We start from the raw sequence: 222786 nt of genomic DNA on the forward strand, positions 1-222786 counted from the left end.
GGTCCAGTTATGTGGTCAACACTTGCCTTTTATGTGTATATTTTTAACACAGTTTTTCCCCAATATATACCTACCGTGGAAAGTCTTCAAGCATTGGTAAACACTATACTGTGTTATAACTCATCTATATAAGAATACGTTAGTGTAATGTGTATTACTACAGATCTACCAGACCGATTTTTGCTCATTTTTCTTAAGCTGAAGCTTGAGCAGTGAAGATGTGCAGAAAAATTTGAAACTTCAAAAAAGTTCAAAGCTCAAGCTTTAATAGCCAAACAGTATGTTTTTGAGCCCTGAGGCAGTCAGGGAACTACAGCTCCCATGTAGCTCCATGCTGGCATGCAGGAGGAAAAGCACAAAGGCAAGTTCACAAGGCAGGCCCTGGCCTTTGTGAGCAGCCATATTTGTGGCAGGGATGGTGGTGGAGGCATGAAGGAAAAGCAGCAGCTCTGGGAAAAGCCAGGTTTTAAAACGTAAAAGGAAGAGAGAAGGTGGGCTTTTGAGGCCTGGGGGGAAGAAGCAAATGTAGTTCAGCAGTGACAGGTGTTGAGGAAGGGAGGGCCAAAAGTTTTTGGTTGCTGCATTGAAGGAAAGTAACCTCCATACAGCTTCTGGAGCACTGACACAGCAGGAGTCAAGGAACAGCATGTTTCACCCTCAGTCTACTAGTGCCCATGGTGACATGGGCTTTACACTAGTGTAGTTAATGCTATAAGGAACAACATAACTAAATTATTAGTGCAAGTTCCGTATGCAGACCTTAAGAGTTTAGTTCTTTGCCAGACAATTTGTGAGGGGGGGGGGGGCGGATCCTGTGAGAGTAGATTAATTCTCTTAACACATTGTCAGGGTAGATGAGTCACTGCTTAGGCCATCGGTTGTTTCTAAATGTACATTTCCCCCATTAAAAATTAAGCACTAGTATGGTAACTCATTGTAGATTCTCATACCATTAAAATGAATTTCAAATTTCAGTTGGGGAAAGTGTATAAATGTATGTTTTTAGCAAGCACACATCGTAAGTGATTATGCACATACTCTAATTAATTGTTGCATGCTGTCTAAGCAGTCAATTCAATAGGGAAGGGAAATCAGTAAAACATTATTTTTTAGAACCAAGTCTAATAAAGTTTCTTGTCTAGAGAAGAACTGTTGAAGTTGTTCACACTTATGGACTTTGCATCATTTGGTTCACAAGAAAACTGATACAGAAACAAATTGAGCATGGTTACACTGATAAAGTGTTGCATGTGAATGGCCTCAGTGCCCTTACTGAGCTTGGAAAACTGGCAATCTCTCATTACATACTGTAGTTTATTCCTCCTGTGTCTCAAAATCATCTTCAGTCCTTTGTTGACTTCAGTCGACAAAGCGCCCTTTGGTCACTTCAGTCCAATCAGACATCACAATGGGCTGCAGACATGGTTTCTGACTGTATTCTACTAAACCTTTAAGGCAGGTATGGGCAATGACTCACCCTCTAGATGCTGGTGGATTGCAATTCCCATCATCTCTAGACAGTATGATGATGAAGAATGATCAGAATTCCATCCCAACAACATCAGGAAGGCCACACATTCTCCATCCCTTCTTTAATGGCTGTTATGTTCATTAAAAGCTATTAGAAATAACATCCTGAAGATTCTGGGTTAACAAAATGCTACTCCAAAGATGTGTGTAGATGCAGATGGCTGTTTCAAGCTCTTCACACATGATAAGAAAATGACACATTTCTACAGATATTTATTTCTGGAAAGTGATGGTAATTTCACTGGGAATGTTTCTGCATCCAGTTATGACAGCAGAGGCTGCAACACTCTAAACATGAAGAATTAAAACAGTCCAAGCTGTTCACTTTAGGTCAGTGGTCTACATTGACAAAAAGCAGGGTGGGGTGTGTGTTCTACAGCGCAGAATGCAAAATGATGTGCCAAGGAAACAAAACTCTGCATTCAAATTAATCATGCAAAAATGTGCATGAAATTCATGGCATGATTTTTTCTGTAACCAAATTTGAATTTTGACTGAATTGCAAATTTATTTATTTATTGGTACTAGCAGGCGTGATGATGAGGAAAAACAAATTGGGGGCAGTTGTAAGAAAGAGGTACATACTACCAAGCAGTGGAAGGGGCAGACTTCAAAAGGGAAAGCCAGAGATCACTGCAGGGGGGGGGGGAAGCCACTCCCAACGCCACCAAAAATTATATCCTGTCCAGTCCAACTCTTTGGAAGTTATAACAGACACATATACACCTGCAATTATCAGAGTTTTAATAAGAGGAAATTCTCAGATTCAAAAGTTGATGTCAAATGGCACTCTCATACCTCAGAAAAGGTTCATAGCAAATACTCTGTTCCAAAGTCATCCCTCTAGGGGACAATTCTGTCAAAATAAGAGATGCATCAACTGTGGCAGGAATGCCTGACATCGATATAGTAGTACAAGCAGCTGCCATCATAGGGTCCAAAAAGAGTCATACTACCATTGTCAAACATCAGTAGGCAAGTATCCCTAATCATAACTATTTTTCTGCAGCTTGCAGCATGCAGGCATATCTGGTAGTCACGTTCCCCAGAGGTACATTGTGTTTACTGGGCACAAAAGCTATAAAAACAAACATTTAAGGAAATTATTCTAAAACCATCCTTTAATTCCTTCTCTTTTGTGAAGAAGGGATGGGTGTAATACTTGTTCAAAAAGTATGGTCGAAATAAATATTGCAAAGAGCTTACACTGTCTTCATCGCAACCACGAATTGCTTACTTAGGCTTTTCCAAAAAATGATTTTCAGCACTTCTTCCATAAGATTTCACACACAAAGTATCTTCATTTTAGGGATCAGACTATCACCTATGTTGCTTCCGTGGGGGTGAAAGGCCTGCTAAGCTAACTGTTTGTCAACATATCTACTATTTATTTCATCTCAGGACTGTGTGCAACACAGTAGTCCTTCACCTCATTCCAAATGCAACCTTCTGTCTTTTTGGTGAATGCTGCTACAATATTTACAAGGAGGATTATGCTACGTCTGTATGGTGGCAGTGTGCGATCTATCATGTATGCTGGCTCAAGACAAATTGCAGGAGATATTAAACATTCTCAGCTCTGGGGCTCAGAAGTGGCCTTCACAGAGCTGATCCAGTCAATCATGGAAGAATCAGGCTCTTAAATGGGAACACACTTCCCCAGCCCCTGAACAAGTTAACAAATATTCTTTCCTTATAAAGCCCTCCTATTGATTGTGGAATGCATTAACATATGGAGACCAGCTGCAATATAAAAAGCAAGGATCATATGGTGGTCCAGCCAACATATGTGCTGGGTTTCAACTATCCTGAAATACTTAGTGGTTAGGGCACAGAATATCCAAGGCAAAAGTGATAATCAGTACATGTATCAGTCAGCTTTTAAGGACTTAGCTAGACCTAAGGTTTATCCCAGGATCATCCCGGGGTCGTCCCTGCCTGCTCCTGGGATCCCCTGTGTGTCATTTACATGAACAGGGATGACACCGGGACAATCCTGGGATAAACCTTAGGTCTAGCTAAGGCCTAAGAGGCCATAAAGTCAAGAGGGTCTGTTATACCGAGAACACAGGGGCAGCATAATTCTGAGACTGGGTCTTTTGAAGACTGGTCTTATATGCACTAGCGAGGCAGCAATCTCTAGCATTTCCAGTGTGGGCCCAGAAGGATACAGATGCTGAGCCAGAACAAAGAGGCCAGTTTCTTCATTACACTGCTTTTCCAAATCAGAACTCATCTTCCCACGTGCGTATAAACCCCCCTTTTTACTTTGCTCCAAATATACTGATAGAAAGAAAAATTGGCTCTCTATAATATTGCTACAGTGCCAGACTGTAGCATTCCTGAGGTTTCACAAACGCAGTATCAGTAGGGCAGTCTTTCCCAAACTGGTGCCCTCCAGACCTGTTGGAATAACTCCCATCATCCCCAAACAGTATGCTGGCAAAGGATGATGGGAGTTGCAGTTCAACACATCTGGAAGGCACCAGTTTCAGGAAGGTTGCAGTAGAGATTAGGCTGTTATCTTAATAGGACATATATGAGATTGGAAAAGGGATGAAAAGAGGGTTGCAAATACGTTTCAAGGCTAGAGATCTTCACAAAGATAATTTCCAATAGTGACTGATGTGGTTAGGAACTTGCTTTGACTTTGCTCTTCTCCTCCAAAAGCTGGCCTTAGGTGTTCATTCAAAAAACAATAACAGGAGATACATGTGAAAATTAGGGTAGAAGTCATTTCACCATTATAGTGGGGCACCATACAGTGTCAGGGTAGAGGAGGCAGTGGACAGATTTGAATCTGCAAAAAGAGAGATAGATAAAAAAAATTGTCACAAGATTCAAAGCACTTTGGACTTCAAATATACAAACTTCGTAATGCAGATACACTGCTAGTTTATGCCATAAGAAATGCTATTTCCTGCTCTTGAATTTGGATTTCTTGGACAAGCAAGAAAGGCAAAGGATTTTGTTTGGAAAGCAGTGATGTACGCACCGGGTTGGATCTTGTTGCACACTGAACACTCCACCTATGTTCACAACATTACGTTTATTCTCGGGACCACCATAACTCAAGGTAACCTGGAATGGAGACACACGCACAGATTCAGAAACTGTACTTGCCACAGCATGGTAAGCAATAGAGGAACTGAGACATGAAGAATTTTAAAAGGGGTGGGGAGGGGAAGAGGAGAAATAGAGGCCTCAGGGTATTATCAAAATATGTATTAAGAGTCATGTGAAAATAAATAGCTGACATAAATAGGTTGCTGATGAGGCATTCTTGCTCATCATTCAGGGGGGTGAATACACAGTTTAAACCCAAATAAAAAGTGCCCAAGCGAGCACATTTTCCCACACCTGTAACAAAGTTAAGAACACCAGGACAAAGTATGTCATTAATGTTTCTGCCCCAAGTCTCAACTGACCAGAGAACTTGCCTCAAGTCAAATACTGTATAATGTAAATTCATCAAACCACCCACACCTCTATATTTTTGAAATTATATTTCAAGAGCTGAATTTAAGGTTTTCAAGCCCCGTTAGAAGCCCAGCCTTGAAGAGCTACCACTTATATTTTTTCCTTAAACACAACAAGTGAAATTGGCCTTGAAATTCAAAACTGAACTCATCCAAGTCTAGTCTAACCTTACTGAAGGCCAATTTACATGTTATATCTTCCACATGGTGATTGAGAAATTTTATTTATTTATTTATTTATTACATTTTTATACCGCCCAATAGCCGAAGCTCTCTGGGCGGTTCACAAAAATTATGGCACTTTTCCATGTGGTATTAATAATGGGGTGTGTGTTTTGTTCTTGTTTTTAAAATCTTCTTACCTGCATGCACCAACCCAATCATAGAATCATAAAACCATAGAATAGAAGAGTTGGAAGGGTCCTATAAGGCCATCGAGTCCAACCCCTTGCTGAATTCAGGAATCCACCTTAAAGCATCCCGGGCAGATGGTTGTCCAGCTGCCTCTTGAATGCCTCTAGTGTGGGAGAGCCCACAACCTGCCTAGGTCATTGGTTCTATTGTTGTACTGCTCTTAACAGTGGAAATGCACATAGCATCTCCATATCAATGCAACACATTCTTGGAGACTGCTGGTGCGGGCATAGGGATAGAGATATTGTTCATGTTTGGGCAAACACCGTAGGGCAAGAAGTTTTTAAACATTCAAATCACATGGAACATTTCCACAGGGAAACTCTTAGGCAACCCTTCATGTGAGGGCAAAATGCAAATTAGCCTCAGTTTTAGAGAGATTACAACATTGATTAATCAAAGTTATCCATGAAGGATTAAACCTAAGGCTTGAATGTGCAACACAATACAGGAATGTCAGTTGCATTGCTGCTACTCTTAGGATATTTTATTCAGAGGAATATATGTAGGACAGCCTTAGGGTGCAACCTGCTGGCCATGAATGAAAATGCATTAAATCCATCCTCTTTTACTATAAAAAGTACAGGATGAGCAATAAAGAATGTCCCTACTGTTCAGCCTAGTCAGAGAGTTTGTGCTTTCTTTTCAAAAAGATGACACAAGATGAACTCATTCCCTTTATATGACAGACATCCACATCCATTCCTAAGCTCTAGTAAGCTAACGTTTGCTACTTTCTTGGAACTCAAGGATGGCAGATGTCCAGAAAGAAGAGCAAAGAAACACCAAGTGGTCATGTGCTTATTTGCCATATAAGGATGCTATTCTAATAGTTATCACACTCATATTGGAGGAAAATAGCTAATTGCCTTTTTATTTTCTCCTGTGGTCCTTCCATCACCATCTCCAACTACTTATTGATAGAATTTTGCATCTTCCACAACTCTCCTCAGTTTTGACTTTGCTGTCTGGCATCACGATTCTTATTTCACCTACATCTCTTTTACTGACCTTTTTGGCATCCTCTTTTCCTTTTCTCCATTTTGTCACGGCTATTTGACCATTTCCATTTCCACATCCTTCCTTATGCATCCGCCATAAATACACCCACCACAAAATTTCAGTAATTCTTTCTCAAACATAGGCATGCGCAAGGGGTGTGCTGAGTGTGCCCAGGCACACCCTAATGTCTCAAGCAATAAGTGCTGAATTGAGGGGGCCATTAAGTAGGGAACCACAGGACAATCCAGATGCAACAGAAATGATCCTCCAGCTGCCCTACGGCTGCTTCGCTGTCGCTGTCCCCCAACAGTGCGCCATTGCTCCCAGCAGCAGGAGTGAAAATGAATTACTCTGCCAGGAGCCACACTTCAAAGAGGCCAGGAGGAGGGCCCCCCAAAGCTAGTATCACCTCATAAGCCCCTCTTCTAGCCAGTATCACCACAAAGCTCCACCTACAACAGCCCTCCCACGGTCAGGCAAGCCAAACGCAGAGTAGGCCTCAGTGTCTGTAGTGCTTGTTAAATAAATAAAAATGTCTTTTATGATTATTCAATAAATGTTCATCTTTTAAAAAAAACCCACCCGGGTGCACACCCTAATGAAATGTGCTGCACATGCTTATGTTCTCACAGTAAATATCCCTACATCCTGCTTATTCGTTCACTCAATTTCCCTGTTCTTCACACATAGTAGGTGTGTTTTAACCATTACCACTTTTAAAGACCTCTTCAAAACTCACTCTGAAGCTCAGCTTCTTTCCTGACTCTTATCTGATGCACTATCTTCAAGACCTGCCCCTGCCCCAAAACAGTAACTTAAGCACACATTGGTATCTATGCATTTTACTTAAATACTTGTATAGATTTCACTTTTTCATTGTTTCTTCCGCTTGGTCTTCCCTCACAAGATAAATCTAGTCTTTTCATACCTCCAGTACTGTTACACACACTGAGCCTTTAGAATAGGTTTAGCTACAAAGTCACATAAATGCATCTATTTGTAGGGAAAGACAAGGAAATGAGGCATCTGCTTGGATTAGGCAAGATTTGCCCTTACCTGTTTGAGCACGGCTTCGCCACGCAGCCGCTGCAGGTTTTCCAGATGAGAGTGGAACAAGGGGCTGTGCAGCAGTTTCACTTCCAAAAGCCCCTCAATGATGTAGCCAATGGTGCAGTCATCAGGGAGGCGAATCCTCTCTGCAGTGCTGATGAAGCTCCCAAGGCTGTACAAAGACAGGAATCAGAGAACAATACCCTCTTACAGTAAAGGTTTTGGGTCCAGGTCTTCATCTTCACCTGGAACTAAAATATAACACTATCTGCAAAACTGCAACTACTATTATTATTATTATTATTATTATTATTATTATTATTATATTTATTTGTATCCCGCCTTTTGCCCAATGCTGGGCCTCAAGGCGGCCTTACAAAGTTTAAAATATACATTGGGGGGGGGGGAGGGAAACAAAACCATAAACAATTAAAAAAATACACAACAAAGTTATAAAACATTAACATAGATGGAGGGCTGGATTATTCTCCAAAGGCCTGCTTGAACAAAAAAGTTTTAGCCTGTTTCCAAAAGCCCATCAAGGAGGGAGCCAGCCTAGCTTCCCCGGGAAGAGAGTTCCAGAGCACCAGAGCAGCCACTGAGAAGGCCCTCTCCCATGTTCCCACCAAGCGTGCCTGTGAAGAAGGTGGGACTGAAAGAAGGGCTTCTCCAGAAGATCTCAAAGCATGGGCAGGCTCATAAGGGAGAATATGTTCTTTCAAATAACCTGGACCCGAACCATATAGAGCTTTATAGGTCATAACCAGCACTTTGAATTGTGCCCGGAAACAGACTGGAAGCCAGTGGAGCTGTTTTAACAGGGGAGTTGTGTACTTTCTGTAACCAGCCCCGGTCAACAATCTGGCTGCAGCTCTTTGAACCAGCTGGAGTTTCCGAACACTCTTCAAAGGCAGCCCCACATAGAGCGTGTTACAGTAATCCAATCGGGATGTAACTAAGGCATGTGTCACCGTGGCCAAGTCCGACATCTCTAGGAACGGGTGCAGCTGGCGCACTAGCTTTAACTGTGCAAATGAACTCCTGGCCACCGCCGAAACCTGGGCATCCAGGCTCAGGGCTGAATCCAGAAGTACACCCAAGCTGCGGACCTGTGTCTTCAGGGGGAGTGTAACCCCATCCAGCACAAGCTGAATCCCTATTCCCTGATCTGCCTTTCGACTGACCAGGAGCACCTCTGTCTTATCTGGATTAAGCTTCAATTTGTTCGCCCTCATCCAATCCATTACTGCCAACAAACACCGGTTTAGCACAGAAACTGCTTCCTTGGAATTGGGTGGAAAGGAGTAGTAGAGTTGGGTGTCATCAGCGTACTGGTGGCACCACACCCCACAACTCCGGATAACCTCTCCCAACAGTTTCATGTATATGTTAAATAGCATGGGGGACAAAACAGAGCCCTGAGGGACTCCACAGGCCAATGGCCAAGGAGTCGAACAGGAGTCCCCCAGTACCACCTTCTGGGTCCGTCCATCCAGGAAGGAATGGAGCCACTGTAAAACAGTGCCTCCAAGATCCATCCCAGCAAGGCGGCCCAGAAGGATACCATGGTCGATGGTATCGAACGCCACTGAGAGGTCCAGCAGAACCAGCAGGGACACACTCTCCCTGTCCAGTTCCCGGCGAAGATCATCCACCAAGGCGACCAAAGCTGTTTCTGTCCCATAACCAGGCCTGAAGCCAGATTGAAATGGATCTAGATAATCCGTCTCATCCAGGAATCCCTGGAGTTGGGAGGCCACCACACGCTCCAATACCTTGCCCAAAAATGGGATGTTGGAGACTGGCCGGTAGTTATCCAATACAGTGGGGGCCAAGGAGGGCTTTTTCAGTGTGGGTCTTACCACTGCCTCCTTCAAACAGGCTGGGACCCTTCCTTGGCGAAGGGAGGCACTGACCACTCCACTTACCCACTCAGCCAGTCCCCCTCTGGCAGCTTTTATAAGCCAGGAAGGGAAAGGATCTAGTATACATGTGGTGGCTCTCACCAATCCAAGGACCCTGTACACATCATCAGACTGTGCAAATTGAAAGGTATCCAATAATACTGGACAAGCAGGTGCTAAAGTTACATCCACTGGATCTGCATCAACAATAGCATCCAAGTCAGAGCGGATCCGAGCGATTTTGTCTGCAAAGTGCTGGGCAAATTGGTCACAACAGGCTGTTGAAAGGTCTGAAATCACTTTTTGGGGGCCAGAGTGTAGAAGGCCCCTGACCACCCGAAACAGCTCTGCTGGAAGGCTCTTTGCAGACGCAATAGTGGCAGAGAAAAAAAGTTTTTTCGCTGCCCGAATTGCCACAGAGTAGGCCTTCAAATAGGCTCTAGCCTGTGTTCGATCAGATTCACTCCGAGTTTTCCGCCAACGTCGCTCTAGCCTCCGTCTCACTCGTTTCATTGCTGTCAACTCACTGGAAAACCAGGGGGCTGGTGTGGCTCCACAACGTGAGAGAGGACGCTCAGGAGCAATCGTGTCCACTGCCCTGGCCATCTCTGCATTCCACAGATCAACCAGGGCATCAACAGAATCACCTGCCGAGGCAACAGGAAAATCCCCAAGAGCCATCAGGAAACCATTCAGATCCATCAGCCTCCTGGGGCGGACCATCTTAATCGGTCCTCCACCCCTGCAGAGGTTCTGAGTGCCAGCAAGTCTAAACCCCACCAGGTAGTGATCTGTCCATGACAACGGAACTATATAAAGTTCCTCCACTCTCAGATCCCTGTCACCCCATCCAGCACAGAAAACAAGGTCCAAAGTGTGCCCAGCAACATGGGTGGGGCCAGATACTACTTGGGACAGACCCATAGTTGTCATGGCGGACATGAAGCCCTGAGCCGCTCCCGACAGGGCAGCCTCAGCATGGATATTGAAATCCCCCAGAACAACACGCCGTGGGGACTCCAACACCAAATCCGAGACTATCCTGGCTAGCTCAGGAAGGGAGACTGTTGAACAGCGGGGTGGACGGTACACCAACAGAATCCCTATTCTATCCCGTGCACCCACCTTCAGATACACACATTCGAACCCTGCAGACTGTGGGACAGGGCACCTGGTCAGGGGGATGGAATCCCGATAGACCACTGCCACTCCACCTCCCCGCCCTCCAGGCCTTGCTTGCTGCTCGACAGAGAACCCTGGCGGGCAAAGCTGAGAGAGATTAACTCCCCCAGCTTCATCCAACCAGGTCTCTGTGATACAGGCCAGGTCAGCATGCTCATCCAGGATCAAGTCCTGGATAGCAGTTGTTTTCCTCTTTATCTGGTCTCTAATACACATATAAGACAGAAAGAGCTGCTGACATTTTTTCTGGACAGCAGCCAGGATTGTCATAAGTGCTAACTGGAAAACAACAAATGAACTTTCTCTTATCATAAGGAAACGAAAACTTTGGGACCTTGCACTAATGGACGAATTCACTAAATATCTTCAGATACAAAGAGGCCAAGTAGAAAATGACACTGTTTATGGAATGTGGTATCCATTTATTGAATTCACTAATACTGAGAAGAATACACAACAGCCTCCTAAGATATGCAGAATTCTATGGCGTGATCTATTAGGATGATGAGTGGTAAGTTTATGAGATAATTTCGCCTCTACCATAACGAAATTGACTAACATTTCGTGTACTTAAATTTCTTACTGTTCATTGTTACTTTGAAAAATTCAATTGAAAAACACCTCTTTGACTCTAATAAGATTATGGAGATGAAAGCAAATTTTCCAGAATGCACATACCTAGCCCAGGGGCTCATCTTGAGGGCAAGGCCTCTGCTGATACAGAATCCTGCACCGCCTGTGGCAAACCAGAACTTTGCAGTGGTCTAGCAAGATAAACAAAGAGTTGTTAGGAAACCTGAGCGTTACCTTTTGAGTCAGCTGATCAGAACCTATCCCAGTAGCAGGACATCTTAGAATGCTTAATGCTCATATTCCAAACATTCTTAACACATTTACCTACATAATTATTTATTTATTGCATTTTTATACCACCCAATAGCTGAAGCTCTCTGGGCGGTTTACAAAAATTAAAACCATAAAAACCATTCAAAATATAAAACAAACAGTATAAAAACACATATATGTGTTAGGGAAGTGTTTCCTAATTCCACGCTGGTATGGAGTGGGAAATAACAAACAGTAAAGGAGTAGAAGGAACTCCAGATGGAAGTAAGTCAAGACAGTGCAAGAGTCTGATTTGTTCAGTTTGAGAAAACAAGGACCCCAATTAGAGAGCATGCTTACTGATCCATCATTCCGGACGTGGTCTGCTGCTTCAATGGGATGGTCGAGACTTGGTCTCCCCAAATATACATCTTGACTGTGTGAAAAAGCCGAAAGGAGACGCAGGAGATTCTGCAGGTTCACGTAGTTGTCATCATCCACATGACAAAACCAGCTGCAGAAAAAGCAGACAAGAGAAAGGCATAGAGAAGGTCACAAAGCATTGAGAGTATTTTCTATCAAATTTTCTTTGGGGAAGAGCTCCACTTCTCAGAATTAATGATGCTAAAAGGACCAATGGGACCGTCAGACTGAAAAGAGACAAATGAAGAAGCTCTTCTCCACAGCATAAAATTAGACCACAATCCAAAATTGATTGGCTACCCATTCTTTCATTCAAATTTGCTTTCTTTTCTTTAATGCTCATGAACTGTGATCAAAGTAGCTTGCACCAACTCACTGAACCCAGAAAGGAGAATTTCAAGATGATCACCAATGGAAATAATCCCCCTCACTCACTTTCGCCCAGACTCTAGGAATTTATCATATTCCACCGACATCTTGCAGCAGAGAGCTTGGCGGGTGTGAACAGCTGAGCAGTTGGTATTGATTACATGGACCCCTGTAAAACACAAATAATTACAACTGGGGAAGCTGCATGATTTCTAGGAGAACTAACAAACACACACTTCATTATTGCCCACAGGAACTGATGGGAACCGAACGTATTTTCAGTCTTTGGCATCTGCTACTTAAGACGTTGACTCGCCAGTCAAGACAGAAAATATAAGGAAAAAAGGCTAGTTGGTCCAACTTAGTATAAAATATAGGAACAAAGGACATTGTCTTAATGAAGGTTGTATTTGTTCATCTAGCCTAGAGATGGGGAGCCTTCACCCCACAGGCCTCATAAAACCTGCATGGGTACTCCATCTGGTTCAGCAGCTTCTTCTCCTGGCCCTGACCCCATCCCCTCTGCCACACAGGGAAAAGTTCTTATCTCCGTTCAACAGCTAAATAGTCCATATAGTTCATATAGTCTGCCCCACACACTCAGGTCCTCTGGGGTGAACTTACTTCAGTCAGCTAAAACTAGGCTGACATCAGTTTCCCAGAGGACCTTTTCTTCTGTCGCCCCCAGATTGTGGAATGGCCTGCCGGAGGAGATTCGTAAAATTAACTCTTTGTGTGATTTTAAGGCAGCCTTAAAGACTAACCTTTTCCGGCAGACCTATCCAGATCAATGTAAAATCAAGAATTTTTAAGATGTATTGATTCTTGTTCTAATGTTGTTCCCCGCCTCGATCCAAAGGGAGAGGCAGGTAATAAATAAAAAAAATTATTATTATTATTATTATTATTATTATTATTATTAACAGCTGACCAGAGATAAGACTTCCCTGCAGCGTAGTGAGAGTGGGGCCAGGGAAAGAAGCTAAGTAATTCAGTTCTGCTTCCTGAAAAGCCTTGTCCTAATTACTTCCAAGTAGACAAGCAAAGGCTGGCCCTTCTTACTTGTGAGTAGATAGGATGCTCATCCTTACTTCTGAGTAGACATGCATAGAGTTGCTATTTGGGATGCTCTTTGAAAGTGCTGCTGAGTGATTCAATCCTAGCTATTTCTGAGTAGAAATGCAGAGGCTTCTCTTGTTCAATTGTAAGTAGACATGCTGCTCAGGCTTACCTCAGAATAAACATACTATAAATGCATAACAATGGAGTTTGGGAGGGGTGGGTGTTTTCAGCCCCACCTACTTTTGACTATGGCCCTACCCAGTAGAATGCAGCTTCTGAGAGTTTATCCAAAATAAAATTCGACCCTCAGGCTGAATAGGGTTTGTCATTCCTGATCTAGTCAAATAGTGCTGACACTGACTGGCAACAGCTCTCCAGAGACTGAAGCAGAGGTATTTCATATCACCTGCTATATGATCATCTCTCTCTCCACCATTTCTTTCACTGGCGACGCCAGAGATTGAACCTGGGACCTTCTGCATGCAAAGCATATGCTCTACCACTGAACTACAACCCCTCCTCTAAGAAGACAGCAACTGTAACATGTCTCACTATGAATATAAACCTATAATTTTGAAAAATATGGGAAGAAGCTCACCTGCTCCGAGATGTAGCTCTTGATCTTCCCAGTCTGTGAATATAAACGCCTGTTGGAAACATGCAAAAACAAAGAACTATTCCACTTCCTGAAAGTTCAGAGTAAAACTAATGTTGGTTTTAAGCACTACACTGAAAAGGAGAGCATTCTATGGGTTTCCAGTTGCCTCAAGCAAAAGGAGGGCCAGTGTCTTTTTCCTATTTGTTGGCAGAAACAGTATTGGGCCGCTACATTATTTGGCATAGAGAGTGCCGAATATGCTAATCTTGTACAAAGAACAGCCATCTGTCCTCTTCCTAACCCAGCAAAAATCTCACCCAAAGGTCAATGATTTCATGTTCCCTGTGAATTTCTTGTACATCAATGTACAGGTATAGAGGTCCTCCACACATCAGGGGAAATCTTTGCCCATTCATAATCCTCCCTCATGTGGAGGAGCTCTACGTGCATACATCAGTAGCCACGCAGAGGCGTGCAAAGCCCTTCTTGTGCATACTGAATGTGCAGGAGGTATGGCCACCAGGTGCATCAGCAGTGAGGAGTGGGACTAATCTGCACAGCCCCAAAGCCCCCTTCATATGTTCTTTGTTGGGAACTTACCTAACCCCAATCCCATTCTAGACAGCATCTAGTCCAAGCTCTTCATAGGGTCATAATGCAGGGAGGAGACAAGGACTCTGTGCAAAAACCACTTAGGAAGTAATCCTATGGCTCCTAGATAGCACTCCAGGGACCATAGGATTGTTCAGAGTTGCTCCAAACTCAGAAAGGGGAGTCGGTGACTCAACCCTCCTCCCCATCCCATCCCCCCTGCAGCCGGCATGGGAGCAAATGTGTTGGGTGCTCTCCAAGGTTGGAAAAGCAATTTAGGAGACATTCAGGAGGCATTTCAGTCAGCAGGGAGAACAAGAGACTGGAGAGGACAGGAAACGAGCTATCCTGAGGCTTCTCTGGGCTCCTTTCTCCCCCCACCCATCTCCAAAGTGCCCCAGCTACATGGCCAAAAAAGCCATCTAGTGAAAAGTGCAGGGAGGATGGGGATGTGAAGATCCCCTCCGCAGCTCTTCCCACCCTTGCATAGAATGATCATAAGACTCTAAGTTTCGGGGGCTTATGGTTGTCGAGGGTGCAATTCGTAGGACTGCACACTTACACACCTCATTGAAGGGATGTGGGTGGCTTGGGAGGCAGTCCCACCCCCTGGATAAGCTATAATCTTCAGATTTTGAGGTTTTCCTGCCTCACCAAAAAAAAAAAAAAAGTATTGCAGGAGGTGGGAATATGACTGAGAGACTGGAGGATACACCAGCCCCACAAAGTAGCCCAGTGTTGCTATCCAGTCGCCTGGTGTGTGTGTGTGTTTTAGAGACATACATTTGCAGAGACTGTGAAGTTGATTGTAGCAGCAGTGCAAATTATTAATGGATAAAGGTGGTTGTGATGTATGTATATGTGTATACAGCTTTAAGAGAGCCTGCAAATGTTAGTTTCTCTTTCCTACTGGAGGCCAGGGAAGGGCCTCTCCTTTTTCTCTTAGTGTAGGCCTTGGAGCTGAGGTAGTGTGTCATGTCGCTCCTCATTAATTAGTATTTCCCCCCCATGTATTACAGTAAAGAACCCTGCTGTGAAGGTACCCAAGTCTCTTATGTGTTGCCTGAAGAGCAGAGCCTGGAGTGGATTGCAAGCTGAGGCCATTATTGTGCAAGGAAAGAATTGAGATTTCAGAACGTTGTCTGGAGAACAGGTCTATCTACTGAGAAAAAATCCAGAAGAATAGACTCAGGGCCGGTGCTACCATAGAGGCCACTCAGGTGGCCGTCTAGAGCACTAAGCTAAGAGGGGCGCTGGGCACAGCGCAGCACTCACGCCTGGCCCGAGGATTAAGCTGGGCCTGGGCGGGCGAGATGGCGCCCTGCTCCCGCCCAGCCGAAGCGAAGACAGGGACGCTGGGGTGGGGATGGGGCGTCTCCACATTCAGACTTCCGGAACCCACCCGGAAGAGAGAGAGAGAGAGAATGTATGGGTGAATGGGTTGCATGGGGTCTTTGAGTGAATGCATGTGTTCATGCGTGTGTTTGTTTGGAGTGAGTGATGCTGAGTGTGTGTGTGTGTGCACGCGCATGTGAGTTGGGAGGGATGATTTGGAGGTGATATTCCTAGTAAATAATGCATTTTACACCCATAGACGTTCTTTTCCAATTTGTTTGCTATAATTGGCATGACGTATTTCTTGCACTTTAAAATAAATTTAGCATTTTTAAGTTTTGTGAATATTTTTTCCCAGGAAACATATGGTCTTAAAAATCAAAGATGGCATTTTGTGTGTGTGTGAGAGAGAGAGAGAGAGAAAGTAGCCCACGTTGCCTAGGGTGCAAAATAGTCTGGCACCGGCCCTGAATAGACCAGGTATACAAAGTTCTCAAGAAGGCTTGGAGCCCAGGTCTTAGCACTCCCTATTTAGTCATCAGATCTACTAGAAAGGGAAGTACAACCAGAACCAAAATGTGCTGTTCCAAATTCAAGTAATGCAAAAGTTGTATTATGTCAGCTGAGGTAAAAACTGACAAGATAATAACATGAAAAGTAAAGTTACTAGTCCAGGCTCTTTTAGAAACCTAAACCCTGAACAACCATATCCATTTCTACTCCCTTTGCCAAAGTCACTCCCTGTAGACTCCACTGCTACTCTTCACAGAGTTCACCAATGTTTCCAAGATGAAGCAACATGAAGGATTCTAGAACATGAGGACCCCTTTCCTGACAAGACATGTGAAGTTGCCAGTTATGGGAAGGGGCGGTGCCAGAAAATGTCTGATATGACATCGTTAAGACTACCGTACTGTATTTGTGCATCTGTTCCCCCACACCCCATCCCCTGCTCTTAGTTTTTCTTAATATCTCTCATTCCTAATATAGTTTTGTTGGAGTTCATAGTGCCTCTTATGTGAAGCTTGAATACAATACTCTTCTGCATAGTGCTGTCAAATTCACAGGATTTTCTCCCTTTCTGTTTCGGCTTCTAAATATCATAGAATACAACTCTAAGCAACAAAGCATACACATAAAGGCATTGCACAGGTGCATTGTATTTGCACATGCTATGCGGGCAAATTACAATCGTATATCACTGTGCAGCTTTCCCCATCCCCTTCCAGGGGAATATGGGGAAGGAGATATGAAAAAAATGGATTTTAGTCTTTACAACAGCGAGTGAACGTTTGAACATGGGTCTCCTGCATGATGTCCAAAGCTATCATGGTAAAAGAATACAACTGACAAAATAAATCAATTTCAGCTTTCTGGGGATGTTCCTACCTGCCCCTTGGCCTGAGAAATCCATGTCTGCAAGAGCAAGTTTAGCCTTGTTTTATGGTACTTCCTTGTTGTTTTCACAGCAATGAAGAGATCCTTCAACTCCAGCTTTTCCTTAGTAGTGAGTTCAGAAAGTTCCAGATGGTCTTTCATCACATCATGCAATGGATTGCTTGGGCTCCCATTCATCTTTTTATTAGTTTTCAGGCTGGATCTCCCAGTGTCTATGATATACTGACTCCATTTTTCTACCAGTTCCTCTTTCACCAAAGACACTATATTGTTAGTCTCATCATCCAAATGATCAATTGAGCTGGATTCCACCTGCTGTAGTGGGGTATCACTCTTTATGGAACCATTAAAAACAAGTAGTGGTCGTGGCTGTGGATAACTTTTAGGTCTCCAACTGGTCTGGAATTTGGGGATTAGCAAGAGCAGAATGGCGCAAATGATAACTGAGAGCAGGAAGCAGATCTTACTAAGCCTAATGCAAGAAAAGCTCATTCTTCAGCCCCAAGGGCCTTTGCCATGTTATAAAGTTGGGACATTGTTTCCAGATGATGATGAAACCTCCAGGTCTAATCATGAATTTGTTCAACTGTGTGATTAGTTAAGTCCTAGGAATTTCCCAGCCATACAGTATCATCTTTATGGGATTCAAACACTATAGAGTCTGTCAGTTTTCAATTTTTGGCCCGGTGGGTTGTCATCGTAATAGTAAAACACAGTAGTTGGCACCTGTTCCACTGGAGAGGTAAAAAAAATACCCCTCACTGTACATGTCAATTTGCTTTAACAAAAGCAAATTTCATTTTTTTTGTTAAAAAAATCAGCAAGGAGGCAGCTCTTTGCAAATGCAGTTTTGCTTCTTATGAACATACAAAGCTGCTTTACACAGAGTCAGACCATTGTTCTATCTGGTTTAGTATTTATTCTGATGGGCAGTAGCTCTCCAAAGTTCCAGGCAGAAGTCTTTCCGGTCACCTGCTATCTGACCCTTTGGCTGGAAATTGAACCTAGAAATATATGCATGCAAAGCATCTGCTCTGCTATGAAGGTGCAGCCGCTTCTTGTTAATGTGCATTGTCAGCACTCCACATTTTCATCCCTCTTCAGCAGATGTGACCTGCACACAACCCAGGCTCAATGTGCTGAAGATTTGCTGTTTTTAAAAAAGAGGGCATTGTTATAATATCATAACACTGTAATTTGTTCTTTCAAAAACCCATTAATAATCTTTATGCAAGCTGAAATAAAAGATAATGCAACTAAGGATGCAATCCTATTTAAGTTTAGACAGAAAAAAAAGTCCTACAACAGTCAGCATTTCCCAGACAGTCATGTTATTTTTCTGTCTAACCATGCATGAGATTGCACACTAAAGCACACACACAAAGAAAACCTTATCCAAACCCAAGTCACTCAGAACATCTTGCTGTGTGCTGGGAGTTTTTGTCACGTGTAGGTTGATTCACAGTGAAATCTACTCAGGAGTTAAGTTCCACCGAGATCAAAAAGCAAGACTTACCCTCTAGCAAGCATACATAGGATTGTAGTCTCAAATTTATCGTTAAGCCAACCATAATGCCAGGCACCGAATGGGTTTATAGTTGAGGTGAGCTAACAATTTCTAAAAGACTAATATTGGTTTGGTTTTTTCCTGGGGTAGCTGCCCCCAAACCCCTCCCCCGGTCTGAAGATGGGTTGAACCAGGAATGATGTCCGAAAGCCCTCGTACTAAGAACCCTTCCAGACTCCCCAGGCCGGTTGCCATGGGGATGCACCCCACCTTGTCGCCCTGACAACAAGGGCACACATACCTGGCACACGCACACTCCCCCTTTCCCCGCCAGGAGTACGCCGCGGAAATTCTGGGCCCCCTCCCGCCTCCTATCTACCTGCTGCACTCAGCGTCTACAAGGAGGTTCGTGGCGCCGCTTTGCTCCTCTTACCAGCTGCTCAGCTCGGGCTCCGGAAGCGTCATCACACCAAATTGCAGGAGGGACGCGGGGAGGAGTGGTGGCGTGAAAACGAAGCGAAGGTGTCGTGGTCCCTTTAAGGGCTTTACCTGTAGAACGGACGTGACCCACTTGAGGAGAGAGACCCGGAAGTGGAAGTGGAAGGAGGTGGGGGAAGGAAGCGACCCGGAAGTGCACGGCGCGAGGGTCAATATGCCGCTACCCGTTCAAGTCTTTAATTTACAGGTATCGAGGAAGTTTCGGGGGGCGAGTTGGGGGTTTCTCCAAGGGGTGCGTGGCTGAGTGGCCGGTTGGGCAACGCGCGTGGCGGGTGGGAAGGGTCCTGCCGGGGGTCGCGCCGCTCCAGCAGAAGAGCGCGTGTGTCATTCCCTGGGTGGCTGAATCCTTGAGGAAGGGGCCGAAAGGGGGGATACGCAGCACGAACAGGCCGGCTCGGGCGCAGGCTTAGGCCCGTTGTCTGGATTAAGCCACAGGCGGGTGGCTGCGGCCACGGCCAAGCGAAGAGGCCTCGCAGCCTGTCCTGCAGCCCCATCCCTTTGGCTCTGCGTCCCCTGCCCCGCCCCCGCCCTGCTTTTGTAGGAACTGCTCGAGTGACCTCCGAGGGCATCAGTGCTGCCTCAGGCCCTGTAACGTCTGACTGGGGAAAGTCGCCACTCCACTCCTGGTGGTTTTCTTTAATTATTATGATGTAGCTGGAAGCCATGCTGTGTCCTGAGATTTAAAAGGTTTAAAACATGTAGTTTCTTGAAACGGAGTAGGTGTGCTTAGTTTGGATGCTTCATAAGATCTTTCAATGTAAATTGTACAATAGATCTACGACATAACTTGGGAAAATGTTTTATTGAATGATCTGTCCCTGCATTACTTTCCCACATCCTGACCCACGATTATGATGGCTCAAAGTAATATAATCAAGTAATATAAATTACCTGAATAGTGGGGACCTGTTTGATCTGCTATGAAAGATTCCTCCAGTCTTGGTTACCAATTTTATATTTACCAGCAAGTTCACATAATGAAAAAATAAGTACTACCACTGGGAGGTTGGAATAACTGGAGAGAATTCTGCTGGTGTGTGTGTTTTAAACTAAACTGGCTGTTTTGGATGTGCCTGTCTAATAGTGTATTGGCCTCCAAAGAGGGGCAAGATCAAAATCAATGGAGACATGGTGTCTGAAATACAGAACATTCTTTTGTTCTGAGAGGTCTGGCTGCTGTAGGTGTGACAAAACATTTTAAAGGAGAAATCAGTAAATCTGTTAGTACTCAAGAACATGTGTCGCAAGCTGCAGCTCATGTGTCACACTTTCCCTTTTCTAATGTAACCATATGTGGATCTGCATAAGAGACAATACTGTCACTACAACATGCTTGATCCTGTAGGGTAGGGGTGTGGAACTGCTTTTTTTGGTGGGGAGCCAAATTGCTACTGATTGGGCCCTCTGTGGGTTGGATGGTTCCAGTGGGCATGGTCATACGTAGTTATGTCATCCTTCCATGCATTTTGACTTTCTCGGTACCTCTCTCAGCCCAAAGACAGGAATTTGGCCAGTGATGGGAGGAGCATGATTAGCCAAATTCCTGGCTTCATGGGGCATTCATGGAGCCCAGGTTTCTGTGGGGTGGATGGGGAACCTCTGCGAGCCACAGGTTCCCTATACCTGCTGTAGCGCATTCTCAAAACTGTATTTCATTATAAATCTTCAGCAGAAATATGTGTCTCTCTTCTAGCGTGTATTTTTTTGCTATTCCCCCACCCCCTCTGAACCTGGCCTTTTCAGGTTGGAAAATAGAACTTAAATGCAGGTTTAAGTTCTGACTGCAGAGGCATTAATTTCCTTTCTTTCCTTTAGCAGCCGCCGAGCTCTGTGTCAGGGCGAGGGGGTACAGAAAGTCAGGACAGGATGAGGGATAGTTCAGTTCCGAGCTCAGCTTCCTCATCAATGACAGATCTATACAACGCCCCCCGCAGCAGTAGGTCAGACCTCTTCCTCCCAGGTACATCTGGAGACTTCAGCCTAAGTGCCTGCTTATCAGCCTGCACCCTGCTCTATGAGGTATCTCAAAGGAGAAAGCACTCAAGGATGTCTGCGTGAGAATGACTTGAGTTTTTCCAGCATTAAGGCATATTTGTTTAAAATAGTTCATTTCTCTGAAATGAATACATCTTTCAAATAACAAGGGATTTTGCATTGTGTTGTTGAGCACCTAATCAATATATTTGTGCCCTGCTGCCTATGAACAGATAGTGGGTTGGTAGACCAAGGAGAGGAATTAAAATATAATAATAAACTACAATTAATCAAAGTCACCAGCAGATCAATTAAAACAGCAGCAGGATCAGTCAGTCACATTGAAATAAAAAAAGCAACAAGAATTTTACTTGGCATTTAATGGCCAGCAACTAGATGCTGAATGAATGTTCATGGGAAAGGGGTTGAAAAATGAGGTGCCACCGCTGAGAAGATCCTCTCCCTAAAAGGAAGCCACCACCCACCCACCTCAACTCAGAACTGGGCTTCCATTGAAGACCTAAACAGATTAGGCTGTTTCAAATGGGAGCCAGTAGTCTGTTCCGTATTTGGGTTCCAACATCAACCTTGTTCATTTACTAAGGGTTCTAAAATTCTGTGTTAAATTCTCCCCAGATTCTTTGTCCAGAAGCTCCCAAATGTCCATGAAAAGCCATAGCTCAGTATTAAGGCATATGTTTTGAATGACGAAGGTCTTGGGTTTGGGCCCTGGCTTCTCCAATTGAAAGATCACAGGCAACAGGCTTGGTTCTGGAATTGTAGAGAACTGCTGCTAGTCAGAGTAGACCAAGAGTAGGGAACCTTTAACCCTCCAGATGTTCTTGGACTCCAACTTCTGTCAGCCACAGCCAGTGGTCAGGAATGATAGTGGGAGTTGTAGTCCAGCAACATCTGGAGGATCACAGGTTGTCCACTCCTACAGTACCAAATGTCTGACATTGTTAAGATAATGTCATATGTTCATATACATCCTGCAACTTTTAACATGCAAAATTAGGCAAATTTATAGAAAACAACTTGTCTCTTTCTTCCCCAGTACATATTTGGCATCAAGTCACTGGAGAGAATGACATGGATCTGGGAGCTATGAAGAAAGCTGCGAACCTAGAAATAGTTCAAGCATTTATTCATAACCAAACCACTTTTAGCATCTGAAAACTGTAGCACAGGGATGGGGACTACAACTCCCAGCATCCCTTACCATTTGCTATGCTGCCTTGGGCTAATGGAAGTTGCAGTCCAGCAACACATTCTCCATCTCTACTCTAGCAGATAATTCCCTGCCTTCTTAGTTTCCTCTGAAGCTATAAGTTGAGATGGAGAAACAGTTCAGATTTAGCAGCACTATTTCACCTACATATGTAATAACTCAATTTTCGTAATAAGGTGTAAAAATATCTTTCTTTGGACCGGGAGGTTTTCAGTCTTTCTTTTCTCAGGGCTCACCCTTTCTGATTCAAAACAACTGCTATGGGACTCCTGTGTGTTGCAGAGGATTCTGAGTTGTGTTCTAGAATGCATTTATGTTACACATAATTCATGTAATGAAGCTGTGTGTATATGTATTTTAAATGAAAAGTAGTCTTGGAAGCTTGCAATTTTGAACAGAGCAGGGGACTGAACTCTTTCATCTCCATCTTTCTTTCTCTTTTTGCTATAAGTTGCTTTCTCCTCAGCTTCCTTTTCCCCTTTCACACTTCCAGATTTGGCCCACAAGGGGAGTTACATATCTAGAACCCCATAGGGAGAAAGGCAACCAAGAAGGGAAGGCAATTTTTGTGGGGTGTGGGAATGACCAGGAGTTAAAGGCTTAAGCACCCCTCCTCCTCTCAAGGTTGTTTTTTATTTATTTATTTATTTATTTATTACATTTCTATACCGCCCAATAGCCGAAGCTCCCTGGGCGGTTCACAAAAATTAAAATGTTTTTAATTTTTTGTTAAAAACAAAACAAAAACCTGTCAGGGCTTCATTATACACATAGGTGGCTGGGGATGCTGGGAGTTGTAGTCCAACTCACCTGGAGGGTACCAGGTTAGGGAAAGCTGCTTTACATCAAAGTTTTGCCAAACACAAGATGGAGATGACATTTGAGACATCTAATTAACACCAGGGCCAGTCTTAGGCTGAATGATGCCCCAGGCAAGGAGCATCTTTGGCTCCCCCTCAATTTGTTCAACTTATTAATACTTTCTTATTACATTTAGTGCCCATTTTATGACTTTTATGCATGATTTGCACACATGATTTATACCTGTCATATAAGATGATAAATTTGCAGGCCGGAACTGTAGCATCTGTGTTTAATCATGCCACATGATCTTAGTGTTAGTTGCTCCAGATGTGAAGTGAATAGTTGAGTAGATAGTCCATGATGCGATGAGGGATATCCACCTAAGCCTGGTTCCCCAGGCCCGGCACATGAATCACCTGCCTCTACATCTGGCTCTGATCTAGATGACAAACTCTGGTAGCAAAAGTCATGTATTTCTCTAGGTCGCTCACTCGTACATAATAGCGTTAAGATATTTCACTGAATTCTTCAGCTATGTCAGTGGTAGTACTGTAGAGATGATTTTGACATAAAAATCTCCAAACATCTTGGTGCCAAACATACCCAAGAAACTGTCTGTGACCCATTATGACTTAAATTCAACATTGCGCTAATGGATGTCTGCCAGTGCAACGGGACGTTCTCCCTCTTTCCTCCCCCATGCAGCCCTATGTGCTGCCTCTAAGTCTGCTCTGGAAGGTTTTCTGGGCCTCTGGATTAAATTCTGAGAGCACAAGGTGGGAAAGGGGAAACGCCCTGCCTCCCAGTTCCCTTGAAAGAACTGCTTCTGTCAGCAGAATGATGCCACGGGATACAACTGAGGATCTTTTAAGTTTGATTAAGAGCTTCCCATTAACAGTTTCCCCTGTGCATGATGGTTGGCAAACAAGAGCATGCATTGTGGTTTCTCGGTGGTTCTTCAGAAGTATAGAACACCCCCTTTCAGCAAACCAAGACATCCTTCTTTCTTGGGCTGGCTTTTGAGAGCCAACATTTGCACATTGAGGGCAGGGGGTGATTATTAGTGGATTTAATATTTTCGGCTATTTTATTGAATTTTACTGGCCTTTAATGGAACTTTAAGGGCTGTTCTATATTTCTTAGTATATTAATACCTTCAAGATAGGGTGGCCTGTATGAACACCTAAGTATAAACCTGAGTGACTGAATTGCAAAGCAAGAGAGGACCCCCCCTTTTTATTTTTTTTTGCTAAATCCCATTTACTTTTATCCCAAACTTTCAACTGATCCATTGGCCTTGATCCTTGAAAACGAACATGTCATTACATCCTGACTTTGCAGAATCAGATAAATACCTGGCTCTTATTGTTAAGGTGTGACTGTGCTTGGTTTTGGATCTGTCTTTTGTTTCTCTTATTGCTGCTTTTCGGAAAGCCGTCCAAACCTCGCTGCTTTCCACCTTGAAAAGCTGTTCAGACTAGGGAAGTCTATTGGGTGAATGGGGGAGCCGTATTCCTTGCAATTCCAGGTCCAGGGACTGGAACTCCCAGTAATAGAACTCCCATGCTTCAATTTCTAGCCATGTCGTATCTGCTGATGCATGAGAACCTCTTTCCCATGAGGCTGGGAAGGAGCCTCCTAGCTTCTATTTCACACTGACATTGTTGTTGCAGGGTGCGGTAGAGCCCATGCAGATTGATGTAGACCCGCAAGAAGATCAGCAAAATGCACCTGATATCAACTATGTGGTGGAGAACCCGACTCTGGTATGTGCTTGAGGGCAGCAGTGACAAACCAATGCTAGACTGTTTAGAATTACCTGCCAAAATGTAGGTTCTCCCTCTGTTATCAAGCAAATTTAATAGTTATATATTGTTTTATTTGCAGCTTTTGCCAAATACATTTATCTGCATTGCTTGCCAGGTTTCTGCATTGACTGTCTAGGCTGTAAAAATGAGTTCAGGTAGTACAGCAAGGGGACTACATGAAATATCAGGGAAGAATGTTTTCCGTATGGGGCCTGGACAAAATTGTATTCCAATTACTAGAAAGTCTTTCCAGACTAGTAATTAGAAGCAGCCCACATTTTTTTTTCTTTATAGCCACCAGCATTTGAATTGCACCCTTCTGTTGCTGTTTTTTTTAAAAAATGATCTAGAACTTTTGAATGTTCAGAGTGCTTCACATTATCTTGTTATGTGCCTTTATCTATTTGTTACATTTATATCCTGCCTTTCCTCCAAGGAGCCCAAAGCGGCAGACATGAAATTCCTCCTTTCCATTTATCCTCACAACAGTCATGTGAGGCAGGTTAGTCTGAGACTCAATAAGTCACCCAGTGAGCTTCATAGCCAAGTGAGACTGGAACCCGAGTCTCACTCTAACCACTGTACCACACTGTACTAAACTTATCACATTGCAGATGAGAGTTGAGGTTGAGAGATGATGACTTGCTTAAGGCTACCTAGTCAGTTCATGGCAGAGGTAAGATTTGAATTGGGGACTTCTGGTGTAGTGTAGCCAGTACATGAAACCAGTTGATACTTTAACAGTTCTGAAGAGGCCATTTGTTCTGGTTTTAGAAAGCCACGCTGGCTGTGGAATGCTTTGGGTTGTGGGACATTTTTCTGTTTAAACATGCATAGGATTGTCCCTTAGTTAATTACTTCTTTATTAGAAATGCCCTGCCTTTCTACCAAGGTCCACAAGGCAGCCTGTGTATGTAGCAGATTTAGTGCCACCCTATTTTCTAACTCCCGACCATCTTCCTGTCCTGCTCTTACAACTTATTGATGCTTCTTTCCCAATTCCTCAATTGATCTTGAAACAAAACAGCTCTGCAGAAATTCCTGCACAGAATGGTTGGGGAAAAGAGAACAAGTGAGCTTTTCACCATTGGCTCTCCAACTCAGTTATTGCAGCACCCTGAAGAGCTGGCAGATGACCAGTGTTTGTATATGAATTTCATGCACAGTTCCTCCTATTCTGAAACATCCCCATGTATCTCTAGCCCCAAATTCTTGCTTTTCTAAACTCTGTCTTTTAGGATATCATTATGCTATTATTTTTCCTTTTGGATCCTCTTGTTTCCAAGCCCAAGACAAGCACAAATTCCCTAAGCTGAGGCAGTCTACTATATACCAGTTAGTAGGGGGACACTGCTTGAACCTGAATGTAAGCTTGTGCCAAAATGGTCTCAGTTGTTCCTTTTTTCTCTCTTGGGTGAAATAATGTCATGTCAATCAATACATGTATTTTGCTGAGAACTGTATTCTCATCTGTATCAAATTTGCATGTATTCGATCATAAGGCTGATATGTCCAATTTTGCCATTGCTCTGCCGAAAAATTGGAAAAGATGGAGTCTGAGGGTATTCCAGTTAGTTTAATAGTCCAGGAACTGTGAATTAGATCCCTTGTTGGTGAACAGTTCTCTGCATGTTAGAGATAATGACAAAAATAGGATGAATAAAAAGCTTATATCTTAGTTACAACATGGCAGAATTTCCTGCCCCTTCGGAATGCTTCTTACCTATCGTGAGAGGCAGGAACAGAAGAGCAGACATCTCCCCGGGAACTGGACTCGATGGCCTTGTAGGCCCCTTCCAACTCTGCTATTCTATGGTTCTATGATGTTTAGGGCACCACACTCTAAGTGACATTATCTCTCTCTGCTGGGACATTCAGGATCTGGAGCAGTATGCAGCAAGTTACAGCGGCCTGATGAGGATTGAGCGGCTGCAGTTCATTGCAGACCACTGCCCACAGCTGAGAGTGGAAGCCCTCAAGATGGCCCTCTCGTTCGTCCAAAGAACATTCAATGTTGATGTTTATGAAGAAATTCACCGGAAATTGACTGAAGCCACCAGGTACAAAGATAGAGAAGGGTCTCAGAGGGCTTCTTTGGGATGCATAACACTGGAAAAGAAACCTCTGGTTTGTGAGAACCTCTGTACTGGCCAAGTGACTCTGCATAGGACATAGTCCTCTTGTCCTGCACCTGCCTATAATTTCAGTTGTTGGCCTTCCCTAATGTCTTCTGAGTCAGTGCATGCACTCCCATCGAAACAAAAAAAGGAGCTTTCTCTGTTTTCTCTGTTTTTCTGACACTGTCCATAGTTAAAAAATGTCTGGGAAGAAAACTTTGGGACTGGGGGAGGAGCAGCTCATCCAAAAGTTGAACTCGGTGTAATTATGATATTCCAGTTAACTTTTGAGCTTCCTAGTTCTTCTGTTATCATCTTGGGATATCATCCTTACATCACAAACATACTGCTGTCCCTCAGGTGAAACTAGCAATAAAGCAGTTTCAATCCTTAGAGTCTGTCCCATTGTACTCAATGGAATGTACTTCTGAGTACATATGCATAGGATTGTACTGTCTTAATTTTTATTATTGTTCCTTTTATTGTTATTATTATTATTATTATTATTATTATTATTTATTTATATAGCATCATCAATGTACATGGTGCTGTACAGAGTAAAACTGTAAATAGCAAGACCCTGCCGCATAGGCTTACATTCTAATAAAATCATAATAAAACAATAAGGAGGGGAAGAGAATGCACCAAACAGGCACAGGGTAGGGTAAAACTAACAGTATAAAGTCAGAGCAAAATCAAGTTTTAAAGGCTTTAGGAAAAAGAAAGGTTTTTAGCTGAGCTTTAAAAGCTGTGATTGAACTTGTAGTTCTCAAATGTTCTGGAAGAGTGTGTCCATGTATCCATGTGACCTATGTTGTGACCTATGTTGTGTCCATGTGACCTATGTTATTTAATAATATTAAGCATGATATGGCACAGGTACGGCTATACAAAACCTCTAGTATATCTTCAACCTGGTCATAAAGCTATCTGGTTATAGATGTGCGTCGGCATCTCCTGTTTCTTTAGTAAGTAGATTGTTTGTTTATAGAGTTGCACTGATCAACTCTTCTTCTTTTTTCCTTTTCTGAATCAAAGGCGTTTTCATTGACCAGAAGGTCAACATCTTCTGAAACCAACACTATCCTTTCCCATTCTTAAAACTTATTGCTATAGATATCAGTTTATTATGTGTTACTCACGCACCACCTATTGTCTGTCTACTGCTTTCCTTTCAGAGAATTACAAAACACACCTGATGCTGTTCCAGATGGAGGGATGGAGCCCCCTCCTTTAGACACAGCGTGGGTTGAAGCGACACGCAAAAAAGCCCTTCTCAAATTGGAAAAGCTTGACACAGATCTAAAGAACTATAAAGGCAATTCAATCAAGGAAAGCATCAGGTGACGTGCAAGGAGATCAGCTGCAACGGAAATGTCCAGATTCAGCAATAACAAATTTTAAAGTCCATTTCAGAATAACATTGTGCATTCACAGAGTGCTTCCTGAAATTGTGTGGGTTTGCACATGCTTTGAAAAACATACCCATTTCTGCTGGAATGCATCATTTGCACCATTCACTGGTAGATAATGCCATGTAGTACACCTGTCTGGGAATCCAGTTTCAGCTCCTGTGTGGAAATGTTGCCTATTCAGACAAAAAGGTTTCCACATGTCTGCACCCACAGAACTATTCTCAAAGCCACCTTGTGAATATCAAATGTTTGTCTGAACTGTTTGCCCCTCACCTCCCCACAAACCCAGATCTTGAAACCCGCATAAATTGTGCAATTTCGGGGAGTTGTTTAAATTCATTCTACTCTGATAACTTCCATAGAGGCTGCATTACATTATTGTCGTGGTGGGCTTGTGAATATTTTGCGACAAAGTGAATGTGTGGAAGGAGCACTGGTGCTCTTTTGGGAGCAAAGGATGGAGGGCTTTGTAGCCAGAGAGCATTGGGGGAAACCTTCCTAAATAGCTCTGTTCAGCAAAAGAGGGTGCCAAATCTCTGGAGATGAGTGCCGTGTCCTCGTTCTGCCATTTGCCAAAATCTATGGAAATGTCTGTCTTCTGAGTATCTGTGAGCCCTGAACAAGAACATAACTTTTACCAGAGCATGTTATCCAGCAGCTAGACGTGCCGGATGAGGTCTGGGCAGTGATTTTGTTTTGGGTTAGTGGGTCTTTTAGCATTCTTGCTTATTCATTTTGCCACCTCTCTGTCCTCCCCCCTTTTTTTTTTAGGAGAGGCCATGATGACTTGGGAGATCACTATCTGGATTGTGGGGACCTCAGCAATGCCCTCAAATGTTATTCACGAGCCCGCGATTACTGCACCAGCGCAAAGCACGTTATTAACATGTGCCTCAATGTTATCAAGGTAAAAGAGCGGTATATGTCAGAGGTCATTTGGGGGCGGGGGAAATGAGGGAGACGTCTCCTTGTTCACAGCTGCCCTTGTTACAAAATTGCAGGCAATAATAATAATAATAATATATTTATTTATTTATTTATTTATTTATTTATTTGTTACCCGCCTCTCCCTCTGGTTTGAGGCGGGGTACAACACAAATAAAAACACCATAAAATACATAAAACTAATTCAAACGTTTAAAACCAGTGCATCATTAAAAGCAGCACACCATTAAAAAAGGCATCTTAAAATTCAACTGGGTAGGCCTGCTGGAAGAGATCAGTCTTTATGGCTTTCTTAAATTATTTATTTATTTATTTATTTATTTATATAGCACCATTAATGTGCATGGTGCTGTACAGAGTAAAACAGTAAATAGCAAGACCCTGCAGCATAGGCTTACAATCTAATAAAATCATAATAAAACAATAAGGAGGGGAAGAGAATGCACCAAACAGGCAGTATAAAAGTCAGAACAATTCAAGTTTTAAAAGCTTTAGGAAAAAGAAAAGTTTTTAGCTGAGCTTTAAAAGCTGCGATTGAGTTTGTAGTTCTCAAATGTTCTGGAAGAGCGTTCCAGGCATAAGGGGCAGCGGAAGAAAATGGACGAAGCCGAGCAAGGGAAGTGGAGACCCTTGGGCAGGTGAGAAACATGGCATCAGAGGAGCGAAGAGCATGAGTAGGGCAATAGTGTGAGATGAGAGAGGAAGACTGTTAAGTTGATGGGTCTCTCCCGGCAAGCCATTCCGCAAACTGGGAGCGGCAGAAGAAAAGGTCCTCTGGGTAATAGTTGTCAGCCTTGTTTTTGTTGGCTGGAGTAAATTCTTCCCAGAGGACCTGAGTGTGCGGGGCGGATTGTATGGGAGAAGGCGATCCCGCAGGTAGCCTGGACCCAAACCATGTGGGGCTTTAAAGGTGATAACCAACACTTTATACTTTGCCTGGAAACTAATTAGCAGCCAATGAAGAGATTTTAGAACTGGTGAAATGTGGTCACTGCTAGGTGTACTGGTGACCAGCCTGGCTGCCATATTTTGAACTAGTTGAAGTTTCTGAACTAGGCACAAAGGTAGCCCTATGTACAGCACATTGCAGAAGTCGAGCCTCGAAGTTACCAGTGCGTGCACAACCGTCTTTAGGTCTTTCAACTCTAGGAAGGGGCGCAGCTGGCGTATCAGCGGAAACAGATAGTAGGCACTCCTGGCTGTCGCATCTATCTGGGCTGTCATTTGGAGCAACGGATCCAGAAGCACCCCCAAGCTGCGAACGCAGTCTTTCAGAGGGAGTGTAACCCCATCCAGAACTGGTTGACACACCTCCAAACCTAGGTTATGACCTTTGACAGCAAGCACCTCCGTCTTGTCTGGATTCAGCTTCAGTTTGTTTTTCCTCATCCAGCCCATTACCGCCTAGTACCTTTATTCTTGCTCAGCTCCTGTTATAGCGCTGAGGTATTTCTGCTTCTTTCCTTACAGGTCAGTGTTTACCTTCAGAATTGGTCCCATGTCCTGAGCTATGTGAGCAAGGCAGAGTCCACGCCAGAAATTGCAGAGGTAATAGACTTTTTGCAACGTGCCTAGGCCCTTGCCATTTATTTTATTTTGCTTATTTTAGATGCATGTCAGCCTTCTTCCAGTTTGCTCAGGTCAGTGTAGAAGGTACCCCTCATTTTAGTTTCACAGCAGTCCTGTGAGGCAGATTAGGCTGAGAGTTAGTGTTTGTCCATGGTCACCTAGTGAACTTCATGACTGAGTGGGGATTTAATCCCGGGTAACTGCTAAACTACATGGGCTCTCTGTATGTCCTCTGGGGACCTGAATTGATGTCCTGACACTATAAAGGTTTAAATCTAGTGTTATGTGAGCAGACTTCTGTTTGCTCTTCTCCTCCATGCACCCCACAGATCTGCTTCTGAGAGCCCCCCAACCCTCCGGAGCAGATTTGGGGCACAGGGGGAAACTGTTCTGTAGTCAGACAGGATTGGATACAACCCCAGGTCTCCAGGTCTGACCTAGCTCAGTGCCTCCAAAAGTTAATAGCTTGACTCTCTTGCCTTGAAGGAGAATTGCTAGAGAAAACCAGCTGATGCTGGATTTCAGGGTAATGATGGGGTTCAGATGTCCCACTTGTTAAATGGCGCAGAGACCCGGTTTCCTCATTATTGTGCTCGGTGATGTGTTGTGTACCTGTTCCCTCTTTTGACCTTTGAGTGTACCCATCTGCTTTTTTAGATGAGTTACTTGGGCTATGCTGGGGGCCAAGGAGATAGCAGAATTGCTTCCTCAGACAGGTTTAGTGGAAGGAATTAGCTAAAAAGCTGCAGCTCATTTGCTGTTTCTCTGCCTCCTCTTCCCCCCTACAGCAAAGAGGAGAACGTGACAGCCAGACACAGGCAATCCTTACCAAATTGAAGTGTGCCGCAGGTGAGTGAGTGCTTAGCTTGCTTTGTGGACTGAGTATTTGCCCCTGGTGCCAGTCTGAACTTGCCGTGTGCAAGAGTGCAATATGCAGGCACAATCAACTGTCTTCCTTGCCTCTCCAATTTTCTACCCCAGGGTTATGCAAGGCTAAGACCCAAGTGCAGCCTCTGCGGTTTTAGTTCTTTCTTCTGTAGAACTGTGGATAATTCTGGAGCTCCTCCCCATGGTTTCTGTATGACCCTGGCATTATGTCTCTCCCAACTCATGCCCTTAGTGTCCTGGACAAAAGACTAACTAAGTCTGGTTCCTAGGCTTGGCTGAACTAGCTGCCCGGAAATACAAGCAGGCGGCAAAGTGCTTCCTGTTGGCCTCGTTTGATCACTGTGACTTCCCTGAGGTAAGGATGAGGAAGAGTTGTGAGCTGGGAAAGTTGTGGGTTTGGAATGAGGGGAAATGGTGGGAGGGATCCCAAGTGTGGCCTCCTCCCAAGTTGGGCCTGTTTTAGGGAATGTCTATGACTTCCCTTGGGTGTCTTGAGAAGCAGCTTCTCCTGGAGGTATATGAACCAGGAGAAAGGCTGAAGACCACCTACTCTCCCTTGGGCGATGACTCTAGCTCTGCTGGAAGTGCTGCTCTTCAGACGCTCCCTCTTCTCTCTCTTTCTAGCTGCTTTCTCCTAGCAATGTGGCTGTGTACGGCGGCCTGTGTGCACTGGCCACCTTTGACCGTCAGGAACTGCAGCGTAACGTCATCTCCAGCAGGTGAGGGATTTGGAGGACCTTGAGTGCTTTGTTCTGTTAGTGTCCTGTATCTCTTTCCATTGCAGGGAGGGGTGTATGTGGTGTGTGTGTTGTGGCGGTGAGACTTCGCGCAGACAAATGCAGGAAAGGAAGAGAACAAGCAGCCTCTCTGATCCCATTAGTCTTCTACTTCATTTATTTATTTCATTTATGTACCACCCATAGCTGAAGCTCTCTGGGCAGTTCACAAAAATTAACCATTAAAACACATTATACAAAGTTCAAAAGAAAAGTATTTCCATAAAAATTATTATTATTATCATCATCATCATCATCATCATCATCATCATCATCTTAGCCTCTTCTTCTGGTCTGGTGCGTTATATGACCCTTGTTCCCTGACATCTTGTTTTATTTTTGTGATTGTAACGGCCTTTGTGCCATAGACAAATAAAATGTATTCATAAAAAAAAAGATTACAACATACATCTAAAAACAATTTGTTAAACCATTAGCCAAAGATAATCCAAAACCTCATTTATAACTCATTGCATGCTGTCAGATGCCTGAGAGAAGAGGGCAGTTTTAACCTAGCGCTGAAAGGATAGCAATCTTGGCGCCAGGTGGGCCTCGTTAGGAAGATGATGCCATCATTTCAGTCTCTTGTGGCTGCTTTTCATTTAAAAAAAAAGAAAAGTAAAAGAGCCACAACATAGAGTCGTAGAACTGCCCAGCCCCAAGTTAGCCCTGCCATGCCTTCCCACAAACAAGGAAATCATAGCTAAGAAATTACTAGCACTCAAGGCTCTTAGTCACCATAGAAATGGGCAGTCCAGTCCACTGGCCTGCTCACAGGGGAGAGCAGCCCTGGCCTATTTAAAGGTCCTTAGGAAATGGCTAACTTCAAGCTCTGTCTCCTGCTGTATCTGCAGCTCCTTCAAACTCTTCTTGGAGTTGGAACCGCAGGTCCGTGACATCATCTTCAAATTCTACGAATCCAAATACGCCTCGTGTCTCAAGATGCTGGATGAAATGAAGGTTAGACCTGGAGATCTGAGCTCTGCCTGTGTGTTTTGAGAAGGGTCTGCAGTAGTATTTGTACTGGTGGGGTTAATGGTCCCTTCCTGTGTGGCAAACGTACTCATGGAATAGAAGCATCAAATGCCTGGCTGAGTGAGGAAGGGGCTGAGCGAGCGGCTTCAGATGTCATGCCAAACCTTAACAGCGCTACATGACTGAGGCTGGATTGTGAGTGCTGAACTCGTGTGCTCCCTTCTTTTCTTTTCTTTTTGCACCTTCCTCTTAATTAGTTGCTTTCTGGTTTGAGGCGAACTGTAGTTTGCCATTACATCCATAACAGCACATTATGGTTTGCACTAACTACCCTGTAAAGCAGAGCCAAATCCTGGTTTACAATCCCAGTTTGCAGGGCAGGCACGAACAAGAATGTGCCAATATGAATGCAATGGCAAACTATAGTTGATCTCAAACCGGGAAGCAGTGGAAGGAGCTTCTTCGTGTAGTGCCAAACCATGATTTGGATTTACGTCTGAACCGAGCCAATGTGTTCTCTTCCTCAGGTTGCAGCCTCATTGCAAACTACTGACACTGAAAAATAAGGAAAGAGGAATATTTAAAACTGTGCGCATAAATGTAGAAAGGAGGTGAAAGGGATAAATGCTGTCGGAGGGAGAAACTCTGTGCATGTAGGCTTACCTGCTGGTCTGAAATCACATTATCTTGATAGTGAAATCAGTCCTATTAATGAGTTTCTTCTCTGCCTTCCCTTCTTTTTCCCTGTCAAAAACTCCCTTTGGCTGTTCCATTGAGACTGTTGCCTGTTCAGAAACTGCCAAAGGAGAGGGGCAGGATTAGCTGTCCCCCGTTTCAGTGCTAGCTGAATTAAGCTCCCCCCAGGTTAATAGCACAGTAAGTGTAAAGATGCTGTAGCTTCTCCTGGGAGATGAAATATTGCTATAGCAACTAGAGGAAGTGAGGTAGGCCTAAAGAAAATGAGGCACTGCCTTTGTAATTTTAACCAGTTCGATCTAGTATGTACCTCCCTTTTAATGATGCACTGGTTTTAAACGTTGAATTAGTTGTATGTATTTTATGGTGCCTTTCATAGAATCATAGAATAGCAGAGTTGGAAGGTGCCTACAAGGCCATCGAGTCCAACCCCCTGCTCAATGCAGGAATCCACCCTAAAGCATCCCTGACAGAGGATTGTCCAGCTGCCTCTTGAAGGCCTCTAGTGTGGGAGAGCCCACAACCTCCCTAGGTAACTGATTCCATTGTCACACTGCTCTAACAGTCAGGAAGGTTTTCCTGATGTCCAGCTGGAATCTGGCTTCCTTTAACTTGAGCCCGTTATTCTGTGTCCTGCACTCTGGGAGGATCGAGAAGAGATCCTGGCCCTCCTTTGTGTGACAACCTTTTAAGTATTTGAAGAGTGCTATCATGTCTCCCCTCAATCTTCTCTTCTCCAGAGGGAGAGGCGGGTAACAAATAAATAAATAAATATATTATTATTATTATTATTATTATTATTATTATTATTATTATTATTATTATTTTGTATTGCTTTTTTGCTGACTCCACAGATATTTGTCTCTTGCTGTGTCAGGGAGTGTGGGGTCAAGGTTTGGGGAGAGATTATGAATTCTTCCTCATAATCCTTATTCTGCACAGGATAATCTGCTTCTGGATATGTACTTGGCACCCCATGTGAGGACACTTTACACCCAGATCCGGAATCGGGCCCTCATCCAGGTAATTACCTTCTAAACAATTGCTCTCCCACTTATGTGCTGAGATCCTCTCCTGCCCTCTTCTGATCACAGTGCAAAAAGCTCTTAATGGATACTTTTCTTTTCTTTTTTTCACGCATCTCTCTCATTCCTAGTATTTCAGCCCGTATGTATCAGCAGACATGCGCAAGATGGCCACTGCATTCAACACCACAGTGGCAGCCCTGGAAGATGAGCTCACTCAACTAATCCTAGAAGGACTGATTAATGCCAGAATAGACTCTCACAGCAAAGTGAGTACCAATTGCTGAAAGCTAATGGGTTGCTAGAGGTAAAGTGCAGAATGCTTCACAGTTTCCTTTTGCTGCAGAGTTATAAGTCATTATAAAAATATAAATGCCATTTAAAAAGAAGCCAGTGCTGTATCTAAATAAAGCCTGCATTGTGGGCCAAAAAGGCCTAGGTTGAATGTCCTGATTTGAAAGCCCAGTTGCCAAAAGTTTGGAATAGTTTGGCAAGGATTGAAGTGGGAGAAGAAAGCTGGTTTGGCACTGAGGAGCATTTGGTTGGGGTTTGTAACACCTCCCAATCACCAGCGATTCCCTTTTGGTTCCTGAGTCTTCAGCAGGCACTGGTCCCACTATTTCATTTCCCTACACATACTCTAGACACTTGCTTTCTTTAAAATGTAAAGGTTTGGAGTCCCAGATACAAGTGCTGTTCCACAAAGGCCTTTTGCAGGGTCTCGTGTTCACCCTGGGTGCTTGCACGGCTGCTGTCTCAAATGATGCTATAAGCCGCTCAAATGTTTCTGGGTCTCTCCAGCAATTTTTTAATTTCTTTGTAGATTTTATATGCACGGGATGTTGATCAGCGCAGTACCACCTTCGAAAAGTCCTTGCTGATGGGGAAGGAGTTCCAGCGTCGCGCCAAAGCTATGATCCTAAGAGCCGCTGTCCTGCGTAATCAGATCCATGTGAAGGTTAGCAAAGAGGCTTTGAATTTGGGGCAGGGGGTTGCAGCTTAATATGCTGGTTAATAAGCTGGGGGTTCTGGCTTGTGGCAACTATCAGTGAGAGCATTGTGGCCAAGTTGTCAGATGCCACCAGTGAAAGTCACTTACCTGCATGGCCGGAATGGCTTTACTGTAACTGTTTCCAGGCCACCAGCAGATTAGGTAGATGTTTTGTTTTGTTTAAGAACCTGGTTGCTTCAGGACAAACCCAGCAATTCCTGCAGCAGCTGCAGCGTTTAAGGCCAAGAAGTGCATCACCAAAATGCAGACATTTTGTTGGCAGGTCCACAGGGAAACTGCAGGCTGCTGCAGGAGGAGGAACTTGTACCTCGCTCCTCCATGTTCTAACAAAGTGCCCCAATCATTCAGTTTTACAACAGCTTCCTGATTCTTTTGGAGACCAGCCAGCGTGAGAGTTGTGCTAGGCTTTGGCTGCCAATCCCATGTTCTTTGCTTAGGAGAAACTGGAGCCTGTTTAATCGCCGATTCCCCCCGCTCGCTGCCGAGGCAGGGAAATGCTCCTCCATTTTTCTGATTATTCTGTTAGGGTTGGGTGAACATAGTTGCTATTCATCTAGGCTGGGTTTCCCTCCCCTTGCCTGCTATCATGGCGACTTGTGGGTTGGGCGAGAGGGTCTCTTTCCAGCTGCTCACTGGGCCTGTGGTGTCTTCTTTGTCTTGTTGCAGTCTCCCCCAAGAGAAGGAAGCCAAGGTGAACTCACTCCAGCAAACAGCCAGTCCCGGATGAGCACCAACATGTGAAACTGTCTTAACTCGTGAAAAGACTCTTCCTCCCCACCACACCCAGGGCCATGTGTATCATCCAGCGTCCGCGCCACCAACTGTCCCTTGGTGCCTTCTCAGACTCTCTAGGTGTGGGAGGGCCCGGACTGTCGGAGGCATCTGCCTTTAGAGTCTGATTCCTTTTAGAACAGAAACTTCCATTAGATCCAGCACTTCAAGAATATGCGAGCATGTGAGTGCTGGGTGCATCTTGTCCCTTCCCCAGGGTATTTCACAAACAGAGGCTTTTCGTGGCTTCCTTCAGCTGCCAACAGAGCTTTGTGGTTTCCATTCAGTAAAAGATATATAGCATGAATCTGAAGGGACGAGTGTGTTCCATAGAACTTCTCATTCACTCAAACCCATGGTCTTAGACCCGGAGATTTCCTCTTGAGCAGCACCAAAAGAAAACCTAGCATCCTTTCTGTTCACTCACTACAAGGCTTGTGTTTGCATTTACCCTGGGTCAGCTCCATGTCAATCTGTTCTTCCCATTTGAAAAGCCCGGCTTGTTCTCACATCCCCTGGCCTGGTTTTGGCTGTTGTTTTTGATGTTCCTCATCCAGATTTACTGCTGTAGTCTGTGGCGGCTTTCTAGCCATTTTGGCTACTGACAGAGGGGGTAAAATGTCATGGCAGTGCCTCCATGTGCATCTGGGCAGAGCCTTGCTCGGCTGCTTGCACTCCTGGTAACACTTCTTATTTATCCTTTACAAAAACAAAAAAAAGGGGGGTTGTGATCACAGGTCAGACTCAGATTGTGTTATGACCATAGTTTAAATGTTTGAATATTCCGCAGTTACTTCCGTTTGGAGTTCATTCATTGGGGTTCATCCCAGGAACAAAGTTAACAAATTTGGACTTAGCCCTTGACAACTCAGTAGACTTCCTACAGACACTGTTAACGCTACTTAGTTTAAAACAAAGTTCTCTCCTATGCATTAAAAGCATAATTGTAAAGATAATTGCAGATTTGAGCATTGGTTGTTTGTTTCCGCTCCTTCTCTGTACTTGGAAACAAGGCAATACTCTAGCACAGATGTCTGAGGAAATGCTAGGTACATGAACTGTGCAGTTTCAGAAACTGTGGTGAATTAAGGAATGGCTGAATCGCAGTCCTTTCACATGGTAGTTTGGTTTGAAGTTAGAAGCAGACCCTACAGTCTTTGACCAGCAGTATGAAGATCAGGTAATCCTTATAGAAAAAAAATATGTATGGAAGAGAATCAGTGACACAGATCTGTTTACATGGCCTGTATTTATTCTGGGTGCTTTGTTGGAGTTTTTGCCAAAGTCGTTTCTATGAGACAACTATGAGAAGGAGGTAAAAAGAACTTAATTTATTTCTTAAAATATTTCTAAAGTGCCCCTCAGCCGTACGGATACCAGCATAAGCAATAAGTCATGCAAAATAAAAACCGACAGGAATGACCCAGAATAAGTCACAGTAGAAAACATAATAAAACAACAAAGAACATAAACATAATAACGTAATTGAAAAGCAGCTAAAACTAGAACAGCCTAACAGGCATACCTATATTAAAATGCCTGGACATATTAAAAATGTTTTGACCTGGCACCAAAAAGATTGCAGTGGTGGCTACAGTTGCTAAGTCATTGATCTATGCTACTGCAGTAACCTTATAACCTTTGGTTTTACAATGAGAAAGACTAGAAACTTGGTTTTGTACTCTTTTTAAATGAAAGCTGAGATGATCAGAATCTGTGCTGTGTGATGCACAAAACTGCAGACAGTCTAGAAAAAGCTGTTTAGTATTCAGAGAAAAAGGCTCCTATTTAGTATGAAAGGCTGGCATACTCCATAATGCATTCCCTAACCCTGATTGAATTAAGGTAAGGAAACCACACCACTCACAACTTTTAGCGGTCCCTAGCGTCTCCTGTTCTTTATCATATGGGTTGGGAGCTGAAATACTCTGATTTTGTATAGTTATGAAGCAGTTTGATCAATAATTGATCACTAACATACAAGGAGGGCTAGATTAAAGGGAGGCCTTCCACAACTGGAGGGCTGCAACTATTGTGTGGTTTTTTTAAGTTGTGTTAGCATACCACTCATGAGCGTGTCACTCACTATGCTGCACTTTACCTAGTGTCTTCATACTCTGAAGTTTTGCTCTCAGTAGAAAAGCAGACCTTTTAAGAGCAACGACATATTGACAGATTAATGAAAATGGTTTGGAGCAGCCACTTGTGTGTAGTGCCACCTGAAGGTGAAAGGCTAGAATTCTCTCCTACCTTGTTCTGCAGACCGTGTGCTACACCTCAAATGGAAAGTAAAAGTGGATGTGTAGCGCTGCTTGCATGACGGATGCTTTCCCTAGCTGCACTAGATGGATTGTCATGAATGGTTCCGATCATGTGGGAAGGAAGTTTCTGCATTTCTGACCTTAAGCTCATGTGTGCATTTAAAAGCCTTGAGCTTCTTGGCCAGTTTTTAACATGGTGCGCTGCTTTAAAGCCCACCACCGCTTCCAGGAAGAATAATTGACAAATATAGGGGAACTGAGGCTTAATAGGTCAGGAACATCATGTTTCTGACTTATTTATTGCTACACTAGCATTCATCCTGCTAAGGCACCCCCCCAAAGCAACGTAAAATAAAATAATAAAACAGCAATACCCTGCCAGCTTGAGCAACTCTGGAAATTCCCATCTCTGGCATCATATTAGAAAGATCAAAAGTGTATTTAAGCTTTGTATTACGTTGCATTATGTACTATGCTGCCCAATTTATAAATGATTGAGAAAGGGCCTGGGCCAGTAATAGCCTAATTCTATGTGTGTTTATTCCAGGAGTAAGCCTTACAGAGATTAATGGGATTCCCACGTAAGTGTGCATAAGGTTATAATTTCAAAACAAATAATTGTGTCTCACAACATTTCTCTGGGTTCCACTTTATGTCACCTAGCAGTTCATGTGGGGTCTGTAACAGCCATAGTGGTTGGTTGCACAATACTTGCCAATACAGAAGGGTACCGAAATCTGGGGTAAATGGGCAATATAAGTGAAATTACCACTGCTGTTACTTGTGAAATAGAACCCTATCCTTGAAAGCAGCCTAAAGCAGTATTGCCTGATGGTGAAATCGTTTCCTTAATCCTCTGAGTCCTTGCATACCATATTCTGTGCCATACATTTCCACAGAAAAGTATATTCTTCACTTGTCGCCTCACTTTTTCTGAAAGGTGGGGCAGACAAAAAAGCAATGGATGAGAAATTCCCTCAGGGACTAAATGCAAATGGGATATTTTCCGCATTTCATTTTAATTTTAGGTTCAGGAGAGTCTGAAAGAGCTGGGCAATTTAGATTTAAAATATAACTGGTTCAGTTTGCAGTCTTTATTAAATTAAAAAAAACCACATTGTGAAGGATTTCTTTAAAAAAAAATTAAACTTGCAGTTTATACTCCTAGGGATCTGTAAAAGTTGTCACTTCAACATTTTTAAATGAAAGAAAGTGAACTGCTTTGTTAAATGCAGACATCCCCCAAGACTGATATTGGCAGTTCCCAGCTAAACCCTTTGTGAATTCCAGCTTTGAGCTGAAGAGCTTCTCTTTTGCTCAGGCAGGGTCCCATGATGTGCTTATGATGGCGGAGGAGGCAAGAGAGTCCAGCCAGTGACAATGTATCTAGTCCAGTGAGCCCTTGGAGCAAGACTTGGGGCTGGACGTTGAGCCCTGGCAGCCTCGCTCTTTGCCCTGTGCCAGCATCACACAGGGGGACGGCCACTGGAGGTGGGTTTTCCCTTTCCAACAGAGGGAGGCAAGAATCCTTTCCTTCTGCCTGCCCTAGGCCTGCTTTAATGGCGCTAAGGCTTAGCTTCAGCGAGCCTTCGTGTGACACGGCTGGGTTCAGCACTGGCGCGAAGACTGTTGGCAATGACAACACTGAACAGGAGAGTGACAAAGTGAAGCAGCACTAGCAAGAGAAGAGAAGTGTCGATAAAAGCTGACACAGCTCTATCCATGCGCATTTGCCTCTTACTGTTCATTTTCATGGTAGACAGGGCCCTCTTAGGCCACTAGAGTTTGGGTCTCCACAGCTAAGCTACCAGAGCTATTTTAGTTGTTGATGGCTTCCTCACGTAGCCCTGAATCAGAGCCCAGATACCCACACCTCAGGGGGTGAGACAGTGATACCCACACCTCAGGGAGTGAGACAGCATAGTCATGAAGCTTGCATTGATTCACCTCTTTTGACTCTACCGGATTAACCAGTTTTGGCACTTCACCTCAGTTTTAAACATTAATTGGTTATGTTTATTGCGTCTGTTTCAGCTCTGTTTGAGGGAGTTGATCACTTCTTATTTGAATATGTCTATCAGCCAACACTCTTCCCAGAAAGTAGCTGGAATGGCAACCCATGTTGTTGATAAATATGCTAAAGTTACATCAAGCTGCAGCATTAGTGGCAAGAGGTGGGGAAGACCTTACAGAATTGAACCCAGTTCCTCAACTGTGGTCAAATGCATCCCTAAAAAAAAGGAGGAAAGAAGTCCTGGCTCGGAAAAGGATTTGGGCATGGAGTCCCTGTCCGTTGGTATCTATTTCAGGGAGGGGGAAGTTGCACCTATGTTCAAACCTTCCCATCACTGGAAGATAAAGATGTCTTTCTGGAGTGTCCCTGATTCTTAAGTGTGTGATAGGCCTTTACACACTCGGTTCCCTGCTCCAAGCCTAGCCTCTGGGGGATGATGTTGATCTACAAACTTAATTCATGTTTCTGAGCTCTGTTGGCTGTCTGTCTTCTCCTTAAGATTGGATGGTGGAGCCATGCAGGATCTTGAGCTGTTTGCCTTCCTTGGTCTTTTGATACAGGCAAGGACCCAATGTTTTTGGTGAGCAGGTTTGGTCACCCCCACAGAAACCTTTGTAGGGCATCTCCATCAGTGGCCCAGAAGCTTTCACTCCCAACCCAGTGCTGCAACAGGAACAGTGTTCTGGTTTGCCTTATGGGGGGCAGCTGAAGGCATGGGAGCCCAACAGTCAGGCTGTGCTAGTATGCAAACTGCTTCCCTGCACTTGGTCAAGACCTCTTCTTGACCAAGGTATAATCAGTCCTTGTATGTCAATCTAACCTGAAGCATGGCCACTATTAACATGGTAGCCAGTTGTTCACCTATCTCTGTATGTTGGCTCCCTTATTTCTCCCCTCCCTTTCACTGTGAGCACAAAATGGAGCTTGAAATTAGGCGGTGAATCCAGGGGTGTGGTTAGAGATTTCTGGTTCTAATTAGGAAAGATTATTCTGCAATATGTAATCCAGAACATGTAGGTTTCTAAAACCTAATTTGTGATGCAATTACATTTCTGTAAAATACCATCACCTGGTAATCCCAACACCAATGTAATGACTGACGAATTTTCCTCCCTATACACTGCAAGTTTTGCTAAAGGAGTGTATGATCTTCTATAAAAGGGATGGGCAATTTGTATGCCTCCAGCTCCCATGATCCCTCACTATTGACTACATTGGTTTGGGATGATGGGAGTTGTGGCCCTCCAAATGTTTTGGCCTACAAGTTGCCCAGCCCTGGTCTACAGGATCAATTTGACCAGCAGCCAAGACTGAATATGATGAGCAAAAGCTGCGATAGGTGAGGTAACGGCAAAGTATGCTCCCCTAATGGTGAGAAGTGATGTACGTACAGGTATATCTGTTTGTGATGGATGGCTTAGGGACATTAAGGGCACACTAATTCATAAACAATCCCCCTCATCTCTCTATTGACTAAGGCATAACTCATTGCTCTGATGAAAGCGTAGGTGTGCAAAACAGCTCTGAAGATTTGGCAGCAGAGAACCAGGATGGTGGAAAAAGCTGCTTGAAACTCGTACATGAATAAAAATGTGGGGATTCGTTTTCCCACATGATCAAAGTGTTTGGCTGTGGGGACATATGGAACCTACATAATTTGTTGTTTCTGTCTTCAGGTACAGCTTGTATATAAAAGCTCAGTCTCTTTAGGAATAAAGAGATACAACTGGACTCTTAACAGGGTTTTAATCAATTGAATGTTTCCTAATTTTGTGTGCAGTATGAAGCCAGAAGCACGAGGCCACAAAGTGCTTTTTATTCCTTTCCCTGTCCTTGAAAGAATCATGACAAATGCAAGAACCAAATAAGAGGCTTTGTTGCATTTGTGTGAAGCGAGTGCTACCATAACAGCAACCATGGTGTCCTGGGCTTAATGCTATCAAGCAATAAACCTTTTCCCATGTGAAAAAGGGGCTGTCAACTCCTGACGGATGGACATTTTCTGAATATTCAAACAATATATATCGTTTATGCCACTGCTACCATAATATACCTTGTAGGTAGAGTGATAGCTAGATGAAACTTTCTGGAATATGGAATAATGAATTCTTGTATACCCAAATATTCTGTCACTTACTACTTTTAGCATCAACCTGAGCTATACTGCTAAGTGAATTTACAGCTTGTCCAGGTAGCTTGAAAACAAGTGCTTAAGAATAGCAGGTTGTTGCATTAAAATTTGCGATGCTAGAAGCATTCTACCACCATACAGAATAGAGAGCACACTGGTAAGAAGCATTTCCTACACTATCCAAAACATGGCCAGCAGTTCATTTTTTTAATGAATGTAACACTTAGAAGCGAGATATAATGTACAATGTGTTAAATGTCAATCCCAATGAAGCCATATTGAATGGCAGAGCTAAGCATGCATGCAAATATTTCACTGAAGTCAATGGGACCTACAACGGCTTCACTGGGTTAATTGAGCCAAAAAGGTTCTTTACTAAATTTGGTTTTGAACATTTTTCACAACATGTATTAAGTATCTGGAGCACCTTCCAAAACTTTCTGTCTTTAATTTCCCTTTGTTTCTTTTCTTATGTAGATTATTTAGAGCAGACGGTTTCTCATATTGAGATGTAGATACTCATGCCACAATAGAAACTAAGGCTGCGATTCTAAGCACACTTACTACATACGTGGGTCTGACTTATATAGCAGGGATGGGGGGATGGGACTTTGTCCTGCTGAGATCTGTATTATCTCAGTAAAATCTCTCCAGGTCTGCATTCCAGCCCTGGATGTAGCTAGAGCCCAAAGTGAGCAGGGTTTCAGATGTGACTCTTTGTTCAACACAATTTTTTCAGATGACATTGGCATCTAGGCATTCTTCTGCAAGGTTCCCTCCATGAGCTTTATAGCTTGGAGATGAAGCAGCACACAGTAAATAAAACCAACAATCTGGAGTGGGTTCGGTGAGACTGGGGTGGCGGCGGCAGCCTGGGGAAACAGGGCAAGGCTTTGGGAGAGCTCTGACTGAAGAGTTCTGGAGCTCTGCATTTGGACCCCATAACCAGGAGGCTCCCTATCCTAGCTGTGTAGAACTGGACGGCACGTTTGCAATCCTCCTTAGCAAAGTAAGAGGCACAGTTCTTCCAAGTAATACTGCTTTAGGCTCTTAGCCTCAGGCAAGGCCCTTTAAGGACTGTTGTAGTTCATATAACATTAGTTCATCTAAGTGTAGGAACTCTGGGTCTTTTTACACATAATCAAAATTAATGTGAAGCATATAATGTACAACTGTTCTACACTGTGTTTTGTCTCCACAGTGCAATTTGCAGCTTCCTAGCACAATCTTTTAAAAACGAGTTTTAACAAGTTACAATCCAAGGGTCAGGTTCCCTATTAATTCCTACATCCAAGTGTTCTATTTAGGAACTCTGAAGCAGTGCTCCCTTACTTGGGGCACAGTAATTCCCAGCATGCCCCAGCCAGCATTGTTGGCTGGAGGGATGCTGGGAGTTGTAGGACATTTTTTTCTGTCTAAATATGCCTAAGATTGTGCCTTAAGCTTCATAGTACACTTTGACACCCATCCTCCTGTCTATCGTGGCAAAAGCAACCTCAATCAAAGCACTTACTTCTGTGCCTAGAGTCACCTCCATGTCCTAATTGTTTTCTTTATAATATTCCAGAAAATTGTACTTATATAAAAGATTTATTTGCCGATTTAAAACCACACACAAAGTTTAAAACAAACAGGTCATATCTTTAGAGGTGTCTCCAATGCAGCATGTTAAGGCCAGTACTTCTGGCTCAGTCTTCTGAAGTCTTTCAAACACAGAATTGAAAGCTTTCATTGCATCCTTTTTATTTCCGTTACAGGACATTTCCCTGAGAAAGAAACTTTTCCTTAAATAAGACTTGTCAATCATTTAAGAACAGGTCTGTGGAATCAACTGCTGTATTCTGGAAGCAGAGATTTCTTTGGCCCAGGGAAGGAGACAGAAACCACTGAGCAGATCCAGGTGGAGGTTTTCCAGCCTCATGCCACACCATCAATAACTTCTTTGAGCAATATAGTCTCCTCTACCTCGCCTTGTTGAGCTGTCACATTAATACTTTCCATACTGGATTGGCCACTTTTCCACAGAAGGGACTTTTCGTATTTGGTTTTAAATAACAGACCATGACCTAAAGGAGCAAAAAGGGAAATCACCTTGGTTATTTAGTAGCTGAAATACAGCCATTAGGGGGGAAATACTACCTAGGGAACTGAGCCATCAGTTGGAAACCACTTGGAAACTTATTGTTGCTAACAAAAAACATAAATTTAACAATTAAAGCATTCTTACCATTCAAAACAAATCCCACTAAACATCAAAATACAAAAAAAAACCCAGCAAAAATATTTAAAATATTTTTTAAAAATAAAGACAGATTAAAACAGGAGGTTAAACATTACATATTAAGTGCCATCCTAAAAACAAAGGCGTTCACCAGCTTCTGGAAGGTCATTCATGAGATAGGGCCCTCTTGAAAGGGAGTTCTCGAGCCGAGGCACAGCTAGTGAAAAGACTCTCTCCCTAGTCCTAACTAAGCATGTCTCTGGGATTGAAAGGACATACAAGAGGGCCTCTGAAGATAAATTTCAATAGGTGGTCATTTAGGAAAATGAAGCCCTTCAGATAACCTAATCCTAAACAAATCAGGGTTTTTACTTCCTAGATTCAGTTATGTTCCACCCAAATGATCAGCATTGTCCAAGTTTGCTTCAGTAACGATCTGATCAGGGCTGTCTGTGGGGCTCTCAATTCAACAACCGGGGCACTTCTCTAAGCTTTCTTTTACAGTCATACTGCTCTTCTTGCTGGATTAAGACAAAATAATCGGAGCTATTTCGTTTGGTGATAGTTTTTTCAGGCTGCTCGAATAATTTCTGGGGCTTAATTATTAGGAGTCGTTAACTCTTTGTCAGCAGCAAGAATATTAATTATATAGCACTGGAAAAAACTAGATTACAAACTATTCAGCAGAGGCTTCAGAGAGTATGGGAATTAACAAAAATATATACATTCACTAGGATGACCAGATATAGGGAAGGATAGCTGTTTGTAATTAACATCTGAAAAGACTGAGAAAATTTTGTATTTAAATGCTACATATAGGATTAGTAGCATGATAAATGTCTAATTAATAATTCCTGGAATGTTGAGGGAGCATGCCAAAATTTGAATGTGAATTTAAATTGATCAATTGTGTTGTCTGTTAACACAAAAAAATTAACAGCTGAAGAAAACCCTCTCTCACCTCTTGTTATACTATACCATTAGGAAGTGAGCTAGGTTTATCTAAAAGCCAAATCTGTCAGGATTTGAGATCTAGACTTCATTTATTTTTAGCTATTAATATTGATCAGAGTGAAAGTATTCAATAAGCTTAACCTACTATCCAAGTTTGACACACATTCCTGCCTTTAAAAGAACCCAGCTATTCTGAAAAATTGACCTGTTCTATACTTACCTGGACAGTCTGCTGTCTCTCTAAAAGCCCTTTTCTTACAGCATCCTCGGCACAGGTTAAACACACATTTGTTGCCCTGGGAATGAAGAGAAACGAATTAGTTCAGTTTTTACATAGCAATCGCAAGTTCCCAATAAACATGTGGATGTGAAGATAAAGTACTTTCTTGGAGTTGAATCTGATTACAAAACAAATCACAAGCCCTACAGATGTTGAGAACTTTTTGTTAATAGGCTGTCTTTTCATAGGAAACCCCCACCCCACCCCACCCACTGCCAAGTTGCATCTTAATGGGTGCAAGGCAGGCTTTGAAAGATCTAAATGGTTGCTTGTTAAAATTCTGCTGGTTTTGTATTCATATTTGAAATGCTGACTGGTATATACCAATGCTCTTTATTAGTTTAACATTGGGAACTCTGTATTGATTATCTATAGCTTGATAAGTGCTGTGTAGGTCCTAGAAACAATATGGACTTGATCATATTGGCTCAAGAATTATATTCGTAGAATGCTGATTTTCTGAAGATGAGAGGATGACCTGAGACAAATACCACTATAGGCAACTTAATAATAATAAAAAATTATTAGGCAATCAAGTAGCAGAGGCCTCATTGAATACATTTCCCAGATTTTCTGCTTAATTTACATTAAGTACTGTCCATTGTGTAACATCATCCCAGTAAACATCTAATCCTAAGTATTATAGGAAGAATGCAACAACAGGTAGGAATTAACACCTTCATCTATTTCCTGAGCAGATTTGGACATAATCAGTGCAGATCTTGATGTAATTGTATTTTTCTTCATTTCATAACAAGGGAAGAACATCATGACCAGGTTCACATGATCACCACCGCCCACTATGGCTTATGGGTTGTGGTGCCTAATGCTGGCCACTTTGAATATCCAATCCCCAGTGGGGGGTTCTGATGTTTTGTTGTGTCATCCAAAACAAGGCAGCAGGAGTTGTTTTTAGGGTTAAGCAACCCTCAAATAAACCCATGGTTGTGGTAATTGTGTGAAGCTGCCCACTATCTCACTGGTGTCTAGCAGATAGCAGCTCACCATAATAAACAACAGTAGTTAGTCACTGAACCAAATACACATAGAACAAAGTGACTATAAATCTGAGACCCCATAAACCAGAGGTGGGGAACCTCAAGCCTGGTGTCCCAACCTTCTTTCCTGGCATCCTAATAGGACCCTACTGGGTTCTTCATTTGGCCACGTGCCATTGCTCTCAAACACCAATCGTTACTGGGTTTTGTGCACTGTTCCCAGGGTTTGTGTAGCTTTTCCCCATTCTAAAAGACTGAAATGCTTCTCCTAAGGCTTAGTAAGAACGTAAGAACAGCCATGCTGGATCAGACCACAGGTCCATCTAGTTCAGCACTCTGTGCCTACAGTGGTCAGCCACCTTTTGGCCAGGGACCAAAAAAAGCAGGACACAGGTGCAGAAGCACCCTCCCACCCATGTTCCCCAGCAACTGGTGTATGTAGGCTCACTGACTCTGATATTGGAGGTAGCGCATAGTCATCAGGACTAATAGGCATCGATTCTTCCGGGAATTTATCCAACCCCCTTTTAAAGCCATCCAAATTGGTGGCCATCACTACATCTTGTGGTAGTGAATTCCATAGTTTAACTATGCACTGTGTGAAGAAGTAGTTCCTCCTATTCGTCCTGAATTTCCTACCAAACAGCTTCGTGGGATTGACCCCATTGGGTTCTAGTAGTATGGGAGAGGGAGAAAAGTGACTGGTTGTAGGCACTTTAAATGTTTTTTTTTGGCCCCGCCCACCATTGGAATCTGAGATTCCAAAGGACTGCACTAGCTGGCTATTAGCTACCAAGCCAAAGATTATGTTATTGTCATATAAAACCCTAAACAATTTGGGACCAGGATACCTAGCAGACTACCTTCCCTTATATATATATATATATATACACCCAGGTGACCTCTCAGCAGAAGAGGCCTTGCTGGTCATTCCAAAATGAACAGAATGTCGCCATAAAGTATCCAGTTGGCAGGCCCTTCTTTGTAGTAGCACCCACCATGTGGAAAAACCCTTCCTGTGCAGTTAAGGACATAGAAAATGTTACATCTTTTAAGAGCCTCTTGAAAACACATTTATTCACCCAGGCTTTCTCTGGACTGAAATTAAATTAATTATGCTGTTCTATTTTACTTCTTGATTTTTTTTACTGTAACTAGAACTGTTTTAATGTTGTATGTTTTACTGTTGCATTTTTAATATTGCAAACCACTGAAAGATTTTATTATATTCAGTAGTATACAAATGCCACAAATAAATAAATAACGTGGCCCTGAGAACATCTATGAAATTGAATTTGGGGCCTAGGTAGAAATCAGCTCCCCATCCCTGCCTTCAATATTTAAAGCACAGCACAACCACAAGAAGAAAAGGGAAAGTAACTATTTGGTATTAATAGAAGAAGTTTAAAGTAACTATTGTTGGTCCTGATGGTATTACATGCCTCTTCTTTAGTTGTGATTCAGAGTATTGTAGGGAAGCTGCAGTCTAAGGAATTTCCTGTAGATGGCAGCAAAACAGCATAGCTCAATTAAAAAAAGCTGTTTCCATTCCACAATTCGTGATATTCCATTGGCAGAAGATTCCTTCTAGGTAAGCTTCTAGGTTGACATTTAAGACTATAACAAAGAAGGCTCAGTAATCCTGATAAACAAACTACTGAGAATACACTTTTAGAAATGAGAGGACAAACAATTCAAAGTATTTAGATACTTTTTACCAGGAAGGCTGTCACTGTAATTAGGACAGAGCCCTTTGCTGAAACGACAGACACTTGTCTAAGTGTCTAAGGGACACTTGTCATGTCCCTTAGGGCTTTAATGATTTAATGTAGTAATGAGGATTACAAGGAGGGAGACAGATGATAGACCCACCTTTGGGTTTCCACACTGATCACACTTTGCATATTTAGCTGAAATAAATAATAAAAAACACCATTAGTCTTTGGTAATTTCAAACAGCCACTATATGCCAATAGGGCGTGTGTGTTCTCCCCAGTTATTGACACACAATTTCTACAGCTTGATTTAAAAACTAAGCTTCCAAGAGAAAAAAATGCTCAATAATGCAAAGGAGTTTTGTTGAAAATTAAACACTGTTCAGAAAGAGAACAAAGAGTGGTAAAGGAAGAGGAGAGATGGGTGGGATTTAGTCTGAAAGATGCATGAAGTCTATTCCGTTTGCATAAAATGTTTATCCATCCACATAAGGGTAAAAAATGTTGTGAGCCGCCTTCCTTTGATGCTGTCTATACAGTTAGAAATAGGACAATTTCTACTTGGTTTAAAGAAACCTTAGTCAATTGTATTGATGTTTGTACATCGTATTCAATGGAGCATACTACATAGTACACACATTTAGGATCGCAGTATTAGTTAATGAAATATACATAAGCTCGCATATCAGTAAAAACAGTTCTGGCATAAAAAGCGCATGTATTTTTTTTTATATGGTGCACATGCATTCAGGAAGAATTTCCTCCTGTTTGTAAGGGGGCAGGGAATGGCCCTTTTTAAGATGGAACTCAATATTTGGTGGATTTAAAAATCCTTGTATCTAAAAAAAAAGAAAAAAAAAAAGGAATCTGCTGCCCAATTAATCAGGAGCACATTTTTAATCGATAAAAAGGAATGTATATTAATCTAACCCACTGACTAAATATTACAGCCTTACATCTTACGTTTTAAGGATGGATCAAAACTTTTATTAGGATTTCTTAATTTCTTCTTTTGTTTGTTCTTTGAAAGAGAATCTGTATTCCCATCTTCCTCATCCTCCAAAGCTCGTTTTCCCCGTGTATTTCCTTCTATCCGACTAGTGCCATTTTCCTTGCATGTCTCTTTGGGCCTGTGATGGTTGTACATCAAAGTATTTAAAACACAAGGCAACAATTGCTTTCTCACTAACCCCACTGTTATAGAAGCCTATATATGACACAAGCAGCTTAAAAACACAAAAAGCAACAATATACATTCTTTTAGTAATGCTGTTAAAGATGACTAGATGTTTATGTCATTGTAGAACAGCCAGCTACTCAGAAGAAGACTAAAGGGCACAATCCTATGCATATTTATACAGAAAAAGTCCTACATCTCCCAGTATGCCCCAGCCAGTTGTAGGACTTTTTTCTGTATAAACATGCATAGGATTGTGCCCTAAGTGGATCAATGCTCATGGACATCAGCCTGAAAAGATGATATAATGACTGCTCTAGGGAACAGGAATCTCATCAAACATCCAAAATCCCGAACACTGTAACTTATCCTTCTACAGCTCAAGAAATCTTTCAAGAAAAAGTGGACCAAGAGCTGTAATAAGTCAACCTCCCACTCCTTCAAAAATATCTCCATTCACCTTGTTGCAAGACAGGCCCTGTCTTGATGGCTTGGGGGCACGGGCAACCAAATTGGCGCTCCTACCCAGCATCTGCATGGGAAGGAGAGCCAAATCGGAGTTGCTGCTGCCGCCGCCGCTGACAAAACCAAGGACAGGGGAGGAACAGAGCAGCCGTCTCTCCTCCCTCTGAGCTCGCTCTGGCTGCCTGGTTCCTCCCCTCCCCCATTTTTGTTATTTTTAATCTTTAGGTGCGAAGGTTTTCATCTACAGATTAAAAATAAAATAACGGGGAGGGGGGGAGAGAGGAACGGGGCAGCCAGGGCGAGCTCAGAGGGAGGAGAGACGGCTGCCCTGTTCCTCCTCCCTCCCTGGTTCTTGTCCCAGCAGTGGAGAGTGACTCCCGGCTGCCCCGTTCCTCCCCCACTCTCGTTTCTTTAAAATGTATGAATTTATTTACTGTGTGGAGCCCAGAGCTACCTGCCTGCCCCCTTCCAACACCCCCTTTAAATTTTATTTCTTCTTAAAAAGGTTCTGCAGAGCCTGGCTCCAAGCTAAAAAAGTCAGGGTAAGTACCCAACTTTTCTAGCGTGGGGCTTTGCCCCTGGATCCCTTTGGAGTGGCGGCTGCATCATCTAGATCACCTGCTGCCACTCCAAAGCTACGCCGGGGTAAAGTGCCAGTGTAGACAAGCCCAGGGTGGAAGGAAATGCATCTTTAGCCTCTCGAGATCCATATGTTTGCTCAGCTATCATTTAAATATCATAGATAATCAGTTTAATTCTCAGGTTGGAAGAACTTAAGCTGCATGTATTAAAACTACAATACAGAGACTCACCCAGGCCTGAGATATGGCTGACAAATCCAATGGAAGAAAGGCAATCCACCCTTTGGCTTCTCTTCTTCCTTTAAATGGGCTATTTCCTTCTGAGAACACAATTTTATAAATCATAAGAAATCAGCTTTCTTAAAGAAGCCACAAATTGCTGCCCCCAATTCATACAGAGAGCAAAAATGGAAACCCCCCACCTCTTTCCCAGGTTCATCCCACCCCCCTTGCACACACAGACACAGACACAGACACACACTCTTCCTCTCAGGAGCACTACCCCCACCACCACCTCTTACACTTACACACACACGTACTACCCCCATTCATTCACATTTTCTCTCATTATCCTGGTTGTGCTTTTTGTATTGTATTTTGTATTTGTGTTTTTAGATTGTTGGTTGTTTTTTATGCTCTTCATGGTTTTAATTTTGGTGAACCACCCAGAGAGCTTCGGCTATTGGGCAGTATAAAAATGAAATAAATAAATAAATAAAATACAAACCATTCATGCATTATGCACACACACACACCCCTCCCTTCTCCTGCTCCCCACAGCCCTAGTTGTTCCCTGCTGCCCCTGCAGCCCTCTTCTCACAACCTCGGCTGTTCTCCCACCCCCTCCTTACCATTTTTGGCACCCTCTAGCCACCCCACCCCAGCTTATCAGGCAGTAGCAGTGGCAGGGCCCCTTTCTCTTTCTTTCTTTCTTTCTTTCTTTCTTTCTTTCTTTCTTTCTTTCTTTCTTTCTCGGTATTTTTAGTTTGCAGCCTGCAAGGATCCCAGCTAGTTGCCGTCTTCCTCTTCTACGAATGCCTTTGGACCCTTGAAGGATACAGACGTATTCTGGGGAAATAAATATGGCAGGTGGCTAGAAGCCAGCGCTGCAATGCTTGGACATCTCCAGATTATATATAAATAAAATCAGTGGTGGCCCAAGGCCTTGTGGGAAGGCAGGATTAGATAATCAATGTAGCTTTTGTCCAAATATGAACTTTTGACAGGCTCTTCTTCAAGCAAAGTAGGAGTTATAAAGCAAAGTCAGAGATCATGTAAAACCTCAGCTGGTACCTGGCAATGTAATTTCAGCTCCCTGCTGACAGCCACAAGTCCCTCTAGTGTCTTCACTTTAGCCAATTCATCACGCAGCTGTTGGTGCACTTGCAGCCTGAGGGAAACCAACACACTGTGAATTATTCTATTCCCCATTGCAAGGACTAAGCAGCAGAAGACCTGGCTCCTACATTCTGCAAATGGAGCACAGATTTCCAGCTCTGCCATGTGTCACAAAAACTGCCAATATTGAGTTCAGAGCTTGTAAGATGTTATTGCTGGTGCCATAAACAGCAAAACCACTCACGTATGATGCCAAAGCTTGAAAAGATGAGCCCGGACATAGGACAGTGGGCAAGGATACTGCTGAACTATTTCCAGGTATTCCTCAGCCATCTCCCAGACTGCAGGGTTTCTTCCCTCAAACAAAGCTGGATTGTGAAGATTGCCCTCTAAGATGAAAAAGCCAGGATAATGTTTTCAGCATTTTGTGAGATTTCAAATCAGTGTTAGTCTCAGGGGGGAATTTGCAGGGGAGAATGGCAGGCAGGCAGGGTGCATTTAACCTCCCAAATGCCCCCAAGCTATTTTTAACTCTTTTCCTTAGCTGAGTTTAAAGATGTCCAGTTGGGGAGAAAATAGCTGAGGGCATTCGCTGGGCAAATCCTGGAATAAGAGTTAATCACCCTCTCGCAAATTCTCCTCTCCAAATGTCCCATATTTGCATTACCTGTGCAAATGCTGATTTGAGAACATGTTTCCCAAAACAACATGTAGTTCTGACTCAGTGTTTTTAAATCTGTTTCCTGCCATTCTTAGAAATAATTCAGAACAACATTTTGGCCTCATAAAGCACTGTGAGGTTAGCTAAACTGATAGATATTAAACTGTCCAACGCCCCTCACTGACGTTCATAGCTATGTACGGATTTAGTCAAGCCTGTAGTGCACCACCTTGGCTTTTCAAATTAAATGGCTGAAACAGGGCTTGATCATCTCCTTTGTTGCTCCCTCCAGTGCTCAGCTTTAAACTTCCAGAATTATACAAATGTTAGCTCCTATTTAATGAACCTTTGCTCTTCCAGTACATCTTTCTTGTATGGTCAACTTTTAAAATTAGTTAATTACATAGGCCAAGGCATAACCAAACCTTTTATCAACTAATTGTTGTTGTGGAATGGTTGTCCAACATTGTACAGAATTAAGGGCTGCCTCTTATGTATTATGTATCTAGGTAACTATCCTATCTCTCTATGGAGGTCAGGCGCAGAAAACTAAGAACTGCTGGTCTCTGTTCTGAAACTTTTGAACTTAAGTAAACTAAATCAAGTCTGAGCCATTTGTTCTAATTTTCTCAAGGCTTAAAATGGCATTAAAAAAGAAACAGCAGCAGCAGATCACAATCATATTTAGAGCAAGGCTACTCAAGATCATTTGAATTTGGGCTTTATCATGGATTCACTAAACAGAGGCTCAGTTCAGACAACACATTAGTCAACGCAGTGTGAAAACTCCACCTAATGGTTAAGTTTTTAATGGACACTTCCCACACAACATGTTCTAACTCCACCGTTGTGTGAGTGTGGGCTACTGTGGAGCTGAGTAAAAGTCAACATGGCGACTGAGTGACAGTTCCTCCGCCCTCTCTCCTCCCCCAGTCCTCCTGATGGTATCCTATCAGCCATTGCTGATTAAAAACAATCCTGGCCGCTCTCCTAGAGGGGCACTCACTCCTTTCGCCGCTCTTTTGTCAATCTTTTGTCAATCCAGCTGGACATCAGGAAAAACTTCCTGTTAGAGCAGTACGACAATGGAATCAGTTGCCTGGTGAGGTTGTGGCCTCTCCCACACTAGAGGCATTCAAGAGGCAGCTGGACAACCATCTGTCAGGGATGCTTTAGGGTGGATTCCTGCATTGAGCAGGGGGTTGGACTCGATGGCCTTGTAGGCCCCTTCCAACTCTGCTATTCTATGATTCTATGAGTCTTGCCAGGGAACTCTGTAGCCAATGGGAAAAGTCAACTCAATGCAACGGAGAACTCCATGGAGCCCACCACACAACATTCAATACAACGGTTGTGCAGGAAACTCTCCTTTGCACAGATATTCTGTGTGGAGCGTTTTCCAAAAAACTCCACCGATGTGTGGAGTTTGCCCACCAGACAACCCACCGTGGAGTTCTAAAACTACCATTGAGGAACGCATTGTCTGAACTGAGCCAATGTCATTCAGCAGTATCTAGAAGCTCTCTCTCTTCCTACCTGCACTCATGACACCTTGAACTCCTGTCTTCTGAATACATTGTTCCACATCAGTGAGGTACTGAATGTTTCCATTGGCAAAAACAGGAATGTTTATAGCCTTTCTATGACAGCAAACAAAAAAAGGAGAAAATAAATAAAAGCAAAAACCAAATGCAGAGCATGTTCAAATTAAAACCTTTTATTGCTGCTATAAAAGGGGCAACTTTGCCTTTTAGAACATCATACACAATACCGTGATCCTCAGCTGCATACATTTAGCCTAAAATGTTGGTTATGGGTTGAAGTAAATTGTTCCCTTTACCACACTACTTGCTTGTACCTTACCTCACAGCCTGTATGTGCTCCCAGGAGGCTACACCAGCAAGAGGCCCCTTCTGTTCTTTAGTGCGACCATGGACAGTCAGGAGCTAGAACAGAGTTGTATTTGTTTTTCAGTGTACACGAATCAAACACATCTAGAAAAAGAATTGTGTTTTTTTCCACTTGCTTTGCATATGAAATGCTGTAGGATTCCTTGCATCAAATATTTCACCTGTTGGATATGGTTTCTGATGCAAGAGTAATCTTCCCATTTCAGCTGCTATGTCAGGACTTGAAATCTATTGAACACTAAACTCTCTACTTGAGAAATCATACATGGAGTCCATTTTATAAGCACTCTCTCAGGCTAATATTGATCAAGAATGAAGGTTGAATATTGGACTACAGCTTTCCCTAAATAGACAGCTAGAACAAAACTGCCAGTACATCTAGGGCTGAGCATATTACCCCAACATTAAAATCACTCAACTGGCTGTCAATTAGTTTCCGGGCAAAGTACAAAGTGTTGGTCATTACCTTTAAAGCCCTAAATGGTTTGGGTCCAGGTTACCTGCAGGATCGCCTTCTCCCATACAGTCCGCCCCACACACTCAGGTCCTCTGGGGAGAACTTACTTCAGTCAGCTAAAACTAGGCTGACATCAGTTTCCCAGAGGACCTTTTCTTCTGTCGCCCCCAGATTGTGGAGTGGCCTGCCGGAGGAGATTCGTAAAATTAACTCTCTGTGTGATTTTAAGACAGCTTTAAAGACTAGCCTTTTCCGGCAGGCCTATCCAGAATAATGTAAAATCAAGAATTTTTAAAATGTGTTGATTCCTGTACTATGTTGTTCCCCGCCTTGATCCAAAGGGAGAGGCACGTAATAAATAAATAAATATATTATTATTATTATTATTATTATTATTATTATTATTATTATTATTTGCCATTGACACTTGGAGTGCTTCAAGGTTCTATCTTGTCCCCCATGTTTTTCAACATCTACATGAAACCATTGGGAGAAGACATTTGGAGGTTTGGGCTGAGGTGTTATCAGTATTCAGTAACACCTCAATATTTCATGGCACCTTGATGAGATGCCAGTACCATTTTTTTTTTAGATACGTTAAGTGGTATAAAAATAGACTTTGTCTTTGGGTTTTTTACACCAAGATGTGGATGACGCACAGCTCTACCTCTCTTTTCTGCCATCTAACCTTAGGGAGTGTGTTGAAACCTTGGATGAATGTCTGGGGACAGTACTGGAACACATAAGGCCTGAAAACTGAAACTTAAGCTGGGTAAGATGAAAATATTATGGACGGGAAATCAACTAATCTGGATGGGGTCACCATGTACACTGATGGTGCTATATAAATAAATAATAATAATAACAACTGCCCTTGAAGGGCCTGGTTCATAGTCTGGAAGTGCTCCTAGACTCAGTGTGTTCTACAGTTAGCATCAGTTGTCAGGAGTGCTTTTTTACCAACTCAGGCTAGTTTGGCAGCTACATTCCTAATTAGAAAAAACTGATCTATCCACAGTGACACATGCTTTGTTTACTATCCAGACTAGATTATTGCAATGTGCTCTATGTCGTGCCACCCATGCAGATAATTCAGAAACTGCAACTGGTACAGAATTGACAGTTAGAACATGTGTGGGAGTTTAATTCTGTATCATTTACATTGGCTGCCTTTCAGTTTCCTGATACGACTGAAAGTGCTGGTTTTGGCCTTTAAAGCCCTAAGTAATTTGGGACCATCTAATCTGAAGGACCATGTACACCTGTCTGAGCCTGACCGAAGATTAAGATCAGTGTTAGAGGCCCTGCCCTCTGGCCCACCAGCAAGTGCCTGGCATGTATTAGGGATAAGGCATTCTCTGTGCTGGCTGCACATCTTTGGAACTCCCTTCCCACAAGACACGTATGGCCTCAACATTCTAGCTTTTAAAAAATCTCTGAAGACACACTTATCCAGTCTGCATTTGGTACTTAAAAATCATTAGCTTCTGCTACTGCTCATGTCTATGCATTTAATTGTAATGTAAGCCGCTTTGTGAGTTAAGGTATTTTAAACAAACAAATAAATAAACAAAACTAAAGTTGAGCCAAACCCCTGTAATGTTCTATTTTCTCATCTGTTACTGGGTCTTTTCACAAAGGAAAGCATTTTGCCTCCAGCTGGTTTAAAGATAACCTGAGGCAGGAACCTATTTTCTGTTTGTAACTTTGGCAGGAAGTACCTTTACCATATCTTTTCCCCAGAAGAAACTACCAAAACTTCCTTCACTTTATATTATCCGTTTCATCTAAGAATATCAGAGCCCTGTAATAAATGCAATAAAACATGGAACAGTTGATTTCTTACTTGACAACCAGCCTCCTCCAGCATCTGGGCATATTTCACAGTCTTGCCAATTTCTGGGAAAACACGGATTTTGCATGTGATAGGAACAGAAAGCTTCTCATTAGCCAACTCAACTGGAAAAGAAGATTAAAAAATAACTATGAAACTGGCTAGTCCACAGATCATGTTTCTAAGACAGCTTCAAATAGCAGAACTCCTTTCCCATGCTGCATTGTCTACTACAAAATGAAGTAGCAAAGCACAACAGATAGAAGGCAGAATCCAGCTCATTGCCTCTGCCAACAGAAGGCTTCTTTCTGTCAGCAAATAGGGCGTGGTGGGATTTTCAGTGATTTCCCGTTCCTTTTTGTAGCCTCCCAGGGACCCTTCAGACAAGATTTGGAGGGATGCACGCATGAGGTTACAGGGGAGAGGGGGAATCACGGAAAATCAGCCCCCGCCCCCCCCCCCTCCATGCCATGGATGGCAGCTTCCTGTCAGTAGAGGGAATTAGTTGACTCCTGTACAGGTAAAAAAATGATTTTTCCTTAAATAAAAAAACCAAAGTGCTGAACATCATTCTGCAATCTTTTCTACAAGAGACTGTTCATACTACTTAAAGGATCATCCCTTCCCACACATGTCTACCCACACTCCAAGATCTTTATCTGAGGTCCTTCTTCAGGTGCTTCCACCAAGTGAGGTGTGGTGGCTGGCTATGTGTTAAAGGCCCTTTTCAGTAGTGGCATACTAGTCATGGAGTGCTCTCCCTAGAGCTGGGATCTCCAACCTTTTGGACCCAAGGGCACATTTGGGAATTTGAGACCATCTTGTGGATACCACCACAAAATGCCTCATCAGTAGATTGCCACTTTAGTGTCTACTTTTGCATCTATGGTTCTCAGGCTGCATTTTATTCAGCAAAAATTATTTTGTGTGTTCATTGAAAACTGCAACATCTCTTTAATAAGGGATTGCCTAATCACTAATTGTCGGTGGTGCAATGCAGCTAAGGCTTCTTTAACCAAATGTTTTAGCAATGACTAGTTGCTTCTTTTGGGGAGGAGGTTATTACACAGATACATTTTGTACTGGAGGAGACTTCAATATTCATTAATGTACATGCTCTTTTGAATTATTTGCTTCACGGAAATTAACAAATGGTCACTGCAAATGGATTCTCTGCACCCTTTTGGCAGCTAAAAGACTGATATTACAACATTGGAAGGGTGAACACACACCTGCTATAATATAACGGACTGAGGACCTTACAAAGTGCTCAATATTTTAACAGGTGGCATATAGATGCCACCTTCAAATGGTTACTTATTTGGATATTTGGTCCATTTTTGTTGAAAGCCATATATAATTGTTAGAAAGTTTGCATTTCATATAAATCCATGAATGTATATTTTTTTTAAATGGAAAAAATAAAAATGAAATAATTTTTCAGGTCATGCAGGCCCCACATTGGGGACCTATTCACAGGAACCACTGGAGGCATACAGGGGACCCCAGCCCTAAAGAGGTCTGTCTGGCACATATTCAAATATCTTTTTGGCACCAGGCAAAGGCCCTTTTCTCTTCTGAGACCTTTTAAAACTTCGTTGTAGCTTTTAACTTTGTCTTAGCTCTAGTCTCTGTTTTTAATTTTAATTAGTAGTGTTTTAATGCTGTTTTAATGATTTATAGCTCTAGTCTCTGTTTTTAATTTTAATTAGTGGTGTTTTAATGCTGTTTTAATTATTTTTATGCTCTAGTTTCAGTTTTAATTTTAATTAGTGGTGTTTTAATGCTGCTTTATTCCTTATTGTATTTTTATCTTCCCATTGTTGTTTTAATCTGCTGCTTTCATTTTGTGGACCACTGGAGAAATTTTGTTAATTAATTAATTTTGTTATTTTTCTTCTCACAACTTGCCAGCTCCATCTTTCTATCTTTTTTTAACTACCTTGAAGTTGGTAGCACTGACCTGTAAAGAGCATTGCCTTCTTTTTAAGCTAAAAAATGTAATCCATATGCACTGCATCTTACTACACAGATAGAATTCAGTCTGAGGGCCATTTCAGAGAAGTTCTCTGGGGTTACATTCCAGTGGTGTGTGGGGCTGAAGGCAAAAGGAGAGGGACCCCAAAATACCAGCTTATTTTAGCTTAAAGCAATTACTGCCAATAACTAAATTTTAGGAGAGAATGGGGGAGGGGGAATTCACAAAAGCCAGGAAGTCATCAAATGAGCAGAGGTCAAGTATGGAGCCTGGGAAAGGAGGCAGAGCAATAGGTGGGACCCCGAAGGACCAGATTTGGCCCCAGGCTGAAAGTTTTCCACCCCTGGTATAGTTGTTACATTTATATCCTGCCTTTCCTCTAGGATACTCAGACTGCTGTTTTAGGCAAATCTACCTTACAGCATTGTTGCGTGGCTAAGTGACAAGCCAAAGGCCATCTACTGGGTGTCACAGCTGAGTGGGATTCCAACATTCAAGCTCAGCACTCTAGCCATCAGACTACAGCTTAGACAGCATATTAGAGCTGATCAACCTTGTCCTGCATCAGGTTGCCCCCCAGTCTGCTTGCCTCAATTTCGGTTGTTCCCACTGTTGCGAACCCCTGCATCTGGATTAGCTCTCAGACACAGTTTCTCCATATGACAACCTTTCAAATATCAGTATGCTGAATAATATTCCCACTGACTCAAGGATGACAGTCTCGTTACTAAAGCCTACAACATGATTACTGAACATATAATTAATACTTCTTGGTTCTAGATAATGAGCCCATGTCTGTGCTTCAACACAGCTGCACATTTGCAAGCAGTTGGAAACTTGCAAAACGGTGAGTCATGGGCTGCAAAACTGCTTACAATGGACTGTGCTATCCTGTGTCAATGAAACATTTGGAGGGGCTTGATGGGCATTATGTGTATTTGTGTAACAGCTTCAAAGATAAATAAATTTCCATGCATTTTTCACTTTTCTGCTCTTTTTTTCATCCCTTGCTAAAGAGCCTTGTGGACTTACTCATCCTCTGAAGAAGATCCCACTCCTCCTGAAGGAATGCTCCATAGTGCCCTGAAAACAAACAAACCCCCTAGTGAATCATGGCCTAATTCAGACTGGGATACCCCACTATTTGCCACACAAAACAGTCAGCCAGAGAAGAATGCAGACCTACAGGGCAGTGAAAAACAATTTATAAATTTATAATTTATAAAACATATATAGAAAAGAACAAGCTATCACCTCACTGTTCATTCCAGAAATATAAAGAGTTAAAACTTGGTAGGTCCTGGAAGTTTCAGCAAGAAAAGTCCTAACTAAATGTCTGTTCTCTTTACACTAACTGAAGTTCCAAGAAGCCTAACCCAATGAATTTGGTCTGTCCTTCCTTCACCTGCCAAGAATCTGTTCACTTTCTTCCCCAAATATTAAATGGAATGAAGGCAAAATATGAAGCTTAGGGCACAATCCTACGCATATTTAGACAGGGAAAAAAGTTCTAAAACTCATAACCAGCATGTCTAAACATGTGTAGGACATTTTTCTTTCTAAACATGTATAGGCTTGCACCCTGAAATATAAAGCAGCTAGAGGGCATTACACAAAAGAGCATTTAAATGGAAAGCTTTATGAAGAGCTTTAACAGAATGATTAAAACAGAACGCTAATTTTTTTTAAAAAAAAAAAAATTAAATCTTATTTAAGGACTGATTCTGAGGCTGCTGCACAAACCAAGGCTGCAACACTTATGACTAAACTCAGTAGAACTTACTTCTGAGTAAACATATTTAAGATTGGACTGCAATATTCTATTGATTCATTTGGATTGCAATTGTCTATGACAATTTTAAGTTTTAGATGTCTTAACACAATTCTATTCATTTTTCTCAGAAATTCCACTGGGGGTCACTCTCACATAGCATAGCTTTGCAGTCTAAATTATTTTAGATTCTGGTTTGCACATACCTCTCTTTGCAATCATTTGAGGACATCCCAAATTCAGGTCAATAGCATCACAGTAATCCTGAGCCAGAAGGGCAGCCTGGACAAATACTTCTGGGTCATTGGCACAGAACTGTGGAAGATGTACATAAGCCAAAGAATAAACCAGACATAATGATTAACACCAAGGTACTAGAACTATTCTATAAGTTTATAAAACAATAGTTTATCATGTTATTAAACACCTCACAAATTATGGTTATCACTCACTCCAAGACGTTATAAATACATGTTTTCCTCTCAAGTCAATGGTTAGCCTATCTGGCAAGTTTCCCTGTTACTTCCATATTAATTACTCATATTCCATAGCACACACTTTTCTATCTTATAACTATTTACTTCAGTCCTCCCCATAAAGATCTACATGGACTAAGTACATGTCCAGACATTAGGGTTTTGTGTGTCTTGGAAACTTTGTGGTTCTCTGAGGATGCATGCAAATCAGCATTTTTGTCACATTTCATGTTTTTCATAAATACTCCATCCAGAAATGCAGGCTCAACGTTTACCCCTAAAAGAATACTGGACTTGCACATCCTGTATACCGATACAGACCTGACTAAATCTGATTATTATGGCAGGGGGAAAATGGAGGAAAGGGAAGAACCCTGAGATGCAATTGTAAAGTAGCCAGGTTTAGTTTAAGCTAAAACAATCTAGCAGAACAAAGTTGCAAGACATTTATAGCAAATGGGTGCACAGTAAATGCATGCAAATACCGACAAGAAAAGAGAATGACAATAAGGAGAGGGAACAGGACAACGGTCACAAAAAGGAACATCATTTCAATGAAGTAGAAGCTTTCGTACGTTTTTAATAAGGTATAAACTTTCACAAGCATGTACATAAACACACAGGAAAGAGAGTCTTAACTGATGAGAGTGTGGATTATCAAACGTACTTCTGTAATTGTCAATAACAAATTATGCAACTATGCAACTTGAGTTTGTAGTTGGATTTTTTTAATTGCACTTTAAACTGACCAATAACCTAAGTTCTCTGGGTGGATACAATACATTAAAACATAACATATAAGCAGTGCAACAATGAATAAAAAGAACACATACTAAAATCAAGATAAAAACAGCAGCAAAAAATTTAAAACACTATAGCACATAAAACCAAGGCTAAAAATATGAGCAGCAAAAGAAGTATTCTAAGATCTAAAAGCACAAAAAAAAAGTTCTTAAAATGCCTGGGAGAATGAAAAGGTCTTCACCTAGTGCCAAAAAGACCATAATGTAGCCGCCAGGTGAGCCTCTCTGGGGAGGGCATTCCATAGACAGGGTGCCACTACTGACTGTACTGCCTGGCTGCACAGTCCATAAGTACCTACCTGTTCTAGTTTTATGGTGAGGTTATTGTGATTTCCCCATTCTCATTAAATGAAAACCCTTGAAAAATCTTCCATACTTTATATGATACAGAGCTGTCTGTGACAAAAAAAGCATTGCACTTTGGGGGTATATTTTGTGATCTTTATTCCTTCTGCAGTCCTTTCTCATTCCTGCTTAATTTACAGGCTTCAATGTACTCACATATTTTAAAAGTGCCCTGTTCTGTAATGTCCACACTAGGTTGCACCATTAAAAATGCTAATTCTCATTTTGCAAGGATATGCTTACAAAAGGTGTTGATGTAAACAACCCAGTGAGTCTGGTAGGACACTGCTAAGGATGCACAGAACAGCTTGTATCATTTCATGCAGATTAAAAAGAACAATAAAACTGCACCCTGAGAACACCCCTGCCATTCCCAGCTCCACAGAATGTTCCAGCTGCAGGAGCCTGACTAATGAAGGGAAGTAGCTGGCTTACTAGACATAATCCACATGTGGAATTACACTATGTAGCACTGATTTCAGTTCCACAGATTTAGTGACGTATATTATACCAGCACGCATGATCAGGAAGCAACATGCTCTTGAGATAGGTGCAATTGCAGTCATTATATAATGAATATCAAAACACTGTAGCTATTTTAAAGCCACCTTTCTTAAAATATTTATTGTATTGCATTACTGTGCAGGATGAAATGCTTCACACTCCAAAGAGTATAAAAATAAATCACGTGGTCACTATTACCTGCACAATCAAAGGTCTATCTTCAGGGCATACATCACAATACAGGTTTTCCTTACGGTAATTGGCATCTCTGACAAAGACCTGAGCATGCAGCATAGGGGTGTAGCACAGCTGGGCTCCATGGCGGCGGCTTAAAAGTCTCCAAGCCAGTTCACTCTGATCCACCATAGGAGCAACCACAAAATGGGCACCTTTGAGTGTGTTTCTCCAAAACTCAAAGCTCTTAAGTTTGGGCATCTTCCTCTGACTGGAAGGAAATAGTAGATGTTGATATTCTCTCATTGATTCCAGTGAACAATTGCATACAATGCACTAATTATGGGAATAGTATGGTGCAAACAGCAATACTAGCCATTGCTATTTAAATGCTTTTTAGTTTAGCCCATACACAGCCCTCCACAGTAAGCACACCCAGTGGAATGCACAGAATGGGGCACCCTTCCTTAAAAAAAAAAATAGGAGAAAAGAAAATATACTGTTGTATGTATAAAGTTATGTAATGTACAATTTAGATGAATATACTTATAGGTTTCTACGTTATTTTATGGAATTGTTACAGAAGAGCAAATGTCATTTTCTACAGGATGATAAGGTATCTCATGGTCTGGAACATTCCACATTTCGTACATGTATTTTTACATTTTATGGGTATCATTTTATGCTTCATTGATTTTTATCATTTTGTGAGCTACCCTGAGAATTGTCAAACATCACAACCTCACTTCACAATGGCAGAGCATACCTAATTTTGTTATTTTGTCTGTTAAACCAGGGGTGGGCAATGTTTTTGGCCCTTAGAGCTAAATGTGGTGCTCAGTGATTAAAGTCTCTCTCCCTGCCCAGCAATTCTGATTGGGATGATCTCAACTATTGCTGTGAGGAGGCTAAACAGCAATCCCAGGTACATCTTTAACAATTAAAAATATTCAGTACTTGCCAGTCCAAATGGTACCTGACTAGTTTATTATCACTGCATTGTTGTAGCTTAGTAATATCACATTCAGAATCAGGGCCATATTAAAACAGTGTTATACATATAGCAATGAAAATGCTTTCATAGCCTCATCCTTGGATGATTCACATGGGCAATGTATTGCAAGAAACCAGGACTGCCAGGTCAAAGGTTCATATGTAGTAACAGCTAAATCATTCCCTCCCCTATGAAGAGCTATTAGCAAAGTTAGCAGTAAGAGAAACAACCCTCATTTCAAGTAATCAGACGCCAGCCCAGTACAGAGTTGTACAGGCTGACCATATGAAAAGGAGGACAGGGCTCATGTATCTTTAAAAGTTGTATTGAAAAGGAAATTTCAGCAGGTGTTATTTGCATATATGGGGAACCTGATGAAATTTCCTCTTCATCACAACAGTTAAAGCTGCAAGTGCCCTGGCCTCTTTTAAATTTGGTCACTCTAGTATAGCTCCTGCACCTTTAACTGTTGTGATGAAGAGGGGATTTCACCAGGTTCTCCATATATACAAATGACACCTGCTGAAATTTCCTTTTCTATGCAACTATTAAAGAAACAGGAGCCCTGTCCTCCTTTTCATATGGTCACCCTAGAATTGCGGGGGGGGGGATCCTAGGTATTAGCATTATGTTTTTCAGCAACCAGGATGCTGGGATTTTACCTGTCCTGTTTAGGGAAATGGATGGAGTTCTGCTAGGGGATGAGACAGGAAACACATTTCCATGGGGCTGATCCATTTTGGATATAGCAAACTGACTATTCGATTTCTTTATTTTGTTGGTTATTTTATTAAATGGGCTATATGATAATAATGTGGAAGTCAGAACTAGAGCCGGAATTTTTATTGAACGTGGAAGCCAGAACCAGGAGAGAATGCATTTTTATTACTGCCAGCTAAATAAAGAGGAAAGAGCGGCTGTTTTCTAGAACTAGCATTTGCCCTTCCTTCATAATAAAGCAATAGGAGCTTGCCCCTGCTTCCTTCTGAGCTGGCATTTCCTGGAAGAAAAGGAACCGCGTTAAAACGAGGCATTTCTTTCTGACCTGCCAAGGGCAGAGTGCGTCCAGTCCCTTGGCATGCCAAGCCCAGCACCCGTCAAACCAGCTCAGGCTGCTCAACAACTGGGGCTACTTTTCCTTTCGAGACAGCCCTCCCGAAGCTAGGCCAGGAGCCGGGCCCGCCCTCCAGAGCGACCGCCCCGGTTCCTTTGCCCAAGTCTCCCTTCTTTTCCTCTTCCCGACGGTACCTGACTCCTACGCTGGGACTATGGACGCCCGCTGAGGCAGAGCCCCAGGGAGGGCGCTTAGACAGCCGGACGGCGCCTCCGCCATCCCACTCCGACCGGCATGGTGGCGGCGGTGGTGTAACTTCGAACCGAGCCCGTGCGGGAACGACGGCGTAGACCAAAGCGGCCGCACGGAGACCTAGTTGCTCTCGGTTTCCCCCATGCGGCCAGGTTTAGCATCATCGCTCCCCTCCCTTCTGCCTGGGTGAAAGGCTTCTGTGACTGACTGTGTGGAGGCAAAGCTGGTCTTATTGCTCACCTTCGGTTGTTGTTTAGCCCATCACTAATAAAGCTGCTTCATTGATATATGATCGGGTGTCATTTTGGTGAACTTTCCCAGAGGGCAGGGATTTCAGTGTCAAAAAAAGAGAGGCTTCGGCTGTATATGGAACACAAACCCTCACCCTACCCTCTATGACCAGGGTTCAGCGCTTTCTCTCAGATCACTGCAAATATAGGCCTATTGCCTTGTCAGGTTCAGGCTCTCCAACTGGGACAGTGAAGTTTCCTTTGGTAGAATACACTGGGGCAAAATCATTGAGAGAAACTGTTCAGATTTAATATTGTTTTTTTCTGAATTGTTGTGAACCGGCCAAAGAACTTCGGCTATGAAATTATCATCATCATCTCTTTCTCACTCATGGCTGTTTTTCTAGATGGACATGACAGACTTGGCCAAGTCATGCTGTCTTTTACAGATTCAAGAATTTCCTGACAATTTAACATGTTTTAATTATGACTGCTTTCTGGATGTTGGTGTGGATATATTTTAGTAGGCCCAGTTTCTAAAGGTTTTCTGTATAGTTTTTTGATGTGATGCTCATAGAATCAGAATAGTAGAGTTGGAAGAGGCCTATAAGGCCATCGAGTCCAACCCCTTGGTCAGTGCAAGAAACCACCTTATAGGATACCTGACTGATGGTTGTCCAGCTGCCTCTTGAATGTCTCTATCGTGGGAGAGCCCACAACCTCCCTAGGAAACTGGTTCCATTGACGTAGTGCTCTAACAGTCAGGAAGTTTTTCCTGATGCCCAGCCGGAATCAGGCTTCCTGTAACTTGAGCACGTTATTCCATGTCTTGCACTCTGGGAGGATCAAAAAGAGATTGTGGCCCTCCTCTGTGTGACGTTTCAAGTATTTGAAGTATGATATGTCTCCCGCAATCTTCTCTTTTCCAGGCTAAACATACCCAGTTCTTTCAGCCTCTCCTCATAGGGCTTTGTTTCCAGACCCCTGATCATCCTTGTTGCCCTCCTCTGAACACTCTCCAGCTTGTCTGCATCCTTATTGAAGCGTGGTGCCCAGAACTGAGCGCAATACTCAAGATGAGGCCTAATCAGTGCTGAATACAGGGGAACCAGTACCTCGTACAATTTGGAAGCTCTACTTCTATGAATGCAGCCCAAAATAGCATTTGCTTTTTTTGCAGCCACATCACACTGTTAAATAATTCCACCTTCTGTTGTCTCCCTCCGGGTATTTAGGGCATGGCAGCCAGAGGCACTCTCTGTTTGTGTCTTGGTGTTCTGCTAAGTGGGACACTAAAGTGAGGCACTAAGTGCTGAATTATGCAGAAACAGCAGCAGGAATGGCTAACTTCATCCAGGGTGCCAATGTTGCAATAGAGAGCAACACCAGCCTGGAATGCGATCAGCAGGTTTAGCAGAAGAGGATGTTGGGGCCACCATACTTGTAGTGTTGCGCAGAGGGTGGGGAACAGGGGTAGCCTTGCTTCATACAGATTCTACCCGCCTGGTCAGATACAACATCCAAGAGTCAGCTGGTTTTGAGGGTCTGTACCTGGTGTTAGGCACCTGAGACAGGAATGGGATCTGTCCACCATGCTATCCAACAGTCTTCCTGCCTGAGCAGACTGAGAAAAACTTGAGGACCCTAAAGCTTGTGTTCTTGGGAAACTTTACTATTCATGCTGAGGCTACCTTGTCAGGAGTGGCTCAGGATTTCATGGCTGTGTGTCAATCATAGGCCTGTCTCAGGTAATATCTGGCCCAACACATGTGGCAGGGCACTCTTTGGACCTGGTTTTCTGGGCTGGATTGGGAGAAAATGATCTGTGGGTAGAGGGAACAGTACTGACTCCGTTGGCATGGACAGATCATTATTTGATCAGTTTTGACTTTCAGGACACCTGTAACCTCTACAGGCTGGAAAACCAAGTTTGATGGTCTGCCCCCACAGAAACTGATGAATCTGGATGGACTTCTGCGTAGGGTGACCATATGAAAAGGTGGACAGGGCTCCTGTATCTTTAACAGTTGTATAGAAAAGGGAATTTCAGCAGGTGTCATTTGTACAGTATGCATGCAGCACCTGGTGAAATTCCATCTTCATCACTACAGTTGAAGCTGCAGGAGGAGCCCTTCCCTCTTTTGTATGTGGTCACTCTAGTACAGCTAGAGCGACCAGATACAAAAGTATAGCTAGATGATCTACCTGGACCACCCTCCTAGTCACCTCCTGACTGGCTTTCCCGCTTGGCACAACTGACTTCTGTAGATCAACCTCTGGACTGCTTTTGACCTCAGCCCTGCCTTCTACTACACTATTTGGATTCCATGTATGACCTTGGACTGGACTGGCTTCTCTCTTTGTTTACACCTGAGACTATGCTTTTATTACTTTTAATGTTTATACTGTTTTTATGCATTGTTGTAAGCTGCCTTGGGAGGGCTTCTGATCTGAAAGGCAGCCAATAAATGTTTTAAATAAATAAAATAATTAAATAAATTTATTACTAATCTGTGACACACCGATTAGCTTCTGCAAACAACTTGACATTCCCAAACACAGCCCACTCTCCATTTTCACTTCATTGTTTCTGGGTTATTAAACCTACACAAATATAACTCTGGAAGATTCCCACCCCACACCTGCCCTGTAAATCCTTAGCACTTAATAGCAGTTTTCATATATGGATTGACTATCCTCAAAACAGCCCTGCATGGTTGATTAGTCCAATTCTGTTGAAGGGGAAATGAAGGAAATTGCATTAATGAGCTCCAAAAACTATAAAGGAAGCCAGAACTAAGAGGAACTTTTAAGATTACATAATTTCCAGTCAAGCAGCACATTTATTTGATTACACCTGCCTGAGACATGAAAGCAAGAGGAAGCCACAGCCCAAGTTGCTCAGGAAACACTTTTTGCAGCCTCCAAACAACACTACCCTGAAGGAATTTGGGTGTATCTCTCTTCCCCCGCCCCCACCCATAAAGAAAGAAAAGTCAAGTGAACGTAAAGGAGCAAGGAAGGTAGAAATAACAGACACGAGAAACAAGGGCAGTATTTAAGTTGTGTTTAATTCCAGGAGAGCCACAGAAGAAAGGACACTCCAGAGCTTTTTCACCAAAGGAATGTAAAAATGAAAAAAAAAAAAGAAGGAAACAAAAGAAAGCAAACACAATAGAACAGGACTGATCTGGAAATGTTTCATTTCACATTTCAGATTTCAAAGGAATTTCCCCTTAAAATAAGTACTAAAACCAGTCACCCAGCTGCTTGTCCACAGAGGATGGCTTAGCCAACTCACTCCCAGCATAAATATGGAATGTGTGTGCAGTCTCTATGCTCTCCAGTGCTGGTAAAATAACCCAGCAGAGAAACTGGATTCTAAAGCAGTTTGGAGAGGCACAGCACTCCTGCTTGACGCTGGTTGCTCCTCCTCTGTATCATTGGTGCAGCAAAGATGCACTGATTCCCCTACAAGCCAATATAGAAGAAGTAAGAAAATGCTTGCTGGATTCCAGTTTTGCCTGTTTTTACACAGGGATTTCAGACAGCCACTGAGAACTCATACAGTGCTTTGTTTTTTGAAGGAAGGAGATGTGGGAGAATTAAATTGGGATCTTGTCAACAAGAAGCCCTGTGAAGTCTGAATTGTTTCTTGGCCTTTTGGCTAAGATCAAGTGTAGATAATCCTTCAAATTGCAAATGAGGGAATGAAAGGGGTGGACTGAAAGCATTTGGGGAAATGATTACATTGAGCATATGCCTAATCTGTGCGTTCAACAGATGGACGCGGGAAATAATCTAATATTTTGTCTCTAAGCCCTGCAAAGAAGTACATACTATCCATGCTCAAAAGTACCAATCCCTTCCATCAGGAGTCTTAGTGAGGGACTGGCAACAGAAGCAATCCCATCTCTCCACAGAGAAAAGTGTTATTTGTGTTGCGAATCTACCTTCCACTCTAAATGACCACATGATTCTAACGATGAAGGTTCTAACGAAGAGGCAACCAACCAGCAATGGTGGCGGGGAACCCTCCACAATGAAGTATTTTGTCCTTTTTATTTAATCAGTACCAAATTAAAACTGAGAGCCCCTAGAGAAGTAAAGATGCAATAAATACCTAGAATATTTCAAATTAAAAATAATAGTTACAAAAAAGCCTCAATGGAATTAACTTACTGACATCGCTACAGACTGACTCTTCACAGACAAATGGGTCTCCAAAATCAGTTGCAGCTTCCCTCTATGCTCACTGGGCTTGGTTAGTTTCACTTAGCCTTTGGAATACTTCTAGACAACAATACAATACAATACAATACAAAGCACACGCACACACACACACACGCACACATGAGCCTGCTCCTAATTCTTTTTCATACTGCCAAATAGTGTACATTGTTGCCATCAGTGTAGGTCCTTGCAACAGTGCAACAATATTGTCACTGTACGGGGATGGGGGGAGAGAGAGACAGACAGACAGATAGACAGACACGCTGGTCAATAGGACTTCCTAGACTTGGCTGCAGAGCAGATAATATGATGGAGTACAGGAAGAGTTCCTTGGGGTTGTCATAAGGGTAGCTTTGATTTCTCTCTAGCAATGCCAGCAGAGTGTCTGAAGTATCTAGCCCTCTCGAACACTGTCCCGAGGTTCTGCTAGTGAGCTGTGAATGATCCCAATAACTGATTCGACGCCATCTCCCTCCAGGAAGGTGCGATGGTCCCCTTCAACATCATGGATGAAAACTTTCCCATCGCAGACCTGCATAGGACACAAAGATATAGAAGAGAACATTACACATACATTTTAGTTTCATATGCCTTCTCTCTTTTCAGTTAGGAGACAAAATAATATGAGCAGTTCATCTTAAAATCCCTTCGCATCATTTAATTACTTTTCACATTCTCTTACAAGATCTCTTTAGCTCAAATCAGTCACAATGGAAGACGCATCAAGCAAGGCCTAAGTCTCCTTTCCTTTCAGAGAAGCATTCCCATAACTGGATGTTCTGCTGCTGCTGCTGCTGCTTGATAAACCAGGGAAATACTCACAGAAATCAATAACTGGAGTGACATCATATATGTTTGTAGTTTCTGGCATTAGCTAGATCGGGCATTATCACGGGGCGAACCCCGGGATCGTCCCTGTGCGTCTACAGGGGATCCCGGGATCAGGGAGGGATGAGCCCTCCCTTGCCCTGGGATAGAGCCCTCCCTTTTGGGCCCGCTTTTTCCGTGGTCCCGGGCTGAGCCCAAGACCGAGGAACGTGTGGCCCGTTGCCATGGTTTGACTTGCGTGGAGCCGCGAGCCGTGGATGGGGCACAGCGCTCCTCAGGAGTGTTGCGCCCATCGGGGTTAGGGTGGGGGGAGAGGGAAAAGTAATTAAAATTTAAAAAAACCTTACTTTTAGCGCACGACCGTCCGTGTGCTCCTTCCTCTTTAAAAAAAAAATGGCAGGCGTGACACCACTCTTCCTGAGGTCATTGCGCCTCACGTGTAAATGGATGAGGGATCTCGCGTTAATCACAACATGAGATCTTCCCTCCTCTGTCGCGGACTATAAGGTAGGTCTAGCTAAGGCCACAGTGTAGATTGACAGGGATGGGAGAGGACTACAAATGCTGCACAAGTGGCAAGAAGGAGAAGAAAATTCCTAATACCTCCTCCTGTTCATTATTCAAACTAGGAAATCCCTCACAACGTAGCTCAGATAAGAGCTTCGACTATTGGGCGGTATAAAAATGTAATCAATCAATCAATCAATCAAAGGTGCTTCATTTCAGGGATTCCTTCCACTTAGCGGTTTTCTGCACATTGTTTACATGGGCCATGACACTTTTTCATGTGACGATCAATTCCTTCGAGGGTCTGGGAGAATTGCATTGTTGGGAGATATAACAAAAAGTTGTAGATTATTCTTGGAAATTAGGAGCGAGAGCATAGCTCAGTGGTAGAGCACTCGCTCTGCATTCAGAAGGCTCCAGGTTCAATCCCTGGCTTCTCCAGGTAGGGTTTCTTCCCAGAGAGCCATGCCTACCAGTTAGTGTCAACAATACCGGGCTAAATGGTTCAATAGTCTGACTCAGTATAAGGCAGATTCCTACGTTTCCCTTCAGTACGAAAGGTTACACACCAGCTTACTAACTTGGCTCATCTTTTAGATGTGACTGGAACAGAGTAAGTTATTAAACTTCATGATCTTTGGAAGACTTCAGTTTTCAGTGAGAAGCAAACTTTTGTACGTGCTAATTTTATTGGTTTCAATAGGACATAATTGATTCTAGACACATAAGTAGATCTAGGATTTCAGCTGGTGATGCTTTGAGCCACATTTACAAGAGAATGATGCGTATTTACAGGAGAAAGGCCTTTCCGTTCCTTCTGTCAATGAGACTAACCTCTGAAAGCTTGTAGTCTCCTCCAAGGCCTTCTCCATACTCGTTGTGGGTCTTTGCTTTCAGTAGCATCACATTGCCGTGATACTTGCACTCTGGTAGATACTTGTCTCCTGCCTTCAGTTTGTAGTAAAAGGAAGCAGCAGCAAAGCGGAGTACTTCATGGCTGACATCTTTGTGATTCTGAGAGATCAGGTCCACAGCAGCACTCACACGAGCTTCCAAATCTGGGTGAGGCAGAAGAATCTCCAGCAACTGCAAGCCATAGAAATAGCAAAGCTTTACTACAAGATATGGTGCACTGTCCAGAGGGAAATGGGTGTGAGCAAAAGATTTTCTCTTGCATGCTGTGAACCGTGCCAAAGAACATTACCTTATTGTATTCCACGTCAGTGAACTGCTGAACAAAGGCACACAATGCTTCAGTCTCTGCTTCAGCCTCACTTCCTGGCGTTAGCTTGGCTCTGTAGCTCTGGAAGACAGGATGGACCATAAGATAAGATCTTCTTAAAAGAATCTTAGAAACAGAACAGCATGTTTAGCACCATGTTGAAGAACAGTTGACTAAAACACTGGGAAAATCCCCAAAATGGAGAAGGAGAAAAGTAACTGCTAATCTTCAGATGGATGGTTTGGAATGATTTTCTAATTGGTATATTTTGGCATAGAACAGGCATGTCTACCCATGCCAGATGGTGATATGACACTGAAAAGTCTAGGCAAGTAAGGTCTCCACTTTGCATTATAGAAACTGGTTGAATAGAAAATAGAGTGCAACTCACACTGTAAGTAGGAAATACAGTGCAACTTACACACGGATTGTTAGATGCTCATGCAGCAAAACACATGTGTCTACTATTGTCAACCTGCAATATGGCTGCCTGCTGTTCCTTCATGGAAGTGCAGTCTCTTTGCAGTGGATCTTGTAGCTAGATTGGCCTGGAATCTCTTACCTGTGTGTGTGCTGCTACGTAGGAGGGAGAACCATCCAACAGGAAGAGGCTGTTGGGTAAATGGGAGGGATTCTGTTGAGCTTGGAGTTGACAACATATTTCGAAGGCTACACAGGCACCAAAGGAGTATCCAGAAATCCGATATGGGCCTTCTGGCTGCACCTGTTTTATGCAATGGATGTAATAGGATGCCAGGTTCTGTATACTGTCCAAGGGAGCAGCTAATGAGAGGAAACAAAGTTAGGAGAAGAGTGAGGCTCTGGAAGATCGCAATCAGTTTGTGTAGAATCCTGTGCTTTAAACACCAACCCACTACCAAGATTCTCCAAATTCTAGAACAGAAATAAATTCAAAAATTCAAAAACCTACAGTTCCAAAATTGTATCTAATCTCAAAAAGGTGATGTTTTAGAATCTAGATCTAATAATAATAATAATAATAATAATAATAATAATAATAATTTATTTATTTATTTATTACCCGCCTCTTCCTCTGGATCGAGGTGGGGAACAACACCAAACACAATATAATACATAAAATTAGTTTAAAAAGCATATAAAACCAATACAATATTAAAATAACAATCACAGCATCTTGAAATTCTTAGGTTTAAAATTCATCTGGGTAGGCCTTCCGGAAGAGACTAGTCTTTACGGCTGTCTTAAACTCTGAGAGAGCTTTAAGCTGACGCATCTCCTCCGGCAGGCCATTCCACAGTCTAAGGGTGGCAGAAGAAAAGGTCCTCGGGGTAACAGTTGCCAGCCTAGTTGTGGCTAACTGGAGTAAACCCTTTTAACAGAGATAGTAGGTGAAAAGAGACATTGCATTAACAGAATTATTACAGAGAAGGAGAGAGAAGGAACTATGTTTAAATTCAATCCAGACTCTGTGGTTAAAAAAAAAGCCCACTTAACTGTTTTTTCCTCTTTAAAATAAAGAGGACATTCACTACATACAGTGCTAGAAATCTCAGGTCCTGCGCTTTGAAACATGCTGGCTCAGTTCAGACAGCATGTTAGTCAACGCAGTGTGAAAGCTCCATTCAGCTGTTGAGTTTTTAAGGGGCCCTCCCCACACTACATGTTCTAGCTCCGCTGTTGTATGACTGTGGGCTCCCGTGGAGTTGAGTAAAAGTTAGTGTTTGATTGACAGTTCCTCTGCCCTCTCACGTCCCCAGTCCTCCCAATGGTATCCTATCAGCTACTGCTGCAAAAAACCAATCCTGGCGGCTCTCCTAGAGCAGCACCCCCTTCCTTTCTCGGCTTTTTTAAAATCTTTTTTTTATTGTGAATATCAACAAAACAGAACAGAAAATACATCGTGAAAACAAAAACACCCCATGTATATAAGATTACCATCATTTTCCATCATATGTACTTTTCTTTTTCTTTTTTCTTTAAAAAGGGAGAACTCTGTAGCCAGTGGGAAAAGTCAACTCAACGCAATGGAGAACTCCATGGAGCCCGTCACACAATGGTTGTACAGGAACTCTCCTCTACACAGTGTAGATATTCCTCATGGAGTGTTTCCCCCCCCCCCCCCAAAAATATGTCAGTGTTGTGTGGAGTTTTCCCGCCAGACAATACATTTCTCAATGGTAGTGTAAAAACTCCACTGTGGAGTTCTAAAACCACCATTAAGAAATGTGTTGTCCAAACTGAGCCACTGTCTTGATTTTGGATTTTGTCCTGAATTAATGAAATAGTTGTGTGTCTGTGTGTGTGTGTGGGTGTTTCAAAGGAATCTTTGTATCCTAGCAATGAATTCTCTTCATATACCTTTCTTTAGGCTTGGAGACACAATGCTCACATTCAGCAACTTGAGATTTTTCTGAAAGGCCGAGCTTGATTCCAGCTACACTGACAATGTTGCACTGTGGTTTAGACTCATGAGATGCACGTAACAGATGTACCTTTGGTGCACTGAAGTCCATAGCTTGGAATACGGAGCTTAGACGCAAGGGTGTTGAAGACAGTGACGGATCCCTCAATAGGGTGGATGAGGAAGATAGGAGGCTCGGCGGTCTTCACCTCATTAAGCTGCATCACCGTTGGTCCATCCGGATTGACCAACAGGCTATTCACGTTCACCCTGGGTAGTTCAGCCTGACCCGCTTTTGTCTCCTGGATTAACGCTAAAAACAAACAAGTCATTGGAAAGGGCTGGTTCATGCTACAGTCAGTCTAGTAGGATGACCTAAAAGGGGACTCTAGGCTGGTTTGGGCTTAGACTCACTCCATCATATTGTAAAGCTTTAACCTCTGGGGGAACTGAAGACGAAACCAGATGTGGTTGGAGAACAGGACCTCATATGGTTTTTCGTTGAGATGGGCCTGGGATTCAGATCGAGGCCACAGCAGAGGAAGTGAGGGTGGCAATTAAACCTTTCCTCCTGTACCATATCCTTGATCTAGATTGCTCTTGCCCAAACTGCAATTAGCTCCACAGAGGGAAAAATACATACAGTTTCTTCTCCCCTTTAAGGAGTGTGTAGAGGAGCAAAAGAGCTCAAGAGAAAATCCCCCAGTGCTGTGGCCCCAATCAAATTAGCAAACCTCTGTGTGGCTGCTTTGAAGGTGTTTTACAAAAATTCATGGGAGATGCTAATCATGGATGTCCCATGTCATGTCTTCTTTGCTCCTAAATTTTGAACCTGAGAGAGGAAGTCCTTCACAGACTGCAAAAACAGGTACCCAGGAAATCCAATTCACAACCCAATATCCAAGTTTTACTCCATGTTATCAAATGTTTCTGATTCTCATCTAGGAGGACTGGATAGTTCAAGTCCTCATCTGCCCTGGAGGATCAGGCAGAAAGGATAAATGTGGTTCAATAACCAGGAAAAATCTTTCTACTGATAACACGTAAGCTGTTCCCACCCATGACAGGTGTGAGCCCCTGGAGGACTAGGCTCCACATTGTGGTATTGGGCCCCATGTCCAGTTCTGTCAGCTCCTATCAACACCCCATCTTCTGCATCACAACTCCAAAGTGTGAGCAGCTGGACAAACTTACTATCTGTGGCTCCAGATTTGGATGAAAATTCCCGTAGTTTGTTAATGGTAAGCAATCTAACATCTCTCATCGACATGACAATATCGTAGTCCCTCTCCAGGGTTTGGCGTACTTCAACCCCCATCAAGGAATCCAAACCCAGATCAGCCAGGGAGGTGTCAGCATTCAGGCTGTTTACATCACGAACACCTGTGAAAAAGACATAGAAGTTTAACTATATCTGGACAAACCCATTTGGATGGTTGCTTCAAACTGTTAGCACTTCCTTTGCAGGCTTCCTTTCTTCAACAACATGGTATCTCTCAGGACAGGGGAAGGTCATATTTATAAGAGTGGTGGTGGTGGTGGGGTTAACTGCATCTAGTGCATTACTTCAAAGTGTAGACCAATTCTTTCCTTACTTTCAGCCAAATTCCTGAACTCTTCCTAAATGTTTTGTCCCCTCTGTATATCAGTATCTGTTTATCCCTTATCATGGAATGGAGTGGGGTGGGGAACCTTTTTCCTATAAAAGACCACTGACCCAAGAGAAAAGCCAATTGGGGGTGGGGGGTGCAACCAATGGCGAGCAGACCTAGATCCAATAGTGGGTGGAGCCAGAGCCAAACATGTTGACTTCACATCATTGCAGGAATGCATAGGTCTTTCTCTCTGTCACTCCATTCCTTCTCTGCCTCTCCCTATCCTTCCCTTGGCCCAGTTTTACAGCCTCGATTACGTTTCTCCCTCTTCTTCCATGTTTTAAAGATGGGGGAGGTGACAGGCTCACACCTTTAAATTGCCATAGGACACTCCTGTGCATTCCTTTGACCTCATATCCTCCCACATCAAATCCTGCCTGTTGTATTGCACCCAGATTTCTCCACTTGCAACATAGCACCCTTCACTTCCGCCCTACACCCTAAACCTGGCAACGTTTTTCAGATGCTCCCCCATTCTCTGAAGACATCTCCAGTAAATAATAGGTTTGTTTCTTTACTAATATATGTGTAGGAGGCTTAATCTAAGCCAGGACATCCAATGCAATGGAACTGAACAACCTCATGTAGCAACAGCAATGGATTGTGTGCAAAATGGTGGGTACAAAAAATTAATTTCAAGTCAGCACAGAATGGCATTCCGCTGACTTGCCCCATTCTGAAAATGAGTGTTTCTGCTCTTTTTTGTGTTTATTTAGAAACCGTTAGTTCTTGTTGTGTTGCAGAATGTTCCACTAGAACAACAGAGCTAGCAGAGGCAGAGTGACAGTTTCAGATACCACCCATTATAAATACGTTTTTCATGCACACCCCTGTTTGGGATGGATGGATGGCACCCTTGCAAGTCTTCCAGCTGCTGCTATGAGAGGAAGTTGCCACAGCGGAAGGCTCTGCAGTGAAGATTCTTAATAAATAGAGCATCATATCATTACTAGGTCTAACTATCCACAATGATATTTACCAAGAATGTGAGCAACAGCTTCCACAAGATCCCTCTGGCTACCTCCATCGCTTTTTGTCAACACTTTTTCTGCCAGGACAAAACTGGACATGACTGGGTGAGGCTGGTTGAGGAAGTGGTCCAGAACCTCCAAGCACGAGCTGATCCTCTGGGGTAGAGTTCCCCCAACCACAGTATCATTACTGCCCATTGTCTCCAAGACGACACCCACATCGCCAATGGCACCCCATTGTACAGCTAGGCCTAGGGAAGAAGAGAGAATGCTTGGTGGTTGTTACAGAAGATGTGGCGGAAGAAAAGGCATAGGATTGGGGCAAGGGGTGAGCATGAGAACATGGTCAGTTATGAGCACAAGGATTTGGCAGTGCACAGGGGGTATTGGGCAGTGTACGCTTAATTCCATGTGAATTTTTATTCATCTGTTTCCTCAGAAAACAGATTCTTCAGGGCTGAAAGAACTATTTCAGAACTATTACCTGGAAGCCCATCATGCTGTCGCTGTTCACAGATGCGCTCCATGGTAGAGTTGGCGAAACCATAGTTACTCTGCCCAGCGTTTCCTCTCCCGCAGCTTACTGAAGAGAAAACGACAAAATGGTCCAGTTCCGGGCACTTTTGACGGGTTACTCTAGAAGAAAATAAAACAAAGGAGGAGGCTTTGTTAGTCATTTCCAAGAAGATCCTCCCCTCACTCATCTTCAGTATCATCAAGCTGAGCAGGAGCTCATATTCATTGTTCACATGTCACTTACTGGTCCAGATTAAGTGTGCCTGTATACTTGGGCTTGTTGACTTCATGGAAAAGTTCTGGGGTCTGATTTTCCAGCATAGCATCTTTCAAGACCTGTGGGAAATAAAAATGGTATTTTCATATTTTCCCACTCAATTAGGTCAAGATAAATATCTTGCATTCATTTCAAAGCAAATGTGGAATCAGTCCACAGTTTGACTGAGTATCTCCAAGCCAAACAAGATTAAGATGCATTTTTCTTTTTTTAAGAGCAAGTAGTAGCCACGAGAGGGTTCCTGATAATTAGCAATCCTGCAGCAGGGGAGAAAAGACTGAAACTTCCCCCTCACCACCTACTGCGATCCTGATCATTTACAGCCTATGGCTGCTATTTGCACTTTCAAAAGCGTACAGAGATGCGGGTGTGTGTGGGTGGGAAACATGCAAAACCTAGTTTGGCTCTAAGAAACCTAGCCAAGATAATGTTGAAATATAAAGTAGCATTGCTGCATTATGAGGGTCACACATGTTCTCATATGCTGCTTGTTTACACATTTAGAGCATGAAAATAATTAATAGAAAAAGAAATATCTCACAAAACATGATTTCCCCTCAATTCATAATCCTTTCTCCTTCCCTTCATCCTCTTTTGTTCACTACAAGATCTAAAGCAGCGATGGGGAATCTCAGGCCAGGGGGCCAAATCCAACTCTCCTGGACTCTCAGTCTGGTTCTCCAAAGCTTCCCAGATAACCACGTCCCCACCACCACTGATTGGTGATTTCCTGGCTTTTCTGCAGTCCCCTGCCCACTCCATTCTAAAAAGTTAAAATGCCTCTCCTAAGGCTTAATTACTGTCAGTAAGAGCTTTAAACTACAATGTGCTGGTAATGTTTGTATTTTTGCCCTCGATCCTTTTTGGTAGAGCCAAAGACCCCATTGTCTTTGGCTCTACCCAACACTGAAATGCGCCCCCCCTCCGCCGTCTCCAAAATTGGCCCTCAGGCTGAAAGAGGTTTCCCATCCCTGGTCTAGGGCAACACTTCATTTGAAAGCTACTGCTCCTCTTTCTTTGACACAGGGAGTATAATGAAAGCATAACCCCAACACCACAACTTTAGTTTTTGGAGGGTGAATGGGTTTCTTTTTCTTTTCGTTTCACAATGCTGCTACACAGGGAACACTGAAGATATGGACTGATAGCTTCCTGTTTGTAGACCTGTCCAAAGCAACCTGCAGAAGGTGGCTCATCAGAACTGTAGGATGCTAACTGGGCCCAGCTTAAACAGCAGAAAAGAAACCTTCACAGCCATGTTAGTCCTAAGCACCAGTCACTTACCATGGCCAAGTTGAAGATGCCCCCAATGGGCCCAAGCTGAGAAGCTTCTTGTATTAAGTGCTGTGCCCCCTCAAGAGTCCCAACGTCACTGGTTGACACAAGAACTTGGACTCCAAGCTGTTTCCATTCTTGGACTCGTTTAGCCTGGTAACCTGGAAGTTAAGGGAGTCTAGAATAGGATTCATTGGACACTGCATGCACTTACAAAGCTATACTTCCTGCTCTGTTTTTGGCTATAAAAAGAATCCAGAGAGACTGTTCACTCTTTCATTGCTTAGAGACAAAATAGCATTTAAACAGAAGCTGCACGGAACTGTCTTGCAGCTAATATTTCTGTGGATGCAGCAATATAATAAAATCAGACATGAATGCATTGCTATTTTGGCTTTACATCTCTAATTCTATCTCTGTCTGAGATGAGGCTGTATTAACAAAAATTACTAAAAAAGGAGTGCACAACACAAATTCAAAATACATGCTATTTGCCTTTCTCTTACCCACTGCCATTATGACTTCTCAAGAGTGCCATTCCTATTTCACACAGCAAAATCTTAAAAGATAGGTTAATGGAACACAGTCCACAACTGCATTTCATTAACTGACACTGTTTAGATTTCCATATCTAGTCCTTTCTCCTGGTTAAAAGTTTGCATCTCAAGAAGTTGTATCTAATGTTAATCCTACTTAAGAGTACATGCATTGAAATGAGCAGGACTTATGATAGACTAACCCTGGATACAGCCCAAATTCAGATTTTATCAAAAACAAAATTAAAACCCCGAGGCCATAGTTATGAGACATCTGAACTCTCTTAGGCTCAGCTTTTCCTTTTCATTGCTCTTCGTTCTCAGCTTACCGGTTCGGATGCCAGAACGAGATGTCAGCACAAGCCTCTTTGCTCCTCTTTCAACCAGCCACTGAGCCAATTCCAGCCCAAATCCCCCAAGGCCTCCGGTGATAATATAGGACTTATTTGGTGGGCAAGATGTTCGGGAGATGGCAGGGAGTTGTGTTCGCTTAGCTTCCTTTGTGGGACATGTCTTTTCTTCTTCATGGACCTGCAAACAATAGTACAGACAATACACCAAACATTGTAACACAGGGTAAAATTGAAGCATGCTCTTTAGCGTTTTTATAGCAGTGACTTACACAATAGCAGAAAAGACTAACCCAGGCATTGTGGACATGGTACACTTCCTGTGCTGTCCACAAACAAGCATGTGCCGGGTCTTCTTGTCTCTAAGATAATACTTTTTAAAATACATTTTTAAATATCAAAGAATAAACTGCACATTATTCATACTGATGTGGTGTGGAATTTCACAAATTTCTGCAGATATATGCAAGGAGCAAAATAAAATAAAATAAGTGGAAAAGGGAAAGGAAAGGAACCTTTCATGCAAGCACTTGAGTCATTGCTGACTCCTAGAGGGATGCCTGCTTTCGCTGACATTTTCTTGGCAGACTTTGTAGCAGGGTGGTTTGCCATTGCCACTGCCTGGAAGCAGGTGGTAAAAGTTTCAATTGCTTATGCAATTGGCAGGACAGAGTAGACAAAAGCAGAAAGAAGGAAAAGGGAAGGTTGGTTGTAAGGGCTGAATGGCTCGGTCCCCATATAGCAGGGGTGAGGAACCTCTTTCAGCTAAAAGGCTGAATTCATTTTGGAGAAGCTCTCGGGGGCCGCATTCCAGTGGTGGGTGGGGCCAAAGGGGGAGGGCCCAAAATGTTCTAGCTTAATGCTCTTTCTGCCAGTAACTAAGGCTTAAGAGAGGCATTTCAACCTTTTAGGATGGGGGAAAAGCTGGAGTGCCACCAAATGATTAGTGGTCAGGGAAAAGAGGTGGGGGCCAGCAAAAAGGGGTGGAGCCATCTAGGGAACCCTGAAGGGTCAGACTATGACCCCAGGCAGGCTGGATTTGGCCCCCCAGTCTGAGGCTCTCCACCTCTGCCATATAGTAACAATAAAGGGACATCTGGAGAATTGTGCCCTACACATTTTTGTATCACATTCCGTTTTAGTCCCTCTTCAAAGTGTTGTACTTTGAACTGCTCAGACATAGCCCTCCCTCTGTGGTAGGTCCTAACCTGATTCCTAGATGTATTCAGTGAAGGCACTGCAGCTCAACTCTGGCCTAAATCAAATGAAACTCAGTCGAAAGGCACCCAAAAGTCTTTGGAACTGCCTACCAAGGAAGCTCATCTAGCCCCCTTGTTGATGGCCTTCTGCTGGCAGGCAAAACATTTATAATTTAATAATAATAATAATAATAATAATAATAATAATAATAATAATAATTGTTACCCGCCTGTCCCTCCGGATCGAGGCGGGGTACAACATAAATGCAAATACCACAAAATACATATAATAAAACAGGCGTTTGTCCTGCTGAGTTCATTCATTCTTATTTGCTGCTCTGTGTTTTAATCTGTATTGTTTGTAGTTTAACTGGCTGCCATTTTAAAGAGCCTTTTATCTGTACTTCTGGCTTTGATAAAGTTTTGTCACGTTATTTGGATTGGGTATTTTCTATTGTGGATTATTAGCCTCAGCCATTTTTTGTATGGCAAGGTGGGGGGCACCAATGCTATGTAAATAATAAGTACTTGCAGTTTTTAAAATCCTAGCAGTCTAATAACCCCACCTTCCTATTGCTGTTCCCCACCCACCCTGGTTTACAAATGCAGGCATGACTATTGCTACTTATAATCATAGAATAGTAGAACTGGAAGGGGCCTGTAAGGCCATCGAGTCCAACCCCCTGCTCAATGCAGGAATCCATCTTAAAGCATACCTGAAAGATGGCTTTCCAGCTGCCTCTTGACTGCCTTTACTTTGGGAGAGCCCATGACCTCCATAGGTAATTGGTTCCATTGTTAGAGCAATGGAACCAATTACAGGAAGCTTTTCCTGATGTCCAGCCAGAATCTGGCTTCCCATAACTTGAGCCCGTTATTCCGTGTCCTGCACTCTGGGATGATCGAGAAGAGATCCTGGTCCTCCTCTGTGTGACCACCTTTCAAGTATTTGAAGAGTGCTATCATGTCTCCCCTCAATCTTCTCTTCTCCAAGCTAAACATGCTCAGTTCTTTCAAACTCTCCTCACAGGGCTTTGTTTCCAGACCCCTGTTCATCCTCTTTGCCCTCCTCTGAACCCCTTCCAGCTTGTCTGCATCCTACTTGTAGGTGTTTGATTCAGTCTGCACACTTGAAACTCTTGGGTCACAAATAGAATCTAAAGATCTACCATTCATACCTTGATCACAACTTTTCCGATGTGTTTTCCTTGTGCCATATATCTGAAGGCAGCTTCTACCTCATCTCTGTTGAACACAGTAGTCCGTAGAGGTTTAACCACACCATCTTTTATGCCCTTCATTAGCAAGTCTGACACTACCTCCCACTCTTGGTTTCCCTCTTCGAAAATGGCATCTAGCAGGATCCCATGAAAAGCCACATTCTTCAGGAAAAGAGCCATTCCTGGAAGAAGCAACACAGTTACAACTCTTATACACTGTTGCGGACTCTGTTGCAAAGCTTCTTTCCCACATTTGTAAACAATTCAATTACATCCATAATAATAAAACAGTGGTACCAGTAAAACAGAAGCCTTTGAATGAGGCCGTTATTTCTAAGGAGTTAAAGATACTGGACAGAACGCCACATGACCAAGACTTAAGAGAGACCAGTTCCACAGTAATTTCACCCACGAAAATCTCCTGCAAAAGTTATTAGCTATAACCTGGGAACAGGACATTAAGGAGACAGCTCATTCAGGAATCTCATTAGAGACTTAAGTGGTTTGGTGGCCGCTTAAAGCTGGTGTAATTTTATTTACTTCAGGGGGACTGTTCCAGCAAGGTGGTCACTGGGAAAGTAAAGAGATATTCTGCTGACTGGTGAGAGACAGAGACGATGAGCTAATAGAACTGTCATGGTCTAAGCACCAGGTGGGCTGCAATGAAGTGCAGGATTGCTCTCAGTAATGAGTAAAAAAAATTAAAGAGGACCAGGTGCTACTCCAAGTCCACCACGGAGATCAAAGGGCAACCAGCAGCCCTCAGGGGACAGTGGAGATGACATCGCTCAGGAACTACACATGGGTCCAGATGAGGCTCTTAACTCTAAAGGCAAGGAACCAGTCCTCAATATTACAATAGCCAAGTTGCCACTGTGAAAACCCTCTGCTATCCTCCCACTGGTTTGCCTCTTAACCCTCCCGGTTGCCTTTGGGCCCAGTCAAAGTTGCCTCAGAGATGGAGAATTGCTTGCTATTCATATATTTGGGTCTGTCTCTTTAACAAAGTTAAGAGTAGTGGTGTAGTAGAACCAGGACTCACAGGGTTAAAGCACTGGGACTTTTTGATTAGCAGGGGCGATGTCATCTGCCCTGCCACCACCCAGACTTCCTAGTTTCCTCTGAGGTTAACTGCAATCCTGACAGTAGCTGGGGGGTGGGGGTGGGCGGGGGGGGGGGGGGAAAAGGAGAATGGATTTTTCCAGAACTAATATATTGTTGTGAGATATCCCTGTTGTGAAGAAAAGTATCTTGGAGGGAATGGGTAATTAAGACCCATTAGTTTTACAAAAGACCTGCTTCTGATTTGAGATGAAAAGAGAGAGCCAGTGTGGGTTCCTTGGAGGAAAAAAGGTGGGATAAAAATGCAAGAAAGAAAGAAAGCTGCTAGAACTGATTTGTTGACTTGAGGTAAACTGTTTCTTCCTGGTGCTGGGAAAACAAACTCCTGGAAAATATCGATGTGGTGATTTTGAAGAAATCTTAATGACTTTTGAAATTATGGGCTATGAAGAAATAATCTAGACTTTCTTTTACCTCCCCATTTCTTTCTGGCACATATTGCCTATGTGTTCACAACCATGCCTATGGAAAGGGTAGAACGCATGTATTTTAAAAACAAAGCAAAACAATTTGGGCACACATGGATAAACCATGTGGATTTAGCTCTCATCTCTGTCTTCTCAACCGCAGTTCCTTATTCATCACAGAGAGTGCGAGACATCTGGAATGTTTTGTGAAATCAAATTTGTGTGCAGGTCAGCATGAAATGTAGCATGCACAGTGAAGTTTGGAATGATTATGCACCTCAGTACTCAAACTAAAACATCTGAGTGAAAATTTACCAAGGGCCGTGTTGTTGGACAAGTCATATTTGCCTATTTCCAAGAAGCGTCCATGTCGAGCAAGGCAACGCAGACTGGATTGGAGCTTCTCTTCTGACAAGGAGTTTAACACCAAGTCGACACCTGCAAGAATGATCAACACAATAATTTTGCTTCATACACTATAGCAGTCACATGCCTTGTCCTCCCATCAATCCATCTGCAGTTTTCTATGCAATATATGTTTCTAATCCATCTCCTTTAACTCCCCTGGGGATTCTAATCTTTGCTGGCCTCTATAATCACCACACTTACCTCTCCCATTGGTGACTTTTAGGACATGTTGCTCAAAGGATGTATTTCTTGAACTAGCAAAGCTGTTTGCCTCAAGTTGGGGGAATCTTTTTTGGAGATATTCACGTTTCTCTTGAGAGCCTGAAGTCAGAAAATAACCATTACATTTCTATAAAAATCCAGTGCTTTACAGAAAACTCTCTCTCCCAGAGGCCTACACTAAATCATGCTGATTGGAGAAATGTACTGCTCAGACAAAGCTCCATTTAATAGGGACGCAGGACTTAATTCCCCCTCTCCCCAAAGAAGCAAAGAACTAGGGAAAGAGTCCTATTCTTTTCACTCCCTCCATTTTTATCTCTATAGAATCAAACATGTATATTCTTAGTCAACCCTTTGGTCAATTTTTGATCAATGTCTCAAAACCCCTCCAAAAAAACTGAACACAAATGCCTTGTTCCCATCTTGCATTTTGAGAGCTAGAATTATGAAAAAGGCATTAAACAAAGATGCAAGTTTCTTAGAATGGACATTTGTCACCTAGGGTGACTGGGGGGGGGGGGAAGGACACTGCTTCTTACCTACAGTTGTAAATACACGGCAGCCCATGCTGAGGGCAATCGCAATAGCTGCTTGGCCCACTCCACCTGAACCTGAATGAATGAGCACAGACTCGCCCTTTCTCATGCCGCCTCGAACCACCAAGGAATAGTAAGCAGTGGCATAGACCACAGGAACAGAGGCTGCTTCTTCTAGAGTCCTGAAAGGGAGAGAGTTTTTCCTCAGGCATGAACACTTTTTTCTGAGTCAGTTATCATTGCCTTCAGGCCAGGCTCTTTTTACAGGAGACGGAGAATGGAGGCAATACTGAATCTGCAAATCAGGACTGTGGAACCTCAGGCCTGGGGTCCCAATTCAGCCCACTGGGATTCCCCAGAGGGCTATGCCCCCTTCACCTAGTCCCACCCCTTTCCCCTGATCACCAATCGCTTGGTAGTTTCCCAGCTGAAGATGTAGTTTTGCATCTTCTGTAATGGGGCAAGGGACACAATTTGTTTTATGTACATTGCTGGGCTGGCTTATAAATGAAGAAAAGGAAGGGGCTCAGTAAGCAATGCGAAGCAAAAAAGAAAAGAAGAAATGCCCTCTGTTCCCTTTTCCGAAGAAAAATTATTCTAGGCTACAGCATGTATTTGGAAGCTCACGGAGTAGATGCAGAACAGCCAGTGAGGTTTCTAACCCACCAGAATACTAGATCGTGTACCTGTTCAGCTCCCTTTGCTGTCAAATATTATTTGGTTGATTTTTTTTAAAAAAAGCAAAGAAACACCTGAAGCCTTTTAATGAGTTCATTGTAGATCACACAGACTGTCAAATAAATACTCAATAAAAAATCACTTCTGGGGCAGTGCTTCTAACATTTGCGAGCAGCCCTTTGCTGAGGTAACATTAATTTGGCAAGAACATAAGTCTAATCTAACAGAATTTAGAGGACATTATCAACAAGGATGAATTTCCTATTCTAATCCACTCACAGAAGTCAAAGTTTAGTAACATGCCTACAATAGCAACAGATGTAAGCAAAGACTGAACAAGGTTGAGCACTTTCCCCATACAGGGTATATCCCAATCAAAGAAGCAACTACAGGAGAATGAGTATGGGGGTGGTGGTAAGGGTCCCCAGGATACTGGTTGATAAATTTAAAACAGTTATACTACCCCAAACAACAGCTAAGCTTATTCAATTGCTACTGACACAGTTCTTATATCAAAACCCAATATATTTTTAAAAGCCTTTCTCTTCAGGCAGAATATATGTAATCTAGCCCCACAGTGGAAAAATTGTAAATGGGCCTACCAGTTTTGTGGCACTTCCCAGAGGAACTTCTTTTCAGAGTCTACCACGGTAGCTAGTCCTTTGGCTGGTAGCAAGCCCATCACTCGTTTTCCTGTTGGGTCAGTTCCTGAGAATTCCATTCCCAACATGCATTGCTGCAATGTCCAATTCCCTGAAAAAGAAGAGAATCTTCTGTGAAGCTACTCTGATAAAGTGCTGTTGACCAAACTTTCATGAAAAAAAACACACCCATAATGCTCAAATTGCTGGGCCCATCAATATCTTAGCATCCTTCATGCTTGATCAGAGAGAAATAAGGCCATTTTAATATGTGACTGGGTATCCTCAGTCACAAAGCACAATACTTTTAATTTCTAAAAGTGTAGCATTTGGTTTCAGTAGATGCTTTTAACATCTTTGCTCCTCTTCAACCCTCCAAAATGGAAGTTATTGGAAGTAACTTAGAACAAGGATAAAAACTCTCTTCTTATCATCATAATATCAGGCTTCTCTGTCAACATTTATAAATTGCCAAAATGGTTTCTATTAGCATGGCATTAAGTCATCATTACACCATGTGATGCAAAAGATCTAATCCAGTTTCTGACTGAGGAAATCATGACTGAGGCAAAGTGATTTGTTTTAGGGTAATAGCAAGACTGGAGAATCAATTCCTTCATTTCAATTCCATCTAAAATTCTTAACACTGACAAGTGGGGATATTTATTTACCTCATAATTATAAATGAATCTTTAGGCAATAATATATGAATGTCCAAATGGAAACCATTTTCAAGATATGTTTTCCATATAAAACTGCCCCTAAGACAAAAATCTGCATAAAATTTGCATATGGTAATTTATATCTATATATGCAAATTTAAAAATAATGACTAGAGTTTATTTAATTTTAAAGAAGGTAAAGTGAACCAATTAATTTCTCATCCAAATAATCTCAAAGCAAACTCTTCAATTTCCACCCTGACCCAGATCGTGCCAAACCCATGGAAAAAGTCCCCGCCCCTCAGTTTAACTGCCATGCAAGGGAGAGGTTTGAGGTGGGGTGTTGCAGTATGTGAGAAGGGGAGAGTTACCCCTGCCCTCCCTAGCTGCAATCCCCCTTGAAAATTGCCATCAGTGTGGTAGTTAAGCGGAGTAAAACATTTTATTGACACCAATGAACACTCAGGGCTCTGTGGCATAGATTCAGGGCCCTTTACAATACATTTTGGCGTGTGTTCCACCACCCCCTACCCCAGACCCAGGCCTAACCATGCCCCTGAGCCAGCCAATTGTCCATTTTAGCCTAGTACTGGCTGTGACTAGCAGGAGCTCTCCAAGGCCTCTGCCAGAGATTCTTTAGCTGGAGGTTGAATCTAAAAACTTTGATGTGCAAAGGATGAAATAATAGCCTTCCTTGTAGGGCTCCTGCCTGCTTTTAGACAAGATACCTCTTATTTTTAGATAATATTTTTGCATAATATGCTGTTCCCCACCTCGATCCAAGTGGAGAGGCGGGTAAGAAATAAATTATTATTATTAAGGGGGAAAAGATGGATCACAGATAGTGGTGCTAATGGTAAAACACATTGTGATACCTCTGCTTAAAGAAACATTCCCCAACTCACCTGGGATGGCATCTGGGGAGAGTTTTCCTGTAGCCAGCATAACGTCACGGAAATTGAGAGAGGCATAATGGACCTTGCAAAGCTGGACGTTGGGGTTGGTTGTGTAGAAATGGCGAAGTGGGGAGGCAATCCAGCGAAGAGAGGAAAGATCTCCACGTGTCAATACATTCACAAATGCGTATTCCGTCAACTCTTGAGATTGAGCTAGAGAAGAGGAGATACAGCCGTTAGCTTTCTTCCATTTTACAAATATGGATGAGGCAAAGATGTTCTATTCCACAGGAGATTCTTTAGGCATTAGGAATATCAGAAGTGGGGAGAGTTGAGTTGTGCAGTCAGCCCATTCATCCCATTCTGCCATTCCTAAGGCTTTGTGCTTGCAATTCCAACTAACTGCAAAACGAATCACACTATTTGGCTGTGTTTAAAATGACATTTGTTATTTCACAGAATCAGGTTGGCATCCCAGGAGGTCATTATGATCCTTATGGCAGACAGTGACTGGGTCACTGGGCCAGGTGGCAGCATCTCCTAAAACATCCTTGTTTTCTAGTCCTCCTGGGAAGAAAAGCTACAAGCTGCCTGTCCTTTTCGTATCAGAGTCACCTTGTTTTAGCTGGAGGTGTCTGAAAGATCCCCACTTTCCATCACGATAAACATTCATCACCAGATCCTTCTGTAGAACTGCCTGCATCTCCTTGGCAGAAGGGCTGGTGGCGGGCCTGGGAGAAGACGCATTCAAGTTGGAAACAAAAAGGCACCTAGGAGGTAAAACACGAGGTTTTTTTTATCTATTCCTCATTTCGTTTAAATTTGTAATCAGATGTTCATAAGAAGTGACAGGAAAGGGATGCTGCCGCTGGAAGCTGATGTTTCGTACCTGATCCTGTGGCCACCAGATTCTTGACGTAGACAGTTCACCATACCAACAACTCCTGACGTAGCGCAGCTGGTCGCAGTGAGCCATACAGATTCTTCAGATGGTTCTGCTAGCATTTCCTGCAAGAGAAATCCCAGGCCATTCAAGTAGTCACCATTTGCATCATATGCAAATAGAAGATCAAGAGAGGGCATTTCACTGAGAAATCTTACACTTCTATTTATTTATTTGTTACATCGTTAATCCACCCAAATAACCAACATTAAGAACATAAGAAGAGCCCTGCTGGATCAGACCAAGGGTCCATCGAGGCCAGCGTTCTGTTCACATAGTGGCCACCAGCAACCTCCCACCCATGTTCACCAGCTGTGCGTAGGCATACTGGCGTACATAAGCATACATTCTCTGGGCGGATCACAAACAATTAAAAGACTAAATAGCTAAAAATATAAAATGCAATATAAATATTTAAAAGAATACAATACAAAACAAAACAATAAACAGCACAGGAATAAACCATCAGAAAAATTAGCCGTAAACATCAAGAACTACATCTACATCTGCATTCCCCAGGCTTCCAGATGTGCTAGACCTCAGCATGGCCAAAGCAACCTCTTCTCCTATTGGAAGTCCTTACCTTCAAAGGTTCCACCCATCTGTAATGAGTTTCATCCACAGACAGGAAAATAGGCTTCTTGGGAGGAACAGGCCGACGGCATAAGAAGATGGCTGCGCCAAAGGAGGATCTTTTCACAGCTACCAAGTTCAAACTGGCCTTGCTAAACAGGTCCTCCCATTCTACCTGCCAAGCCAAGCAAAATTAAGGTTATAAAATGGGGGCAATAACATGCTTCTTGAACAAAGATCTACTCAGTTGTTGGCGCTGTAAAGCAAAGAGTTTGGAAACCACTACTCTATGGTCAAGAGTTCAGCTTTTGACTTCTTGTCTTTCTTTTCTGACCGTCAATACTTGACCACAATATTACTGGCTTCTGTTGGGTTGCATGCAACATATAAAAACAACGAACATTAATAATATGATCAACATTAATGTATGCTTAATATTGAGGAGAGGGTTGTTTGGAAAGGAGAATGATAAAGCAGACATTTGCAACCTAGCAGTACAATCCTAAGCATTTCTACTCAGAAGTAAGCCCCAGGTTCACATCCCAGTAAGTACGCCTAAGATTGCAGCCTAAATCGTATTTTATACCTCTCCAATTGGCAAATATGATTATTCAGCAAAATAGAGATTTCTTCATCCCTTTCTCATTGGATCTTAGTCTGGGTCATTTCTATTCATCATTCACAGCTGTTGGGCTCCACAACTTGGGCTATATTTTAATTTCTGAGATTATCTCTGCCTCTTGATGTTGCCATTCTTATTCTAAAAGGCCTGGTAAGTAGATATCGCATCCCATTCAAGTATGAAAAATTAAGAGGTAGCCAGAGATATGACTGATCCCTTAGTTATTGTAGATCCCTTATAGCTGTCCCTTGCCAAAACAACAAAATACTTTCTCAGTTTTCCAGAGCTAAAATCCACTGTTGATTCATTCTTTCCTTTTACCCTAAAAAGGCAAAAGATTCCACAATTTTATTTGATGCTGCTCTAACTGATGCCCTCCAATTTGTTCCCCCCCCACACACACAAAAGGCTGCAATTGTATACTCACAGTAGGGCACATTGAACTTAATGGGTCTTTACTTCTGAGTAGACATGCAAAGAATGGAAATAAATTATATGAACAACAGAACAGTTATCCCTTAAAAACAAAAAACAAAAAACCCACACCACCAAGACTCTGGAGTTTTGAACAAAGCAAGGGTGGGCAGAAGGAAGATCTCCAGATGTCTTCAGTTTCCAGAAGCCCCTGCCAGAATGTCCAGTGGTCCAGAATGTTGAAAGTTGATGTGGAAAACATCTACAGATCTACTTTTTTCCCAACCCTGATCTAGAGCCAACAGAAGAGAGAGAGAGGGAGGGAGAAGGTTTCAGTATACCTGAGTCAGGAGACCCGGTTTCTCCTGAAGCTCTGGAGATGTGAGGAAACCAACTATTTCTCCCAGAGTTTCTCCTTTCAGAAGAGTGTGCAGTAAGATAAAGCCACCTTCCTTCACTGTGGCTGCCATATTGGAGAGCACCTCTGCCTGATTCCTGAAAGTGTTCAGTGAACAGTTGCACACCAGGAGATCGGCATTTGTCAGGCTTCCAGAAGGAGGGCTAGCTGGGTCCCACTGTTCAATGGTAATCCCAATTTCCTGCAAATGGCTCTCATGTGATGCCAGGATTTCTGGTGTCCGGTCAGTTGCAGTGTAGTCCAGTTGTAGCATGGGCTGAGTGTTTAAGATGCCTGTAACCCGTGAGAATAAGTGCCCATCTCCTGCCAGAGCCTGTAAACATAGAGCAGTGGTCAGTGAGAAACAGGATAAGTGATGAGCACATGGAGGAAAAGACCTGTTTCAGAGCTCTGCAGAGTTACACTTTAGCTAACCTCCACTATCTTCATCTTGCGACTCGTGATGTTCTCCAGTGCTACGTCCACACAGGTCTTCAGCTCAGCAAAATCCAGCAAGCCATTAAGAAGAGGATCCTCTTGAAGATGCAGCTTCTCCCGTGTCACAACCTGTTCCAGCTCTGAATAGAGATTTCCATTTAGTTCCAGGCGGCAGATTTCAGCAAGGATGTGCAGAAGACCCTTCTGGCCAGGATCTGTCTGTGCAGGGGACTTTGTAGATTCTAGTCCTGGAATAGCCAACTTGACTCCATGCTTTGCTATCTTCTTCTGTAAGTTCTGGATCAACCCTGTAGGGAAGAGGAACAACTTGCAGAAATGTTTATGTCACTGGTGCTTTCCTGACTCTGCTCACCTTGTAAGAACAGCAACTGATTTCCCACTGAATGCATTTAATGAAGTAGTGTTTGTCTGCGTATCTGCAGTACTCCAGTCATTTACACATTTAATCAATAAATGATCTTGAAATTGTAAGTTCTTGTTCTCAATGTATACAAGTACACAACTAAAGACCTTCCGAGAAGGACGTTCTCACTAAATAAAAAAATATACAATAGAAATGCCAATCCTTCATTCTCACAACTTCTAATTTAAGGAGGAAGGCAGTTGTCTTCAGCACTGTAGATAAAGGGAATGAAATGTGGAAGAGGCAAATGTTCCCAGGGTCGTCAGAGCAGACAGGGATGAGTTTGATGAGCAGACAAAAAAATGTTTAGGTTTTGTGAAACCCACATTAAGTCTACATTTATTACAAACAGTTCTTTAACTGGTTTTGTAGAAAGGTGGCATGAAATGCTGCGCTGGAATGCCTTCCTCTGGACTAAAGCTACTTCAAAAAGGGAAGATTTGCTTTTGACCAAAAACTGATGCCAGCCTAAAGGGACATTCAAGGGCTGGCCATTTAACCATCAAGACAGAACGCAACTCCTACGTCCTGTGAACTAGGTTTTGCTCCTCAGTAATGCCTCAAAAGTGTTTGTCTTGAACTTAGAAGCACTGAGATAAATGACTTAACTCATGCTCCAAAGTACATCAGAAGCCGAGAGACTGAAATGGGCACCATAGTTACATGTCTTGAGCCACCTCTGACAAGTAGCAGGTAGTTTATTCCTGGGGTTTGGAAAATGGCAAGATCTATGTCATGTCAGCAGTTAATGTTACAGTTAGGCAGAGGCTTTACCGGCGTTCTCCTAAGATGTGTGTGCTGATCCAATGTGAGATGCATCCAATAGGTTGTATCGAATGACATCAAGCAGAACATAAAGTGGTGCTCTCAGTTCATGGCCCTGGTGACTACTTTGTGCAGGGCGCATCATCCCAGGGATAGAAACTCTTTTACCTTTGCAATGTTCAAAGCTGGACTGAAGCTGGGCATTGGAAGACAAACAGCCGCTCTCCACATAGGGCACAAAACAAAATTTCTCAAGTGTGGGAGGGGTCTGTTCCTGCTGTCGCCGAGGGGCCGCGCTCGCGTGAAGGCCAGAGATCTGAACAGCTCCTGCTGTGATGGTATCAAGGCAACGGTCCACAACAGCATCAAAAACTACAAGGCAAGGAGAGAGTCAGCAGAATGCACTGAAAAAGTAAACACAAGGATCTTTCAGAATCTAGTCTAAGGGCTACAATAAACTCCAGCTGCTTGTAACCTTACAGCTTCCATAAGTCCATCTAACCGTTTTAGGCAGGCTCAACAACTTTAGATTATTGGCTTCCATAAAGGAGCTGCAACGATGCATGCAAAATAATAATAATAATAAGAAGAGAAAGGAAAGAAAAAGAGAGCGCTCATTACCTTCAACCTCATCACTGGATTTTTGCACACGCTCTTGGTGTAGCTTTGGATCAATGCACACTGAGCGGATTCTGGTCGGCAAGCGCAGACTTCTTCCCATTTCCCCCAAGATGATCAAATGTAGCAGGGTGTCAAGGAACGTCACCCAATTCCCATTCCATAACACCTTCCCAGTATTCCCTGGGGGTGAGAAGCAACATAATTAGCATGCAACAACTACTAACAGGGTAATACTGGCACAAAATAAATCAGGAAAATGCATTTCACTCTCCTAGCAATGACTCAAGATTCCTGTGCTTTCCAAGCTAGCTCAGGACACAATGCCTGCCCTCATCTCTACTTTCTCAAAATCTTCTTTAACTGCCAAGCATGCAAGTGTCTGAATTCCCTATGCTTGAATTATGAATCACTTTCATCTCACAGCCAGCCACCTCCTCCAAAGTGAATAGTAACCATTGTTATTTCTATCTTCCAGCGAGAGATATGGTGTTACCATTGTTACTGGATTCCATGAGTCCCTGGAATGTTGGCCCATAGTCATAACCACGCAGGCGAAGCTCTTTGTAAATGTCCCCTTTTGATAAGCAGATTTCTGAGCTAGCATTTGGCTGCGTCCCCGAGTCCATTTGTTGGTTTCGGAAATTATTTAGAGCTGTTTCTTCCAAAAGGCAAATTTTTCCTGGTAGACACAGTACAAAAAGGGAAAAGGTAGTCAATGGCCAAGTGCACACACAGCATTGACTTCTTCAGAGACCGTGTCCTGGAAGCATTTACTTACCACTTACAGCCAGATTTCCATTCCCAGACACTTCAAAACGCTGGGAAGCTGGCATGAGTCTCACCTCCAGCTGGGTTGAGCCTGCAAGGTAGCCAGAGGTTAGTGAGATATTAGAGCAGGGGTGAGGAGCCGTAGTCTTGGGGGGCAAATCCTGCTTTCTTGGGGTCCAAATTTGATCCTCTGGGATTCCCCAGAAGGCCACTGCCCTGGCTCCCACCCACTTTCATTTGGTGGCTTCCTGGCTTTTGAACAATTTTTTCAACATTCCAAACGGTCTCAATGCCTCTCCTAAGGCTTACTTACTGGCAGTAAGAGCTTTGAGTTACAATAGACTAGTATTTTGGACCCCCCCCCCTTTTGCCTTTGGTAGGGTGACCATATGAAAAGGAGGACAGGGCTCCTGTATCTTTAACAGTTGCATAGAAAAGGAAATTTCGGCAGGTGTTATTAGTATATATGGAGAACCTGGTGAAATTTCCTCTTCATCACAACAGTTAAAGCTGCAGGTGCCCTGCCCTCTTTTAAATCTGGTCACTCTAGTATAGCTCCTGCAGTTTTAAACTTTTCATATGGTCACCCTACCTTTGGCCCCACCCACCACTGGAATGCGGCCCCTGAGAACTTCTCTAAAACTGAATTTGGCCCTCAGGCTGGAAGAGGTTCTGCACCCCTGTATTAGAGGAACCTTAAATTCTCATAATTTTCACACCCATCCAAGCATCCCAACATGTATCCAATTTGGTAACAGAGGCGGGAATAGTCTTTTCACTGTTTCTGCATACAGCAATCTTTCCTTGTCATCATATATGTACCATAATGGATGTTTTTAGGATGTTTTAATAATGTATACTATGTTTTTAATTCAGTTTTACGTATTTTCCTTATTGTTACTCCCCGCCTCGATCCAAACAGAGAGGCGAGTAAGAAATATTATTATTATTATTATTATTATTATTACAAAGACTCTTATTATGGTACAGATATGTACCATATATGTACTATATATTTGTTTCCCCGTCCTATGGCTAAAATTGCGTCACTTCATTTAAGTGTACCCAGAAGGAAATGGTTTCACCAAAGTGTGTTAATTAGATTTTGTCTTCCTGGACTTCAGAGAATCAGTTTTACATGCCTATATCATACTGTTCCAAAGATAGAGGGACCTTTGTTCGCCTCACCTTTCTTAGGAAGTATTGTTGCCTGATGGATTGTAACATCTTCAAACGTGATAGGCAATTCTTCCATGGAAGTTCCCAGAGAGCGTGCCAGAGTACGCCAGGCTAAGACCAGGTAGCCAGTGGCTGGGTAGAGAACTCTGCCATCGATACAGTGACCCATCAAATAATAATCAGGGGATTCAGGATTCACATCTGTCAGCAATTACGGAAAAGAACAAAACATAATTCAGAACTGCCAATAAAGCTCTGGCTTAATGAGACTTAAAAGCTATTTCTCCAAGACTGACCAAAATTCAAGCATGCATATTCTCACTTTTCCTCCGACCACGTAGGTTTCAGGGCTCCAAACACTACTCTCTTCCCCACTTCTGACTGCCCCACAATCATCTGCCTAGTTCTCCTGCTAAACATTCTAGTCTGAGCACTTCAGATGTCTGTTTCTGAAGAAAGAAGGCACACAACTTCCAGTACACACCAATGTTGTAGACAGTTGCTGCTCCAGAACCGCCAGAGCCCATTATGAAGTCTTCGGCTTTGGGGATATCCCACATTTGACTGTGGTCCCACAGAATGTAAGGAGAGATGAGCGGCGTTCCCACAGGGGCAGGATATTCAACAGATGGATACAGATCGTTTGCAAGGACATTTATTCTAAGAACGGAAAAACGAGAATGTATGAAAATTTAACAAAAGAGCACCATGGGTACAGACCTATAGCCAAGAATGAGCATGGGACTGGGGATACCCCTCCATAAGATGTGAAGGGTTGGGGGGAACTGGGGGGAAAACAGGAAAAAATGGGGACCCCCTATATTTTCCAAAGAAAATCCTTTTTTGTTTTGTTTCCCCCACCCCCATTTTTTCTGGTGTCCCCCCCACCCCCGGCCTTCACATCTCTAATCGCCCCTCCACACCAACTTTTTGGGCCACTTCTAAAAATGCACAATACTTTCTCCTCCTGCATCTTCTTCTCTTCAAATTTCAATATGACCATTTGAAACATCTAAAGGAACCCCAGCATCAACCAGAGTTGAAAGTTCTGATTTTTTAACATTAATATATGTATGAATGAGTTGGATACTACACAAAGCTTCAGAAGAATACACTAGCTTTTTCGTGAACCTGAATGAAAACAACCCAACCCATTCTTCTATTATATTAGCGGTATTAATGGAACTTCAGAACTTCTCCCCTAGACCATCAAAATATTTTAGGGTAGCAACAGGACTGGGGCAAAAGCAATTAAGACCACAGTCCTATGCATGTTTAGCCATGCTGGGAGTTGTACGATGTTTTCTCTGTCTAAACATGCATAAAATTGACCCTTAAAAGGTACAATCAAGTCTATTCCAAGCATGAAATGTAGGGCATTGTATTTCCACGTTATCTTTCCTCTATCCCCTTACCCCGTCAAGTGGATTTTTCCAATATGTGTCAGGAAGAACTCCAGGTTGTTTTTGTGATCTCTCTTCATCAAGGGTAAAATAGTGCAGGTTGGCTTCAAAGCTCTCCTCAGGATTGCCTAGACAAGTGGATTTTTTGTTAAAATGATCAGAAAAATATCAGGAATGTCCTTCTCCTACATTAGACGTTTAATTAGGGCAGTAAACTGTTTTGTTTTTCCTGGCAACTTGACAGTGCCATCGACAGAAAATACAAACATTTAGTAGGTGAAAATTTTCTTATCGCTGCACTGTCACACTAGAAAAAGCTGTCTGTGGGTTAACGCACAAGAGCCCTACAAGGAAAAATATTGGCCACTTAACCTGAAAGAAGGAAAAGTCCTTTTATATAACCATGTCATGCCAAAGCAAATAGTAAAAAAAATGTCACAACCTGCTTGGCAGATGGTGAATAACTCCTACACTACTCCAGCTCTTTTCAAAAAGGATTAACAAGAAGGATTTCACATTACTTTCAGTGAGGTGTGGGCAGACCTGTGAGATCTACTTTGTTTTCTACTAACTGGAACCAGATGCAAAATAGTCACTCAGGGATACAGACATACTCTGGAAATTAAACTTTCAGGTTAAGTGGCTACACGCTCAGCCCAGAAATTTGTTTTCAGAACCAGAACTGAGCTCACAGTCCCATCACTCAAAAGTGTACTATCACACAAAGTTCTCACTTTCAGCAGCCTACTTGGCATAGCAATTCTATACATACTTACCTGGGAGTAAGCCTCAATGAACTCAATTGGACTTACTTCTGAGTAAACATGCATAGGGTTGCACTGTTGGGAGGGGGAAGGATGGATTTAGGTTGTTGCTATTGTCTAAATAAAGGTGAGTCAGAAACACTTCCCAATCTACTTCTAATCACTCAAGAGATCTACCAGTAGTTCTGGGGCCTGCTTTCATGGCACCATTTTGGTGCGTGCTGCCGTTAAACCTCATGCTTTCATTGTTGTGGGATGGTAGCAGGTAATCCCATCCAAGGAGGCAGTGCAGGTTTTCTGGTGGCTATTTGATTTGCCAGGCCTGCCCCTTGCCCAGCTTATGTCAACCAATTAGAGGTTGCCTTCCACCCAGGAACAGCCCCAGTTCAACACTGGAGCGAGATCAGTTGGCGGAAGAGCTGTGGTGATCTCACTTCAGTGAGAAAAGTTGTGGTAAGTCCCCAACTTTTTCAAAGTGCAGCTTCATCTATTTGCCCTGCAGCAGCTGCAAATCGGCAGCTGCGTCATATAACCAATGCAGCGCCACTGCGGGGCGAAGATGACATTTAGTCCACCCCCCTGAAGTACCTTCTGCCCTTCTCTACTTTACACACAGTGCTGAAAGAAATGATCCCTCTTCCTTCCTGCCCACTTTGGAATACTAAAATCCGGAGACATTTCCATATGACCCCACAAAAGCCAAGACATGGCTTTAATAATACAGATCAAAGAGTGTTAAAAAAAAAGAAGGGGGGGAGGATAAACATTAGAGTGCCTTTCCAGATTATTCTAAAAATGTCACATATCTCTTTCATACTGAACGCCAGCAGTTCTGGTAACAATGGTGCCAATACTCTACCCGCATAATGGTGAGGGAAAGCTATCAGTGTGCTGGGATTTTTTAAACACACACACACACACGCAAGATGTGCACTCCATTGCTGGAGAGGAAAGACACACGGCCTTCAAACATCTAAATTATAAAACTGAAAATAAAATATATCACAAAAACAAATGGCCCTTTTGGTGGTGGTGGTAGGGATTGACTTTCAACACTAGAGATGTCATGAGCACTATCCAGGGCCAGATAGTGCTACACTAAGCAGGATATGACACTTTGAAAACAGTTTGAAAATTGTGTATGGAGTGTGTCCTGGGCCCCTACAGTTGTCACTACTGTTATAAACCACTTTAAAGCAGTAGTGCAGATCCTGCCCTGTAGTCCCTAAGATACTCTGTCCAACCGCATTACACTCAGCCCTCCCAACTGCAGTTGGACATGCAAGTCGGTGGGGATGAGAACTGCATTTTCCCAGCAACAACATATTCCTGCTTGAGTGTTGGGATAATGTAATACCCCTCTGATAGAATCACTGCCTGGTGGAAGGATGTCTCCATCCCTCACAATAACTAAATAACTAAATAAATAGCAACCAGTCATTTATTGTATCAAAATGACTGGCTTGGATCTAGGGTTGCTGTTGACTGGTACAGAAGGCAACAACAGTTTGCTAACTTAGAAGCAGCCATTCACCCAGAAGCCTTTGCAGGCAACCATGGTTTGCAAGCCCTGGAGGCTTGCAAACCATGGTTGCCTGCAAAGGCTTCTGGGTGAATGGCTGCTTCTGCTTCTAAGCTAGCAAACTGTTACAGGCCATACAGTTGCCCTTCCATGACTGGAAGACACTTTGATCTGACGCAGGTTCCCTCTGGTGGAAGGGAGAGGGAGGAGATTTTGGCCAATCGCCTCTGCCTTCTGCAGCCCCAAACGCCACCTTCAACTGCTGTTCTGGAAGGTCCCCTAACTCATTGCAGTAGAGTTTCAAAGGGCGAAGGGCACCACAGGGTGAAAGGGGAATCGACAAAAATTGCCTCCCATCACCCTTCGTCAGAGATTCAAGCTGTTGTCTAGAAAGGGCTATAGACATATAGACACAGCAAAAATAAAACACAATTCAAGGCACTCCAAAATAAAGGGGCTGTATTCAATCTTAGTCCTACTTAGAACAGAGCCGTTGAAATGAATGGGACTTAAGTTAGATTAACATTGGATACAACCGCAAGGCTCCTGCAGCACAACTGAGTTAGTCACATAGTTTTATGGGCTGTGCTTTACACAGGAAATCCATAATATAAACCACGCACTGGACTAGAAAAACTGGAAAAGAGGTTATATGTAATGCAGCCAATGTAGCAACATAGCTTAATATTTGTTGCATAATTGTAGTTTTATGATGCAGAGTCATAGCTTATTGCAATGAATCCTAAAACTCCCTGCATCCCCCAATCAGAATGGCTAGTGGAGGAATGCTGCAAGCTGAAGGACTTATTTCTGACTAAACATGTATAGGATTGCACACTAAGAAGCATCCCACACAACAATGGTATTGCCAAGATGTTTTTCCTTTTAATTCCCCTGCTGTTACATAAATATGCCTTGCACCTTGATTCTAAATACATTGACATGGGAGTTAATTCTACCGATTTCAATGGGAGTTGCTTCCAAGAAAGTATTGTCTAAGCTCACATGTGGGAGGATGCCACATAGTAGAGTTCATTGGAACTTACTTCTGAGAAAGCATGCATAGGATTGTGCTGTATAACTGCAATTCTAGGCATACATACTTGGAATCAATATTATTTGAGAAAATTTCCATAGTACTACTACTACCTTTTTTTTTAATCCCGAAGCAGTTCACAAGATAAAATTATGATAAAATACAATAAAACCAATCAATAAAACAATAAAACAGTAATAAAACCATACAATATGTCATTAAAATAACCAGATAATTGGCAATGCTAACAATAAGGGAAATGCCTGTTAGTTGGGAATGAATGCTGTTTCATATACAAAACAAATATGGCAAATTCTCTGATGTATTTGGAAAAAGAGATCCAGCTCCATTCTTAGGAAAACAAATTGTGGGAAGAACCAGCAAAGGAAAAGATTTTGATCAAGGGAAGGACTTCCTTCAACTCAACTCTACTCTAAAAACTACTTGTGGCACTTCTAGCAGCCCTTGAGCGGTACAAAGATAGCAGCCCTTCAAGCTACCAATGAACTATAAAAGCCACCCTACAAAATTTAGTAATACAAAGCCAACTCAACAATCTCCAAACAAGACAGCCTTTGCCTGCCACTTAAAAAACCATAAAGTACGTGCCAGATGGATCTCCTTGGAAGGGAGTACCCCAATTGGGCACAAGAACCAAAAAGACCGTCCTTTTGATCGTCTGTTCCACCATTTCCTGCCAGTGCTCAACAAATCTCCCAGAAGATCATGGGGCACTTTGACAAAACCTTTGCTGAAGTCAAGATATATTAAATCCCACAGCAACCCCACAGTTCATAAGGGAGGTTACCCGATCAAAAAATGAGTTCAGATTAGTCTGGCAGGATTTGTTCTTGACAAATCCATGCTGGCTACTAGTAATCCAAGGTGGTTGCAGATTGACTTCTTCGTAATCTGCTCCAAACATTTCCAGGGACTGATGTCAGACTAACTGGTCTGTACTTCCCAGGTTCCTCCTTTTTGATGTTTTTTAAGATAGGGACATTAGCCCTCCTCCAGTCGTCCGGCACTTCACCTGTCTTCAATGATTTCACAAAATTAATAGACAGTGATTCTGAGAGTTCTTCTGGCAGCTCCTTTATTTCTCTAGGATGCAGACTCTTACAGGTTCACAGCCTAAAATATTATGGCTTAATGTCCTTCTTCCTGTCGCTTTCTTCACATACATGATTTTAATTCATTTAACCTATTCTAGTTTCTCTTCCTTTAACTTCAGAAAGCTCAGGGTATAGTGTATGCACAGCAGGGACGGCATCAAGGGTATTTATGTATTACATTTGTATGCCACCCATCTGGCAGTAGGCATGATTGGGCACCGGCTGAGGGCCCAGAGCCCAGCATGGGCTCACAGATTAAAAAAAACACCTTGGAGTTGCCCCTCCTCTTCACCATTGCAACCTGCTTCTTCCCCTTCCCCTCACTCTAGCTCAGACAAGAGTGGTGGTGAGAAAGAGGATAAGGAGATCCCACTGCCTCCTTGCTTACGGGCTCTCTGCCTGTCGAACAAGCAAGTGGTAGCAATGATGAGAGAGAAGATGAGGCCCAACAGCAGCTGGTGACAATGGCAGTGAGAAGGTAAACTCATAAGGGAGAGGGCCCCCATTGAGCGTGTCTTGCCTGAGCCCCCCCCCCCCAAATCTGGAAACCACACTGATTATGCAAACTGAAATTCCTTCTCCTACACAATTATTAAAGATGCAGGAGCCCTGTCCTATTTTACATCTGGCCACCCTAATACAAGGAATATGTGATTTTATTTCCCACTGCTAACACATCAATTTTAATAATGCTGAGTGCAATGTGAGTTGAATAAATGTCGCTGGCATCTTTTGTATGATGCCTGGGATACTGGTAGAGAGTGACAGCCTCTCTCCACATTCCAGTGGTGCACTCAGGGCAAGACTTTGAAGGGTGGGGGGCAAAGTCCAGGGCCCAATTCAGCAGAATAAACAGAGGGACCCCCCCAAATGTAGCAGGGCAGGCCTACCACATTTTGAAGTAAGTGAAGTAATACACATTATGATAAAAAAAAACCCTGGAGCTGGCACTGCATTAAATTGTTTAGTCCGGGAGAGAAAGCTGTACAGACAACAGTATTTAGGAGCACTGAGGGGATAAATGAGAAAAATTGGAGAAAAGGCTATTCTTGTAGTGACAAAAAAACAGGCATGTTGTCCTGATACCTGACTAGCTTCAGACCATTATTTAGTTATTACATTTATATACCGCCCCATAGTCGAAGCTCTCTGGGTGGTTTACAAAAGTTAAAAAATAGTGAATATTAAAAACAAATATACAAAAATGTAAAACCATCAAAAGCATAAAAACAACAATATCCATTTAAAACAACTATTCTGGGGTCAGTTTTAAAAAAAACACCTCAGCATATGTTGTTAACTGCCTGGGAGAAAACTCCTGACCTGGTGCCGAAAAGATAACAATGTTGGCACCAGGTTCATCGGGGAGATCATTCCATAATTGGGGGAGATCATTCCATAATTAGCAGCCATCAAGGGCAATACCTGTAGAAGGGCATGAGGAGCAATCTCCACGACAACAGCATTTTCCGGAATATGCCTCAGGCCCTCCTGGAACAAGACTGGGCTCACAAGGTTGTTCACATGGTACTCAGCAGAGGAGTTCTGAGCCAGCTGACTTTGCCAGTGAGACTCAGGGATAGAGGTGCTGACCCAACGGGAGGTACGAGGCTTTGGATTTGGAATAACCTAAAAGAAAAAAATGGAGGGAGGCCTGAAACTTTAAACAGAAGGTCAAGCCAAAACTGGACACATCCCCCTGCGAGCTTAAGCACCCCTCCTACCGTGAAAAGTAATTCGGAAGCATTACCTTCTGCAGGGCACTTAGCAGCACAGGCGCGATAGATTCCATATAATAGGAGTGGAAAGCAACTCCAGCGCTGAGCACCTCTTTAGCAAAAATACCTTCCACTTTCAGTTTGGAGACAAATTTGGACACAGAATCCTGAAAAAAGAGGGGGAAAGGAGAACGAATTGGTGTTGTGTGGGAGTGGCACTTCCCAATAACCTAGTGCCACTTGTGTTGTCGATTTGGGCTCTACAGCCAACAAAATAACCATCATCCCCATGCTTTGCTCACATGTGGATGATCCTACTTTCCTATGCATATACAAAATTCTGTCAGAGTAGGGTGGACATACAAGGGTAGGGGGACCCTGGGCCACGAGTCCACGGGATGGACAGCAGCTGGGCTAGGGGTGTTGAGCATCAGGCCAGGGAGCTAAATCTAACCTTCCTGGCATCCCAATACGGGTTTCCCAAGAAGGCCCACCCACTTTGCCCTGGCCCCACCAACTTCCCTGCCAGGTTACTGGCAGACAGAACTTTAAACTAAAATATGCTGGTAAATCTGGCATTTCGGCCTGCCTCTTTTGCCTTCAGCCCACTCACCACTGGAACGTGGCTCCTGAGGGCTACTCTGAAATAGAATTCAGCCCTCAAATTGAAAAAGGTTCCCCACCCCTGAGCTAAAGGGAGCCGGATTTCACAAAGGGACTGGAATTTACCAGCCCAATCCTTAGCTGCAGTCCCCTAGCGTCACTGCCAGCTTGCCAGCCTGCATTTCCACATCTTTTAAAGAGGTCATCTCTTTTGAGGTTTGGCTCAGATGGCATTCCTGTGATTAGGACATGCCAATCGATACCTTACATATGCAGCAGTTGATGCAACGGTTCCCATTAAGTTCTCACCTGAGGCCCAGAAATTGTGACAGTGTCTTCGGAGTTGTGACAGGCAGGCACCACTCCAGGAGGGCACTTTCGCTTACACTCCTCCCATGTCAGACCTGCAAAAGATAAGAGTGCTTTGAATCGGCACAGACCATTCTGGAGCAGTCCCAAAGAAGTCTCTCATAGGAACCCTTTCAAGTTGCATCATACTAGAGCAGGGGTGGGCAACCTGGTGCCCTCCAGAGGGTTTTGGACTTCAACGCCCCCCCCCATACTGTCTGGGGAAGGTTAGACCAGCCATGATGTCTGGGGCTTATGGGAGCTGTAATCCTAAACACCCGGAGGACATCAGGCTGCCTATTCATGTATTAGAGAAACTGTGAGGATACATATAAGGGGGAAGGATGGTATGTGTTACATACACCCTGATAACAGCCATAGGTCAGATACTTACAAAGCAGGCTACATGACCAAAGGTAAAATAAAACTGTCCTGAGCAAACTCCGTGAGTGCCCAGTAAGGAGCATGCAATAAAACCCTCGTCGGATGGAGCTTATTATGGGAAACAGAGCCGTGTCCTCAGTCTTATTAATAAGAACAGCTAACAGGGTTTTGCCTTTGTTATAATTCTCCTCCTGAATTTGGTCATTTCTGTGCCCCATTCTCACCACCTCAACATACACCTCTGGAAGGCTGGCAACCTATCATAAGAACATGAGAAAAGCCCTGCTGGATCAGACCAAGGGTCCATCTCATCCAGCATTCTGTTCACAAAGGTCCCAAACAGCTGCCTGTGGGAAACTCACAAGTAGGATGTGTGCAATAGCACCATCACACTCGTGCTCCCCATCCACTGATATAAAGAGGCATACTGTCTCTGGTAGAGGAAGTAGCATATAGCTATTACAACTAATAGCCTTGTCCTCTATGAATTTGTCCAATCCTCTTTTAATGCTGCCCAAATTGGTGGCCAACACTACAACTTGTGACAGCAAATTCCATAGTTTAACTATTTATTTATTAAATTTATATACTGCCCCATAGCTGAAGCTCTCTGGGCGGTTTACAACTATGTGCTGTGCCGAAGAAGTCCTTCCTTTGATCAGTCCTGAATCTCCCACCAATCAGCTTCATGGGATGACTCAGGTTCCTAATACTATAAGAGAGGAAGAAAAATGTCCTCTTATCCACTTTCTCCTTTGTCTTTTATCATCAAATTTCACTTTTACTATAGACTCTCTAGCGCAACATTTTGACCACTTGAACTAAAGCTTTGTGTCATGATATTTCAACAAGTTGTCCCTTATTTGAATTGTACAGAAAGTGGCATTTTATCTTTTCATGCTTTAAAATTTTACCTTATAAGAAGAAGACTATTTTTGCTGCTGAAACATCACAGGAAGCAAGGACCATTACTTTTTCTTTAAAAAAAAAATAGGCTGGACACATTTAATAGTTATATGATCTGAAAAAATGTATTGCTTCCTATGGTGCCCACACACATTTCCCTGGTTGCACTGTTGCCTCTGGCCAAACAGGTGTTGCAAGTTTTATTTTTTGAAACAATACAAACATCTGCAAAACCTGTTTACTTAAGCTATTGTGGGATGTGTGTGTACATCATGAGCCATGATCCCTCTTTCAGCTTTCCCATCTATTATTGAGGGGGTGGGGAGATAGCCCTATCCTCTATCATCCTCTATCTTCAGTCTCAATTACTACATGAACATTTAAGGTCCTTCTCCAAGTGTCTACTCCGAGGGAAGCTCGGAGAATGGCAACAAGGGAGAGGGCCTTCTCAGTGGCGGCCCCCCAATTCTGGAATGATCTCCCCAATGAGGCTTGCCTGGCACCAACATTGTTATCTTTTCGGCCCCAGGTCGAGACCTTTCTCTTTTCCCAGGCATTTAACAGCATATAATGATTTTATAACTGACCCAAGAATAGTTGTTTTAAATGGATATTGTTGTTTTTATACTTTTAGTGGTTTAAAATTTTGTATATATGTTTTAATGTTCATTGTTTTTAACTTTTGTAAACCACCGAGAGAGCTTCAGCTATGGGGCAGTATATAAATGTAATTAAATAAATAAATAAATGAACATTCATTCGTGATCTTATCGGACATTAATTATCCAGACAGGTATTTAGTATCTTACTATCATTGGAGGGTTGTTGTTATTTTTAAGTCTCGACTCTGCCTACTGAGTGATTTGAGAGTCTTGCATTTGATCATTGATCTGAAGCAGTAGTTGTTGGCTTCAGTGGGTCAATATTTGATCGTGGGTGGTTAAATGGAGGAGTTGCTGCTTAATTTACCATCCTCAGGACACTCTGGACTTTTACCTAGGTGCCTTCTTTGATTTGGGTGTGTGTGTGTGTCCCCTAAAATTATTTGAAAATAGCCCTAACTAAAACAGCAGCATAAAACATTTTAAAAGACAACAGTAAAATTATAAAATGAAGATGAGGATATGTTCATTTAAAAGCACACTGAAACCTCTTGGTCTTTAAGACCTTTTTAAAAAGCAGGTGGCCAGAGAGCCAGGGAACTCTCCACATGACATTCTGGTTTTGGGCATTCCACAAGGATGATCAGTGAATAAACTGGAAACCTGAAAGTGCTTCTTCGTGATGCTTGAATTTCAAAACAAGGGCCCCTCTTATCTGATTTTACAATGTGCAAAAGCAGGAGCACCCTGCCCAACATTTTTTTAAACAAATCTATGCCATCAGGCGTGGGTAGGTGTAGGTGTAAGGTTGCAGCTGTCTCTTCTCAGAGACACTCCCACCAAACCTACACCTGATAGGTAACCAAAGTATAGGGGCAGTCACTCAGTTGCGATTGTACCATGGGGCTGTATTTGTCTGCTTTTGTCAATCACAAAATTAAAAGTACAGAATTCCTTCTTTTTGTGGCGGTTTACTGACATTTAACAGCAGCCAACTGTTACAAGCATTAATAATTCAGATTGACACCCCCCCTGCCCCCCCAAATTTTCATGGAGTAGTTTTAAATACAGTCAGGGCACAATCCTATCCAGATAGTTGGCAGCTTCTGAACTCAGAGACTGCTGAGTATCCAATGCAGTGGAGAAGCTCCATGCTCCAAACACCCTGCATCTCTGCTAGACAGGTGATTTTGCCATTCTAATAATGGCGCCTTGGAGGGGAAGGGAAGAAAGCTGAGGGGGGGGGCATAGGAATTGGTGTAAGGCAGCCGCCCCAGGGCTCATCTTGACAAAGGGTTTGCCCCGGGGTGGATTCGCAGTAGCAGCAGATCATCTACATGATGCAGCCGCCATTGCGAAGCCATCCAGGGGCAAACCCCAGAAACTCCGCTGAAAAAAAGTCGGGCACTTACCCCGACTTTTTTGTCTGCAGAGGCATGTCACAGCCAATGGTGCCCCCTGAGTGGTCGCCATCGGCTAGACAAGGAAGGGGGCAGACCTCCAGGAGCTCAAGAGAGCCCTGTGCCTCCTGGTAAATAAAAAAAAATAAAGAAGTGGGGAAGGGTAGGAACGAAGCCCGTTCTCCCCCCAACCGGATTTTTTAAATCTCTATTTGTGCAGCTTTGCAGATACAGATAAAAACAAAACAAAAACGGGGGGAGGAACAGGCAGCCAGAGGGAGGTCAGAGGAAAAAGAGGTGGTTCGGGCGCCCGGCGTCCCCCTCCTCATCCTCCTCTGGCTGCCTCATTCCTCCCCCATCCCTCCTGGTGCTCAGCACAGCGGCAGCTGTGGCAGAAAGTCCACACTTGTGTTCCTTCCCGTGCAGATGCCGGGAAGGAGCCAAATGCGGGAGCCCGAGGCCTCGTGGCCACCATCAAGACATGGGCCCAGTCTCCTCCCTTCCCATCCCTGGGAATGGCCCCCCTTTCCTCATCTCCGCACTCCGATTTGTGAGCACGGAGAGCAGCTGGCACGGTTCTCTCCAGGAAACCGAACTATCCTATGCCATGGGGTTGCTCTCTCAGTCTCCTTATTCCTGCTCCATACTGCACCAGGAAAGTAGATTCGAATGCTTCTGATTAAATATATCTTAATTTAGAAGGAAACCTGAAGCGAGGTCATCAGGCAGAGCCAGAGGGGAAGGGCTTCTAGTTACCTACCGACAGCAGCCATGCCTCCTGGCGGCAGTTTGGCTTCTTTGATGCACCGCCCTCTCCAATAGGCAGCGAGAATGGCCTCTTCGTGACTTAGGGAGTTATCTGCATAGCCACAGGCTAGCTCTCCAACAGAGTGACCAACAATCCCATCCGGCTGCAAACCCAACATTTTTAAAATATCGATCTGTGCAATCTGGGGAGGAGAAAACACATTGCTGAGTTTGTGTGGCCCATTGGGAATTCCTATCTATGCGAGTTTTGTCACAGCACAACCATTGGAACAAAGTTTTATTAAACTCAGGGTGAGGATGCTAAATGGCATTGACCCTGAACTCTTATTTCTTTTTTAACAAATATTTTATCTCATTGTGGCCTATGTACCCCAACCCAGGCCGTATTTTACAGTTAGCCACCTTGAGCACTGGAAAAATGGGATGTAAAAGTAATACATTAATGCATATAGTATGTATGTGTGTGTGCACGTGTGTGCGTGTTACTAGTAGTGGAACATTGATTTAGAAGAGCATGAGCCACAGAAGCGTCACACTTCAAGCTTGCTTACAGGAATCAAATTGGGGTGGGGGAGGAACTCGCACCATTTCATGCTTACCTGAATAGCAGCAAGTCCAACAAATGAATTAACAGTGTCATTAAATGTGTTTTCGTCCGCATTCAGGAGCAGATCGGACACCTTCAGCCCTGTGTCTTTCAGAGCTTCATCTGAACGCAAGATGGACTGATGGAAGGCTTCAAGCTTCATCAGGCTCAGGCCCATGCCTTTCCACTGGGTCCCCATGCCTGTCGGATTGAGGAAGCAGAACCTTTAATGCTGTTGGCGGGGGTAGACTAGAGGATGGAGACTTGAGCTGGTCTTTCAGAGTGGCATTCAAGAGTCAGATCAGAAGAATGGAAACCCCTCTAGCTAGCACAGGAGCACAGAGTCTCTTTCAGCCCAAGGGCTGGATTCCATTTCAGAGGTGGTTTTTGGGGGGGTCACATCCCAGTGGGGGTGGGCAGGGCCAAAGGCAAAAGGGGTGGGGTCAAAATACCAGCCTATTATAGCTCAAGGCTCTGACTGCCAGGAACTAACCCTTAGGAGAGGCATTTCAACTGCTTAGCATGGGAAGAAAACTGCACAAAAGCCGGGAAACCACCCAATGATTGGCAGTTAAGGGGAAAGAGTGTGGCCATCGGGGGGAACTCTGGAGGGCTGGATTTGCTCCCCAGGAGGGCTGGATTTGGCCCCGAGGTCCTGCAGTCCTGAGCTAACAGGAAATAACACTTCACACTGTTCAGAGGCATAAATGTGATAGGTTGAAACTCCTATAATCACTACGAGCCATGCAGATTCTCACTGACACTGTTCACACGACACGCTAAGCCATGGTGGTTAAGCATTTTGAGCTAAACATTATGGCTTAGCATGTCATGTGAGCCAATCCTAACCATGGTGGCTACATAACCACATTTTAAACATGCTCACCAACCATTTGCTGTAAAAGGTTTAGTGGCCGAACCATGGCTTAGTGTGTCGTCTGAACAGGCCCACTGTATTAATGAGACCATCTAACATGTCATGAAACCTAGCAAAGCTAGACATCTGGTCTCAGACAAGCCAGTCTCCAGAGAAAAAAGAAGGGTCTGTATGTGATTTAGATGTAATTACCTGAGCAGATGTACCACAGGGGCCTCCCTGACGACTGAGCATTCTGAACCTCCTTCACATCACTCTCACAGCCAATCAAGGTATAGCCCCTATATGGCATGGAGGACACAGGTATCCCAGAGATATCATTGAGCATGCTCACAAATGTGGCGTGCTCCTGCCGATTTCGGCACTGTTCTATTAACGTTTCTACTGCTTCTTGAGTCCTTCCACAAAACTGTACCAGTCGTGGCAAATTTTGAGTCTCCTGTGGGGCAGATTTCTTCTCGTTGGGCCTCAGGATGATATGGACATTTGAGCCTCCGAAGCCAAAGGAATTGAGACCAACAAAGTGTCCTTTTGTGGGGGTTGGCTTAGTAACGACTTCTATGCGACCATCTTGTAAGGCAGGAATATCTGGATTGGGAGTATTGTAGTGAAGGTTTGGTGCCCAAAGACCATGTTCTAAAGAGAGAAGTACCTGGGAAAGACAAGAGTGTAACAGGATAGGCTAAGATTATTATTATTATTTGTCTAACAGGTCACTGGCATAATTTTGATGTCAACCACAATTGCTAAGAAATAATTCCATTTTAAATAAAACCTGAGGTCCTTGGGATTCTGAAAAGGTCACTACATTTTTCAATAAAGGCTAAGCTTTGCAATTCAACCTACTTCCTGTATATAACACAGAGCATGTTTCCTAATTGTACGCCTCTTCTTGTGCAATGACTTTTGTTGTTCAACATCAAAACAATTCACAAGGAGTGAAAGGTCAATGGAAGGTTCTCTATGGAGAACCGAAGGAAGCCCTCACCAACCTGGTGCCCTGCAGATGTGCTCAGCCATCATGCTGGTTGGGAATGATGAGAGAAATGGAAGCCGTGATCCAATCTGCTATGAATATACTATTTATTTATTAAATTTCCATACCACCCTATAGCTGAAAGCTCCATTCGACGAGCATTTTTTTTATTATTATCACGTTTTTATACCGCCCAATAGCCGAAGCTCTCTGGGTGGTTTTATTGCACACTCATTACTGGGCACTCACAGAGTTTGCTCAGGTCCCTCACATGACGTCGTCTGCCTCCCGCGCGCCTTCCACCCCTTCTGGCCTTCCTTGCGTGACAAAAAAACCCCTCATTAAGTCCGATGTTTTTTTAAACTCGGAATTGCTGCTCTCTCCTGCTGTGTGCAGGAGATGCAGCACCATTAGAACAGCAGACCCAATGGGCCTCGTGCTCCTTGTGTACTTCCTGTTTTGAAAGAGGAAGTAACTTGAGGAAGGAAAACACGGGCGGAGAAGCGAGTTAGGGAGCATGTTAACCCCTGGTGTGATGGAGTTTGAAATCTCTCTATACATTTCTGCTTCCTAAACTGCCCAGTTATTCTTCCCAATTTCACTTTCTATTCCCCTTTCTTTTTAAAGTGTACTTCCACTTGCTTACAAATCTACATATTGGGATGCTGAAATGATGGGCGTCATGGGACAGGCACAATGGGAAAGAAAATAAAAGTTGCTACAAACAAAACGCCCAGAGCCACGGCTCTGAAACATGGCCATGGGAATTTTGCGTTGCAAGGATCAAAGCAACCTACGGGGTTTTCAGTGTCAGAGATGGATGGCACACACTGACTTCGGGGGGTGGGGGGAAAAGCCCAATGGACTCAGTGGACTTAGGTCCAAGGAGACGTACATAGGATTGAATCATGGTTTTACACAAATTACGAAAACTGGAGAAGTAACTTGCAGAGGCTCTTGAAGCCACAGACCTTCACAGCATCTGTTGCTGTCCCAGGTCTATAGCTGCCCTTAAGCCGACAGCTGCAAGTATACTACCTGCTGATGCTTTCCCTGCCTTGTGGGAACTCGACATTCAAGGGAAGCCTGGGTTGCTGACAACATTTCTGCCCTTTCAGGTGACTTTCTCTTCTGTCATTTTTTCTCCCTCCCCTGTTCTCTCTCCTCTATGCTCACCATCTCTCTCACACACCTTCCATCCCTACTGAGCAAGAAGACCAGCTTTTGTCTCCTTGTATTGGCTTACTGCCCTTGAGGCAGTTTACAATGATACTGATGGCTATTTCTATTACATTTATACCCCACCTCTTTTTCCCTCTTGTAGCTTACATGGTCCTCCTCCTATACATTTTATCCAACCAACAACCCTGTGAGGTAAAAGCTTTTGGCTGAGAGTCAGTGACTGGTCCAAAGTCACTCAGTGAGTTTCATGGCCAAGTGGGGACTAGAACCCAGATCTCCCAAGTCTCAGTCAAATACTCTAACCGCTACACCACACTGACAATCATAAAACCAAACAACAACAATGACAACAACTTAACGGAAAAAATAGTTGACTAACACTGGCATTTTTGGCGCCAGGTAAAGGCCACAGAGGAAACCAATGTGGCTCCACAAAAAGCTTATTGATGAACTGAAAACAAAAAGGGATACATATAGGAAGTGGAAGGAAGGCCAGGCTACAAAAGAAGAGTACAGACAAGTGGCGCAGAAGTGCCGAAATGGCGTCAGGAAGGCTAAAGCTGTGAATGAGCTGAGATTAGCGAGGGATGCTAAAAGCAATAAAAAGGCTTTCTTCAGATACGTGAGTAGTAAAAGACAGAGGAAAGAAATGGTGGTTCAACTGCTTAATGAGGATGGCAAATTGATAACAGATGACAAACAAAAGGCTGAAGTGCTCAATTCCTACTTTGCCTCGGTCTTCTCCCAAAAGCGGATCTATGACCCCCCTGGAAAAAGTGAAGCAGAAGTTGAGGGGGCAGGATTGCAGTTTGAGATTGATAAACAAATGGTCAAAGAATACCTAATTTCCTTGAATGAGTTCAAATCTCCAGGGCCCGATGAACTGCATCCTAGAGTAATGAAGGAGCTAGCGGAAGAACTCTCAGAACCTTTGTCTATTATCTTTGCAAAATCATGGAAGACGGGTGAGGTGCCGGACGACTGGAGGAGGGCTAACGTTGTCCCTATCTTCAAAAAGGGCAAAAAGGAGGAACCTGGGAACTACAGACCAGTCAGCCTGACATCCATCCCTGGGAAAATTCTGGAGCAGATTATAAAGAAGTCAATCTGTAAACACCTTGAAATCAATGCAGTGATTACTAGAAGCCAACATGGATTTGTCAGGAACAAATCCTGTCAGACTAATTTGATCTCATTTTTTGATAGGATAACCTCCCTTGTGGACTGTGGGAATGCTGTGGATGTCATATATCTTGACTTCAGCAAAGCTTTTGACAAAGTACCACATGACATTCTGATTAACAAACTAGCTAAAAGTGGGCTAGATGGAACAACTATTAGGTGGATCCACAGTTGGCTACAGAATCGGACTCAAAGAGTACTTATCAATGGAACCTTCTCAAACTGGGGAGAGGCAACGAGTGGGGTGCCGCAGGGCTCAGTCCTGGGCCCAGTGCTCTTCAACATTTTTATTAATGATTTGGACAAGGAGGTGCAGGGAACGCTGATCAAATTTGCAGATGACACCAAATTGGGTGGGATAGCTAATACCCTGGAAGACAGAAACAAACTTCAAAGTGATCTTGATAGGCTGGAGTGCTGGGCTGAAAACAACAGAATGAAATTTAATAGGGATAAATGCCAAGTTCTACATTTAGGGAATAGAAACCAAATGCACAGTTACAAGATGGGGGACACTTGGCTCAGCAATACTACAAATGAGAAAGATCTTGGAATCGTTGTAGATCACAAGCTGAATATGAGCCAACAGTGCGATATGGCTGCAAGAAAGGCAAATGCTATTTTGGGCTGCATTAATAGAAGTATAGCTTCCAAATCACGTGAGGTACTGGTTCCTCTCTATTCGGCCCTGGTTAGGCCTCATCTAGAGTATTGCGTCCAGTTCTGGGCTCCACAATTCAAGAAGGACGCAGACAAGCTGGAGCGTGTTCAGAAGAGGGCAACGAGGATGATCAGAGGTCTAGAAACAAAGCCCTATGAAGAGAGACTGAAAGAACTGGGCATGTTTAGCCTGGAGAAGAGAAGATTGAGGGGAGACATGATAGCAGTCTTCAAATACTTAAAAGGTTGTCACACAGAGGAGGGCCAGGATCTCTTCTCGATTCTCCCAGAGTGCAGGACACGGAATAACGGGCTCAAGTTAAAGGAAGCCAGATTCCGGCTGGACATCAGGAAAAACTTCCTGACTGTTAGAGCAGTGCGACAGTGGAATCAGCTACCTAGGGAGGTTGTGGGCTCTCCCACACTAGAGGCATTCAAGAGGCAGCTGGACAACCATCTGTCAGGGATGCTTTAGGGTGGATTCCTGCATTGAGCAGGGGGTTGGACTTGATGGCCTTGTAGGCCCCTTCCAACTCTGCTATTCTATGATTCTATGATTCTATACTCCCATGATGGGGCATCTATGTCTGCTGTTTTTGAACACATCTATTAGGGAATATGTTTACTTAAATTACTTTTAGCTGTTTACATTGTTTTATTTTGCTGAGTTAATTTTTTTTAGACTGCTTTTATTGTGTTGTGTTACGAATATTTTTTATGAATTGTCGGCTATGGGGATATAGAAATGAAATTAATAAGATGATGATGATGATGATGATGATGATGATAATGATGATGATATAATATTAAAAACACTGAAAACCATTAGGAGCCAGCAGTAAAATTAATAATCGACCAACAGATTAAAGATTAAACACCTGCTTAAGAAGAAGGTTATGTCTTCAACGAAGACACCAGACAGATCTCCCTGGGAAAGGCACTCCACGGACAGAGAGCCCCTGCAGAAAAGGGTCTTTCCCTGGTAGCTACCTTTTGCACCATTGTGGATGGTGGCACCCAGAGAAGAGGTTTCGAAGACAGTCTTAACTACTGAGCAGGAACATATGGGAGGAGGTGCTCCTTCAGGTAGATTGGTCCTAAGCCATTTAGGACTTTAAAGGTTAATACTTAACACTTTGAATCAGGCCCAGAGTGAATCCTCTCCAGAGTTTATCTCGTCAAGGACAAACAATACACAGTCAGTGGGAAGCCAATATTCTTCCAAGTGGGAGAGCATAGAGAGGTTAGCCGATCCTAGAGTACACCGCTGACTAAAACAGGTGGAGCTAAAGGAAGGCGAGAGAAAGTCGGCCTGTCTGGCATCCCGTCAGAAGCTGCCTCAGAACTAGTCTTTCTGAAGTTGGGAAAGGGCTTTCCATTCTTCTTGAAAGGACAATTGTCTCGCTTAGTTTGCATAGTATTGCCTAGGGGAAAGTTCCTAGAAATTAGACTTTCTTCAGGTGGGAAGAGAAGTTTATTGCTTGAATAAAGCTTTGTGGATTACTTAGCAGGCTTTGTTATTGTCTCCCAAGAAGGCAGGAGATTTTGAGAAACACGACAGAGACTGACATCATTTTCTTACCTTTGCCAAAGCTGCGAGGCCAGAGGCAGGCTCTGGATGGCCCATGTTAGATTTTGTTGATCCGATCAACAGTGGCGGTCGATCCGATTGGCAAAAGACATTGGCAATGCCATTCACTTCCTGAGGATCTCCAACCTAAGAACAGAGAAAGACATGAAGTCCAAAGCAATTACTGGCTAGGTTTCTGTCAGATCTTCCCACCGTAATTCTGTATGGAACTGATCGGGGGTGGGGAATGACTCCTCATATGCACAGTCCAATTTGCCTTCTTTCTCCACATGATTGCATATCCCCATACATGCTCACATGGAGGTATTTGACATTGTGCACCACAATGCAGACTCCCAAAGTTCCTGAAATATACTGAGATGAAATAATGGAGTGGGTAGAGGTGGGATGAGGCCACATATTCTCCATGTAAGCTTCAAACAGAAGCTTACATTTCTCCTAACCCAGCCGGAGGAATTTAAAGTATAGAAGGGGGAAGTCTTGGGAGAAAGATAGATAAGCCAACATTAAATGGAAAAAGTAAGGATAGAAAAAAGAAAGAACAAACCTTTGTGCCTGTACCATGAGCTTCTATATATTCCACTTCTTCAGACTTAATCCCAGCATCTTTGTATAGAGAACTGACCAACTTTTGCTGCATCAATCCAGAGGGGAATGTTACACCTGAGGCAAGAAGAACTGTCACTTCCTATTTTCATATGAGGGAACTTCCCCAAGCTACAATCCTTTATTATTTATTTATTTATTGCATTTCTATACCACCCAATAGCCGAAGCTCTCTGGGCAGTTTATCAACTTACTTGGGAGTAAGCCCCATTCAACTCTAGGACTAACTTGCTATTTACTGTTGCTATTTACTGTTTTACTCTGTACAGCACCATGTACACTGATGGTGCTATATAAATAAATAATAATAATAATAATAATAATAATAATAATAATAATAATAATAACTTCTGAGTAGACATATATAGGAACTGCAAACTTGCAGAAGAACTTTATCACCACATTCGCAAACAGAATGGAACTCTCCAGATGCTCTTTGGATAGTATATGGCTCCTTCCCCAACCTGGTGCCCTCCAGATACGTTGAATTGCAACTCCCATCACTCCTAGCTAGCATGGGCATTGGCCAAGCTGGCTGGGAAACCCTGGACATGTACTGCTAGTCAGTGTAGACCAGTGGTCTTCAACTGGTCCAGACCTGAGATCCACTTCGGACTCCCAATCTGCAACATGGGGCCCACTTTCACAATTTTCTCCAGGCTCAACATGACAGCAACAGCTTTGCCGCGACCCATCTGGACTGATCTTGCAATCCACTTTTGGGCCGTGATCCACCAGTTGAAGACCACTGGTCTAGACAATACTAAGTTAGATGGACCAATGGTCTGACTTCATATAAGGGAGATTTCTAGGCTCCTAATGAGAAGAATAGGCCCATTTGACCAAACACAGTGAGGGAATTCCCAACCTGGCCCGGTTCTATATACATTACATCCGTTTTTGTCCTTGATAAACCAAATTTCACAAACTCCAGAGATCATATACATCTTACCTTGCTCCTTAAATCCATCAGTGTTACAGCCAGAATTGACTATGGTAGCATAAATCCGTTTGGCCATTGACTTCTTGGTCAGGAAAACAACTACGACGGCTTCTGAGCGACAATATCCATTCCCTATAGAAACCAAGAGCCATAAAAACAACCATCTTGCAGAGAGGGAATAGGACATCACAAGAAGCTCCTCTACTTCAAGGACAAGCTGCAATCCCTGCCCGCTAAATTCCACCTCTGGTTGGATCGGCCCCCACAAAGTGGCTCTCAGATAAACAAAACAATTCAAAGCAATTCATTATTTGTTACTTTTGTTATTAATTTATTTATTTACCACATTTGTTATCCCTCTGTTCAGATACTTATTGTCTCCCAAAGCAGTTTCCATCAATAAAAAGAGAGACAGAGAAAGACAGACAGAGGACGTCACCAGGCTTACAAATTAAAATGATGACACACACAAGGGAAGAAGAAAAGGGTGCGGGGAGGAAGAGTCTTGAAGGAATAGTCATGCCTTCTCTGTCTTTTTTTGAATACCGGTTTAAAGTAAGGCAAAGAAACAGACAAAAATAAGAAAGAGAAAAAAAGGCCACAGGGCTACTGCAGGAGAACCTCTGTGATTGAATGCTGCCCTTGACAAATCCAGTCTTTGCCACCCATGAGAAGCACAGAGTCAATCTTCTTAATTTATCACAAGAGTTCTAAACTCTGGCCCTTTCTACACCTAAGGTAGGGTGACCATATGAAAAGGATGACAGGGCTCCTGTATTTTTAACAGTTGCACAGAAAAGAGAATTTCAGCAGGTGTCACTTGTATATATGGAGAACCTGGTGAAATTCCCTCTTCATCACAACAGTTAAAGCTGCAGGAGCTATACTCAAGTGACCAGATTTAAAAGAGGGCAGGGCACCTGCAGCTTTAACTGTTGTGATGAAGAGGGGATTTCACCAGGTTCTCCATATACACAAATGACACCTGCTGAAATTCCCTTTTCAATAAAACTGTTAAAGATACAGGAGCCCTGTCCTCCTTTTTATAGGGTCACCCTACTTAAGGGTTATCCCAGGAAAATGGAGGGATCATCCCTGCCTGCTCCCGGGATCCCTTGTCTGGCATCTGGATGCACAGAAATGATCCTGGGATATAGGGCTGGTGTAGACATGCCCTACCTGCAATGTGGAATGCTGGTTGCTTCGGAAGTGTAGTTAAACATAAAAACAATCTCCTTACCTGAAGCATCGAAGGACTTGCATGCCCCTTCTGGACTGAGCATGCCAAGCTTCATGAACTGCACAGAAGTGTTGGGTTTCAAGATGAGGGTGACTCCACCTACAAGGGCTGAGTCACACTGCCCACTACTGATTGCTTTGTAAGCGTTGTCCAGAGCAACGAGGGAAGAGGAGCATGCTGTGTCAATAGAAATACTTGGTCCTATGGAAACACAAGCCATGAAAAAAAATTGCTTTGCTTTCATAGCTTCCCGAATGTCACCATCAGAACTGGCCCATTTTTGCTTTCATGTGTAAGAAGTTTGAGATCTTTAAGGTGTGAAAGCAGGAGATACTCTGAAGGGCTCCCATTTATAAAGAGGAAAGATGACTGTTCTTGCCTGTTGATTCCAACCCTGAGTTGAACAAAACATGTCTATTCATAAGATGTTTCCATTCACTTCCCGAAGGTCATCACAGTAAACTTCCAGGTAAAATCTGCAAAAGTTCACAAATAATCTACACTCTCTATCCTTTGCAGAAGTTCACAAAGAATCTATACTCCTCATCCTTAATATTCTCACAAAGCTGGTATTGTTCCCACTTACTTATATTAAAATCTCATCTGTGGAAGGATTGTATCTTTCTGTTTGATTGAACACCAGCCCTGCACTACACAGGTATTGGAAATATTCGTACTGCAGCCTCTGTACACTCACCATTGAAATCAAAGAAGTAGGAAATCCTGTTGGCAAACATAGCACGTTGACAGCCAGTCATACTGTATCCCAGCAACTGTTCAGGATCTGCGCTAAAGGCTTCACCAGCTTCTGACCCACTCACACCAATCCACACGCCTGTGTCGGTGCCCCGAATGGTAGTTGGATTAATACCTGAAAAGAGAAGGTCAACTTCATGCCATGAACTGGAACGGTTAAACAACTCAGGAGAATGCTAGGAACCTTTGGCACCCAAGTGCTTTGCTGCTATTCCATGAACCAATGGAAATAAATAAATAAATAAAGGGATCAAGGCATAGACAAGAGGATAAAAAGCCAGTTTATTGACATTGGTTCCAATAGGAGAGAAAATACATATACCAGCTCCAGGGGGGATGTAGATGTAGGGTGACCATATGAAAAGGAGGACAGGGCTCCTGTATCTTTAACAGTTGCATTGGAAAGGAAATTTCAGCAGGTGTCATTTGTATATACGGGGAACCTGGTGAAATTTCCTCTTCATCACAACATTTAAAGCTGCAGATGCCCTGCCCTCTTTTGTATCTGGTCACTCTAGTATAGCTCCTGCAGCTTTGTTGTGATGAAGAGGAAATTTCACCAGGTTCTCCATATATACAAACGACACCTGCTAAAATTCCCTTTTCTATGCAACTGTTAAAGATACAGCAGCCCTGTCCTCCTTTTCATATGGTCACCTTAGTAGATGAGAGGCCTGATTCTGTGGCCTCTTGGTGGAATGAAAGGGCCTTAGATCCAATTTCAGGGCCTACCTCCAGTGGAAACATCACCAGTGGTAGATCTACACCAGGGGTGTTGAACCCCTTTTAGCCTAAGAGTTGGATTCAGTTTTGGAGAAGCTCTCAGGGGCCACATTCCAGTGGGTGGGTGGGAAGCAAAGGCCAAAGGTAAGGTGACCATATGAAAAGGAGGACAGGGCTCCTGTAGCTTTAACAGCTGCATAGAAAAGAGAATTTCAGCAGGTGTCATTTGTATATATGGAGAACCTGATGAAATTCTGTCTTCATCACAACAGTTAAAGGTGCAGGAGGTATACTAGAGTGACCAGATTTAAAAGAGGGCAGGGCACCTGCACCTTGAACTGTTGTGATGAATAGGGAATTTCACCAGGTTCTCCATATATACAAATGCCACCTGCTGAAATTCCCTTTTCTATGCAGCTGTTAAAGATACAGGAGCCCTGTCCTCCTTTCCATATGGTCACCCTAGCCAAAGGGGACGGGCCCAACCTGCCAATAACACCAGCCTGTTTTGCATAAATCTCTTATGGCAGGAACAAAGTCTTGGGAGAGGCATTTCAAACTTTTAAAATGGATAAAGACACACAAAAGCTGAGAAACAAAAAAATCATCAGGGATCGAGAGAAAATGGGTGTAGCTATCTGGAGAACCCAAGTGGAGCAAATTTGGTTCAATAAGGGGGGCTGAGGTTCAACATCCCCTCCTCTGCACCCACAAAGCTTTCTGAAGGCATACTGGGGGCTGCTGGGGTGGACTCTTCCCCTCCCCTCCCCTCCTCAGCAGAGTTCTTCATTGCCAGCAGAGGAGCTCATCCACCCCATGCTCAGACCCTCCAGCCAGCAGATATGGGCATTAGGATTTGTTCTAAGAGGATCATGGAATAAGAATACCGCCAATGTGCCAAATTTAGTTGATGCCTCATAATAGAAAATAGCCAAAGGCAAGGGTGGAACCAAGTAATCTTCAACAATAATATTAGTAAAAGTTTTATTGAAGTGCCAGGTGCCTACGCGTTTCGAATGTGGTTGCGTTCTTCCTCAGGGCTTTATAATGTTGTAAAGTTATAAAGCCCTGAGGAAGAACGCAACCACGTTCGAAACGTGTAGGCACCTGGCACTTTAATAAAACTTTTACTAATATTATTGTTGAAGATTACTTGGTTCCACCCTTGCCTTTGGCTATTTTTTACTCCCCTACGGGGTTTTCCTTGCTTTCTCACTTGCCCCATAATAGAAAGCATTGCCTCTGCCCATCTTGTGTGTGTGTGTGTTTTTAAAAAGATCAAAACTTTGCATGTAGAGGCCACCATCACCACAACTGGAAAACATTCCTTCCAGAGACACCATTGCCTCCAGAAGTTCATTGTGACTCTGTTAAACAGGGATATGTCTGCTGTTGAGTGACATGTTTCCTAGCTCTTATTTCAGCAGACAGAGATCTGTTTGGATGAGTTGCTGCTGCTAATATATAATCTTTCTGTATAAACTCCCTTTCTTTTTTGTATAATCTCCCTTTCACTGCCTTTAACAAGGATGTGACAACGAGAACTTTGCAAAAGTTTTCAAAAGTCTCACAAATTTCAGGGTCTCAAGTTCTAGCACAACTGTCATTTACAGTATAATCCTCTACATGTCTACTCAGAAGTAAGTCCCAGTGGGTTCAGTGGGGTTTACTCCCAGGTAAGTGAGTATAGGATTACAATATGGCAGGTTGAGGATTACTGGGAACTGTAAAGACTTCTTTTTGTCTTAACATGCCTAGGATTGTGTCCTTAGTTACTTAGTTCCAAGGAGTTTATCAAACTCCATGGTTTTAGTAAATTCCCACAAGTTTTAGTAAATCGATTTTAGTATTTTAGGCAAAATCTGTTGAAGTTATGATAACTTTCATATTTTAGTTTTAAAAACTGCCAACCCTTGTGTCACAGTGAAAAATAAATAACATGTTCAGGTAGTTTCTGCTATATTTGGAAAACATTTGGTCAGTGGACAAGATATTTTCATTTCAATACCCTGCCCATGGGTAATATCCAATGTTAGTCCTATGTAGAGTAAACCCATGGAAATGAATGAGGCTTACTGACAATGGATACTACTCAATTTTTCCTACATATTGTATTATATTCTGGCACCTCCTTTCCAGTCCTTAAAAAAAAATCTGAATGTTGGGTCTGAAAACCAATGATACTGTGTTGGATCCAGATTTCATGTTACTTAGAGTAGATTCATTAAAATCAGTGAGACAATTTAGTCATAATTAAGAAGTCCCATTGATTTCATTGGTCTACTCTAAGTATGAAGAGGTATGGATCCATCCCATTACTGTGTGCAAACTGCATGATTTGTACACTCAATTTGCATGTAACTAGAGCTTTGAATGCAGAATTCTAGATTCTTTACTCACCGCCATCCAAAATGGCTTCATAAGAGACTTCCAAGAGCAGGCGGAGTTGAGGATCCATCGTGTGAGCTTGCTTTGGATGAACTCCAAAGAAAGAAGCATCAAATTTGCTGATGTCTTTGAGTTTCCCATTTCTCCTGGGCAGTCCATAAATTCCTGAAATTAAAAAGAAAGAAAGAAAATTTCATCACATATTCTATGTACTATATAATTACTGAATGATAGGGTATAATTAGGATTCACTTGCCAATTGTATTTACTCCGCCAATTGTATTTACTCTTGTAGTGTTAATTCTACAGCTTAGAAGCCCAAGTGAATAGGACAGCAAGAAGGTGGACAAGATCAGACACCATGTTACAGAGTTGTTCACACCATGTTTAGAGTTGCAAAAGAAAAATAATTATTGGTGGAGCACCAATGTTCAGTCAGGTGCTGTTAGACCAACTCTACAAGATCTTTTTTTTTTTTTGTAAAGCAGCATCACAGAGCTTATTTTACTATTCCCCAAGCTTGTATGCATTGTTTGTTTTCTGCTAATAATACAAGCATAAATGTTATAGGGTTGGACCTAGCTGTAGTCATATTCAGAGTAGATCCATTGAGATCGTATGGACAAGTTACATTGATTTCAATGGGTCTACGTATGACTATGTCTGGATCCAACACATAACATTTATTGATCCAAAAAGCAGTTAAAACCTGTGCTGGCCACTGGAAGGATTTCTCCATCCACAAAAGCCACTTGAGGCTTGTAAACCAGGCTGTAGAGAAACTGGGAAGAATCCCTTGAAGCATATACATGAAGGGTTGCCTTAAGGAGGATAGCAATTAGTTGTTCTTCTTTGCCATAAATAAAACAAGATTCAATTTGTCCAAGGGTATTGTGGAACTTTATCACTGAAAAGCTCCAAAAGCAAGCTGGCAAGCATTTGATTGGATCAATTTAAGTGGGTTCAGTCACTGAGACAGCAGGATTGAACAGAGGTCCTCATGGGGTGCCTTCTATATATTCAAGGCCATCCATCTGTGTAGATGAGACAACCTTCGCAAGAATTCCTTTGCGTATGGTTCCTGTGTCTGGCAGGCTGCTCAACTTGATGCCTCTTAAAGGTTTTCTGTTTTTACTGAATACTCAGAATCAGACAACTTACCTGGTTTCCATCTCCGGTCATCTTCTGTCACCATGTCCACTCCATTGATCAAGTTTTCCCAAAACTCCTGCAGGTTTTCGGATTCCGGCAGCCTCCCCGCTATGCCTGCGATTACCACGTCCTCCATCTTTCAACTCGTCTCTGAACAAAAAGTGGGGGGAAAGTCAGATCATAGAATCATAGAATCATAGAATAGCAGAGTTGGAAGGGGCCTACAAGGCCATCGAGTCCAACCCCCTGCTCAATGCAGGAATCCACCCTAAAGCATCCCCAACAGATGCTTGTCCAGCTGCCTCTTGAAGGCCTCTAGTGTGGGAGAGCCCACAACCTCCCTAGGTAACTGATTCCATTGTCGCACTACTCTAACAGTCAGGAAGTTTTTCCTGATGTCCAGCTGGAATCTGGCTTCCTTTAACTTGAGCCCGTTATTCCGTGTCCTGCACTCTGGGAGGATCGAGAAGAGATCCTGGCCCTCCTCTGTGTGACAACCTTTTAAGTATTTGAAGAGTGCTATCATGTCTCCCCTCAATCTTCTCTTCTCCAGGCTAAACATGCCCAGTTCTTTCAGTCTCTCTTCATAGGGCTTTGTTTCCAGACCCCTGATCATCCTGGTTGCCCTCCTCTGGACACGCTCCAGCTTGTCTGCGTCCTTCTTGAATTGTGGAGCCCAGAACTGGACGCAATACAAGGCAGCAAGAGTAAACGAAGCAAAACATGATAACGCCTCCCTCACGCTGAACAAGAAATATGGCATTTCCAAGGATAGGTTGGAGAATTAATGTCTCCTAAGTGTTTAGCGGTTCAGATTCTTTTAAAGATACACCTGTAGGACAACACTACATTAATACTGTTGCATGAGCACAAGTAGGATTGGGTGTCCCAGTTTCTAGTGCTGAAAGCCAGGGACTCATAAAATGAAAGAAACCATGAATCAGAGCTGCTAGAAATGAGGCAGGAAATACAGCAGTAATGGTTGCAAAGGAGGCGAATCAGTGCATACTCAGCTTCCTGCCTCCTGCTCTAGTGACTTTACTTACCCAATGTCCATATCCTTCCCCTTCTTTGTTCTGCCTTGATCCATGCCCCAAAATAATAATAATAATAATAATAATAATAATAGTAGTAGTAGTAGTAATAATAATACATAAATTCTTTACTTATTTTTTTTATCTTGCCAAGCTTTTCCAGTGGCCTGGTTCAGACAACACGCTAAACCAATCCATGCTGCTGGATTGCTCCCACTGCAAGCTGAAGTGACTAAACTTTTCATATGTGGTTTGTTTTGCACGAAAAATCATGCAAGGTTTATTGATGGGTAATTTCTCTGGCTTGTTAGGCAGGGGAGAGACAAGTCAGCAGTCCATGGATCGTTTAGTTGCTCTAGCTGCAAGCCAGCAGCACTCACAAGCACACTGCTCTAAAACAATGAGTGACAGTTCTAGAGGAACACGCTTATTGTGATATGCAAACCCTCCCAGAGAAAAGAAGAGGCAGTGACCAGGTTAGCATGATCAAATCGAACCACAGCGGCTTTGTGGGCGCTGTTCCCGAAACCAAACCCCCTTCATGGCTTGCATTATCATGCTCTAAAACAGCCTATGGGTTGTGGGTGGTTTGTTAACCATGCCAACAGCCTCTGACAGGTTTACATGACACAAATGGCAACCCCAAAATATTGTAAATAGTTTTGATCATGCAAACCGAGCTAGTGAGGAGGCTGAGTCCTGAATAGTGAGTTTCTAGTTCTTCTACTGTTTTAGAATATTCATCAGCTATGTCTTTTCAGTACAGTTGAGATACCTTTTTATAATTATTTTTAATTTAATATGTGGCTACTTAATATTAGGCTACTTTCACACACACACACACACACACACGCACACACGCAAAACATTTCCAGGGTCCCTAGCTGTAAATGGTATAGCTGTTAAATGCTTTAGTATGTATTTTTCCCCTTGTTGGAGAGGGGGGGCTTCTTCTACTAATTTATTTTTCTATTGATTATTAAGACTTTCCTTATGAGCAAGTACTTGGTGATTTTCTTCTATATTCCTAGAATGTTTTGTTAGGATCCCTCTTCTATTCAACTTTCAGTAAGTAAATGGAATGTATATTATGGAATGCATATTATAATATCAGAAGTGAATATTCAGATTTCTGACAGTTGGGAAATTTATAACCTGATTGGCAGATGTGGAGAGGAGACTGGATCAATTTGTATTTTAAGAGGAAAAAAACCCACCTTTCTCAGAAACGTGATCCTCCCATGAAAGAACAAGCATGTTTGGAGTTGGGAGTGGTTTGTGCTTTTATAAGGACTTCATTTGGGATTGGGACACTTAAGGGCAAATGGAAGGTCCTGAAAAGGGTCAACTGAAGACTATAAACCCAATCTTATGCTGTTTAGCCTGCTCCCTATTGAAATCAATATAAAAACACCCATTGGTTTTAATGGAGCAGCACTTTACAATTTTTATTTGATAATTATCATTAAAAAATGAAATTATTTTATTGCTATATCAGGAAGCAGCCCTACCTTGTCATGCTGTATATAGAAAGGTCTTCCGCTTCATAGAATGGCATCTAATGAAGCTACTGGCAAAATTGCTGATTTCTATGCTGGCTTAGAAGTGTTCAAATGGACATAAGTCAACACTTTCTGGATTTGCCTTCTCCTGCCCCACCGCTGTGATTTTGGCAAGCATGAGAAGAGGACCTAATGTACATACTCCTCCACATGAAATGGGATTCTAATTGGGCCAGGATCTCTCATTCCTAGAATCACAGAACAGTAGAATTGGAAGGGGTCTACCTTCCGCTCAATGCAGGAATCCACCTTAAAGCATCCCTGATAAATGGCTGTCTTTTTTAATGCCTCTAGCGTGGGAGAACCCGTGACCTCCCTAGGTAATTGGTTCCATTGACGTACTGTTCTAACAGCCAGGAAGTTTTTCCTGATGTCTTCCTATAACTTGAGCCCATTAGTCCATGTCCTGTACTTTGGGATGATTGAGAAGAGATCCTAGCCCTGCTCTGTGTGACAAGGAGGGCCAGGAGCTCTTCTCGAGAGGAAGAGCTCCGCATAAGCACTTGGGCACACCGATGGCCTCCCCCCATGCTTGCGAAATGCAACCTGGCAGCTAGCCTGTGTAGCGCCTGCGCACCACTCAGAAATGTTTTGAATGCATGAGGGTGCTTGTCTGAGCCCCTTTTCGTTTGGTGGCATCACAGTTATTTCTTTCTCAGATTTATATACCGCTTGCCAGAGGTACCAAAGCAGTGAACATAAAATGCAGTGGCATCAAAACAACAATAAATAGATCAATAAAAGAACACAATGCAAAAGCAATCAGCAATAAAACATCACCCTCCACTGTGTGCTGCAAACCATAACTGGCTGTGTCACACTTCAGAGAACGCCTGTGTGAAAAGATGGGTCTTAAGAAGATGTCTAAACGTTAGAACTGTGGGGGCCTTCCCAATGACAGCGAGTCAATGTTCCAGAGGGTGGGTACTGGAACACTTAACACTGAGGTGAAACTCAGAAGTAGACAGCACCTTCAGGAGTGCTCCCTCTGGTATTCGCAAAGAACAGGCAAGGGCATAAGGGATGAGGCGATCCCTAAGGCAGCCTGGTCCCAAGATGTTTAGAGCTTGATATGTTAACAACAACACCTTGAACTTGGCTCAGCAGCATATTAGCAGCCAGTGCAGTTCTTTTAGCAAGGACGTAGCTTGCTATTGGAAAGAGGCCCTAATTAGCAATCTCACTGCCGCATTCTGCCAGCTGTATACCTTCAATGATCAAAGTCAGATTGTTCAATCACAGGTGTCATCAGCTTGGATCTCCTGTAAGATACACTCACCTTCAGGATATCTTTATTTAGTATGACTGTTGACATGGCATTTTTATTTATTTATTTATTTATTTAAGGATTTTTATGCCGCCATTCAGCCAAAAAAGGCTCTCACGGCGGCTTACAAAAGTATTTCTTGACAGTCCCTGCCCACAGGCTTACAATCTAAAATTTTTACATGTAAGGGGTAGCTCCTGGACTAGGTCCTTGCAGGCAAGTCCCATTCATATAAATGCCCTGTCAACTACGGCTGCTTTGGAATTACATCTGAACTTATTTATTTGTAATTAATCAATCAATCTAATTTAATTACATCTGAACTTCTGCTGCCCCCAGGTATTCATGCTATGTTTCCTCCACATCTTCCCTACGTGCATCTCTCTGTTTAACAAAGCTCCCTGTTTAAGAAACCCACAGTGTTTACATAGCATAGGGTGGAATCCAACATTGCATGAGCAGAAGTCCACGTGTGATGGGACTTTCTCCCTCTCTCTTCCCCCCTACTGCCCTCCACAAGTGAGGGGGCGAAGAAAGGGGGATATAAGTGGAATCACACCCCTCCTGGTTCCAAGCAGAAAAAAATCACTAGATTTTACACATACATTTTCACGTACTACAGCCGACCACGGTGGTACAGGCATTGGTAACCTCAAGATTGGATTACTGCAATGCGCTCTATGTGGGGCTGCCCTTGAAGCTGCTCCGGAAGCTGGAGCTGGTGCAGAATGCTGCAGCTCGGCTGTTGTCTAGAGCTGCCCCTTTCCAGCATGTAACTCCTCTGCTGAGGGAACTGCACTGGCTGCCTATTCGCTACCGGGCCAGGTTTAAGGTTCTTGTACTTGTGTACAAAGCCCTAAACAACTTGGGACCAGGACACCTGAGAGAGCGCCTTCTCCCTTACCAACCTGCCTGGTCACTGAGGTCATCCGAGGGCCTGCTCCTGGTGGTTCCACCTAGATCCATCCTCCGATTGGAGTCCACCAGGGGAAGAGCCTTCAGCGTGGCGGCACCCCTCCTGTGGAACTCCCTGCCTCTGGAGGTCAGGCAGGCTCCGACCTTGTACTCCTTTCGGTGCCTCCTGAAAACATCTTTATTCCAAGAAGCCTTTCTTTAACATGCAGCCTTGGATTTCTGTGTTGTTGTTGTTTTGCTTCTTTTAAAATTTTGTTTTAACTGTTTTATTCTGTTTTTATTTTCATTTTACCTTGTACACCGCTCTGAAATTTTTTCAATGAGGAACGGTATATAAATATTCTAAATAAATAAATAAATATCATTAGATAAATGCAATGTTATACACCTGCCAAATGAAGATAACACATTATGCCCCTGATGAAGCAAACTCTAGTCCATGAAAGCTTATGCCATAATAAAAGTCTTGATCTTTAAGGTGTTACCACATAGCTATGCTATGGCAGAATAGGTGACTTCTTCACTTGGGTTTCAGAAACAAAATTAAAATGACCCTCCGTACCATGAATTACAGAAGTTGATAGTTTATGGCAATTACCTTCATGTAATGCATGTGAACTTCCAGAGACATCTGGCTTGCTGCTGTTGGAGACAGAGAACTAGAAAGACTTTAGTCTGATCCAACAGGAGAGTTCACATGATCCTAAACAGCCATCCTCAACTTTGTGCCCTCCAGTTATGATAGACTACAACTTCCACTGTTGGCTGTGCTAACTAGCAATGATGGAAACTGTATTCCAACACATCTGGCAGATGCCAGCTTCAGGAAAGCTGATCTTAGCTTATGAGTATCCATCTACCCTGTGGAGGTCAGGGTGCACTAAATAAGTGTGTCCTGTGTGGGCATACCTATTAATACTGAGCTTGCTCTCTTTTCCATGAACCAAATATTTAATGACCTAAACCTAAAACTTGCTGAATCATCACTTAAAATTTGAAGATAAGGGAACACTATTCAATTCAGTGAATGTTCAGATGTTATCAAATATCAGACTGTCCAATCACTAATATTATTAAAGAAACATTATCTGAATGATATAATATTGTCATAAACAAATTCCGGTTTATTCACCTGGAAACATGTAAGATTTATGGAGCTATAATGAAATAACTAAAATGACAATGTGACTTATAGAAGGGGCAACTTTTTATTCACCCGGTCCATCTCAACCTGTAAGCAAGGACAAATGTCTTCAAATTAGGTAATTATGAAGGTATATAGATGTAGATACCATTTTTATATTATCTAGATAATGTACTCCTTTAATTTATTCTGTATAAACAGACTGGTTTGCTTAAATGACATTTATATGTGCTTGATCTTTGGATAATGTATATCAGAAGAAAGTTGAGAAATATTGCTCTGATCAGCAGGAACTTGAGGCTGACTAAACATTTTGAATCGAGACAGTGACAGCCAAAGAGAAGTGAGATTACAAGGACAAAGAGGGAAAATTTCCATCAGCCTCAATGATACAATGAAATAGAGGACAAGGGTAGACTGGGAAGCGGTCTAATGAATCTGAAACACAGTCTGACGACAGACAATAACTTTTTCAGAGAGCTGAAAGTGGTCTGAAACAGGCATTGTACACTCATTTCACCGTCAGCTCTGGAAACCAAGCTTTGCAGATAATTGCAGTGTTTCAGGACCAAATCACATATGATGCTTAGTGGCATGTGCTCTACATGTGAGTTTCATACAACTTTCAGTATACACCTTGTTCAAAAGTGCCCCTCTTGATACTTGTAAAACTTACCCATCTTCAGATTCAGATACAATAATAAATTTACTTTGGAAAATATCTTATTAGGCCAAACTATCCTTAATCATTTGTATTTAAGCAGGACATGACTTTCAAGATGAAACCTTCTTGGTCCCATCACACGTGGACTTCTGCTCATGCAATCTTGGCTCTCCCTGGCTTCCTACTCTATCTATAACCTGGTCTTAAGTTGTTTAACATTATTAATATCAGATGAGACACATTCATAATGTGTTACAGAACAAAGAGAGGCCTTGCCCCATTGTGATTGCAGCCTAATTATAACAGAATGGAGCAACAATGAGATTAAGGATGGAGAAGAGACCAGATATGAAAATATACTGGGTCCACACAACACACTAACCCATGACGGTTTATTTTCCAAAACAACCCATGATGGGTTAGTGTGTTGTCAGTGGGATGTTTCACCCCCTGCCCTGGTGGGTTGTTTCCATCAAATAAGCCACCCTGACAACCCATGGTCTGTAGCAAAGGTTATTTTACCTATGGTGGATTAATGTGTTGTCTGTCATTATGGAGATCACCTACAAAGCTGCTTGGCAAAAGCTGGCAAAAACGTTGCTGCTGCTCTGCTCCTCTCAAGCAATTTCTATTCCTAATGCAAAGGAAACCGGGATACCTGCTTGTCTGGGCGGGAGGATTAAGGAGGAAGAGGGGCCGGAATGTGTATGCGAAATAAACTACTCTGTGTAGCTTGCTTGCCTGATCATCTGATAGGAGCACAGTACATTGTTTGTGTAATCACCTATCCAACGCAGCTTGCCACCCCCTACAGGTTAGTGAGATGCGTGAACCCAGCTGGTGAGTTTGAGGCAGAATTGACGCTATGGGTGAAATGAGGTCATGTCCTCAGGCAGCAGGTCAGCAAAGGTGCTTCACCAAGATGTTTTCTTGGCAACCACTCAGCTTACTTTCCTGCCCTTCTTTCATGGCATCTTGCCCAAGCACTAGCAAAAGAAAGGGAGAGAGAGAAAGAAGAGCACCCTGCCTGCCTACCTACTGGCCAGCTGGCCAAACAACTGACTGATGGGTATGCTGGCAAAGCAGCCATAGCATGAGCTGCTCCACATCATGGCTGCCACAGCAGGTACAACACAAACCGCCCACCGCCCCCACTGGACTGGTTGCTGCCCACCCGGAGGAGAAACACAGATGTGGAATGGCAGGAGCAGGAGTATGTGGGGAAGACAGCCACCTCTCATCCAGATACCCTCTGAGCTAAGCCACCTGAGCCAAATAGCCAGTCAAGGGGGCAGGGGAGGACTGGAGGAGTGTGTTGTGGGAGGATATTGGGTTATGTGGTGTGTTGACTTGGATGGTGTGTGTGGAGGGGAAAAGGTTTACATTGCAGCAATTCTAGGCATGCTTACTCAGAAAACAACTTGCAATATCCCATGTGCAGAGGATTACAGCCTGAGAGAGAGAGAGAGAGAGAGAGAGAAAGAATGAGAGCGGGGACACAAACTCACACAAAGGAAAGAGAATGATAAAGACAGAAGAAGGGACAGATTTTTGAAAGAAAAAAAGAAAGAGAAAAAAATAAGTAAGTACGTGTGATCTGAAATAAAATGTCACTTTAAAATGGGCTACAATTCCCACATTAGCCTTTGCCAGCATAGCCCAGACTGCATCTGTTTAGGGATGCTATGCACCTGGATGGGGTTGGGAAATTTACTGTTCTGACTCAGGCAGAAAAATGATTTGGGCCAGCCCTGCTTTGAAGTAGGCCATAGACAGGATAGTGGAGAAAGACAGGGGCAGTGCATTCATAACATTTCCTCACCTACATATTTTATATGTACCTATGCTTAGGTAAACACAGGAAGTGAGTACAACAGATCAGTAAAAGAAAGTAGACATTAATTATGTCACTTCTCAGGCCAGGTTTACACAAGATGCACTTGAGCAGTCCTCACTGTCCCAAGGTATTTAAATGGAGATCATAATATATGAACTAGGTGATCCGAGATTCTCTGCCCATGGCAACTTTTTGCTCTGACCCCACAATCAGATGAATTATTATTGCCAATTGTATCCATCAGAGCTTCATTCACGTGTTACATCTGACTGTGTACTCAAGGACCATTAGGACAGTTCATGTATAGAGCAAAACATCTGTGAACTCCTATCTGTGAGTTCTGATAGATATAGCTGCCAATATTTCCTTAGGGCTTTCTCAAATGTTTCTGTTGTGAGTAACTGGCCTTTACATTGGAGGGTCTCTTCTATAGACAAAAACTATGGCTTCTAGTATCTTTCCCGCACCTAATTCTCTTCAGCCCTAGACAGCACAGCCAATGGCCAGTTGTACATCTGGAGGGCAGCAGGTTAGGGAAGGCTGATCTTTGCCAGTAAGATTATTTACACTTAAAGGCAGCCTAAAATAATTGGAAATAAATACATTAAATAAAGATTACATGCACCCAATTATTTGAAAGATCCTTGCAATGTATATAGACAGCCATTTGGCACTTTAGAGTCAGATTTCCTTAACAGCCAGGGAGCATTAGATATAGATCTCTTCTCAAACTGATTTCCCCATATTCTGAACTGAAATAATCTAAAGGAGGCTTTGCCACTACAAAGGCGTAATTATTACCTCACTTATTTACACAGTATTCTTGCAACCTTGTGCCACTTTTGTTTTATCATCCATAATAACCAGTCTTTTTCACTGGTACTAATCACTAGTAGCTACTTGTTTCGTCATAGTTCTTTGACAACATATCTTCCTACGTTAAATACATTGAGATAGGTGTTTTTTTTCATTTTTTGAATGCTAGTCTGCTATTGGCCTTCCAAAGATACCAAAAGCTTGTGATAACTGTGCAGCAAAGTGTATCTTTTAACACATTCAAGCTTGCTGCTTGTGCATTTCATCAGGTATTTCTCCCTCTTGTTTATCTTTCTTTTCTTTTGAAAAATTAATGTTGTATTGAAATTCTTGTTTATTTCAACATGATTTGAATATAACAACCCAGAGTAATTGAACTGTGGGTTGTTGCTGAATCACAGGTTGTCATTATGTGTGAACTCTGCACTAAGGTTTAAATATGGCTTGTAAACCACAAACAACCCAGAAAGACCCATGGTTTACTGTTGGGTTGTGAACTTTGGGTTGTTCGTGGTTAACAACCTATAGAGAATCTATTGTTCAGGGTTCACATGTAATGACAACCCACAATTCAACGACAACCCATATTCTGGGACTTAGTTCACAAGTAACAACCAATGTGTTGTCATGCATGAGCAAGGGAGAGCAGTAATACTGCCTACAACATGCCTGCCTCTTCCGCTTTTACTCAGCAACCCACGATCAGCTCCTACTGAGCCTGATATTCAAATTCAGACTGCTAAGTTATTTACGGCCCAAACAACCCAGCAGCTAACCCATGGTTTGTTGTTGGGTTGTTTGGCCCACAAACAACCCAGCAGTCTGGGTTTGGACATCATGCTCAGAAGGTGCTGATTGTTGGTTGATGAGCCAATTGTAGGTTGCTGAGTAAAAGTGGAAGAGGAAGGCATGTTTCAGGCAGTTCAATAGCTCTTCCCAACATTTTTAAACTGATGAGTTGTCATTACATGTGAAGAGTACCACTGTGGTCATTATGTGTAAATCAGGTTGCCTGTGATAAACCATGGATAAACCAAGAATGAATTTAGCCTCCCTCCAGGGCCAGCCCACAACATTTTGCTGCCTGAAATGAAAACAAGACTCCAGAATCCAACACAGCCATTCTCTCTCCATTCTGCAATTTTAGTCTATTTCTTTCTGACATGGGATATCCAGCAACATACATCATAATTAAAGTATGTAAAGTTCTTCAGTTTTCTTTTTAAAAATCCCTTTTGATAATTACAGATGAATTGTTTGTTTTTAATACTCTATGTCTATGTTTTGATCCTTACATTTTTAATCTATTTGTTCTAAGTATGTGAACTTCAGTAACGGGGGAAATTGTGTAGGTAGTTTATAACACTAGCAGAATATTTGTAATAAAAGGACTGACTCAACAATGGAGTGGTGACTTCGTTTGGCCCCCAACCTCTTTATACCAACTTATAATCATGAAAATGATTACTGTTGTTTTTATACTGTTGTTTTTATGTTTCTGATGGTTTTTAAATTTTGTATACTTTTTAATGTTTACTGTTTTGACTTTTGTGAACCGCCCAGAGAGCTTCGGCTGTGGGGCGGTATATAAACGTAATAAATAAATAAATAAATAAATACACCTTTGTATCATGTATTCATAATACCCACTTCTTGATACACATAAATCTCCAGCGAAGATGAAATGCTAGGATTTGCAGTGTGACCCTCAGATGTACCATTGAATTCAGCAGGATTTATGTCCAAGTATGTGTGTATAGGAGTTCTACTGATTTCAGTTGGACTTGCTGGACCATTACTGTGCATGTTTACTCAGAAGCAAGTCCCACTGTGTACAATTGGGCTTACTCCCTAGTAAGAGTGTAGAGTATTCGTGCATGTTGCAAAGGGAATGTAAACAAATTAAACCAGTGTTACAATATTTTTACCCAAATGTTGCAAAAAGCTCCATCAGGAGCAGCATGCCAATTCTACTGAAGCCAATGAAAGCCCTACTCTTTTAGCTTAAGTTCAACTTTGACTGAATTGTTTGTAGATCAGGAGGTTAAGGTTCCTTGCCTTAACTGGCCTCAGGGGGAGAAAGAAACTTTTGTCCCCAATACAACTTGATTCTCACTTACTGGAGCCTTTAAAAGAATTGCTCATGGTTTTCAGATTGTTCAAAATAACAGGAGGCTTAGAATGCAGGATAGAAGGGAAATATTCTCATGGTTTCTGACTGCCTCGGCTTGGAATCTTGCTTCAGAAACTTAGGATAACAGTTTCGGAGATATGAACTTTAGACAACAACAATGTATAGCTAGAACTAGGTTAGCAAAGGGGGCGTGGTACCAGTCACCCTCCATCATTTCAAATAGAGGCTTTATGTCTTCAACGCCTCCATGTTGGGTGAATCTCTTACTTTAAAGTAATTAAAAAGTATATTAGGGGTCAACCTTTGTCCACCTTTTATGCAACACTGAATAACTTCAACCAGCTATAATTTTAAAAAGCCCAAATCCTTTTTACATTACAAACAACATCCCTACTCTGGAGACTGGCAGAGTCAAGGTAGAGGTCTATGATGACAGCCAGGAAATATAGCTATGATACTGCATTAGAGAACAATAGATACAATACAGTTACAACCAGCCTGTGTGCACGTCCAGAAGCAAAGAGAATTTTCTTCCAAATATTGAGGGGGAGTTCCTCACTTTTAATAGCTATCTTAGAAGTGGAGAAAGGCTTAGGTTGCAAATAAGAAAGTAAAAAGGATATCTGATGTCCCCATTTCCTAACGTCACAATAGACATACCAGAGAATATATTCTAGTGGGCTTCAGCTATCTTTCACGCTCTTAGGTCCTTCTATGTATTTAATGTGTACAAAAGGTGAGTGCTGGAAATTAAGGAAAGAAATGACCCTCTTTTCTCCGTAGATCTGCTGGAAAGATGGGTTTTAGTGTGCCAGTGTAACTGTCTTGCCGGCTTGGTATCAAAATGGCTGGATGCAGAACCACGTACAATGCAGCAAGGCTAAGCTTCCATCTCCCCTCTTGCCAAATACTCCTCCCCTTTATCCCAGCAACAACCTCCGAAATCACACCTCTCATCAACACCAGCTTCACTTCGAAACACGCACCCACATAACAAAATCATAAAACAAGGGTGGTCTTCTGCCTCCAAATGTTGCTTTGTCATTTTAAAGAAGACAAAGGGGTGATTGATCGGAAGGCAATTCATCACGCCACAGCTTCGCTCGGCTCCCGTGGAGCTGGCTACGGCTACCAAAAGCGACCTAAAAAAACGAAGAAGAAAAGCCGAACGGGCATCGGAAACTCTTCGATGCTGGTTCTGAAAGAGCATTCGGTGGAAGCTCTTTCGCCGGGGAGTGACACGCTTCCCCGCGCGCCTCGAAGGCCTCCTCCTCCTCCTCCTCCTCCTCCGTCCTACGAGATGTTTCCCTCCCTGCCCGCCCTTCAGAAGCACCTGAACATGGATGTCGCCTTGCGATTTCGCGTACGGCCGAACTTCGACTCAAAAAAGGGACGCATTTTAGCCTCCCGAGCTTTGCACAATCCTATTTGCATGAGGAGGCTGGGCAAAGGAAACGTAGCAGAGACCGGGTGCCGCCAAGCCCGGCTCCCAGCCCTTCCCCATGCCGGGAGAGGAAGGGGCACGAGAGGAAGCGATGGCTGCTCTTGTGGGGCGGAGGAACCGGCATGCCGGGGGTGAAGAAGGCACCCGGAGCGCCCCCACCCCACCGGCCGCGCCTCAAGCAGAGGAGGCCCTCGAGGCGCCCCAACTACGCAGCTCCAGCCACCTGCCCTGGCTTCGTTTCATTCAAACAAGCCCATCCGAGCTTGGGCTGCTTGTCTTCCCATCCAATGCCCCGGGCAATCCGAGCCGGTTACCTGCTCAGGTCCCTGAGTTCGGCTGTGCTGGGCGGCAGGCTGGCCCCGCGAGGTCCGTGCTGGGGAGAACGGATGCGGCAGTCGCTTAAAAGTGGCTGACGAGGGAGGCGCGCGGTCCCCCTGTCGTTGCTCCTGCCGGGCACGCAAAGTCTTTGGGCTGCCTCTTCCCTTCCTCCCTTCGTTCTCGGTGCTTGATGCGCACTGAGGCTGCCCCTGCCGTGTGCGCGCGCTCACAGTCCCTTTCTCACTGTCTCCCTCTAGCTCCCAGCGCCTATTTAAACAGCCACCACCTCCAGTGGCCACGCCACATGGGCTGACAGCTTTCCTCCTCGCGCAGTCCAATGAGAGCTGGGGCAGGGCCTGCCGGCGCAGACCCTGGGCCGATGCCAGCCCCCTGGCTCACGGGAGCCTCTCGCGATCGCCGAGGGGAGAAAAGGAGGCGGAGCCAAAGAGCGGCGCCCGAGAGCACGCGATGCCCCATACCCGAGCCGCCTGGGCACCGGTGCCAGGCAGGAACAGGGCAGCGCCTGAGCCGCGCAGCACTCGGCCGGCACAAGTCCATAAGCGCGCGCGCACACACACACAAGGATGCTCCGGCCTGCCCTCTTAACCTCCACCAGGCGGGCCTCCATCCCTGCAAGCCTCAATTGATTGCCACCTGGACCTTCTTTTGAATAGAAGTCTGCTCATCGGGCCTGGGATCTAGGCAATAGACACCCCCCCACCCCCCGCTCTCAACCCTCAGATTAAATCGAGTTCTATGTCTCTTATTCGAGGCAAGAAATGAAGTGACTTCATTTACAAGCTCCCTCCGCCCCCTTGTGAAACTCTGGGGTGAGTGAGTGTGCGTGTGAACGGACTCACTTCTCTGTTTAGTAGTGACTCAGCAGCGCCACCTTTTGGAAACGATGCTGCAACAGAACGCGCGGCATCCCTTGCTCAGCCCGCGCTTAGGAAGTTGAGGCTTGCTTCGTGGCGCTACCGGGTTTCGGCGCCTGCAACGTAACTGAGGGCGTGGCGCGGCCGCCTATCTTGGCGGGAGCGGGGGCACTTGCTTGGCAGCTCGGATACGATTGGCTTGGGCAGCGCCAGAGGTTAGGGTTCCCCACCCAACCATAGCGGGAAATTCCGCGGAGCGCAGCAGGTTTGGCCCTGCTTATGAATCACTGCGTGGTGGTGGAATATCAGCCTTCGACCCAACTTGGTGCCTTCCATAGCTCTTGGACTACAACTTCCAGCATCCTCATGCCAGCTGGGGATTTGTAGTCCCACACCTCTGGAGGGCACCAGGTTGGGGCGACGGCTGTAATAAATCGAGAGGAGCGGAATTAATTAATTCCTTTCCGCGGCTACTGCTGCGCGCGGAGAGAGGAAGAATTAATTAGGCTTATCCCCCAGATTTTCGTCGTAGCACTTTGCAGCCGAGCGGGCCTCCGGGGCCGCCAGTTCTCCCGATCGCGCTGGGCCGTCGGGAAGCAACTGGTGTCCTGCTGGGAGGCGAGCGCGCCGCGCGGCTAGCCGCGTAACACTCTGACCGAGTTCTCGTTCTAAAACCCGGCAAGTGAGACGTACAAAAGGACAAACCACATTTTCTTTAGGGCCCAAAGTCATTGATAGAAGTGCCCAATCGGAGGGCCGGGGGATGTAGGAGTGTACGTTTCTCGGCCAATCTCGGAGGCTGTGTGGGTGTTGCTAGGAGATAGGGTGATGTGGTGACTGTATGAGGGGGATGGCTCTGTTTAGGAAATGAAGCTGATGGTGATGCAAGAAGCGCCTGTGAATTGTGGCTTATTTCAGGTCATTCACCTCAGAAGAGTGCGAGCGTCCTGGGTTACTATAGTTCAATCCTTAAAGCAGTCTCCAGCTCGGTTAAATGTGCTCTAGGGATTTGATTCTCTCCACACAGCCCTAGGAGACGGTTAACCAGGTTGCCTTATGGCTGAGGGACGCAACTCCGCACGCCCCTTGCCCTTCTACTTTTGCCTCATTGGATCTGCAAACAATATGTTTCTCACTAGTTAGGACTGAGAGCGTGTAAAATCTCGTTCGCTCTTCACCTTCAGCCTGCACTAAGATCTGCTGCCCTCTTGATGTCTGTCACCTCCTACCAGAACATTTGTGAGCTCACACCCTCCCAGTTGATTTGCCTAAATGCAACTCTCTCTATAATGCCACGTAAGGCAATAAACCACACTGCACCTGACTTGGATTTTAGCTTACAAAGGATTAGCCAGGAGTCCCCCGCCTTTTTGCATCGATTGGCACGTTTGGAATTTTGTGAGTGTCATGGGTGCTCTCACAAAATGGCTTCCATGGTGAGTGCTTGCCCATTCATAAAATGGCTGCCTTGGTTAGCATGGCTAGTCACTAGACACCCATTTCCCAGAAGACAAACTGATGAGACTAAAAGAAAAGTAACTTGCCCTAGGACAAAGCAGAGGTGGGGGCAGAACTCCAGAACACAAAGCCACCCTGTTGAACACAAATAAAGATGGTTCTGGAGGATAGCACTTCACTTTGCAGCATGCCAGCCTCCCAATAATAATAATAATAATAACACCACCACCACCACCACCACCACCACCACCAGAGGGGAAAGGAGCTTCATAAGCACATTGGTGCCCAAGCACCACGTTGGAGACACTGGGCTTATGTCATAACAAATGCGTTAAGTCTTTTAAGGTGCCACAAGACTCTTAAAAAGTGACACAGCCTAGTAGAAGTGTGTTTCAGTCTTGGCTGAACTAATTTACTTTGTGAACTACAACTTTACTCTCACTAGCTCCAAGCTATGTTTCAAACTAGCATTGCATAGTGGTTGGAGTGTTAGACGTGGATTGGAGAGACCAGTATTCAGTCCCCCACTTTGCCTTGAAGGTAATTGGGTGACATTTTCCTAACTAGGTGATATTTTCCTAATGTGAGGGTCAATCTAAAAATGAGCAATACAGCAACTTCAGTAGCCCCCATTATTTATTCCTTAAGAATCAGTTATTAATTTTTCATTCGGATTTGAGTATTTTACTACAAATAAAGGAAACATGTTAGGAAAAGAAATTTTACTTTATTATATTATGTTTCAAAATCGGTTTCACAAAGCAACCCTATTTTTAAAAAAAATATTTTACCCCACTGTTTAAGCCAAAAAAACCTCCTTAGTTTCCTGCCCCATTCTTATGACCAAGAGGGTAAGGCTATTCTCTAGAGCCCAGCTTCATGGTAATAAGAGGTGGAAAACATGAGAGAATGAAGGGTGGGTGGGATAAATAAAGCCTATTTCAGAACAGCCAGATTCCACATCCTATATCAATATTTAAAATACTTTACATTTTATATCCCCTTACAAACAGCTTTTTTTTTTTGCTTGGCTCAGCTTACCAGCTGTGTCTACTTGGATTCTTGGCGTGGCAGAATGCTGGGAAGAGGGAATTGCTGTATTTTATAAGGATTCCATCTCCCTGTAAGATTCCTGTTTGCCTGAGTTCATGTATCTGATATTGGGCAGTGTACTGGCCACCTTGCTGCCCGACTGTCTCCCTTCTTAAACTGATAAAGGTGGCCTTGGATCTAGTAACCCTAGGCCTATGGTTCTAGAGGACCTAAACATTCATGTTGTGGCTGCCTTGTTTGAGGTGGTTCAGGCCACCATGGGCACCATGACAAACATGAAGCTGATCCAACATATCACATTCAGTGTGCATCTTGTGGATCACACTTGTGACAGTGTTCCTGAGTTGCAGGAATATGGTGGTTTAGATGTTCATTGATTCATTTGTCTGACCATTTCTTGATGAAGTTTAGACTACCAGCACTTATCCCCCTCTTCAAGTGTGATGGAACTTTTATGATGTCTGTCCCAGAAGCAGATGGAATGCTTAACCACATTCAGATTTTTTTCATCAAATTCAGCCAATCATTGCAGAGATCCACTTGAAGCACATTAATGCATGTCTTCACCAGGTAAAGATGCAGAGTAAGAAGGTGGATTAAGCACTTTCAATATTCATTAACAGCCACATTAATGAAGTTTTATTGTCAAATCAGAAATAAGGAGAAGCTGGACTAGTGAATGTCATCATGAGACTGAAGTACCAATGAAATGGACAGACTAATACTTATACGTGATTTCATAGCTTAATAACAAAACCTTGCATATTTCAGAGACAGCATTTTATATCTTCCTGAAAGCTCAATCCTTTTCATTGTAGTTTCGGATTCTGGTTATCCGCTGAGAAGTTTGGGGCTTCCTGGAATAGTTGTAAGACAACTTCTTTGGTTTTAGCTTTGGCTGGACATAAAATTTAGACCCACTAACAGTCAATGGAGCTGTTGGTGCTCTCTGTATATAATTTTCTTGACCTTTTTCTTCAGAGATTTCAAGTCTTTCAGGTTCATGGATAACCTGGGATTTTTCTGCAAATCAGAAGAAAGGGGAAATTGACATCATTTTCACATAATACCATCTGTGCAGAGCGGCACCACCATCTAGAAACATCTATTAGATTTGGGACAGCACTCTGAATATCTGCCCACCTCTAGTAACCCCATTTGTTATTGTCACCTTTCATGGGAGCCAGTGTTGCTGCTAAGACCAAATCATGGGTGCAAGTCACAGCCTGGGAGTCCTTCAAACAACAGAACGTCAGTGACAGTTGTCACAACATCTTTCCTTTTTTTATATTTTTAGAGAATGGGTGCGCTGTTGTGAAGCTCCAGACGGTTGTGCCTCCCATCTTCATTTCCCAAAGTGCAACTGCCCTGCAAACGGTTTTAAAAGGAAACCACATTCTGGGGACAGCTGCCACCACTACTGAGTAATCGAGGCACAGGGGAGGGAAGGCTGACCTGGAGGCATTGCAAGAAGGAAATAAGCAGGTCCCTTTTTCTTTTCCCAAAACTTTTTACAGGGATTGTTGGGTGTGTTGCCTCCAAGTGGGAGGCAGCACACCTGACAACTTCTGTAAAAAGTTTTGGAAAAAGAAAGAAAAGGTGACCTGCAAGTTTCCCCCCATTTCTTTTCCTTTGTTAAACAGGGGGAGGAGAGAGAGCAAGGGCAGTGCAGTGGGGGGAGAGGTGGCAGTGTGGAGGACCCCCCCCCGAGGACATCATTACCACCACCACCACCACCACCACCACCACCCAGAAGGACTACTGAGGAGAGCAAAGCCAGAAGCCACATGATGCCATTGTTTGATACTATCAACAGCACCAGTCATTGTGAGGGCCATATCATCCATCCATCTGATTTTTATTAATGTAAACCACTTTGAGAACCCTTATGGTTGAAAACACATAGAAGAAATACTGTAAAATAAGTAACTTTTATAAGAAGTTAAGGAATCTTGTGGAAATGATAACTTAATCTTTCTTATACAACTTACTTACCAATATATCACCAATGGTGGATCAATACCTTTTACCCACTTGGGCTGATACGCCAGGTGCAAACCTATCTGGAGAGGACTGGTTATTCATGCTCTATTGGCATTCAGGATGGACTGCTGTGATTGGTTCCATGCGGGACCGCCTTTAAAGAAAGTTTGGAATGTTTGGCTGGTGCAGAATACAGCTGCCTACCTATGGATGGGGGCTGAGCAGCTGGCTCAGTTAACACCAATACTGTGCCAGCTGCACTTACCACGCATGCATTTCTGAGCCCAATTTAAAGTGCTGGCTCTAACCTTAAAGGGTTTGAGCCCAAGTTACTTGAAGGACCATCTTCACTACTACCAACATGCTCACTGTCTGGGGTCATCAACAGAGGCCCTTCTCATTAGTGCACCAGCAAGTATGGGTAGGTTGGTGAGTACAAAAAACAGGGCCTTTTTGCCAGTGGCCCCGCAACTCTGGAATGAGTTTCCATTGGGGGTTTGTCAGGCCCCTTCTTTGGAGAGCTTCAGAAAATTTCTGAACTTTTGCTGGGCTTTAAAAAAAAAAAAAAAAAAGGAGGGCTGCTTGTTTTATTTACAGTCCCAAGGTGGTATACAGGATAAAGGTGGCCTAAATATCATTTTAAATACATTTGTATTATATATTCTCAAGTTTTTATTGTTTATAGCCAATGGCCATCACAATACAAACACAAAGCACACAAGTATAAAACAGAAAAAACATTTGATACAATAAAGTAAAAATACAATAAAATGACCAGGATTTAAAACATTCCTTCTGTTTAACCCCCTCAGGATTTGTCAGTTGTATGGTTTAGAAAAGCTGCTCTTATTTTTCTTGCAGCTAGTGCAACTAAAGCTATCCTATAGCTAATGAATTTGTCCACATCAGCTAACAGCCATCTAATTTTAACATCGTCTGATTGGCCTTCTAAGGTGGTTTGGAAAGGGAGAATAAATTTAGCCCTGGGCCATATGTATTATAAGCCACTTACTCCAAAAATGCTACTGGTGGCTACTTGGGAATTACAGTTTTAAGCTGTAGCAGAAAGTACCTGTATGACTCTCCATCACATATAGGCAGCCCGTGGGCTACATGTAGGTCCCATTCAGATGACACACTAAACCATGCTGCTTAACCACAAAATGGTTAATGGAATGCTTAACTGTGTTAATGGTGTCGTCTGACACACGTTTTCCCTAACCATCTGACCCGTTAACCACATTGTGGTTAGGCTCACTAACCATGTTGTGCAACATAGTTAACGGCACTAACCATGGCTAAAAGTGTCAACTGACACGTGTCTGTGGTTAGGTGGCCAAGGTTACAGGTTTAAGGGGTTAAGGCACAGAGCTTCCAGTACAGTAGGCAGGGCCGCTCTAGCCAGTGGGCTCTATGGCTGCTCTGGACTGCCGATTGATACGCTCGCTCGCTGTGGCTACCATTTCATGTTTCGCATTAGTTTTGGGGAGCAATTTTTGCTCTTCTTAGCAGAGCGTGCTTACAGTAGAGCTTTTAAAATGCCTGCTTGTAATTTCCCCATACGAAGCATGTGTTTCTTCTACCTTGTTGAAGCGCCATTACACCCCTCAGGTTCCGATTACTGTGGCAGTGCTGCCTGATGACGCAGCTAGTGCAGCCGTCTCAGAAGGCTTCTGCCTCCCCTGTGATGACTGTAGAGGTATAGCAGGCATGGCAATGCAGAAAGCAAAGGAACCACTCACTAAATGGGGCGATGCATGTATGTAATTGCTGATTTCATTGGTGCCTGCACTAAAATGATGGCCGTAACTGCCAGGGCTCCTAGCACTAGGGCTGCTGGGATACAGGGTGGATCACTTGGAGGAATCAGGTGCTCCACTAACCACTTTGTGGTTAGCGTGAGGTTAAGAAAAACTTAACCAAAAAAGGGTTAAAAGTGTCATCTTCAAGCATTCCATATGTGGTTAGCATTAACCGCAGCTGAACATGGTTAAGCTAACCACAAAGCCCAGAGTGTCATCTCAACCAGGCCATAGTCTTCAGGAGTCTCTTCTTTGGCCTACTAAGTGCTCTAAACTGCAAACATCAGGGCCAGGTTTGTTCTGTACCATCACTTAGTAGCTCAGTTTCCTTCTATGCTAGGCTGGTAGAAAGAAAAGCTGAACAGAAAGTAAGTGAATGGGGTGGTATGGGACGGATTAATGGATGTGAGCGCAAACGTGTGTGTATGAGTAGATATAATTTTTGATCATGCACACTGTGCTTCCCAGAAGCATGCTACTTTTTAACCCAGTCCAGCTCTGTTACTAGTATTCCTATAATCAAAATCACTCCTCAGATTTACTGGCTCTGATTTTGACGCTAGAAACTAGAGTATAGAAAATCGCATCAGAATAAGTTAATATTTGTAAAACACTTGGAAGATGAAAAGTCTTACATAACACAGAACGAAAATTGCATGCCTAGAGCCAGAAAGCAGCTCACATCTCTCTATTGGTTAATATTCTACCCAGCCCTCTCATTGTCTGGTTCTTTACCCACATGATGGAAAAAGTGTTGAAATTTTGTACCATAGGCAAGAGTGAAAGATAACATATGACACAATAACATCTGGGCTAATAATGAAGAGTTATAATAAAAAAATGCTTCTTTAGTTTCCGTCCTCTGAATTCAAATATTGCAGCAGAACATCTATTGCAGTTCTGACTCTCCCCTATTTTTCTACCTTTGACATCTTTTTACAGGCAGCTATAATTCCCTCAAGACTGGCACTCTGAAAATAAAACAAGGTCACAACCACAGAAGCCTAAATTATTATTTTTTCAGCAACTACATTGATATTACCCACATAATTCTGTGTGTCAATGCAGTCATTATCTCAACAGATAAGATAAAACCATATTCTAACAGGTAAAGGAAGCATCAGATTTGGGACAACTCATCCCTAAAAGATGATGGTGTAAATGTTCCAGGTCATCTAATGGGGATAAGGTGGAACTTGCAAAAAGCATACAGAAGGACATGGAAATGATTTAAAGAAACCTAAAAATTATAGGGGGAAATGTGCACATAAAGGACATTTGGTAACGCTAGAAAACACTAGAATTTGGAAGCTGGAGCTGTTGTTGTTGAACAAGAGAATATAGATATAGTGGGCACATCAGAAATCTCAGGAAACAGAAAATCAGTGGAAGAAGCTGGACTCTTATTTTTTTCAGAGAAGATTATGTAGTCACCTCACATTTGAGGTGGGCATTAAGCTCGTATTAAGCTCACATTTCCAAGTCAGGAAATATGAGTTCTGGCAACATCTCTACTATGAACCTGATATTTAATGGGAAAAATAACCTTCCAGAACAGTTTGAATACCATGCCTGTGGTTTGATAAACCATTTACCAACCAATAGTATCTGGCTTGTGAGGACTGAACTTCAACCCCATGAAATGCCAATTACTTAGGAGCAACAGCAGGGGAGGGCTACTTTATACCCTGCTTGTGGATTTCTTGTAAGTATCTGGTGGGCCACTGTGGGAAATAGGAGGTTGGGCTAGATGGATGGACCAGGGGGATTCTTATGCTTCTGCCACTGTATGCCACACTTAAGTCTTATGTAAGTCTTTTCTCATGAGATGCCAAATAGGTGCATGTCTTTTGAGCCAAGGGCAGCTGGCTTCATGGGAAAGTGGCCAAGAAGTGTGAGACTTGAACAGTCATAAAGACCAGTTCCCAAATTCTACCAGCCTTCAGCCAGTGTGTTGTAGTGGTTAAAGTGTTGGACTGGGAGTCGGGAGATCTGGGTTCTAGTCCCCACTTGGCCATGGAAACCCACTGGGTGACTTTGGGCCAGTCACAGACTCTCAGCCCAACCTACCTCACAGGGTTGTTGTTGTGAGGATAAAATGGAGAGGAGGAGGATTATGTATGCTGCCTTGGGTTCCTTGCATAAAAAAAGCAGGATATATATGTAATAAATAAATATAAATAAATAAGTCACACTCTTGTGCAATCAAGAAATGGAATCCAGGATGGATTTATACAGATGAAGGAGGAGGGCTATATAAATGGCTTAGACTCTATTCTAAATGACTCCCCTGAGTTCTTTAACACAGAGTAAATGGCTATCATATGGGACACAGCTGGTGTGAGGCAGGGGACTGCCCCAGACTCAGAGGTCACCAGAAGCAAGGAGCATGTGCATCACTTTTATTTTCTCTCATAAATGAATGCCCACCTTTTATTCCTGTGAGGAAAGCATTACACATATGTATTCTTGTACACAAAAGATCTTTCCACTACCTAGCCACATCTCAGAACACAGGGATGGGGAGGTCTAAAATGGAATCAGTGGGAGAATTGGGAGATTAAAGCCTCTACCTGCCCCCAGTAGCTCCAATTGGGATAGCTGTTTGCCCACCACTATTACCAGCAGGGAAATAGTGAACCCAGAAAAAATCTGTTTGTGGTTTTTCTGATAGGCTTTAAGCATTCAAGTGTATATATATAGAATGAAGTTTGAAACCCCTGCCTTTTTGGCCATGGCATCAGGGCCGGGCAAAGCTGGTAATAGGCCCGGGCCAGATAGGAAATGTAGGCCCCATTTCAAACTGCTCATTAAGTATTTTTTAATCAGTTCTAAATACATATGAACTAGAACGATTTATAAGAAAGGTAATGGCAAGCACTTTTATTCAAGATGTATATAAGACATTCACATTCAGAAATGTTTTACGTGCTTTTCTTTGGGCAAATTAATCAACAATAACAGAAAAATCAAGCAACTTTGCCCAGAAGGACTCGGAGTGGGCCCCCTCAAAATCATAGGCCCATGCCAACTGGTCCCCCCTCTGCCCACCCATGCATGGCATTATCCCTATGGTTGATGTAATTCTGAAGAAGCAGACAGCGAAAACAGGATTAATTCACACTGGTAGCCTGTTTAGCCTATTAAAAGAAACTTATGTCAATTCAAAAAATACTGTTGAGATTTGTGTTCACATTTTATGATTCTGTGTTTCTACAATTGTATAACATTATTCTAATGTGTACTATGACTGTTTATGGTTATTTATTATGTTACATAAACTTTTGTTTGATAGAAGTATTCACCCCCTTTTTTTAGTATTTTTTAGTATATTATATATTACTACAGTAGTTGTGTGCCTTTGTTACTCGTTGGTTGCTATCATTCATATCAACTACTGCCTTCTCTAGTTTTGTACATGATCAGGATTGTGACAGGATATAAGTAAGAAGATTTCATGTAATCTCAGTGTGGTATAGTGGCTGAAGTGTTGGACTGGGAGTTGTGTCTGGGTTCTAGTCCCCACTCAGCCATGAAGCTCAATGGGTGTCATTGGGACAGTCACTGACTCTCAGCCAACTCTACCTCACAGGGTTATTGTTGTGAGGATAAAATGGAGAGAAGAAGGATTATGTATGCCACCTTGCATTCCTTGAAGGAAAAAAGGCAGGATATAAATGCAATCAATCAATCAATCAATAAATGATTACTCCCAGGTAGTAATTATAAGACTGTAACCTTAGTTGTCTTGAAATAAATCCTCTGCTTTCTCTCTGAGGCAGCCATCTATTTGAGGAGATTTTGATTGAGCATCTGTAAAGAAATCTCCAAACTGTCATTTGGGAGATTCATTGGTTGGGTTTTATTTTGAACTTAGCACTATATAAATCACCATATTCAAGTTCAGAAATAATGACTCCCTTTATGTCAGACTGGTTAGTGAGCAATGACTGCATCTTGTAAATTATTAAAGAGTATGTAGTCAGCCACCTGTCTAATAAGATTACTTTTTTATCATTTATAAAATCCAACATTGTCCTAAATTTTATACATTCTTCCATTTTCAGTTTACAAATCTCTGGTCTGATTAGGCAGCATACCAATAAAATCCTCTGAATGATGATCAGAGGCTCATAACTCTCCACAGTTATTAATTTTGTGGTATTTGGAATTTTATTTAAAAGTGAGCACGTAGTGAGTATCAGAAAAAACTTCCAAATCAGAAGTATAATAAAAAGACACTTGCAGAGCATGCTGCCAGAGTGAGACATGACTCAACCAGATTTTCACGTCACACGCTGTTTATAGTGAAGTGAGAGTGAGTGAGCAAGTGTGCTTGGTCCCAAACGCTCCCGCTGAGTTGAACAACCCAGGATTGCTCTGTCCCTAGATTGTTTTTGTGACATCCAAATCCAGAATTGGAGACCACTGAGGGAAGAACAAGCCAGACTCGTAACCCAAGAACAACCATGGGTTACAAATCTGGCCTGTTTTTCCCACAACCTGTAATTCCAGGTCTGGATGTCACACTATACAACCCAGGAATGGAGTGTCCCTGGGTTATTTGCCTCAGCAGGAGCAATTCAGTGCCAGCATGTTCACTTGCTCTCATTTGTTTACAGCCAACCGGGGTTTGTTTAAAAGCCGTAATGTGCAAACTTGCCCAAAGAGTGATATATATAACTAAAACCAGGAGTGGTTGTGTTCTGTTAAATTGGAACCACATTGTATTATTGCTCTTCACAAAGTCTCTGAAATGCAAACCCTGAACTACATGCAAAGTTGCACATTCCAAGCAGAATCAAACTTGCTTTAAAATTGCAACTGTAGCCACTGAAGGTGAAAGAAAAGGATTGCTGCTTAACTGGGGAACAACATTTATACTTGTAAAATGAAAGAAAATGGCTAGAACAGCATTTTGGCTTACATCCTTATCCATGCCCTATTGATAAAAACAAGGAAATATTCATTTACTTGTTCTCTTTAGAACTAAAAGCATTCGAAAGAGAAACTAAACAAAGTTAGCAACATTAACTATGAACAATGCCACAGTACACTAGACATGCAACTACTTGTCACCCAACTATCCCTATTTAACAGGGATAGTTTCAAGTTTCTGGTACATGTCTCTGATAAAGCACTGTCCCTCTTTTGTGTCTACTTTGCCTTTTATTTGTCTTTTTAAATTTAATGTCAATTAAGAGCATTGACATTTTTCAGGTTTCAGGCATATCTCCCAGGGGAGTATCTCTAGTGCACATGCATGAAAGTGCACGTATGTGAGCCGTAAGGCCCAAACTATGTGTCATGCTATTCACGATTTTTTAAAAGCTTGCTTTAACTGGCCAATTTTATTTATGGGGGAGCAATCCAGAACAAACTTCTGATCAGGGTCAGGGCCCCATCCCAGTTTCCTGACAAACCCTGCTCCCACTTCCCAGGGAGGGATTTGGGGCATGGACCCTCAATAAGGACAGATCATATTCTGGATCAGGACACATGGCTGCTTTTCCCCCCTTTTCCTCATAATAAATGTTGCCAATTTAAGTGTGCTTTTTAAAAAGTGTGCATAACATAACATGTAGTCTACCCTAAAGCACCACATAGTGCATAGTCTGTCATTTCACATGCAAAGGCCAGTGGAGTCTATTTATAACATAATGATCTAGTGCACATGTAATGGTGACATGCCAGGCACATGCCAGGCACATTCCGCAGCCTTTTTGAATATTCATTTGAGCCAACTGGGGGTTGCTATGTGACTTCTGAACCCAGCCAAATTAATTGTGGATTGAACAACACACAGATAGCCTACAATAAGTAGTTAGATTAAGTATGGATTGTTTAATCCAAAATTAACCTATAGTGCCTGGGTTTGATCATCATGTAGCAACTCCTAATTGATTTGATGGGTGGTTGAACATTCAAAAAGGCTGCAGAATGCAACTGGCAAATGCGCATAACCCCTGTAGGCCAATTCTGGTTTTTTAGTTTCTCTTTGACCCAATGAACAAACATCTTCTTTGCTTTTAAGACAGTTCAGTGCAAGCTGTTGTATAGTAAATAACTAGACTACAGCATAATGCTGGCAGCAAAGATAATTTAACAATGCATAATGGGGCTTAGTTGTCCTTTGTGTGAGAAGAGAGATGTAACATGTATACAAGAGTGTCCCTACTTTTACCTGTGAAATTTGGAAGGGATGCAATTGAAAGTCTTGAAGCACACACTTCAATGTCTTATTTCAAAGGTTATAGGAAAGCAATACTAAAGCCATTACACAAAAGGCTAGACCCTACAACCTTTAGTTATAGTGGGGCATAAAGAAGATAGTAAAACATTTCCAAGACAACGCTTCTCTAAATCAATCTGCATGCGTCAGCGTAAGCAAACTATCTTCGCTAGAAGTAGCAGCAATTTTTGTTCTATTGCACTAGACTTTGGGGAGCTGCAATATAGAGTGCCAGCTTTCCTATTTTGGATGGGAATTTCCAACACCAGATTAGGAAATTGGTGTCCTTGTAAAGTTGCCAGCTGAGTTTCACCAGCTGAGAACATGAAACATTAGGAAAGTGGCTGTGACATCTGCATGTGCAAACACAGTTTTTGTTTCATCAACAGGTTCATGACCTGCAGTATCTTTTCAATGCCTCAGTCCACTGAAGAATTTTGCTACAGCACATAAATCTCTCCCAGTAGCAATCCCATGCTGCAATCCCATGCGGTTACCTGTCAGCTCTTGCTGCCCCATGGCTGTCAGCATATGTAAGTATTACTATGTAAGGACACAGTAATAATGCGCAACTCCATTACACACTTTCTATTTTCAAAGCCTTTGACAAATATTAACTAAAGTATAGTCCTAGAGCTACTCTGGAGAGGGATTTATCACTTTGCAAAATTGCCTGGTGTATTCATATAGCAAACATTAAGTCCTGGAGGGACAACATTAAAAGCAAGAGACTTTTAAGTCTAATAATGGAGAGACAAATACTTGATTTGTTCTTAAGGACAAAAAGGAAGATGGGTTAAATCAAGACTAACAAAAAGGAAACTGCAGTAATCAAGCCTAGATAAAAGGAAAGAATGAACAAGAATTTTACCAGTATTTCCTAAGAGAAAATGATGTATTTTTGAAATATTAAGTTGAGAAATCAATTTTGAAAGGCAACCAAAAAAGACAAAAAAGTATGAAAAATCACATCCAGATTACTAGAAACACTCTCAAGAGTTAAAGATAATCATACAAGCAGGGACTCATTCAAATTAATCAACAGCCCAATTTCCCTTTCCCTAATGAACCTTTCAGCTGCTAGGAGGCTCTGGAGATAGAAGTAATCTTCCCTTTCTCTTGCAATCACTGCCCTGTCCCAAAGATCAAGTGCATTCATTGTCCTCTGCTTATAGGAATATGATATGGTGGCAAGAGGGAAGAATGCATGTACAACCTTTGCCCACTGTGGGTTTGGGGTGATGTAGGAGAGCAGCTGGGCACTCCTGTTTTTGTTTTGTTTTGTAGAGATTAGGGAATTTCTGCAGAAGTAAGGACTTTCCTCTTACTTCTGCAGACTTCTACTGTTACTTTCTACTGTTAGTTTTTCCCTACCCTGTGCCTGCTTACCCTACCCTGTACCTGTTTGCATTCTCTTCCCCTCCTTATTGTTTTACTATGATTTTATTAGATTGTAAGCCTATGCGGCAGGGTCTTGCTATTTACTGTTTTACTCTGTACAGCACCATGTACATTGATGGTGCTATATAAATAAATAATAATAATAAATAATAATAATCCTGCAATTTTCCACTTTTAAAGGCTAAAAGCACAAATAAATAGACAGGCAGAGTTCTTGGCCAGACACTGGCAGTCCAATCTTAAACATGCATGGTTAGTATAAGTCCATCTGAGTTCAATGGAATTTTAATAAGCATGTTAAGATTGGAGATTTAAACAATGCTTACACTAGCACCATTCTTTCCCCCCGCTTTAGTAGGACTTCTCCAAATAGAAAATAGGTTGTCTGTTGCAGTCTTAACTTGTCCAGTTTATATCACTATGCATGGCAAGGTTTATTTCTGAGATTTCTACTGTAATACAAATAATTCTTAATAACTATACCTCCCATAAAGCACACATTTGAATATATTAAGGATATAGATTTATATCTGTTCCAAACAAAGCTCATGTCATAAGGACAAGAAATTAACATTTATATTCCTTCCTTGGAAGATTTTATTAAAAGTGGAGTTGTGCTCTGAATTATAAAACGAATACCAAACAGTGAAAGGGTCTCTCAGAGAGTGGCAGACTTGCAGCAGCTTCAGTTTGTATACAACTGGAATGTCTTTTGAATATGAATTCCTTTTGAATATGAAAAACAATCGGTTCCAAGTTTTCTACATTAAACGAACATTTGCTGCATTGCCTTGTTTGCTGAGGAAACCCTGATCATCAGTTCCAAATTTCGTTGCAATGCAGAGGCCAACGGGATAAGTTCCCATGGGAGGCCAAATCCCCCCACCAGGAGGTTCTGTGGATTGAACTGGGGAGCCCAGTGGGCCAGATTAGGCCCACGGGCTGGAGGCTTTAGGCCCTAGAGCAAGGGTGTGGAATCTCTTTCAGACTAAGGGAGGAATACAATTTTGGAGAAGCTCTGGGGGGGGCGTGCATTTCAAGGATGGGCGGGGCTTAAGGAAAAGGAAGCTGGGCCAAAGGCAAAAGGGGTGGGGCTAAAAACACAATAAAATACAAAGAATAGCAGCTGGGGCTTAGCTTAAAGCTCTTACTGCCAGTAACAAAACTTTGGGAAAGGCCACCTTTTGGAATGGGGAAAGAACTGCACAAAAGCCAGGAAAACACCCAACAATTGGTGGCTGGGGGGGAGGGGACAAGGGAAGGGGCGTGGCCCTCTGGGGAGGGATGTACTGGGGCTCCCTAGAATACTCTTTAAAAAGCACTGAACAACAGTATGTAGCGGACAGCTGAATCCACAGCCAGTGATGATTATTGGAGCATAGGCGTATGTGTTCTCACTCAAAGGTGAGTGAACAAGGAGCAGGAACATGGCGGATTGCACCACACGTCAGGCAAGGGCATTCCAATGTGTACCTGTACTGATATGTCAAGAAAGTGTTGAACTGTATCTGACTCTGGATAGTAACATTAAATACTTGCCTCTTTCTATATCATGCCTACCTGGATCATTATTGGTCTGGGCGCTGAGAACAGAAGGGCTTGATCCCATCTCTAGAATCTGCCAAATTTCCTCCAAGGAGCTATGTGCACCAGAGGATGACAATCCACCTTCCTGGGATTGACTTGGACTTTCTTTTCTGAGTTGCGGAGACTGGTGTGGCACTGAGGTTTCATGCTTTGGTAGATTTGCAGTGCGGTTTTGTACAAATGATTCCAATTGGACCTGTGGAAATGACAGCATGCCCTCAATATTGTCCAACACTTTGGATCAATGATATCTGGAAATGGATTGGAGCAGTATCAAAAGCCAGGGGCAGGCCTACGTGGCCCATAATACTTCCTATGTGCATATCAATCTTGTAGTAACTTTTTGACGTACAAGCATAGCAGTAGATCAACTAATTTTTACATTGGCTTGGGTCTAAATTCTTGGTTTGCTGCACATTTAGATCCACACAGGCAAGGAATCCAATGGGACTTGTATTTAAGTTAATGTACTTAGGACCAGACTAAAACATTGGACCTGTACTATACCTGTTTCAAAGGAACTTCGCCTCCTTCACTATAGCTGCTGTTGCTGGCAACATTTTTGTTCTTTATGTTCTCAATGAATTCAGGACATTTTCCTGAACCATGCTTTCGCTGTGCATATTGTAATTCCTGCATTGGGAAGGAGAATCCTAAATTAATATTTTCATTTACTACAAGCTTATGCATTTGTTCTCTGGAAATACATGTACTTAAAAATTGGGATATATTACAGTAAGGACAAAGATTCTCAAAAAAAGAACTGATAGAGCTCTGATTTCCTATGCTACTCCCATCGATGGTCATGGGTCAAAACTGAGTTCCTACATTCCATCCTAAATTCCAATTTTGCATCCACTTATGAATGTTTAAGTCTACTAACTTCACTGTATTTAAGCACATATAATGTGTAACTCCATGCACCATCACAATCAAGCATTGTTAATGGCATCACAGATTTTCTTCATTTGCAAAGCAAATACAATCAGATATTGTTTACAAATGTTTCAGTATGAGGTATTATTATCAAATAACACTTAAGAACTTTTACTCAGGAATCGTTATTTATTTATTTATTTATTTATTTATTTAATGCATTTAGGTCCTGCCTTTCTTCCTCTTGCAAGGAACCCAAGGCAGCTTACAAGATCCTCACCCTCTCCATTCTATCCTCACAATAACCCTGTGTGGTAGGTTAGCTGAGTCAGTGACTGGCCCAAAGTCACCCAGTGAGCTTCATGGCCAAGTGGGGACTAGAACCCAGATCTCCTGACTCCCAGTCCAACACTCTAACCATTACACCACAATGGCTCCAATTTGTTATTATACTACATGTATTGTTTCCATCATACCATAATAAAAAGTACATTTTCCCATGAACTCTTAATAGGCCTAGTTCCTAGACCAGGAATAGACAACTTTTTTTCTGTTTAGGGTTACATTCTTCCACAAGTAATTTGTTGAGGGTTGTGTGTCAGCAGTGAGTGGGGCCAAAGCCAGCACTGGGGCAAATGATGAGCAGGTCCCTCCTTTTCTCTCCCTTCCTCTTCCTTCCTGCTCAGTGGGCTGTCAAGGAAGGGACAGAGCTCTCTTGCCAGAGGTCTGATCTGATCACACGCAGAGGTCCTTTGAAATTAGACTGAGGGCCACAGGTTACCCACCTCTGTCCTTGATCAATGTTCCCCAAAATCTAGTCCCACCAAAGTCTCAAAATTTTAATATTTCAGGGGTTCAGTTTGAAAACATATATGTGATGATAAAAAAATTGTTTTAAAAAGATAATTTAATCAACTGCCGTCCCAGTTCATCCATTCTTCTCTGCCTAGTTAATCAAGTGGGATTTATCCCCTTGAAAACATACATTTTAATGAAAGTTAAGAAAAAAAGGAATTAATTTATTCCACCTACCCCCCACAATCCACTGTCATATGTTTTTTTTAACTAATAATATGTTTTTTGACATGTGCCTGTTGTGTTCCCACAAGTTCTAAGGTAGAATTTAAGCAATAAGCTCCCTTGCAATTCTTCCTCCATTCCATATACTGAGGTGAAGGGGCAACTGGCTATGGATCCACTGTCCTGGGGTGATCCTAGCAAATTAAAGAGAAATTAAAGAGAACCCACCTCATATAATGCCCTTCATAGGGTATAAAGAGCACAATTTTGGAGTGGGGTGGGGTTGTGATGAGTCAATGGATCTCCCAAGGGAAGACCCCCATGTTCAGCTCAGGACTTTCCCAGCCAGGAATTCTAATTCTCTCCTTTGCACAGAACCACCGTCATACAAGATAGAAAACACAGCTTGGTTCCAAAATTGCCTGGAATGTACCCAATTTAAATGTACCCAGGTTCTTTCAATGCTGATATCATGTAGCTCTATCTCCCTGTGACAACTGAATCAGGTGAGGCTGTGCAGGTCCTGGACCAGTGCCTAGACTCAGTAATGGGCTGGATGAGGGCCAATAAAGTGAAACTGAATCCTGCCAAGACAGAAGCCCTGTGGGTGAGTGGTTCCCGAGTCTGGGAGATAGGCTCATTACCTGTTCTGGATGGGGTTGCACTCCCTCTGAAATATCAGGTTCGTAGTTTGGGGGTACTCTTAGATCCACCTCTGTCGATGGATAGGGTGTCCATATGAAAAGGAGGACAGGGCTCCTGTATCTTTAACAGTTGCATAGAAAAGGGAATTTCAGCAGGTGTCTTTTGTATATATGGAGAACCTGGTGAAATTTCTTCTTCATCACAAGAGTTAAAGCTGCAGGAGCTATACTAGAGTGACCAGATTTAAAAGAGGGCAGGGCACCTGCTGCTTTAACTGTTGTGATGAAGAGGGAATTTCACCAGGTTTTCCATATATACAAATGACACCTGCTGAAATTTCCTTTTCAATACAACTGTTAAAGATACAGGAGCCCTGTCCTCCTTTTCATATGGTCACCCTATCGATGGAGGCTCAAGTGACCATGGCAGCTCGGAGTGCCTTTTACCAGCTTCGGCTGGTTCGCCAACTATGGCCTCTCCTGGACAGGGATAGCTTGGCCACGGTGGTACAGGCATTGGTAACTTCAAGATTGGATTACTGCAATGCCCTCTATGCGGGGCTGCTCTTAAAGCTGCTCTGGAGCTAGTGCAGAATGCTGCAGCTCAGCTATTGTCTGGAGCTGCCCCTTTTCAGCAGGTAACTCCTCTGCTGAGGGAACTGCATTGGCTGCCTATTCACTACTGGGCCAGGTTTAAGGTTCTTGTACTTGTGTACAAAGCCCTAAACAACTTGGAACCAGGATATCTGAGAGAGCGCTTTCTCCTCTACCAACCTGCCTGGTCACTGAGGTCACATAGACCCATCCTCCGATTGGAGTCCACCAGGCGAAGAGCCTTCAGCGTGGTAGTCCCTCTCCTATGGAATTCCCTGCCTCTGGAGCTCAGGCAGGTGCCAACTTTGTATTCCTTTTGGCCTCCTGAAAACGTAATTATTCCAGGAAGCCTTTCTTTAATGACCAGCCACGGTACATTGTACATTTTGCTTCTTTTAAAATCTATTTTAAAGTGTTTTATTCTATTTTATCTTGTACACTGCTCCAAAATGTTCAATGGGGAGTGGTATATAAATATTGTAAATAAGTAAATAATAAATAAATAAATGTATCAGCTGATGTCTTGCTGTCTAAACCTTCTAAATCTCCTTCAATATTTCAAGCTGCCTCTGATTCTGATGAAAAAGGTAAAGAGGAGGCACTGATGCAATCTCCACATTGGAGCAATGCTGAGTTGTACATAGCTATCTGTGGCCTAGTATGGAATGTGAGGATTACTGTAACACACTTCTAGTGACAGCACAGCATGCACCGTGCACGCTCCTTTCCAAAGCTTGGCTTTTGTACAGCTTGTCTACAATCTCACTGTGACCAGCAGAGAGGCCTTGGCCTTCTCAGGAAGGTTCCCTCAGAGCCAAGCATGATGGCAATACTCCAGCAGCTCGGTACATGCAGTTGGCATGGGGCTGTATGCTCACACACTGACATGTAGTTACAACCATACTACCTGTGTTGTAAGCTGGTACTGTAGATGTTCTAAAGCCAGAAGACGGTGCTTAGCCTCCTTGACAATTTCTTTAGGATAGAGGGCACCATGGAAAGTGTGGCCTTGAGGTTGCTTTGAGCTCTTAAAATCCTGAGATTCTACAAAGATGGGGGGGAAAGGTATGGAAGTTTTCTGTATTGCAGTTACATGTCATTTTAAAGAAGAAGCCACATTTTGCCTATTAGCAATTGCTCATGACAGCTGCAAATGAATTATGCAGTGTGGCAATATCTCAGACTACGAACTGGCCTGGGAATATCTTTTCCAAGCAATGACCTTTATATTTCAATTCCTTCCAAAGAAGCTGGGCCTCAGAACTCAAACTTTAAAATTCTCTTACAAGGCATCTATTTTGGCTTCATGTTTGTTATACAATAATGCCATTCTGCATTGTTTCTCATTTCCAGGAAAACAAAATAAAAACAAGTGCTTGTTTCAGGAAACTTTATAAATACATGATAAGTGTATGAAAGAGCTTTTTGCTGTAGTGCAACATAAAGTTGCCACCTTGACCTCCTACGGCCAGTACTGAGGGTCTCCACAGCCAAGATTAAGAAACAAATACTCCATCTGTTCGTGTTTCACCATCCTCAATGTTTGGAGCAACTATGCTCTTAATCACTAGCACTTCATTCTCAAGTTATAACTGGGACCCTCTTAATCTCAGCAATGAGGTTACAGGCAGCACTTCAGTCTCCACAGGTCCTCAATCTCAAGAGTCCAAGTTTCTCATATAACAACCAAGACTCTTCTACCCAGTGCGTTTACCTTCCTTTGAAGCTGCTCCAAGCTCTGCTCTTAATCTGTTCACCATCTCTAGTAGCTGTTGTTTCTCTCTGCTCAGACTGCAGATCTTTCTTGCAGCTTCCTTCAATCTACCTTGCATCATTTCGACATGACTTCCTGTATGTCGATGGAGCCCATCACCTGACCCCAGGCCAAGTAACTGTTGCCTAAGGTGTACAAAGTCCTCCTGAAGCCTCTTGATCACTGGATCCTAGAAGAGTAACAGAGAAGTATTGCTCCAGATCTACATTAATGAAAGAAAATGTTTGGCAAGGTATTTATTTTGCTATGGTGGAGGACAAATCAGGGCTGAAATGGCAGCCACCATGGAAAGATTATAATTTTGAACAGTATGTTGTGCGCACTATGATGAAGACAAAGTAGTTCTACTAATCAAGACATTCCAATACTAGTGAGCCAAGGGAAGGGCTGAAGAGTGCCCTGAAAAATGAAGCCACCATTTTGGATGCATCCGCCACTTAATGGTTCTTGGAGTAGGGAAGTCCCATGCACCACTGATGGCACCTCTCTCTGCCAATATATGGCACTAACATCATCCCAAGTGGGGAGGAGTAAAGTCACACTCCTGATGAAGCCTACATTACAGCAATATTTCCACCTCAGTGCTGGCTCCACATTGCCTTCTAGACATAAATTGCAAGGTACCGGCTCTGAGCTGAACCAATGACACAATTTAAGGCAGGTATATTGATGTCTTGTTGTGGGTTCTTACATCCCGCCCCCAAGAATATGGGAACCCTTTTAATTATTTCACCTTTTCACCAACTTTGTACATTGAGAGTGCACAGAGACACAGTCTTGATGGCTTCCCCTTGACTATGAAATTCCCTTCCATAGAGAATCTCAAAGTGATGGAAGCCCTTATTCAGCTGTCTTTTGGTGGTCATGGTTAAACTGGTATGATTCAATTTTGATACTGGATTTTATATTTCGGTGCCATTTAAATAAAACTGCCTGGTCTCAGCAAGGAGATTTTACTGGAAGTGTCTGATGTGAAAAAACTGATTTGAGATTGTAGCAAAGCAAGATAAATCTTGCCCTCTCTCTCAGCTTGTGCAGCTGCAGATTTAACCGAGTCATTAATCCCTTGTGCTATGATGCAGTAACAAATTACTCTCCTTTGTGGCCATCCCCATTTAAATTAGACCAGCCCTTTTATGGTAGTAAATCACGGAAGGTAACATCTTAGCTCATTAGATTGGAATAAATGCAGGTTGCTTACCTGTAACTGTAGTTCTTCGAGTGGTCATCTATGCATTCACACATATGGGCTTTGCGCCTGCGCAGAGACCAGACCGGAATCTCCAATAGCTTAGGGAAACGCTTTTGGGCGGGAACCCCTCCCCCACGCTACCGCGCATGTCCACGGGATTCCCGCCCTTCCCTCAGTTTACAGGAGTCCGACATTGTGCCCCCATAACATGAGTGTAATTCAATAAAGAGGATAAATAAATCTATAGTCAATTATGTTATTATTAAATATCACAACACCAAGAGGGGATGGTGGGTGGGTTGTGTGAATGCATAGATGACCACTCGAAGAACTACAGTTACAGGTAAGCAACCTGCATTTCTTCATCGTGGTCTCTATGCATCACACATATGGGCGAGTAGCAAGCTCACATACCTTGGAGGTGGGTTGGTGTATTATTTCAACACTTCCGAGAGCACCGCCCTTCCAAACGAACAGTCATGTCTGGATCGAGTGTCTAAGCTGTAATGCTTGACAAATGTGGAAGGGGTGGACCAAGTCGCAGCCTTGCAAACGTCCTGAAGTGGAACACCCCTGCTGAAAGCCACCGACGTTGACATCGCTCTGGTTGAATGAGCTGTCACAGGTCGATGTATCTCTAATTTAGAGATAGAGTAGGCCAGTTCAATTGTCTCTACTATCCAGCGTGACAATCGCTGGCATGACACTGGGAGTCCTTTATAGGGCTCACCATAACATACGAACAGTTGTTTGGATTTTCTAAATCCTTCAGTTCTAGCTCTATAGAAAGAAAGAGCTCTTCTAACGTCCAGCATGTGGAGAGCAGTGTCTGCAGGCGTTGTAGGGTTTGGAAAGAAGGCTGGCAAAATAATGTCCTGAGCCAAGTGAAAGGGTGTTACGACCTTTGGTAAAAAAGATGGGTCTGTACGCAACACAACCTTGTCATTGTGAAAAATTGTATAAGGAGCATCTATCCTTAGAGCTCTAAGCTCACCTGCACGCCTTGCTGAAGTTATGGCAACCAGGAACACAGTCTTGAGAGTCAAGAGTCTTAAGTCCGTTGTAGCCATAGGCTCAAAAGGTTTTCTCATCAGTGCATGGAGCACAACCGACAAGCTCCACGACGGTACGATGTTTCTAGCTGTTGGTATGGTGTTTTTTAAACCCTTTAAAAATTCTTTAGATGTAGGGTGGGTGAAAGGCGAGAAGCCTTCCACACCTTCATGAAAGGCAGTGACGGCAGCCAGATGGACCCTGATGGACGAAAGTCCTAGTCCTTCTCGGAACAGTAAGAGTAAGTATTCCAGAATCACAGAAATGGGACAAATTTCAGCGATGTGATTCATTTGTACTGCAAACCTAGAAAATCTCTGCCACTTAGCCGCATATGACTTCCTTGTCGAGGGTTTTCTCGATGCAGTCAGAATACTCTGTACCGTCAATTGTTCGATACCGGAGGTTATGGTACTATTCTCCATGCTGTCATCTTGAGTGTCGAGAGGTCTGGGTGTCGAACTCTGCCTTGGTGTCGAGACAGAAGGTTCGGTATCGATGGTAGCTCGATGTAGTCCCCTCTCGACAGTCGAAGAGCATGAGGTAACCATGGTTGTCGAGGCCACCACGGCGCGATCAGGATACAGTTTGCGCTGTCTGTCCTTATCTTGGCCACGACTTTTGTCAAGAGTGGGAACGGTGGAAAGATGTAGAGTAGTCCACCTGTCCAAGTTCTTGCGAAGGCGTCTCCTAGCGAGTTCCTTCCGCTTCCTGCTCTGCTGCAGAAGTTGGTACAGACTGCGTTTTCTGCAGTGGCAAAGACATCGACAGTCGGATCGCTCCAATACCGAAAGAGGTTGTTTCTTACTTCGGTATCGAGCTCCCATTCGTGGTCGACATGGAAGGACCTGCTTAGGGAGTCCGCTACGATGTTCTCCTTCCCCGCTACGTGGATTGCAGTCAGGTAAGTCTGTCTCTTTATGCACCAGTTCCAAATCCTGAGTGCAGAGCGGGTTAAGGGGTATGACCTCGTACCCCCTTGCCTGTTTATGTAACAAACAACAGTGGTGTTGTCTGTTGCGATCAGAACATCTTTGCCCTCGATGATCTGGGCAAACGCTTTTAAGGCATTTTCCACTGCCAAGAGTTCCAGGTGGTTGATATGTTCCTCCTTCTGTTGAGGGGGCCATCAACCTTGAACAGTGAGCGAATTGCAGTGAGCTCCCCACCCATCGAGGGAAGCATCTGTCGTAATGGTAACTGATGGTGTTCTTTGCTGAAAGGGAATACCTTCCAATAGGTTTTCCATCGAAAGCCACCATTTCATCGACGCTCAAACTTGTCTCGGTATCGAAAGGTAAGTCTTGCGAGCATTGCGTCGAAGGTCGAAGGTCTTTAAGAACCACCCTTGCAGGATCCTCATTCGCAGTCTGGCGAATCTGATGACAGCGGTAGTCGACACCATCAAACCCAGCAATCTTTGGATTGTCCATGCCGAAGGTCTTGCTAGGGTTTCGATATCGAGAAGTAAGTCTCGAAGTGTCTTTGCCCTTGCTGACGGGAGGTAGGCTCTTCCATCCGGAGACGACAGAGTCACTCCTATGAAGTCTATCGTTCTCTGAGGAGTCAGTACAGATTTTTCCTGATTGACCCATAGGCCAAGGGATTCTAAAAGTTCGAGAGTCGTGGCTATATTTTCCTGGAGCGTGTGACTGTCCTCCGACACCAGGAGCCAATCGTCTATGTATGGATAAACATGTATTTCCTTCTTTCGCAGGTGGGCACACACAACAGCCATCACTTTCGTGAAGACTCTCGGCGCCGTCGCGAGGCCGAAAGGGAGGACGTTGAATTGGAACTGCTCGATGCCGATGGAGAACCGTAGGTAAGTTCGATGCGACTTCCTGATGGAGATGTGGAAATACGCATCCTTCAGGTCTACTACCGCGAACCAGACCCCCTATGCAACAGTTGGAGGATAGAAGTGACTGTTGTCATACGAAACTTCCTTGGGGTGATGTATTTGTTCAGTTGTCTTAAGTCCATGATCGGTCGAAGACCTCCATCTTTCTTCGGGACCGTGAAGTAACGGGAGAAAAATCCCTGGTTGAGTTCCTCTGCAGGTACGGAAGAGATGGCTCCCTTCGATAGCAAGGTCTGTACCTCGAGCAGCAGAAGAGGGGATGGTGCTGTTACTTTCACCCCCGAAGAAGGAGGGAGGGCATCGAATTCGATGGCGTATCCCGTCTTGATGATAGTGAGCACCCAGGAGTCGGATGTTATGAACTCCCATTGATGGTACTTGGGTGCTAGACGGTCTGTAAAGGGTAGTAGGCCTGGTACGGAGGAGTCAAAGCCGCTGCCTCTTTGAGAAATCCGGCTGATGTCTACTTTGCTGGTATCGACCTTGGTAAGGTCTCTTTCTCTGCATCTGTTGTTGTTGTTTTGGAGGTTGCTTCTCAAATTGAGGGCGCTGTTGTATCTGCTGGTATGGTTGTCTAGTCCAGCGCCTTTGCTTAAACTGTGGTTGGGGTTGTGAGAAACCCATCTTTTTGGCGGTTGTGCGAGCCTTATATATCGAATCTAAGGACTCGTCGGTTTTATTGTTGAATAGCCCCTCTCCGTCGAAGGGCAGACTTTCTATTCTAACCTTCGTTTCGTTTGTCAAGTTGGCTGATCTCAGCCAAGCATGACGTCGAAGGGCTATAGAACCCATCATCGATTTAGAGTGAGAGTCCGTTTGATGTTTCGCTGAATTTAGCTGTAGATGGGCTATTGCCGTTGCCTCGGTATGGAAGATCCTCGCTAACTCCCTTTTATCTTCGGGCAGATGGTCAGAGAGGGAGTTTAATTTTTCCAGGATGAATATTTGGTACCTGGCCATGGTTGCCTCGTACGCAGAGGTTCGTATTCCTATGAAGCATACACCTTCCTGCCGAGGAAGTCTAACTTTCTACCTTCTCTGTCGGTAGGGGCTGAATGCACCTTCTGAGATCTTCCCTGGGCAGATTCCACAATTATGGAATTAGGTTTTGGGTGCTGGAATAGAAACTCGGCATTAGCTTCCTTGACCTTGTACATTGACTCCAACCTTTTAGATGTCGACTGAGCTGCACAAGGATTTTTCCAGGAGATCTGTGCTGTCCTCCGTAGTGTAGGAGGGAAGGGAATAGCTATGGTCGAGCTAGATTCCGTTCGAGTCACATCGTAGATCGGGTCATCATCAACCTCTGTTGGTTGATCGATGTCGAGACCTAAAGACTTGGCCATTCGGAGTACCTGGTCGGAGAATTTTCCCACATCTTCTGATGCAGAGACAGGTTCATGACTATTTACAATATCGTCAGGTGAAGGCATAGATGGGGCTACAGATACTATAGAGTCTGAATCAGACCTGTAGTCCTCATCAGGAGAATCTTGCACCGCCCGCACCGTCTGATGCACTGGCTGCAAAGCCCGCTCATGTTGAGGTGAAGGGGCGACGACAGTTGCAGTCGGTATCGATCGATGTTCTGTTCGCTCGGTCCTACTATCTCGGCTGCGAGGTGTATAGGATTGAGGATCTGGAGGAATTTGCAAAACTCTTGAATTTGGGGGAGGTTGTGCAAAGTGCTCATACCGTCTGCGCTCCGAAGGATAATAGTCCTGAGGCCGGTAATACTCCCAATCATAAGGGTAATCCCATTGATATTCAGAGTATTGAGATACTCGATCAAAGTCCGGGCCAGGAGATTGGCGTCGTCGGTGTGGAACAAGCCCAGTCGGCTCCTCTAGCTCAACCGTGCACGGTACCTGAGCCGATGGTATGGAAGCAACTGATGTGGAGTCCCGAATTTCACCCTCCGACATCGAACTCCTCGCTGTCGGTAAAGGTGCTGGTAACGGCAATTGCGTCGATACCGAGGTCGGCGCCGACTTGGTAGGCTCGGCGGGTATCGAAGATAGGGTATCGACCCTCGAGGTGGAGCGTCTTTCAGCGTCCTTCCTCTTTTTCTTCTTTTTCTTTAGCTGTTCCGCCGATTTAGGGGTCCGAGCCTTTTTTGAAATCTTCTTGGCTGCGGAGACCGCTAGGGATCGGCCTGGCGTCAGGGGTATGGCCCTGTTATCCGCCATCAACTCCTCACCAATAATAACTGATTGGACTTCAGGGCTAAGAGGTTTTTCCATTGCCCTTGAGGAGGGTTGTTCCTTACGCTTTTGAGGCGTAGGTTCAGTCGCTCGTAGAGCTTTTTCCCAGAGTATAGACCGCAGTCTATCTGATCTATTTTTCCGCGTTTGTTTGGTAAACGCCATACAATGGTGGCACTGTTGAACTTTATGCGCCTCGCCCAAACACAGTACACAGAGCGAGTGACTGTCCTTAGGTGGCAATTTAGCGCCACATTTGACGCACTTCCTAAAAGGGGCCCTTACGGCCATGCGCCTCAGGCGCCGAAAGCGATCAGCGATCGCTGGAAAAAAGGTAGGAAATAACAACAATATATAATTATTATTATTATTATTTTTAGGTAAGACAAGAAAAAGAGAAGAGAAGTGCCGAAAGAGAGTAAAAGCGAAGCAAAAAGAGGTAAGTATCACTACAAAGCTGGAGAGAACACGGTTTCTACGTCTGTGCACAATGGCGGACGACGAAGAACTGAGGGAAGGGCGGGAATCCCGTGGACATGCGCGGTAGCGTGGGGGAGGGGTTCCCGCCCAAAAGCGTTTCCCTAAGCTATTGGAGATTCCGGTCTGGTCTCTGCGCAGGCGCAAAGCCCATATGTGTGATGCATAGAGACCACGATGAAGAACTATGTTGTTAATCAGATAATCCACGCACAGCAGAGACATATAGAGTCACAGTGCCTCCTAGTGGAGGTTGAAGGGTAGGTACTGATTCTAACTCCAAGGGTGTAGATTATTAAGGGTGTAGTGACCAGAGTATACGAGGGTTCTTACAGTAAAAGTAAAGCAAATTAAGTTCTGAGAAACATACTAGCTTTCTTCTGAATAGAACAAGCCCCTGTTCTCAAGCATACACTGGCTATTATAACTTTGTTCTCTTGGTAAACATATTTTTATAATCATAAGGGCACTAAGTATCTCAACGTTTCCCTACCATTTGTGGTTCTTGCGTTGCCAATGAATCCACCTGCGGAGCTCTGATGTCATGCTTTTTCAAAGCAGTTTCGGTAGCAACTTCATCTGAATGCAATGTACCTGAAAGAGAAAACACAAATTACCTTTCAATGGTATCAAGATGCCTGCATTTGGTTCCATGCACCTCAGTTAAAATTTTCTAAATACAGATTTAACACTTCAAATGTTATAAAAGTCTGACATGGAAAGCTCTTTTAAGAAGGAAAAAACATAACATTGCAATGAATCTTCCCTGTGCATATACACAAACATGCTATCTTCATACTTTTTCCTACACAGAAATGGAAATTTCCATTAGAAAATTTATCATGTTTTAATTGGACTTAAGATTTTTCCCCTTACCATCCTTCCCACTGATAATGTGGTCCTGATGAGAAGTTTGAGTATTTTTATTACAACTGGATGAGTTTAGAGAAGACACAAATAATTTCCCATGAACTTCAGATGCATTTTCATGCTGTTTGTCCATTGCCCGGGATTCTTTCTTCAATTTTCTGATCTCCTCTTCCAGGGATTGAACATAGTCTGTAAAAATAAAGACAATGACAATCAGGCTGAGTACTTTGCAGATGTGAAGGTGGCTTTGAATGGCTGATTATCTGTGTAAATAAAAATCATTTCCCCCAAGAATGCCCAAGTGCATGTAAAAAGGGCAAAAAAATGGAAATAGCATCAGGGATTGGTACCTGTATAAGCACTGCACAGTATTTATTGGGTTATTTCATTTCTTTTTACATTTATGTTTTTTAAAAACCTAGTTTTCAAATAATACAATGTTAATTCAGAAAATTAAGCATTCCACAAACTGCCTGATAGGAAAGTGTCAACTATTGCAAAGCTTTCCTGATGGCCTTGGGCATGTTCTAGCTACACTAAGTCAAGATTGTTTCAGGGAGTATCTCCTGTTATTGCACAAAATGGAGAAAAAATAAAAGACAAATTAGCTTTCAATTCCTGCACGAACAAATAATATTGCATATGTACCAATTTATAGAAGCTGTATGAAGCAAAATAAAAATATCTAGATGCAATTTGAACACATTCACTTATTCCACCATTATCCCTTCTCCACTGGAAGCACCAATAAGAGAAGGGATAATGGTGGGATAAGTGAATGTGTTCAAATTGCATCTAGATAAGATATTTTTATTTTGCTTTATATGGCTTCTATAAGTTGGTACATATGCAATAGTATCTGTTTATGCAGGAACTGAAAGCTAATTTTTCTTTTATCTTTTCTCCATTTTCTGCAATAACATGAGATATTCCCTGAAAGTATCTTAACTCAATGTAGCTTGAAATACTCTGAAATAAATATACTGTCTTGAGTAAAACATGAGTTTTGACTGTACTGATTTTGTCCTAGCGACTAACTTGCAGTGATTCCCATTTGTACAAATCTAGCTTTAATGAGTTCAAGGTTACTTTTTGCTATGGTTGAAAGATCTTTGGGAATGTATATTGTATAATGGCCATGCCTGAGGATATATGGGACCAATCAAAGAAGAATATTAAACATTCAGTTAAGGAGAAGATGAACACAGAGAGAAGAGAAGCACCTGTTAAAAGGCAGGTATAGAAAGGGACATATATAGACGGTCTTCCGTAATACTTAACCCAATCCAGGGCTGAATGAAACTGCAGCACAGCCAGTCCTATCTGCATCTTGTATTTTTATTCTGATATGTTCAGGGGAAGGTGCCTGATTATTAAGGGTTTCCATTTCTCTCCTCATTTCTGCAATAGCAGCCCGCAGGGTACTGTTTTGCTCTTGTAAACTCTGGATCTCAGCAGAAGGAAAACCTAGTTCAATGGCTCCAACAGTAGCCTGCAGAGTAACCAAGCAATTAAAAAAGCAAACAAGAATTACACCCAAAAAGAAAAACATGTGACTCAAGCAAGCAAGTAAAATTGCACCAACAAATATAGTGGTTTTGTAAAACTGCCCTTAAAAATAATAATTGTAATGATGTACCACAGTAGAAAAGGCATAATGTTTTCAAATAACATTGCAGCTGTCTGAGGAAAGGTGCTGAAGCAGCTGTTAGGTGATTATGTGTAATTCTTCTATTACAGTAGTGTAATCTCTCAGTACTGAAAAGCTTATTACTCAAGATCTAGTAGGCCAATTTTGCTCATTTTTGTTTTAAACTGAAGCTTGAGCAGAGTAGACATGCAGAAAATTTTGTAACTTTGAAAAAGTTCAAAGCTCAAGCTTTAATAATCAAACAGTATGTTTCCACACCCTGAGGAACCTGAGGCAGTCGGGGAAATACAGCTCTAAATAGCTCTGCGTCGTGCAGCATGCAGGGAGAAAACACAAAGCGGGAACAGACAGAGGGTGTTGGGCTTTGTGAGTTGAGCTCACTCTTGGAGTGGCCATATTAGTGGCAGGGAGATAGTGGTGGAGGCAGGGCCCTAGGAAAAGCTGGGTTTTAACTTGTGGGAGAAGAGGAATGGAGGTGGGCTCGAGGCCTGAGAGGAAGAAACAAATGCCGTTCAATAGTGATGGCTGTGAGGAAGCAAGGGCCAAAAGTCCTCCATTGCACTGAAGGAAAGTAACCTCCATATGGCTTCTGGAGGACTGTCATAGTGGGAGTCAAGGAACAGTATGTTTTGCCCTCAGTCTATTTGCCCTCAGCACCCATGACGACCTGGGCTTTACACTAGTATAAACTGAATGTATTTTATGAGTTCAGCCTCACTGGGTCAGCTCAATATATTGGCTTGGAACTTGAGACACACTGTTGCAAGGAGGTTAGGGGATGCGATTTTGCCAGGGGACCCTTCTAAATGGGTTGACTGTGGCATGTGTGGATGACCAAGAGGGAATTGCCACAGATTGGGAAGAGAATAGTACATTGGTATGTTTTCAAACTGCACGATTGCTAAACCTGTATCATGTATCAGGTGCTGCTTTATGATTTTGAATGTTAGGGTTATCAATACTAGTGGAGTTGGAAATTTAGCTAGTCAGAGGGAACATCACACCTTCCAACATGTTTTGCTGCATAAGGTTCCAGATTTAATTCCTGGCATCTTCTGGGACATGGATCTCAGGTAGGAGGGTTAGGACAGTTTTTTGTGAGAGCTTTGAGAACTGCTACCAAGCAAACTGGGCAATTACTGGGTTAAATAAACTAATGGTTTACTTGGCAGTAAGGTAGCTTCATACGTTCAATGAAACATCAAAGGTCATCAAATCAACAAATGATGTACAGAGACTGCAATTAGTGCAAATAGGCATTTCAATTAACTTATCTTCACGATAACATCCTAATATGATATTTTTTTGGTCTAACTTAAGATTCCAAACATGCCTTATGGGGAATACATATGGGTTGGTTCCAGAGCTGTACAGGACAGAAATTCTTGAATTGCATGATCCCATGGGTGGAAGCTGATTCCCCTTCCCCCCTGCAGCCTTTCTCATCTAGAGGGTGCAGTGACCCTCTAGAAAAGTGTGTGAGGCGGCGCTGGGGGCTGCAGGGGAGAAGGACCGTGAAAATTGCCACCTCTCCCTTTCTTCAGAAGGGAATGGATCCTGATTTTCACTGCCAATGGAAGGAGCTCTCCCATCCATGGAGAGTTAACTCTGGATCCAACTCTCTATATTTACCAGCCTATAACCTACCATCCACAATGTTCTTGCATATTTATGAAAATGTTGCATTAATTGAATATTATTATTTGTTATTATATATTTCCCAGGTGCTGGGTCCTTTAGTGCTCAACAAGTGGTCCATCCCTATTACAGAGGATGGGTTACAACCTGCAGTGAACCCTGAAAGGTTGGGATGGATTAGAAAGATAAAGAATAATCATAACGTTTATTTTAAACATGTATATTCTGCCTTTCTAGAACAGCTGGAAGGAGGCTCACAAGCACAATTAAAGATAATACACATCAAAAGACCCATAAAACCTGAACAAACATTAAACAGAAACCACAAATTAGAAGCAATACAAGGCACACCAGACATCCTTAGTTTGACCATTATGCCATCCAGTTTTATTCAATCTCCTTTCATTGCCTAAAGCCTACAAAGAGTGGTTTTGAATGGCTGCTCAAGCGTCAAAAGAGAGAAAGCAGAACCATTCCTTAGATATGCACGAAACACCTTTTATCAGCTTAGGCTGATATACCAACTACACCTTTATCTAGACAGAGATAGCCGAACTACAGTTATCAATGCTCTAACAATCTCTCATCTGTGGGACTGCCTTTGAAAATGGTCTGAAACCTTCAGCTAGTCCAAAACAGGGTAGCAAAATTGTTAAGAGAGACTAGCCAACGAGATCATACTATGCCACTAATTTCCCAGCTGCACTAATTGCCAGTCCCTTTCCGGGACCAATTCAAAGTGCTGGTATTAACATTCAAAGCCCAAAACCACTTGGGACCAAATTATCTGAAGGATTGTGTCCTCCCATATATACCTGCCCGAATCCTAAAGTCATTTTCAGGCATCCTTCTCCAGGAGCCCCTGCTAAAAGAAGTGAGGCAGGTGGCTACCAGGAAAAGGGTCTTTTCTGCTGTGGCACCCCGGATATGGAATGAACTTTCTATAGAGGTTTGCCTGGTGCCTACGTTATGCTCTTTCCGGCACCAGCTGAAAACCTTTTTTATTTTCCCAAGCATTTTTAGCATTTTAGCATTCCATCTTTTAGCTCTGCTGTTTTAAATCTGCCATTGCACTTTAAAGCACTGCACTGCTGCTAAGTTTTATTCTGATTGCACTTTTATACAGGGAAGATATAATTTTTAGAAGAGGTAGTAGGCAACCACTAGAGTGCACCACAAGATATCTTTATTACCTTCAGTATTCAAAATAGGTTTCATACATTATAGCTTTGCCACTGTATGTGAAAATAGCCATTATCAGGGAAAGCGCAGAGCAATTGTATCAGGAACCGTCTGACTAGACTCTGGACACTTCTGTGATACATATACAAAGAAGGATTTAAATCTGCTGTAGAGGATGGAATTACAGATAGCAGTAGCGTTGACAACACAGAACCGTGCTGAGGATTTAAATGGGTTTTGGATATACTTTCCTGTACAGCTGTACAGTTAACAAATATTGGAATATGTGCAAACCTCCACAGTTAATACCAAAGCTGCAAGAACTTACTTGCTGAAACAAGTAAGTTCTTGCTGCTCACTGCAGGGCAAGTAGTGAAGGACCCAAGTAGGTCTCCTTTAGGAGGGAATTCCATACTTTACGTGCCATGTCTGTGAAGGCCCTGTCCCGAGAGCTCACTGACAGTACATCTGCTAGCAGAAAAACACTGAGCAAAGGGGTTGATTTTAGCACATGGACAGTTCATGCAGCTGAAGGCAGTGCTTCAAGTATCCTGTGGTGCTTCCAGACAGAGCCCCCCTAGTGCTACAAATAAAAACGCATTGTGCAGCAAGAGACCTGGTTCTTCTGATGCGCCATGCTCATCAGGGGCTATTGAACTCACAATGAGCTGTGAATTAACAATGCTTGTACAGCCCTACAACAAACCAAGGGTTATGAGACAGTTGTTTAACTCTCAGATAACCCTTGGTAGCTGAGTTTGCATGACATTGTGTTCGTGGTTTTAAATTGTTGGTTGTTTTTATGCTCTTCATGGTTTTAATTTTTGTGAGAGCTTCGGCTACTGGGCGGTATAAAAATGTAATAAATAAATAAATAAATAAGACATGGCAACCCCTGACCGGGGATTTCATATTTTAAATGGCACCCAGCACATGCTGTAGCTCATGATAGGTTAAACAATGTGTCATGCAAACCAGGGTGTCTTTTCCTCCTTAGCAGTTTTTATTCTGGAAAGAAAAAGAGATGGAAGCAGCAGTGGGAGCGGAGAGATAGGAAGGTTACAAACTGAAGAACACATCATCTGTATCCATGTAAAATGCTGTGAATGAAGCACAAAAAAAGCCTAGTCTGGAGGCACTCCTGATCTTGAACTGTTTAGGGCTTTAAAGGTCAATATCAATACTTTGAATTGAGCTCAGAAACAAATCAAACAACATCAGAATTATATACTCTACATGACTCAGGCCAGGTAAAAGTTTGGCCACCGTATTTAAACCAATTGTTGTTTCCAGAAAGATTTTAGAGGCAACCCCATGTAGTATGTGTTACAGTAGCGTAATCTGAGTGTAACTATGAAATGAATTATTATAGTCATGTCTGTTTCCTGGAAGAAATGGTGTAATTGGCACATCAGCTGAAGCTGGTGAGAAGTACTCCTAGCTATTAACAACACTTTGGCATCCAAAAGTAGTGCTGGGTCCAAGAGAACTCCCAAGCTATGAACCTGATTCTTTAGGAGTGCAACTCTTGGCAAAACAGTCTGTAATCTCTTACAGAAGAGCTTCAGACATGCTGGCTCTCTGATACATATATTGTGCACAATGAATTTGCATGGCATTAACCTGACACCCTAGCTCAAGGATCCATTTTAGTTCCAGAAGGCACAGTCTGAAAGCTGCCTGGAATGCTGTTAAGGTTGTCAACTGCCACAGAAGCACTAAAACTATAGAATATACTTGCTTCCTCCTTGATTAAATTAAAGGAAGTTGTTCCCTGCAACAGGGAAACATGCAAATATCTGCCTGATTGCCATGCCAATCATAGGTTGTTGATTAAAAGCGGAAGTAGCCAACATGCTGCAGCAACTACATGGCGAATTGTGGATTAATTAACCTACAATTTCCCATTATGTGAGCACCAGCTCAACTATGCGAGTCATATGTATTCTCCATAATGCATGTTTGGATTTTTAAGTTAGACCAAACCCAAGTACCAAACCCAAGTACCTCCTAACTCAGTGGTCAGCCAAACAACATTACCCTTTTTATTTATTTACTTATTACAATTTTACACTGATCAATAGCCGAAGCTCTATTTCCTGGGAGTGCTAAAATGGAGAGAGCTTAGGGTAACAAGGAATGGATTTTTGTGTGTGGAAGGACTGTGAATCGCATCCAGTTCTGTAACTCAAAACAAATTATTGGGCTCAGCATTCTTTAATGATGTCTTTTGCACCAGACCCTGGTAAGTGGATGTTGGGGCCCTAGTAAAAAAATAAAAAATTAGATTCCACAAGCCTGAATTCTGCCCAACCCTGCTCTAAACAACACAGTTATAAATATACAGAACTCCCTATCTAGACAATGTGTATTGTTTCTTAGGGCAGTAGAAATGTATTTCATTTTCTAGGCCTGGCAATTCCTCAAAAAGCAGCTTAGAGCCTCTTAAGATTTGTTTCAAGTGTAGTCTCCTCAACATGTTTGCTGCATAAGAGTCAAAGGCAGAAAGTGTCACCTGATGACTAACTGTAGCTCTATCCACTCCATTATTTAAAAGGGGAACTCTGCAGAAAGATTTGAGGCTACTTTCTATTTCTGGTTGCACATAAAATGTGCTAGAGCCAGTTACCCACGTACTACAATCTTCAAGGGCAGAGCGTAGTGAGAATGACTCAGCAAACAATAAAAAGCTATTCTCCTTCAGCTTCTGTCAGGAAATGTAGAGCCTTTCAAAGCTAGCCACAACAATATATTGATGCAAACTTAAAAGTCCGAGATACCAAAAATTAGCTGAGGTGAGCGATCGCCCACTCCCACAATCATACTTTCAGAGATTGCCTAATATTTACATGAATTAACTCTAAACTACAATTATTTCTCTAGTTATGCATAGTAATATAACTGCATTTAATTCCCTTACATTTTTCCGTTCACCTTTAGCCAAGCTAAAGTCTCTTTCCCTGTATAACTGGCCTACGCCATAAGGACAATCAAGCTTCTCTCTAAGCCCATTTGTAGTTCAGCATGTTTGCAATTCAAACCTGCATTAAGAGTTGCCTTTGCTGCTGGGAAGTCAAAGTAAAAAGGTAGCTTTTAGTAGCCACAAAACCTTTGTCTCCACTTTAAATACATATTTAGCAATCAACTTTACAGCCAGGCTTGACCTAATGAGTCACATATGGCTGTGCTACTGCTCTTAGCCCCTTCATCCTTTGTATAAATCTTACTGGGGCTTTTTCATGTGCTACTTTGTATATTCAGAAAGTAATTCTGAGTAGCAAAGTATGTACATGATGTCATTTGTGTTGGTACATGTGTGTAATTGCAGTTTCTATCAATCAAACATATGCAACTGAAGCCCCAGTCTCTATGGAATGATGCTCACATTTATGGTATGGGCAAAAAGCTGCTGCTTATGCTCATGTGCACCTTAGTAAGTGATTCTGTACTCAGGAATTAGGGATCATGGCTTCCAAGTCATTGCCACCATCTGAAAATCCCTGTCAGCTCTCAAGCAATAAGACTAACGACTACTTTACAAGTAGCATATGACACTTGCCCTTGCCCAGCTCGCTGCTCCTCCTCCTCTTCCCAGAGTATCTAGCCCAGAGTGAGGCTGCCGACTTTTGAACTATCCTTATCCTTTCCTCTATGGGAAAAGTTACATATTGCTTGTATCCATTCCTTACGTGCAATAGATCAGTTCTATTTGACTTCAGTGCCTTAGACAAGCATGTTGTCCATTCTACTGACTTCCATAGAATTTAATGTACTCAGCTAACACTCAACAAATATGCTCAGGAGAGAGAGAGAGAGAGAGAGAGAGAGAGAGAGAACAATACTAACAAAGAAACAGGGTCACCAGCTCGAAAGCTTAATAAATATAACCATCTAGAAAATCACAGTTGAGCAACTTGGGCACAATACTCATATCAGAAGAAAGATAAAAGAAATTCACTCTAGCCTTCTCTTCTGTCTCCTGCAGTGGACAGGTTGGGAAGAAATAGGATGTTCATTGGATTGCATCCATCAAGAAAGGTATTGCTTTCCCAACAGCAACAGGCAAAACATCAAACATTTAGAAGACGAAATCAGGGGGAACCTACTTTTGAATAGACATGTATAGGATTGTACTTTTCTTCTTTTTTGCCCCTCAGAATTTTTTTCACAAGGTTGCATTTCCGGACAACAGCCTCTGCTGTTGTAGATTGGACATTTTCCAAGATCCCAAGAAATAAGCAATTTTGCATTGTGGATAAACTGGGATAGAGGATATTGTCCACTGCCTTCTTCATTGTAAATTTTATAACTTACCAATTTCATGCTCAAGTCAGCCCCAATAATCAGATGGCTTCAAGATTTTTTGTGGTGTCTATACATTCGAAAGCCATGTGCAATCATGACTTTCCAATACCTGTACATGCAGCGAAACTCACATATATGCATATACAACTGTGACGTGGGCTGCATGCCATTGCCTATATGGAAGCATTTTGTCACATTGGAAGTTGTTGTTAGATACAAAATAAGTTAGATAAATTATCTCCCTTTGATTCAGATATCTTAGATAAATAAAACAGCTTCTCTTACAGAAGCAGCTTTAAGGTGAGGTGTCCTAGGATTAGCTCTCAAGAAAAAGTTTTAAATAATTTTAACCTGTTTCTCTCCTTTTGGCAAGTGACCATGTTTTTGAAGTTCCTGAATGGCTTGGTCTCTCTCAAGGGTTACAGCAGACAAGATCATTTCCATTTCATGCAGTTTCTGTTCCTTCTCTTGTAGTTCAGCAGTAACCTGCAAAACAAAATTATAGTAACATAACAACACTTCTTTTCAAGGGAAAACTCCCCAAGCCTCTTGGTACCTTTGATACAATCCCACCACCTACACCACACACACAATAGCCCTTTCTACACCTAAGGGTTATCCCAGGAAAATGGAGGGATCATCCCTGCCTGCTCCCAGGATCCCCTGTGTGGCATTTGGATGCACAGAAACAATCCTGGGAGGATCCCAAGATATAAGGCTGGTGTAGACATGCCCAATGTGTAATTTCCTTTCTTATCTAAATTAAACTCAACCCAGAGAAAACATCTGCAACCCTGGATAGACAGTTTTGTAGAAAAGCAAAGTGGCTTTCTAAAAATGATGGAGCACATCATATTAAAGCCCTGACCAATTCACTTCCATGTATCTAAGATATAGTTTGGTAATTAATCAACACAACATATTCTTTATTGGGAGAATTCTTGCTACCAGAACTACATAAACAACTTCAGAATTTGGGCACATTTTGCTCTTCTTCTTCTTAAAAAAAAAAAAAGTTGCTTAGATATTTTGTATGGAAAGGCTGGATCTCCACTTGTTCAGGAGTACCACTTTGTACTGTGCCTCAGGGTTAGGATTAGGATTTATGTGGCCTCAGTGCACTTAGTTTTCTTCTCCTTCTCAATCAGATTGTGGCTCAGGGGAGGAGCAATTCTTGAATTAAGCAGACCTGAGTGGAATTTCTGGTCATCAGCTCACTGCCTAGTTAAAGACAGGCCATGCTGAGTGGGGACTAGAACCTGGATCTCCTGACTCCCAGTCCAACACTTTAGCCACTACACCACACTGGCTCTCTATCTACCACAGCCACTCAAGCACTAGGTCAGTGGAGGTCCTCAGCATACATTTTCCCTCCATGGTGCTCACTTCCAATCTGTTCCCCTTCAGCTGTCTTAATCAATTTAGCCCAGGAGGCCATTTATACCATTTATACCTGGACTGAGGTAATCTTTCATGATGAGCATCCACTGATCCTGGGGAGACTGAATGAGCATGGAAGTAAATTAATGAAGCTGTAAGCTCCTTCACCACTTCCCACAGAAGAGGCATCATACATCTACATCCCATTCCCTTCAAGTGGACTGAGTTCTACAGGCCTAATGGTATCCACCTTTTGGACTTCAGCAACACTATCTGGCTCTCAGACATTTATTCTGGGTTGCTATATTACTTGCAGCTTCCAGTAATTTGGCAGTGAAGTACAAACTAAGCTGTCATCCTTCTGTGGTACTGGAGCATCAAGCAGGGTCTTTAGTTGAGATGTGGGTGGGGATAGGCTTCCTGCTCTCTCACACAAAAGAGTGACTCCGTGAGTGGCTTTGAAGGTATGGGAAATGGTCAGTGTACCTCAGGTTCTGATACCATCACTATGCCCCCAGATGTTCAGGAAGCAGCTTCAGGAATGGCTTAAACTGTCAATGGCTATTGCTTTCCACCTTCCAATATGTACCAGGCAACAGGCTGGGCTGGGCCATTTATGACAGCATGCAGGTTGCCAGAAACAGGATTCTTCTCTGTATGTTCTGCTTTGATAAAGCTGTACCAAATAAAGTTCTGGCCTGCCTTTTTGTCCAATTGATTTTCAACTGGACTTCCACTCCTATCTGGGGGGGCGGGGCGGGGAGAATCTTCCTGAGAAGAACCAGCTAGTCCTATATTAAGACCTGCTATTTATATACATTATTTAAACCAAATCATTCCTTGCATTCTCTGAATCAGCACAGACTGAATACTTTACAAGAAGAGCATGCTAAGTCCCTGAGGAAGATGGAACGCCTCAAGTATTTGCTAAAAGCACAGAATGACCACTCCCAAAGCATCAAATCTTCCATCATGAAAGATGCCTCTGATAATACTCTGTGCTAAGCTGCTGGCAATGTAATGCAATTCTGACCTGTTCCCTAGCTGTTGACAGGCTCTGTATTAGAGCCTCTGATTTCTGATATTGATTCCTTTCAGCATTCTCACAACGCCGCTGCCAGTCCAGCTCTATTTGTACTTTAGCTCTTTCCAGAATCGCTTCTCTCTCTGCTGCAAGTGAAAGCTGCTGTTTATACCTAAAGCAGGGAGAAACAAGGTGAGTATTTTTTAGATTATTAAATTAGGAAGGCAAGAAATTCATTATTATCAGTGCTTTATTGCAACAAAATATTCAGCATTTTTAATCCTTTAAAACTCAAGTGTGCTGTGAATAACACATGGGACTCCAACCCACCAGGCAGCACAGAGAGTAAGATAACAACTAAGTCTTCTTAGGATACAGAGACAGGAAAGACCCAATGGTAGTATCACACAAGTGAAGCTAAGAGAGAATATTCAGGCAAAGAGTTTGCTCATCCCAGGATACATTTCTTCCAACAGATGAGGTTATTCTGAAAGGAAGCAATTTTATAGTTTGATATCAGGAAGGAAAAGAACCCAACATTTCAAAACAGAGAAATGGAATCACATAACAAGATATAAGGGCCTGATACCAAAAAATATGGGAAACGAAAAAGATTTTTTCAGCAAAAATATTAGTGCTGCACCACAATGGAAACACAAAAAAGAGATTAATATGGGAAAGTAATGATGCATATGTGTACAGCTAAAGCACTTAAGTACGTAAAACACAGAAAAGGGAAATAAGAGCAGGCTCGTAATTTGCTGCTTTCCTGGACTAAATAGCAATTTATTTATTTCATTTATATCCTGCTTTTCCTCCATGTATGCTCAAAGTAGCATACATGGTGTGTGTGCCCTCTCCCATTTTATCTTCACAACAACCCTGTAAGGTAGTTTAGGCTGAGAGATAGGGACTGGCCCAAGGTTACCTAGTGAGCTTCATGGCTGAGTGGAGATTTGAACCGGGGTTTCCCCAGTCCTAACTTGACACTCTAACCACAACATCACACTCTCTGGATTATTTTATCCACACTGGATGACCTTAATACTTGGATGACCTCTTAACTTAATGCCATCATAGGGGGCCATCTCTTGTTTGGTTGCAGCTATAGCACATCAGAGAGTTTGCTGGGGCTGGCTGCCTTCATGTCAATATGCATGCTCAGCTCTAACTTTCTTCTGTTTTAAAGCCTACTGGCCCTTTAAGCCAGAAAAATGTCAGAGAGCTGAAGCATAGCATGACATGGCAGCAACCAGCCCCAGTTCTCTCATTCTCTCCCCTGAGTTGCATGTGGGCAGAGAGCCAGAAGATGCCAACATTATGTCAGACTGTGCACTTGGCTCTCTTTTTACCTTCTGCTTTCAAAGGCGAGCAGTCTTCTTAAGATAGAAGGTCAGAGCCGTTCAAACAGCCCAACGCAGACATGGCTCGGTGATCTATTAAGTACAGACACTGTGTTACTGGCATTGTGGAATTCTTGCTCAAGGGCTAAAATGGGGTTGGTGTGCACGGAGATTGAGCATGAAAAAAGGCCCTGTAAATACAAAGGTTGAACAGTCTTTTAAAATCATGTACCTTTCAATATCTTGTAATATACTAGCTAGTTGTGCTCTCAGCTTCACCTCAGCTTCTTGCAGAGCTTGAACCTGAAGGTCTTTAGAAACCGTCTCCCTGGATATCTGAGCTACTTGAGAATCACACCTTGTTTTCAGTGTCTCCAGCTCTAGTTCAAGTCTATAAAAATATGCCAAACAAGTTTTATCGCATTACTGGGTTTTTCCTTTTTAAGAAAGTCAAACAAGCACACACAAAAAGGAAAACAACCATCTCATTTAATTAAATGGCCTGAAAGATATTCAAAACATTAAGAAAAATAAAGTGAAATGATATTTAGGTAGCATTATAATGAAATAAATAGACAATAGATTTAGACAGAAAGACATTTTCGATAACCTACTCTGATCCTAAATATTTTTGTTGGCCATTTGTGTACAATTGTACTTCATCTACTTCAAAGTGGAGAAACAGAAGTGCATACACTATTCTGAATATGTTTGCACCATACGTAGATACCGTAGCCTTGTGCTTTGTTTTCTCTCCCTTTCCTGATAAGTCCTAACACTATTTGCCATTTTAATACAAAGTAGGTCATATTCATTAAGAAGAAAAGCTTTAAAACCTTGGAGCTAAGTAGTTTAGATAACTTTAAAGGGAGGGATAGACAAATTCATGGAAGATAAAGCTATCTAATGGTGATTAGTCATGATGGCTATATACCACCTCCAGTATCAGAGACAGCGTGCTGGGAAACAACAGGGGGAGAGGGCTACTGACTTCTCATCCTGCTATGTCGACACTGTGGAAAACAGAATGCTGGACTAGATGGGCCTTTGGTCAGGGTTCTTCTGCAGGCGTAGTTCTTTATAAAAAGCTTACATAACAGAAACATGATAGAGGTTGTTAAAAATTACAAGTGGTGTAGAGACACTGAATATAAAAAGTATTTGCTCTTTCTGAAAATACAGGTATTTAAGATACATGAAGAACCTCTAGCCTGTGGGTCAGAAACGGCCTGAGGGGTTCGTCATCCAGCCCATCAGCTTTTTTGCAAGGCTCTGCCCCCTCTCCTGGCAGGGAAAAGCTTTTTTCTCCTATCAACAGCTGATTTGAGAGAAGACCTTATACCTGTCAAGCACTGAAAAAGGCTCCTCTTCTCAGCACTCAGTGGTAGCCTCAGAGAAAGCTGCTGAGTGATTCAGTCCTGCTTACTTCTGAGTAGACATGCAGAGGCTGATCCCTGTTTACTTCTAAGTAAACATGCAGAGGTTTGCTATTTGGAATGCTGTTTGGAAGTGCTGCTTAGTGGTTCAGTCCTGGTTATTTCAGAGCAGACTTGACCTATTCACCTCCAAGTAGAATCTGCAAGAATCACGTCTTGGCCATGTCTACTTTAACTCTGCTCCGACCCACAGATGGAATGCAGGCCTTTCCCAGATTGGAATTTGGCCCATGGACTGAAAAAGGTTCTCCACCCCTGTGACAGGCAGTAAAATTAACACAAACAAAATAAAATGCTTATAGACATAACACTTAAGATTAAACTAGTGAGCTTATTGCCACAGTTGCTCCATAGTCACTAGGCAAAACGTGGTGGTTTTTTAAAGATAAATACATGGATAATGCATCTGTCAATAGCTACTAGGTGCAACAGATAACTACTTTAACACAACTAACTACTTTGACGTAAGAAGATAAAAAAAATAACAACAAAAGATGGTGGATATCACCACTATTCTTAAGTGTAGCCTATATACTAGCCTTCCTATATAGCAGCACGGCCAATCATGGGAGCGGCACTCTGACATATCTGGTGGGCACCAGGTTGGGAGAGGCTGTGGTATACTAATGGAATGTGTTCATGTTTCAGGATTTGCTGGCATAATGTAGAAATTCTGATTTCAAATTTTAGGTTGATTCATGGACTACCCTTTATGCAAGCCATGTATTTTCTTTAACTGACAGCTGATACCTTCCATCTGATCAGTGAACTAAGTGCTGTCTCTCCAGGACATTTAGAATTCTGCTTTAGGGAACAGGATTTGGTTTCCCTCAGAACTATAATTAGTAGCATCACACAGGCACTCTGCTTTCAAAAAGAATTGTTATGGCCTAGAGCACAGACACAGGAGACCCAGCTTTTACTGTTAAGTCTGACATTAGCTTAGTGAGTAATCTTGGGAGAGGTCTCTACACTACTCTTGTCTACTTTCCACCACCAATAAATAGAAACAATAATATATCGCATACATTAAGCCAATGCGCAGAATGACTCCACTTTTCCCCCAAGCATCTTGTAGCTAATGCAGAGCTAAACACAGTGAATGATTAATTCATACATTATATTGTTTCCCTCACATATTTCCATCTCACATATTTCCATCCACATTCTTAAATAAAAGATTCTTAGTAAATATTTTTAAACTAAAAATACTAAACTTAGGATTTTCTATTATAACATTTTGTCTGAGTGTGCCTAATGTATTTTAGGTGTGATATAAATATTAGTCTTCTAATACCAAACCTTCACTTTAGTTTTAGGCTGCTTTCCTGGACACAGCTAGGCTGCTTAAATTCTATTTCCTTCAGTGGGATTGAAGCAGCCTATGCAGCCTTTAGGTGGACTTGCAGGCTTCATCAATGCTTAATATCAAAAGCAGATCTAATCTTCCTATCCTGGGCACGTGTGGAAAACACATCTGTATATACATACGCAGGAGAAGGGGTGGTTTTTATATTTGGCACCAGAGCTTACAACTGCATGGGGTGGCACTCCAGACAACCCCCTGCAAGGCTGATCCTGGGATGGGGGAGCTGAAATCTCTCTCAGGCATTAGCAGATAGCCAACCATAGCACTTTGAATTCCATCCAAAATTAGATTTTCCACCCTCTAGTCTATGGCTTACCTCTGGAACATGTTTCATTTTTAAAGAAATCAGTCATATGTTTAACATCTTTGTCATCCTCTGGTACGATAGTTGATTTTGATAAGCATGTAATTACCACAGTTAATCTGAAATACTACGTGAATTTCCTTAAAACGTTTAGGTGGCTATCTTTTACTACTTTCAAGTTCTTTCTATCTATATTACTGGATACTAATATTTTACTGAAGCTCACAATAATATCCACACATGTCAGTTTAATTCATGTGATTAAAAATCTTGGAAGCAGACTTGTGAAGGCCAGGAGTGGGAATTCAGGAAAAGAGAATCCCTCCACTACCCTGCAGACTCCGCCCCCCCCCCCCCACAATTTTTTTAACAGAAAAATTGAAAATTTCAGGGAACACTGAAGAACTCTTTTTGAAAAGAGTTGAATGGTTTTTAATACAAATCCCATTCTCCTTACAGAGAGAAGCCTGGTGCTCCATGCTTCTCTCTGCATGGAGGAATTTATTTATTTATTTTAAAAAGTGGGTGGAATGGGAGCAGATGACATCATCGGAGGGGGTGGGATTTCAGGCCTAATGTCATCCAGCCCACCGTTTGGTCCAGGGGCCCACAGCAGTCTCATTGTTCTGTTCCCATTCTACATGGACAAGTGGAGCTGATGAATGGATTAACTACCATCCTGCATGATCTCAAGCCAGCAAGAAGAAAAGTCTCTCATTTCAATCATTCCATCCTACTCAAGGAGGAGGAAGAATGGTTACTTCAGTGATCTAACGTAGGGAAGAGTTGGAGGTTATTGTATATTGGGCTGGAAGGAAAAGAGTGTCAGAGTGACCACCTCCATGGCTCAATAAATTATCACTGTTGTGAGTGAGGGACTGAGGCAGGCAGAATGTCCCATATGACATTATCAAGAACTGCCACTGAGAATTTCCCCCTCTTCATACAATTGGACCTTTTTAAGAAGCCCTGTAGCAGAAGAACAATATTTTTCACCAAATCAATTCTGAGATTTCCACTGAACCCAGAGTTTAGAATCCAGGGTATTCTATAATTATTTTAAGTGATACAGGGCATATTATATAATGCATACCTATATTAATGCATTTATAGCATGTTTAGGCAATATTTTGCCATATTGATATAACTAACTATAATGTTACAACAGTCTTAACATGACTAAGTAAAGTTGTTCTATGTCCAATTTATACAGTGTTAAGTATGACGTTTAGAAAAATGCTGGTAAATAAGCAACAATGAATGCAATTCCAAGGAAATGGCAATGACAGTAAATGAAATCAGTGGGATTTGCTTCCACATAATGTTTTAAATCCAGTAATCTGTTCTAGACAGCGTATTTGGGTATGCAGAGAGCTTCCCCATGCACATGTAACCGGTCAATGGACACATCCTTTGGCACACGCAGATTGATTTCTGTCAGGTATTTGATTTGAAAGTATTCATATCTAAGTGGAAGTTTTTCTGGAACTGAAGAACAAAAGTAACAACCTCTGAGATAGCCATCTCAAGGTCTTTGAGAGCAGCCAGGATGTGCAGCTGGATGGCTCTCTGACCAAGGCCGTTTGCCCATGTTTTTTTTTCTTGAGGCATAGCAACACAATCCTGGTGATGCAATCCGGTGTTCTTATTGCACGTGGACACTATGATTGGCTCACAAGGCTATTAATATGAGACATGTGATTGAAGAGTGTGGAGAGTTTGTGTGAAGAGCTATTGTGTTAAAGTTCCTCAACTATGTTATGCTCTATGTAAATATTTGTAAAGTAAACTTAGATTAGTAGTTCAAAATGCTGTCTGAGTATTCCTTCACTTCGTGAACATCTGCCTGCTGCCAGTGACCTCTGTCTCTGCTGACGTGTGCTTGCACTCTGTGCATGCTTTGAGGAAGTGCAATACATCAGACTCCCAACTGAAATTAATGGAGATTCCTGTTCACATGTATACATGAGACTGTACAAAGAATTCTGCACTTGGGCCAGTGTGTTTAGAATTGTAGTGTAAGACAAATAGCATTTTCTTAGAGATGCATACATTATTCATACATTAATCAAGTTAGTTTGTAAATGAAGTCCCTATAAGAAATATACAATCTATATTTTTATTTATTTATTTATTTATTTTATTTTATTTATTTATTTATTTATTTATCATACTTATACCCCGCTCCTCAGCCAAAAAAGGCTCTCGGAGCGGCTTACACTTAGCAAAAAAGATAGTCCCTGCCCTCAGGGTTACAATCTAATAAAGACATGACACACAAGGAAAAGGAGTCAAGGAGGGAGGGAGGAGAGAGAGAGTCCAGCAGGAGCAGGCCCCGATGTTACTTCTGCCTGCTCCTGTCCCCTCGGTCCTTCTTCTTCCCCACAGGGCCAAGATGGCAGTTTGCCCTGTGGGGGGGGGGGGGAAGAGTCCAACAGGAGCAGGCCCTGATGTTACTTCTGCCTGCTCCTGTCCCCTCGGTCCTTCTTCTTCCCCACAGGGCCAAGATGGCAGTTTGCCCTGTGGGTGGGGGGGAAGAGTCCAGCAGGAGCAGGCCCCGATGTTACTTCTGCCTGCTCCTGTCCCCTCAGTCCTTCTTCTTCCCCACAGGGCCAAGATGGCAGTTTGCCCTGTGGGGGGGGGGGGAAGAGTCCAGCAGGAGCAGGCCCCGATGTTACTTCTGCCTGCTCCTGTCCCCTCGGTCCTTCTTCTTCCCCACAGGACCAAGATGGCAGTTTGCCCTGGGGGGGGGGGAAGAGTCCAGCAGGAGCAGGCCCCGATGTTACTTCTGCCTGCTCCTGTCCCCTCGGTCCTTCTTCTTCCCCACAGGGCCAAGATGGCAGTTTGCCCTGTGGGGGGGGGGGGGAAGAGTCCAGCAGGAGCAGGCCCCGATGTTACTTCTGCCTGCTCCTGTCCCCTCGGTCCTTCTTCTTCCCCACAGGGCCAAGATGGCTGTTTGCCCTGTGGGGGGGGGAAGAGTCCAACAGGAGCAGGCCCCGATGTTACTTCTGCCTGCTCCTGTCCCCTCAGTCCTTCTTCTTCCCCACAGGGCCAAGATGGCAGTTTGCCCTGTGGGGGGGGGGGAAGAGTCCAGCAGGAGCAGGCCCCGATGTTACTTCTGCCTGCTCCTGTCCCCTTGGTCCTTCTTCTTCCCCACAGGGCCAAGATGGCAGTTTGCCCTGTGGGGGGGGGGGAAGAGTCCAGCAGGAGCAGGCCCCGATGTTACTTCTGCCTGCTCCTGTCCCCTCGGTCCTTCTTCTTCCCCACAGGGCCAAGATGGCAGTTTGCCCTTTGGGGTGGGGGGAAGAGTCCAGCAGGAGCAGGCCCCGATGTTACTTCTGCCTGCTCCTGTCCCCTCGGTCCTTCTTCTTCCCCACAGGGCCAAGATATATCCATTATAATTAGTAAGATATGGATTGTACCCCAAGTCTCCTACTACAGTATAACTTCAAAATATATTCCCAGTGAAAGGCAAAAATATAGACTGACTTAATACATCTAAATTTACATTTGACCTTTATTCAAACATCATATGAGAAAGGCTCTTCTCTGGAGAGAACATATTGCAATTCCCTATCACTCAGAAGTGAACTATTATGGTGTCATAAATTCTTATAATCCCAAAGTTATGTGATAGTTATGATAGAGAAACTGTGGAATACAATACTTTCAAAACCTGTATTCTGGACCAGAAGACCTGCATCTTGACACAACTTGACCAAGAGCCATTGCAACTGCGTACACAATTTATGAGCAAAAATTTCCAGTTAATCCCTCTCCAATGAAGGCCACATTCTGATGCTATTCTAAGAACTTCTTAAGAGCTGATGAGTACCATTAACTTGAAACCCCAAAGGCATATCAAAGAATCGGGTTCAGTACCCTGTTTCAATCATGGCCTATTTTATTATGGGATATTAGATCTGCCAATAATAAATTGTGTTCCAATGTCAGCAGGAAAGTATTTGATACTGACACTATAGAGAAAGTCTCAAGGACAGTCTTATGCTCATAAGGAATTGTATGAGCAATAAATCTTTCAGCCATATACTTTAAAATTGTATTCTTAAAACATTACAGGTTGGAAACGCATAACAAAAAATCAGCCAAAAAGAAGAGCTCTCCATATCTTTCCTATTTGGTACATATTAAATGCATTTAGCATTTTCCTCTTTCATAGCACATCATCACAAGTGCATACTGACTGCAGCAGACATCCTGAAAAAGTAATCCAAATGAATTCCATGTACACAAAACGAAAGAGCTAAGTATCTTTCCTGGTTCTTGATGCTTGCCATTGTAAGTGAACATATAATATTCAAGTTTTCTAACTTTATGAATGTGTTAGTATATGTTTAAGCATGTTGTGCGGTATCTAAAAAAGATTAAGCCAGTAGATTTAGCATAATTATTCCTTATTCCAGATATTTGACTTATTCCGTATTTTAGCACCAATCCCATACAGATGAAAATACCCAAGTCTTACTGTCAGCATACTGTTTGGCAGGGAACTTCCAAAGCTGTCCATCATACAACTGTAATTGATTTCTATAATTAAGACATTCCTATAATTCCTTTATTACTTATAATACTTTCTTATACATATAGTTCTGCCCTTTCCATAAGAATGCTCTGGGAGATTATTACAATATCTGCCATATAGAAAGTCACAAATTCTATGAGCATGTTCATATTTCCTTCTTGCATTTCTTACTGTTTTATGCTGCCTGCATTATCCTTATTTGTTTCAGAACTGTTCTTCACATATTTGCTGTAGATATCTCTAAAAATTGTGAACCGCCCAGAGAGCTTCGGCTATTGGGCGGTATAAAAATGTAATAAATAAATAAATAAATAAAGAGCTGTGCATATATGCAGGCATAACAAAAAATTAAAAGGCAGTACAGTGGCATTGTGCGAGACCTGTTCTTGAGTAAGCACTATAGCTCACCTCTTGCCACACCTCATGAGTACATTTTCTGTTTGACAGAAGAGGGATGGTGTCTCTAACTGGGTTCGGATGACACGATAACCCACAATGGATTGTGTCATATGGTAGGGGTTTTTTTTAACCCACAGTACTCTAAATAGATATATCTCAGTCAAAAATTTTAAAAATAAAACATTGTGCCTTATTTAACTCAGGTTCTTCACCAGACAAGCTTTTTAAAAGATTCAGTATGACCTTCTATGAGTCAGATTTACATTTCTTTTTTTCTTTTGTTTTGCTCCATTGATGTCAAATCTTAATTTTTATATTTACAAATACTGTTTGTACATGTATTTATCTGGCAAATCACAACATTATCCCTATACAGAGATGAGGCTGCTTTCTGTTGATATGCTATCAGCATCTGAAAATAAGTATGTGCATATATTTCAAGGCATACAAGTAAATAATATCCCCACACGGATACGAAATAAAAGAGGTAATTGCATAATAACAGCACATAGGAATCCAACCCAAAACAAATTAAGTCACTCTTACTTTTCAATGATAGCCTCTTTCTCTCTTAAGTAATCCCTATGCCTCCATTCAGTCCGATGTAGTTCCATTTCCAAAGTTTCCTTATTTATCTGCAGTTCTCGGATTTGATTTTCCCATTTATGTGTTTGTTCAGAATGGGCCTCTTTCACTGAAGCAAGTATTGCATCCTTTTCCCTGGCAATGTGATCGATTGCTGCATGTCTTTAAAAAAAAGTTAAAATTAAAAAGCCTGTTCATTCTTTTAAGTGCTGTAAATTCCATACTGCTGAAAAAAACCCAGAAAATAAAACGACATGATTTACTGCTCATGCATCAACCCCTTTTTGTTTTAGACTTGTTTGAGCCTGCTTTAGTCACTCTTCCTTCCAAAAAGAGCTCTGAGAGTCTCATACGTGGGTACTGGGAATTACTGTGAAATTAGGGTGATCATATGCAAAAGATGACAAGGCTCTTGAACTTTTAACAGTTGTATAGAAGAGGAAATGTCATGCAAGCTACACCTACTACAATTCCCTCTTCTAAACAACTATTAAAGATGAAGGAGCCCTGGCCTACAGTCAAATGTTAAGATATTTGACTGTTCTTTCAAAATTGTATTAGTTTTATATGTTTTAATCAGTTTTATGTATTTTATGGTATTTGTATCTACGTTGTTCCTTGACTTGATCCAAAGGGAGAAGCGGATAATAAATAAATAAAATTATTATTATTATTATTATTATTTTGCATCTGGCCATCCTATGTGCAAACGCAATGGAGGAAAGCCAGTCTGCCGCATTATCCCTAGGTGCTCACACAACTGGAGATGTGCATGTCAGAGGGGCTGCCTGCCCAACCAGCAGTTCTGTTGACAATCTCATGTCTCTGGGAGCCCTTACATGCTGCCTAGCCCAATTGGAACACTTTCCCCCTCCCATCACATTAAATTAATGCTCAATGTTGGTACTTGCCCTTATCGCAGCAGCCACTGAGATCAGTACCAACCAGCAATAATTTGTATTTTGTTCATGTCCGTATCTGGATCCCTAAATTGAGTTTTTCAACATAACTAAATGGGACTACAAAAATGTTCTAGACAAAGCTTCACAACAGACTGGTTCATATCATAAATCTACAAAGTTAATTAAAACTTTAAAAACAACAACCAACTAGATATGGTGTTTCTGTTTTCCTGCCAGATGTCTCTATAAAAGCTTGTAAAGTTTTAAACAATGTGCATTTTTAGAGGCTTCTTACACTCTTTGATTTTCATGATGAACATCACTTTGTTTAGTTTCTATTTTCTCCTACATAGTTATTTTGATCTTCAGATTCCCAGAAAACGGGAGTTGTATACTGCTGACATGATCAAAGGCAGGGATGGTATCTCCCAGGAACAATCCTACTACGTGGCCCAAGACTCCCAAATTAAAGCTAGACAATCCCCTCCCCTTTTCCAAATCGCCACTATCTGAAGACTAAGGCCTTAGCTAGACCTACCTTATAATCCAGGACGGAGGAGGGAAGATCTCGTGTTGTCTTTAACACGAGTTCCCTCCTCCATTTACACGTGAGACGCGACAACCTCAGGAAGAGAGGTGTCGCTCCCGCCATTTTTAATTTTTTTAAAGGAGAAGCAGCGCACAAACGCTCATGCACTGAAGGTAAGTGGTTTTTTAAAATTTAATGTAGTTTCCCCACTCCCCCACCCTAACCCCGATGGGCGCAGCTCCCGGCTCCGCGTGAGGAATCGCGCGGAGCTGGGTCAAACCGCAGCAACGGGCCACACATTCCATGATCTCGGGCCCAAAGGGGAGGGCTCTATCCCGGGGCAAGGGAGGGATCATCCCTCCCTGATCCCGGGATCCCCTGTACATCATGTGGACGCACAGGGACGATCCTGGGCTTCGCCCCGTGTTAAAGCCCAGGCTAGCTAAGGCCTATGAAGTGTAAAATGGCACAGATAGAAAGAACTTCCTTAAGCACACAACAGGGACTGCCTTTTCCCTCATGCCATATCACATTTCCCTTATGCCTTATCACAAACTGCCTTAGAAATGCTCAACTTTAAAAAGTGATCGATTGAAACTCGAGTTCAAAGGCACATTGAGCACAAAGAACTAATCATAGAGTTCTTTGGATTCTTATCAATGCCCCGGTTCGCACAACCACTGCAACTTAGACAAGCCACAGTTAGATGTTTTAGTCACGGAGTGTGCTGGTGCTTGTCAGATGCCATTTCCCTAATTACCCACCCGGATACAACTTGTCATGTCATCTGAACCCAAGCAGCATGGCTTGTTAGAGGGGAAAACAGCCTTCAAATAACCCATGGACTGTTGTTGGGTTATTTGAGGGTTGTTTCCCCCTCCAACAAGCCAGAGAAGAGGGCCATAAATTTGGAATAACTTTTTGCCTGAACAGGAAAAGTGGGACTGTGTAAAGCAAGGCAGGGAGTAGATGACAACAAACGCTCAATCCACAGTCTATGTAAGGGCCGCTTCACACATGAACATTTATGTGACATGCAAAACTGAGAATACAAGAACATAAAAAGAGCCATGTTGGATCAGACCAAGGGTCCATCAAGACAAGCATTCTGTTCACACAGTCTGACCAGCTTCGACAGGAAACCCACAAGCAGGAGGTTCCCCAGCTTACTGCCTCTGATACTGGAGGCATCAGGACTAGTACCCACTGATAGCCTTCTTCTTCAGGAATTTATCTAACCCCCTTTTGAAGCCTTCTGAATTGGTGGTTGTTACTATGCCTTCTGGTAACGATTTCCACAATTTAACTATGTGCTGTGTGGAAAAAGTAGTTCTTTTTATCTCTCTGGGATCTCCCATCAGTCAGCTTGATGTGATGAACCTGGGTTCTGGCACTATGAGAAAAATGTCTCCCTATCCTCATACTACACACCATGCATAATTTTGTACACCTCTGTCATGTCTCCCTTTTTTCCAAGCTGAAAAAACCCAGACGCTATAACCTTTCCTCATAGGGGATTTGCTCCAGCTCCTTGTTCATTTTAGTTGCCTTTTTCTGCATTTTTTCCAGCTCTAGGTGTGGTGACCAGAACAGTACACAGTATTCTAAGAGTGGTCACACCATAGATTTATATAAAGGCAGTATAATATTGGTAGTTTTATTCACAATTCCTTACCTAATTATGCCTAACATGGAGTTTGCGTTTTTTTACAGCAGCCATACACTGGGCTGATATTTTCATCGAGCTGACCACCACAACCCCAAGATCTCTTTCTTGGTCAAGCATTACTAGCCCAGATCCCATCATGTTATACTTGAAATTGAGATTTTTTGCTCCAACATGCATCACTTTACACTTGCTTATATTGAACAGTACTTGCTATTTAGAGTCCCTATCTCCCTGCTTGAAGAGATCCTTTTGGAGCTCCTCACAATTCCTTTTTGTTTTAATCAGCCTAAATAATTTGGTAATTATTACATCACCCTTAAAAGTTTAATGTTTTAATGCAGCAACAGGAAAAAAAAACCTTTCAGCAACACCAAAACACCAATATTGCCATCTGTAGCAATCTGCAGCATTTTATGAAATTGTGTGAAATCCTATGCATGTTTAGATGAAAGAAAGTAGACTGGAGAATGCTGGAAGTCGTAGGACTTTTGTCTGTCTAAACATGCATAAAATTGTGCCATAGCATTTTCAATAGGCATAATACATTTTAAATACCACGTCATCTATAAGAAACACTCACTTTCTCTCAAACATTTCTTTTTCTTTTTTCCAGCTCAGCTGCACCAAATCAAGTTTGCTTTCTAAATCCCGTATCCTGTATTGGCAAATATTGGAAGAAAATACTGTATTAGATGCAGTTATGTAATGCTTAAAAATTAACCAGCTCAGAATGAGGATGATTTCTGAAGAGTAATGATTTGCAGAAGAAGAATTTCATTTCATTTTTAGTAAATCCTCCTCTGCCCCTTACCACTACTGCTGAGCGGAAAGCTGCTATCTGGACAGGTCTTAAGGAATAGTGGCAATTTCTAGAAAAAACATATTCTGTAGGGCCAATTCTCTAAAAATATTAATAATGATGAACTATTATTGTTACAGATGCAGTAGTGGATAGTACTATGAATCTTAAGATTCTAATTATACTCATGACACATAAGAAACATATCCACACAAGCCCACCTGGTTTTTCTCTGAGTGTTTTCTAAAAATCAGTTAAATAGCTACTGATGCTAAATTTTCAGAATTGTGCAAGACTGGTAATAAAATCCCAAGATTTGATAGTGTTTGGGCTTTCCTGAACTATGAGTACAGCAAAGATAGATGTCCAACTGATAACAGCTTAGCTTATAGTTCCCCTTCAGATTTTACATTGAAATCGTCTGTGAATCAGCATAGCAGGGAATGGAAGCTGTGTTTGCAATATTTATTTATTTAAAACATTTGTATCCCACCCTATATCATTAAGATCTCAGGGCGATCTCAGGTACAGATAAAAGCATACTGTAGAAAACAATATACACAGCTAAAAACAAATTAAACCATGAACCAAGTTAAAACTTAATATGGTATGAGCTGCATGTTTCTGATGAGATGCAATAGTTCCAAATAATATTAGCCCAGTTCAGATACATGCCATTACCCATATCTAGCCATATGGTTGCCATGTGCATCCTAAGTTGCCTGTTTCTGTACCCTATCTTGGCCTGCCCTTGCTGCCTTTTTCCATTCAGCCAGACCAAAAAGAGGTGATCCTATCACAGATGCAGGTGAACCTATTTTTTATCTGGTACCTAAATAATTCTTCTATTTTAGGTAAGATGGGGAGGATCTTTGCAACACAGCTGTATAGATCTGAAATATAAATGTGTGCAATTGCACTTCACTATAGTTGAAATGTCTCATCATGCCTTTCACTGCAAGAGTTAAATACTAATGATGATAATGCAGGAATGCTATACATGCTTCCCTGGATGTAATTATCATTAAACTCAATGGGCTTACTTCTGAGTAAACATGCAAAGAATTGCACTACATGTTATGTTAAAAGGACAATCTATGAATGAAGCAGACTAGCAACAGACTGGAGGAAGAAAACTACATTGACAGCTACATTGGGGACAGTATTTTGACATCCAGTACGGTTAGCCCAAGGTTATATAAACACAGGATTCATATCTAATTGGCAGAGATTGACAAAGCAGACAAGTACAAACTCTGAAAATCAGAACTGTGTAACTTTGAGCTACAATAAGTTGCAGTGTAGAAATTATGAAGTAAACCGCTGGTATGCTACATGTGACCCTCAAGAGCAACAAGGACAGAAAGCACACTTTTTCCTCCTATAGACAGGAAAAAACTTGTACTAAGAATAAACTGGGAAGAAGAACGGAGAGGAGAGATAAAAGGAGACTTCTCTCAATCCTCAATGGAATGGTATAGTACCGAACATCTTTCACTGCTTCAAGATCCTTCATTTCCCAATCTTTGCATTTGACTTCTTTCTCCAGCTCCAAATTAGTTGCTTCTGCCACTTTCAATGATTCTGCCACTTTCACCCCAACTTCTTTCAAAACCTCCAATTCCTTGGTCAATAACTTAACCTTTCAAAAGAGAAGAACAAAACACAGTCTATTCATTCCTTCTCCCATTAAACCAGAAATCAGACAAAAGACTGCTATCTTTGTCACAGAGTTAATTTACAGACAACTTTCCTGTAAGAACACAAAGAAAGAACGCAAATCTTTTTTCCTAAAGAGATTTTAAATATAACTATTACTTTCCATTCTATTTTATTCGTTTTATATGTTTTTAAAATGTTATTTTATTGTTCTTGAAAATAGGTTTATGAAAGTCACAATTTCAAATACCAGAATGAGCTGACTATTGGACGCAACTGGAAAAATGAAAAAAAAAAAGTTTTAAAAACAAAATCTTTAACTTTCCAGCAATACTTGATCAGCCAAATCATAAGAACTTAAGAAGAGTCATGTTGGATCAGACCAAGGGTCTATTTAGTCCAGCATTCTGTTCACACAGTGGCCAAACAGCTGTCGATGGGAGACTCACAAGCAGGATGTGAGTGCAACAACACCCTCCCACCCATGTTCCCCAGCAACTGGCGTACATAGCTTCCTACCCCTGATTACGGGAGACAGCATAGGGCATCAGGACTAGTGTTCATTGACAGCCTTCTCTTCCAGGAATGTGTCCAATCCCCTTATAAAGCCATCACTATTCCTTGTGTTAGCGAATTCCACAGTTTGACTATGCGCTATGTGAAGAAGTACTTCCTTTTATCTGTCCTGAATCTCCCACCAATCAGCTTTATGGGATGTTCCTGGTTCTAGTATTATGAGAAGGGGGAATAATGTCTCCCTATCCACATTTTCCACACAATGCATAATTTGTACACCTCTATCAGGTCTCCCCATACTCACCTTTTTCCAAGCTAAACAATCCCAGCTGTTGTATTCTTCCCTCATAGGGGTCTCACTCCAGCCCCATGAACATTTTAGTTACCCTTTTCTGCACTTTTTCCAGCTCTACAACATCCTTTTTTAGGTGTGATAATTTTAGTCTAACTCGCTAACCTTGTTTGGGGCAGGAACAGTACCTAAATAATGCTGGATCTTGCATATCTCGTTTTCTCCTCATCCTGCCCTGCCTACCAATGAGCCCTCCTCCTCAGTCTTGAGGCTGGAGTTCATACCTCAAGAGAGGAGCTTTCTGCAATGGTTGGGGACTGGTGTGGGGGAATTCAGGATTTGATCTTCTCTGAGGCTGGAGAAGGAGACCTGCAGCATCCTATGGCCCTTCAGATGCTGTCATGGGGCCATAGGATTACTCTCTAAAATTGGCAGATGATGTTTTATGAGAGTTGGTACATCATAATCAAAAAACACGGTTTCACACGGGTTTGCAAGTTATGGTTTCTGCTGACTATTATTTGGAATGATGTCTGAATTAGCAATCTATAGTCATGGTTGTTGTTCTGTCTCCAAGGCCATTGCACCTAGACACCAGAGTTCTGAGCAAATGTAAAATGAAAACAGATAAGCATTCCCAAACTGGGATTTACCTTCGTATTTAGAAGTTCAAACTATGGGTTATAAGCTATAATGAATATAAATCATGATTTCGACTATCTGCATTGACCACCGAATTTCTAAATGGCCCACAAGGTCAGAATGAATGAAGGCCCACATTACTAGCATCTTCACTTCCCAGCTACCCCAGAAATGTTTCCAATATTTGGAGGTCTATGAAGATATCTTCAAGTCTAAGTCATCTTTAGACCCTACACAGCACAGTACAGCACATCTTCTTATGCATCTCTTTTTCCCACCAGCTTGTGTGTGTGTGTGTGTGTTTTCTGTATTTTATTGAATAAGAATGCAAATCTTAACATATTTAAATAGACTTAAAACTCACTGGGGATTATTTCTGAGTAAACAAGCTTAGAATTGCACTGTTAAATTACTGTTACATTGGCATTATAATTTGTGATAGAGATAGAGAACATGCTGTGAGCCCTAAATGACTCAGGACCAGGATACCTAGCTGACTGCCTTTCCCTCTATGCCCAGTTAACACCTGTCTTCTTCTGAGGATGCCTTACTAGTCAATTTTGGCATATGAAGCGATATAGATATGTAATAAAATGTTGTGGAAGTGGGCACATCTGATATTTTGTAAACATTCAAAACATCTTTTCAATAAACAGTTAATAAAAGCATCTTCCTCAATGCACAAGCAACTCATTTATTTTTTCACCTGATATAGAACATGAAAATTATGCCTCTTTTCCTCCTTTCACCCCATTTGAAATGGAGTTCATCTATTTAATGGCAGAAACATGGGGGATCAACGTAGTTAAACACTGTCCTCAGGAATCTGCCCCCTGAACAGTTCAGTTCACATTGCTCCACGGGATGACTGGCCATCAGTTGCATTGATCATGGGAATAGGCAGAACAGAATATACTCAGAAGGAGAAAAAGCAAAGTGGCTGATTTTCTTTTTACACATTTTGAGGACACAGTTACCTTAAGCTCATGAGAGAGAACTATATTGCTCATTTCATCCGCTTTCTGACGAAACTCATGTTCCCTCTTTTTCACTTCTGCATCAAATTCCACTAGCAATTCCTGAAACAGAACACATGGAATTGTATGTCGCAGTATAATCTCATTCTCACATTAATAGTCAAGCGTGAACAGGGCATCTAGGATCTTCAAATAGTAAGAGAAGGAATTTTCAAAACAAAGTAAGTAGTTTCCTCTTGCCACATATTAAAAACATTAAAAGAGAGATTTGTGTAAATTAGAGCTACAAGTGTTTATTGGGTTAAATCATCAACTACAGCTTTAGTGGATTAATTAGTGGGACCAATTTTAATTGAGAAGGGTGTGAGCTGAGATTTATTTTTGCAACTGTTTTGGTTCCAAAGTGTTATTGCAATAGGACATCAAAAAGAGACTATTACTAAACCTCTTAAGTTATTTTGGTCAGATGTTATACCCTTTCTCAGCTGTTCCAGTATAATCCTAACTATATTTCCTACCTCCTGAAGCTTTATTACTTCTACTGCTATACTTGTGCCCTCATTGTTTCCTTTGTTATATTATTATTCCTCCATGTTTAGAGTGTTATTTTTTCCTATTATTGTTCTTTTTATGAAATCAATCAATCAGTAATATCATCATCTTTCCTTTGAGAGATAGTTTTCTCTTATTAAATTACTTCAAATTTCAGTATCTTAAAAAGACTCAGAATTTGGAAATACTGAGAATTTAATTCATGACTATAAACTGCCAAAAGCAAATGATGCAGGGAAGCATATAACTTTTAAATAAATAATCAATTAAAGGTCAGAATCCAATGGGACACTTACGACCATGCCAATTCCTTTCTACATTGCTGATTCCCGTCTGCAAATGGTGGGTCCTGCCAATTCCACTGGCCAAGCTGGACTCACCGCTTATGCAAGGGAGATTTAGCACTTCCTAAACAAAACCTCCAAAATGAGCGGAATACTTGCTTCTGAAGGAGGCAGGTCTTCAGAGTTCCTTTATGTGAGCTCCGCTGATCTGCCTCCTTCCAGAAACAAGCATTTCCTCTTCTTTCGGGTTGCCCTGGAACTGCTACATTGCCTTTACACAAGGAATGGGAGCCACCTGCGCAACAGAACTGACGGGTGAAAATAATCCTGTTGGATTCAGCCCTGTATGCTTTAAATCAGTTGTCAGCCCTTTTAACGTTATACACCAAGCTCGAAGGAAGAGAATCCTGAAATCAGAGAAGTAGTGACTGCTGGCAGAGACTACAGTGTTTATTTAGCCTTTGCAACTGCTCTTGATTTATTGTACTGACCTTCCTAAAACTTCAAGGTTGGCAGATTTAGCTCAGCCCATTGGCTGTACCTCCGTGAAAAGAATTTTACACCATCTCATTTTACTAGACACAATCCTACCAATTTTTCCCAAGGGGAGACTGCCAGAGTAGAAAGAAAAGCAAAAACACAAGTATTATCTAATATGAAGAATGGCACTGCAACTTCAATGCTGCCCGTTGCTAATTGTAAATTAATTTAAACGTTAGAGCGAGGGGGAAAAACCACAAACTTGTCTTATGTCAGGTGGGATGAATAATTAAAGCAGGGGTGGGCAACTTCATGGAGTCTGGGGAGAATCCCCCCCACAGAGAATCTCTCCCTTGGGGAACACTGTATAGGGTATATCTCCCTCCTCCTCCCTCCCAATCCCTTTTCCTTTTGTGTCATGTCTTTTAGATTGTAAGCCTGTGGGCAGGGACTGTCAAGAAATACTTTTGTAAGCCGCCGTGAGAGCCTTTTTTGGCTGAATGGCGGCATAAAAATCCTTAAATAAATAAAAATAAAATAAATAAATAGGGTACCACAAAAAAGAAATGTGATTTGCCACTGAAATTTGGTGTCAAACCACTACTGAAAGGGTCATTTTTAGCTGTTCCCAAGCTATATTTGAGTTTTTTACCATTCCGTAGAGTGCTGAAGTGCCACTTTCCCCCTTGCCACCAAATTCAGCAGTGCAGGGGTGGGGGGATATGTGTTCCATTTGTTGCCTGCTCCTGACTTAAGAGTATTGAAGTGTAATGCATTTTTTCCCCCTGTACGCTTCTGTACCTGTCTTTGTAAAGCAAGTTCACCTTCTACTTCCTGGAGTTTTCTCTCCAGTTGATGTTTCATATTCTCATATTCCTCACAATGCTGATTGATATCAGAGTCCTTAGAACTATGAAACCAAGAAAATTAGTATTTAAAAAATGAAAAGTGAACTGATAGTAACGCGTAAAAATATGTAAATAATTTAATCCTATGCATATTTACCAGGGTGCAAGCTTTATTGAATCCAGTGGGGCTTACCTCTGAATAGACATGCATAGGATTACACTGTTGGAGTGCAATCCTGTGCATTCTTACTCAAAAGTAATTGTGATTGAACCCATGGGCCATTGACCTCCATAGGATTGTGTATAGGATTGCAACCTAAATTACTTAAAATAAAACCTAATGACATCACATTAATTTCAACTACAAAAACGCAGATTGAAAATTGTAACTGGTAATGAATGCTATCCTATTTCAAAGAACTTACAGTTTTCATTAAAACAAAGTTTAATAAATTATTGTAGCTTGGAGGTACTTTCAAACCCAGTCAACAAGTCTTTTGGAGAACTGCAATGTGCACTGAATGTGCTTGAACAAAACTAATTTCTATGTATGTTCTCTTGAATCAGAATCACTTATCCTAACTGCAGTTGTAATTCAAATACACTCCCCTTATATTAAATGAGTTTGTAAAAATTTGTCTGAAATAATAAGAAGACATGAGTAGCAAGCTAGGTCATTTGCCCATTTTAAGTGATATTAAGAATATAAGAAGTGCCCTGCTTGATCAGACTGAGGGTGTGAGCTTTCAGATCACACCAATCTCTACCTTAAGCTGGATGTTCATTGTTCAGAGAACATCATATTAAGGCTTCATTGCAATTTGTTTCTGTCTTAGGAGGGTATGAACATAAGAAGGGCCCTGCTGGATCAGACCATGGGTTCATCTAGGGTTCACACTGTTCTCACAGTGGCCAACCAGCTGTCGACCAGGGACCAACAAACAGGACATGGTGCAACAGCACCCTCCCACCCATGTTCCCCAGCAACTGGTGCACACAGGCTTACTGTAAGCCTCAGATACTGGAGGCAGCACACAACCATCAAGGCTAGTAGCCACTGATAGCCTTCTCCTCCAGGATAAACAGTATAAGCAAGTATTATGTAGCAAAATGCATCATATACATATAGAGAGACTGATTCCTGCCACAATGCAACAGGATACGGAAAATGGAAGGCTGTGGTTTGAAAATAACAACAGTATAATGAGAGTGATACCACTCAAACCACAAGGATATCAAAATAGCTTTCATAAATGCAACAGGAAGCAGGAGGGGAAGACACAAGGTATTTCATATCTTGCAAAGTGGGCCTCTTGTAGCCAAGGAGGGCCCAACACCTACTGTAGGCATGCAGACTACAGAATCACAATGGTATGTGTGCCACTGCTATCCTCTGTCTCCAGTCTTTAGTACAGAATGATTTATGGCAGCTGCATATATGCACAATGCCAATGCACAACTGCACTAGGAAAATGGAGAGTGCAAGCATTCAGTTTAATGGCTCTAATAACAACAGCCTCTAAGGCTTAGCTGAAGTGGAAATTACAAATAGTCCTGTGGCATTTCAAATACATCTGTTGAGGCATAAACATGTGTGGACTCAAGCCAATTCTGTAACATGCATGAAATGTTATCATCACTTGGCAAGTAAGTATATAGAGAATGGTACGAGGGGGAGGGGAGTTTGTAAACAGGTGGACAAACTTCCATGAATTACAAAGGGTAGCCTATCCATCTGTTAATCACTTTTCTACGCAGAGCCAAGTAATACATGACAAAAATGGAATGATCCATTCACAGCCACCGCCAAATGAGGATAAACACAAGCCCTATTCAGGCATTTGGAGATATAAAGCATGGAGGAGAGATTTATTTATTTATTTATTGCATTTTTATACCGACCAATAGCCAAAGCTCTCTGGGCGGTTCACAAAAATTAAAACCATAATAAAACAACCAACAGGTTAAAAGCACAAATACAAAATACAGTATAAAAAGCTGCACACTCCGCCCCTGCCCCCTCCATCCCTAACCTCCTTCACATGACCAGGAATCCTGCTCCGTCAGGGTTCCTGGTCCTGATGGAGCACTATTACCATCTGGATTCAGTTATAGCTTCTCTTCAACTCGGGGTGGTGGAACGGAGGTGTTCCCTTCTCCCCTCCATGTTTGCATTTCTGAATAAGCCTTTAATGTATCTGACATGTATCTGACAAAGCACAGGGATAGCCAACTGGCAACCCACAAGCAGCATCTAACCCCTACTCTGTTTTTCTTTCTTTTTTGCTCCCACTACCCTTCTCCATGCCATATTGGCAGTGGGTGGTACACAGTACCTCTTATAGACCAATATCTCCTCTAATAATTATTATAAAATCTTTACTAATATATTAGCAATGTGTTTAAATAAGGTACTATATAAGTATACAAACCAAGACCAAACTGGGTTTCATTGGACAAGAAAAATGAGGGATAATGTGAGGAAAATCCTACATATTATAGATTTTGCATCTGTACTAAGAGAAGAATTATTATTGCTTTTAGAAGCAGAAAAGGCTTCTGACAACATTGAATGGACATTTTTATTTGATGCTCTGAATACTTTTAATTTTGAACGAATATTTAATAAATGGATACAGGGTATCTATTTAAACCCTAAAGGAACCAGGGAGCAGGAACGAGGCAGGCAGGAGCAGCCAGGACGATGAAGAGAGGGATGCCAGGTGCCCGAACTACCTCTCCTACCTCTGGCTGCCAGTTCCTCCCCCTTTTTATTATCTGTATCGGTGTAACTGTGCAGATACAGATAACAATAAAAAAGGGGGAGGAACGGGTCCCATTCCTCTCCTCCTCCCATCATTTTTTTAATTTTTAAAGAGGCACGGGGCCCGTTCCTCTCCTCCCCCGTTGTTGTTGTTGTTATTATTATTATTTTCCATGGGGCACAAGGCTCTCATGAGCTCCACCCCCTTCCCTGTCCAGCCCATGGCAACCAATCAGGGGGCGCCATGGGCTGTAACAAGCCTCTGCTGCCAAAAAAGTCGGGGTAACTTTTTTCAGCAGAGTTTCTGGAGGTTGCCCTTGGATGGCTTCACAATGGCGGTTACGTCATGTAGATGACGTGCCGCTACTGCGAAGCCACCCTGGGGCAAACTCTTCATGCAGAGATGCCCCAGGATGCAATCCTATGGAGATAGTCAGCAATGGAGATTATTATTATTATTATTTATTTATATAGCACCATCAATGTACATGGTGCTGTACAGAGTAACAGTCAGAGGCTGCCGAGTATCCAATGGAAGATGGCTGGAGCATGGAGCCGATCCGTGCTCTGACTGTCCTGCATTTTCATTAGATGGGCGATTTTGCCCATCTAGCTGTGCAGTTTTCTGAGAGGGAGGGAAGGAGGCTGGGGTGCAATTTCCCCAGTCTCCTCCCCTCCCCACTCAGGGGTTGCTATTGGCCGGGAAACACCTCCAATGCAGAGTCAGAAGATGCTGACAGACTGGGGATGCACCGTCGCCTCGCTGGAAGAGGAAAAAGTCGGGGTAAGCCCTTGACCTTTTGATTTTGGATCTTGGAAGGAAAGCCCTGGGATAGTTCCATGATGGCTGCAGCATCATATAAACGACATGCCGCTACTGCGGCGCCACACTAGGGTTTTCCCCTCATATAAACAAGGGCTTAGCTGCAGCAGGAATATTGTATGCCAAAAAGTGGAGAGGACAAATCACATCTTCTAGGGGTGTGATTTTCTGGAGAAAATGTGAGATTTTGCTATGATGGCAAAATTAACATATTATATGAGAACTGCTGAGAAAAAGACAAAGAGGGGATACATTTGTTAAACAAACTGGACATTAATTTCTGTAGATGTAAAGCAATACATCCAAATATTCAATTTTGTTTTTCAATAACTTGACTTTGTTATTTATAAAATGCATTGATAAAGAACAGGGAATTGTTTATTGGTAACTTTGGATTTTGCAAAAGAAATATATAATTTATATACAAGCGAGTGTGAAAATTTATATATTTTATTTAAATGATTCAGAGAAGGGACGTCTTATTGATATGTAATGTATTATATTACTCTTATTGTATGATGGTGGTGGGAAGTTTCAGGATGAGTGTACTAGCAGAACAGCAACTTAATAAAAAAATAATAATTTCCACGAACATCTACTACAACAAGTATGTACTGTACTTTAACCAATGGATAGCCACTAATAAGAAAAGTTAACTGTGAATATACAGTACTTTGGCACTGCTAGACCCAAAGAACTGAGTTTGGAAAGCTGAATTTCATACCTATGCAGTATCACATCAATCTTACCTGTGAAGCCGCTCCAACTCTAACTGGTGTTCTTTAAGCTTTTGTTTATATTGGTATTGCAGAACCTCTTGTTTTTTTGTTTCCCGAGCAAGTGCCTGCTGCAGCTTATCTACCTGTATTCTAAGGTCACTAACTTCTGCCTGTTTGGCATTTTCAACCATTTTCAATTGGGTGAACAACGTATCATAACGCTCCAGCTCTCTATCTCTCTCCTCCAGGACTTTAAGGTTATAGGTGAAATCTTCCTTTAAACTGTTGAATTTCCTATTCATTTCTTGAAGTTGCTTTTGGGTTTCTTGCAGTGTTGTTTTCTGAAAATGGATTTGACGCGCTTGTAGCTCTTTCAGTTCTTGTTCTTTACAGCTAAGAAGTTCGTTAAAATCTTTCTCTGTGTGTAGCATTGCTGAACCTGAGAAAGATGAGAATCGTTAACTGCAGCAGAGAAAGGCATTTTTTCTTCTGTCATCAATCTATTCCTTTGCATAAGTTCCATGTAATGCATGGGGTTTGATAATCATACTTAGCTTATGAAGATACTGACAACAACTAAAAGCACGATGGAGAATAGGCACATCAACTAGTTTACAAAGGAGCTGATTCTTGCTTGGCCACTGTTATCCATATTCTCATATTGTCCAGGATTAAATACTGCAATGTGCTGTACGTGGGCTGGCTCTAAAAACTTTTTGGAAGTCTTCAGCTAGTTCAAAGCATTGCTGTTAGTTTTTGATCAGGAGTGGCCAGAGGGAACATACTTTGCCAGTGCTTAAAAAGATTCCAAGCACAATTCAGCATGCTGGTGTTTACCTTTAAGGCACTATACAGACTGCAGGCATGTCTACACCATGCCTATATCCTGGGGTAGTCCTTGGATCGTCCCTGTGTGTCCACATGACACACAGAGGATCCTGGGGGCAACCCAGGACTAGTGAGGACTTACCCTGGAATATCAGGAAATGCAGAAAAAACAACTTTTCCACAGTTCCAGGACCATCCCGTGGAGCGTGGCCATGTGGCCTCTGCTCCTGAGTTGTCCTGTCCTCCCCACAAGTAGCGGGGGCATGGAGCTGCACAGCGGCAGTCAATGCCCATCGGGAGTGAGGGATGGGGAGTGGGGTCAGGTTGTTGTTGTTTTTCCTAACTTTAGCACTGGAGCGTGAATGCGCTCTTGTCGTTGTTGTTTTTTAAATGGCGGACGCAACATCCTTCCAGGATGTCGTGTGGCCATCTAGACACCCAGGGAGGATCACGAAAGCCATTAAGTTTGAGATCCTCCCCCTACATCCTTGTGGTGTAGACATGCCCTGGGACTGGTTTCCTGAAGGGCTGCCAACTCCCACATGAACCTGCCTACATATTAACATCTTTCTCAGAGGCTCTTCTCCAGGTTCTCCCATCTTCAAAGGTAAGGCAGGTGGTGACTAGAGATAGGGTCTTTTTGACTGTGGCACCCCACTTGAGGAATGTTTTCCGGGGAAGTTTGCCTGGTATCTACTTTGATGCCTTTTCAATGCCAGTTCAAGACCTTTTTATTTAAGAAGGCTTTTCATAAACTTTTAATGTTATTATCCACTAAAACGTGATTTATTTCTCTCTCTTTGCTATTTTAGAATTACTGTTCTAGATTGTCCTATGTGGGGCATTCCAGATGCTGCTTTTCCATCCCACCTATTCAACCCTATATAACTCAACACATTATTCATCACAGGTTCTGTACATATTTTAGAATTATTCTCCTAAACATACACTCAATGTATAACTTTTAATCTGTTACAGCCACAAAATTATCAGATTTCAACTGTTAGCCTTACTGTTATTATACCCTTCCAAACGTTATTATACCCTTCCATGACAGAGAGGGTCAGCAAGCTTTCAAAGAAATGAGTAAAGAATTATCAAAAATAGCAGAGCATTACTATGAACAGAAAAGTAACCTTTCACATGTTAACCACTTTTTGATGGTGGTTTCTAAAAAATATTTATTTAAAATTACCTGAGTGCTCCTGTGCTTGAGTAGTACAATGAGAGAGCACTAAGATTCATAAATAAATGTAAATTACATCCCACACAGCTCTCATAGTACCATTCATTGGGAGAAGAACCAGATTTCCCCAGGGAGAAAATACGGCAGTTTAAGTGCTGGGGAAATGTGATTGCTTCATAAGAGAAGCACTACCCTGAGGAAAGCTATATGGATCGCCACCAGAGATGATCAATGTAGATAGTGCTGATCATCTATTTGGCATGGCACACTGGAACACTGTTGGACCCCTCTCTTATCCTACTACACTATGACGCAGACTGTTAGTTGAACTTAGGTCTCACTGAAATCATTGGCACAAGTTAGTCATTACTTAAGTCCATTAATTTCAATGGGAACTAACTACAACCAACAGTGTGAAACCATCCCTTCATGTGGACTTCATTGCCATATACCTCAAAATGTGCTGAATTCCCCCATCCCACTAAACAAAACAGAATTTGATGCTAGCCACATGCAAAGTGCTATGAAAGCTTTCATAAGTGGCTTCTAAAAAAACTCTTGTCACATGCTTCACTGGTTAAATTTAGCAATTGAATCTTTAGACAAGACCTTTCTAATGGTCCTATGAGATCAAAATTGAGGCAACACAGTCACTGCATTTTGCTCCTTCCCCTTTTGAAATAGGAGTAATATGTTTGCTTGTTGGATCGAGACATTTTTTCCTTGAAGTGCTTTATGTTCTGAGAAAATCTACTCTTGCATTTTTTTAATGTGATAAACATGCAAACATTAATATATCTAGGAAACAGCTAAGAGCATTAATCTATTAAGATTTTAAGTAGTCAGCAATGGAATACAGTTATAAAGAGGGCAAATTAAATCACAAGAGTAACATAACTGCTCTGCTTGGCACAATCCATCTAAATGAAGAAATGGGTATATAAAAATGCAGAATGGCTGCAGTGTCCAATGCTTAGCCCAGGGGAAGAGGGGAAACACACAATGAGAAAATATAAAATGGTAAGCATCCACAGTGTCCCGGGAATATCAGCACAGGTCACTAACCAGGGATTGTGCCAGCAACAATGTCCACATATGACATACGTAGACACTGAGGAAGCCAACCTATGTAGGCCAAGTTGGGAATGTGCCCATCATGTCACCACATCTCCAATATGCAAACACTGTAGAGAATTAGGCATCAGCCACAAGCATAGTAAAACCCTGTTTGCTTAAGCAGTGACAGATGCACTCAGGAAATTGCTAGTCCACCCCCTGGACAAAACATCCCCCCCACACACACACACAGAGGAAGCAGTAGCCAGAGTATCATATTGCTGGGTGGATTGAGGACCTCATCCCATGCAAACTAAGCATCTGTGTCTAGGTGCATGGGAAACAGAGGGATGGGGGTCCAGACATCTTGGCCAGGGCTACTGGGGATAGGGACCACCCCAGAGACATGGCCACCACATTGTGCACCATCAATGGGTATATGGTTGTGGATGGAAGGAGTATAGGACAGTCGTGAGTAGAAAATTCATCAGTGTCTACTAGTAGATTGACAAAGACTTCTAATTTCAATTGTTTAACAATTGCAGTTACTCAAAACCACTCAAAGGCTTCCTCCCTCTTCCATCCCACTCCCTGCAAAAATAATAATAATAGACTCCTTAAACAAAAATACTTCAGCAAAAAAACAAAAGTAGATTTTTGTGTAAAATGACTATGAGCTCACTTTTTACAATAAGAACAAACATAGCACCCATGTTCTTTATTTCCAAGGCTGCAATCTAAAGCACAATGGGGACTTACTTCCAAACAACATTCAAATGTTTGTGCTACAAGTGTATGGCATACTCCTTCCAGCCTGGCTCTAGAAGTAGGTGGACTTTGGGGGGCGGGGGAATAGATACAGCAAGCTTGACGTCTGCCCACCCCTGGTATAGGATACAGCAGAAGCATGCTCCTCCTCTGTGCCATCCATGTCCTGCACATGACTCTGTCCCCTTTTGGTCATTCCACCACCATATCTCCACTGAAAGAACAGTTCTGCCAGCATATTTGTAGTGTTCTGCTGGCATATTTTTTGTGGCTGTCATGTATCTCGCATTCTACTGGCATATTGTAATAATAAATAATATTAGGGCTTCCATCAAATCCTATAGTCCCTCAGGTTATATAGAGAAATAATAATTGTAAAATATCTAACATAATAAAAAGAAGTCAAGCACATGTTGAAAGACTACCTAATAGGACATGATTTCCATTAGCAAAGAAGGGTTTTAGATTCTAGAGCTTTTATAGTCCAGCTTTTATATTACAGGGCATGCCTGTAGAAGTTTTACAGAAGGACTACTGCAAAATTCAAGGTGGTTTTGTAGAATCTGCACACAGTATCAAAGGCAGTATGCCTTTGAATATGTTATGATGGAACACCAGTTGCTAGAATTCAGTGACCAGATTAGGTGATGTGAGCGTATAAATCTGGTCCTGGCTCCCTTGACCTGATCACCAATTCAAAGTGCTGTTTTAACCTATAAAGTCCTACACAGCTTACGTCCTCAAGCACCATCGTTCCCCATATGAATCTACCTGTGGGATTCCCTTTTCCCATACAATCCGCCCTTCACACTCAGGTCCTTTTGGAAAAATCTACTTCAGCTGGAGGAGACTCGTCAACTTAACAGTCTACTAGCATTCAAAAAAGCTATAAACACTGATCTCTTCCAGCAGGCCTATCCAGTGGAATTTTAAGACATTTTTAGAATGTTTTTTAGGATGTTTTTAACAATGTATATTATGTTTTAATTCAGTTTTATGTGTTTTATCGTTTATTGTTATTCCCCACCTCGATCGAAATGGAAAGGTGGGTAAGAAATGAATTATTATTATTATTATTATTATTATTATTATTATTATTATTATTCAGTCCCTGAGGTCACCTGCAGAGGGCCCATCCAAGAGAAGCTCAGGAGGTAGCAGTTTGAGAACAAGCTCTTCTGTGATAACCTTACAGTTGCCCCAAGGATGATCACTGATATCATCATAGTTTTGGCACCAGATAAAGATTTATTTATTTTCCCAGGTATCTGGACATTAATCATGGCCCAATTTGGGGGGTTGCTTTTGTATTCATTCTGGCTGGTGTAGGGGGAGATTTGTGTCCTGTGAATGAACACTTTTTATACTGTATCACTTTTAAATTGTGTGAGTGTGTGCGTAAGTCAATTTGAGACTCCTTTTTGGTTGGGAATTGACCCATAAATTTAATAAATTATGGACAACATCCAATCAGACACTAGTGGTAATGAACTTCTAGTTGGCACAACAGGATTCTCCAGAAAATGTTGCACCAGATAACACTATTGGCATTGTGCTAGAGGTCCATTGTGCTAGTTCAACGTAATTTACATTACTGCTAGTGTCCAATTAATTGGATACTGCCAAGAAACAACAACAATAACAACAACATGAAAAGAACGGGGCTATTTCACTCATGTTCTGCTTGTGAGTTTCTCATAGGCATCTGGTTGGCCACTATGACTCTTCTTAATGTTCTTAAAACTTTTATTATGAAGAAAATAGGTGCTTTGCAACAATGCAACAAAGATCTGAAGAATGCTGTTTAAAATCTAACACTTACAGTGATCAACTTGTAACTGTCTTGCTACATTTATTTATTATTTTTACTATGGAACTTTTACTATCTGCTCAATATTAAATTATGATGCCCTCTGGCTGAAACAAGGACCATGCTAGAGGGGACAGTCAATTGTGTGAAATTTAGCTATAAATCAGGAGTGTTTTGTACAATATTTCCACTTTGGTTTTTCTCTTTTTATTCATTTGATTATTTATGTTTACTTTACATATACCTATGTAAAAAAAAACAGATGGGAAGCAGAGGCAAATGGGTGAGGTGTATTGTTCTTATATTAGACTACAAAATATTTCAATAAAATATGAATTAACAAAAACTACATATTGTTAACTTGCTATCCTGAGAGTGCCTCCATGTGCTACTGCAGATGCACAAGTGACAAATAAGGAACTGTGCATTTACCATGTGAAAAAAGAAGTCTGGAGAGATAAAACATGTGCTCCTAGGGTCCACTCATTCTTTCTCCATCCAGGACACTGTGGCTTTGTTACCATGGGTCATTTACATAACGTGAACAACCCTGTGATATTTAAGATGTTTTCTAAACCTTCTCCCTCCTCAGGTTTCTCTGTTGTAATGATTAACTGATGACACAGTGGAAGTCTCAATGGAGCAGGGGGTTGGACTCGATGGCCTTATAGGCCCCTTCCAACTCTACTATTCTATGATTCTATGAGAAAGGAAAGCAAGGGGGAGCATTTCAGATTTTAGGAGCAGTGTTCTCAGCAAAGTGAGAATATATTCCAGATTAAAATGCAAAACCTCCCAATATGTATTAAGCTTGCAGTTTTTGTACTTTATATTAGCAATAGCAATGTTATCAACGTCATCCTGGTTTATACGCAAAGATAGGGTGACAATATGAAAACGCGGACAGGGCTCCTGTATCTTTAACAGTTGTATAGAAAAGGGAATTTCAGCAGATGTCATCTGTATGCCTGCAGCAACTGTTGAAATTCCCTCTTCTGCACAACAGTTAAAGCTGCAGGAGCCCTGCCCTCTATTGTAGCTGGTCACTCTAGCTAAAGAGGGCAGGGCTCCTGCAGCTTTAACTGTTTTGATGAAGAGGGAATTTCTCCAGGTGCTGCATGCATACAGATGACACCTGCTGAAATTCCCTTTACTATGCAACTGTTAAAGATACAGGAGCCCTGTCCTCCTTTCCATATGGTCACGCTACGCAAAGAGATCTGTACCTACTACCTGAAACCCAAATTATTTAGAACAGTTGTTTTGCCACCCCAAAACAAAGGTGTTCTCGACGAACCATATGTGGTCTGAAACTGGGTGTACGTGTGGCTCTTTCTGCAGATAGGAGACCTACTTGTGTTTCTTAGTGTCACACGAACCCACACTGGCCGCTTAAAATTCTCCCCGAGTAAAACTGTATACTATTTTAATTAAAGAGAGACTGGATTTAATGAAGAAAATGACTCCATGCGAGAAATCATTTGATTTGACAGGACAAGGTTTGCTCGCAGAGTCCCCCTTGAAATCACCCACCGCACGCTTTTCATACAATACCCCCTTCCATTGCACAAACCCGACAGGTTATTCTCTTCAATTGACGGCGCGGTCTCGGCGACTGCGAAGGCCCTGCTTCCATGGAAACCGTACCCACTGGTGCATCCTGAAAGTACTTCCCCCCGGCATCAGCCGCTTCGAACCGTTGGGACCGCCCCTAACTCCTCCCCGCAGTTTTGCATCTAGATTAGAGTAACCTTTCTCGTTAGTTTCTACCGTATCTGATCTCTGAACACGCGTAGCAACTACGAGTCCCGCCTTCACTCTATCTGAATTCTTACCGACTCCACAACAAATTGTACACCAATGTGAAGCTTTTTGCATTCTTCAGCGGCATCCCAGCAACAATACCCTATTTACATCCTTTATCGTCCACATGCCATAGCAGCGTGGCATCTATCCCCATAGTTCTTTACGCAATATGCTATAGTCTCCATTAACATAGGTCCATATTTAGCGCAATGGCACTCGCAATTACCAGTTGCTGAACAGCTTTTAAAAAGTAAATAGAGTGGGGGTTAATGCGGATTGGGACTGTGGTGTAGGGTTTGGGGAGATTAATCCTTTTCATCCCACCGTGGTCTGAAGCCTGTTATCTGCATTGGAAGGAAAGCGTGTTTCCTCAACTAGCTCCCTTCTTTATGTGTTGAAAATATATCTATCTAGCCTTTCCACAAGATCATTTCTTCCCCTTCTGCCTTCCCAGATTCTCCTTTGTGGTCCACCCCCATTTTTCAGGAGCCCCATCAACTTTGTCTTGCACTTACCTATATAAAGTTTTGTAGCAGGGTATCTTAAAGATAAACACAATTATTATGACCTAAGCTCTCATGGACTAGAGTCTTTATACTAGATGCAACAATATTTGTTTTTGATGCAATAGATTAACAGTTACCTCTCTGAAAATTGATATATCTATTACTTCTTGGCACCATTTTCTGTTCTAACATGTATTGTGCCATAAGCTTTCATGGTGAGTTAACCACTGGGTTGTTTAGCCCCAGCGGTCCAGGTTCACATGTCATGATTTACAACCTATGAAAGAGCTGATTGTGGGTTGCGTACTAAAGCAGAAGAGGTAGGTGCTCTGCAGTGCATCCCCAACAAACAATTTGTTTTTAAACGTGAACAGCCCCATAGTTAAGCCACGATTTGCTGCTGTTGTGTGTAGATTGGTACAGGACAAGGGCAGTAACCACAGCAGCAAATATGTAGCTTTGCAATGCTAATAAAACTTGTAATGGAACAAAAAATTCTGCACCCTATTGAGGCCTAAACAAATACAAATACAATTTATTTGAGAAGCCATGAGACCTTGCTGGTTTTGCTTCAATAGACTAACACAGCTTGAAGTACTTACCTACGTAGAATTGTAAACAACTATCTACTTATATTCCTCAAATATTTTCTTTTATTAATATCGAATCCAAACACCTCCTCCATATAAAGCACTCACCAACTGCTATCATTTATTAACCGTTAACCCATGTCCTTGCCAACTTTGCCCTATTATTTCACTAATTCCTGTCTTGCCTATAGTCATCCTAGACAAATATCCCATCAACATTTGTCTTCTGTAACTCCATTAATTTTGCAGTCACTTGCACTACAAAATTCCCACTTTGCAAATGAAATTCTGTCCATTGATCTTCTTTGAATGCCCTCCATTACTACTTCTCTTCACCTTCCCAATCACTTGCTTTGACACATGCATTGTTTCATATACATTTTTGGCAACGCTAATGACCAGTCTATTTAGAGAGAGAGAGAGAGAGAGAGTTTTCTCACCATGCTGTGTCAACATCCAAACCTATTAGGGTATATGGATAAATATTTTGGAATGCCTTGGGGGAGTGCCCCTTTATCTGTTGCTTTTTGACTTTAAATAACTGTCTTCCCCAAATTGTCTCATCTTAAAAAGCATAATTAGGGGGTCTGTTAATATGTTTGTAACTTGTAATTAGCCCCTGTCAGCTGACTTTTTCTGATTCTTTACACACACACACACACACTCCATACAAATATCTAAAGAATTCCTTTCATAATGTGATGGGGAAACATGAATGCTCTCACAATCCCACCTTGTGTGTAATGTGCAATGGGTGCAGCCTTTCTCCTCAATAAAGATGGAGTTTACACAAATTGTCCAGACGTATGGCCACATCACACATTACATCATGGATGGACATTTCCACACAACACTTAAAAAAGAGTCACTTAGCGTGCAATCCCATGCATATATATTTTTCTCTAGTACTGGTTTTTTCATTGAGTTTTCAAAAATAAAACACAGTGAAAACAAAAATGAAACACATTGATACTAATTCAAAATCCCTCCCTGTTGCTTCCCCACGGTTGGTCCATTTCAAAGTTTTTCTTCTTACATCTGTCATTTTCTTTTTCTATTCCAGGGTGGTATTTTAATCAATTATTTATTTTAATCTCTTTGGAGGCCTGACTGGCGCCGTCACTGGTTTCATTTCGGCACCAATTTAAGACATGGCTTTTAAACAAAGCCTTTGATGACTAAATTCACCAAGCCTGTACATAGTTTTAATTGTTTTAATCGGTTTTACTGTTTTCAAATTCTGTACTGGTTTTAGCTTATTAATGGTTTAATTTGTTTTTAGCTGTGTATATTTATTAATTTATATTGTTCTGATGATTTTATCTGTATGCCACCCTGAGATCCTTATGATATAGGGTGGGATACAATTACTGTTTATTATTATTATTATTATTATTATTATTATTATTATTATTATTATTATCTTCTTTTCATGAGTCCCACAAATTTCTATAATCTTCCAGTCCTATGCATGTTTACACAGAAAAAAAGTCTTACAGCTCCCACCATTCCCTAGCCAGCATTCCTTCTCAGCTGCCCACCATTAAAATCAGTGAGGTTGGTGTGTACTAAAGGCAGGACTTTCTCAGTAGTTATTCCAAATCTTTGGAGCTCCTTTCCAATAGATCTGTTCTATGCCTTTCCAATTCTACTCTGGCATTTAGGCAGACCTTGAAGACCTTGCTTTTCAAGGCTGCCTTTGATTGTTACCATAGTGGACAGAGCAACTTCGCAAAGTAATTCTGAACACCTGTTTTAATGTGATCACCCTTAATTTGTACTGTGTCTCTCACCTATTCTGTACATCACTTTGGGAGGGCGCAGTCCTAAAAAAGAAGAAAATAGATGATGATGATGATGATGATGATGATGATTGGCACTAGGTATACATGTATACCATGCTGGGAGCAACACACAAGTCTGAGTTTTTGCCATAACCAATGCCCCAGCAAGCCCCTTGATGCACCCCTATGAACTCTGGCATGGGAATGCAAATGTCTCTGTTGTTGCTGCTGCTAGTGCTGCAGCTGCTGCTGTTTTTTTGGTTTGTTTTTTACTCTGCCATAATTTGTTGTCTATTTTAATTATTGTAATTGTTTAAGTGCTCTGTTCTGTGATTTTATTTTGGATTACATCCAACATCACACAAATGGACTTCATGTAATGGAACTTGCTGTTGCTCTCCTACCATCTGCACCCCCTTTCATCTCCAAAATCTGCTCAGAAGGATCCCTCAACCCTCTAGGGAAGTTTTGGAGGGCATGCAGGGAGATTGGAAAAATATGTTCCATCTGCAGTTTTTGTTCTGCTGGTAGTCAGACAAGCAACCCATTGTTAGCAGCCTTCCAAATACCTATCATTAAGAGGAAAGATACAAATTAAATTCTTCAGGAAATAAATTTATCAGAAATATTCCCAGAAACACTGACTATTCCTCACCACTTCACTAAGCAACCCCCATCTCTCTGCCCTGGTGTGAAAATATCTCGGGAGGACAGTTTTTCCTCCATCAATCCAAACTGTATAATGTTTAAACTTGTGCTAACTTAACATGAACAATCGCTGCAGGAAATTAGTCATGTCATTTCCAGTCAGAGAAGTGACTGGGAGTGATGCAGACAATGAAGGTTTAAATCTGTCTTGCCACTGCACCAAGTCTCACGTAGAGGGAGAACAGAGTGTATTGCATCAGAATTCTAGCAGAAGGGGAGGGATTCAACCCCACCAAACCTACTTTTTTTAAAAAAAAATCTTAATAGGGAGGAAAAATTACATCCTAGTTCCCCACTGCAGGAAATTGGCCATTCTCGCACTGTATTATGAAACACTAGAGTTTCCCTGTTTGGGACTAGTTTGCTTTGGTTCCCTTAGGATGCAATCCTATGTAATGTTTGGACAGAAAAAACAGTCCTACAACTCCTAACATTCCCCAGCTAGGCATGCTGGCTGGATAATATTGGGAGTAGGACTTCTTTTCTGTCTAAATATGTAAGACTCCTTTTCTGTATAGGATTGCACCCTTAATATTTATTTACTGTAATATTTCTGAGACAGAATTAGAAAAGACAAATGTATAGCTTAATGAAAAAACTTTCCTAATCCTAACATTGGGCACTTGGGCATGGCAATCTGTAAATACTGGGAATGGGATGATAGTGGGGTGAAGTAATAACTTGTTTTAGTACCTTGATTTTTTATCTTTATAAATACTGTAAACTCATTTTTGTAAAGCACCTAGTATACTTGTAGTCACTATGAGCACAATCCAGTCAAAGTGACGCGTGTTCAAGTTGAATGGATTTCAAATAAAGCATGTGTATAAAAGGTTCAGTTTCTTTCACAGCAGATAGAATCCTGAAATGCGGGACCCACAGAATCCAAGACATCCTAATTAACAGAAACATTTGAAAATGACATTATAATAATGCATTTTATGATTTTAAAAAATTATATCCAGCTATTGTTGGAGAACTAAACTGGTATATGTGCTGCTTCTTGTCATGGACATATATTCCTGCATAAGCTGCTGCAGTGAGCGTCTGGTGATTTGGAGCCACCATTTAAATTTCCCACTATGCCCCTGACACAGAGTTGCTTAGGGGCACTGTGGGAAATTAGGTTGTCAAGCAGCTCCTAGCCCCAGCTGTAATATTTTACTGTTTGTTGCTAATTTATATAAAGTAAGTATTTGTGATATTTAAATGATAGTTGCCCTTTAAGATGTAAGTGCTGTGTAGACTGCAAGAACAAGGTTGTTAAGTAGTTAAGCCTAGTGGTAGAGAGTGGAGAGAACGTGAAGTGAATGCTGATTGGCTGGTGGTTCAAAGGTCTAGATTGGTTGTTAGTAGTGATGGGGAGGACTTAAGGGAAGCAGTAGAATGGTATGTGTGTGAGAGAGAGTTAGGGTCTGCTGAAGCTGAGTTTGTCTGTGAAGAATCTAGTGAGAGTGTTGGAACAATGGCTTTTATTATTTTGGGAACAGAGTGACTGTGAGGAGAGAGTGTAGAATAGGGGGTAGCATAGAAAGGATTGCAAATGAAACTGTATGAAATAAACAAGCATTGAACCTGATGAAACCATAAGCTTTGTAACTGCGTAACCTCATTTATTGTTCATTAAAGCGCTTTCTGTTTCATAAACTGGTGTAGATTATTGGAGTACCTGAGGTTGGGTACAGTGATCAATGGTGGCAGCAGGGAAGGAGTAGGGAAAATATAGAGTGCTGGGCTGGCTGCTGTGAGACCTAAAAGGGTCAGTGAGTCACAGAGTCAGGGTGCAGCAGTCTGATGACCCACCCCATAGTTGGGATACTTTGATTTAATAAGAGAAATAAAGGAAGACCAAGGGGGTGGCATCACACCAGCTGCCCAGTTTGGGAGACTCCAAAGGCAGGCATCTGTGCTCCAGTGGGCCTACAGATTGGTAGTTGCTGTAATGCTGTGCCCCCATTTCCCTGTCCTTTCTCTTTTATCTCTCTGGTGTCATTTTCTACCTTGTAAGCCTCTTGGGGTAGAGATTTGTCCTCTCATTCTTTAAAGAAAATGGTAGTTTGGCTATTGGGCTATATAGCTTTAGCTATTGAGTGGTACAGAAAATAATAATAATAATAATAATAATAATAATAATAATATAATAATAATAATAATAACAACAACTCATACTTAAAACATGCTCAATAGTCAGGAAATTCCTGAATCAGTAAAAGCATGGCTGTCTAGAAAAACCACCATGAGCGAGAAAAAAGAGATAATAATATACTTGGTTGGTACTATATAAATTAACAATACTAATGAAGAGGGGATATTGTGTGTGTGTGTGTGTGTGTGTGTGTGTGTGTGTTTGTATGATTATATGAATTTGCAGCAATTACATTGCTGCAATATATATATTGCTGCAATGCCAACTGGGGAAACCAGATAAAGAAGAAAGAGGATAGTTCTCCTTTCTCACTGCCTGCCGCCCACTTTTCACTTCATCTATCGTCAACTATGTATCAAACATTTTCCTTCCACCATGAATGAATCAATAGGAAATGGCAACAATGAGCAGGATCAAGCTCAGCAGACTGGAGAGCAGAGTGACCAGAGGTAGAGGAGGCTCCTGCATCTTCAATAGATGTGTTGAAAATAGAGGTGGTGAGAAACAGGAATTCAAACCCAAATTCATGAAGTTGACAAAGACACAGTAATTCAAGGAAAAATTCAAGGTGAAATCCTACACACACACACACACACACACTGCCCATGCCACCACTTTGTTTCATTGATTCATTCCACTGACTCATCAGCATGTTTAGCTAGGAGTAAGTCTCTAGTTGGCAAGAGGGTCAGATATTCCTATTAGGTACAATTCACATGACCAGTGAGCAATGTTATGAATGTGGGTACAAGTAGATATAAGCGAAGATGTATGAGAATGAGGGAGGCCAGCAAAGCCAATAGTAGGACCTCCTCCTGCTGGACTGTCTCCCCCCGCCCCGCCCACGACCCACCCAGAAGGCCAAGGGGCACCAATCACCCTGTAAAAAGGAATGTCAGTGGGGCTGATTGTTTTTTGTTTTATGTTGTTTTTTAATTGTGTGACATTCTTGCTGTATCTGTTGTATTTTATAAAATGTTGCAAGCTGCTTTGAGGTCTGTAGTCAAAAAGTGGAATATAAATCTACTAAATTACTAAGTAACTAACATTGCATGTACTGAAACCATTGTGCAGTTGCCTCAGCAGCTGTCTAATTTTGGCTTGTTTGTTTGGAGTCTCTAACTTGCCCCATCTGAAGGACTCCAGTTTGGCGAAGTAACGACGTTAAAATCAAAATGTGAGAAAACCCGTAAATAAAATACATATTAAATCCTAATATAGCATGTCAGAAATAAGTTGCTCAATATCTGTTTATTCCTATCCATTAAAAGGCAGCCCTATATCATAGCACTTGTAGAAGATGCCAAATAAATGTGATAAATAAATAAATAAACAAACTACTTTGTGTAGCTTGTTTGCTCGATTGTCTCATGGAAGCATAGTTCCATTTTGCCAGCAGGATTTGTTCCCTCATGCTATACGAGGTTTTATGAGCCACCCCAAGATGTTTTTGGCAGCTTTACTATGACAAGTTGTAAGTGTGGGTTAATTGCAAGTGAAGCCTGGCTTATTTGGGGGAAATAACCCACTGGGAGGGAGGACATTCCACAGACAAGATGCTAACCCATCATGGTTTGTTCCAGAAAATAAACCATCCTGGGTTAGTATGTTGTGTGAACCTTGTCCATTTCTCATCCCATGAGGATTAGATACCTGCACTGGCAGTGGTTATTTAAATAGTTAAATAAGCATAGCATGCTATAAATCTCTTATTAATCAATAAAGTTGTGGCCCTTTGTTTAACTAATGCTTTGAGCCTTGTCTCTTCATTTGTGTCTATATGCAAAGGACCATATAGCTGCAGGGGACCAAAAGGACATTTTGTTCAATCCCTGGCTAGGACAGCCATCCATCAACTCATAGTTTCAAGACTACAGAATGTCATAAGCTCGAAACAAACATACTGCTGAAAAACATAACTACAGAGCAAATAGCTCAAGGGGATTCACATGCATGGGTAAGGCACACTCTGCAGGCTTAAACATGTCCTCCTTCACACGTGCAACACGTAGCCAGAACTGGAAGTCAATGTGATCTCCAACCCCATTGCCCTCAAAACTGTCAGCTTCCTTATGACTAAGCCTTCGCGATTGTCATGCCAATATGAAAAGCATATAGAATTTCAATCAATCAAGGGACCACCCACACCAGGATTTTAAAGTCATTTTCATATTGATATCACAACCCTATGCATGTCTATTCAGAAATAAGGTCCATTGAACTTATGGGCCTTACGCCTTGGAGCAGCCACCTTTGCCACTTGCTTACCTTGTCTGAGTAGTGTGGGGGATTGGGCTGTTTGCCTCCAGTCTTCCCTCTGCCCTCACAGTACTTTGACACTGATTAGTTGAGCTGGTGTGGTGTCATCAAGGAACACTCATAAATGTTTCAGCAGCTCAGAGAAGATAGCACGGCCAAGACCGTGAGAGGTGTGGCCGCCCACCCCAGCTTCTTCCCTCCTCCCCGCGAGTAGCAGGGGGCAGTAGAGGGAAGGAACTAGGCTGGGAGGAATCAGGGATGAGGGGGAGTGGGGTCAGGTGATTTTTAAAAAACTCTCATTTTGTTGGAGCGCATGTGCACTCAGCTCCTTTAAAAAATATGGCAGGCGTGACACCCACCTTCCTCCCGGGATGTTGCACCTGCATGTGGACTAAGGGGAGGATCTCACAATCAGGATCTTGCAAGATCCTCCCCCTCCCTTCCTCCCTCTACACCGGGCCGTTGTAGAAATGGCCTTAATCTACACCAAACAGGATATTACACTATGAAAGCAGTATGAAAGTGGTATATAAAAGGCAGGAGCCACACCAAGCAGGATATAGTGGTACAAAAGTGGTATGAAAGCAATATATGGTATGTGTCAATGGGTCCCAACAGTTGTCAGTGCACTTCAATACCGCTATAAAGCAGTAGTGTGGCTCCTGCCTTTTATATCCCCCTTTCATACCACTTCCATAGTGCAATAACCTGCTTGGTGTAGATTAGGCCTAAAAGAGAGTCTCTAACATTCACATTTATCACTGGCAAGTTGCAAATTGTCTCTTGTTACACAAAACAATAGCGAGGTGACAAACTATTGAATTCACAATTACTTTTGTTTTAATGGCATGCTGTTTCTCGTGAACTAGAAAACACTTGTGATGTAGCACACCCAAAATAAACCTGTGGTCTCTGGTAGTAAATTAAAGTTACAAAAAGCAACAGCTACAACACCCTTTAAAATGTGATAGTTAAACTGTTTTGCTCAGAGCAAGGATTTTACTAATTTAATTACTGCTTGATATGGAGGTGTGTGGGGAAATACTGAGAAAATATCTGTTCACATGTGAAGTGTTTTGAAGTCATGTATTTTATTACTGCAGCATTTGCAAGGCCAGCTTGGATTACTATGGTTGCCTAGGTTACCACACAACAGCCATTGTACATCTTCTGCCTCCTACTTATTCATTTTTTGACTGCATCTTTGTATTCTGCTTTATTCATTTAAAGCAGGGGTGGGCAACCTGTGGCCCTCCAGATGTTTTGGCCTACAGCTCCCATCAGCCCTAGCCAGCATAGCTAGTAGTGAGTGATCATGGGAGTTGTGACCCTTCAGACGTTTTGACCTACAGAAGTTGCCCAACCCCGCTTAAAGTGGCGCAACTTAACGGAAGTGGTAAGAATGCCCAGATATGTGAAAAACAAGAAACTTCACACAGCATGTTCTCCCATTGTCTCTCAGCTTTACTTTTTGGTTTGCTGCTACCTTCAAGAACTGAGATATTTTTTAAAAACCTCTTGTGCTGAGGGACATTTGCATTAGTAAGCAGTTTGGCTGTGTGTAGGCTTGAAATTAGCTACTTTTTCTTTCTACCTGATGAACTTTCTGTAACAATTCAAAGGGGATAATTCAATAAAGTCAGAACAGGTAACTCTAATTCTTTTCTCTCTGGATGTCTCTAGGATATCATTACCCAAATGATAAATGATAATCAATGCATTTCACTAGTCAGCACTTTATCAATAACCATAAACTCATACATCTTCCATAGTATAATGCATAATCCAGAATATATGAAAGAGAATATTCTAATGGTGAGAAAGAGGCATGCTATATTTATTTTGCATATATTTAGGCTTTAATTAAATTGTATCATAGACCTTGTATTTCATTGCTATTTTGACCGCACTGTTTACATTTCTCCCCTTTACACCTATGTGAATATATGTCCACCTATTAAGAATAACACTTCATGCATCTGATGTAGTGGACTCAAATCTATAAAAGCTTATGTCATAATAAATGTGTTCATCTTTTCTGCAACAGACTAATGCAGACTTAATTTAAAAACAACAACAACAACAACAATTATTGGGCTATGTACTCTAGAACAGGAAAAGAAGAACCCACAGCTGCTAGAGGAAGTTGCAAGGAAAACCTCCATAGATAGCAGCTTGCAACGTTTTGTACCAGGCTTGCAAAGAGAGAGAAACCTATCCAGCAAATAATTCTTAATAGATTTTTTAAAAGCCTCTGTGGGTGTAAGGGGGAATAATGTTGCTGGTTATCATGTGTATCATAGTCAGACATCAGTTAGTTGGAGCCTGTGTTATTGAAAGAAAGAACTAACTAGGTCAGGAATGGGGAGCACTGCAATTGTTCATCTTCTGAGACCCACATCCTAGAAAAGCGAGGTTGGTCAGGACTCAAGACAGGGCCTTTTATGTTGCAGCACCTTACAACAAATGCATTAAAATGCAATTAAAAATGCAACAATAACAGGATAAAAACAGCATCCAACTCGACAGACATGCATATACCCCAATAGCTTGCTCTAATAAAAATATTTTTGCTGCCAGCCAACTTAGTCCCTCCCAGCATGGAGTTCCACCTTTGGTCTATTAAAAAAAAAGGGGGGGGCTGAGTTTAGCCAGCTGCCTATCATCCAATTATCCCCATGCACCATGTTTATTGATTTTACATATCAGAAAATGAACCCTGGGGGTGATGCACAGTCAATTTTGCAAAAGCATATGACAAAAGGAAGGACAACTGTGCCAAAGGAATGAACACAAGGGCCTTTTAAAATCATTGTTTGTAATGTTAACAAACTTTCAATTCAGTCCTCAAGGCACCTAAGTGGGAGCATTTATATTTTAGACCTCTTTTTAAGTCCCATTGCAATCAATCATTTTAGGTACAATGACTCTCTCTTTATTGGTCAGTGGACAGCCACTACCTATGCTATTGGGTTGCAGTAAATACCCCCTTTTTTAAAAAAAGGAAAGAATTATAAGTCTAAAAAACATCTGTTTTTTCAACCTACCCTAAGGCAGAATTTTTCTCCCCTCCCTCATGGGCAGCACCTATAGCAAGGTAATCTGTATAATAGCACACAAATGCAAGCACATTAGCAGAACTGCAAGAACAGAGCAAGAGAACCAAGCCACACAAGAGAGGTCTTCAGCAACAAGAAACAGTAAAATCAGTAATACATACATATCATCTTACAATTTTGCTGCATTTGAAGGTGTGTCCTACAGTCGTCAATGTTATATGGATGCTTATTTAGATATATGGATTGCTTAATGTATATATTTGAAACAGACGTGTTAATTCCTTCCTCTTTCTTTCTTTCTTTCTTTCTTAAAGGTATGGTAAATGATTATTTTGTATGTTTTGTCTTCTTCTTCCTCCTCTCTCCTTTTCTTTCATGGTTTACCCCCTTTTTTGTTATTGTTCTATTTGCAAAAACAATAAATAGATAAAATCCCAGAATTCCAGGAATATACAGTGCATTTCCCAAGAAATCCATGGGAGCAATCAGATCACTAGGCTGTGAACACCCTTCCTAAATTAAAAGGTGTCATGAGTTATTAATATCCATATTAACATGTAGTCCTTCTGAGACTTACAGTGCAACCCAATACTAGTCTACTCTGAAGTAAGTCTTATTGATTTCAATGAGACTTACTCCCAATTAAGTGAATACAGGTTTACATCTTGAAGGAGAAGAGCAGTTGAGAACTTTCTCAAGACCTCTGGTTACATTATTGAAAGTGCCTTGCCCATTATATAACTATTTTTGCTATCTTATTTATTTATTTATTTATCTGTGTAGTTAATGACAGCATGCTTACTAAGCATTTCAGCCCATAGGGCACTCAGAGGGGGTTACGTAAGATCAAGAAGAACAATATATCATCCACATAGCCTTTTTAAAGTGGTGTGATGGTGACAGTGTACTTGTTTTTCCTTTCCTGCTCACAGGGCAGTGGGCTCTAATATAATTCAAACAGCATTCAGGTTAGAACCAATGGTTTGGATAGACAGAAATACATGTATCTTCCTTAGTAAAAGAGAACTGTAGAAAAATATTTTAGAACATAGGATTAAATCCAATGCAGAAATCGACTAGCACAATGGGACTTTCTCACATTCTCCTCCCCATTGCAACACCCTAAAATCTGCTTGGGAAAGTGTCCCGGCCTTGTGGAGCAGATGTTGGGGCCTAGGAGGGTGGGGCAGAGAGAATTCCCCCCTCCTAGTTCTGTCAGTGGAACGCCACAATTGGATTTCAATTCAGTATAATTCATCAGCAGTGACTGGATAAATAATAACTAAAAGAGAATGGTGTATCTTATCGTAGTATAGGTCAGAGGTGTCAAATATAAGGCATGAATATTCTTGTTTGTCTTTTCTCACCCCAGCCCCTTCCACCCCCCTTTTGAGTTGATTCTTTGTAGATTGTAAGCCTCAGGGCATGGACTGTCTTACTTTTGTTGATCTGACTGTAAGACCTCTGGGAGCTTTTTTACCTGAAGAGTGCAATATAAATGCTTTAAATAAATAAATATTGGGGAAGCCGTCTAAATCATGTCCTTGAGGTGTCCCCAATCCAACTCATGGCACTCCTACATACTTCACTCAAATTGGTGTGTCTTCTGGGCTTTGAAGCCAATGGGGCTGTTTGCACGTAACAGCAGCAAATAGTGCATTCTGCAGCTTTTTTGAATATTCAACTCCTGATCAGGCCAATTGCAGGTTGCTACATGATATCTGAATGCAGACACCAATTTCTTTATTTTCATATTCATGTTTTAAATGTTTAAGAACAGACATGTCACTAGAGCTGCAGGGGAAAGTTCCTCTTTCTCCAAGTTAATGTCTAACTGATAATTTGGTATTGAATTCAGATGGCATGGACATTGTTGATGGGTGTCTGCTCAGTGGGAAATTTGACCCTCTAAACAATTTGTTTTAGGTGCAGGATTTGAAGGTTAGGTGTTTAATTCAGATCTAAAAGTAGGGGTGGTCCCAGGAGCCAGGAACAGCTGCCAGAGAATGCTAAATAGCTCTAATGGCCAAGAGAAATGTCAGCAAAGTTCTGAGAGAGGGGAAAGGCATCCCAGGCTGCCATGCACAAGGGCACTGTTAAGAGATGAGCAACAGATGAAAGCAAGCATGACCATCTAAAATAGCCTTCAGTGACACCAGAGGGCAAAAAGACATCTCCCTGATCTTTCTATTGATCCGGATCTTTGTCCCACCCATGTTTCTTTCTAGTTCAATCGCAGTATTTCTAGTTCTATCCCTGAGCCTAGCTATTTTGATTTTGTGCCCTGCCCCCATGGCTTTATAGTGCGCATATCCCTATCTCTAGCTGCTCCCAGCTGTTCCCTGGCCCATGGCTTCTCTGATTCTTATCCAATCTAGTGTCTATAGCAGCCTGCCCCAGCCTGGTGCCCTCCAGATGTTTAACTCCCATCTGCTGCAGCCAGCAGCATGGCCAATATTAAGGGATGATGGGTTTTGGTCCCAAAATTTGGAGGGCACCAGG

General features: G+C 42.4%; 5 protein-coding genes across 6 annotated transcripts; 1 reads left to right on the top strand and 4 right to left on the bottom strand.

Annotated features, from left to right (window-relative positions):
• Positions 1-2253: 2253 nt before the first annotated feature.
• Positions 2254-19215, bottom strand: RFNG (RFNG O-fucosylpeptide 3-beta-N-acetylglucosaminyltransferase). Its single transcript, XM_063120189.1, has 9 exons — positions 19103-19215; positions 17154-18312; positions 13839-13887; positions 12245-12347; positions 11747-11900; positions 11240-11325; positions 7482-7647; positions 4526-4611; positions 2254-4330 (listed from the first exon to the last, which is right to left on the bottom strand). Exons 2-9 carry the CDS (start codon positions 17652-17654, stop codon positions 4264-4266), a joined length of 1212 nt encoding a protein of 403 aa, XP_062976259.1. The 5' UTR covers positions 17655-18312; positions 19103-19215; the 3' UTR covers positions 2254-4263.
• A 56-nt stretch (positions 19216-19271) lies between these two features.
• On the top strand, positions 19272-38129 carry GPS1 (G protein pathway suppressor 1). Of its 2 annotated transcripts, none has more exons than XM_063120191.1 (14): positions 19272-19354; positions 24850-24942; positions 26863-27044; positions 28280-28444; positions 29288-29423; positions 30932-31009; positions 31819-31879; positions 32188-32273; positions 32543-32637; positions 33549-33654; positions 35308-35388; positions 35522-35659; positions 36214-36348; positions 37069-38129. In XM_063120191.1, the coding sequence occupies exons 1-14, from the start codon at positions 19322-19324 to the stop codon at positions 37141-37143; spliced, it is 1464 nt and encodes a 487-aa protein (XP_062976261.1). In that variant the 5' UTR covers positions 19272-19321; the 3' UTR covers positions 37144-38129. The 2 variants fall into 2 exon arrangements, with proteins under 2 accessions (XP_062976261.1, XP_062976260.1); XM_063120190.1 differs by lacking the exon at positions 19272-19354 and adding an exon at positions 21019-21186.
• A 7021-nt stretch (positions 38130-45150) lies between these two features.
• DUS1L (dihydrouridine synthase 1 like) lies at positions 45151-66620 on the bottom strand. Its single transcript, XM_063120194.1, has 14 exons — positions 66464-66620; positions 64246-64492; positions 62126-62234; positions 61181-61231; positions 58183-58295; positions 55833-55915; positions 55506-55609; positions 53553-53697; positions 53264-53360; positions 52202-52290; positions 50711-50877; positions 49905-49942; positions 46975-47050; positions 45151-45645 (listed from the first exon to the last, which is right to left on the bottom strand). The coding sequence occupies exons 2-14, from the start codon at positions 64480-64482 to the stop codon at positions 45497-45499; spliced, it is 1458 nt and encodes a 485-aa protein (XP_062976264.1). The 5' UTR covers positions 64483-64492; positions 66464-66620; the 3' UTR covers positions 45151-45496.
• A 3183-nt stretch (positions 66621-69803) lies between these two features.
• On the bottom strand, positions 69804-137529 carry FASN (fatty acid synthase). The gene is made up of 43 exons (XM_063120192.1): positions 137202-137529; positions 124080-124220; positions 122931-123083; positions 119749-119922; positions 119052-119252; positions 117821-117943; positions 116810-116925; positions 116254-116388; positions 110864-111323; positions 109808-109995; positions 109201-109390; positions 105110-105204; positions 104230-104364; positions 103905-104108; positions 98055-98170; positions 97124-97299; positions 96649-96840; positions 95471-95551; positions 95186-95371; positions 94693-94872; positions 94240-94443; positions 92880-93190; positions 92389-92778; positions 91022-91186; positions 90385-90503; positions 90111-90265; positions 89505-89708; positions 87899-88049; positions 86622-86800; positions 86062-86181; positions 85768-85890; positions 83882-84105; positions 81484-81685; positions 80628-80779; positions 79311-79402; positions 79035-79186; positions 78559-78801; positions 77119-77307; positions 76016-76237; positions 74104-74324; positions 73524-73622; positions 73154-73405; positions 69804-71516 (listed from the first exon to the last, which is right to left on the bottom strand). Exons 2-43 carry the CDS (start codon positions 124204-124206, stop codon positions 71379-71381), a joined length of 7539 nt encoding a protein of 2512 aa, XP_062976262.1. The 5' UTR covers positions 124207-124220; positions 137202-137529; the 3' UTR covers positions 69804-71378.
• Positions 137530-140202: 2673 nt separating this feature from the next.
• CCDC57 (coiled-coil domain containing 57) lies at positions 140203-202255 on the bottom strand. Its single transcript, XM_063120203.1, has 17 exons — positions 201809-202255; positions 197426-197534; positions 195309-195410; positions 192707-192864; positions 191004-191078; positions 187285-187485; positions 178920-179078; positions 177354-177516; positions 175292-175426; positions 167446-167656; positions 166171-166353; positions 165788-165888; positions 158445-158673; positions 157638-157774; positions 154104-154229; positions 153570-153792; positions 140203-141614 (listed from the first exon to the last, which is right to left on the bottom strand). The coding sequence occupies exons 1-17, from the start codon at positions 202207-202209 to the stop codon at positions 141391-141393; spliced, it is 2937 nt and encodes a 978-aa protein (XP_062976273.1). The 5' UTR covers positions 202210-202255; the 3' UTR covers positions 140203-141390.
• Between the last annotated feature and the right edge of the window lie 20531 nt (positions 202256-222786).

The sequence above is a fragment of the Elgaria multicarinata genome, chromosome 3, assembly GCF_023053635.1.
Source record: "Elgaria multicarinata webbii isolate HBS135686 ecotype San Diego chromosome 3, rElgMul1.1.pri, whole genome shotgun sequence".
Classification (NCBI taxonomy): domain Eukaryota; kingdom Metazoa; phylum Chordata; class Lepidosauria; order Squamata; family Anguidae; genus Elgaria; species Elgaria multicarinata.

Coding starts and splice junctions, on each gene's coding strand:
- RFNG (XM_063120189.1), bottom strand. CDS start 17,654: ATGAGCTTTTCTTGCATTAGGCTTAGTAAGATCTGCTTCCTGCTCTCA. Junction 12,348..13,838: donor AGAGCTACATCTCGGAGCAG/GTGAGCTTCTTC, acceptor TGTGTTTTACAG/GGGTCCATGTAATCAATACC. Junction 11,326..11,746: donor ACGTCCGGAATGATGGATCA/GTAAGCATGCTC, acceptor TTATCTTGCTAG/ACCACTGCAAAGTTCTGGTT.
- GPS1 (XM_063120190.1), top strand. CDS start 21,034: ATGAGGGATAGTTCAGTTCCGAGCTCAGCTTCCTCATCAATGACAGAT. Junction 32,638..33,548: donor CGTAACGTCATCTCCAGCAG/GTGAGGGATTTG, acceptor CTGTATCTGCAG/CTCCTTCAAACTCTTCTTGG. Junction 35,660..36,213: donor GAATAGACTCTCACAGCAAA/GTGAGTACCAAT, acceptor ATTTCTTTGTAG/ATTTTATATGCACGGGATGT.
- DUS1L (XM_063120194.1), bottom strand. CDS start 64,482: ATGCCCAAACTTAAGAGCTTTGAGTTTTGGAGAAACACACTCAAAGGT. Junction 53,698..55,505: donor TCAAGGTGTCATGAGTGCAG/GTAGGAAGAGAG, acceptor TTTTCATCTTAG/AGGGCAATCTTCACAATCCA. Junction 53,361..53,552: donor TTCAAGCTTTGGCATCATAC/GTGAGTGGTTTT, acceptor GGTTTCCCTCAG/GCTGCAAGTGCACCAACAGC.
- FASN (XM_063120192.1), bottom strand. CDS start 124,206: ATGGAGGACGTGGTAATCGCAGGCATAGCGGGGAGGCTGCCGGAATCC. Junction 116,389..116,809: donor CTCATGGTACAGGCACAAAG/GTTTGTTCTTTC, acceptor CTCTGTTCTTAG/GTTGGAGATCCTCAGGAAGT. Junction 71,517..73,153: donor GAGACTACAAGCTTTCAGAG/GTTAGTCTCATT, acceptor TGTCCTATGCAG/GTCTGCGATGGGAAAGTTTT.
- CCDC57 (XM_063120203.1), bottom strand. CDS start 202,209: ATGCTACACACAGAGAAAGATTTTAACGAACTTCTTAGCTGTAAAGAA. Junction 195,411..197,425: donor AACTTGCTTTACAAAGACAG/GTACAGAAGCGT, acceptor GTTCTGTTTCAG/GAATTGCTAGTGGAATTTGA. Junction 191,079..192,706: donor GAAGCAGTGAAAGATGTTCG/GTACTATACCAT, acceptor TTGCCAATACAG/GATACGGGATTTAGAAAGCA.